At 37.1% G+C, this 288,358-nt stretch overlaps 2 protein-coding genes across 14 annotated transcripts in view; one reads left to right on the plus strand and one right to left on the minus strand.

The window, feature by feature from the left end:
• The window catches only part of PRSS35 (serine protease 35), a 13,234-nt gene extending 3,602 nt beyond the window's left edge, over positions 1 to 9,632 (plus strand). Inside the window, exon 2 of the mRNA XM_003816384.6 lies at positions 7,348 to 9,632. Within this exon, the coding sequence (XP_003816432.1) occupies positions 7,368 to 8,609 (1,242 nt within the window). The 5' untranslated portion in view covers positions 7,348 to 7,367 and the 3' untranslated portion in view covers positions 8,610 to 9,632. The remainder of the gene's footprint in view (positions 1 to 7,347) is intronic.
• Positions 9,633 to 36,869: 27,237 nt separating this feature from the next.
• Positions 36,870 to 195,572, minus strand: SNAP91 (synaptosome associated protein 91). Of its 13 annotated transcripts, none has more exons than XM_057302559.2 (29): positions 195,445 to 195,572; positions 193,918 to 194,077; positions 151,233 to 151,375; positions 148,136 to 148,211; positions 147,289 to 147,391; positions 144,787 to 144,880; positions 142,534 to 142,645; positions 125,299 to 125,405; positions 107,476 to 107,517; positions 101,160 to 101,230; positions 94,902 to 94,929; positions 91,982 to 92,091; positions 89,966 to 90,084; positions 85,869 to 85,883; positions 85,555 to 85,722; positions 78,669 to 78,776; positions 77,773 to 78,036; positions 77,477 to 77,554; positions 77,241 to 77,312; positions 76,750 to 76,833; positions 75,509 to 75,592; positions 66,514 to 66,648; positions 64,729 to 64,863; positions 60,306 to 60,336; positions 59,292 to 59,403; positions 45,163 to 45,246; positions 44,403 to 44,507; positions 40,445 to 40,547; positions 36,870 to 38,266 (listed from the first exon to the last, which is right to left on the minus strand). In XM_057302559.2, the coding sequence occupies exons 2-28, from the start codon at positions 194,045 to 194,047 to the stop codon at positions 40,455 to 40,457; spliced, it is 2,703 nt and encodes a 900-aa protein (XP_057158542.2). In that variant the 5' UTR covers positions 194,048 to 194,077; positions 195,445 to 195,572; the 3' UTR covers positions 36,870 to 38,266; positions 40,445 to 40,454. The 13 variants fall into 13 exon arrangements, with proteins under 13 accessions (XP_057158542.2, XP_034818350.3, XP_057158539.2 ...); XM_034962459.3 differs by having other exon boundaries at positions 64,729 to 64,878; XM_057302556.2 differs by having other exon boundaries at positions 195,241 to 195,513.
• Positions 195,573 to 288,358: the final 92,786 nt, after the last annotated feature.

Genomic DNA, 288,358 nt, shown 5'->3' on the forward strand with positions numbered 1-288,358 from the left:
TTCACCACGTTGGCCAGGCTGGTCTGGAACTCCTCACCTCAAGTGATCCGCCCACCTCGGCCTCCCAAACTGCTGGGATTACAGGTGTGAGCCACAGCCTCCGCCACTCCCTACTACTACTTTCTTTCTAAACAGTCAGGCAGACTGTTGTAAAAACTCGATTCTCACCTTTGTAAGTGTAGCAGTTTCCTACTGCTGCTGTAACAAATTACCGAAAACTCAGTGGTTTAAAACAACACAAATTTATTATCTTATGCATCTGGAGATCAGAAATCTAAAGTTTTGGCCGGGCACGGTGGCTCACGCCTGTAATCCCAGCACTTTGGGAGGCCGAGATGGGCGGATCACGAGGTCAGGAGATCGAGACCATCCTGGCCAACACAGTGACACCCCATCTCTACTAAAAATACAAAAAAAATTAGCCGGGCATGGTGGCGGGCGCCTGTAGTCCCAGCTACTGGGGAGGCTGAGGCTGAAGAATGGCATGAACCTGGGAGGCGGAGCTTGCAGTGAGCCGAGATCACGCCATTGCACTCTAGCCTGGGCGACTGAGAGAGACTGTGTCTCAAAAAAAAAAAAAAAAAAAAAGAAATCTAAAGTTATATTGTGATCTTCTGTTTTTAGTTTTAAATTATATTTCTTCATATTTTTCTTAAAACAACACATTTTCATTTATGTTCCTCCTTCTGGAAGTTCTAGGAAATAATTTTCCTTACCTTTTTCAGCATCTAGAGGCCACTCATATTCCTCAGCTCATGATCCTGCATTGCTCTGGCCTCCGCTTCCATCTAGCAGCTCTTCCCACTCTTAACCCGTCTGCCTCCTTCTTATATGAGCCCCTGTGATTGCATTGGACCCACCTGGATAATCCAGAATAACCACTTCACCTTAAAATCCTTAATGTAATCGTATTTGTAAAGTCTCTTTTCTTGTGTGTGGGAAATATTCACAGGTCCTGGGGATGAGGATGTTTGGCATACCACAATGAGGCAGTTAAAGATGTATGAAATACCTTGTAAATATCTACCTGAGTGTTGGCTCACCTTGTTTGATATGAAAAACATTGGCTTTAATCTTTGTGGAGTGCTTACTGTGCTCTGGGCATTGTGCTTATCATATTAGTTTCTCACAAAAATATTCTCAAATATTATCTCTATCTAATAAATGTGGGAAATAATGTCTAGAGAGATTAGGTAACCTTCACAAGATCACAGTGTAACAAGTGGCAAGTGTACTTAAGGTTGATTTGGCTTCAAAGCCCACTGCCCCCATAATCATGGAAACACCCTAGTTCTTACTCCCCTTTTTTATTACGTTACAGACACTGTTATTTTCTCATACACTCTCTAAATTAAATGTTACCTCCATGCAGTGCTGCTGTCAGGGAGCGCCTCAGTGGATCAGGAATTAGATTTCATAAGATACCACTTCTCCTCAGCATCTGTTCCCCCAAATAAAACTGACTATGAAAGTTTTTACAATTGTCATCCAAAACATCACCGCTTTCTTTAGTGCTTGCTTTATTCCTGTTTATGTCACTTGTAATTCTCCCCGTCTCCTGCTGTGGCCTTTTGCCTAAGCCATTTCTCTCTGCAGTTATTCAGAATCATCTGGCCAGGCCCCAGTGTCCCCCTGTTGTGTGTCAATCCTGAGTAGGTGGAGGATGAAAGTAAAGGAGGAGATGAGGGCATGTCTTCACATTTAGGTATGCATGTAAACAGAGCCAGTGGTGTTAGGAAGGACAGGTGGTTGGGATTGCAGATGGCTAAATAGAGGACAGCCAAGTTTTAAAAGGTGGTCATGCAATCATTGGTGTGTACTAACATACACACTAAGGTATAGGGTGGTGTTGGCCCTACGGGGTCATTGATATGACTGAGTAATTCCTGACCCACAGCAGCCTCCCAGGAACTGTTTGACGGATCAATGCAAAGTTGTGTCCCATGGCAACATGCTATGTACATAAATATGGACAAGTACCTCACTAGACATTACAAGGAACCAGGTGAAAAGAAAGGCATAAGTAATTGTGAATCTGTCACCTAGTGAGGGAAAGCAATTCAATGCAGGTCCTTCAATGGTAAGTCAGCATCTTTGCTTTCTCATAGACAGGAAAAATAATTGATTTGAAATATTAATATAGTGGGCAGCCATCTAATCTTTCATTAGTTTGTCTGCTCTATCTAAGCTAGACTATAAACTTCTAGGGTAAAAAACAAAACACAAAAGAGAAACTGAGCCTTAAGGTATAATGTCATTTCATCATAGGATTCTATATACTCTAGATAGACTCACTCAAAAAGTTGTTTTTTTTTTCATTGTAGATCACTCCCTTAGAGTAATTATGTTGACATAGACTCTGTTTCTTTTTAGGCTGAGGGTCTGATGCAGTTCCAAAATTCCCAGTGTAGATCCAGGCTATAAATAAGACACAGAAAATGCAATTTAAGTGTTTTGTGGCTGCATAGTGTTTAATCACACTTAAGTTTAATAGCAGTGAGAAAAATATATTACAGAGCCATGGATATTCATAGAAATGAGTAATTAGGAAAGCATTCATTTGGGAAGTCTCTAAAGTGAAGCTGTCCTTGAACAAAAAACAAAACAAAGAAAAAGCGAATTTTAGAGTGAGTTAGAAACTATCTTGAAATAAAAATATTTGACTGTAAAACTGACTTTTTAGAAAACTACAAGATCTCTAATTTTGGCTTATATAACAACCTGTTTTGAAGTGATACAAATTCATCAATTAAGGTAGGATAATAATTATAAAATAACGTGTGTTAACTGCTTACTATCCTCTGGGCTCAGTAGTAATTCTTTGCGTGTATCATCTCATTTAATCTCCATAGCAATGTTATGAAGTCGAAATTACTGTAATATTATCCCCACTTTGCAGATGAGGAAAGTGAAACTTCGAGAGTTAATGAACTGCCCACATGCACATGCCTCATAAGTGGTGAAAAGGGAATTGAACCCAAGCCTTCCCACTCCTTGGTCTGCACTCATAACCACTCTGCTGGTACAGATACACAAATATTCTCAATGCTGTCAGCAATCACATTTCTAAGAAACTATAAACAAATAACAAAAGGGTAATAGTAAGTGATCTCGTAGTTAAGTGTGGTCACTTCTATTAATAGATTGGGTACAAATGTGTAATTACATCTCTTCCATCAGTAAGAGTTCATCTACATACACAGATATTCTTACTTCTTCCTTAATTCCCTTCTACTCAAACTGTCTTCAGGATCCAGCCCATAATCAGCTGTGTGTATGCTGACTCACAGTGGTGGGCAGCAATCATTGCAACTTTGCTTTCATTAACCAAAATTGGAATTTGAAGCCCCAAATGCAAGCCATCTGGAAATGGACAGTGAAGGTCACAATTATATTGGAAGACAGGAAAAATGAGGGGGATGGGGAAGCCAAGGGATGTTAGACTTTCAAAATATTATAGCTGCCCCTTCAACTGGGACTGTGTCTTTTTAGATCAATGAGTTAGTCCTTTTTGGATAATGGGCATATGTAGATGTCTCCACTGAACAAACTGTGGATTGCTCTATCAGTAAGAGCTATCATTTATGCCACATTGACATTTTACCACAAGACAAACTTAGATTTTCCAAAAGAAAGTGTCCTTAAACATTTGCCCAATTTTAAATTACAGGCCAAATTAGGCTAACTAAATCCATGTCCTCTTATTACTGTGATTCTGAGGTCATATTACAAAGCTCTGCCCTTCCCATACCCAAGGGTAGACGTGGGCATGGTTTTTATTCCTGTGGTACACTGCACAGAGCTCCCTCAAAGGGCACCAGGCAAGGCTGGTGAACCAATGCCATTGAATGATCTGTAGTATGAGATATTGGAGGCATTACATATAAACCTTATGAATTTCACTTTTTTGAGACATATGATGCACATAGGATCACTATGTGATCCTAGTTCACACCACTGCACTCCAGCTTGGTGACAGAGCCAGACTGACTCACAAAAAATAATTAAAAATAAAAATAAAAGTTAGTTATGTTTGTTTTTTATTAATTGGCTGAGTGATTTGATATTGTCAGTTGCTAACACAGTAAAAGCATAAAGTCAGAATAAATTAATTTTGTACACAGAGATGAAGCAGATGTCATTTAAAACCTGGGTAAGCCATCATCCTTGGAAAGACCACCTTCTGGGGTATGGCTCATGTTGCTACACCAGAGCCTTGGCTACTGTAGTGGTTCTTAACCTTTATTGAGTGTCAAAGTCATCTGGAGGGCTGGTTAAACCTAGCTGGGAGTCACTCTCCACCACCCTTTCAGGAGAGTTTCTAACAGTAGGTCTGGGGCAGGCCCTGAGAATTAGCATTTTTAACAAGTTTCCAGGTAATGCTGAAGTTACTAGTGTAGGGACTGTCCTTTGAGAACCCCTGGTCTGGTGTTTCCTTTTGGCGAGCAACCAAGATATGGGCTCTCAACCACCGTTCGTAAATGCTGTGAGAATGTGAACGTGAACACAGAGAAGGAAAACCATGCCTATATCATTGGTATTGTCATTTGATAAGTCAAATCATTGCTTTGTACCAAGCATGGTTTCAAATAGCATTGAAAATTTCCAAAGTATTGTCCAAGGCCTTTGACTAGAACAATAGCTTTATAAACCAGTGTCATCTACATAGCCAGAAATAAAATTATACTTAAATACAATTCAACTCTGATGAGGCTTTCTTAAAAGTCTGGCTACAGAATTATGGCACAGGATAAACCTAACTGGGGAAAAAATATCACGGTAACACTATTTAGACATACTTTATTTTGCCCAGGAATGCCTTTCACAAGTGTATTGCTCCTCAGATCATTAGTACCAAGCGTTAAGATATACCAAATGAGATACTTTGTGTCTCTTGACGTGGATATTTGGCTGACTTTCAAGCTTTGATGTAATCATATATTAAGTACACAGTGGACAGCTGTTGTCATAAAGAGCTAAATGAAAAAGCAGTTAAGAAAAAAGTTTCCCACACCAAAACAACTCCCTTGATTGAAATTTTGCTGAGAATCAAGTAGATTTAAAAATATACATAATGATATATATCATTTTTATCTATTTTGGTTTGTTGATAAGCTAAGTAGCAGCAAATAACTCTTTGATTTTCACTTTTTTTTCAGCCAAGGTCATAAATTTTCATCCTGGGAACTACAATTTCAAGCGCTCAGTAGAGTTACTGAGTTGTGAGCCTTTTTCATTCTAATTAAATAAACTTGATGAAATACTATTGAGAAAAATTGCATAGAAGACAAATTAAAATACTAAGTGGCTCTACTCTACAAAATCCTTGATGATATAATTACTGTTTTGCAGCGGTGACTATTAGAAAATATTGTGACGTAAATGCAGATTTCCTCCCCTCCCCTCCCCTCCCTTCTCCTTCCCTCCCCTCACCTCCCCGCCTCCTCTCCTCTTCGACAGGGTCTCACTTTGTTGCCCAGGCTGGAGTTCAGTGCCATGATCATGGTTTACTGCAGCCTTGACCTCCTGGGTTCAAGCGATCCTGCTGAGTAGCTGGGACTACAGGTGTGTGCCACCATGCCTGACTAATTTTTTAAAAGTATTTTTTGTAGAGATGAGGTCTCAGTATGTTGCCCAATCTGGTCTTGAACTCCTGTATTCAAGCAATCCTCCGATCTTAGCCTCCCAAAGTGCTGGGATTACAGGTGTGAGCTACCACACCAGGCCTGCTTAATATTTCCAAATGTATAATGGTTCAAATTAATTATGTTATGTTTTCATTAATATATCACATTTAAACAATAAATAGGTTAATGTAGCATACATTTTTCATCAAAAGAATGTTTTAGTTTGTTAATAAAATTATTGTATTTGTATATGGCAACATAAATTCTGTTGTATCAAGGGATACCGATATTGAACTTTGCATCAGGGTTGACTTTTCCCTTTTGTGCCAGTGCACACATCCTGTGGGTGTACCCTGTGGTACAATGGCTGTGGGCCATTGCTAATGTGCTTTCTTTTCCATGCAAAAAATAAATAAATAAAATAAAGCTTATCAGAAAGCATTGAGGATGAAGGTATTGTAGGAATAAGCGAATGCTGCATTGCCTCTGCTTTATACAAAGTACAAATCATTTGCTTAAGTCTTGATATTTTAACTATTAGTTAAAAATGACTTGGAGCATAGTTGGCAAATACTAGCGACACAGAGGTTCAAAATTGCTGCTCCAGCGTGCTCCTACTATACCCACCTCCAAGCAAAGATGGCTGATACATATCAGTTCCACTAAATAGATACATGTACATGCCAGTGAGCCTCAAGAAAAGAAAAAGAGGGCAAGAAGATGTGAATAGTAGGAGAGGTATTATATAATTTATTATGTACTGGCACCTTTAACAATATTTAAATAACACAAGAACACTGGTCTTAGATGGTGAGACCTATGGTGAAAAGGGACTATATCTAACCATTATCATGTCCCCCCCAAACAGCCTGCACTTCATAAATTCTTACAAATAATTTTAATATGCAGTAAAGTCCCACCATAAGGCATTTTGTATGGAGCTTTGCTTAGAGGGTGGTTTCAAGCACAACTTTGTTTTTTAAAAATACATGGTACATTTTTCTTACTTTAGCATAAAATGGCCTGTGCTATATATTTTCTTTTTATGACCAGGCATTCTATACAAATCAAAGCAGATCAATAGAAGATTAATTAGCAATTTATTTATTGCTAATACTCTTACTGCTTTAAAACATTATCCAAGAATTTGCATTGCACCTTCACATCAGTTTGGGCTGCGAATCCTGGTTCATGGACATTCACTGTATCCAATGAGCAGTTTTTTGAGCTCTGTGCTAGGCAGTTACAGTCTAGAGATGGAGAAGTTATGATCCCTGTTTTTAAGTAGCTAAGTGTGGGAAAAGACTGCAGCACATTTGCTTTTATCTTTATTTCTAAATCATCTGGATAAAAAGTTGTAGGATATCTAAGGAGGAGAGTGTGGCTTAGCCGACAGAGGATTCCAACCTACTACCGTATTCTACTCTCTCAGGCACGAGGCTATTAGGGGAGATAGAGGTGGAGATGACAGGTTGGGGTGGGAGCGAGGTGGATTAGGGCTGGTGGAGGGAAGTTTGGGTGGAAAACAACTTACTGATTTTGGAAGTCTGTGTGAGCCCACTTACCAGTGTTTATCTAATCTCAATAAAATCTAGGTAAGGTGAAAATAAGGACACCTCTTTGTGGTGAAGGTACATTTAGGATCCAAGGGCTAAATGAAATGGATAAGTCAGATTTAAAAAGGAAACATTGTAAACCTCTCTCTTTTTCTATTTTTAAGGACAAAATTAGAAGATCAAAATGGAAAATATGCTACTTTGGTTGATATTTTTCACCCCTGGGTGGACCCTCATTGATGGATCTGAAATGGAATGGGATTTTATGTGGCACTTGAGAAAGGTACCCCGGATTGTCAGTGAAAGGACTTTTCATCTCACCAGCCCCGCATTTGAGGCAGATGCTAAGATGATGGTAAATACAGTGTGTGGCATCGAATGCCAGAAAGAACTCCCAACTCCCAGCCTTTCTGAATTGGAGGATTATCTTTCCTATGAGACTGTATTTGAGAATGGCACCCGAACCTTAACCAGGGTGAAAGTTCAAGATTTGGTTCTTGAGCCGACTCAAAATATCACCACAAAGGGAGTATCTGTTAGGAGAAAGAGACAGGTGTATGGCACCGACAGCAGGTTCAGCATCTTGGACAAAAGGTTCTCAACCAATTTCCCTTTCAGCACAGCTGTGAAGCTTTCCACGGGCTGTAGTGGCATTCTCATTTCCCCTCAGCATGTTCTAACTGCTGCCCACTGTGTTCATGATGGAAAGGACTATGTCAAAGGGAGTAAAAAGCTAAGGGTAGGGTTGTTGAAGATGAGGAATAAAAGTGGAGGCAAGAAACGTCGAGGTTCTAACAGGAGCAGGAGAGAAGCTAGTGGTGGTGACCAAAGAGAGGGTACCAGAGAGCATCTGCAGGAGAGAGCGAAGGGTGGGAGAAGAAGAAAACAATCTGGCCGGGGTCAGAGGGTTGCCGAAGGGAGGCCTTCCTTTCAGTGGACCCGGGTCAAGAATACCCACATTCCGAAGGGCTGGGCACGAGGAGGCATGGGGGACGCTGCCTTGGACTATGACTATGCTCTTCTGGAGCTGAAGCGTGCTCACAAAAAGAAATACATGGAACTTGGAATCAGCCCAACGATCAAGAAAATGCCTGGTGGAATGATCCACTTCTCAGGATTTGATAACGATAGGGCTGATCAGTTGGTCTATCGGTTTTGCAGTGTGTCCGACGAATCCAATGATCTCCTTTACCAATACTGCGATGCTGAGTCGGGCTCCACCGGTTCGGGGGTCTATCTGCGTCTGAAAGATCCAGACAAAAAGAATTGGAAGCGCAAAATCATTGCGGTCTACTCAGGCCACCAGTGGGTGGATGTCCACGGGGTTCAGAAGGACTACAACGTTGCTGTTCGCATCACTCCCCTAAAATACGCCCAGATTTGCCTCTGGATTCACGGGAACGATGCCAATTGTGCTTACGGCTAACAGAGACCTGAAACAGGGCGGTGTATCATCTAAATCACAGAGAAAACCAGCTCTGCTTACCGTAGTGAGATCACTTCACAGGTTATGCCTGGACTTGAACCCTGTCAATAGCATTTCAACATTTTTCAAAATCAGGAGATTTTCATCCATTTAAAAAATGTATAGGTGCAGATATTGAAACTAGATGGGCACTTCAATGCCAAGTATATACTCTTCTTTACATGGTGATGAGTTTCATTTGTAGGAAAATTTTGTTGCCTTCTTAAAAATTAGACACACTTTAAACCTTCAAATAGGTATTATAAATAACATGTGACTCCTTAATGGACTTATTCTCAGGGTCCTACTCTAAGAAGAATCTAATAGGATGCTGGTTGTGTATTAAATGTGAAATTGCATAGATAAAGGTAGATGGTAAAACAATTAGTATCAGAATAGAGACAGAAAGTTACAACACAGTTTGTACTACTCTGAGATGGATCCATTCAGCTCATGCCCTCAATGTTTATATTGCGTTATCTGTTGGGTCTGGGACATTTAGTTTAGTTTTTTTGAAGAATTACAAATCAGAAGAAAAAGCAAGCATTATAAACAAAACTAATAACTGTTTTACTGCTTTAAGAAATAACAATTACAATGTGTATTATTTAAAAATGGGAGAAATAGTTTGTTCTATGAAATAAACCTAGTTTAGAAATAGGGAAGCTGAGACATTTTAAGATCTCAAGTTTTTATTTAACTAATACTCAAAATATGGACTTTTCATGTATGCATAGGGAAGACACTTCACAAATTATGAATGATCATGTGTTGAAAGCCACATTATTTTATGCTATACATTCTATGTATGAGGTGCTACATTTTTAGGACAAAGAATTCTGTAATCTTTTTCAAGAAAGAGTCTTTTTCTCCTTGACAAAATCCAGCTTTTGTATGAGGACAATAGGGTGAATTCTCTGATTAGTAATTTTAGATATGTCCTTTCCTAAAAATGAATAAAATTTATGAATATGACTTTTAAAAGAAGAGTCTGGTTATTTTCCTTAGGAACCAAGGCTGCAACACTCATTCTGGCCATCATGTAGTGTAAGCAGAGTCCAGTGACTGCCCTGGGGCAAAACACAGAGTAGGCACTCAATGTGTATTTCTTGAATAAATAACTACTTCCTAAAAGGTTGTAAAAAGGGAATAGTTCAGGGCATTATGTTTAAAGAATTTTAGTGATCTATAATCAAGTACACTGTAAAATTCAGCAATTGCAGGCCTTATTTCTGGTTTGGTCTGTTCTTTCTGGTAGTTTCTAAGGCCATATTCTCTTCTCTCTTGACACACTTAAGTCATTGATTCTGCCAGGGTTCAAATTTATCTTATTATTTTTTAATAATGGGGAGTTATACTGTGGACTAGTATGCCAAGAAATAATTGATTAGATTATGATAAATGATTTTGTGAATGGTGTTCAAAACAGCAGAAATTCAGTACAAGTGCAGATTTTTTTTTTTTTTTTTTTTTTTTTGAGATGTCTGGCTCTGTCACCCAGGGTGGAGTGCAGTGGCGTGATCTCAGCTCACTGAAATCTCTGTCTCCTGGGTTCAAGCAATTCTCCTGTCTCAGCCTCCAGAGAAGCTGGGACTACAGGTACGTGCCACCACACCTGGCTAATTTTTGTATTTTTAGTAGAAATGGGGTTTCACCATATTGGTCAGGCTGGTCTCGAACTCCTGACCTCGTTTGATCCACCTGCCTCGGCCTCGCAAAGTGCTGGGATTACAGGCGTGAGCCGCCGCACCTGGCCGTGCAGATTCTTTTATAATGTAAACCTCTTAAAAATAATTCCATAAAAATTAAAACATAAATTAGCTATAACTCTTACTGTATCTGTATATATGCTTTTGTATTTTTTATTTAATTGAAGTAGAGATAGGGTCTTGCTACATTGACCAGGCTGGTCTCAAACTCCTGGCCTCAAATGATCCTCCCGCTTTGGCATTAAAGTGTTGAGATTACAAATTTGAGCCACCATGCCCAGCCATATGTGTTTTGTATACAGGATTTCAGCAAGTATTAACTATCATTTTATTTTTTCAATGATTTGATTTAATTCCAAGCACATTTCACTGAGTAGTATTTTATTATTGTTTCCAGTGGTATAGGGCTATTGACTCAAACATTTTGCTCAATTTTTTGGGGGGAAAACATCTATGTGATCACAGAAACAAAAATGTTCCAAGGTCAATTTTGCATACTTACACACTTGCAAACACACAGACACTTACACAGAATCTTCGTCTTTGAGTCTTAGAATATAACTCCTAGGATTTGAGTAAGTTTAGAATACCTTTGGGTGCTGAGTAAAATAGTTTGGTACTTAAGGTTAAATTCTGAGTATATATTCATTATATATATAATTCTTAAAATCATTGTCCAATATACTTTTCAAAAATATAAAATTGAGCTTGTTTAATTTGCAGAGACTTTTTCTTTTTTTCTTTTTAGAAACAGTCTTGCTCTGTCGCCCAGGTTGGAGTGCAGTGGCACAATTACAGCTCACTGCAGCCTTGAAGTCCTGAGCTCAATAGATCCTCCCACCTCAACCTTACAAGTAGCTGGGATAACAGGCATGCATTAGCATGCCTGGCTAGAGGTTTTTTGTTTTGTTTTGTTTTGTTGTGTTTTAATTCTGTCATGCACTTTTCTTTTCCAAGTGAATCCTGAATCTTACATGACCTATTTAGGAACGCTAAAATGTATTGCATTAACCAGAAAGTTTTGCTTCATATACTTTTTCTCTTATGTTTATCAGATTTGAAATTGAGAACTAGATTGAACTCACTTAGCTAAACAAACATACTTACATGCATACATGTTTACTGTGTGCAAAGGACTGTACTGACTTATTGTCTGGAATCTTACCAATGGTGGATTTCAAATAACCATTTTCAAAACAACTGAAATTTAAAATTGTGGCATTCCCTCTTTATCTAAATAACATATTTTATTTTATTTTTTTCTTGTTCAAACGAAATGCATGTGGGTAGAAGCAACTTAACAATTTTTTCCTTTTTGATATGCTTCTTAATTAATCCAATGTTTATTTTGAAAAAGATTTAGATAATGTTTGATGTCTTAGTCCATTTAGGCTGCTATAACAAAATATCTTAGACTGGGAACTCTTACATGATAGAAATTTATTGTTCACAGTTCTGAAGGCTGGATAGTCCAAGATGGAGGCATCAGTAGATTTAGTGTCTGATGAAGGTCCATTCCTCATAGATGGCACCTTCTTGTTGTCCTCATGTAGTGGATGGGCACCCAAGCTTATGCAAGCCCCTTTTATAAGAGAATTAATCCCAGTTATGAGGCAGGAGCCCTCACAACCTAATCACCTCCCACATGCTCTGCCTCTTAATACTGTCACCTTTGGGGTTAGGTTTCAACGTACAAACTTTGGAGGGGTGTGAACATTCAGACAATAGCAATAACCAAGATCAGAGTTCTGGACACATTCTTACCCTTCTTACTTGTAGATAGAATAATTCTTTTAAATTCTTACTTCATAGAAAGAATCTCAGGATAAGAAGAGACTATAAAAGATCATCAGTTTAACCCTATACTTTAAGTTTTAATCCCCTTCCATCACATTCTCTGCAAATGGTTGTCCAGTGATAAGAAAATTTTTCACCCCTTATTGTTTAGTTATTAAAATAAATTCAGAAATACAACTTACCATAAGCTATTCAGTTTGCTACATAGTGTAAAAATTATATTGTGTATGTCTTGCATTTTATTCCAATGTTGACCATTTTAATTACTCATAAGTTTTTGTCCTTATGTTAGTAACTCAGGTATTTATTCTCATCAAACATAAACTGTGATTATTAATTAAGAATATTGGGATAAGGCAATTTGACCAAGCACTGGATAGTACAAGAATGTGGCTCTATAGCTGTAAATAACCTAGAATTAGCATCATTATTCTTTAGGGTGGTTTCCCAATAACAGATACTTTTTTGGCTACTGATTTTTAGAAGTACCTGCCAGGCTTTAAAAGTACTTCAATAAAACTACTTTTACTAAAAATGATCAGCAAAAACATCTTTACTTAATTAACAGAAGAGCCTTTTTAATAAACTGATTTTTGCAACTAGGTCATTGCTCTTTCTTCAATGGCCAAATCATTAGGTTCAGAGATATTTAGGAGATTTGGTCTAATCAGTGATGAAATCATGTCCTCGTCAAATAGCATCGACCTATAGGCAGATTCACAAGTTTTAATTTTTATTAAAATAAAATTTCAATAAAATCTTGCTCTGTTGCCCAGGCTAGAGCACAGTGGAGTGATCGTGGCTCCCTGAAGCCTTCCTCCTGGGCTCAAAAGATCCTCCTGCCTCAGCCTCCCAAGTAGCTGGACTACAGACATGTGCCATCATGCCAGGCTAATTTTTAAAGGTTTTTTTTGTAGAGATGTGGTCTTACTTTGTTGCCCAAGTTGGTCTCTAACTCCTGGGCTCAAGTGATCCTTCTGCTTCGGTCTCCCAAAGTGCTGGGATGACAGGTGAGAATCACTGTGCCCGCCCACATGTTTTTATTGATTCACTATTCAACTAAGCGGAAAAACCATCCTCAGATGGTTTTCTTTTCTACTTATAAAATCTAGGGAGGGAAATTCCTTGCTTCTTCCTCTCTGTATTTAAAAGCTGATGTTCTGATCCAGTTAGCTAACTGTCTAGAACATGGTGGGCAAAATGACTTCTGATCCCAATATGGGCTAGTTTGCTTACCCACAGGTAAGGTGGTGGTGTTGCCATAACAAAACCCCACACACTGGGTGGCTGAAACAAAAGACATTTAATTCTCACAACGCTGGAGGCTGGCAAGTCCAAAATCAAGGTAGGTTTCATTTTGAGACCTCTTCTCTTGTCTTGAATTGGCTGCCGTCTCATTGTATGCTCCTGTGACCTCTTCTTTGTGCACAAGCAGGATGACAGAGAAAGAGAGAGCAGACTCTCTCTGTTTTTTCATCTTATAAAGACACTAATCCCATCATGAGGGCCCCATCCTTATTACCTCATTTAACCTCAATTACCTCCCAAAGGCCCCATTTCCAAATACCATCACAACTAGGGATTAGAGATTCAGCATGTGACATTTTTAGGGGTGGGTGTGGGACACAGACACACAGTTCATAACACGTATGTAAACCTACAAGTTGCACTAAACTTCTAAACCTACAAGTTGCACCTTGGGCCAGACCCAGGGAATTCACAAGCATGTGTCACTAGAGAAACTAGGCAAAGGGGTATGAACGGCAGCTCAGGACAGCCAATCTCTTTTTCCTAACTTTCATCATCATTATTTCAAGTACTCGTACCTGGCACAGAGGCAACGATGGATACATGCTTAAACTTATCACCAAGTATTCATTGAGGCTTACTCTTTCAGGGCATTACTTACTCTATGCTATATGCTGAAGCTCCAAAATGCTATAGGTATTGTCTTAATTGTGTATCATATTAAAAATATAGCAAAATATTTAAATAATGGGAATATTTTCTTGTAATGAGAATTTTAGTATTGGAATACACTATAGCGTGCGACTTAAGGAATTAGATATTTGACACATTCTCTGTTGACTCATGTATGTTTACGATAGAAACTGCCTTCAAACAGACAAGTGCCATGCTTCTGTAGCTATACCTTACCCTCTCCTCTGCCATGTAAATATTTAATCAGACAACCTCTGCCTCAAAACCTGTCACCAAAATCTTTTTGCCTTAGTAGTATTTAAAAATTTCCAGTAACACCTTAACATCCATTCACTTTTCTCAAGCACAGAGGACAAGTTGCCCACTTACTTAGAATATCTACTTTGATCCACATTGCAATCAATCATAGGATCCATTATTGCCTCCCTGTGTGATTTTACCAACTGGGTTTACTCAGTTTACCAAACTGAGACTGCATGATCATATTTCACTTTGTATTTGTAAATGTTTACTAATATTCAACTAATATGAACTTGTGTTTATGTTATTGAAATCCTCTGTGCATGCTCATATTATACTTAAGTGTGTGTACACTTTCACATGCAGCATAGATAAGAGGAATACTTTGAAAACTGTTCACACAACTGAACACAGATGAGTTTGGAAAGTTCCTCTGGGCTTTTGCTCAGCCTAATTAACACTCATTTTCCTTACTCTTCTATATTATATTTTGCATTTAATTTCATTAGTAATTTGTAATATACCACACAATATCTCACTTATCTAGAACTTCCTTTTCTGATGATTTCAAGTATCTAAAATGTAACAAAAAAATTAAGTTAAACAGTGTCTTCTGAATAACCGACATAGATGCCACAAAATTACTTTTACTCTAGAAATAATCTTAACAAGTTGGGTTATCTGATTTCTGGAACTATAATGAGAAGGCTGCTACTGAGGCAAGTCCAACAGTCCCAAGAAGTGATAGCTGACACAGAAGGAGGATGTAGAAAAAACAATAAACTATAAAAAAACCCAGGTATATAGGCACTATAAAGTTTTAGTAGTTTGGAGCTATTGAGTTTGGGCAAGTAGCTCTGTGAGCCGTATTAGCCTGTGAAATCATAGCAATATATGTTATGTTTATAATGATGACTGAGCAATCAATATAAAATCATGATCAGTATGAGTTTTGAAAGGCATTACATGATAGAAAAGTTTTCATGAAAATGGCTTGACATTTTATTAAAGTCTTATTTAAAATAAGAGAAACATCAGTGGTCAATGGAATTGACTTGTTTTTAGGCTCAAATGAAATTCTAGCCTCAAAAATTGAGGAAAAAACGTTACCGCAATATTTTGGTCATTCTTCAGGGTAAAAATATCTGAGTATTTTGAAGACTAATGTGTGTTATTGAAAGTTTGAAAGTTGTCGAATAGCTGCACCCAATTTATGCATACATACAGTGCTATGAGATAGGCACAGTAAGTCTGGTATAATGAAAAAAGTTCAGGATGCAAAATAAAATACCTTAGTTGTCTAATCATAGTGGAATGCCCTGTAGAGAGCAAATGTTGACCAAATATAATGTGCTGATCATTGTAATTGGTATTGTTAATTGCAAAAGTTACCTAAGACAATCAATAGTTGCATATAATAAATTAGTTGCATTCAGTTTTACTTTATGTTTGTGAAAGACAAACTGGAATTTCCTAAGAGGAGAGATCAGCAATCATGTGGCCCTGTAGAACTAAGGTGACTGTGTGTGCTGGTGCAAATTTTGTTCTCTGAAACTAGACATCCTCCCTTCCCCAATATTATGTTACTCCTAAACTTCAGCTTACCAGAGTTTGTGGTATAGCTCACAACACAACATATTTCTAAGAACAGTCCATTATGGAGCCTAGCTCTTCTCAGCTAGCTAAGCAATCCGGGGATCTTCAGAGCAATCTAATACCCAGAGTACTAGGGGCTTCTGGAAGGTAAGGAAGAGAGACCTCTTTCTGTTACCTATGTGTTTCCTTGACCAGCCCTTCCTCTCCTATTAATTGATAGGAGTCAAAACTCTGCAATTTTTGCTTTACTTAGAATTTAAACTACTGCTACTAACCTAGACTCCAGATCACAAAACAATATAAATTTCAGGAAATAGAAGAAAATAATTTACTGGTATACCCTAGAGAGAGATCTAGGAGGTCATAGGACTTTTTTTCTCCTTAAGCCTACTTTAAATGGATGAGTTGTTAGAAAAATTTGCAGCTAACAATCTTAGAAGACAGAACTTTTAAATTAAAAAATTTTTTCCTTGTACCGCTGGTAGAATTTGATTGTGAATCTGTCTGGTCCTGGACTTTTTTGGTTGGTAGGCTATTAATTATTGCCTCAATTTCAGAGCCTGTTATTGGTCTATTCAGGGATTCAACTTCTTGGTTTAGTCTTGGGAGGGTGTATGTGTCCAGGAATTTGTCCATTTCTTCTAGATTTTCCAGTTTATTCGCGTAGAAGTGTTTATAGTATTCTCTGATGGTAGTTTGCATTTCTACCGAGATCATCACCGAGATCGGTGGTGATATCTCCTTTATCATTTTTTATTGTGTCTATTTGATTCTTCTCTCTTTTCTCCTTTATTACTCTTGCTAGCGGTCTATCAATTTTGTTGATCATTTCAAAAAACCAGCTACTGGATTCATTGATTTTTTGAATGGTTTTTTTTGTCTCTGTCTCCTTCAGTTCTGCTCTGATCTTAGTTATTTCTTGCCTTCTGCTAGCTTTTGAATGTGTTTGATCTCGCTTCTCTAGTTATTTCAATTGTGATGTTAGGGTGTCAATTCTAGATCTTTCCTGCTTTCTCTTGTGGGCATTTAGTGCTATAAATTTCCCTCTACACACTGCTTTAAATGTGTCCCAGAGATTCTGGTATGTTGTGTCTTTGTTCTCATTGGTTTAAAAGAACATCTTTATTTTTACAAGGAGGAGCTGGTACCATTCCTTCTGAAACTATTCCAATCAATAGAAAAAGAGGGAATCCTCCCTAACTCATTTTATGAGCCCAGCATCATCCTGATACTAAAGCCTGGCAGAGACACACACAAAAAAGAATTTTAGACCAATATCCTTGATGAACATTGATGCAAAAATCCTCAATAAAATACTGGCAAACTGAATCCAGCAGCACATCAAAAAGCTTATCAACCATGATCAAGTGGGCTTCATCCCTGGGATGCAAGGCTGGTTCAACATACGCAAATTAATAAACATAATCCAGCATATAAACAGAACCAAAGACAAAAACCACATGATTATCTCGATAGATGCAGAAAAGGCCTTTGACAAAATTCAACAACGCTTCATGCTAAAAACTCTCAATAAATTAGGTATTGATGGGATGTATCTCAAAATAATAAGATCTATTTATGACAAACCCACAGCTAATATCATACTGAATGGGCAAAAACTGGAAGCATTCCCTTTGAAAACTGGCACAAGACAGTGATGTCCTCTCTCACCACTCCTATTTAACATAGTGTTGGAAGTTCTGGCCAGGGCAATCAGGCAGGAGAAAGAAATAAAGGGTATTCAATTAGGAAAAGAGGAAGTCAAATTGTCCCTTTTGCAGATGACATGATTGTATATCTAGAAAACCCCATCGTCTCAGCCCAAAATCTCCTTAAGCTGATAAGCAACTTCAGCAAAGTCTCAGGATATCAAATCAATGTGCAAAAATCACAAGCTTTGTTATACATCAATAACAGACAAACAGATAGCCAAATCATGAGTGAACTCCCATTACAATTGCTTCAAAGAGAATAAAATACCTAGGAATCCAACTTACAAGGGATGTGAAGGACCTCTTCAAGAAGAACTACAAACCACTGCTCAATGAAATAAAAGAGGACACAAACAAATGGAAGAACATTCCATGCTCATGGATAAGAAGAATCAATATTGTAAAAATGGCCATACTGCCCAAGGTAATTTATGGTTTCAATGCTATCCTCATCAAGCTACCAATGACTTTCTTCACAGAATTGGAAAAAACTACTTTAAATTTCATATGGAACCAAAAAAGAGCCCGCATTGCCAAGCCAATCCTAAGCCAAAAGAACAAAGCTGGAGGCATCACACTACCTAACTTCAAACTATACTACAAGGCTACCGTAATCAAAACAGCATGGTACTGGTACCAAAACAGAGATATAGACCAATGGAACAGAACAGAGCCCTCAGAAATAATACCACACATCTACAGCCATCTGATCTTTGGCAAACCTAACAAAAACAAGAAATGGGGAAAGGAATCCCTATTTAATAAATGGTGCTGGGAAAACTGGCTAGCCATATGCAGAAAGCTGAAACTGGACCCCTTCTTTACACCTTATACAAAAATTAATTCAAGATGGATTAAAGACTTAAATATTAGATCTAAAACCATAAAAACCCTAGAACAAAATCTAGGCAATACCATTCAGGACATAGGCATGGGCAAGGACTTCATGTCTAAAACACCAAAAGCAATGGCAACAAAAGCCAAAATTGACAAATGGAATCTAATTAAACTAAAGAGTTTCTGCACAGCAAAAGAAATTACCATCAGAGTGAACAGGCAACCTAGAGAATGGGAGAAAATTTTTGCAATCTACTCATCTGACAAAGGGCTAATATCCAGAATCTACAAAGAACTCAAACAAATTTACAAGAAAAAACAAACAACCCCATCAAAAAGTGGGCGAAGGATATGAACAGACACTTCTCAAAAGAAGACATTTATGCAGCCAAAAGACACATGAAAAAATGCTCACCATTACTGGCCATCAGAGAAATGCAAATCAAAACCACAATGAGATACCATCTCACACCAGTTAGAATGGCAATCATTAAAAAGTCAGTATAACAACAGGTGCTGGAGAGGCTGTGGAGAAATAGGAACACTTTCACACTGTTGGTGGGACTGTAAACTAGTTCAACCATTGTGGAAGTCAGTGTGGTGATTCCTCAGGGATCTAGAACTAGAAATACCATTTGACCCAGCCATCCCATTACTGGGTATATACCCAAAGGATTATAAATCATGCTGCTATAAAGACACATGCACACGTATGTTTATGGCAGCACTATTCACAACAGCAAAGACTTGGAACCAACCCAAATGTCCAACAATGATAGACTGGATTAAGAAAATGTGGCACATATACACAATGGAATACTATGCAGCCATAGAAAGGATGAGTTTGTGTACTTTGTAGGGACATGGATGAAGCTAGAAACCATCATTCTCAGCAAACTATCGCAGGGACAAAAAACCAAACACCGCATGTTCTCACTCATAGGTGGGAATTGAACAATGAGATCACATGGACACAGGAAGGGGAACATCACACACCGGGGCCTGTCGTGGGGTGGGGGGAGGGGGGGAGGTATAGCATTAGGAAATATACGCAATGTAAATGATGAGTTAATGGGTGCAGCACACCAACATGGCATATGTGTATATATGTAACAAACCCGTACGATGTGCACATGTACCCTAGAACTTAAAGTATAATAATAAAAAAAAGAACTTAAAAAAATTAAAAAAAAATTTTTTCCTCTGCAATACCTGCAAAAATGCAGTTTCTTTTACTTTTTTGTTTTAAAAATCAGGACTGACTTAATGCCAGCGATCTGCTGCCAAACAAAAGTACCACTTTATCAAGCAATTACCTAAAAATAAAACTGTTATTTTTGAGACAGAACTGAGTTTAGTACTCTGCCACTGTACTTGGACCATTTACTTTTAGAGGCATTCTTCATGGTCTGGGGAAATAAGTGACACTGTACCCAACAAATGTGCAGTTGTGTCACTTTATGTAGACTGGTACGTGACTGATGTGGCTCCATGAACAGATGTCCTGGAGCCACATCATGGCTATGTGTGGGCAGTCATTGGCTCACATACAGTAGCATCTCTCTCATGCACATACCCCCAAATTAAAGTTTGGTTTTTGGTGGAAACTGGTATATCATAATGCCACTGTGTTTAGGATACAGTATTTAAAAATTGCTGCTATAGGAGGTTGGCGCCTCCTAGTGGCCAGGAATGGTAAGAAACAAAGCTTCCAAGCTAGACTTGGACCAGCTTTTGGAAGGACTTCGAATGGTATGCTAGAGTAGTTGGATTAAATTGATGCAGGTTTTACGTCAGGTAAATGTGAACAAATGGGAATTTTGAGAAGGAAACCTTCTGGAAGCACTATTTAGGCTGTACTGGGGTGGTTTGAATGGGGATTAGACTAGAAGCAAAAGAGCCCAATACAGAGACTGCTGGAGCAGCCGTGGTAAGGAATAGGCAGAGAGAAAGGCAAGAGAGGATACCTTGTGAGATATTTAGAGAGCTGAATGTTTACTATACTTAGTGGGCTTTGAATACAGGAGAGAAGAGTTGAGGGTGTTCTGTTCCCTGAACTTCTGGTTTTGGAGACTGGGTAGATGGTGAGAACACTGACCAAGACAGAAAGATTAGGCTTGGGGAAAAAGATAATGAGTTCATTCTTAGACATGTATGTTAAAAAGTGTTGTAGGATACTTATCAATAACATTGACAATACCCTTAATAATGACAAGAAACTTAAATAAAAAATGTGGTTCTATAGTGAACTAACCTATTAATTAACAACATAACCAGTAAGTCATATAACTATATTTTGTTCTGAACTCAAATAGCATTTACACCTTTTTTCTCTTTCCTTTCTTCTTTTTCTTTCCTTCCTTCCTTTTTATTTTTCTTTCTTTTTCCTTCCTTCCTCCCTCCCTTCTTCCTTTCTCTTTCTTCTTTCTTTTCTTTCTTTCGTTTGTTCTTTTTCTCTCTTTCTTTTCTTTCTGATTTTTGACTTTCCGACTTTCTAACTTTCCTTTCTCCTTCATCCCTTTCTCTTTTTCTTTCTTTTTTCCTTTTCTTCTTTCTTTCTTTCTAACTTTCTAACTTTGCTCTTTCTCCTTCTTCCTTCTCTTTTTCTTTCTTCTTTCTTTTCTTTCCTTTCCTTTTCTTTTTCTTTCTCTTTTGTTTCTTTCTCTTTCTTTCCTTCTTCCTTTCCTTCCTTTCTCTCTTTTCTTTCTCTCCTTCCTCCCTCCCTCACTTCCTTTCCTTCCTTTCTCTCTTTTCTTTCTCTCCTTCCTCCCTCCCTCCCTTCCTTTCTTTTCTTTCTCTTTTTTCTTTTTTTCTTCTTTGTTTTCTTTCTCTCTCTCCTTCCTTCCCCTCCCTCCCTCTCTTCTTTTCTCTTTCTTTTCCTTCCTTCCTTCTTCTTTCTTTTTCTTTCTTTGGTTCTTTCTCTCTCTCCTTCCTTCCCCTCTCTCCCTCCCTCCCTTCCTTTTCTTTTTCTCTCTGCTTCTTTCTCTTTCTTTTCTCTCCTTCCTTCCTCTCCCTCCCTTTCTTTCTTTCTTTCTCTTTCTTTCCTTCTTTCTTTCTTTCTTTCTTTCTTTCCTTCCTTCCTTCCCTTTCTTTCATTTCTTTCTCCTTCCTTCCTTCCTTTCCTTGTTCTTTCTTTCTGAAAGAGTCCCTACTGTCACCCAGGCTGGAGTGCAGTGATAAAATTATGGCTCACTGCAACCTCAATCTGCCAGGCTCAAGCAATGCTCCCACCTCAGCCTCCCGAGTAGCTGGTACCACAGATGCATGCCACTATGCCTGGATAATTTTTGCATTTTCTTTAGAGACAGAGTTTTGCCAAGTTGCCCAGGATGGTGCTGAACTCCTAGGCTCAAGCCATTTGCCTGTCTTGGCCTCCCAAAGTGCTGGGATTACATGTAGGCATGAGCTGCCACACCTAGCTACCTTTCTTTTTCTGTTCTAAACAAAATGTTCCTTTTAATTTATCTCTAAATCTTAAATTTTTTCCCTAAGAGACAGGTTTTCTAAAAATCTGGTGCTAAATTTACATCTGAAATATTACATGCATGGTCACAACTGCATTTCCTGTTTTTCAATACAGTGCCAAAATCCACGTGATCCAAAATACGGATGATTTAAAAAATAACTCCGACTTTCCTTGGGACACATTTATAAGACTTTTCAGACCATTGTGGGTTCTGGTTTACAGACACCGCTACAAATTATAAAAGTAGTTAACTTACCCCAAAGATGTTTCATACACTGAAAAAGAAGATGAACCACAAGGATGTTGGGTGTCTGGAGATGAATTTAGTATCAAAGGGTGGTTTAACACCAGAGAAAATGATCACTAAGAGGTGACTGTCTCCCTTTATCTTTATTGCAAGGGGACCGCTCCAGGCCCTGCCGCTTTGTGGGGCTACTGTTTGCAGGCCTGGGTGCTGTTCTAGGCTACAGTCTCTTGTAGTCATAGGCTTTTGCTAAAAATTTTCACCCTCCTCCAGCCCTGATGGTTGCAACCTGCACCACACTACTGTGTTCACTCTCGATATTCTTATGTTCAATATCATCTTCCATCTCAGTCTAATCCATCACTAAATATTTTTTCTTTAAAAAAGTCATTGTCAATTCACAAAGTATGTTTGTTAATATTTTTGATCTCCAAGTAGAAACACTTTAAATTTTATCATTGGCCAAAAGCATCCATCAGCATCTTTATGTACTTAGAAAGTGTCACTGGATATTGGAAACTGCGTAAGGAGTCTCCAAGAAATGGAGTTTAATCTCTGCGATGGATGCTGCCCATGCCATGCCAGCCCATTTCCCAGCTGGAGCACCCATCCTGCAGTGCGGTCAGGGGACTCCTAAGGATGCCAGAGAACCTTTCAGAAGGTCCATGTCAAAACTGTCTTCACAGTAATACTAAGACACTCACTTTCCCACAAGTGTGCTCACAACGGAATTTTCCAATAACTACCTGACATGGGCTATTGGAACATGTTGAATGCAGAAGCAGATATGAGAATGCAGCTGTCTTCTGTTAAGTCTAAAATTAAAGAGATTTGCAAAAATGGCAAAACGGGACCACTTTTCTAAGTTTCTAAGATTTCACCTATATGTGAAATCTAAAAAAGTCACACTCATAGAAGCAGAGTAGCATTTTTCAAAAAATATTTTATTTATGTTAATATATAGTGGTTTTAATATTTATATTTTTACTTTTACTACATTATTTTGAGACAGAGTCTCACTTTGTTGCCCAGGCTGGAGTACAGTCACATGATTCGGCTCACTGCAACCTCTGCCTGCCAGGTTCAAGTGATTCTCCTGCCCCAGCCCCAAGTAGCTGACATTATAGCATGATAAACATGCCGCCATGCCAGGCTAATTTTTGTATTTTTAGTAGAGATGGGATTTCACTATGTTGCCCAGGTTGGTCTTGGACTCCTGACCTCAAGTGATCTGCCCACCTCAGTCTCCCAAAGTGCTGGGATTGAATACAGGCATGAGCCACTGCGTTCGGCCACTTTTACTACATTACTTTTAATAGCAAAACCAGCAATTACTTTTGCACCAATCTAATACATAAATAAAAATTAAACAAATGTAAAAGAATTTCAGTTTTATTTTCTAACACAGTAAATATTGACAGACATAACCCACCTACATAAAAGCTTTTGGAGGAGCCTCAATAGATTTTAAGAGTGTAAAGGGGTCCTGACACTAAAGAGTTTGAAAACTCTGCTCTGTGAATCAATTATAGAAAACTTTTATGTTTCAAAATTGAATGTGTATGCGATGAGTGGAAATTAATTCACAGAATTAAATTAACGTGAGAGTTTAGCTAAGGTTAACTACTATATCACTAAATCACAAAACATCACTCCCTCATATGTCTCATTACAGACGACATCTGAATGATGTATCCAGAGATGAAATCTGCTGTCAACCAGGCTATGAGAAACAAATTTCCTTAAAACGCAAGGTGCAGCAGACTAACATGGCACATGTATACATATGTAACAGACCTGCACGTTGTGCACATGTACCCTAAAACTTAAGGTATAATTAAAAAAAGAAATATCCTAAGAAAACAACACATATCATCTTATGGGTTAGTTAGTATGTAGATAAGACTATTATCTGTTTTGTCCAAAGTTATGACAATGTCTTGTAGCTTGTCATCTCATCAATAGCTCAATTTTATTATTATGTGATTATTTGATCTGTAAGAATTTGTGCCTAGGAAAAATTCAAATTGATTTATAAACTTAAAGACATATATTAATATCTTTTAAAATAATTTCTTTATCTTTTAACATAAACCATCAAATTTATTTCCCCTCAAAAAATAAAAATAAAACTAAATGATTTTTCTAACCAGAAAAAAAAACCCAAGAGGATTAACAAAAAACAAAATATTTTAAATCGAACAAACAAGACATTTTGCTTCAAAAATATAGGTCAATGTGACTCTTCAACTAATATACACACTTATTTTGATTTCCAACAAGTGCTTCTACACAAACCACATGTAATCACTGCTGAAAGACCATGCCTTTTTCCATCAACAAAATTGTGGGCATCTTTTGTTAAAGATGTCTATTTAAGGGTCAGAAAGAAGCCTTTGCACAAATTTATCTTTTGGTGCATCGAGTTCCCATTTCTTTGTACATGTCCACACCTTTCCCCTTCTTCTGAACCTCAGGACTCCTTCCAAAGTCTCGAGTCTATCCTTTTTTAAAAAAGTGCAGTAAATAACATAAAAGAGAACAAAGGAGAGACAATTTTTTTTTTGAGATGGAGTCTTGCTCTGTCACCGAGGCTGGAGAAGGGACACAAATACTGAGAGAACCACCTTTACAATCATTACAACATATATGAAATGATTCAAATCTTCAAGATGGGGTGTCAATTAGTGTAAGCTCTTCTACTATACTATACACAGCTATTAAAACTCTAATAAAGGAGAACTACCAAATGATCTACTTGTCTTGCTTCTGGATATATATGCAAAGGATTTGAAATCAGTGTTGAAGAGATATCAGTACTCCTATGTTCACTGGAGCACTATTCACAATAGCCAAGACATGGAATCAAACTAACTGTCCATCAGTGGATAAACAGACACAGGAAATGTGGTGTGTAGATATACACAATGGAATACTATTTAGTCTTAAAAAGAAGGATATTCTGTCATTTGACACAACATGGTTGAACCTGGAAGACAATATGTTAACTGAAATACACTAGGCACAGAAATAAAAATTCTGAATCATCTCACCTATATGTGAAATCTAAAAAGGTCAAACTCATAGAAGCAGAGAGTAGAATGGTGACTACCGGGGCTGGGTGGGGCGGGAGGTGAGGATGGGGAGATGTTGGTCAAAGGGTAAAAAGTTTCAATTACAGGGGAAAAATAAGTCTTTTTTAAAAATATACTTTTATTATACTTTAAGTTCTAGGGTACATGTGCACAACGTGCAGGTTTGTTACATACGTATACATGTGCCATGTTGGTGTGCTGCACCCATTAACTCGTCATTTACATTAGGTATATCTCCTAATGCTATCCCTCCCCACTCCCCTCAGCCCACAACAGGCCCTGGTGTTGATGTTCCCCTTCCTGTGTCGAAGTGTTCTTATTGTTCAATTCCCACCTATGAGTGAGAACATGCGGTGTTTTGTTTTTTTACCCTGCGATAGTTTGCTGAGAATGATGGTTTCCAGCTTCATCCATGTCCCTACAAAGGACATGAACTCATCATTTTTTATCACTGCATAGTATTCCATGGTGTATATGTGCCACATTTTCTTAATCCAGTCTATCATTGTTGGACATTTGGGTTGGTTCCAAGTCTTTGCTGTTGTGAATAGTGCTGCCATAAACATACGTGTGCATGTGTCTTTATAGCAGCATGATTTATAATCCTTTGGGTATATACCCAGTAATGGGATGGCTGGGTCAAATGGTATTTCTAGTTCTAGATCCCTGAGGAATCACCACACTGACTTCCACAATGGTTGAACTAGTTTACAGTCCCACCAACAGTGTAAAAGTGTTCCTATTTCTCCACATCCTCTCCAGCACCTGTTGTTTCCTGACTTTTTAATGATTGGCATTCTAATTGGTGTGAGATGGTATCTCACTGTGGTTTTGATTTGCATTTCTCTGATGGCCAGTGATGATGAGCATTTTTTCATGTGTCTTTTGGCTGCATAAATGTCTTCTTTTGAGAAGCGTCTGTTCATATCCTTTGCCCACTTGTTGATGGGGTTGTTTTCTTCTTGTAAATTTGTTTGAGTTCTTTGTAGATTCTGGATATTAGCCCTTTGTCAGATGAGTAGGTTGCAAAAATTTTCTCCCATTCTGTAGGTTGCCTGTTCACTCTGATGGTAGTTTCCTTTGCTGTGCAGAAGCTCTTTAGTTTAATTAGATCCCATTTGTCAATTTTGGCTTTTGTTGCCATTGCTTTTGGTGTTTTAGACATGAAGTCCTTGCCCATGCCTATGTCCTGAATGGTATTGCCTAGATTTTGTTCTAGGGTTTTTATGGTTTTAGGTCTAACATTTAAGTCTTTAATCCATCTTGAATTAATTTTTGTATAAGGTGTAAGGAAGGGATCCAGTTTCAGCTTTCTACATATGGCTAGCCAGTTTTCCTAGCACCATTTGTTAAACAAGGATTCCTTTCCCCATTTCTTGTTTTTGTCAGGTTTGTCAAAGATCAGATAGTTGTAGATGTGTGGTACTATTTCTGAGGGTTCTGTTCTGTTCCATTTGTCTGTGATTCTGTTTTGGTACCAGAACCATGCTGTTTTGGTTACCATTGCCTTGTAGTATAGTTTGAAGTCAGGTAGCATGATGCCTCCAGCTTTGCTCTTTTGTCTTAGGATTGACTTGGCAATGTGAGCTCTTTTTTGGTTCCATATGAACTTTAAAGTAGTTTTTTCCTATTCTGTGAAGAAAGTCATTGGTAGCTTGATGGGAATGGCATTGAATCTATAAATTACCTTGGGCAGTATGGCCATTTTGACGATATGGATTCTTCCTACCCGTGAGCATGGAATGTTCTTCCATTTGTTTGTATCCTTTTATTTCATTGAGCAGTGGTTTGTAGTTCTCCTTGAAGAGGTCCTTCATATCCCTTGTAAGTTGGATTCGTAGGTATTTTATTCTCTTTGAAGCAATTGTGAATGGGAGTTCACTCATGATTTGGCTCTCTGTCTGTTATTGGTGTATAAGAGGTGTATAAGAATGCTTGTGATTTTTGCACATTTATTTTGTACCCTGAGACTTTGCTGAAGCTGCTTATCAGCTTAAGGAGATTTTGGGCTGAGACGATGGGGTTTTCTAGATATACAATCATGTCATCTGCAAAAGGGACAATTTGACTTCCTCTTTTCCTAATTGAATACCCTTTATTTCTTTCTCCTGCCTGATTGCCCTGGCCAGAACTTCCAACACTATGTTGAATAGGAGTGGTGAGAGAGGCCACCCCTGTCTTGTGCCAGTTTTCAAAAGGAATGCTTCCAGTTTTTGCCCATTCAGTATGATATTGGCTGTGGGTTTGTCATAAATAGCTCTTATTATTTTGAGATACATCCCATCAATACCTAATTGATTGAGAGTTTTTAGCATGAATGCTGTTGAATTTTGTCAAAGGCCTTTGCTGCATCTATTGAGATAATCATGTGGTTTTTGTCTTTGGTTCTGTTTATATGCTGGATTATGTTTATTGATTTGCATATGTTGAACCAGCCTTGCATCCCAGGGATGAAGCCCGCTTGATCATGGTGGATAAGCTTTTTGATGTGCTGCTGGATTCGGTTTGCCAGTATTTTATTGAGGATTTTTGCATCGATGTTCATCAGGGATAGTTGTCTAAAATTCTTTTTGTTGTGTCTCTGCCAGGCTTTGATATCAGGATGATGCTGGCCTCATAAAATGAGTTAGGGAGGATTCCCTCTTTTTCTAGTGATTGGAATAGTTTCAGAAGGAATAGTAACAGCTCCTCCTTGTACCTCTGGTAGAATTCGGCTGTGAATCCGTCTGCTCCTGGACTTTTTTTGGTTATTAAGCTATTAATTATTGCCTCAATTTCAGAGCCTGTTATTGGTCTCTTCAGAGATTCAACTTCTTCCTGGTTTAGTCCTGGAAGGGTGTATGTGTCCAGGAATTTGTCCATTTCTTCTAGATTTTCTAGTTTATCTGCATAGAGGTGTTTATAGTTTTCTCTGATGGTAGTTTGTATTCCTGTGGGATTGGTGGTGATATCCCCTTTATCATTTTTTATTGTGTCTGTTTGATTCTTCTCTCTTTTCTTCTTTATTAGTTTTGCTAGCAGTCTATCAATTTTGTTGATTTTTTCAAAAAAACAGCTCCCGGATTCATTGATATTTTGAAGGGTTTTTTGTGTCTCTATCTCCTTCAGTTCTGCTCTGATCTTAGTTGCCTTCTGCTAGCTTTCGAATTTGTTTGCTCTTGCTTCTCTAGTTCTTTTAATTTTGATGTCAGGGTGTTAATTTTAGATCTTTCCTGCTTTCTCTTGTGGGCATTTAGTGCTATAAATTTCCCTCTACACACTGTTTTAAATGTGTCCCAGAGATTCTGGTGAATGCACAAGCTTCAGTAGCTGATTCGATCAGCTGGAAGAAAGGGAATCAGTGATTGAAGATCAAATGAATGAAATGAAGGGAGAAGAGAAGTTTAGAGAAAAAAGAATAAAAAGAAACGAACAAAGCCTCCAAGACAAAGGGGACTATGTGAAAAGACCAAATCTACGTCTGATTGGTGTACCTGAAAGTGACGGGGAGAATGGATCCAAGTTGGAAAATACTCTGCAGGATATTATCCAGGAGAATTTCCCCAACCTAGCAAGGGAGGCCAACATTCAAATTCAAGAAATACAGAGAATGCCACAAAGATACTCCTTGAGAAGAGCAACTCCAAGACACATAATTGTCAGATTCACCAAAGTTGAAATGAAGGAAAAAATGTTAAGGGCAGCTAGAGAGAAAGGTCGGGTTACCCACAAAGGGAAGCCCATCAGAATAACAGTGGATCTCTTGGCAGAAACTCTACATGCCAGAATAGAGTAGGGGCCAATATTCGACATTCTTAAAGATAAGAATTTTCAATCCAGAATTTCATATCCAGCCAAACTAAGCTTCATAAGTGAAGGAGAAATAAAATCCTTTACAGACAAGCAAATGCTGAGAGATTTTGTCACCACCAGGCCTGCCCTACAAGAGCTCCTGAAGGAAGCACTAAACATGGAAAGGAACAACCACTTGTTCCTTTGTGCAGTACCAGCCACTGCAAAAACATGCCAAATTGTAAAGACCATCGAGGCTAGGAAGAAACTGCATCAACTAATGAGCAAAATAACCAGCTAACATCATAATGACAGGATCAAATTCACACATAACAATATTAACCTTAAATGTAAATGGGCTAAATGTTCCAATTAAAAGACACAGACTGGCAAATTGGATAAAGAGTCAAGACCCATCAGTGTGCTGTATCCAGGAGACCCATCTCATGTAGAGACACACATAGGCTCAAAATAAAGGGATGGAGCAAGACCTACCAAGCCAATGGAAAACAAAAAAAGGCAGGGGTTGCAATCCTAGTCTCGGATAAAACAGACTTTAAACCAACAAAGATCAAAAAGGAAAAAGAAAGCCATTACATAATGGTAAAGGGATCAATTCAACAAGAAGAGCTAACTATCCTAAATATATATGCACCCAATACAGGAGCACCCAGATTCATAAAGCAAGTCCTTAGAGATCTACAAAGAGACTTAGACTCCCACACAATAATAATGGGAGACTTTAACACCCCACTGTCAACATCAGACAGATCCACGAGACAGAAGCTTAACAAGGATATCCAGGACTTGAACTCAGCTCTGCAACAAGTGGACCTAACAGACATCTACAGAACTCTCCACCCAAAATCAACAGAATATACATTCTTCTCAGCACCACACCACACCTATTCCAAAATTGACCACATAGTTGGAAGTAAAGCACTCCTCAGGAAATGTAAAAGAACAGAAATTATAACAAACTGTCTCTCAGACCACAGTGCAATCAAACTAGAACTCAGGATTAAGAAACTCACTCAAAACTGCTCAACTACATGGAAACTGAACAACCTGCTCCTGAATGACTACTGGGTACAGAATGAAATGAAGGCAGAAATAAAGATGTTCTTTGAAACCAACGAAAAATAAGTTTTTGAGGTCAATTGCACAGCATGGTAACTATAGTTAATAACAATTTATTGCAAAATTCTACATTGCTGTGTTTCTTTGTTTTTAATTAACTTTTTAAATAGACAATAATTGTAGATATCAGGTTGGCTGGCAAGATGGCCGAATAAGAACATTTCCAGTCTGCAGCTCCCAGCAAGATCGATGTGGAAGGTGTGTGATTTCTGCACTTCCAACTGAGGTACCCAGTTCATCTCATTGGGACTGGTTGGACAGTGGGTGCAGCCCACAGAAGGCGACCTGAAGCAGGGTGGGGTGTTGCCTCACCAGGGAAGCTCTAGGGGTCAGGGGATTTCCCTTTCCTAACCAAGGAAAGCCGTGAGAGACTGTACTGGGAGAAACAGTACCCTCCAGCCCAGATACTGCGCTTTTCCAATGGTCTTCGCAACCAGCAGACCAGGAGATTCCCTCAGGTGCCTAGCTCAGCAGGTCCCACCTGCATGGAGCCCAGCAAGCTCAGATCCACTGGCTTGAAATTCTTGCTGCTAGCACAGCAGTCTGAGGTTGACCTGAGACACTGGAGCTTGGTGGGGGAAGTGGAGTCTGACATTGCTGAGGCTTGAGTAGGTGGTTTTACCCTCACAGTGTAAACAAAGCTGCCGGGAAGTTCGAACTGGGCGGAGCCCACCACAGCTCAGCAAGACCGACTCCCTCTCCAGTTTCCTCCTCTCTGGGCAGGGCATCTCTGAAAAAAAAGGCAGCAGCCCCAGTCAGGGACTTATATATAAAACCCTCATCTCCCTGGGAAAGAGCACTTGGGGGAAGGGGTGGCTGTGGGCATGGCTTCAGCAGACTTAAACATCCCTGCCTGACAGCTCTGAAGAGAGCAGCGGTTCTCCCAGCACAGTGTGTGAGCTCTGATAAGAGACAGACTGCCTCTTCAAGTGGGTCCCTGACCCCCGTACCTCCTGACTGGGAGACACCTCCCAGTAGGGGATAACAGACAACTCATACAGAAGAGCTCTGGCTGGCGTCTGGTGGGTGCCCCTCTGGGACGAAGCTTCCAGAGGAAGGAACAGAAAACAATCTTTGCTGTTCTGCAGCTTCCACTGGTGATACCCAGGCAAACAGTGTCTGGAGTGGACCTCCAGCAAACTCCAGCAGACCTGCAGAAGAGAGGCCTGTTAGAAGGAAAACTAACAAACAGAAAGGAATAGCATCAACATCAACAAAAAGGACGTCCACTCAGAGACCTCATCTGAAGGTCATCAACATCAAAGACCAAAGGTAGATAAATCCATGAAGATGGGGAGAAACTAGGGCAAAAAGGCTGAAAATTCCAAAAACCAGAATGCCTCTTCTCCTCCAAAGGATCACAACTCCTCGCCAGCAAGGGAACAAAACTGGATGGAGAATGAGTTTGACACATTGACAGAAGTAGGCTTCAGAAGGTGGGTAATAACAAACTCCTCCGAGCTAAAGGAGCATGTTCTAACCCAATGCAAGGAAGCTAAGAACGCTGAAAAAAGGTTAGATGAATGGCTAACTAGAATAACCAGTTTAGAGAAGAACATAAATGATCTGATGGAGCTGAAAAACACAGCACAAGAACTTTGTGAAGGATAAACAAGTATCAATAGCCAAATTGATCAAGCAGAAGAAAGGATATCAGAGACTGAAAACCAGTTCAATGAAATAAAGCAAGAAGACAAGATTAGAGAAGAAAGAGTGAAAAGAAACGAGCAAAGCCTCCAAGAAATATGGGACTATGTGAAAAGACCAAATCTACGTTTGATTGGTGTACTTGAAAGTGATGGGGAGAATGGGACCCAGTTGGAAACCACTCTTCAGGATATTATCCAGGAGAACTTCCCCAATCTAGCAAGGCAGACCAACATTCAAATTCAGGAAATACAGAGAACACCACAAAGATACTCCTCGAGAAGAGCAACCCTAAGACACATAATTGTGAGATTCATCAAGGTTGAAATGAAGGAAAAAGTGTTAAGGGCAGCCAGAGAGAAAGGTTGGGTTACCCATAAAGGGAAGCCCATCAGACTAACAGTAGATTTCTCTGCAGAAATCCTGCAAGCCAGAAGAGAGTGGGGGCCAATACTCAGCATTCTTAAAGAAAATAATTTTCAATCCAGAATTTCATATCCAGCCAAACTAAGCTTCATAAGTAAAGGAGAAATAAAATCCTTTACAGACAAGCAAATGCTGAGAGATTTTGTCACCACTAGGCCTGCCTTACGAGAGATCCTGAAGGAAACACTAAACATGGAAAGGAAAAACCAGTACCAGCCACTGCAAAAAAAATACCAAATTATAAAGACCATCGATGCTATGAAGAAACCGCATCAACTAACCAGGTAGCATCATAATGACAGGATCAAATTCACACATAACAATATTAACCTTAAATGTAAATGGGCTAAATGCCCCAATTAAAAGACACAGACTGGCAAATTTGATAGAGTCAAGACCCATCAGTGTGCTATATTCAGGAGACCCATCTCACATGCAAAGACTCACACAGGCTCAAAATAAAGGGATGGAGGAAGATTTACCAAGCCAATTCAAAGAAAAAAAAAAAAAGCAGGGGTTGCAATCCTAGTCTCTAGGATTTTAACCAGACTTTGTTTAAACAGACTTTAAACCAACAAAGATCAAAAGAGACAAAGAAGGCCATTACATAATGGTAAAGGGATCAATTCAACAAGAAGAGCTAACTATCCTAAATATATACGCAACCAATACAGGACCACTCAGATTCATAAAGCAAGTTCTTAGAGACGTACAAAGAGACTTAGACTCCCACACAATAATGGTGGGAGACTTTAATACCCCACTGTCAATATGGGACAGATCGACAAGACAGAAAATTAACAAGGATATCCAGGAACTGAACTCAGCTCTGGACCAAGCAGACCTAATAGATATCTACAGAACTCTCCACCCCAAATCAACAGAATATACATTCTTCTCAGCATCACATAGCACTTATTCTAAAATTGAACACATAATTGGAGGTAAAACACTCCTCAGCAAATGCAAAAGAATGGAAATCGTAACAAACTGTCTCCCAGAACACAGTGCAGTCAAATTAGAACTCAGGATTCAGAAACTCACCAAAACCACACAACTACATGGAAACTGAACAACCTGCTCCTGAATGACTACTGGGTAGATAATAAAATTAAGGCAGAAATAAAGATGTTCTTTGAAACCAATGAGAACAAAGACACAATGTACCAGAATCTCTGGGACACATTTAAAGCAGTGCGTAGAGGGAAATTTATAGCACTAAGTGCCCGCAAGAGAAAGCAGGAGAGATCTAAAATCGACACCCTAACATCACAATTAAAAGAACTAGAGAAGCAAGAGCAAACAAATTCAAAAGCTAGCAGAAGACAAGAAATAACTAAGATCAGAGCAGAACTGAAGGAGATAGAGACACGAAAAACCATTCAAAAATCAATGAATATAGGAGCTTGTTTTTTGAAAAGATCAACAAAATTGATAGACTGCTAGACAGTCTAATGAATTAAAAGAGAGAAGAATCCAATAGGCACAATAAAAAATGATAAAGGGGATATCACCACCAATTTCACAGAAATACAAACTACCATCATAGAGTATTATAAACATCTCTATGCAAATAAACTAGAAAATCTAGAAGAAATGGATAAATTCCTAGACAAATACACCCTCCCAAGACTAAACCAGGAAGAAGTCAAATCCCTGAATAGACCAATAACAAGTTCTAAAATTGAGGCAGTAATTAATAGCCTATCAAGCTAAAAAAAGTCCAGGACCAGATGAATTCAAAGCCAAATTCTACAGAGGTACAAAGAGGAACTGGTACCATTCCTTTGGAAACTATTCCAAACAATAGAAGAAGAGGGAATTCTCTCTAACTTATTTTATGAGGCCAGCATCATCCTGATACCAAAACCTGGCAGAGACACAACAAAAAAAGAAAATTTTAGGCCAATATCCCTGATGAACATTGATGCAAAAATCCTCAATAAAATACTGGCAAACCGAATCCAGCAGCACATCAAAAAGCTTATCCACCATGATTAAGTGGGCTTCATCCCTGAGATGCAAGGCTGGTTCAACATACGCAAATCAATAAACATAATTCATCACATAAACAGAACTAATGACAAAAAAATCACATGATTATCTCAATAGATGCAGAAAAGGCCTTTGACAAAATTCAACAGCCCTTCATGCTAAAAACTCTCAGTAAAGTAGGCATTGATGGAATGGATCTCAAAATAATAAGAGCTATTTATGACAAACCCACAGCTAATATCATACTGAATGGGCAAAAACTGGAAGCATTCCCTTTGAAAACCGGCACAAGACAAGGACGCCCTCTCTCACCACTCCTATTCAACATAGTATTCGAAGTTCTGGCCAGGGCAATCAGGCAAGAGAAAGAAATAACGGATATTCAGTTAGGAAAAGAGGAAGTGAAATTGTCTGTTTGCAGATGACATGACTGTATATTTAGAAAACTCCATCGTCTCAGCCCAAATCTCCTTAAGCTGATAAGCAACTTCAGCAAACTCTCAGGATACAAAATGAATGTGCAAAAATCACAAGCATTCCTATACACTAATAACAGAGAGCCATATCGTGAGCAAACTCCCATTCACAATTGCTACAAAGAAAACAAAATACCTAGGAATACAACTTACAAGGGATGTGAAGAACCTCTTCAAGGAGAACTACAAACCACTGCTCAAGTAAATAAAAGAGACAGAAACAAATGGAAAAACATTCCATACTCATGGATACAAAGAATTGATATCATGAACATGGCCATACTGCCCAAAGTAATTTATAGATTCAATGCCATCCCCATCAAGCTACCATGGATTTTCTTCACAGAATTCGGAAAAAACTGCTTTAAATTTCATATGGAACCAAAAAGGAGCCCGCATAGCCAAGACAATCCTAAGCAAAAAGAACAAAGCTGGAGGCATCACACTGTCTGACTTCAAACTATACTACAAGGCTATAGTAACCAAAACAGCATGGTACTGGTAACAAAACAGATATATAGACCCATGGAACAGAACAGAGGCTTCAGAAATAACACCACACATCTACAACTATCTGATCTTTGACAAACCTGAGAAAAACAAGCAATGGGGAAAGGATTCCTTATTTAATAAATGGTGTTGAGAAAACTGGCTAGCCATATGCAGAAAGCTGAAACTGGATCTCTTCCTTAAACCTTATACAAAAATTAACTCAAGATGGATTAAATACTTAAACGTAAGACCTAATACCCTAAAAACCCTAGAAGAAAACCTAGGCAATACCATTCAGGATATAGGCATGGGCAAAGACTTCATGACTAAAACATCAAAAGCAATGGCAACAAAAGCCAAAATAGACAAATGGGATCTAATTAAAGAGCTTCTGCGCAGCAAAAGAAACTATCAGCAGAGTGAACAGACAACCTAGGGAATGGGAGAAAATTTTTGCTATCTATCTGACAAAGGGCTAATATCCAGAATCTATAAAGAACTTAAATTTACAAGAAAAAAACAAACAACCCCATCAAAAAGTGGGGGAAGGATATGAACAGACACTTCTCAAAAGAAAACATTTATGCAGTCAACAAACATATGAAAAAATGCTCAATGTCACGGGTCATTAGAGAAATGTGAATCAAAACCACAATGAGATACCATCTCACACCAGTTAGAATGGCAATCATTAAAAAGTCAGGAAACAACAGGTGCTGGAGAGGATGTGGAGAAATAAGAACGGTTTTACACTGTTGGTGGGACTGTAAACTAGTTCAACCATTGTGGAAGTCAGTGTGGCGATTCCTCAAGGATCTAGAACTAGAAATACCATTTGACCGAGCCATCCCATTACTGGGTATATACCCAAAGGATTATAAATCATGCTGCTATAAAGACACATGCACACGTATGTTTATTGTGGCACTATTCACAATAGCAAAGACTTGGAACCAACCCAAATGTCCAACAATGATAGACTGGATTAAGAAAATGTGGCACATATACACTGTGGAATACTATGCAGCCATAAAAAAGGATGAGTTCATGTCCTTTGTAGGGACATGGATGAAGCTGGAAACCATCATTCTCAGCAAGCTATCGCAAGGACAAAAAACCAAACACCGTATGTTCTCACTCATAGGTGGGAATCGAACAATGAGAACACTTGGACACAGGAAGGGGAACATCACAGACCGGGGGCCTGTTGTGGGGTAGGGGGAGGGGGCAGGGATAGCATTAGGAGACATACCTAATGTAAATGACGAGTTAATGGGTGCAGCACACCAACAAGGCACATGTATACATATGTAACAACAAACCTGCACATTGTGCACATGTACCCTAGAACTTAAAGTACAATTAAAAAAATAAATAAAAGAAAGTTCACCATAAAAATACATATACATTTTGAAATATGGAATTTCAACTCATTTGGCAGCAGTTACAGAGACCCAAGTTTAATGAAGCCTTGTTAAAGTTGCTCTTTTTCCTTGTTTTTAATTTTTTATAAAATAATCAAAACTCTATTGGCATGAACAGCATTTTAAAATCTTCCGTATTTTGTCTGCTGTGTGTGTCATTTGAAACAGACCTTTTTCCCAAACATAATCAAAGAGAGAAACGTTATGTTTGCATTTCTTTGTTCAAGGTGTTTATTGCATCTCAGAGGGCGTACATGCACTGGGTTTTTAAACTGAAATACAAAGAAAGCCATTTTGAAATTGGTTTTAGGTAATTTTTCCCCATTACAGTGTATGTTATCCCCACAGTAAATTCAGATACAACCACTTTTAAATGGTACCATACATCTATTAAATAATTTGAAAAATAGGCAAACACCTTTCCAACCCAATATGCTTTTATGAAGAGCTGCCAAGCTACTAGCAACACTGATCAACAGTGACCTCATTTATGCATCAAAATCTTAAGCCAAGCCATCAGCACAGACAGTATGACAACAAATTAAAACTTAAAGAATACAGTATGTACAGTAAAAGATACAATTCTCTGAATTAGTTTAAATCCTAATCACAATGTTACAACAAAACCTACTTTGAGCTCAGTTGAAGGATGGAAGAACACTAGTCTACAAAACACACAAAGAAATACTAAATTAACAGATGTACTAAAAACCCACAGTAAAGTAAAGATATTTGCAGTAATCTTTAAATTACAGATATACCTTGGGGTGCCTTCAGAATCACTTGAATAGCACCTCTCTAACCGCATTTTTATGAACATGATACAAACAGACCCTTTACTTTCCAGTGCATTTAATCAAGAATGAATAAATAGGTCAATTTAGATGCAAAACCTGTCAAATATAATTAAAATATATATATTTTAATATAGCAGTGATAAATAGGGGATTCTTCCCATACGATTTTTCGTTCTTGATAAGGTAGCTTCAAAGAGAAGTATTTATTATGGATGTTAACCTTTATATTTTTTAAAATAAAATTTCTTAACATATACAGTGCCACAAAAATAAACATTTCTCACAACAGTTGAAGTTCCTGTGATTGGAAAAATGTACTCCACACTGAAAAAGTTTTGTATATTTATGAGTGTTTTCCTTATTATCTGGTATTATCACACTACGCTTGTAACAGAGATACAGAAGAAAAGATAATTTATGGGAAGAGTTTGGGGTTTGTTCAAAAGTTATATGTACATTGAAACCTTCAAAAACACAGACACGTCTTTCCAAATAGCTCACCACACAACAGCTGCATCATCTGTCCTCAGGCGAAGTCCAGAAAAGCACTAACGGCATCAGTAACATCCATTCATTGTTTACATCGTACAATACACAAATAATCCAAATACACTACAATTTCAAGAGTAGGGATAACAGCTAAGGTAGTACACATTCCTAATGTTCACTTTCACGGCTGTGCTACACATTTTGGAAGAGAAGTTATGAGTAAGTATTGGGTTTGGTACTGGTGGCTCCCTTTGAAACTCAGCATCAATCTTATTTGAAGTCTCCAAACTCATTTATTTTCCTATTCAGTCACAAATATTGCAGCTGTAAAGAAAACAAAAATTAGAATTAGAAAACAAGATTATTACATAGTCCTCAAACATTTTACCTCCCTTGCAATTTTACTTCATAGTTTCTGAAAACAACTTTTACATAAAAAGGTCTCTGCACGGACAAATTCAAATTTACATACTTTTCATAGCTCTTTAAAACAAGCTTAAAATTTTTAAAGTTTAGCCAAAAATTAAAAAAAAACTTTTGATGTATAGTTTCATTTTAGATAATAATTATATCAACAAAAATTTGAATTTAGATACATATTAGAAATTTTAGTAGCAGGACATTCGGTATAGCATTCAGTATCTAAGAGCAGCTAACCTTTAAAAAGGGCAGCTAAAGAAAAAGGGGGCATGGCAATGACCTTACATTATTTTTTCATGTATTCAGTTATGGTGTTCAATGAGTCACTTACTAAACAGCTGAACCAGTGACAGAATAGAAGAGAACAGAGAGATCCCTGGCGACCCGATGCCTTTCCTCAGCCACCTCCCACTCATCTCCCTGGCTAATTCATGCATCATTCATTTCTGCTGGAAACATTTGTGGGGTCTTAAGGCTTAGCCGCATAGATAACTCTTCATAAAATAGTAATTCTCTCTGTGTCTCTGTCTTTGTCTGTCTCTGTCTCTTTCTCTTTGTCTCTCTCTGTCTCTCTCAGGCAAGGACTGTCTCAAGCATATCTATTTCCTGTACTTATCAAAGTTCCTGGCATATGATTAGGGCAACATTTACTAAGTAAGAGGTGAATACAGGCTGCTCTATGCAGTTTCCTTGGTCACTCCTGAAACTATTAAGTGTTCATTGTCTCACTTATGTCTACATTAGCCAATCCAAAGTGGAATAGAAAAGTTGGGCATAAGGAGAGTTTACTTGACTGAGATGTTAATACCTTAAAATAATACATCATTAATCTTGTATAAGAAAAAAAACAAATCAAGAATCCACAAAAATCTTAGTAGACATTAGGGAAGGGTTTATTATTATTATTATTATTATACTTTAAGTTGTAGGGTACATGTGCACATTGTGCAGGTTAGTTACATACGTATACATGTGCCATGCTGGTGCGCTGCACCCACTAACTCGTCATCTAGCATTAGGTATATCTCCCAATGCTATCCCTCTCCCCTCCCCCCACCCCACCACAGTCCCCAGAGTGTGATATTCCCCTTCCTGTGTCTATGTGATCTCATTGTTCAATTCCCACCTATGAGTGAGAATATGCGGTGTTTGGTTTTTTGTTCTTGCGATAGTTTACTGAGAATGATGGTTTCCAATTTCATCCATGTCCAGGGTTTTAAGAAATATATGTAGCACAGCAGGTGCATACTGAAAACAACATTGGACGAGAGTCCAAAAACACTGAGCCTCTTACAATTCTTCCCTGTGGGACCCTGGGCAAATTCCTTAATGCCCAAGGATCAGTTCTTTTAGCTGTGAAATGGAGACAAAAAATATCTGGATAGTTTATTTCACATGACTGTTCTCCTATTGAGAAGTGGATGTGAAAAGTACCGTGTAAATTATGTTCGTCCATTCAGCAAGGATTTGTTGAGAACCTACCCACTGTGTTAGGTGCTGGGGTCAACAGTAAACATTTTTCTTTCATTCGTTTCCTTCCATAACTTCAGCATGAGTCATTTCATAAATTATATGAAATTTGTGAAATTTAAAACTAGAACATTAGAAATTTAAAACTCTGCTTGAATGCAGAAATGTAAAGGGTAATAATCTAAGCTTTATGAGGCAAAAGAAGGATAAACAAAATAAAAATACAATTATGCAGTCAAATATATTCTTAGATGATTTCTAAATGCAATAGTATAAATGTTAGCTGTCTATAAATTCAAGTCATCATGTAATAAAGTGGTAATTTTCTAATTTACCAAGTAGCTTGGGCACCTTTTTGCTTTATTAAAGCTAATCGTTGTGCTTTCCAGGATAAGGACAATTTGGAGGTTACTTTCCCTCCTAGTTACATAAATTAAGATTTAAAAAACTCTTAAAGATAGCTTTTAATATCAAAATTAAAAGTATAAACACTCAAATTATTACTATTATACACAGCTATTCAAAACGCAGAAATAATGAGTACCTCTGAAATAGCTAAGCATTGTATAGCTCATTATTACAAGCCTACAGGAAAAGCTCAATATTAGATACCTTAAATTGTTTACAAGAAATCCTTGATGTTAAGATCCGCTAATGGGTCCTTTGCTGGAGGTTTCTTGGGACTCTGAGAGGCAGGTGTAGGGCTTGGAGAAAGCTAATGGGAAAAAGCCAGCCCCAAAGAGCAGGAATAGAAAGCAGAGAGGGAATGAGACATGGGGGGAAGTGGGGAGAGAGAGAGAGAGACAGAGAGAGACAGAGAGAGAGAGAGAGAGAGAGAGAGAGAGAGAAGCATTAGGCAGAACACATATCAAAGAAAACAAACCTGCAGAAGATTAGATGGTTAAAGGCTTATGAAATCTACTTGTTCTACATAGTCACAGAGTTGTGTTTAATTCTGGACTGGTAAAATACACTTCAACTGATATTTGGCTTTCTTGAACTTCTCTGACATCAGATTTAGCCAAAGTAAAATTTGGGGACTCCAGTAGAACAATATGGATATGACTTAGGGAAGATGTGAAACACTAGTAACATAAAGATATTATGAACAAACAGTAAAACAAACAAACAACCGTTTTCTCTATACAAAAGCATTTTTACTTTCAGTCATTAGTACCTCTAAACTAATAAATCTATTTAAATGGCTTTTCCTGTAGTGAGAGTGAATTTGAAGGAAAAATAGGAAACGGTTTGCGGAAAGCTATTTAAGAAATTACTTACACTTATTAGCTAAATATACTAGAATTTCATATACATTATTTTAAGTGAAAATCAGTCAAGTTTGAGGGCACTGTTTGTTTCACATGACCAAATAGTTTCCTGGTAGTGAATGCCACTAAATTCTAATGCAATCTATTCAGGTCTAAGAGAAGGCCAAAACTAATTATTAAATACTATAGGAAAGAATCATATTGGACTTGTTGCAAAAGTAACAAATAATTAACTTGCCTTGTTTCTGTTTAACCAGAATCTAAATTATTTTTTCATTGTGTCACAGATATAACTTCTGGGAGCTGACTTTTACAGGATACAAGGTCTTGAAAAATCTCATATAGTTTATAGAGTAATAGTTGACATCTAGTCTTTGAGTCTAATTAATCTCCTATGCTTGTAGTAAAATGCTGGGACTGTGGGGCAGTGATGTATATTTTTATTAGTTCAGTGAACAGAGTTCCAGAAGTATGGATTTTGAGATTTGGTCCTATGTCCAGAAACTACTGACTAATTATATTATCTATCTGTCAAATTTCCATGTTTAAAACTGGGATACGGGCTGGGTGTGATGGCTCACATCTGTAAAATCCCAGCACTTTGGGAGGCCGAGGCAGGAGGATCACTTGAGGCCAGGAGTTCGAGACCACCCTGGGCAACAAGGCGAGGCCTCATCTCTACAAAAAATAATAAAAAAAAACTTAGCTGGGCACAGTGGCTTGCATCTGTGGTCCCAGCTACTCGAGAGGCTGAGGTGAGAGGATCCCTGTTGCCTAGGAGTTCAAGGCTGCAGTGAGCTATGATTGCACCACTGCACTTCAGCCTGGGCAACAGAGTGAGAACCTATCTCAAATAAACAAATAAGCAAAAAAAAAAAAAAATAACAACAAAAAACCTGGGATCTGTTTCATAGAGAGAGATATATATATATAAATAAAGTAAGGCTTGAACTTCCTTAAATCAATTCAACGATTGGTCCATAATTGATAATTAGGTGAGATGACAATATCATGATACCAGCCAATGAAAGAATGCTGGGATAGTCCAGGCATCAGTAATAAAAAAACTACTTTGTTTTCTGAAGCTACAAACTCACATTTATTTTATTATCTAGTATAATTATGCTTCTTCTCTGATATAGGAAATATAATCTAAAAATTACATAAATATGGTGTATCATTACCTGGCTTATTATGAATTCAATTACTGATTAAAACAATGTATTTCCATCATACTATCCATTTTTCATTTTCATTCTTCTAATTAAGTAAATAAATTGTTGCTAACATTGGTATTACACAATAAAAACAACTGCTTTAAGTAATAAAATTATATTTATTTATTTCTGAAGCTTTCAGAATATCAAACACAATAAGGTTAAAAGAAATCTCAGTAACATTGTTCCAAGTGCATAATAACAGAAATATTTCTTTTTTTCCAAAAAGATGATAGTCATGGATCTATTCAAACATCAAGGAAACATTTATGATAAATGAGATCCCTTAGAATTTAAGTATATCTAAGTTATACTTAACCTCAGCCATTATACCCAAAACCTTCCTGACTGTCCCCAAAACAACACTACACAGGGTTCACCAGTCTTCACATAGACTAGAAAATTTCTCCTGAAGCCAGTTATGGCCAGTAATGGCCATGAAGGCTAGGGCTTCTCACATTCTAAATTTCTGTCTTTCAACATCCACCATTCTTTCTCTTGGTCCCTGTTGCTTTTGAGGGGCAAAGTGAAGAAGCTGAAAGGAAATTTTGGGAACAGGTCAATGGATTTAGAGATGCATCAAGGAAGCAAAAGGGATTAAAGTATACTCAGAAAGTTCACAGCAGCAGGTATTCCATGGATAAGACAGTATAAATACTGATTTGATAAGTTAAAAATATTATAGGACTGAAAACATTTACTCATATCATTAAAATATATTTGAGATATTTGCTCTAGTTTGTAAAGCATGTTGCTACCAAAGTAGTAATTTGGTGTCCTGACCCCATCCAAGTCAATTTCTCATGATGAAAACTTCTTTGGTTCTACATGTAACATCACCTTGGCCAGACAATTTAAAAGAGGAATCAGGAAAGCATGATTCATCACTAAGACTAGCACCACTAGCAGCAAAACAGTTCAACAAAGTGTAATATATTTTGGCATTTTTGAAGGGTAAGTAGCACAGTGTGTAGTAAGGAATTTAGCTTTACCTAAAATGAGGATTTTTCCTTTGCCCAGAAAGGGAACCTCTAAATCCTTATAATTTCTCAAATGATAGGCATGTCTTTGTTATTCAAGGTGGGCTCTGGGAACAACACCTGACAGTTTATGCTAACAAGGTGGCTCAGAGTGGAGACAGAAAGCCCAACCATGTGATTTTAGGGCTGGGTCTTTGGGCCACATGAAACCAGCCTGATCTTCAGGGAGGAACAGGGGTTGAAGATTGAGTTCCACAAAATGGGTAACAATTCAACCAACCAATCCTACATAATGAAGCATCAATAAATGCTGGATGCTGAAGCTCAGGTGAGCTTGCGATACTGCATGTGTACTGTCACATGACGATGCCCACAGGAGAACCCACCTCTGAGGACAAAGAAGCTTCATGTTTAGAACTTTCCCAGATGATGTTTATGGATCTCTTCCTATAACTGGATCTAATTTGTATCCTTTTACTACAATAAAACTCTTATAAGTTTAGTACTTTCCTGAGTTCTGTGAATCATTCTAGGAAACTATCTAACCTGGCCATGGAAAAACCTCGAATTTGTAGCCAGCTAGTCCGAAGTGGGGGTGGCCCTGGGGACTCACAAATATGTGTCTTGCGTCTGGAGTGAGGAGATTCTTAAAGGGAGTATTCTCACAGACTTTGCAGTTTGGCAAACTTATTGCAGTTAGTGTCACGAGTCTTGGGTGGACATGGCAGTCTGGAGGACTGTGCTGCCAACCTTTCTGGCTAATGCTGGGAACACATACTAAAACTACAGACCAGAAGCACTCATTTCTCTCATTTCTCTGGGACACATGCCTTGCATGCCCTGAATATCTGGATGTTCTCAGGAACCAATTTGAATTAAGTAGGAAGAGAATGGAGGGATCTTTAGACAGTGAGTTATTTCCATCACTTTTTCCCCCCCAAATCTCACACTTTTGCAGATCTGTCTTCCATGCTCCCTTTACTTCTGAAGCAACAGGTATGAGGATTACATTAGGTAAAAACACTTTTTAAACAGTTTGCTACACCAATGTTTTACACTTATTAGTTAATGTCACTGACTTGTGGACATTGAAGAAACTGACCTGTGTGCCAGGTACAGCGGCAGCTCCAAAGGGGGGCCTCATCATGGGCTGTGCAAACATGACCGGCTGCTGAGGCATCATGGGCATGCCTGTCCCAGCAGGAGGCTGAGGAGGAAGAATGGAGAGTGGTTCAGAGCATGAGTGGAACTCACTAGGGCACTATCCTGACATTTATTGCTTTTGTGTACTTCTGACAATATTTGAGGAATCCAGGACTATGAGGAAGTATAATTTGTAATTTTAATTAGGGATAATGTGAGGCTGTACTGTGAGGGAGAGAGTCGCTAAGGTGGGTGGGTAGCATAAGCCTGGTTGGCCACACGGTATCCCCATTCCAACCAAGCTTTGTTGTTGTTTATTCATCTTCTGTAAGCATAATTCTTGGAAAGAGAAAAATTTGTTTCTTTTTGAAAGATGGTCCTAAAATTGGCTGGTAAAATTGGTGAGTAAAAAGTCCTAGTATAATAATTAAGGGTTGATTTTGATGATTGGGCTAATACTATATTTTGTAAATTTTATAGCAAAAATGATATAACAATGTACTATAGAAATTAATTTGATGGTAGAACATAAGTATTTTATAACTCATTTTATCACTTCATGTGTAGACTACCTAAGGTTTAAAGCAGATGACAACTTTTTAAGTTTTACTTACTGTGTTTTGGGAAAAATTATATTCTGTAGGAATACTTAGTAATTTAGGATTTGGCAAATTATTTAGAAATGTTGATTACAATTTTTAGCACAGGTCATCACTCACCATTCCAAATCCTGCTCCAGGTTGTCCAACCGATGGAGCCCCGGCAACAGGAGGAACTGAACTGGTTGGAGGTACAGCTCCTTGCTACACAGATAGACAGACAGACATACACATACAAATAACACAAAAACACACAAACACGCGCACGACAATAAACAAACAAAAAGAACAATATAATTTGGTTTTTATTTATTTATTTTAAAGATGGGGTCTCACTGCATTGCCCAGGCTGGAGTACGATGGCATGATCACAGCTCACTGCAGCCTCGAACTCCTGGACTCAAGCAATTCTCCCACTTCAGCCTACTGAATAGCTGGGACCATGGGCACATGCTGCCATGGCTGACCAATTTTTAAAATTTTTTTTGTAGAGATGGGTCATGCTATGCTGCGTAGGCTGGTCTCAAGCCCCTGGCCTCAAGCAGTCCTCCTGCCTTGGCCTCCCAAAATGCTGGGATTACAGGCATGAGCCACTGTACCAAGCCGAACATAATTTGGTTTTAAAATGACAGAATTTTAAAGTGAATGCATGCCAAATATGTATGAGTGGATATGTAAAGAAAATCTCAAATTTCAGTTTTAAATTTACAAAGGAAAATGTTTCTAGCACCACATCAATGATATAAACAAGATTACTGACTTGATGTTCTCTGTTATAGCGTCATTTGGACTTGCCGGCTTGCAGTTTGCTCATAACATTGGGCTTCCTCTGTATCTTTTTAGACCCATCCTCCCTGGAAATGAGTCAAACTTCCCTAAGCTTGTCTTTTCCTATCATTATATCCTCTAATGGTATTGGGTTAGACATTTGAGGATTGTTCTAATCTTTCTATATGGCTCTAATTTATATTAAGCAAGGTTTTTAGGTGGATGTGGTGGCTCATGCCTGTAATCCCAGCATATCAGGAGGCTGAGGCAGGAGAATCACTGAGGCCAGGAGTTTAGGACCAGCAACATAGCGGTATGGGCAACATAGCAAGAACCCATCTCCACAAAAAATTTTTTAGAAGTTAGCTGGGCCTAATTTTTGGTGGTGTGTGCCTGTAGTCTTAGCTACTCGGGAGGCTGAGGTGGGAGGACAGCCTCAGTCCAGAGCTTGAGAATGCAGTGAGTTGTAATAGCACCACTGTACTTCAGCCTGTGGACAAAGTGAGACCCTGTCTCTAAAAAAACACCAATAACAACAACAAAAAACTTCCATCAAAGAAAAACCCAGAACTAGATATCTTCATTGGTGAATTCTACCAAATGTATAAAGAATTAATACCAATTCTTCTCAAGCTTTTTAAAATAAAGAAAAGGTAACACTTTCTAATCATTCTTTGATGCTGGTATTACCCTGACACCAAAGGTAAACAAAGAAATCACAAACAAAAGAAAACTACAGCGCGATATTCCTTATGACTGTTGATGAAAAAATTCTCAACAAAATACTAGCATACCGGATCCAGCAGCATATTAAAAGATTATACACCATGTTTACCCAGGAATGCAAGGTTGGCTTAATATATGAAAATTAACCAATGCAATACACCATATTAATAGAATAAAAGAAAAAAATTACATGATTATAGTTAACTCTTATAATTTATGTTATCTCAGCATCTATTTTGGATACACCTTTAATTTTCTCATATCAGAAGTAGGGCTTAGTCACTCTTGATACAATTTCTAGTTCTCTGCCTCCTCCCAGTTCCTTAAGGTGGTCATCTAGATATCTGCTTCATACCATCACCTTCCCTATGGGATAGCTAGATACAACCTACTTGATTTACCCTACTGTCCCCCACACTCTGCAGAGCTAACTGTGCATATATGCCACAACAACCAACTCTCAGTCACAGCATCATTCCATGGAACTTGTGCCTGCTTGCTGTAAACCTACCAATTAAATTCCTGTGGGAAACCTGCTTAGGTGATATCCTGGACCCCAATAAAGGCCTTGGCCCACAGATCCCTCACTCTCACTCTCTTTTGCTCCTACCCACTGGTTGAACACATGTGTCCTGGATGGCTCCCCACTTCCCTTTGGCATGCTGCCCTCTTCTCCCTGGGATCTGTAACTTTTATTACTTACAGATTCTGTAATTTCATGTGTTTTATTGTATGCCTCCTCTGTGTCTCACTTGACTGACACCTAACTTCTTTGCAGGTCAAGTTCTCTTAGAGAGTGGCTATCTCGGTAGAAATAAACAACACAAGTTAGACAAGAGCCACAAGGGCATTTGCCAGTATAAACAAGCTTCCTGTGAAAGAGACATCTTAGACATGAGGCTTCCCACCACAATAAAGAAGTATCCCATGAAAAACACACTGTAAACAGCAACCCGCTTTTGAGGCCTGTCAGGGCAGGGTTAGAGTTTGCAGCCACTTTCCTAAGAGAGACCTCAAAAATGAATAAGGGAAAATCACAACAATGATCATCTCAATAGATGCAGAAAAGCATTTGACAAAGTCCAACAGCTTTTCATGACAAAAAATACTCAACAAACTAGAAATAGCAGGGAAATTCCTCAACCCAATAAAGGGTATCTACAAAAGCCCACAGCTAACATCATACTTAGTGACTGAAAAAAAATGACTGAAAACTTTCTACCTAAAAACAAGACAAGGAGGTTATGAAAGTTCTAAGTCAGGGCAGTTAGCAGGAAAAAGCAAGAAATGGCATCCAGGTGGGAAAGAAAGAATGAAACTATCTCTATTCATCGATGGCACAATCTTTCTTATATACAGAAATCCCTAAAGAATCCATATACAACAAAACTGTCAAAGCTAATAAACATGTTCTTCAAAGTTGCAGGATACAAGACCAATATACAAAACTCAGTGCAGTGTTCCTGTGGAACTAGCAATGAACAATCAAAAAATTTAATTATGAAAACAGTTCCATTTATAATAGCATCAACAATAAAATATTAAAAAATAAATTTAACAGAAGTATGAGACTTGAACACTGCAACTATAGAACATTGTTGAAAGAAATTAAAGAAGAACTAAATAAATGGAAAGACACCCTTTGTTCATGGGTTGGAAGACTTAATATTAAGATGGCAATAATCTGCAAATTGCTACACAGATTCAATGAAATCCCTATCAAAATTTCAACCACTTTTTTTTGGAGAAATGGATAATCTGAACCTAAAATTTATATAAAAATGCAAGAGAACCAGGATAGCCAAAACAGTTTTGAAAAAGAACAAATTTGCGGGAATCACACTTCCTGGTTTCAAAACTTAATACAAAGGCATATTAATCAAAACAGTGTGGTACTAGCATAAAGACAGACATATAGATCAACACAAGCAAATAAAGAGTCTGGAAATAAACCCATACCTCTATGGTTAATTTTTTTTTCTCTTTCTTAAATTATCCAGTCCAATATGTCAGATGGTCAATTAATTTTTGACAAGGTTATCAAAACCAATTAATCAAGAAAGAATAGGCTCTTCCTTTCTTTCTTTCTCTTTTCTTTCTTTCTTTTTTTTTTATATATATATATACAGGATCTTGCTCTGTCACCGAGGCTGGAGTGCAGTGGCATGATCATGGCTCACTGCGGCCTCTAGTTCCCTGGCTCAAGTGATTCTCTACTTCCCTGGATCAAGCAATCCTCTAATTTCAGCCTCCTGAGTAGGTGGAACCACAGGTGCATGCCACTGCACCCGGCTAATTTTATTTTATTTTTTGTAGAGATAGAGTCTCATTATGTTGCCCAGGCTAGTCTCAGACTCCTGAGCTCAAGTAATCCATACATCTTAGCTTTCCAAAGTACTGGGATTAGAGGCATGAGCTGTTGTACCCAGCCAGAATAGTCCTTTAAACAAATGATTCTGAGACAACTGAACTTCCACATGCAAAACGATAAATTTGGACCCCTATCATATAAAAAAATGAGCTCAAAATAGGTCAAAAATTTAATGTAAGAGGTAAAACTATAAAACTCCTGGAAAGAAACAGGTAAAAAATTTCAAGACCTATGATTAAGGCAATAGTTTTTAAAAATATGACACCAAAAGCACAAGTAATAAAAGAAAAAATAGATAAATTGGAGTTTATCAAAATTAAGAACTTTTGTGCATCAAAGGACACTATCAAGAAAATGAAGAGCTAACTCACAGAATGAGATAAAAATATTGGCAAATCATTTATCTGATAAGCATCTAGTATCCCGAATATTTAAAGATCTCTTTCAACTCCATAATAAAAAGACAAACAACCCAATTATAAAATGGGCTAAGGATGTTATAGGGTAGCAGAATATGCCACCCCAAAATATGACACTTTGGCATAATAATTACTTTGAGCTGAAGGCAACTGAAAAGAAGCCTTTTCAGGCTTCAGTACATCATTCTCACTATTTGGAACATAAATTTACAGAGATATTTCTCCTCCCCTCTCTATCAGGGACAAAAGTTCATCACCAGAGATAACTTGAGACCCTAATCAGCCTGAGAGGGCATCAGAACAAAATGCAAAACAAACTTGACTAATTAGCCTTGAACTGCCATTAGTTTCCCATATATTTGCCACCTTAGAGAGTCAAAGTCCTTTTCCTTTGTCTTGTGACTTCTCTAAAAATATATTGTTCCTTTGCTAAGATGCCATCTAAGCCCATGTTCTAATCAAGTCTCTGAGTTACTCACCCTGAGTGCTCCCATGTGTAAGCATGATGCATGTGCTAATAACTTCTGTTTGTTTTATTATTTTTAATTTGTCTTTGATCAGTCCAATGTTCACAGCCCCAGCCAGAGAGTCTAGGAGGGTAGTAGGAAAAAAGAATTTTCCTCCCCTACAACATAAATAGACCTTTCTCTAAAGAAGATACACAAATGATCAATACACACATGAAAAGATGTTAAACATTGTTAGTCATTAGGGAAATGCATATCAATGCCACAATGAAATACCACTTCATGCTCATTAGAATGATATAATAAATAATGAAATGAAAAATAACAATTGTTGGGAGGATATAGAGAACTTGAAACCCTATGTATTGCTGGTGGCAATGTAAAATAATGTAGCTGCTATGGAAACGCTTGGCAGTTCCTCAAAAGTTAAACATCGACTTACACATGACCCAGAGTTCTATTCCTAGGTATATTCCAAATAGAACTGAGGATATATGCTCATATGGAAACTCATATATGATAATAAAAATCTATTATGTGTAATAGAGACAACATAAGTGTTCATCAACTGATGAATGGATAAACAAAATGTGGTATATCCATAAAATGAAATATATTCAGCCATAAAAATGGAGTACTGATACATGCTTCGACATGGATAAACCTAGAAAATGTTATGCTAAGTAAAAGAAGCCAGGCATAAAAGGCTCTAAGGGTAAGGGGAAATTGAAAGGGACTGTTTCTTTTAGGGGTGATGGAAATATTCTGAAATTAGATAATGGTGATGGTTTCACAATGCTGTAAATATACTAAGAATCATTGAATTGTATACTTTAAGTTGTTAAAATAGTGAATTTAAATGTTATGTGAATTTTATCTCAATAAAAATTTTTTCAAAGGAAAGAAAATACCTATAAAATTATATTTCATATTAATGCTTTACCCATCATTTCAACAGGGTAGGTGGTAGGCTATTTACCAGACCTGAATTGCATCATTAGGACTTCAGGCTATGAAAGAGAAAAGGGCTTTATTAGTTATAAAAGCAAAATGAACCTGCAGAAATTCCTGATCAAATAAATGGTCAAATAGTTTGAAGAAATTGTCTGAGTTAGTCATTTTGCTAAAATGGTAGATTAACTTTTACATTCAGTGGTGATAAGTTTTTAATTGGGATGCCACTTGACTGGTGCAGCTCTAGCACCTTGAGTTCTCATGTAAGCAAAATGAAGCCCAACATAAATAATAAAATTAAACTAGAGACTTTACCAATCAGAAATTGCCAACAAACAGATTCTAACTGGAGACTTTATCAAGCAGAGATCAACAACTAACCTCTAATTATGGTCCTTCTATTCTGATCAACCAACTATATTTTGTTGTACTTCTCTATCAGCCAATAAAAGTTCATGGTCCACACTGCTGTGCTGGAGCTCTCTGAACCTCTTCTGTTTCCGAGAGGTACCTGATTCATGGATCATTCTTCACTTAAATAAACTCTGTTAAACTTGCATAATCATAGCTCACCGTAGGCTCAAACACTTGGGCTCAAGCAATCCTCCTGCCTCAGCCTCTCATATAGCTCTTACTACAGGCATGTGCCACCACACCCAGCTAACTTTTTAATTTTTCTAGCGATGGGGCCTCACTATGCTGCCCAGGCTAGTCTCAAATTCCTGGCCTCAAGTGATCCCCCCGCCTCAGTTTCTGGGAGTATATGGGTGAGTTATCGCACCCAGCTCAACTTTGTTAAATTTATTTTGTCTAAAGCTTTTCTTTTAACAGTGATCTTCCTGCAAAATGCACACGTCTGAATTGCAAATATCTTCCCACTTGTTCAATAAAAACTTAACAGGTCTTAATTCAAGATGGATTAAAGACTTAAATGTTAGACCAAAAACCATAAAAACCCTAGAAGAACACCTAGGCAATACCATTCAGGACACAGGCACGGGCAAGGACTTCATGTCTAAAACACCAAAAGCAATGGCAACAAAAGCCAAAATTGACAAATGGGATCTAATTAAACTAAAGAGCTTCTGCACAGCAAAAGAAACTACCATCAGAGTGAACAGGCAACCTACAAAATGGGAGAAAATTTTTGCGATCTACTCATCTGACAAAGGGCTAATATCCAGAATCCTCAAAGAACTCAAACAAATTTACAAGAAAAAAACAAACAACCCCATCAAAAAGTGGGCGAAGGATATGAACAGACACTTCTCAAAAGAAGACATGCAGCCAAAAGACACATGAAAAAAAGCCCATCATCACTGGCCATCAGAGAAATGCAAATCAAAACCACAATGAGATACCATCTCACACCAATTAGGATGGCGATCATTAAAAAGTCAGGAAACAACAGGTGCTAGAGAGGATGTGAAGAAATAGGAACACTTTTACACTGTTGGTGGGACTGTAAACTAGTTCAACCATTGTGGAAGTCAGTGTTGTGATTCCTCAGGGATCTAGAACTAGAAATACCATTTGACCCAGCCATCCCATTACTGGGTATATACCCAAAGGATTATAAATCATGCTGCTATAAAGACACATGCACACGTATGTTTATTGTGGCACTATTCACAATAGCAAAGACTTGGAACCAACCCAAATGTCCAACAATGATAGAATGGATTAAGAAAATGTGGCACATATACACCATGGACTACTATGCAGCCATAAAAAATGATGAGTTCACATCTTTTGTAGGGACATGGATGAAGCTGGAAACCATCATTCTCAGCAAACACCGCATGTTCTCACTCATAGGTGGGAATTGAACAATGAGAACACTTGGACACAGGAAGGGGAACATCACACACTGGGGCCTGTTGTGGGATGGGGGGAGTGGGGAGGGATAGCATTAGGAGATATACCTAATGTAAATGATGAGTTAATGGGTGCAGCACACCAACATGGCACATGTATACATATGTAAGAAACCTGCACGTTGTGCACATTAAAGTATAATAATAATAATAATAACTTAATAGGTCTGCTGTGCATTGTAAAACAGGAATAAGTAACCCAGGAAGCACACGGCTCCTGATGGCCATGATGACAGAGCCCTGCCAGCAGACGTAGTTCAATATTCAAGTCCTGCTAAGGTTTTTAGATCTAACTTGGGTTCTGTGATCTGAAAAGTGTTATAGCTACACCTCTAAGAAGCAATTAAGGGAAATTTGGAATAAGTGGGGAAAAGTAATCTTACTTCTTATCTATCAATAAAAACTTTAAAAAGGCAGCAAAAGGATTACCCTTCCCAAATCTGCATCCTTCATCTCCTTCTCAATAGCAAAGACCTGTAGATTACAAGGAAAATTTGGAAACACTGCTTTGCTGCTTCTGAAGCACTTGTTTCTGGTGTCTCTAGCTTCTTTACCTTGAGTATTCCTAGAAAGAGACTATAAAGGAATAGAAGGTTGGAAGAGATCAACTGGGGAGGCAGGGTGTAAAGGTATGTCGGAGAAAGCTGGAATAGTTCCCTCAGAATAATTTCTTAAGTAAAAGCAAAGCCACAGCTTTGTTAGGAAAGAACAGCTTTGTAAAAAATAAATGGAGTAAATGGCAGTGAATTCGTAAAAGAATATAGATAAAACTAAGAATTAATAAAGATAAAATAACTATGCATAAGAGAGCCTTTATATTGAGGTGTAAAATGCTAAGTAAAATAAAAGAAATAAAACTTTATGTAACTCTTTATTGTAACAAATAGTTTCTATTGTTCTAATTTCTCTTTCCATAGCTGCTGTGGATACTTTATGCTAAAACTTTCCATATTTCACTTTCTGGGGTTTAATTACCAATAATTAAAATTTTTCTGCTTCATAAACAAAAATAAAGAGTTTTGGGGTTAAAAAAATGAGACAATCTCAGTCTGTGAAAGTGCCTACCAATCAGTCAGCAGCTTTGTTATCCTAAAGATGCAAAACAGTTGTTAATTAAGTACTTGATGAATTCTTAACTTCGCACAGTTAAGTCTTGATCTCAGGGTGGGTAATGGCCAAGGAAGTTCTTCAACTTAATATTACTTTTAAAGTGCTTTTCCCTTATTCCCTTCTGGGTTAGTGGCCTCATTATTTAGCAAACTGCCTCACACAGAAACCTGGATGATATGGTTTGGCTGTCTTCCTACCCAAGTCTCATCTTGAATTTCCATGTGTTGTGGGAGGGCCTGGTGGGAGGTTAATTGAATCATGGGGGCAGGTCTTTCCCATGCTGTTCTTGTGGTAGTGAATAAGTCTCATGAGATCTGATGGTTTTATAAGGGGGAGTTTCCCCAAACAAGCTCTCTCTTTGCCTGCTGCCATCCATGTAAGATGTGACTTGCTCCTCCTTATCTTCCACCATGATTGTGAGGCCTCCCCAGCCATGTGGAACTGTAAGTTCATGAAACCTCTTTTTTTTTTTGTAAATTGCCCAGTCTCGGGTATGTCTTGATCAGCAGTGTGAAAACAAACTAATATGGTAAAAATGGTACCAGTAGAGTGGAGCGCTGCAGAAAAGCCACCCCAAAATGAGGCATCAACTTTGGAACTGGGTAACAGGCAGAGGTTGGGACAGTTTGGAGGGCTCAGAAGAAGATGGGAAAATGTGGGCTGCGGTGGTCTCAGGTGGAGATGAGGAACTTGTTGGGAATTGGAGTGAAGGTGATTCTTGTTATGTTTTAGCAAAAAGACTGGTAGCATTTTGCCCCTGCCCCAGAGGTTTGTGGAACTTTGAACTTGAGAATGATGATTTAAGGTATCTGGTGGAATAAATTTCTAAGCTGCTAAACATTCAAGAGGTGACATGGGTGCTATTAAAGCCAATCAGTTTTAAAACAGAAACAGAGCATAAAAGTTTGGAAAATTTGCAGCCTGACAATGTGACAGAAAAGAAAATCCCATTTTCTGAGGAGAAATTCAAGCCAGCTGCATAAATTTGCATAAGTAACAAGGAGCCGAATGTTTATCACCAACACAATGGGGAAAATGTCTCCAGGACACGTCAGAGAACTTTGTAGCAGCCCCTCTCATCACAGACCCGGAGGTTTACGGGGTAGGGGGTGGGAAGTGGTTTCATGGGCTGGGACCAGGGTCCCTCTGCTGTGTGTAGTCTAGGGACCTGGTGCCCAGTGTCCCAGCTGCTCCAGCTGTGACTCAAAGGGGCCAAGGTACAGCTTGGGCTGTTGCTTCAGAGGGTGGACGTCCCAAACCTTGGCAGCTTACATGTGGTGTTGAGCCACAGAAGCTAAGAATTGAGGTTTGGGAACCTCCACATGGATTTCAGAAGATGTATGGAAACACCTGGATGCTCAGGCAGAAGTTTGCTGCAGGGGCAGGGCTCTCATGGAGAACCTCTGTTAGGGCAGTGCAGAGGGAAATGTGGGATGGGGGCCCCCACACAGAGTCCCTACTGGGGCACCACCAAGTGGAGCTATGAGAAGAGGGCCACTGTCCTCCAGACCCCAGAATGGTAGCTCCACTGACAGCTTACACCATGGTCCTGGAAAAGCCACAGACACTCAACACCAGCCTGTGAAAGCACCCAGGAGGAGGGCTATACCCTGCAAAGCTACAGGGATGGAGCTGCCCGAGGACCATTGGCGCCCACCTCTTTTTTTTTTTTCAGGTGGAGTCTTGCTCTGTCACAAGGCTGGAGTGCAGTGGCACAATCTCGGCTCACTGCAACCTCCGCCTCCCAGGTTCAAGCAATTCTCCTGCCTTAGCCTCCCAAGCAGCTGGGACTACAGGCATGTGCCACCATGAGCAGCTAATTTTTGTATTTTTAGTAGAGATGGGGTTTCACCATGTTGGCCAGGATGGTCTCGATCTTTTGACCTTGTGATCTGCCTGCCTCGGCCTCCCAAAATGCTGGGATTACAGGTGTTAGCCACCATGCCTGGCCTGGGAGCCCACCTCTTGCATCATGTGTGACCTGGATATAAGACTTGGCGTCAAAGGAGATCATTTTGGAGCTTTAAAATTTGACTCTCCCACTGGATTTTGGACTTGCATGGGGCCTACAGCCCCTTTGTTTTGGCCAATTTCTCCCATTTGGAATGGCGGTATTTACCCAAAGCCTGTACCCCCATTGTATCTAGGAAGTAACTAACTTGCTTTTGATTTTACAGGCTCATAGGTGAAAGAGACTTGCCTTGTCTCAGATGAGACTCTGGACTGTGGATTTTTGAGTTAATGCTGAAATGAGTTAAGACTTTGGTGGACTGTTGGGAAGGCATGATTGGTTTTGAAATGTGAAGATATGAGATTTGGGAGGGGCTGGGAGCAGAATGACATGGTTTGGCTGTGTCCCCACCCAAATCTTATCTTGAATTCCCATGTGTTGTGGGAAGGATGCAATGGGAGGTAACTGAATCATAGGGGCAGGTCTTTCCTGTGCTGTTCTGGTGATAGTGAGTAAGTCTCACGAGATCTGATGGTTTAATAAGGGGGAGTTTCCCTGCACAAGCTCTTCCTTTGCCTGCTGCTATCCATGTAAGATATGACTTGCTCCTCCTTGTCTTCTGCCATGATTGTGAGGCCTCCCCAGCCATGAGTCCATTAAACCTCTTTTTCTTGTAAATTGCCCAGTCTCGGGTATGTCTTTATCAGCAGTGTGAAAACGGAATAATACACTGGGCAACCACTGTCTTAGTTGCCTCATCCATAAAAATCCCCACTTGTGTGGATTCTAACTGAAAATTTGTCTTCTTCTCTTCCTTTCTACCCTAACTCAGGCTCTAAACGTTTTTTCCTTTTGTTTTTTTTGAGACAGGGACTCATTGTCGCCCACGGCTGGAGTGTAGTAGCACAATCTCGGCTCACTGCAACCTCCTCCTTCTAGGTTCAAGTGATTCTCCCACCTCAGCCTCCTGAGTAGCTGAGAATACAGGCACATGCCACCATGGCTTGCTAAGTTTTGCATTTTTTTTTTGGTAGAGATGGGGTTTCACCATGTTGGCTATGGCTGGTCTTGAACTCCTGACCTCAAGTGATCCGCCTGCCTTGGCCTCACAAAGTACTGGGATTACAGGCATGAGCCACTGTGCCCAGCTAAATTTTTTTTCCTTTTTTAACCTACAGCCTGTCTGCCAGATACTAATGTTCTCACCACCTTGCCTTCCAATACCCTTTACTCACTTTAGACTGTGCTACTACCAGTGATTGTTCTGAAACTAACTTGTTAAAAAACAAAAGTTTTATCCTGGTGATAAGGGCAACATCACGAAAGTATAAATTCCTTAGAACAACAAATAAGGCCTTTCCAATTCTGCACAGAAGAGAATAGGAAAATTAATTCCTTTACTTTGATAATGATAATATAGATTACATTGTGAGATTTAATGTCATTATGTAGTATTAACAGACTCACCAAATCAGTTCTAAAAAAGCTTTTTTCTTCCTTTGGGAATTTTATTCAGATTTATTTACTCTCTCTCCTCCTTCCCACAGCAAAATAGAGGCTATCAAATGTTTCATACCTAAGAATGGAGGGCAGCTCCCTGGGCTGGAGTGCTACTTGCACAAGAGAGTTTTTCTAAGAGAGTAGTGGGAAAGTGGGACTAAAGACTTGTAGCAAACAAGTTGTGGGTAATTCCAAATGTGGGCTGAGGGGCCTTAGATTTCTGTATTGATAGGTAAAGAGAGCCACACCAATAACAGACAAACAGAGAGCCAAATCATGAGTGAATTCCCATTCACAATTGCTTCAAAGAGAATAAAATACCTAGGAATCCAACTTACAAGGGATGTGAAGGACCTCTTCAAGGAGAACTACAAACCACTGCTCAACGAAATGAAAGAGGACACAAACAAATGGAAGAACATTCCATGCTCATGGATAGGAAGAATCAATATCGTGAAAATGGCCATACTGCCCAAGGTAATTTATAGATTCAATGCCATCCCCATCAAGCTACCAATGACTTTCTTCACAGAATTGGAAAAAACTACTTTAAAGTTCATACGGAACCAAAAAAGAGCCTGCATTGCCAAGACAATCCTAAGCCAAAAGAACAAAGCTGGAGGCATCACACTACCTAACTTCAAACTATACTACAAGGCTACAGTAACCAAAACAGCATGGTACTGGTACCGAAACAGAGATATAGACCAATGGAACAGAACAGAGCCCTCAGAACTAATGCCACATATCTACAACTATCTGATCTTTGACAAACCTGACAAAAACAAGAAATGGGAAAAGGATTCCCTGTTTAACAAATGGTGCTAGGAAAACTGGCTAGCCATATGTAGAAAGCTGAAACTGGATCCCTTCCTTACACCTTATACAAAAATTAATTCAAGATGGATTAAAGACTTAAATGTTAGACCTAAAACCATAAACACCCTAGAAGAAAACCTAGGCAATACCATTCAGGACATATGCATGGGCAAGGACTTCATGTCTAAAACACCAAAAGCAATGGCAACAAAAGCCAAAATTGACAAATGGGATCTAATTAAACTAAAGAGCTTCTGCACAGAAAAAGAAACTACCATCAGAGTGAACAGGCAACCTACAGAATGGGAGAAAATTTTTAATTAGAATTTATATTAATTTACTTCTTGCATGTTTGTTTGGCTGGCGGTGGTGAATGATGATTAAGAATTATTTCAGGTAACAAGGAAAGGATAATATCAAGAAAGCCTTAGAGATGGGTTTGATTTAGATAGGTGGAGGTGGTAAGCAAAGGTGGAAAACTGCCAGTAAGTTTGGGAAACAGTGATTAGCTTAGTTTTGCTAAACACAGAGTGCATATAGAAAAATTATACAGTTTGCTACTCTGAAAACACGTTCTTTTTGTGTCAGCAAATTTCACAAAGCAACAGTTAGTCTTTATTTCCAGTCATGTGTTCTTTCCCAGAGTGAATGGCAGTATTAATATATTAATAGAAATTTAAAATACAGACATGAAATCTATTTAAACCTTATAGAAAAGATGGTGTGAGTAGTTTCAATTTTTAAAATGGTGAGCAAAAGTAATAGGATTTTAAAATGAACTTACAGAATACAAAACTGCCCAATCTTTCTGGTAGGAAAAAAAGTTATTACTTACTAAGACAATCAGAAAATTTGGGCAAGAAATATGATAAGATAGATAAAATGATCAATGACATTAAGTGTTTTTGATAAATCATTTTCATAATTTTACAAATATGGAAGTATAAATATTAATTAAAATATTTAAAAATTTTAAAAGGTCATAATCATTATTAAATATAAAGTCATTGGAATCTCCATTTTGGTAACTTCTGCATCTTGCTTAGTTTTTGCATCTTGCTTATTTACTCTCTCTCCCACTTCCCGCAGCAAAATAGAGGCTATCAAATGTTTTCATACCTAAGAATGGAGGGCAGCCCCCTGGGCTGGAGTGCCACTTGCTTATATTTCTTCAATGCAGAGGAATAAGTACACCGTCGGCAGCAAAGTTAGCAAAATGCACCCTACTTTACACACTTGGGAACTGGCAAACTGCCTGCGCTGCCCTGGGCTCTGACTGCTACATACCAAAGGTGCACTTGGTGGAACGCCTGCTGACCAGGTTGCTGGAGCTACTTTCGGCTGCCAGTTGGCTCCACCAGTCAACTTTTTCTCTCCAGCATTCCACTGAAGATCTCCCCTAAAATTAACCATGCAAAACAAGCAAACAAACAAAAAAACACAAATCAGAAAAAAATGGTGTGTGGCTCCTTAGATTATTTTATTTGGGTTTAAAAGCAGTTTATTTGAGTCAAGTGGTATAGTAATAAGAGCAGCAGTTAAAACTTACAGAGGAATCTTGCCATGCTGTAACTAAGAAAGCTTAAAAGCATTTGAAAAAAAATCATTTAGAGTTTGGACCTCAATAAGTATAGGAATTTCCTATCCTCTATAAAGAAAAGTATGTCAGAAAAATCCAACTGGATTCATTTGTTATTAAAAATGCAAATAAATATATCATATATACTGTACACTTCGATTTTGTTGAATTTAAGATGCACTGATGATGGCACTTTCTGGATCTTAGAGGGTTCAGCAGAATGTTTCACACAACTGTATCATGACTACAACCTGCCTTACAGTGATCGTAAGACACCATCCACTGAAAAATATGTCTCAATTTCAACGCCAAAATATACATCTAAAAAAGAATATATTGTTTACCATTTTTACTATCTTTCCTTACAATTAATACTCCATGAAAGACTTTTTAAAATTCATGTTAGCTAGAACTATGGTAATGAATCTAGAATGTAATGCTATTAAAATATTCAAGCCACAATTCCCAAATATTTCTAGATATAACTTAGTGACAATCTCGGAGATTGAAATAGATTATTCCTTTTCATTGCAAAGCAACAGTTTGGAGCTTCCAGTAGAATAACAACAAAAATCTGGGATGAAATAAAAACCAATTGTGAAATTATCTGAAATTATCTAGCATGAGAATGAATAATTACTCCAATGAGTAAAATGGTTGATAGTCTCAAATGAATACAAATATACTGTCAAAAGGAAATCATATAATTTCCAAACACTTACTTTTTTGTTGTGGTACCAGAAATTCCAAGATCTATAAATGGATAAAAGAAAAAAGAATGTAAATCTCTACACTCAGTTTATATGATATGACATTTAAAAGATCAAATAATCAGAAGTCTATAAAAAAGTCCTTATTTTGCCTAGGAATGACTGCATTCAGTTATACAGAAAAGAAACTATATTAGGAAATATTTTCATAAATTAAAGATTTTCTTTTACTTCATGTTAGACTTAAGGATCCATTTTAATGTCAACTGGTGTCCAGAAAAGAGCAAACATAGCAGGTTTGATGCTGCTATTTTAGAAAGGCTGCTATCTGGGAACTTGGTTAGTAAATTGTTCTCTATACTAGGATAAAACTTGCCCTAAATGATAAAAGTGGATCACTGTGCCTACACTACTATTTGTACACATGATATGGTTTATGTTGAATATCCACTTTCATTCTGCAAGTCTGAAATTTTGGCACATGCCAAGCAGAAATGCCTACATGATCACTGCCCAATAAATACTCTGGGTGTGGAGTCTCTAAAGGTCTTCTTTAGGCATAAACACCTCACACATGCTGCTGCATTTTTGTTGCTGGGTGAAGAGTGTGTTCTTCTCCTCAAGGGAGAGACATAGCTTAAGGAAGTCTGCATGTGGACTCTTCTAGACTCTGCTTGTCTTTTCCCCTTATCATCAGCCATATATCCTTCCTCTGCTTCTGTAATAAATCTCAGCTGTGAGTACAACGATGCGCTGAGTCCCATGTGTCCTTCTAGTGGCTCTGTGAATCCCTTGACATAGTCGGCTTAATCAATCTGCTCTAATATCAATTCATTTGTTATTTCAGAAAATATTTTGTGAGCATCTACATATGCCAGGCACTGTTTTAGGCACCTGGAACATATTAGTAAAGAAAACAGTCAGAGAGTCCTATCCTGGAGGAACTTGCATTCCGATGGTGTCAGACAGATGACAAAATAATTAAAAAGTAAATTATATAGGCTGCTAGAAGGCGATAAAAAAAGCTTATGGAAAAATGAAAAGGAAGGGCAAAGTAAGTGGGGTTGAAGGGGTAGGATAAACATGGGGCCAGAGAATATTATACACAGTGCTTGGGGAAGGATTCATAGAAGTGAGACTTGGGCAAAGCTGAGCAGAGTCTGGGTGAGAGCTTTCTAGGCAGAGGGAACAGCCAGGACAACAGCCCTAATCAGGTGCATAATCAATGTATTAGAGGATGAAGTTAACATTTATTTCTTACCAAATCTTGGCATTACAAAACAGAATAAGGTATATATTAACTGAACACCAAATATAAAAATGATTACCCATAATTTTAGTTTTTTTAAAAGACAAAATTTATTTTAAAATTTATTTTTCAATTAGACTATAAAACCAAATATATGTATATTAAATGATTAAAAAGCTAAACCAAGTATTTATGCCTGTTCATGTGAAAAAGCAAAAGAAAGCAGAAGTGTATCTTACACATGTATACAAGAATCCCTTGTCAAATTTCATGGCAGATGGGAATGAGTTACCTGAGGGCCTGGGCCTCTGTTGCAAGCTAGGTCTCCTGGGAAGAAGGCTCTGGGATGGAGATTAGCATGCAGGAGATTTATTTTGAAAGGGAAGAGAGGAAACTGTGATTGGGCAAGACTGCAATGCAGTCTCAATAGAAGCGTCAGCTAACACTGAAAAATGTTTTATAAAAACATTTTTCTTGAGATATAATTCACATACCATAAAATTCACCCTTTTAAAGTATATAATTCAATGGTTTTAGTTTATTCACAGTGTTAATATAGAACTTTTTGTCACCACAAAAGGAAACCATGTACCAACTAGCCGTCACTCCTCTTCCTCTCCACTTCCCTCAGCCCCTTGAAGCCCCAATCTACTTCCTGTCTGTATGCATTTGTCTATTCTGGACATTTCATATAAATGGAATCATATATGGAAACACATAGTCTTTTGTGACCGACTTCTTTCACTTGGCATGTTTTCACAGTAAATCCAGTTGTAGCATGTATCAGTACTTCATTTCTTTTTATTGCCAAATAATATTTCATTATGTAGATATATCATTTTTTTTATCCATTCATCAAGTGATGAACATTAGGGTGGTCTACTTTTTGGTTATTATGAATAACAATACTATAAACATTCATGTACAAGTTTTTGTGTGCGTACACATTTTCATTTCCACTCCATACACCTAGGAGTGGAAATGCTGAGTCATACGATAATCTATGTTTAACATTTTGAGTAACTATCAGACTTCTTTCTATAGCAGCTAAACCATGTTACATTTTTACCAGCAATGTCTGTGGGTTTCAAGTTTTCCATATCCTCATCAATACTGGTTATATGTCTTTTTAGTTATCTCCATCCTATTGGGTATAAAGTGATATCTTATTTGGTTTTGATTTGCATTTCACTGATGAATAATGGTGAGCATCTTTTCATGTGCATATTGGCCATCTGCATATATTCTTTGGAGAATATAGGGTGTTTGGGTCAAAAGGTCTATTCAAATAAATTCTTTGCCATTTTAAAAATTGCATTATTTGTGTTTTCATTATTGAATTGTTAGAGTTCTTTATTCTGAGTACAAGTCTCTTATCTGATAAATGATTTGCAAATATTTTCTCCCATTCTATGGTTTGTCCTTTCACTTTCTTAATGGTATTGTCTACTGCACAAAAGTATTACATTTTGATATATTCCTATTTATCTATTTTTTCTTTTGTTTCTTGTACTTCTGGTGTCATATCTAAGAAACCAAACATAACCTAATCTCAGGTCATAAAGATTTACTCCTATGTTTTCTTCTAAAAGTTGCATAGATTTAGCTCTTACATTTGGTTGTATGACTTACTTTGAATTAATTTTTTTTTGTATAAGTAAAGGGTAAAATTTCATTCTTTTTCATGAAGTTATTTAGTCTTTCCCCAATTTTTTTCTCCTGAAAAGGATGTCTTTTCCCTCACTGAATGGTCTTGGTATCCTTGTCAAAAATCATTTGACTATATACGTGGGTTTATTTCTGGGATCTTTATTCTATACCTTTGGTCTCTATGTCTATCCTTATTCCAGTACCATTTGTCCTGATTATTGTAGCTTTGTAGAAGTTTTGAAATTGGAAACACGATTGCTTCAAATTTTTTCTTTTTCAAGATTGTTTGGCTATTGCTCTAGCAGGTTAGCTTCTTTCAGCTGGGATCATTCTCAAAGGTGGTTGACAGCTGAGGGCTGTGTGTTGGTGGCACTCTCAGCAGCTGGAGGCATAAGTCCTTTATTTCTGAAAGGGGATACATTATAGTATGCAGAGAAAGAAGTCACTTTGTGAGATGAAATTTTAGTATAGGAGGAAATATTCAAATAACCTCTGCCCGGGTGTCATAAAAGTATTTTCATGGTTGCTCAAATCACAGGGAAGGAATGGAAAACAAAATGTATGTCCACAGGCAAATTCACAGGTAAAGAAGTCTGTATCTGTGATTTGCTAAACTTTTGATACTACCTTGAATAATATTACGTATCTACAGTGGTAAACCCATTCACATGAATACAAAATTCAGAATTAAGAGCAAAGGTCGATCTTTATAATAGCTGCCCTCCTCCCTAGGACTCTCTCCTTTACCCACTCAGCTCTAGCCACTCATCTCCTGGATGTCCCTTGAATCTGCCAGGCAAACTTCTGCCTCAAAGCCTTTGCACTGACTATTTCATTTTCCTGCAGATGTCCTTCTTTAGATCATCACATAGTTTACCCCTTTCCCTTCAAAATCTTTGCTCAAATTTTACCTTCTTGTTGAGGCTTACTCTAACTCCTACCCTGTAGCACTCCCAGCTCTCCTTTGTCTGTTGTGTTTTTTCTCCATGGAACTTATGATCTATCACACTATAGAATTTATTTATTTTAAAGTTTGTGTCTGCCCTTCCTAAGTGCCATAAGTACAGACATTTTTATCTGTTTTGCTCACTGGCTTGTCTCTAGAGCCTGGAAGAATGCTTGGTATTCAATAAATATTTGTTGAACAAATGACTGAAACTCAGTTGGATACTCAATTTATAAAGATACTATACTTCATGTAAGTTACCCTATGTTCTTATTTCCAAATGAAATGGAAAGTTAAGTGCTTTTTACACATAATACACTTGGTTTCATACTTGTATATGCTCCCTGATTATACCTTTAATAATTTAGACTAAAATGACATGGGTATTGCTCGTGAGCCAATGGCATAGGAACTGTTTGCCTTCCAAGGACCTGCACTGGGTAAAGCACTAAGTATTTCTATTCCCTCCCTGCCATACTCACCCATAAGAGAGTCCAGAAACAAAACATATGAGATGAGAGAGAGAGAGAGAGAAACAAAAAACAATTCACATATGCTTCAGTTAAAAAAAAAAAAACTAGATTACTCACTGCCTACTAAGCTGGCAAGAGATGAATCAAGATCACTTCCAAGGGCTTTGCTGGCTGCCATTGCAGGACTAGGTGGTACCATTGAGACAGGTGCAGGCTGCCCAGCTGGTGCCATGGTTGGCATCAAAAGATCACCTAGACCATCAAACACTGGAAATCAAATAGACTAGGTTCAGAATAATTGAAAACAAAAAAAGATCATATGCGAAATTAAAGTAAAACTCTCTTTTGATACTATGGAAACAAGTGAATATAAAATCTTATAAAAGAAGGCAAGTAATTCACACTTTTCATGACTGTAACACCAAGAAGAACATGTCGACATATGTCTACTCATAAAGTATGAAAATACTAATGAACATGAACAAGGATGGAAAAAAATCTGTATAATGTACAGGAATGAACACAGACTTCGCAGCCAGAACTGGGCTTCAATTCAGCTGCATGACTCACTGGCTACATGACTTTAAGAAAGTTACTCTCTGAGCTTTTTAGTTTTCTCATCTGTAAATGGGGAGAGTATGACCAATACATGGCTTTGTTGTAAACATTAAATTAGGTGATACATGTCATGGGTTTATTATAATGCTTGCTTTATACAGGCATTCAATATTGCCATTGTTGCTCTTATTCAAGAAAATAGTGAAAAGACTTCCAATGTGCTTTATGGTGAAATCTAAATAATTTACTCTGAAAACCTAAAATGTTTACCTTAAAAATAATTCTTAAATGAGAAAATAATGCATCTCTTGGTTTCCTACGAAATTAGAAAACAAAATAACATCTAACAGTCAGCATCTAGTAATAGGTACCTGAAAAAGTTGATCACGTTTCAAAAGTAATAATTTTGATTTTTTTCTCACTCATTAGAGCAATCATTTCTGGTTGTAACTCTAAGGGCATAAGTAAATTAAATACTATTTTAAGTATTAGGGATCAAATGCATCATTGATGGCTCCTGATCACCAAATAAGTTACTAATTGTTCAGTTCCTAGAATACATAAAGTCCATTCAAAATGCAGACACATAGCATTTGCATAAGATGTTGCTAATATGTTATCTATGTCAAAAACTTTGTAGTTGTAAAATTTTATCAAAAAACTATGCATATCTACCATAACAACTACTATACAATAATTTTAAAGTGAAAAATGACAGCATTCAACTAGGCACTGGCAATAGAAGCAACCAAATTGTCAGGCAGAGGATTTATTTAGGGTGTTTCTGAAACACATTTAATTGCCAAAAACTCACCAAGTGAAAATTTGTAGTAAGGACCCAGCATGGGAAGAGTAGAATGGAAGAGAATACAAACAAAATGACAGCAGTGATGAAAGGTTAAAGGCAGGCAAAGAATACTATTTGTGTCTCAACTTCATAAAACTGAGGGCCATGCAGGCTTCAGAGGATGTAAGCAACAGCAGTGGGAGTGTTCACATATTCAAACACTGTACAAAGATTTAGTACAAAGTATCTGTTTTTCTTTAACCATCTCTAAACCATGTGCATGTAAGCTCATGCAAATAGATGGTGTGCAGGTTAAGTTAGATTTCTGCTAAAAATAAACAGAAACAGAGAAAGGATTGCAGGTTATTCTTATGGATACCAATGTGTACTATAAATTTTAATTTAAGTTACTGAATGAGATTTATTAACGTTTTATAAACCAAATTATCACTCAATATTTGCTTGTTGTAAATTTCCTGATAGCATACTAACCTTAGGTAGTACTTTTTTTTGTTACCAGGACACATGAAAAGAATGTTTGAAAGTCACTGCCTCACCTGATGGATCAAAGGAGCTGCTGCTGGAAGTTGAAGGCGTTGTCCCAAAAGCTGCCTCAAAATTGGGCTGTAGCAGGTTATTCTGAGCTGGAGTCACTGGAGATGGGGAAGGCGCCATGAAAGAACCCCCAAATCCTGAAAAAAAAGTTCCAAAAAAACAAGCAGAAATAACATAAAGGTGGGTAAAGGCCATAAAAACAGAATTTAAAAAGTTATAGAAAACTGAAAAGGAATTGATTGCATGTTGATTAGCAGTCAGTGAAACAGAGAAGCTCATTTCTGAAAAGTTGTTCAAGCATAATATTTTGAAATCTGACATGCATTGAGAGATTTAATTCAATTAGAAATAAGATAGCACACAAGTATACCCTTATTAAGAGAAACTATGGCAAGCAAATCTATTATTACAATGGAGTATATAAACAAATAAGGTATCACTAGGTTTAAAATTCAGACAGTCTCATTACATTGAAATTTTATGTTTCTTCAAATCATAATATCCGGTTTCTAGAAAATGTTTACTGCAAATTATAATAAAATGCAAAACAAATCATAAAAATTCATATCAAATCTTTAACATCTATCATACATGTTCTAGCCCCACTGCTGTTACCACCAGTGCAGGCCCCCGCAACCCTGCTCTCTGGATTCATGAACAGTCACGGAGTGGGATGGCATCCTGTCTCTAGTCTAGATCTCCTCCAATCTAGTCTTCACAGTGCAGCCAGAATGGTCTTTCCAAGTGGAAAATGTTGACAAAGTTACTTCTCCAAAATCTTCTATCAGCTTCCCATAATTTTTCAATTCATATAATTTGAATTCCTTCGTATAGTGATCAGGTCCTTCTGTCTCTACTCACTGGCCCCTGCAGCAAAGCAGGCTGCAGCTGTGATCCGCCACTCGCAGTGTCAGATGCCTGCTCTGGGAGGACTTCCTTGCCCTCACACTGCTACCCACTACCAGCTGCACCCCACCCACATCCCCATATACATGCCGAGTATCCTCAGCACCTGGTACATGGCCCCCTGCTACTCTCATTACATGTATTTATCCCCACTGCCCCGACTCCAACCCCAGATGGCTTTTTGAGGCCAGGAACTGTGTCTTCTTTTCATGTTTTTTCCACTAATATCCTGCACAGTGCCTAAAACACTGAATTAATGTTTATTAAATGAAGAACACTTTTGAATATAAAAGGTGAGGACAAATCAAAGACTACTGTAAAGTAATCCAACCTCAGATTAAGTATTTGACGGCTGGAAGCAAAACATTTCTCTCAATCAACAGACAGAAACAGAAGCAGAGATCACTCTGCATTGCTGCTGAACAAAAATATACAGCCTCTGAAGGAAGTGATTTCTTAACAAGACACTGGATGATATTCTATTATAAAAGAATTTATTACTACCAGAAGTCATTCCTATATAAAGTTTAAGTATATATTCCTTTCAAATCCAGCCACATTGTCTCTTCTTCACAAACTGCTTGCAAAAACAATGTTTCAAAAAACATCCTTAAGTTTACGTTCCATAGAATCGATTTATAATTTTGAAAGTGATTTCCACTAAAATTATCTACTATTTTCTAAAGCAGGTGGCAATGCTGTTTGAGTTATGTTATTCCTAGAAATTGACAGTGATGTGGGTTTAGGCTTTCCTCACATGTGTATGAAAAAATTTTAATTTGGAAAAAAAGTTTTTTATTAGATGATCTTTACAGTTCACGATGGCTACTTTAAGTGATTTTAGTATTTGAATGGCATAAGTATCATATAACTTTCTTTACTGAAGAAGACGTTCTCTAAATCAGTAAGAGCTTAGCCCAGCCAAGGTAGGTTAAAAGTAATTATTTTTGTGAATGTGACCATTTTGATTTTAGGAAGATTGGTGACTGTATTAATGTTGATTTTTAAAAAACATTATCCCGTACCTCAAGTTGGAATTTGTCTGGTAAATTTAGGCAACTGTTCTATGTTGTGATTCTCTTTCTATAGGTGAATGTGGAGAAAACTTGACTCTTGACTTCTTAAAACTTGGCCATGGAAAGGACAATTTATTTTAGAATCACAGTATATTAGTGATGGAAAGGGCTTCAGGATTATCTGATTCCTTCCTGTCATCTCATGGCTAGAAGAAATGACTCAAAGAGAAGTTAACACACTGGTAAGATTCAGTAAAAAGAGGAAAAAGAGTGCATTTACCTAGGACACTCTGCTTAGTGCTATTTCTACTTTATGCTAAGATCACATCTATAGGTGAATAAATAAAGCTGTTCACTGAAAAAAAAAAATAGTGCCTTCTCTAAGAAAATTAAAGGTAAGCCAACATTGGCCCAGGGCTCACCAAGTGCCAGGCACTGTTCTAGGTTTCCTTTTTTAGGGTGAACCCTATGAACGACACGAATGGCTGATATTTGACTGTTTTGATCCTAGAAAATCAGCAGTTTTAAATGGTTCAATCTAAAACACACATTAGCTTATCTAATCCTTATAACAACCCCATGAGGTTCAAAGATGAGAAAGCTGAGGTCAGAGATGTTAGATAATTTGTCTAAGGTCATATGAAAGCAAATGGCAGATCCAGGATTCCAAACAGGAATTCTCCAGAGTCTGGATTCTTTGCCACTGTACCACACAGCCTCTTTCTCACATCCAGAAAAAATGCTGTAGTGGTAACCTTCCCATACATTTATAAAATTGTCGAGATCTGGCAGGATGACTTTTTCCCATTATACTCGGTTCTTATGAAGTAAGTGCCCTCACAAGCCTAGAATAATTAAACAGCTATTAAGTGATATAAAAGGACCAACTGATTATCTCAAAAAAATAATTGCTATAATGAAGAACTAAACAGGAACATTACAGTCATTCATGAGGAGTTTGAGGAATTCCTCCTGGTAACTAACTGAAAAGTTTTAGGGCCCTGGAATAGAGTTACTAGGAAAACCTAAACAACTAATCTTTCTATGTGGTTCTAATTTACATTAAGAAAGACGTTTAGGTGGGTATGGTGGTTCATGCCAGTAATCTCAGCATTTGGGGAGGCTGTGGCAGAAGGATCACTTGAAGCCAGGAGTTTGAGACCAGCTTGGTCAATATAGCAAGACCTCATTTTTATATATCTATCTATATATATCAATATATATAAATTAGCCAGGGGGCATGATGGCATGTGCCTGCAGTCCCAGCTGCTCAGGAGGCTGAAGTGGGAGGATTGCTTTAGCTCATCAGTTCAAGGCTGCAGTGAGCTATGTTCACACCAATGCCCTCCAGCCTATGCAACAGAGGGTGACCTTGTTTCTTAAAAAAAAAAAAAAAAAAAAAAAAAAAAAGAAAGGTGCTCTATGGAATGGAATTGGAAACAGAGTAAGGCTTTTGTGCATCCTGTAATCATATTTGAACTGTCCTACACTATAACTGAAGAGCCAACTGTTTTCAGGTACTCAACCATCTGTTGATACACTGCTTTTTAATCACAGATGATTAGTCTTATGAATGTGTTATTCTAAAGGGGAGTAGCCCACACTCTTAATGAAGTTCTATTGATTCAGATATATCAAGTCTGACTGTCATAGTCTACATAGTCTATCTAACACATCATATTGTTTCAGTTGCAGGAGTACAATTTTTTTTTCTTTTTTTTTTTTCTTTTTGAGATGGAGTCTCGCTCTGTCACCAGGCTGGAGTGCAATGGCGCCATCTTGGCTCACTGCAATCTCTGCCTCCTGGGTTCAAGCCATTCTCCTGCCTCAGCCTCCCAAGTAGCTGGGATTACAGGCGTGTGCCACTACACCCAGCTAATTTTTGTATTTTTAGTAGAGATGGGGTTTCACCATGTTGGCCAGGATGGTCTCGATCTCCTGACCTTGTGATCTGCCCGCCTCGGCCTCACAAAGTGCTGGGATTACATAGGCATGAGCCACCGTGCCCGGCCACAAGAGTGCAATTTTAAAACTACTGCTAAAGACACTTCCACACAGGATGATAGAATTGATCCTCTGTAGACTTTTACCTTTTATAGGAAATTGTTACTTTTTAATGCCACACTGGGCATGTTTGTATTTTAAATTCAGTTCAAGGACTTCTGTGGCTCATTTTAAGCAATTAATGTGGTTAAGAGAACAAATGCAAAACTACAAAGGGCCTCATAGGCTGGACCATATAGTCCCCTGTCTTTGCAATTAAAGATAGGATGTGAAATTCTCTTATACTAGTACAGATTTATAGTGCAGTCACCCTAAAATTGTGTCTATGATGGAAAAACATTGTTGTCCTGCTCGATGCCAACCTCAGATGTTAGGCATATTCCTCAACACACCTAACTTCCTTAACAGTCCATTTTTACCTTTGTCATCCAGTAGTCTGCCTCTAGCTTTCAAACATCTGTATTTTCAGTTGGTATATTTTGAGCAGAGTTTGACAGCTTTACTCTTCACTGTATGAAATATTTACTTTTATTATTTAAAAACTTAACTTTCAAGTTTTCATTCAGATGCTACCTGAGATATGGATAATATCTGTATCCTACCAGTAATCTCAATGGCTTGGAAAGAATTACTCATTGTTGCTATGGATTCTCCCCTCTGCTTCCCCCCACCCCCATTATTCCTTCCTTTATTCATTATTTTGATAATGATTTTTCTAGTCTGGCCTCTTTGGAAGTTGTCCTCTCCAGAATTTTTTATCATTTCACTATACTGCATGCACCAAACACCTTAAAATTTTTACTCAAGGGGTAGAAGAAGACTAAGGCAATATTTCAAGTGCTGTTTAATTCTGGAATTGGTATTATCTGACAGCTCTAAAACTGAATTTGAATACAGAAGAATAGTTTTTATGATAGATAGGTTCATTTTCAAGACTGTCTAGTTAGTCTTTGTTTTCAAGTTTCAAAATGATACCAATTTTTAACAAAGCTTTCGCCTCAATTTTAAAATGGTTCTTAATGTTTAATTTAAAATCTCTAAAATCATTTTAAAATTTAATTATATCATATATTTATTGCCTTATCTTTATGATTCACATGTAAATGTATTCACTCAAAAAAATCTAATCTTAGGCATGGGGTAAGAGTCCTTAGTCCAGTGACCAAGGTTCCCTTTGAACAGTCTAAACCTCCCATGACAGTGTCTGCATATTATTTTTCTTTTTCATTCTTTCTCAAAACAGTTTTATTACTAAAGACAATCACAGGATTCTAGAGAATCTTTTTCTCTCTTCTCTCTCTTTGATTCTGATCATATTTGCGGGCTTGCTATGTATGACTAGGCTCATTTATTTATTTTTTTAAAAAAATCTTCTTAGTTTCAATAGACTGTGGACTTAGCTGATCCCTCCCCCCAAATAAACACAGACACAACTATAATACAAATGCTAAGCTTCACTGCAAATTACTACACACAGTGCCCCAAATATCTGTCCTACTTAATATGCATTAAATAAAAATGTACGAGAATTGTGAAAACTCAGAAACAGCCAATTGTCAGCTAGGTTACATATATAAATGTGACTGTGGTTTTATATTGTGTTTATTAGCAGAATTTTTTTCATTTTTCATTTTTTTGTTTTTGGCTAGGAAAGTTGCTCCTAGTTCACAGGATAGAATTATATTAATATTCCATGATGTTCTTTAGTGAGAATATGACTTCCTTATGCTTTGATACTTGAACAAGAGTGAGAAATATTTTTCTATAAGAAAACAGGGAAGTATGAAAAATTAGCCCCCAAAATTAAGCCCTACGGAAATTAAAAGTTAAAATTTCTTATGCTAGCTTATTTTTGTTTTCTGTTTTTAGTAGAGATTAGGGTTTCACCATGTTGGCCAGGCTGGCTCAAACTCCTGACTTCAAGTGATCTGCCCATCTCGGCCTCCCAAAGTGGTGGGATTATGATTGTGGGACACTGTGTCCAACCCCTTATATCAGGATATAAGGTGAAATAATATTTCACATTGTGCCAAATAAATCAGGCACTGACATATGTATACATTAAATTACAAGAACTGTTTTGAAAGCAAATGAGACATTAAACTCATCTATACTGATTTACATTGAATATTAATTTATTTAAATAGAAAAGAGAGAAATAAGAAAGTGTACACAATATATAACTTTGCCTATCACTGAAAGAGTTACAAGAAGATGCAGTAGAAGAAATGGAAAGTGTACAGTAAATGAAACCTATGTAGATGACATTGGGTACTTTCATTGATGATTTTCTCCTCTTTTCTACCCCATTTTAATAAGATTTCAGAATAGACAACACAATTGAATAATTTTATTTTTTGTAAAGTGAACTAACTTACTTTTTTTGTAGACTTCCCCTGCTGGACCTGTCCATATACCAAGCTGTGCAGTTGTGGCACAGGTATGTGCAGTTACACCTGGCAGCAGGTGACAAACCCCTTCAGGCTTGTTCTAGATGTGTTTTTAGATTCTTATTGCATCCCCCAAGGTCAAATCTCTTGGCTCTGTTACTGACTTCTAACTTGGAATTGGATGGGAACACTCCCTTTTCCCACAGGAAAAGGCCTTTCAGCTCCAGTTTCTAGTGTCCTGGGCTCTTTGAGAAACACAGTATCTCAGGTTCTAGCCTTGGAGGACACAGAGAGGCCACAACGGAGGAGGATCCTGGAGTAGACAATGTGGCTGTGTAGCACTGGAGGTGGTCAACAGTGGCTGACCGCTCTGCCAGGCTCCTGTCTGGTAGGCTTCAAATTCCCATTTGAGATCTGTGGCAGGGGATGGGATACCCAGGAGAGAAAGAAAGAATTCATAGGCTTCTGTGAAAGGCCAGAACATTTGATTTTATGGGCCGTTTTAATCTTAATTATAACTTCAAAGCAAAATGTTTGTAATCACTAATCTCATTTTAAAGTTAACAAGGTCATGATCCCTCAAATAGCCATTAAAACTATGCTATTTCTGTGGCATGTTAAAATCTTATTGCTGAACCCCCAAAATGTGTATGAAGTTTATTGGTTTAGTAAGAGTTTGAAAGTTTCTGTAGCCAATTGGAAGCTGATATAAGAATATCTAGGCCTGGATAAAAGCCAGGCAAACTAGCAGTTTATTTCTCCAAGTAACCAGCTGTGGTTTGTGTTAAGTGTACTGCCTCTTATCATCTCTGCAACTTCCAAATATTCCATGATGTTCTTTAGTGAGAATATGACTTCCTTATGTTTTGATACTTGAACAAGGGTGAGAAATATTTTTCTATAAGAAAACAGGGAAATATGAAAAATTAGCCCCCAAAATTAAGCCCTACGGAAATTAAAAGTAAGTTAAAATTTCTTATGCTAGCTTCTCAGCGTAAGTTCTCAGCAATATCATGGTGGGGCCCTGGTTCTTCAGTGCTGAGGAAAATACCTAGTGGTAGTCACTGGTATGAGTGGTTTCAGCATGCAAGACTGTTATGTTTCATCATAGTAGTCTGGAAAGGATGGGAAAGACACTAGAGAACTATTGCCCCTGGGAAAGACTGTTAAATAGCCAGTCTGAATTACTGATGGAAGGAAAGGTTAACAGCTGGGCTACGACTACCTGCTTTAGCTTCCTGAGGAGAGATTTGACCTCAACTCAAACTTCCTACAACTCTGAAGGCTGATGAGGGTCCTTTAGCATCTGCCATTACTCACTACTAATCCAAGAATAAATGTTCCTCAGCTTGCTGTACCTGGTGCCAGGATTGTTTATTGTATAACTTGTAATTTTATGGGCTATATCCACACTAAAAAAGGGAACTATTCATATGCTTTATCAAGGTCTACATGGCTAGCACTAGCACGGTATTTAAGATGCAAGACTTCAGACATGCATGGCAGCTTCCCAGTGGTGATGTGACCCATGCTCTCGTCAGCCCCTTGTCAACCTTAGGACCAAAATTCATCCCTTGTGGTGACTGTGGAGGGGCCTCAGAAGCTGCATCTGAGTGACTGAGTCCGCTGTGAAACTACTGTTGTGCTTCCTGTTATGTACCCGTCTAAGTAAAATCAGAGTAAGGTAAGCCAACAATGTCTTGTGAGTTTGACTAATAATCTGAACTTAAACTTACTACTGTGGTCTTGCAACTGGTCTTTCATAATGCTTTGCTTATGAAAATAATAATTTCTAGGTCAAGGCTATCACTAAGCACACACTTTGTCTTGTTCCCAAGGAAGACCAATACTTGGCTTTCACTATTTTTGAGTCCTTGAACTGTTTCCTTTTATTCTATATATACTACTTGGGCCACAAGCAGTAATCCAAGGCAAACTGTACCAATCTATTTCACACTATGACCCTGTTGAGCTGAGATCACCCCATGAGTTTTCACATAGAAAAATGATCAGCTTGTTAAAAAACAAAAAACAAAAAACAAAAACAGTGGTCTATGTAATAGCAGTTTTGACCCAATGGTAGGAGTCTGTAACAGTTTCTCCTGGAGTGATTCATATATTACGAAATCTATTTTCAAACATCATGGTACATTTCCCCACAACTTCCTTTAAAAAAAGATGGGCATAGACATTACAAGACAAAAATTGTTACATAAGCACATTACCTTTTAAATAATCTAAAGGAAACATGTTGGCTGAAAATAAGGCAGATTTGGAGCATACAAGAAGCCACAAAGGTGGCTTGTATACAGCTGCAACTTTAAGACCCTGAGAAATAATCAAACTTCTATCATACAATGACTGAATTTTCAATTTCATGTCTTTTAAAATTATTTTTTAAAAACAATTTCAATTTTGTTTTAGATTTGGGGGGGCAAGTACAGATTTGTTACATGGGTGTACTATGAGATGCTGAAGTTTGGGGTATGATTGATCCTGTCACCCAAGTAATAAGCATAGTACCCAACAGTCAGTTTTTGAATACTTGTCCCCTCCCTCAATTTTATGTCTTGAAAGAAAAAGAAAACATGCACCCTGCAATTTATGTAATTTTTATAATTGTTACTTATAAAAATATATCCAAATTTAACTTCTACAAAATACCATTTTAATTTAATTACCAGCTAGTAGGTCTGCCGATGCTGATGAACTAGAAGCAGCCTGAGATGCAGGTTGGGGTTCAGAAGCACTACTTCCAAACGCATCTATCCGTTATCCATTGTGCAGCGGAAAAGTAAGAAAGTGTAAAAAGTAAGTATAGTAAGTAATTTAAGTATTATGTAGAGAAATGCAGAGACATGACAGTGTACAGTGAGCTTGTCTTTTGTGGGTGTGTGAAATGATCACATGAATTGAATTATGCTCTGACCGGTTTATTCTCTCAAAAAGAGTTCTAAAATATTAACAACTAATACCTCTTTGTAAGATTAAGGGAATTCTTTTTTTTTTCTAAGAATAAAATTTTTGGACTAAACCCTGTCATCTGTCAAAACAGAAGCAAGGTTTTAAACTTTTTACCTAAAGGTAATAAAACAGAATTTTTCCATTTAGAATTCTATTAAATGTTTAAAAAATTAAACTTAATTCAAGGAGCAGCAATATGATTTGTACCTACATGTCAAGGTTTAGTGTTTATCTGACACAAGTCTTGAGCCCTTAAATGTCAGACACTGCAATATCTTTGTATTCCTCATGTACGCATCATGGAATGTCCATGATGCTTCAATGTACAGGAGGTACTCAATGTGGGTTAAGCTTTCTAAGGATAGTATTTAAGCTCAAGAGCTAATTCAGTACATCTTCCTGCCCTCAGATAACGCATAAAGGAAGAGGGAAATATATTTAAATCAGCAACACATTTTCCAATCCTTCTAACTCTTTGTAAGGATAGCAAAACATTATAAATAAACCTACAGAATAATGTACAACATCTAGACTTATGCTTTCAGTTTTAACTGGCTTGTTTTCATTTCTAAATTATCTATTAATAGGTCATGTTTATTTGGCTTTTAAGAACTTAGAGATGTTGATTTAGCCAACAGATCAGGATCACCAAGGAAGAACAGTTGAAGGAAATTCCAGTCAGGTAATTCTACATTAGGATGAAGAACAAAAAGTTGAAAACACCAAGTGAAAAATTATGTGTTTTGTTAGGTCATGCACTGAAAGTTATGATGAAATGATGAGGATGAAGATGATGATGACGAAGAAATGAAAATGATCTTAAAAACTTAAGTTTACATTTAAGAGACAGAATTTTATATAGCCTAAAGAAAAAATGATGAAATATAATAAAATAGATCTAAAAATTATTCTGAAGAAAAAAAGATTCCTTAAGTGTTGATGGAGGAGAAATACGCACCCCCAAAAAGGTCTATGACCCCTGAAGAATCCACCTTTGCTGGCGAGGCAGTGGTTGCAGGAGATGGTGCTGCAAATGCATCCACTGCAGTGAAGCACAGACAGGAAAAAGTGCATGTCACCCAAGGGAAAAGAAAACCATGAGCCTTGACAAATGGCATCTTGGGATTTCATGGTTCACTCCAGGCAGAAAGACTGTAGACAATCTTAACAGTTAAGGAAAAGCAAACGGATTTTAAAATACATGCTCTCCAGAACAAAATAAAATTGACTCCTTGAGGTCAGAGGTTTCAGTGTGAAAAAAATTTTCACTAGCCTTAAATTTGAAATATTAACCCTCAACGGTTGATGATGGTCCCAAGAGTGAGTTTTTCTTTTCAAGTACATTTTAAATTTAAAAGAACTCAAGAAAAACCCACATGTTATATCCTTCTCTCTATGCATTACTTCCACAAGACATCTCTGAAGTCCTGACCTTGGCAAAGCACTCACCAGATAAGAGGTCAGCAGTGAGAGAACTCTCAGGCACAGGAGAGGCCCCTTGTGGTGGAGAGGAGAAAGCATCTTCCAAAAGTGAAACAAACCAAAACCAAGCAGAGGTAAGTAGTAGAAAGCTGAAATCAAAGTCAAAAATCTAACAAATGCATTATCACAGGTGAGTACAAAGAGCTTAATCAGGAAAACATCTAAGAAACTAAAGTGAAAAAAAAGGGTTGCTTTGGTTTTACCTGTACTAAACAGGTCTATGCTAGGAGCAGCATCTGGCTTAGGCGCTGCAGCAACTTCAGGAGTGGACTCAAATAAATCTAAGACCAAGAACACACATGCCTTTACTCAACTTGAACAATAAGCCTGACACAGCATCACTTCCCAGTCCTGAATTAGCACTTTGAAGAACTCTGAATTAAGCAGCAAATGGTTTCTAGAGAACCATTTAATTACACAGTCTTCATGCAGTACATCTCAAGGATCAGAATTCAATCCACTAGACGGAAAGAGGTCGACAACAATAACAAAAAATTACCACCAAAGATATCTAGAGCAGGAGGAGCAGTGGTGGCGGTGGCAGCGGAGGTGGTGGTAGTGGTGGTGGCAGCGGCGGTGGCAGCAGTAGTGGCAGCAGCAGCAGCTGCAATGGCAGGAGCAGGAGAAGGAGCAGTTGCGGGAACCGGAGGGGCTGTGCTAGCTGTAGGGGTAACTACAGGAACACTGGTCTCAGGTGGCTTCATTGCAAAGAGGTCCAGCTCAGGTGCAGCCTCTGCACTACCTTCAGATGGGGCAAAGGGGTCTTTTGGAAAGGAAAGTGGAGACACACACAGCATCAGTAAGGAAAGAGACAAGAGACAGCATCATAACTATGGCAAGAGACACCTTATACAGATATTTACACACTAGCTAGGTGTGAGGCTCCTTGGATTTAACTACTATCCTACTGGCAGGGGTTAGTGATTAGGATGTTTTTCTAAAGAAAAAGGAAAACTTAGTAGGTACCACAAGTTAGCAAACTAAAGCATTTTGCAAAGTGCCGTAAGATTAACCTACAGTCTAGGATCAGAGATTGCTATCCTTCAAATCTTCACTTTATTTGGTCAATCTGGTAGCTTTGAAAATTCATTAAAACATGCCAATATATTTGAACTCAATGTTACAAAAGAGTACAATATAGCATTAGAAAAAAAAACATTAAGACAGCATACTTGCACTGACAAAAATTGTCAATCTTAAGAAATTGTCAATTTTGATAAGTATGTACTTCATTGTCTTAATGTTTTAAATGCTGGCATTATTTATTTAGTTATGATGAATGATACTTTACACTCAGAAGAAAGTAAAATTAGAAAAACATATGGCCTCTTCTAACTACGGGGGTTTTACATTAGGACAGAAGAATAACAGACTGGCTAATGACTTTAAACCCACCATTTCCTGAACATGCATCAAGTGCTGCTGCTACAGGGGTTGGGGTAGCTGGTGCGGCGGCCCCTTCGGATGCTGCAGGGGCCTCCCCAGGAGAAGCTGCAAAGGCATCTTGGGTGCGGTTTTTAAAACAGCAGAAATTAAAAGAATAAAAAGAGAAGAAAATATAGTAAAAGAACCAAGTTAAATTGTGAAGAAGGCTCCCTTATACAACATGAATTTTTTAAAATGCATTTTTATGGCCCATGCACTGTTGGTGGTCACAAAACAATTATTCTTTGCACACCTTCATGTTAGTTAACATGCAAGTGATACAGTGTTGATACTGCTGAGGCCTAATAGGATCCAAAAGGTAATGAGATTCTCATTGTATAAGGGCTCTGAGAAGCATGTTTTATGTATCATTAGAAATTAATGGATGTAAAAATTAAAACAAAAAATATTTTTAATTATGTAATTTAAGACATTAAACTTTCATGTCCAGGTAACACTGATTCACTGTTATTAAAATGTCCCTGTCTCATAGTTTCTAGCAAACATAATATCTTCTTTAATGCCAATAAAATTAAATATACAATGGCAATGTAAATAATTCTAGTTTTAAGATTTTTTATAATCTAGTACAGGCAAAATTACAGTGTTAACATGAAAGGTTTACTAAGCATTCCTAAGTGTTGTCTTCACTATCCTTGAAAAGCATTTTCAAACATAACCAATAATTTTACTAAGGTTTACTAAGCATTCCTAAGTGTTAAGTTTACTAAGGTTTACCAAGTATGAAAGAGTATGAAACACTCTTACTAAGTTTACTAAGCATTCCTAAGTGTTAAGTCTTCACTATCCTTGAAAAGCATTTTCAAACATAACCAATAACTTATTTTAAAGACATAAAGAGATAAAAATAGGGTATGACACCATAATGCAATTATATTTTTCTAGTTATTTGGAAAATAATCTATTTTCAACAGATTAAAACAATAGTTTCACATTTTAAGACTATAAGTGTATTATTATTTATAGAATATCATTAACATACGAGCAGCCACAGTTTATAAATGCCCATTTTACAAATGGCCGATGTATACAGATGCTTCCCAGTGTGTTTCTACCAACAATGTTAGTTAAGGTAAGAAGTCTTTGAGCTTGCATAGAGATGCTATAGTTTCAAAAGTACAGAAGGAATCAAGCCATGATAAACATGACAGGCTTAGGAGAAGAAAACCCTGGAGAGTGGAGACCAGCACCCACCTAGAACCTGTCACTTACCTGCTAGACTTTCCATCCCCAAATACTGTCTTCCGCAATATCTACTCATGTTTCCTGGAACACTGTTCCTTCAGTCATGAAAATAACATGTCATATATACTTGGGAAGGGCTACACAGTACATGCTCTTCCTTGGTGATTTACTTAGTATATTAGGCTCTAGGACATGCTACTGTCAAGATACTTGTTTCTCAGTTTGACCTGGCATGTCCCAAACTGAGTATGAAACACTCTTTAGTAATGCAGAGTTCTAGTTTTATGTGGAATAACAAACATTAAACTAGATACTTACTTTGTTAAAAGGCCCTTTACCAAATCACAAATATCCCTAGAAGGGACAACAGGACATCAGTTATTCATATCTTATGGATTAATCTGATCTGATTGTTCCTCTTTGTTATACTGAGGAAATATATGTTCAATTTATTTATTATTAGAGACAGAGTCTTGCTCTGTTGCCCAGGCTGGAGTGCAGTGGCAATATCATAGCTCACTATAGCTTTGAACTACTGGTCTCAAGTGATCCTCTGGCCTCAGCCTCCTCACGGACTGGGATTACAGGCCTACAGCACTATGCCCGGCCAGGAACATAGGTTTTGAGTGTCAGGTCAGCTGAGAGGCCAAATAAATAAAACTAAAGAATGAAGAATACATCAAGGGATAGAGTAGGCCTACTTTCTAAATGCCATGTTAAGGATACTATACTTCAGGACTTAGAGCAACACACCCTCTACGAGCAGGGCAGAAGAATGTAAGAGAAGTATGAAAAGATGTTGGGAGGGCTGTAAATATTTTGCCATGAGTCAAGTCAGTTGTTTTATTTTTTTTTGTTCCTATAAAATTTGGAACTGAGGCTAATAATATTGCAAAGAGTAGAAACACATAGCAGTCATATATATTGCCATTATTAAATTTATCTGTAACAATCTTGTGATTTAGGTTCTACTGTCTCCAGTCTGTTAGATAACACAACCAAAGCTTAAAGCGTGTGTGTTCTCATCACAAAAAATAAGTGAGGTAATGCATATATGTTGATTAGCTCAACTTAGCCATTCCACAATGTATACATACTTCAAAACATCATGTTGTACATTATATATATATATGTATATACTTTTTCAATTAAAAATTATTTTTTTAAAAAAGTCTGATGACTAAAGTTACACAGCAAGAAAATGGCAGAGTTAGGATTTGGCTCAGAGCTGTCTGAGCTTTATGTGTTTAGCCACTGTACTGCATTTTTTATGAAATATGCCTCATTCTATTATATTACTCCCTTCTTTATAATTGAATAAACATCAGTTACATTAGTGCCAGGGATCAAATAGATATTTATGGGCTGACCCCTTTAGGTTATCACTTATGTGTAAGGAGATAAAGCCCATATTGTTATAGCTACATCCTTAGAAGAGGGTTTTAAAAAATCCCCTTGTCAGCAAGATATCTCCTTTTAATTCTTCTCGTTACTTGAAACTAAATATTATCAACTTAACTCATCTACACCTGTCAGAAATTTTCTTAAAGGTAGGAGCTGCAGCTGCTCCCATCCCCAGCTGTTTGAATCTTCCTAGCCCTGAAGGAGACATGAATGAGTGTCCAGATGGTACCAGGCCCAATCACTGTCTGACTGCAGCCACAAAAGAGACCTTGAGTGAGAACTGCCCAGCTGAGCTCAGTCAGCCACCAGAACTGTGAGAGATAAAATTTGAATTTGTTAAAAAATAAACAAAACTTTTAAAAATATCTAGTTTTTTCATTATAAATGGCAGCATTATCTTTCCAGTATTGCAAACTAAAGTTATTTCCAGTTCAGTTCTCCTTTTCATGTTACCCATTTGCAGTTAATTTCTACATTCTGTCAGTTTTTCAACCAGCTCTATTTCCTAGAAATGCGTGCTCCTGCTGTTCTTCAATTATGGACTCAGTCTAGGCCTTAATCCATAAACTGAGCTGACTGCTGCAGACTAGTCTTTTTTCCCCTTCCAGTACTCTAAGACAGAATTTTCCTCTCAAACTTTTTATCATATGACTACCTCTCTCAAATCTAAGAGCTGTTGTTTCCCTCAGCCTGACCTATTCTCCCCATCTACTTTGGCCACATAAGCCATCTTAAATCACACACTCAGCACAAAGGTTCCAATTGTTCTCAACAGCCCAAATGTCACATTCTGGTTCCTCTTTGTCCCCAAAGGTCCCAGGTTATAAGGCTCTTACATGAAATCTAGTTGAAAGTGTTTAATTATTGGTTTTAAGGAAGGTTGGTTAACTTAGTTTTTTGACCAACATGTACCCAATGTGATGAGGCTTGTGAGGTAAGTTCTTTGGTTTTCCAGTCACTTGGTTTAATGTTTGCAGACTACTAACCTCATGAAGGTTTGCTCACAAATTGACACATTTGATTGAAAGGGTATCCTTGTTGGTGTGCAGAGGAATTAGCATCAATTTAGCATTCTAGTATTTAGAAAAACCCTGTGTTGTTCAAATCAATGTGCTATTGTCAGTAAAATTTGCATCAATATAAAAATAGGTTATTTTTAAGGATTTTGCCTTTTATTTTTTTCAATATTTATAAATTTTCCTAAATTTTAAAGGCGTAACACTGCCCTTGCAATCCTGTTCTGCATGATCATAAAAAGAAGATCTCATTTCTTAAAAGTTCACTTTAAAAAATGAAGCATTTAATAAATGTAGCTGACAAAAATTTTTTAATGACTTACATGAACTACCTACATTGAAAGGACTAAAACATTACTTGTGTATCAATCAGAATATTTCTGTTAAAAATCACAAAAATTTACTATTTTTTAAATTTGTAATTTAAATATAGTACTAAAATACATTAACAGTTTTAATATTTGATAGGGATGAAATTAAATAGCCATCCTTCTGAAATTAAAATCCATTAAGCTTTATTTCTAAAGAAATCTACTTAGTTGCTGTACATATTGCATAGGACCTCAAAAAGGCATGTTTTAAAGTTGTAAAGTTATGCTGTGTTAAACAAAACATAACTGGTTTTCTGATTATTCTAGAGTTCTACCACTTACCCATTGTAGAGAGACAAAATATTTAAAAAATGGCCACACAAAATGGCCAAAGAGATTTTAGCTTAGGTTTTTACTAAAAATTAAATCTCCAAATAATTTCTTAAAAACCAATGAAGGCATGAAAGAAATTACAGAAAATCACTGAAAATCACAAAACAGATAATGACATATATAGACTCCTGAACATAAAGGATGGAAATTGTATAGCTATCAGAAGCCAGGAGACAATTTATCGAACTATACAGATCAATAAAATAATCATGATGTAATTTTCAGATGTAATTGTCATTGTGCACTCATTTCTCAGCCAGATGACTGGAAAGGATATTGATAAAATCACAAGAAAAGTCTCATTCTTTGACATTAAGTTGCATGATTCTCTGCAGTACTCATCCTTTAAGCTTATATTTAAAGTTACAAAGAATGCCATCATGAAAATTTTCTAAACATACAGATTTTTCCACTTGATGAATATAGTCGAAACAGAAATAAATGACAAACAAAAACAGCATAATGGCATGAAGAATATTTCAAAGAAATATCTTAGTCTTTATTATTCTAGAGGGCTATGCAGGAAGTAAGATAGAATTGATTGATTTCTTTGAGGTAATCAACTCCTTATAAGTGGACTGAAAACAAAAAATCTAAACAGCTAAGGTGTAGAAATGTTTCAGCACAAAATTATTATGCATCCTGTCCATATTTTCCTTACTTTTTTTCTGTTAACACAAGCCTATGAGAAACTACCCATAGCTACATCAATAACAGAGGGTGGGGGAAGGATACATTTTAAATTAAAACATTTACTAAGTGTATTACCTATTATTATTATGGAACTTTCAAGCTAGAAGGACTTTAGAGATCTTCTAGACCAAGTTTCCAATTGTATAGATGGGAGAACTGAGGCCAAAGGAGGTCAAGAGGCTTACCTTTAGTCAGGCCTAAACAACTTTGACAAACTCTATTTACCACCTGATTTAGATTTGTGGAAGGAAGAGGAAGTTGATTTTATAAATGTAAGCTAAAATTTAAATTTTTGGTTTCAAAGGATATAGGGGCATAAATGAAAACCTAACCCTCTATAGTGGGTGACTCTTTTTAATTTAATTTAATTTTTGAGACAAGGCCTTGCTCTGTCACCTAGGCTAAAGTGCAGTGGCGTGATCAGGCTCACTGTAACCTCCACTTCCTGGGCTCAAGCAATCCTCCTGCCTCAGTCTCCCAAGTAGCTTGGACTACAGGTGCTTGCCACCACAACTAGCTAGCTTTTAATTATTTTGCAGAGACAAGGTCTCACTATATTGCCCAGGCTGGTCTCAAACTCCTGAGCTCAAGCAATTCTCCAACTTGGCCTCCCAAAGTACTAGTATTACAGATGTGAGCCACTGTGCCAGACCATGGGTGACTCTTTATTCAAGGGTCTGCAATCCTTTCTCTCCTACTCTTTTACAAACAGGTTTCTCCTGTTCCATAGGAATGGACAGCAAGGCAGCAGAAAATGTCTTTTGTGTAGCAGTGGCAACAATGCTGTGTCTAGTGGAGTGCTCCTTGTCTTGGATGATGTTGGCCAACCTTAGAGACTGGAGCATGGCATGTAGCAGAGTGGTAGGTGACAGTGTGTTAAATGTATGTTCCCAGGGGTACATATTGATTACACCAAAGCCTGCCAAATCTCTCTTGCTTTCACCATTTTCTTCCTCCAATTTCTTTACCATATTCTCAAAATGCCCTAGGAAAGATGTTATATGGTAATGAAGATACACAAAACTATAATGACTATAACATCACTTGACGTATGTATTTGATATGAGAACTTCTTTAGGTGTGGACATTGGTACCACACAGATGGGGATACATATATGAATAAACTGGCTTCACATGGCTCATCAGGTCCAGGCATATTATAGTGGGTCAGAATTTACATTTCCACGGAAAGCATATTTTTAGACAATCATTTCAAAGACTGACTTAAATCTGTTTTCAATCAGCCTTTCAAGTGCTGCTTCAGATGTTTTCTCAGAGTTCCAAAACCAAAGATGATCCAAGTTTTTATTTGGACAGAACAAACTTAAAGCTGTAAAAACAGGCACATTCCTAAACTCTCTTCAGAGGCTTCCAAACTTGAATTACTCTTAGATTATTTTTTGCCCTAAACATTAAGAAATAACTTAGGCCAGTGTTGCTCCTCCTACATTCCCCAAATATTCTCTGGGCTAGTTCTAATCTGGCCAAAAAGCTACAGGTGACAGAGAGCTCTGGTACCACTTTTATACAGACACTGGAGAGCAGGAACCTAAAGGCAGGAGTTCTGAAGGTAGCAACATGAATTCTAATGTTAAAAAACGTGAAAATCAAATGGGCCTGATGCATTGCAATCTCTGCTATAAAATTACTAAAATTAAGTGACGAGAAAGTTGATGAATTTAGTGAAGATAAATATACATGAATAAACATTGAAAAAGTACTTAAACACTCTGACATGCTGTTACATAACGGAAAAAATTTTAAAGACCTTAACTCCCAAGTAATTTTAGCAATCCTGAAAGGAAAATGAAAGTAGCAGCGAGACTAACTAACCTCCAAAGAGATCCACTTCAGCAGTGACAGCAGTAACAGTTGTAGTAGTGGAGGCAGAAGCTGAGGCAGTTGCAATTTCAGCAGTTGTAGTAGGAGGGGTAGGTTCTGGTGCAAATGGATCTGAAATCTGTGCTTCAGAGGGAACAGAGGAAAGTGCAGCCAAAGAATCTATATTTCACCAGAGACAGAGAGCAAACAGAGAGAAGAAAAGCAAAAGACAAAAGATATACCAGACTCCAAATGATCAAAATAAGGACAGTTGTTACACACAGAAGTCTGTCAAAATGGAAGTTTAAAAACAAAGCTTTACTCACCCTCTCCCAAAAGGTCTACCGATGTCCATTACATGGCAGCATATGAATAAATAAGAGCTAAAGTTGAAACATGCAACCATACCAATGTCCAAGCCAGATAAGGCACTAACTAAAAAAACCTTAGCTTTATGTGTCTTCTACACCATTTGCAATTAAAAAATAAATGCACTACCTATTATCATGGAACTTTTAAGCTAGAAGGGACCTAGAGATCCTCTAGACCAAGTTTCACCTTTAGACATGTACTTCAGATTTTATTAACAAGCAAATGGGTCACAAAACTACTTGTGCTGTAGCTAACCTTATACATGAAGATATCAGAGTCATATGATCACATAATATTGATTAGCTTTCAAATACATGTTGGTAGATAATTTTAATTCTAATAAATTCTGGCAGTAATCCCATATTTCTCAAAAAAAGTAAAAATTTCACTTTAAGCATGTGTAAAACTGTTTTCTCATGTCTAAAATATACAGACACACAACACACACTTATTTGTGCTTCTGCAACATGAATTTACTATGAAGAAAATAAAAAACACTCTATTAGGGAGCCAAAGATGAGGATTTAAAAAATCCTCTGTATTCTTTCAGCCAATTGGGTTCATCACCAGCCTGTAGAAATGCCAAATCTTACATGCACAATTTAAATTAAATTTACTAAAATAAATTTGCTAAAATTTGGTTGCTTTACACCAACAGGAAAAAAAATGCTATCATTACAATGTGTCCCCTGAAATAAAAATGTGTGTTGGTACCTATAACCCCCAAGAAAAATTTAGAGACATTTGAAGTGGCTATGGTCCTTGGAAATGAGACCAACCAATTAGGCTTACAGAGTTTTACAGTTTATAATTTACTGCCTAGTTATACAGAATTCAAATATGCTTCAATAATAGAAGTGGCTTGATCTTATCAAACAATATTGAGAAAACAATTTTATTTTTTTGCTTAGTCAAATGAACAAACACATATCTGTTACAATTTAGCATCACCTTCAACCATGACTGGGTATCCACTGGGCAAATTGTAGAAGTTTATTTCAATTTCTTAAAGTCTTATAATTTTTACTATTTTGCTTAGAAATTAGAGAATTTCTTTATTAGCATTTCCCCCCAAAGCTGACTTTTCTATTGCTATGAAATGTTGCAGTTGTAGATGTTTTGTTGAGGCCAAAGTGCTGTCTAATCATCAAAAGGTGAACATCAGGCCCTATAAGGTGCCTTTGTACTAATTATAAAAACGTACTCCCTGGGGCAAGGAGAGGGACAGCATTAGGACAAATACGTAATGCATGCGGAGCTTAAAACCTAGATAACTGGTTGATAGGTGCAGCAAACCACCATGGCACATGTATACCTATGTAACAAACATTCTGCACGTGTATCCCAGAACTTAAAGTTAAAAAAGAAAGAAATAAGAAAGTTTACATGGTTTTCACATATTTATCATTTTAAACAGGTTAAAGATAGTACCTTTCTTGTATAAGTGTAGTGATGACCAGCATAGTACTTGTCACAGGAGCACTCAATCAATATTAGCTTTCATTGTAACTTGAGAGCTATCTTAGTTTTTATTGTAAAATTAATCTTATGTGTTTATCAAAAAAACTTTAACCTTATAGTCATTTAAAATAACTGAAAAAAGCATAAAAATATGCTTTTAAAATCAAACTACTATGGAAACTGCTTTACCCCAAATTCTGGCCCATTAGCTTACCTATTGGGACAACTGATGTTTAGCCATGTGAACAAGCCCCATTTTCTCAGAAATATAATTTGGATCCAACTGCCTTTTTTGTGATTTTTTTTTCTTTTTTTTTGAGAAAGGATCTCACTATGTTGCTCAGGCTGGACTCTTAACTACTGGGCTTAAGTGAGATTCTCATCTCAGCCTCCTCAGAAGCTACATGCATGAGCCACTGTACTCAGTTTTTTTAATCCAACTGTCTTTGGTAAACCAGTGAGTTCGTTTTACTGTCTTATGGCTAAAATTTGAAAATAAAATAAAAGCTATATTCTAAAATAAAAGCTATAATATCTTAAAAAGAAGAAAAAAAAAGGTACTCCCTGTAGTGAGACAGATTAGAAAAAGTAAAGCATCTCTTTCTCAAGGATAATGAGAAAGGCTCACAGCGTGACTACAGAGTTCTGGCTGGATTTCAGCCCCCTTGCCCTGCCTTTGAGCAATGCATGATCTACATTGTCCATATAGTACAGCCCTGGCTAAAACCATACTGCTCTGCTTTCTCTTTTTATGTCCAATGATATGTTAATGTTTCAATCATCAATAGTTACATATTTCTAACTTTAAAGGCTAAAATGTATTCTAATAAAATTGGTTATTACAATCAATTCCTTACAATATTATATGTCTTAGCAAAAAGTATTTAGAGATGAAAATGAATAAAAATGTTATATTGCAATTCAACAAAATTTCACCTTTTTTTTTCCTTTTATTTATTTGGCATTCTTTTAGTGCCAAAATTTTTTTAAAAAAGATAAAATTTATCTTCAGTTTCATGCCAGGGAATATGGAAAAGGGACTAGTTTACAGTTTCACTGTTTATTCATTAAAGTTCTAACAAAGACAATATGGTAATGAAAATAAATTATTAGCAAATTAAAATAATCAGTGATGAAGCTCAGAATAAAAACAAGAGTAAAAAAGAATGCCCTTATAAAATCTCTTCAGCAATATTTTCCTTTACCAATCGAAATTTAATAAAGTTAAATAAAGCTGAGAGAACAATTTTATTTTAAAAATTGATAGCTGTAGCCTTAGGAGTTGAACATTTCAATATAGGATAAGGTTTACATATTTAAAATGGAAACGTGCCAACATTTTAAATGTTCTTATTTATAGTTAGCAACATTATTTCAGAACTGGTTATCTTTCTCTTATTTTTGTTACCAAAATAACTTGGAAATGAGATCAAGAGATTACAGATAGGACTTTTGATGTTATACTGACACACTGTTTAACAAGACCACCAAAGGACATTCAATTATTTAGAGAAATATAACTTCATTTGACTTAGTTATTATTGTGCACTAAAGGCTCTGGTTCTGCAATGTTATGTTGTTACAGATCTTGTCTGCTAGTGATGCAAATAATCTCTGTATGGGAGAAAAGATAACCTCAAGGCTATGATTTTTATTACCCTATAGGACATTAACAGCTTTCTATCTAACCTAGCCATCTTATTCTAACATTCCTTTTAAAATACCTATAAATACTCAGTTCCTCAAAATGTTCTTTGAGACAGCTTTATCATCTTGCTGGTTTCCTCATTAGTGAGTTACTAAGTCTTTTATTTCTGTTGCTCCTATAGTTGTACAAGGCATGTCTTAAACTTTTTGAAAATTTTATGCTGATAGTTTGGTACAGGAGGGCATGGTATTTAAAACCAACTCTTTGCAGCTTTGAGCATTATGAAGCACTTACTTTAATTTTTATATTAATATTAAATGTTTTAAATCAAATATTTATAAAAGGCTGATTTTTTTCCTGAGATCCATAAATAAAGTGGGAATCAAGTGCTTAGATGTGATTCCTCTCAGTCAATCAGTTTAAGTATGGATTTTTCTGGTACAAATAAGAATCTGTAAAAAGATTTCAACTGTATGAAGTCAAATACAATGTGAATAAAATCAATTCAGGCCTAAAAGAATCCAGGAACGAGGCTACACCTGACCAAACCAAATTGGAAATGTTACCTTTGAGTAACCATAAATTAAGGGGAATACTCAATCCTCTAAGGCCTGAGTCTCTAGAGAACAATTACTAAAAATAATCAGAATTTTAGAGTAGTAATAAAAAAGAACAACAAAAAACCCACAAAACTTCCTTGTTCCAACTGTTAAAATAAAAACTATATGACTACTTGAACATTCTCCCTGTATTACAGGCACTTTCTCTGTCTCTCTCTCTCAATATATATTTCAATCAATAAATGCCATTCTTAACATTTTCCCTCCAAGTTTCTAATACCATTTTAGATAATCAAAAGGTAAATGTTAACAATTATAGCCTAAGTAAAAACAATGAAATAAAATGAATAGAGAAATGGCAAGGTTGTCTGGTTTTACTCACCTCCCCATGCAGTGGCTCCTCCAGCAGGTGGTGGTGGTGCTGGTGCTGCGGCTGCTGCTACCCCTCCAGAGGAAAAGTCTGGCTGGAGGTCCAGGAGATCACTAGATGGTTTAGAAGTGCTGAAAGGAAAATAAAACATTAAAATCAGATTTTGAAATTTTATAACATAAAGGTGTTTTTGAATAAAGACATGCAGAAATCATCAAAGATTTTAGGTATTTTAAATCCAATAAAAGAATAATACTTTGGAAAGTATAGAGCTATAGCACATAGCTGACCAAGAGTTGGCAAACTACTTTTGTCAAGGGCAAGATGGTAAGTATTTTAGACTTTGAGGGCCAGTTGGTCTCTATCATTACTTGACTCTGTTAATGTAGAATGAAATTAAGACATAGACAATACATAAACAAATCAACATGTCTTTGTTCAAATAAAACTTTATTTACAAAAACAGAGAGTGGGCTGGAGTTGATCTATGTGCAGCATTCTACAGGGAAATCAAAATCATAACCTTGAGGTTATCTTTTCTCTATTTCCTAAAATCTTTTGTATAGAAAAAAAATTCATGTCTTGAGAAGAATTTATTTATAAACCAAATAACACTAAAGGGAATTATTAACCACTAATTTATCTTTTTCCTACGTTAGACTATAATATATCAAGTTTGCCTGTAAGAGGACTCACCTAAAACGACTACTGCATTCTTTATTTTTACTCAGTTGAGGCTGTGCTTTTCAAAGCTTCTCTGTCTGTAGAATCTCCAAGGAGCAGCCTTACTATTCAAAGTATAGGCCTCAAACTAGCAGCATCCTGGGATGTTTTTATAAATGCAAAATCTCAGGCATACCCTGTATCTACCACCTCAGAATCTTCATTTTAATAAGATGCCAAAGCAATTCACATGTACATTCAGATTTGAGGAGCACTGGCTTAAAGCTTACCAGGCCAGGTGCCAAGCCATCAGGGTCCCAGGTTCCCCACCTGCCTTCATAAACAGCAGTTTCATCTTTATCTTTTTTTACATATTAGATTTCCAAGTAATATTCTTTTGAAGAAAGGATTCTGCTGCTTTTAAAAAAAAGTTTCAAAACCACTGAAACCATTGCTAGTTTTGATGTCGATTTCATAAATACAACTGGACTAAATACCAGGAAAGGAATACATATTTATTATTAATATCTTAAAGCTTTTGTAAGAAGCAATTTAATTAGAACAGTAATAGAAAGGAGTTGGTTATACCAAATTTGCTATTATAAAATGCAGAACTAAGCAAGTAGAGAGTAAAGCACACAGTTAACATGGGTACAATACTTGGATTTCTTGCTCAGTTCAAAGTTCAAGTCTCCAAACATAGGGCATTCATAATCAGAGTCAAAGATACTACAAAATGATATTAGAATCCTCTTAAGGCAAACGAACTAAGGAATTGACCTAAATTTATTATTTGAGGACACACCTATGAGCTGGGGATTGATTTTAGGAGGCTAGAGATTTCAAAGAACGCACAGTCATCCCCAGATTTCTCACTACTGTTCTGATCTGTAGGTTCTATAAAAACTGATTAGGAATACCCCAAAGGCCTCCTCCTACCACCAGAGTGTGAGTTCCTCATATGCACTAGCTAATTGGTCAAACAATTCCAAGTTGGGGTGTGTGTGTGTGTGTGCGTGTGTGTGTTTTAAAGCATTTTAAAATACCTTTTGAATCTCCCACAAGAAGAAACTAATTTTAGAAAACACTTTCCATATCAGCCAATTTCAGAATAAATTGTATGTATCATTCTTCCATTTCCTTTCCCAGTTTGTGACAACAAGGTGATTTCTATAGCTTAGGTCTTTCTAACGATTTAAGAGGCACAGGAGTAAAACAATGTACTTTGTGTAGTAAAAACTTCAACATATCACATTACTAGGATTAGATTTCCTTTGGTGAAATCATTTGGGTACAGCACATACAAATAAAACCAAACTCTAATAAAATATTAATAAACAGTTAACTGCATATTTATTTACCAACCTGACTGGGACAGCCGCAGATGCAGTTGCAAATAAATCAACCGGTGGGGATGTGTCAATAGTTTTAGCTGGTGTAGAATTAGGAGACGTAACAGTTGTGGCTGGAGAAGACTGAAAGTGAAGATGCACAACACACTTGAGTCAAATATGAATCTACAGGACACAGGGCAGCAGGACTTTTCTTTGTATAACCATGACATGCCAAGCAATTTTTTTTTTGTAATTCTTTGTGGAGGAAAAAAAAAACTCAGTAAAATTTGAAACCAAGGATTGTAATAAATAATCAATATTGGCTAAAACATGTTACAAATTTTAAACGTAATTTATATAAAATGATAAAATATTTGGCTTAACATTGCAATGACTTCCATTCATTAATTAAAATAAAAGCTAAATGTATTTCTTGAACATAAAATTATTAGGAAAGATCTTACTAGCTGCAAAAAATTTCAAAAATTATCAATTGTAGTAATTGCTAAAAAAACCAATGTCATTATTTTTTCTTGTCATCCTAAAAAGATTTCATGTGAGGTCCTCTCAGATGACCTTCAAATCCAGAAATCTAACTTGCAAAATAGTTCACAGTTGGAAGAGAACGATTCACAAGCAAGATTCAAGTCACTGATGTTTTGAAGATATCATGACTATAGCCCATCACTAAGATGACATAGATAAAACTAAAAAGGTAAAAATAAAATCTAGTATTTATTTTTCAAGAAGAGGTATTAATAGTCAATTAATATATTACAAGATTTTTATTTAGTTACTGTAACTAAACAATTTTGTCTGGTATATTTAATTCTCCATGCATTCACAAGAGAAAGATTAATGGAACATTTCAAAACAATCTATTGATACTTAGTTCTGTAAGTGGAGATGAGACATAACAGCAGGAAGATTCATGAAGACCAAGACCAAGCCAGGGCTATCAGATACTCCCCTAACTGGGCATCTGACTTCAAAGAGACCAAACATAAAGGAAGTTTTAAAAAGAATAATTTGAGGGAAAAAAAAACTGAGGAGATCAGAAATTTACAGAAATTTACAGACTTAAATATTATGTTTGTCCAAGAATATACTAATCCAAAAGTCAAAATTCAATAGATATGCAAGTGCCAAGCATTTAGCACTTCAAGAAAGGTGGACACATGAGCAGTGTGGATGTTGTTAATCAGAAAATATCAACTCAGACCTCTCTCTTCAACAAAAATCCAAATCTTCCAAATGGAATACAAAACATGATCAATGGAAGAGAAAGGATTAGTTTAAGCTAATTGTATGTCATCCATTGGGAACACTGAGAAATCCTCTAAGAAAAGGTTTTTAAAAGCCAATGCCTGTATATAAGTTTAGAAAAAATGATATTGATGAAACACTGAGAACTTATTGACAGCAATAAATATTATCAACATAAATGCAAAAAATGAAACTCTACAGAAGCCCATTAAAAAATGCCTTGTAACAACAAGCTCTGAGGAGATGTAAGAGCTAGGAAAACAGAACCCAAATAATCTGTTATTACAAAAAGAAAAAGTCAGTAAAATTCAATTTGGCCAAAATGTAGAAACAGACCAACCCAAAGGATGCCACAATTTTACAACACTCTACTCAGCAGTCATATATTGGAGTTTTTCACATAGACATAATGGTTTTAAACCTGGCCTTATATCAGAATAAATGGAGCTTTTCACTTGTTTGTTTTATCTGACTGATTGTTCAAGGTCCCTGAGGGGATCTTAGGCAGCCAGCCAACCCATCACTGGCATAGTACATGGTGTCTGGAAATCACCAGTGCAGCCATAATGATATCCTTGAATATCTGTAATGACAGCAATTATATAATGGAAATTTGTCAAAGAGGAAAAAACACATCTATTACATTTTTGTCTGAAGAATACAATGGTAAATGTGAACTACAGACCTATAGAAGTAAATACTCTTGTCACTAATTACCCTAATCCTGTCCTTTCACATGGTAAAAAAGAGACGAGGAGGTAAACGAGTTATTATAGTAGACTGTCTAAAAGGCATATTTGTGGAAAGACACCCAATTACAATGGATTTCTCTACCATTGAAACATGCACAATATCACATTACCTACCTCATACGACTCTGATTTAGAATATGTAAAAATGTTTTACAACTATTAAAACATTCTACTGATAACATTTGTTTTCTGTTGCAATATAAATACATGAAAATCTCTCCAACTTTAAAAATATTTAGTCCAAACAAAGGACTAAATTACATATACTATACTACATTGGACTTAGAAACAAATATAAAGGAGGATACATAAAAACGTAACTTACCTTTCCTCAAACAATTTAAATTAGAATTACCATATGACCCAGCAATTCCACTTCTGGGTATATACCCCCAAAGAATCAAAACCAGGGACTTAAATAGATATTTGTACACCCATGTTCACAGAAGCGTTATTCATAAACCCAAATGATACAAGCAACCAAATATCTACTGACGGATGAATGCATGAATAAAGTGTGGTATATACATATAATGGAATATAATTCGGCCTTCAAAAGGGAGGAAATTCAGGCACATGGTACAACATGGCTGAACTTTGAAGATACGCTAAGTGAAATAAACCAGTCACTAAAAGACAGATACTATATGCGCTCACATATATGAGGTTCCTAGAGTAATCAAATTCATAGAGACAGAAAGTAGAATGGTGGTTGCCAGGGGATCGGGGAGAGAGGGAGGTGGGGAGTTATTGTTTAATGGTATAGTTACAGTTTTGAAAGATAAAAATAAAAGTTCCGGAAATGGATAGAGAGGATGGTTGTACAACAATGTTAAGGTATATAATGCCACTGAACTGTACACTTTATGATGGTAAAATGGTAAAAAACAAAAAACAAAAAACAAAAACCCCCAAACAAAAAACCAAACTTACCTTACTTAATGGAGAGGGAGCACCAGATCTAAAAGGCAATATAAAAAAAATTAAAACTGAATATATATATATATGTGAATATATTTGTAGAAGCATTTAAGTTGGATTTCACCTGGTCAAGCGCTAACTTGTTTTATATACAGACTTTTAAAATAATGGACAGGCTATTTTTAAAAAACTTTTAATCTTTTACTTAATAATGACACCCCCTTCCACTGTTTTCCATCTACTTAATTTCCAGTACTAGAAATACTTAAATTCAACATTATTTTCCATATCTCTTGCAACTCAAATTCTTTGAGTCAAACATTATTGCCTATGTCCATAAAAAACAGTCTAAATGGGAATTTAAAACCATTTTCAGAAGGCTTGGAAAAAACCATGCTTTGCAGAATTATGACAAACCCCAACACCCAGTGGTTTAAATCACTTAGGTTAAAGTACACTGTGAAGATCCCTACAGGCCCTGTGCCTGAAATATGTCTCGGCTTCCATATTCATACTCTTGAAGTCTGTTTCCCCCCCGCCATGGCTGTAATAAAAACTCTAGCAAGAATATTCCAGGAAAAATATTTCCATCATCCTGTTATAATTAGTGGAAGCTAGGAAAAAAACAGCAACTTCGATGCTTTTTTCTAAGAAAATGAGGGAAAATTAGGAAGGCGTGAATTTTAAGTTATATTACTGGTAGCATTGACTATTGCAGATCACTTCTAGGAAAGTGCTTCGGAAATAACTGCCAGAACAGCTCACATTTTACTAACCTCAGTTAGTGAAAAATGAATAACAAAACAAGATGAAGACTAAATACATTTCAATAAGCAGCCTATATTCACCGCCTTACTGCATGGCAGGGATGACTTTTTACTCATCTACAGAAAAAATATCACACACATAGCGGCAGCAAAACAAAATTACAGCAGAAATTTAGTAAGTAGAATTTTGTACAATATTATGAATTTTTGTCTTATTGGATATAGCAAATTTAACAGTATTATATGCCAAGTTAATATCTTTCTTTTTTTTTTTTGAAACAGAGTCTCACTCTGTCACCCAGGCTGGAGTGCAGTGGCGCAATCTCGGCTCACTGCAAGCTCCGCCTCCCGGGTTCACGCCATTCTCCTGCCTCAGTCTCCCGAGTAGCTGGGACTACAGGCGCCCGCCACCACACCCGGCTAATTTTTTTTTTTTTGTATTTTTAGTAGAGACGGGGTTTCACTGTCTTAGCCAGGATGGTCTCGATCTCCTGACCTCATGATCCGCCTGCCTCGGCCTCCCAAAGTGCTGGGATTACAGTCATGAGCCACCGCACCAGGCCCAAGTTAATATCTTTTAAGTTCAACTTCATTTGCAAATACATGCCTGCCATTTCCTGTTTGAATTTAATTTCTACTTAAAATGAATATAAACAACAGGTAGCAAGGGCACATAGATTTCTGCTATATAACAAGCATAAGGGTAACAACTTGGTTACATGTAGTTTGGCTAAATGTTATTTTAAGAGTAATATAGTCTATGAGGGAAAGGATATACCTTTATCTATACTGTCCGTGTCAAAGGGTCTACTGAAATGTCTACAGTAAATTCCTTAAGAACCTAAAAATCTAGTACAGCATAAGGTGGGAAATGTCCTAGTGAGTTTTGGCTAATAATTTCTCCACTCCCACTATTTTTTCCCTTTACGTATGGAAAAGGAAGGGAGTTAAATCTAAATAAAAATTCAAGAAAATAGTAGCCTGAATTCTACAAAGAAAACACAGAAGCCTTTGGTATGGTCACTTTCTAAGAATGAATTAATTTAATTTGTTTCTCTCTCAAGCAATTTTCATAAACCAATTCTTAGTGGTATTGATACAATTATAAATACTAATAAAGAAAAGAGAAGAGGCCAGGTGCGGTGGCTCACGCCTGTAATCCCAGCACTTTGGGAGGTAAAGGCAGGCAGATCACTTGAGGTCAGGAGTTCGACACCAGCCTGGCCAATATGGCGAAACCCTGTCTCTACTAAAAATACAAAAAAATAAAAAATAAAAATTAGCTGGGTGTGGTGGCACGTGCCTGTAATCCCAGCTACTCAGGAGGCTGAGGCAGGAGAATTGCTTGAACCTGGTGGGTGGAGGTTGCAGCGAGCCGAGATCGCACCACCGCACTCCCTCCAGTCTAGGAGACCGAGCGAGACTCAGTCTCAAAAAAAAAAAAAAATCAACAGCTTTAGAAATACATTTCCAAACTAATACCTAAAATATTATAACTTCTTCTATAACATCTTCTACCCCACAGCAAGAATGAAGATATAATAAAAATGATAGAATTGTTCTACCTGCTATAAAAAAGAATATCATACTTAAGTATGAAAAATCATAATTGGTACAAGAATCATTTTGCCAAGCTTCCACATAAACAATATTACGAAATGATACTTGCAGTTATCCCATGAATTATGCAAACAAACAAAACTCTCCTACTGTCTCTGTTGAGATATCATCCCACTTACCACATTACATCTTAGTTGCCTGTTTAATTCTCTATCTTCTTCACTAGATACTAAGTTTTTTGAAACGAAGGAACTCATCCCATTGTTTTATATCCTTAGCACTTTACATATCATCTGACATTTTCTGTATTATTTGAATTTTTATATTAGAATATGTTCAGGTATTCATTCTATAATCAATAAATTAACCAGACGTCTTTAAAAAGTTATTTTCTGTGAAACAAAACTGTCAGGATGCATGACCTCTGTTTTCTAACCAGAGTTGGCTTCTGCCATGATTTAATTAAAAGGTTGAGAACCAGAGGTGCTCCAATGGGGCCATAGCTTTCAAAAGCACCATTAATCACTGATTAAACTCTGAAGGTTTCCAGGCTCGGAGAGGTTAATAACTTTCCCATGTCTCATCATGCTTTAACGGTGGATTCCAGACTCTAGTCCAAGTCTATATGCCCCTCAGAGCCTATGCTCAGTCCACATTCCAACCCCCAAAACACAGATAAACTTGGCACATTTGCTTCTCTCTTACACAACATATAAATTGCTCTTCTTATGTGTTTCTCACTTGATTTTCCACCCTAATGTTAGTCATTGCCCTTTAGGAAAGAAGATGCTACATCATTTATATATAGACAATATTTGTTAAAAAGAGCAATACTTCTATTAATAATTTCACCTAGAAAAATCTAGTAGATAATGAACCATGTTGGAAAAACAAGGCATTAAGATAATTTTAGAAGAAAATGAATGACCCATATAAGTAATCTACTCTAAATTCTGTAAAATTACTACAAACTCATGGGTTTCACTATGAACACAGCAAATGTCCATATTTCTTTCCAAGATGTTAACAGGAAGCTGTCAAATAGAATATTTTGTTAAGTTTTATATGAGTCATAACAATAATCCCTACATAGTTTTGAGTATAAGTGCTAGCCAGAAAAAAATACAGATGTGAAAGATCTATCTACATCCTTCAAATAACTTGAATTACAAAAGACTTATCTTAAATTTCCTGTAACCTCAACACTTAGTAAACCCACATAAATAATAAAATAAATTTCTCTCTTTTGTCCTGTGGAATTATAGAAACAGACAATATATAAAGGTATATCACAGAGTATTGCATACAATTACAGAAATAAACAGCAGTGGACACAAGGTACTAAATATAAAGGGCATACATATTCTTCATAGCAGACATTTGCAAATGCTTCAATTTATGTATATACTTGGTTTAGAGGTTAGAATAGTTTTATACTGTGACCAGAAGACAAATAAAACAATTTTAAGTAATTAATTTTCCTTATACATTTGTCTTTTCGCATTTATGCTATAAGCCATGGGGAAGTCTTTTGTTTACTAAACAAATAAAAAATATTTCATTTCTAAAATCTGAGGAATATATAAATATAAATACATATATACATCTAAGAGAGACTGTTAGTCTAGATCCAAGAAGACCGAAAGAAAGTAAAACCATTTATGCTAGTCAACTTGGGAGACAAAAATAAAGCATAATGAAAAAACACAGATGTGTAAAAGGGACAGAAATCAGTTTTAAATCTTCTAAATACCAAATGTGGAATCTTAAGAGTGTTTTTTGCATTTTTAGTAATTACCAAATGCAAAAAACTCACTCCATACAGTACTCACCCTTCACTTAAGTTCCAAGGTAAGCACAAACATACAAAGAAGAGAATAGTTAACTATTATAGTTCATTTATTTTAAAAAATAGGGAATAAGCAAAAGACAAGTTCAAATGTGGTTTTAGCCAATTCAGAAGAGAAATATGACAAGCATAAAATGATTTTAAAGGAAAAAGAAAAATTATTCTAAGAAAAAAGTAATTCGAAATGGAGGATTATTGAATTTTAAATTTCACTTCTCTAGAAATGTAACTAAATGTCCATAGCTATTTTTTTTTCCAAAAATAGCTTGTGGTGACCACAAGGGGGGGAATTTAGATTTGAAGTCAGGGCTAATGAGACCCATTCTAGCTACCCAAGGAGGCTTCTCTGTGACTGCAGCGCTGATAGATTTAACAAAAAAACAAGGGAAGGATGTGGCCCTATATGGGGTTTGGGGGACCCTGAGTGGAAGAGTGCAGAGAAGCTGACTTACAGTGTGCATCCAGCACTGCACAAGACAGAGATTTTAACTTTAGCGGATGTGCATATTTCCTTAGCTAAAGAGGTCCTTCTGTCACAGGAACAGAAACATTTCTCAGCTTCCTGTCTCCATTTGCTTAAATCCTAGGCAACTCATTTGGCTTCTCAGATACCCTAATAGAGGGTGGGCCCAGAAATAACTGAACTAGGGCATCTCTTATTGTGATCTAATGTACTCTCATGTCAAGTCTGATAATCCCCGGCCACGCTGAGATTGGAGGCAGAGCCTGGACTGTGGAAACAACCTTGAAAGAGCCCCTGAGAGCTCCTACTATATCCATCATTCCAAATAGCTCTGCCATAATTGTCTGTAATACTCTTATACTTTTGCTTATCATTGCAAATTTAAAACATGCAATAATTTCTACACTAACTTGAAAAAATATTATAGAAATAACACAGCTAATGAAATAACCAGAAAAAAAAAGTAACATCAAGACACAAGCCTAGATTCTGGGAGAATGTCCAGAGGCAACAAAGTCAGAAAATAGTTGCATTTTGATAGCTCTGTCATAGGTAAAATCTGTGATCAGCCTACAGCCCTGAAATGATCATTTTACGGGTTGTCTCTACTAACTCCTGCTGTCAACCAAAATGGAATAAACAGAAAGCTGGTATCATCAACAAAGACAGATTCCAAGCTCTCCCTGTAGAGGACATACATTAAGTGTTTAAATGGACATAATGAAGTATAAAATAGTCCCTAACCTTTAGATTCAGAAAATCTACTTAAATCATACATGTAAAAAAAGAAATAGCCACAATACTGAGCAGTTCAAGATAAAGAAAGGCTTCATGAGAAGGCAGGACTAGAGATGGCCTTCCCAGGATGCATAAGATTTACAAAGCAGGACAAGGAGGATGGGCATCCTAAGACTTGCAGAATTATAGTCTGAATAAGGCACAAAGATTGGAAAACACCAGGCCTTGTGAATAGACAAGTTTCAGACCTGCTGGAGAGATGGAAAAAGAAAAAAAAAGGAACCTGGACATTTCGTGCATGTAGCGAGGAAAAATAGTCAAAAATATAAGTACTCAAACACAAAGGTATGAAAATCTAGTAAAACTGTACTTATCATTGCTTGCTATTCTCTATATAAAAGGATCTATGAATAAAATGTCAGTAGTATGCCATGCCTAATAGTTCAAGTAGGGAGATACTGGAGTCCAAAAAACTATACTTGAGGGCTTTTCTTTTTTCACAGTGGGGTTGATAACGATAATAGAGTGCTCAAGGCTGCTTGTGAAATTGTGCTTGTTTTCACTTATGTCCAATGATAACAGCTTTGATTTTTAAACAGGAGTAACTATTTTTCCATATATTGTGAATTCCTTCTAAGGGCAAATGTTCAAATCATTAGGTTCAGTTAATGTAGGTACAATCTACTAATTTGCTGCATTAGCCTGCAGAGAGATTGTCTATACCCACTGTCATAAGTTAATAGGAAGAGTAGGGGTTCTGAGGGAGCCCAGAAAATTACAACAAAGCATGCCCTAAAACTAGAGCAATATAAGTTGTACCATGATAAATCTCATTCTTAGAAGAACGACTCTAGTATTTTTCATCTTATTTAGAATATACAACTAATGCGTACTTGTTTCCAGGTTTCTTTCCTTCTAATGTATTTAGATGCTGTTCAAGCGTCTCCATAAGACTGCTGGGAGCCTACAATAAGAAAGTAAAAATAAATGTCTGCATTGTTTACTTTCAATGTAAACACACTGTAATGTCACTGTAACTGTATGGTGGAAGTCTGTGGATGGACCCCGATATATATGTGAGATAATTTAATTGCAGGTTCTTTTAGTATTTAAATATTTAAATTCCATAGACTTTCAGACAGACCCATCTTAAATAGACTTAACTCCACTGCATAACAAATAGCATTAGAGTGTGGTTTCAGTGTAGAGATTACATTGGATAGACTTTTACTAATACATTACTTATATGCAGTAAACTCAAATCAAGTTCACCACCTCCTTCTCATAAGACCATAGTAAAAATGAATAAGTGTTTGTATTCAAGTCAAAAATATGAGTGCCCAAATACAAATTTACAGAAATTTGAAAATACAGTAAAATCTCACTTATCTATGTTTGTCTGAAATATTAGGAAAAACCATTTAAATATATTTTAAAAAGGTGGTGAGTGAGAGTTGTGGGGAAAAGAATATAATTCTAATAATCAATATCAATTAAGATTTTATTATTGACCTATTTATATATAAAAATATATTTATATGTATAATAAAGTAACTTTTAGCAAATATAATATCAGAGCACTGCGTATTGGCAAATTTAATAAGTTTCAACTCTTATTAAGAAATACTTGAATGTTTCCTTTTATAAATAAAATTTTAGGCAATATAAAGTGATGACATTTCACTGTATACTTGAGAAATAATAGATTCACGCAAATGTTTCACCCAATCTATTCCTTAAGCATTAGAGATTTAATTTCATCTTTCTCAAATAGTTGTAATACAAATTAGACCTTAACAGCAGCATAGGCATTCAAAGAATAGCATTTCTTAAATGAAATATATAACTACCCTTATAGGTATATTTAATTCTGACAATTCTTTAAATTAATGTGAAATTAATTTTGAAGGACATTGAAGTAACTATGGTAACTGATAAAGGAACTCACAGAATTCACAGACATTCATATAACTGTATCTTTTACACTGTACCTTTAATGGCAGATTAAAATTCTTACTAAAAATCTTTAATTTTGAAAATTCAGGACATTTATTTAATATTCATTTTTCATTTCACTAATAGACTCTTAAAACTGTCTTAACATTCATGTGATTATTATATTTGTAATTATGTGATTATTATAAGTGTAAATTACCAAGTGAACTAAAACATGTAAATTTAGATATATAAAAATTACTAAGTGAACCAAAATATTAATTTGATCAAAATGATGAAGGTAAGATAGAAAGGAACAGCCCTGTCGGCATTATTTTAAAAGCTTTGAACTATAGAGTTAAAGAAAAAAGATTATCGGGATCTAATAAGTTTAGAAAATTACAAAAATTAGGATTTTAAAATACAACTCAGATGAAAGTGGACTTAATAAATTCTAATAAACCACAACTAAGACAATATTTCTAAGTTTAAAAAATGAATTTTAAAAGAGATACAGAAAATTTTGTTATAGATACCAGATTATAAACTATAAAGAAATGCTCATTGAATAAAGAATGTACATAGTAACATTAAAAAGAAAAAAATAAATGGCTTCAAAATTTTTAGATGAATTCACATCTGATAACTTCAAAATTGTCATACTAATTGCCAGTGATGATGATAATGATGATGACGATGATGGAATTTAGGAGGTCTGGGCATATAAACTTTTCATATTTTTATTTTTTCATTGGGATCGCAGTAAGGAAAAAAAATAAGCCATAGAACTTCTTTCCAGTTAGAAAACTTAAGACACTTTGAATGTTAATGTAATGTAAAGAAAGTGTGATTTTTTTGGCTAAACCTAAGTTTAAAACATGGTCTAAGAAAAATGCTATTTATAGTCACAAAATAGCAACAAATATGGGATAACCAAAAATAGGTAATATTTTCTCCTATTAAGTTTCTTAGTTACCTAAAACAAAACAAAACAAAAAACTAAACAAAAAACCCAGGAAGAGAGGTCCCCATTTTATTCGTTTTGTAAAGTTTCTTTCTAAGTGAGAAAATTGAAAAAATAAGTAGAAGTCACAAAAAAAAATCACAATAGCTGAAAGAGAAATTTGATCAAGGAATACAAGACTGTCAAACTGACTTTTGTCTTAAAGGGAAATAAAGTTTGGAGCATTCCATCCTAGAAGTTTGAAAGTGCTTCATCATTTATATTTCTTATAAAAACATGTAAAATCAAACAGAAATAAATTCCTCAAATGTCTTTGGAGGAAAAAAAGTACTTTGATAGTAATATCCAGGCGTGCAGGAATGTCTACCTTTTCTCAACTGCATCTATGGCAGTGAGGACATCCTGGCATGCAGTAGACAATAAATGAAAACCACCTCTTAAATTTCCAAGGAGCAAAATCTTTGAGAATGCCTCTGCTGTTGTAAAAGGAATTTAATATAACAAAATATAATGAGCAGGCTCTTTAGTTGCTTGTTTTTAAAAATGCCAAAGTCAATAGACCAATCAGATGGGAACACCAATCCAAAGAACAAGAGTCAACCTGTGAAAGCTAATAGATAACAGCAACATATGGTTACCGATTCATCAGTTGTATGGTCTTTAAAAGGAGACCTTTCTTTACCAGTAGTTTTCGTATCAACCAGAATTCCTGACATCAAAAACATAAGATTTTTTTCATAAATGAAGATATTTACATTTGGAATGTACACATGCCACAAACAGGAAATAATATTAAAAAATTCTTTTCTCGGAACAAATTCATAGCTGATTGTGAGCCCAGGCTCCAAAAGAAAGCATCCATCTACGATTTAGATGCTATAGCTTATAAAGCATCATTAAAACCAAATTTAAAAAAAGCAATCACAAGATCATTCAAATTCTTATCATTAGATCTAAGAAACAATTTGAAAGTGCTGAGGAGAAATATTTCAGTTCTGATATATTCAGTTCTTACCCAAAACAGTTATTTTTGAATGTCCTTAAAAATTTCATTGATATTGAATAATTTAAATGTAATAATTATGATATTATGTGTACAAGTTAAAAAGGGTTACAGATGATTGCATTCATGTTTAATGTACAGTCTCTAACCTAAAAGATATCCATTAAATTCATAAAGATATCTATGAAATTCCTCCATTCCATTTTGCTGCAAGAGGAATTCTAATCATTTTTTAAGTTATGAGCATTCTATTCCTACTCCCAGTAGGAAGCCCTTCTGATCTCCATCTCTTCTTTAACACTCTCTTCTGACAGGTATTTTTGTTCATTACCTGGCTAGATTGAATGGCCATGGTGGCCGCAGACAAGCCTGGTAGAAAGCAGAATCTAATCTTAGAAGAGCAGAACCGAATCCATATAACCTGGTACTTCGGACCCATCTGCAGATTAATCCTGGTTTTAAAGATGAAACAACTCTCTAAAGGACTAACCCCAGAACAATTCACATGCTAGCCCAGACCTGATCATAACTGTCAGAGGTCTAAATCCTCAGGTCAATTAGAGACTTCCATTAGACCTGCCGAGGGGCTCTACGCAGGAATGAAGAAGGGTGTTTAGCTCTATGTCACTCACAACCCCAAAAGAAACCACAGTATTAAGAAATTTCAGAAGCATATAATATTCTTGTATTGAACTAGAGGAATTTTTCTATGAACAGGTTTTTTTCTTCTGTTTGTTTTTGAGTCTGAGTCTCGCTCTGTCGCCCAGGCTGGAGTACAGTGGCGCGATCTCGGCTCACCGTAAGCTCCACCTCCCGGGTTCACGCCATTCTCCTGCCTCAGCCTCCCAAGTAGCCGGGACTACAGGCACCCACCACCGCGCCCGGCTAATTTTTTGTATTTTTTTTTAGTTGAGACGGGGTTTCACCGTGGTCTCGATCTCCTGAACTCGTGATTCGCCTGCCTCAGCCTCCCAAAGTGCTGGGATTACAGGCGTGAGCCACCGCGCCCAGCCTGAACAGGTAATTTAAAAATAAATATTTTTCCCCATTTAAAAAATCTTTTAGGGTTGGGGATAATTGCGCAGGTTTGTCATATAGGTAAATTGCATGTCACAGGGGTACCACCTTCTACCCTCCAGTAGGCCTCGGTGTTTGTTGTTCACTTCTGTGTGTCATATATACTCAATGTTTAGCTCCCACTTATAAGTGAGAACATGCAGTATTTGGTTTTCTGTTTCTGCATTAGTTTACTTGGGATATTGGCCTCAAGCTCCATCCATGTCTCTGCAAAGTACATGATCTTTTCTTTTTAATGGTTGTATAGTATAGTATTCCATGGTGTATATGTATCACATAAAAATAAATGTTAATATTGAAATTTATGTGGTGCTTAAAGTCATAACAAAAGAAGAGAATAGAGTGCTAATAGATTCTAATGAATTTCTACCATAGAATAGCTTTCTAACAGACCCAGGGCAAGATTTTATTTTCTTTGAGGGAGGAGTCTCTGTTCCCTAAATTATGAAAACACACATCTTAAATCATTCAGTAAAATATAATGTTTCTGGGCTTCTTGAGGGGGAGATTATAAATATTATAATGACTATAATAGTATCATTAAAAATTTAATCCAAGTATATGATTTCAATGATGTACTTTCAATGATATGCTCTCATTGTCTAATGTTAAAAGCAAAAACAGATTTAAGTAGTCATTTGAATATTTCCTCGTTTCCTTTCAGACTGCCCAAACTAAGTATGATAGATGAGGACCTATATTCTTAACTGAGAACCTACTTTCTCTTTTATTCTACAGTAAGGGTGTCCATAAAGTTGAAATAAAGATGATTTGCCACTTCTAGAAGCTATTCATTAGCTTCTAAATATCAGAGCTAAATATTTTAATGTCTTAAAAGTTAACATGTATTACTTATGTGGATTATTTTTTAAAATGTACTATAAATTTTACTAAAAATGATTAGTTTAAATGAAAACACACTTATTTTCTTTGCTTTTAATTATAGTGTTACAAAGATAAATCTATATCTAATAAAGAGATTTTTAGTGGTACTTTATGCACACTTAATTTTTTGGCCATATCCAAAATGATACCAATATCTTATTCAGGTATGTGCCTCATCAAAAAACACTGTTTTCTCATAGTAGCAGAAATATTTTATACCAATATTCTGTCTATGAAAAAGAACTACTTCTCAACTTTTCACTAAAAAATACAATGCCATCATGTTCTGGATTGCTCTGTGAATTTTTATTCATAAAGAATTCTTGATATTTAATTGGTATTTTAATAATACAAATACATTTCTTTGAGTTTCCCTAATTTTTAATAAAAACTTAAGGATTAATATTATTTTAAAGATGGAAACATTTCAAGGCATAATAAGGACAGCAAATTACTAAATGCACTTTGATATTATTAACAAGTAGGTATCTTTCATTATGACAATTTTTTTCTATTATAATGACTATATTTACAAGGACAGAAAGTTCATATATTCATTACTGGTATATAAGATAGCAGCTCTGTGTTTTCTCCTATCATCTCTACAATAACATCATTGCTAGTTAAATAACATGTTTGGGATACAACTGTACCATAACAGAGTGCTTAAGTAAAAACAGTTCCTGCCAATTATGAGAAAGGTTATACTATACCCATGAATGACCTTGAATCTATATATTAGGATCCATACACAGTACCCTCTTCACAGATAAAATGATTGATACAGAAGCCCCTCTATTGTTGTCATTTACTAGATGGGCTCCAGAAAAATTGCTAATCTACCACTACTATTTTATTAGCTTATTTTATACATGGACATTCATAGGGGAGACAAGTAGTTCAACTGTGACATCAGAGTTTTCCCTATTCATGGGTCTCCTTCATATCTGGGACATGTTGGAAACTAGGAAGACAAGCAGGAGGAAAAGTTCTAATATTCTGATTATCAGGCCTAGAAATAGTGACTTTTCATAGCCAAAGCATTTCTATTAACATTATTCAAGGTTTCCTTTTGATCAAGCTTAAAATGAAAAGATGAGTTCATTTACTAAATTCAGTTGCGTTTAAAGAAGAAACTATATCATAAGAACAAGAAAATCTTCCTATTACCTCCAGAAATATATTCAATGGCTAGAAACAATAAATAAGGTAGAATAATTTCCAAGAAAGTTGGTTGGCCTAAATTCAAAATGCATGAAATGCTTACAAGACTATGCCCATTTGTGGCAATATATGTTGTAATAATCTCATGCATACTGAATCTTCCACTGGGAGAGGTGCTTACCTGTGTGAGGTCAGGAATGTCACCTTTATCAATACCAACTTGCTGTGGATTAAAAAAATTAGAAATTAGTAGAACTTTTAAAATTAATTTTTTTCATTTAATGGAAGATCACCTACACAATTAGTTTAAACAGCTCAATATTGGTGTAAATGAATTATTTTATATGTCACTCTCACTTGGAACATATGCTTTTTATGCAGTTTTTCACTCAATATAATACAGGAGTAATTTCATTAATATAGTTAGACATAAGAAATGTATAGAATTCTACTAGAATCCAAAAACAAATGACAATAAATTGAAGCATAAAATGTAATGGTATCCTTCTTAGTTAACAGAAGCTCAAAATGTAAAACACTGCTTAGACTAAATTTAGTAGTTAATTATGCCCAGCTTCTGGATAGGGAATGCTCATTTAGTTCTAAAACTCATTCAGGGTATAATTTCCACTCTTTCTCCCACAGACCTAACTTTGTTAGTTTCTTATGTATCCTTTCAGAGTTTCTTTGTGTATATTCAAGGAAATATGAAATTATACAAATATATACTTATTTCCCCATTACAACACAAATAATAACATATTATATATAATGAACTTATATGTTTCACTAAAAAATATATCTGAGACATATATCCATATCAACACACAGAATATCCTCATTTAATAAACAGCTGCATAGAACTTCCTTGTCCTATATTTAATTAGTAACTTATTAATGGACACTAAAGTTGCTTTTGATCTCTTGCCATTGCAAACAGTGCTGCACACACCATTTTGCATGTGTAATGTATATATCTGTATGATATACTTGTAGAAGTGGAATTACCAGATAAAAGTATATGCATATTGTTAATTTTGTTAGCATGGGGATAGGGGCAGAGAAAGAGAGAAGGGAGGAAAAGCAAATATGAAAAAATATTAATAAAGGTAAATCAATGAAGAGACCATATTTATTCATTATACATAAATTCTTTTGTAGGTTTGAAAATTATTCAAAGTGAAAAGTTGGGGAAAAACACAAATCACAAGTTCAATCGTATCATTTTTATATAAATAATGAAATTGAGGTTCAAAGAAACAAAGCGAGTTAAGCCAAAGTGTATCTCCTTGAGAAATGAAGAGCTTTGATTATACTGATGGAAATGTAGAAGTAAACACATGAAGCAAAAGTGCTGGGCTGCTACAAAGACAATAAAGCAAACTGGAGATCAGAAAATCCATTTGTGTGTCAAATGCTGAACTACCTTCTTTCCTCTTTCTTCTCTGTGTCTACAGCAGGGTTTCTCAGTCTTGGCACTATTGGCATTTGGGGAAGATAATTCTTGTTGGGGGGTGTCTTGTGCATTGTAGGATGTTTAGCAGCATCCCTGGCCTCTACCCACAGGATGCTAGTAGCCACCCTCTCCAGTGTGATAACAAAAAAACATCTCTAAATGCTATCCTTTGAGGAGGGGAGGGAAGCAAAGTTACTTGCTGTTGAGACCACTGACGTAGAGCACTTGCCTTAATCTCTCTGGATCAAATAATGTTTGAATCCAGGATTCCAGACTTTACTTTTTTTGCAACTACCAAATATTATTATTTCTTTTTAAAAATTTTCCATTTTTATTTCAGATTCAGGGGTACAAGTGCAGATTTGTTACAACGGTACATTGTATGATGCTGAGGTTTGGGCTTCTACTAATGCTGTTACCCAGATAGTGAACACAGTACCTAACAGGAAGGTTTTCAGACCTTGACTTCCTCCCTTTGTACCTGCTTTTGGAGGCCCCAGTGTCTACTGTTCTCATCTGCATGTGTGTACCCAAGATTTAGCTCTCACTAATAAGTGAGAACATGTGGTATTTGGTTTTCTGTTTCTGCGTTAGTTCACTTACGATAATGGCCCCCAGCTACATTCATGTTGCTGCTAAGGGCATGATTTCATTCTTTTTTATGGCTGCATAGTATTCCATGGTGCATATGTACCACATTTTCTTTAACCAGTCCACCACTGATGGGCACCTAGGTTGATTCCATGTCTTTGCTATTTGAATAGTGCTGCAATGAACATATGAGTGCCTGTGTCTTTTTGGTAGAACAATTTATTTCCCTTTGGGTATACACTCAGTAATGGGATTACTCAGTCAAACAGAAGTTCTATTGTTAGTTCTTTGAGAAATCTCCAAACTGCTTTCCACAGTGGCTGAACTACATTCCCACCAACAGTGTATATGAGTTCCCTTTTCTCTGCAGCCTTGCCAACATGTTGTTTTTCGGCTTTTTAATAATATCCATTCTGACTGGGTGTAAGATAGTATCTCACTGTGGTTTTGATTCGCATTTCTCTGATGATTAGTGATGTTGAGCATTTTTTCATATGTTTGTTGGCCATTTACATGTCTTCTTTTGAGAAGTGTCTGTTCATGTCCTTGGCCCACTTTTTAATGGGGTTGTTTTTCTTGGTGATTTATTTAAGTTCCTTATAGATTCTGGACATTAGTCACTGGTCAGAAACAAAGGTAATGAATATTTTCTCTCATTCTGTAGGTTGTCTGTTTACTCTGTTAATAGTTTCTTTTGCTGTGCAGCTCTTTAAATAAGTCTTAGTTGTCAATTTTAATTTTTGTTGCAATTGCTTTTGAGGACTTGGTCATAAATTCTTTGCCAAAGCCAACATCCAGAAGGGTATTTTCTAAGTTTCCTTCTAGCATTTTTATAGTTTGAGGTCTTTTATCCATCTTTAGTAAATTTTTATATGTGGTGATAGGTGGGGGATCCAGTCTCATTCTTTTGCATATGGCTAGCCAGTTTTCCCAGCACCATTTTTGAATAAGGAGTCCTTTCCCCTTGTTATGCTTATTTTTGCCAACTTATCAAAGATCAGTTGTTTGTAGGTACGCTGCTTTATTTCTGGGTTCTCTATTCTGTTCCACTGTTCTATGTGTCTGTTTTTGTACCAGTATCATGCTGTTTTGGTTACTGCACCCTTGTAGTATAGTTTGAAGTCTGGTAATGTGATGCTTCTGGCTTCATTCTTTTTGCTTAAGATTGCTTTGGCTATTCCACCTCTTTTTTGGCTTCATATAAATTTAGAATAATTTCTTCTAGTTCTGTGGAAAATGATGTTGATAATTTGATAGACATAGCATTGAATCTACAGATTGCTTTGGGCAGTAGAGCCATTTTAACAATATTTATTCTTCCAATCCATGAGCATGAAATGTTTTTCCATTTGTTTGTGTCATCTCTGACTTCTTCCATTGGTGTTTTGTAGTCCTCCTTGTAGAGATCTTTTATCTCCTTGGTTAGAGGTACTCCTAGGTTTTCAATTTTTTGTGGCTATTGTAAATGGGATTGCATTCTTCATTTGGTTCTCAGATTGGAAGTTATTAGTGCATAGAAATGCTATTGATTTTGATGTTTGTAGGTAGATTTTGTCCTGAAACTTTACTGAAGTTGTTTATCAGGTCTAGGAGTTTTTTGATGGAATCTTGAGGACTTTCTAGGTATAGAATCATATCCTTAGCAAAGAGAGATAGTTTGACTTCCTCTTTTCCTATCTGGATTCCTTTTATTTCTTTCTCTATCCTGACTGCTCTGTAGGACTTCCAGTATTATGCTGAATAGTAGTGGTGAAAGTGGGCATCATTTTCTTGTTTTAGTTCTTAAAGGGAATGCTTCCACCTTTTGCTCATTCAGTGTGATGTTGGCTGTGGGTTTGTCATAGATGGTTCTTATTATTTTGAAGTATGTTCCTTCAATGCCTAATTTGTTGAGGGTTTGTATCATGAAGGGAGGTTGGATTTTACAGAAAGCTGTTGCTGCATCTATTGAGATAATTATATGGTTTTTGTTTTTAATTCTGTTTATGTGGTGAATTACATTTATTGTTTTGCATATGTTGAACCAACCTTGCATCCTAGGAATAAAGCCCACTTGATTGTGGTGAATTAACTTTTTGATGTGCTGCTAGATTTGATTTGCTATTATTTTGTTGAGGATTTCTGCATCTATGTTTGTCAGGGATATTGGCTTGTAGTTTTCTTTTTTTTGTTGTGCCTTTGCCAGATTTTAGTATCAGGATGACACTGGTTTCATAGAATGAGTTAGGGAGGAATCCCTCCTTCTCAATTTATTGAAATAGTTTCAGTAGAATTGCTTCCAGTTCTTCTTTTTACATCTGATAGAATTTAACTGTGAATCTGTTTAGTCCAAGGCTTTTATTTCTTAGTAGGTTTTTTTTACTACTGAAGTCAGTTGCAGAACTTGAAAGACCAGTAACAGAGTTTGAACTTCTTCCTGGTCCAATATTGAAAGGTTGTGTGTTTCCAGAAATTTATCCATTTCCTCTAGATTTCTACTTTGTGTTCATACAGGTTTTCATAGTAGTCTAGAGGATTTTTTCTATTTTTGTGGGATCAGTTGTAATGTCACCTTTGTCTGTCTGATTGTATTTATTTGGATCTTCTCTTTTTTTCATTGTTAATCTAGCTAGTGGTCGATCAATCTTGTTTATCCTTTCAAAGAACCAATTTTTATTTCATTGATTCTTTGTATGTTTTGGGGGTGTCAATTTCATTTATTTATTTATTTAATTTCCATAGGTTATTGGGGAACAGGTGAGGTGGCGTTTGGTTACATAAGTAAGTCCTTTAGTAGTGATCTGTGAGATTGTGGAGCACCCATCACCCTAGCAGTGTACACTGCACCCGTATTTGGAGTCTTTATCCCTCACCCTCTTCCCACCCTTTCCCCCTGATTTCCTCAAAGCCCGTTGTGTCATTCTTATGCCTTTGCATCCTCATAGCTTAGCTCTCACTTATGAGTGAGAACATATAATGTTTGGTTTTCCATTCCTGAGTTACTTCACTTAGAATAACAGTCTCCAATCTAATCCAGGTCACTGCAAATGCCACTAACTCATTCCTTTTTATAGCTAAGTAATATTCCATTATATATATATATATATATATATATATATATATATATATATATATATCACAGTTTATTTATCCATTCATTGATAGGCATTTCGGTTGGTTCCACGATTTTGCAATTGTGAATTGTGCTGCTATAAACATGTGTGTGCAAGTATGACTTCTTTTCCCCTGGGTAGATACCCACTAGTGGGATTGCTGGATCAAATGGTAGTTCTACTTTTAGTTCTTTAAGAAATCTCCACATTGTTTTCCATAGTGGCTGTACTAGTTTACATTCCCACCAGCAGTGTAGAAGTGTTCCCTGATCACCACATCCATGCCAACATCTACTGTTTTTTTTTTATTTTTTAATTTTTTGATTATGGCCATTCTTGCAGGAGTAAGGTGGTATCGCATTGCAGTTTAGATTTGCATTTCCCTGATCGTTTGTGATGTTAAGCATTTCTTCATATGTCTGTTGGCCATTTGTGTATCTTCTTTTGAGAATTGTCTATTTATGTCCTTAGCCCACTTTTTGATGGGATTTTTTTTTCTTGCTGATTTGAGTTCATTGTAGATTCTGGATATTAGTCCTTTATCAGATGTATAGATTGTGAAGATTCTTTCCCATTCTGTGGGTTGTCTGTTTACTCTGCTGACTATTCCTTTTTGCCTTGCAAAAATTCTTTAGTTTAATTAAGTCCCAGAAATTTATCTTTGTTTTTATTGCATTTGCTTTTGGGTTCCTGGTCATGAAATCCTTGCCTACGCCAATGTCTAGAAGGGTTTTTCCAATGTTATCTTCTAGAATTTTTACAGTTTCAGATCTTAGATTTAAGTCCTTAATCCATCTTGAGTTGATTTTTGAATAAGGTGAGAGATGAGGATCCAGTTTTATTCTCCTACATGTAGCTAGTCAATTATCCCAGCACCATTTATTGAAAAGGTTGTCCTTCCCCCACTTTGTTTTTGTTGGCTTTGTTGAAGATCAGTAAGCTGTAAGTATTTGGGTTTACTTCTGGGTTATCTGTTCTGTTCCATTGGTCTATGTGCCTATTTTTACACAAGTACCATGTTGTTTTGGTGACTATGGCCTTATAGTGTAGTTTGAAATCAGGTAATGTGATGCCTCCAGATTTGTTATTTTTGCTTAGTCTTGCTTTGGCTATGTGGGCTCTTTTTTGGTTCCACGTGAATTTTAGAATTGTTTTTTTCTAATTCTGTGAAGAATAGTGAATTTTGATGGGAATTGCATTGAATTTGTAGATTGCTTTTGGCAGTATGGTCATTTTCTCAATATGGATTCTACCCATCCATGAACACAGGATGTGTTTTCATTTGTGTTGTCTATGATTTCTTTCAGCAGTGTTTTGTAGTTTTCCTTGTAGAGGTCTTTCACCTCCTCGGTTCGGTATATTCCTAAGTATTTTATTTTTTTTGCAGTTATTGTAAAAGGGGTTGAGATCTTGATTTGATTCTCTGCTTGGTCAATGTTGGTGTATCGAAGAGCTACTGATTTGTGCACATTAATTTTGTATCCAGAAAATTTGTTACATTCTTTTATCAGGTCTAAGAGCTTTCTGGAGGAGTCTTTAGGGTTTTTTAGGTAAGCAATCATATCATCATCAAGCAGCAACAGCTTGACCTCCTCTTTACCAATTTGGATGCCATTTCTTACTCTTGTTTGATTGCTCTGGCTAGGACTTCCGGTACTATGTTGAAGAGGAGTGGTGAGAGTAGGCATTCTTGTCTTGTTCCAGTTCTCAGAGGAAATGCTATCAACTTTTCCCCATTCAGTATTATGTTTGTTGTGGGTTTGTCATAGATGGCTTTTATTATATTGATGTACGTCCCTTGTATGCCAGTTTTGCTAAGCGTTTTAATCATAAAGGGATGCTGGAATTTGTCAAATGCTTTTTCTGCATCTATTGAGATGATCATGTGATTTTTGTTTTTAATTCTGATTATGCGGTGTATCACATTTATTGACTTGCATATGTTAAACCTTCCCTGCATCCCTGGTATGAAACCCTTGATCATGGTGGATTATCTTTTTGATATGTTGTTGGATTAGTTAGCCAGTATTTTGTTAAGGATTTTAGCATCTATGTTAATCAGAAATATTGGTCTGTAGTTTTCTTTTTTGGTTATGTCCTTTTCTGGTTTGGGTATTAGGGTAATACTGGGCTAACAGAATGATTTAGGGAGGGTTTCCTCTTTCTCTATCTTGCGGAATAGTGTCAATAGGATTGATACCAACTCTTCTTTCAATGTCTGGTAGAATTCTGCTGTGAATCTGTCTGGTCCTGGGCATTTTTTTGTTGGTAATTTAAAAATTACCATTTCAATCTCACTGCTTGTCTGTTCAGGGTATCTAATTCTTCCTGATTTAAGCTAGGAGGGTTGTATCTTTCCAGAAATTAATCCAACTCTTCTAGGTTTTCTAGTTTATGTGTGTAAAGGTGTTCATAGTAGCCTTGAATGATTTTTTGTATTTCTGTGGTGTCAGTTGTACTGTCTCCCATTTCATTTCTTACTGAGCTTATTTGGATTTTCTCTCTCCCTTTCTTGGTTAATCTTGCTAATGGTCTATCAATTTTATCTTTTCAAAAAAACAGCTTTTTGTTTCATTTATCTTCTGTATTGTTGTTTCAACTTCATTTAGTTTTGCTCTGGATCTTGGTTATTTCCTTTCTTCTGCTGGGTTTGGGTTTGGTTCATTCTTGTTTCTCTTGATCCTTGAGGTGTGACCTTAGACTGTCTGTTTGTGTTCTTTCAAATTTTTTGATGTAGGCATTTACGGCTATGACCTTTCCTCTTACCACTGCCTTTACTGTGTCCCAGAGGTTTTGATAGGTTGTGTCACTACTGTCATTCAGTTCGAAGAATTTTTTGATTTTCATTTTGATTTTGTTTTTGACCCAATGCTCATTCAGGGGCAGGTTATTTAATTTCCATGTATTTGCATGGTTTTGGAGGTTCCTTTTGGAGTTGATTTCCAGTTTTATTCCACTGTGGTCTGAGAGAGTGTTTGATATAATTTCAATTTTCTTAAATTTATTGAGGGTCATTTTGTGGCCTCTCATATGGTCTATCTTGAAGAAAGTTCCATGTGCTATTGAAAAGAATGTATATTCTGTGGTTGATGGATGGAATGTTCTATATACATCTGTTAAGTCCATTTGTTCCAGGGTACTGTTTAAATTCATTGTTTCTTTGTTGACTTTCTGTCTTGATGACCTGTCTAGTGCTGTCAGTGGAGTATTGAAGTCCCCCACTATTATTGTGTTGCTATCTCATTTCTTAGGTCTATTAGTAATCGTTTTTATAAATTTGGGAGCTCCAGTGTTAGGTACATATATGTTTAGTATTGTAATATTTTCCTGTTGGACGAGACTTTTATCATTATATAATGTCCTTTTTTTGTCTTTTTTAACTGCTGTTAAAGTTTGTATTGTCTGATATAAGAATAGCTCTTCCTGCTCACTTTTTGTGCCCATTTTTCTGAAATGTCTTTTTCCACCCCTTTACCTTAAGTTTGTGTGAGTCTTTATGTGTTAGGTGAGTCTCTCGAAGGCAGCAGGTAGTTGGCTGGTGAATTCTTATCCATTCTGCAATTCTGTATCTTTTAAGTGGGGCATTTAGGCCATTTACATTCAATGTTAGTATTGAGATGTGAGGTACCATTCCATTCATTGTGCTATTTGTTGCCTGTATACCTTGGTTTTTTGTTTTTGTTTTTAAAATTATATTTTTTTATAGGTCCTATGAGATTTATGCTTTACAGAGGTTCTCTTTTGATGTGTTTCCAGAATTTGTTTCAAGATTTAGAGCTCCTTTTAGCAGTTCTTGTAGTGGTGGCTTGGTAGTGGTGAATTCTCTCAGCATTCATTTGTCTGAAAAAGACTGTATCTTTCCTTTATATATGAAGCTTAGTTTCACTGGATACAAAATTCTTGGCTGATAATTGTTTTATTTGAGGAGGCTGAAGATAGGGCCTCAATCCCTTCTAGCTTGTAGGGTTTCTGCTGAGAAATCTGCTGCTAATGTATAATTTAAAAGTATAGTTATACCTTTAAAGGTATAACTATAAAGGTTTTCCTTTATAGGTTACCTGGTGCTTCTGTCTCACAGCTCTTAAGATTCTTTCCTTCATCCTAACATTAGACAACCTGATGACAATGTGTCTAGGTAATGTTCTTTTTGTGATGAATTTCCCTGATGTTCTTTGTGCTTCTTGTATTTGTACGTCTAGGTCTCTAGCAAGGCTGGGGAAATTTTCCTCAATTATTCCCCCAAATATATTTTCCAAAGTTTTAGAATTCTCTTGTTCCTCAGGAACACCAATTATTCTTAGGTTTGGTTGTTTAACAAAATCCCAGACTTCCTGGAGGCTTTGTTCATATTTTCTTATTCTTTTTTCTTTGCTAGATTGGGTTAATTTGAAGACCTTGTCTTTGAGCTATGGGTTTCTTTCTTCTACATGTTCAATTCTATTGCTGAGACTTTCCAGAGCATTTTGCATTTCTATAAGTGTGTCCATTGTTTCCTGAAGTTTTGATTGTTTTTATTTATGCTATCTAGTTCCTTGAATATTTCTCCCTTCACTTCTTGTATCATTTTTTGGATTTCCTTACACTGGGCTTCGCCTTTCTCTGGTGCCTCCCTATTTAGCTTAATAACTAACCTCCTGAATTCTTTATCAGGTAAATCAGGGATTTGTTGGTTTGGGTCCATTGCTGGTGAGCTAGTGTGATTTTTTTGGAGGATTTAAAGAACCTTATTTTGTCATATTATCAGAGTTGGTTTTCTGGTTCCTTCTCATTTGGGTAGGCTCTGTCAGACAGAAAGTCTAGGGCTGAAGGCTGTTGTTCAGATTCTTTTGTCCCATGGGGTCTTCCCTTGATGTAGTACTCTCCCCCTTTTCCTATGGATGTGGCTTCCTGTGAGCCAAGCTGTAGTGATTGTTATCTCTCTTCTGGATCTAGCCACCCAGCAAGTCTATCAGGCTCCAGGCTGGTACTGGGGGGTTGTCTCACAGAGTCCTGTGATGTGAACTGTCTGTGGGTCTCTCAGCCATGGATACCAGCACCTGTTCTGGTAGAGGTGGCAGAAATGAACTCTGTGAGGGTTTTTAGCTTTGGTGGTTTAAGGCACTATTTTTGTGCTGGTTGGCCTCCTGCCAGGAGGTGGCACTTTCTAGACAGCGTCAGCTGTGGTAGTATGGGGAGGAAGAGGTGGGAGGCAGGGCCCTAGAACTCCCAAGAGTATATGCCCCTTGTCTTCAGTTACCAGGGTAGGTAGGGAAGGACCACTGGGCAAGGGCAGGGCTAGGCATGTTTGAGTTCAGACTTTCCTTGGGCGGGTCTTGCTGCGGCTGCTGTGGGGGGTGGGGGTGAGGTTCCCAGGTCAATGGAGTTATGTTCCTAGGAGGATTATGACTGTGTCTACTGTGTCATGCAGGTTGTCAGGGAAGTGGGGGAAAGCCGACAGTCACAGGCCTCACTCAGCTCCCATGCAATCCAAAAGACCAGTCTCACTCTCACTGTGCCCCCCAGCAACAGCACTGAATGTGTTTCCAGGCAGTGGGCAAGCACGTCTCAGAACCTGCCCCAGGCTACCCACCTCCCAGCTGCGAAGGCAAATACAGCTTTTCTTCTTCCCCTGCCTGTGGTGTCTGCACACCACAGATTCACACCCTCCCCCGAGTTCTGGCCAAGAGGCTTCTCAATCAGCATGGACACAGGAAGGGGAACATCACACACTGGGAACTGTTGTGGGTGGGGGGAGGGCGGAGGGATACCACTAGGAGATATACCTAATGCTAAATGACAAGTTAATGGGTGCAGCACACCAACATGGCACATGTATACATATGTAACAAACCTGCACGTTGTGCACATGTACCCTAAAACTTATAGTATAATAATAATAAAATTTAAAAAAAATTGTTACAAAGTTCAGCTGAAGATTTCTTTCTCCCTGTGGCCTTTTCCCAGTGCCTCTGGCCACCGTCCTGAAGGACCCCTGTAAGGCCAGGCAAAAATGGCTTGCTAGGGGACCCAGTAAGCCCACAGGGATTTTTTTCACTGCTTCTTCTATCCCTGTATTTTGCTTGGCTCTCTAAATTGACTCAGTTCCAGGTAAGGTCAAAATCTTCTCCTGTTATCTAGGCCTACGGTTTCCCCAGTGGGGGTGTGTGTTCAGGGGCAGACGATGTCCCTTTACTGCCTCCACAATTTGGGCACTCATAGTATTTGGGGTGTCTTCTGGGTCTTGTAGGAGCAATCTGCTTTCTTCAGGGAGTCTGTGGGTCATCTCAGGTTTCCTGATTTATTCCTGCAGTCATTCTGGAGCAAAAATTCACAGTGCGAGCCTCCATATGCTGCTCTGTTGGTTCAAGTTGGAGCTGCAATCTAGTCCTGCCTCCCAGTCACCACGATCCCCACTTCTCGTTGATTACATTTAGTTCTGCTCTGACTTTGGCTATTTGTTTTCTTCTGCTAGCTTTGGGATTAGTTTGTTCTTGTTTTTCTAGTTCCTTTATGTGTGATGTTAGATTATTAATTTGAGATCTTTCTAACTTCTTGATGTAGGTGTTTAGTGCTATAAACTTTCCTCTTAAAACTGCCTTTGCTGCCTCCCAGGTATTTTGGTATGTTGTGTCTGTTTTCATTTGTTTCAAAGAATGTTTTGATTTCTGCCTTAATTTTGTTGTTTACCCAATAGTCATTCAGGAACAAGTTGTTCAGTTTCCATGTAATTGTGTGGTTTTGAGAGTTCCTCTTGGTATTGATTTCTATTTTTATTCTACTGTGGTCTAAGAATATACTTGTTATGATTTGATTTTTTTGATTTATTGAGATTTGCTTTATGGCTGAGCATGTGGTGGATCTTAGAGTATGTACCCTGTAGAGGTGACAAGAACATACATTCTGTGGTTGTTGGGTGGAGTAGTCTGTAGATGTCTATTAGGTCCAATTGGTCTAGTGTCAAATTTAAGTTCATAATTTCTTTGTTAGTTTTCTGCCTCAATGATCTGTCTAATGCTTTCAGTGGGGTGATGAACTCCCTCATTATTGTTGTGTGGCTGTCTGTCTTTTATTAGGTCAAGAAGTACTTCTTTTATAAATCTAGGTGCTCCAATGTTGGGTGTGTATATATTTAGGATAGTTAAGTCTTTTTCCCCCCTAATCTCTCACCTCTGGCTGAAAATTAAGTCTTCTTGTTGAATTGAACCCTTTATCATTATGTAATGTCCTTCTTTGTACTTTTTCTTTTTTTACTGTTGCTGGTTTTAAGTTTATTTTATCTGATACAAGAGCAACAACCTCTGTCCTTTTTTGTTTTCTATTGGGATGGTGGATCTTTTTTCATCCCTTTACTTTGAGGCTATGCGTGTCATTACATGAGATGGATGTACTGAAGACAGTACATCTTTTTTTTTAATCCAACTTGCCACTCTGTGTCTTTTCAGTCAGGTGTTTGTACCATTTACATTCAAGGTTAGTATTCATATGTGAGGTTTCATTCCTGTCATTGTATTGTTAGTTGGTTGCTTTATAGTCTCAGTTGTGAAGTTGCTTTGTAGGAATTATGGACTATGTACTTATATGTGTTTCTGTGGTAGCAGGTTTCTTTTGTTTCCAAGTTTAGAACTCCCTTAAGCACGTCTTTTAAGGCCAGTTGATTGGTAACACATTCCCTTAGCAATTGCTTGTCTGGGAAAGATTTTATTTCACTCTCACTTATGAAGCTTAGTTTGGTAGGTTATGAAATTCTTAGTTGGAATTTCTTCTCTTTAAGAATACTAAAAATAGGCTACAAATCTCTAGCTTGTAAAGTTTCTTTTGAGAAGTCTGCCGTTAGCCTGATGAGGTTCCTTTTATAGGTGGTTTGATCCTTTTCTCTAGCTGCCATTTAGATTTTTTCTTGTGTTGATCTTGGAAAGCTTGATGACTCTGTGCCTTGGGATGGTCATCTTGTATAGTATCTTGTAGGGGTTCTCTGAATTTCCTGTATTCACATGTCGATCTCTCCAGCAAGACTGGGTAAATTTTTGTGGATTATATCCTCAAATATGTTTTCCAAGTTGTTCACTCTCTCTTCTCTCCCAGAAATGCCAATGAATTGTAGGTTTGGTTGCTTTACTTAATACCATATTTCTTGGAGGTTTTGTTCATTTTGTAAAATTCCTTTTTTCTTTATTTTTGTCTGACTGGGTTGATTCAAAGGACTCATCTTCAAGCTCTGAAATTCTCTCCTCTGTGTGATCTAGTCTGTCATTAAGGCTTCCAACTACATTTTCAAATTCCTGTAGTGAACTTTTCAATTGTAGAAGTTCAGTTTAGTTCTTTTTAAATATAGCTATGTCATCTTTCATATCTTGGATCATTTTCCTGGCTTCCTTGTATTGGATTTCAAATTTCTCTTGGATCTCATTGAGCTTCCTTGCCATCCAGATTCTGAATTCTGTGTCTATAATTTCAGACATTTCAATGTGGTTAGGATCCATTGCTAGGGAGCTAATGCCATCCTTTAGAGGTAAACAAAACACTCTGACTTTTTGCATTGCCTAAGTTCTTGAGCTGATTCCTTCTCATCTGAGGGAGCTGGCTTTTCTTTTTCTTTGTCAGTTTGCTTTCATTTGGATAGGGCTTTTTGTTTTTAACATTCTTTTTTCCCTTAAGGGTTGACTGTGGTGAATGTTGTATATAGTTGATTGGTTTCGTTTCTGAGTGCTTTCAGAGGGTCAAGGCTCTGTTCTAGGTTCTGAGGTTATAGATGGGCTCCTGCGGTGCATTTCAGAGGTGTTGCACGGTGAAACAATGTATTTTTGTTTGGTGGTGCCATTCAGGTTGCAGTCTCGTAGATAGCTCTTCACAGTGACATCAGGGCCAGCAGATTTACTCAGCCAGACACCTCTTATTTTTCAGTGCGTATGTGGCAGTGCTCTGGGGAGGGGAGGCAGGGGCCAAGAGATAAGTCTCAGTCCAAGTTTGTTTCCAGGCCTTGGGCCTTGGTGCTGTCCCCTTCAAGTACTGGTGCTGCACCCATGTTTTCTTTGCCCAAAAGGGGGCTTTGGCAGGCTGTGCTACCCTCTCCCTTTAGGGATGGTCCCAGCTGAGAGATCATCAGGAGATCTCTAACTCTTGGGGGGCCCACTGTGCTTGTGAGAGTCAGAGCAGGTTGTGGGATATGACTACTAGCGGTCTGGTGTTGCAGTGGGTTGGGGTGAAGAATCCCTGGGCAGGGCAATGGTATCATGTATACGCAAGTGGAAAAGTGCCTGTGGCCCAGGGTTTCCAGCCTGGCAGACAGCTGTGGGGCCCACTCAGCTTGTGCTCCTCTGACCCAACAGGTCTTCCTCCAGTGTCTGCCCCGGGAGCATTTTGACTGGCTAGACTTGTTCCAAGCCTTCTGCTCCCAGATCACTGAGCTGTTCCAGATGATGTGGGCTGCAGGGCTCCCTGGGAAAGAAGCCGTGGCTTTCAGGCCGCACCCTTCCCAGATGGGTCTTGTGAAGGGAGGGACACCCAGCTCCTACATTTGTACAAGAACCTGCACGAGCATAAGAACCTAAGTCACAATCTTCTTTTTGTTCTGACACTGGGAGCTCTTCCTCCACTTGAGCTCAGGCCATAGATCTCAGCACGATACTCGTAGGCAGTGTGCTTGAGTCCCAGGGAGTTGAAACCAGGCCTGCAGATTTGTCTTCTGGCCCCTCGGGGTTAAGCACTGGCTGTGCTGGGGGTGCCGGACTGCTTCCAGGCCACCAGCAAAACACTCAGGTAGGGAAGCGCGGGGGCTGCGCTGTGGATATCCTCCTGTGGGAGTGGCCAGGCAGGAAATCTTGGGAGGGGCCAGCAGGTGAGGGGGCATTCATCCTGGTCCTGCAGCAATGGCAGCTCCTGGCCAGTAGAGAACAGGAACTGCAGAGCAAGATGGAGCGCCTTGGGGGGTGGGCACCTATGGTCATGTTTTACTGCAGCTGGCATGTGGTGGCTCTGAGCAGGCTTCCCGGCTTCCTCCCTCTTCAACTATGTTGAAGGCAACTGTGTTGCCTCTCTATTGATTTTCAGTATTTTCTCTCAAAAGATCTGTTGATCATCAGCATGATGATTCACTCGATATTTTGGTTCCTCTTGGTGGGAGAGGCATTTGCTAGCTTTGTCTAGTTGGCTGTCTTCCTTCCCTCTCTGGAATTAACCTTCTAATGACTGAACTTTGGCTTTAGGAACAGTTTAGCCACTGATGCTTCCCTAAAGCCACTTATATTATTACAAATTAGGGAAATTATCAGTTAAAGCAACTGCATTCTGTTTATTTGTATGTTTTAACACCACTTTAGATGATCCATTTAAAAATATTAATATGAACAAAAGAGGCATTTTTATGAGACTGACTCGCTGCCTACTGTGATAAGAAGGCACTGAAAGAGGCATTTTTAAAAATAAAAATATTATGGATCCCTAATACTGAAATCAGTTCAGGAAAAGGTGATGTATTTCCATTAAATGGATAATTGTGTTCAAAGAGACAATTTAGGAATTCTTCCTCAACATTGCTATTTTTATTGCTCTGAACTTCTGAACCACAATATCATTAGAGGATTAAAGTGTGTTACAGAAATCTCATCACTTTCTGTCTGCAAATATTCTGGGAGATGTAACTCCTACGATTCCGATATCTACCTTAGAATAGAAAACTAAGAATAACTTGGTTCTATGAAAGAGAAGAGTATTTAGCAGAAATATATCTTACCGGTAAAAATTATTTTACCAAGTTTTACTTGTCTGCCATAGGAGACTTCAGATAAGAATATAAGGCATAGTAAGTTTTCTGTACTTCAAGCAGTTTAAGAAATGTGAATAGTTCCATAGAACTTGTTCAACTACTTTACCTTTTCTTTAATACAATGAGCAACTTACTGTTACTATTTCCCAAATAACCAATATATAAAGTTGTATTTTGAAAATCATATTCTAGAAGTCTTCTTGAGACTCTTCAGGTAAATGTTACTAACTATGGGATAGCTATTGAGTATGAATCCATACATCGACCACATGAGTACTATACAGTAGAGAGAGATTTGTACATTGGTTGAAAAATTTCTATATTAACCAATCATAACAAAACCACTCAACACTGGTATTCAAACATTGTGTGTCCAAATTATGAACAATGTGATTTAAATGTGAAAGAAAACACAAATGGTTATGGTTGTCCCATTGTGATTTAATGTTTACTCTATTAGAAATAATTTTGTAAATTAGTATTCATTCTATGAAAAAGTCTTAATCATAACGTTCAAATAAAAATAATTTTTAAATTTATTATCCAGTTATTTAAAGACAGACTCTTACAATGATATCTGATTTTTGTAGATCTCTTTCTTAATGGCCTCAGGTGGGCTTGTGCTAACATGAGGTATCAACAGACAAAAAGTAAAATTTTACATGTTAAAACAGAAGGAATTGACACATAAGTAGAACTTTTCTCATGGGAATCATGAGCCCAGCCTTGTAATGCTGATTAGAGAAATGTATACCCCAGACTGCCACATGCCAGCTCCTTACTTATATACAATAACAAATGAGAATCTGGGATGAATGTACACCAAGATTTAATGAAACAATAAAATAATCTGTTCTCGGTACTTAGGCATAATTTATCTTTTCACAGAAAGAAATTAGGCAAATTTTACTAGATTAGACTGATAATTACAGTTAAACCATGGCAAAATCATACCAAATACAAAAAACACCTGTATAGCAGCAAAAGAAAAAATTTTAAGCAATTCTATCATTTCTTAAAGACTACCAACACTGATAAACCCATGAGGAAAGAAACGTGAATGTGCTTTAATGTATATACAATTTACATAAGCTAATCTTTATCTTTTGTTTCCCTTATATTTAAAAAAGATTTTTATTATAATTACATGTTGTATGGGTGAAAGTTCAAGAATCAGCATTTTGTGATATTATTTTGGTCCCAGAATTTGCATGTGACAATTATTACTTCTATGAATAAAAGATTTTAAACACAATGCATGGACTAGAGTACTTCTTAAATCGTGTGTATAAAATGCTTGTTCATGCAGTATATTCTCAAAATGACAAAAACAGCAAAAACATGGCATGAATGTCCCACATCCACAGCATTGTATGGTTTGCTGCTGAGCCTTAGAACCTCTTTCATACAACATTCCAATCAGTTCCTAGTAATCAGTTAATTGACATGTAAGATAAAAATACACTTGTCATTCTTCCAAAGGACTATAATAACAATGTTATAATTTCCAATATCAGCATGAATCATTAGTTGGATTTTATAAGAGAAAATACCAATTCACAGATAATTTCAGGAACACCAACTGCATAGTTACACAGGTATTCTAATCAAGTATAAAGACACATTCTGAAGAAACAATTTATAAACTTTATAAAACAAATTATGCTGTCTTATTTTTCATTGTGTATAAATCATTGCCAAAGTAAGAAAGGTAAGAATTTATGATTTATCATTTACATGCTAAGAATAATAAACAGGCTTTTCTAAAGGCAAACCTAAGGTTCAATGAAAATAAAGGATTTTCTAACAATTAAAGATAGCTATTAGGTGGAATGGAGGAATGGACCACCTTGCAAAGCAGCAAATGAGCTTATTATCCATGAAACTTTTATTTGAATGCAGAATGATCATCTGATTAGGATGCAGGAGTACAGAGTACAGCTCTGAGTGAGAAGTTGGATGAGACGACTTCCAAAGTCACTTCCAACCTTAATATACTGTGACTCCGAGGCACTTCCAACCCTAATATACTGTGACTCTCTTACACCTTCTATTATATATACTCCAGATACATGAGCAAATATTTAAAAAATTATATTCCCAAGAAAACTTAATATTACTTACCTCTGCAACCTTGAGAAATTCAGACACTCGTGTCATTCTAGTTAGAAATCGTTTGTAAATTTCTAGAGCATCTTTACATTGTCCTTTCTTCATTTCAAAAAACTTTTCTAGAAAAGATAAAGAGATAAGCAATTTGAAAAGAGTATTATGTTCTATTTTTTTCTAAGCTTATGTTAAGATTACTACTCAAAACTTAATTAATGTTTGAATCAAAACACTTGGCAGTAAAACTTATATGAGGTATTAAGGCACCCAAAGAAAGGGAACCTGAATAGATTAAGAAAAGTGTTACGTTCCAAGATAATCATCTGTCTCAAATAAAACAATTTAAATAATGAAAACAGAACTAAAGTAGAAGAATATATGATTTGCCACAACTGGCTAAATTCATGTTCCATATATCCCAATATCCTGTCTTGGAAAATAGCAGCAAATTCTTCTCAAAGGATAATCTCAAAATTTATGACTGCATTCTACAGAATCCTTATTTTCTTATTAGCTCGCAATAAACTAATAATCTACAAATTATAAGACAATAATCAATAAGCCTTCCTGAATTAAAGAATTCTTTAAGTTTTCTGCACTAAGTTGATACTTGCTTTTATTGGTCATAAATTATTTCTTTCAAACATCATGATGTGGCTTTTATTTATAAAACAGTAGACTTTTGTGAAAAAATTTGTTTTACTATATCCTTCATGACTTTCTAGTCTATTTATGCTCTCTTTCTCAACCTTTAGCTTTCTAGACAGAAAAACGGAAGCTTATTTTGCTGTTCTCTTTCACACTCTCAAGACTAGAATGCTGTCATTAGGGAACTACAGCTCCATTACACTTGCAATATGAGAGTATAATTTTTCCATACATGCTTTGAAGAAAACCAGTACTTCATCAGTGTTTTAATCAGTTATTCATTGATCATTCAGTCAATAATTATTGACACTGCAGATGGGGACACAGCAGGCCATGTCTGCCTACAGTAGTTCCCAGGCAACTCTGGTTTATACCTGATGGCCTAGCATCTTCTTTATAAGTTCATTATTTTATATTTGCACATGGTTTAACATATGCTATTTTTTTCAGTATTATTTTTTTAATTTATATATATATTTATTATATTTTAAGTTCTAGGGTACATGTGCACAACATGCAGGTTTGTTACATATGTATACATGTGCCATGTTGGTGTGCTGCACCCATTAACTCATCATTTACATTAGGTATATCTCCTAATGCTATCCCTCCCACCTCCCCCCACCCCACAACAGGCCCTGGTGTGTGATGTTCCCCTTCCTGTGTCCAAGTGTTCTTATTGTTCGATTCCCACCTATGAGTGAGAACATGCGGTGTTTGGTTTTCTGTCGTTGCAATAGTTTGCTGAGAATGATGGTTTCCAGCTTCATCCATGTCCCTACAAAGGACATGAACTCATCATTTTTTATCACTGCATAGTATTCCACAGTGTATATGTGCCACATTTTCTTTCTTTTTTTTTTTGTATTTTTATTTTTATTTTTTTATTTTTTTAATTATACTTTAAGTTTTAGGGTACATGTGCACACTGTGCAGGTTAGTTACATACGTATACATGTGCCATGCTGGTGCACTGCACCCACTAACTCGTCATCTAGCATTAGGTATATCTCCCAATGCTATCCCACCCCCCTCCCCCCACCCCACCACAGTCCCCAGAGTGTGATATTCCCCTTCCTGTGTCCACGTGATCTCATTGTTCAATTCCCACCTATGAGTGAGAATATGTATACCCAAATGACTATAAATCATGCTGCTATAAAGACACATGCACACGTATGTTTATTGCGGCATTATTCACAATAGCAAAGACTTGGAACCAACCCAAATGTCCAACAATGATAGACTGGATTAAGAAAACGTGGCACATATACACCATGGAATACTATGCAGCCATAAAAAATGATGAGTTCGTGTCCTTTGTAGGGACATGGATGAAATTGGAAATCATCATTCTCAGTAAACTATCGCAAGAACAAAAAGCCACATTTTCTTAATCCAGTCTATCATTGTTGGATATTTGGCTTGGTTCCAAGTCTTTGCTATTGTGAACAGTGCCACAATAAACATACGTGTCCATGTGCCTTTATAGCAGCATGATTTATAATCCTTTGGGTATATACCCAGTAATGGGATGGCTGAGTCAAATGGTATTTCTAGTTCTAGATCCCTGAGGAATTGCCACACTGTCTTCCACAATGATTGAACTAGTTTACAGTCCCATCAACAGTGTAAAAGTGTTCCTTTTTCTCCACATCCTCTCCAGCACCTGTTGTTTCCTGACTTTTTAACGATCGCCATTCTAATTGGTGTAAGATGGTATCTCATTGTGGTTTTGATTTGCATTTCTCTGATGGCCAGTGATGATGAGCATTTTTTCATGTGTCTGTTGGCTGCATAAATGTCTTCTTTTGAGAAGTGTCTGTTCGTATCCTTCCCCCACTTTTTGATGGTGTTTTTGTTTTTTTCTTGTAAATTTGTTTGAGTTCTTTGTAGATTCTGGATATTAGCCCTTTGTCAGATGAGTAGGTTGCAAAAATTTTCTCCCATTTTGTAGGTTGCCTATTCACTCTGATGGTAGTTTCTTTTGCTGTGCAGAAGCTCTTTAGTTTAATTAGATCCCATTTGTCAATTTTGGCTTTTGTTGCCATTGCTTTTGGTGTTTTAGACATGAAGTCCTTGCCCATGCCTATGTCCTGAATGGTATTGCCTAGGTTTTCTTCTAGGGTGTTTATGGTTTTAGGTCTAATATTTAAGTCTTTAATCCATCTTGAATTAATTTTTGTATAAGGTGTAAGGAAGGGATCCAGTTTCAGCTTTCTACATATGGCTAGCCAGTTTTCCTAGCACCATTTGTTAAACAGGGAATCCTTTTCCCATTTCTCCTTTTTGTCAGGTTTGTCAAAGATCAGATAGTTGTAGATGTGTGGTATTATTTCTGAGGGCTCTGTTCTGTTCCATTGGTCTATATCTGTGTTTTGATACCAGTACCATGCTGTTTTGGTTACATATGCTATTTTAATATTGTCTCATACTTGAGAGTTATTTCATTCAGCATGTAATTTTACTAGCTCAGAAGTATTTTTAATTTTCTTAAGGGAAGTTTAATAATATATAATTACACAAAGAACTAATTATCAAGAGCAGTTACACTTCATTACCTTCTGTTGACAGTCTTTGGGTAACTTTAACTTTTTACATGGACCTCCCCTGTAGGGTATTTAAGGGAAGCAAAAAGATCAAGAAAACAGACACATACTGTTTCCTACTTGCTAGGAGTTTAGAGAAAAGACAGTCTTTTAAAAAATGACCAAATCTAAGGATACTTTCTTTATCCACTCTGTCCTGTTTTCTAATGCAATGGATAAACTCACGGTGCTATAAGACGAAAGTCTTTTCTTGTTAAGAAATTTGAAAATAAGGATTTATTCTGGCAAAACATACTTTTTGTTCTCTCTTTCTACAACAATCTTCATATAAATAACTTCTTTCAAATATCCAAATTACTTCTCTTTAGTATAATCTGAGTTTATATCTTTGCATCTGATCTTTAGCAATAATACAAAAAGAAAAATCAAGCGGAATATCTCAATTTCATTTTAGAACCAGTGACCAAAATTTTAACCAATTTTTTTTCTGTCTCCTCTGGATACTTTTAAAATTGTTTGTATCCTTCATGATAATTTAGGACTCAGCAATAAAAAGCACTCGATCATTGTGGATTTAGGTCATAATCTCATAATTGTTTCTATAATAGTAGCATTGACACAGAAAGGCAACATGTTCTATTTCACTGACACAGGCACAGCTAATGAGACTCCCCTGTCCAGACCAGTGCAGGGCCTAAAAAAACTGGCACTTTTAAAGAGGGGATTGGTCATCCAAAAATGAGCCTCTACCTTTCTTTCACAGTAAAGGTAACATATGTTAACTTTCAATATTTGAAATGATCAAATTTCATGTTTGTGACATGAACCTTTGTAAAGCTGTGATAAATTACCCTTGTCATACTAGTATTAACTGTTGAAGGATAATTGTCCTAGGAAAGAAACCAAATGAAAAAAATTATCATCTCTGAGAGACAAACTGAGAGCTTCTACATAAGCTGTTACTAATGACCATTAGTCAGGGAGACAGCTTACTTACAAGTCAGAGTTTCATTATAGCAATAAAGCATTTGTGAAGATTTATAGCACCAATATTGATTCCAACATTAGGTGTAAAGTATTGGTCATGAAATCCTTGACTAAAATTAACCCACAACAAATTCATAACGTTAACTCCTAGAACTATCAGGTAAACAAATGAAAAACACACCTGCCTCAAAATTTATCAAATTAGGTGAATACACCAAAATGTGTGAATTCAAAATGCTAGTCTGAGCATCTGGGAGTGGTTCTAATACAGTGATTCCCAAACTAAAGTCCCCAAACCACCAGGAACAGCATGACTTTGGCCCTTATTAGGAATGCAAATTCTCAAGCCCCACCTCAGACTTACTAATTAGAAACTCTGGGTAACAGGTTCAGCAACCTGAGCTTTAACAAGTTCTCCAGATATTCTTTTTTTTTTTTTTTTTTTTGTGATGATATTCTTGAGGAAAGTCCTTGAACACTGCTTAAAGTACTTTTTCCTTGTCTTCTGCAAATGGACCTTTACCATAGTTACTATGCACAGGGTAAAGGGATATATCCTGACTTTTTTTTTTTTTAGAAAAATACTTTTTTAAAGAGTAGTTTTAGGTTCACAACAAAATTAAACAGAAGTTACAGAGATTTCCCATATTATCCCTGATCCTAAACATGCACAGCCTCCCCCATTATCAACACCTCTGAAAAGAGTGCCATATTAGTTACAAGTGATGAACCTACATTGAACATCATTAACACCCCAAGTCCATAGCATACATTACTGTTCACTCTTGGTGTTGTACATTCTATGGGTTTGGACAAATGTATAATGACATGAATCCACCATTTTAGTATCATACAGAGTATTTTCACTGTCCTAAAAATCTGGCCAGGTATTATGGTGGCTCATGCCTATAATCCCAGTACCGTGGGAGGCTGAGGTGGGAAGATTGCTTGAACCCAGGAGTTTGAGACCAGCTTGGGCAACATAGCAAGCCCCTATGTCTACAAAAAAAAAATTCAAAAATTAGCCAGGAGTGGTGGTGCGTGTCTGTAATCCCAGCTACTCAGGAGGCTGAGGCAGGAGGATCACTTGAGCCCAGGAGGTCAAGGCTGCAGTGAGCTGTGTTCGTGCCACTGCACTCCAGTCTGGGAGACAGAATAAGACCTCCACTAAACACCAATGATCTTTTTTACTGTCTTCATAGCTTTGCCTTTTGTAGAATGTCAGAGAGCTGAAAACATGCCTTTTCAGACTGGTTTCACTTAGTAATATGAATTTAAGATTCCTTCACGCCTTTTCATGGATTGATATTGCATTTCCTTTTAGCACGGAATAATATCTGCATATCTTTGTTGGTGAGGTATCAAAGTTTTTAGCCCATTTTTAATTGGGTTGTTTGTTTTATTATTTTTTAATTCTAAGAGTTCTTTGTATATTTTGGACAACAGTCCTTTATCAGATGTGGTTTTTGCAAATATTGTCTTCCAGTGTGTGGCACATCTTACCCTTTTTCTTGACACTGTCTTTCATGGAGCAGAAGTTTTTAATTTTAATAAAGTCCAGCTCTTCAATTATTTCTTTCATGGATCACGCCTCTGATGTTGTATCTAAAAAGTCACCATCATATCCAAGGTCATTTAGGTTTTCTCCTATGTTACCTTCCAGGATGTTTATAGTTTTGCATTTTATGTTTAGGTCTGTGATCCATCTTGAGTTAATATTTGTAAAGGGTATAAGGTCTGTGTCCAGATTAATTTTTTTGGTGTATGCATGTCCAGTTGTTCCAGCACCATTTGTTCAAAAGATTGTCTTTGCTCCTTTATTATAGATCAGGTAATATTAATGTGGGTTGATTTCTGGGCTCTCTATTCTGTTCCACTGATCTATTTGTCTATTCTTTTGCCAATACCACAATATCTTGATTACTGTAGTATTATAGTAGGTTTTAAAGTGGGATAGGTCAGTCCTTCAACTTTGTTCTTCTTCAACAATACTGTGTTGGCTATTCTGGGTCTTTTACCTGATTAGAATTAGTTTGTCAATATCCACAGTTACTTGCTGAAATACTGAATACTATTGCAATGAATCTATAGATCATGTTGGAAAGAACTGACATATTCACAATATTGAACCTTCTTATCCATGAACATGGAACATCTCTCCATTTATTAGTTGTTTGATTTCTTTTATAAGAGTTTTATAGTTTTCCTCATATAGATCTTAGAGACATTTTGTTAAGTTTATACCTAAGTATTTCATTTTAGGGAGTGCTGATGTTAATGGCATTGTGTTTTTAATTTCAAATTCTGCTTCTTCATTGCTAGTATATCAGAAAGCCACTGACTTTTGTACATTAACCATTTTTTCTTGCAACCTTGCTATAATTGCTTATTAGTTCCAGGAGTTTTTTTTTTTTTTTTTTTTTTTTTGTCGATTCTTTTGGATTTTCCACAATGGATGGTCATATAATCTGGGAACAAAGAAGTCTTATTGCTCCATCCCAAATCTGTATACCTTTCATCTCAGTTTCTTGTCTTACTGCATTAGTTAGAACTTCCAGTATGATGGTGAAAAGCAGTAGTGAGAGGAGACACTTTGTCTTCCTCCTGATCTTACTGGGAAAGCTTCTAGCTTTTTCACCATTAAATATGATGTTAGCTATTAAGTTTTTTGTACATATTCTTCATCAAGTTGATGAAGTTCCCCTCTATTCTTAGTTCACTGATAATTTTTATTATGAATGGGTGTTGGATTTCATCAAATGTTTTTCTTGTATCTACTGATATGATTTTTCTCTTTTAGCTTATTGATGTGGCAGATTACATTAATTGATTTTCAAATGTTGAACCAGCTTTGCATACCTGGGTAAATCCCCTTGGTCATGGTTTATAATTCTTTTTATACACTGTTGGATTTAATTTGCTAATATTTCATCGAGGATTTTTCAACTATGTTCATGAGAGATATTGGTCTGTAATTTCCTTTTCTTTTTTAATTTTAAATAAAATTTACTGAGATGTTATTTATATATAATATATTACATTCATTTAAGGTGTAGATTTTATGTGTCTTGACAGTTATATGCAACATCAATTACTGTTACAAGCAAGGTACATGTCAGTCCATTTTCTGCTGCTGTCATGGAATACCACACACTAGATAATTTGTAAAGAAAGATTTATTTGGCTCACAGTTCTTGTGGCTGGAAGTCCAAGTCACAGTTCTTGTGGCTGTATCTCATAAGGGCCTTCTTGCTGCATCATAACATGTCAGAAGGTATCACGTGGTGAGAGAGTGCATGCCTGACAAAAGTCACCTCTTAAAAGTTTCACCTCTTAATACAATCACAATGCCAATTAAATTCCAATACGAGTTTTGGAGGGAGCATTCAAACCATAGCAGTACAGGACATTTTTATTACTCTCAAAAAATTTCTTGTGTGCCTTTGCAGTTCATTCCTTCCTCCACTCTGAACCATGGGTAACCACTAGTCTCTTTTCTGTCACTGTAAGTTAGTTTGCATTTTCTAAAATTTTATGTAAATAGCCATACATTACACACTCTCTTTTCTTTGGCTTCTTTGAACCTAATGATTTTGAAATTCATTTATGTTATTACATAAATGTAACAGTTAATTCCTTTTTATTGTTGAATAGCATTGTATAATATGTATACATCTTTTGTTTATCTATGTACCTATTATGAATATTTAGTTTCTTTATGGTTTTTTTTTCTATTATGAACATTTTTGAACATTCATGTGCTAGTCCTTGTATGGATACTGGTTCTTATTTCTCTTGGGTAAGTATCCAGGATATGATCCTAGTGGGTCATAAGTTAGGTGTATGTTTAACTTTTTAAGGAAAACAGTAAATGTAAAATGGTAAAATCATTTGACGTTTTACCATTTTACATTTCTATCAGATGTGTATAGGAGTTCCAGTTACTGTACATCTTCACTAATACTTGATACCATCAGTAGTTTTAATTTTAGTTGAGTCTAGTAGGTCCAAGAGGTATCTCACTGTGATTTTAGTTTACATTTCCTCAGTAACTGATGACATTGATAATTTTTATATGCTTATTAGCCATTTTATATCTTCTTTTGTAAAGTGTCTGTTCAAATCTTTTGTACATTATAAAAATTGAGTTGTCTTCATTACTGAGTTCTTTTATTTGTTCTTGATAGGCATCCCTAAAACATAAATACATATACTTTCTCCTCCTCTGTGACTTGTATTTTCATTCTTAATGATGTCTTTTGAGGAGCATGAGTAATTTTGATGAAGTCCAACTTGTTAACTTTCTCTTTTATAGTTCATGTTTTCTGTATTTTAATTAAGAAATCTTTGCCTAGTCCTTGTTTTCTTCTAGAAGCTTTTTAGTTTTAACTTTTATATTTAGGCCAATAATTCTTTTGATTTCACTTCTAGGCCTGCTGTGAGGCATATTATCTACTACTGAATAACATATTACTCCAAAATTTAGCAGTTAAAGCAACAAATAAATTTCTGGTCTCACACAGCTTATAAGTCATGAATTTGGAAGTGGCTTAGCTGGATGATTCTGGCTCAGGACCTCATGAAGCTATAGTCAAACTGCTGGCCATGCCTGTAGCCCTCAGTGGTCTGGGGCCAAAGGTTCTGCTTGCAGGGTGGCTCACTCACATACCTGTTGACAGAAGGTCTCAGTTTCTTGCTGTATGGAACTCTCTACAAGGCTGTCTGAGTGTCCTCACAACTTTACTGCTGGCTTTCCCTAGAGCAAATGATCTAAGCAAGAACTAGTGAGGAAGAAATCAAGGTGTCTCTTATAACTTAGTGTCAAAGCTTCACACCATTGCTTCAGCTTCATTCTATTCATTAGAAGTGTCTCTAAGTCCATCTCACATTGAAGGTGATAGGAGTTAGTTTATACCTTTTTTGTTTGTTTGTTTGTTTTTGAGGTGAAATCTCCCTTTGTTGCCCAGGCTGGAGTGCAGCAGTATAATCTTGGCTCACCGCAACCTCTGCCTCCCAGCTCAAGTGAGTCTCCTGCCTTAGCCTCCCTAGTAGCTGGGACTACAGACATGAGCCACCATGCCTGGCTTTTTTTTTTTTTTTCGTATTTTTAGTAGAGATGGGGTTTCACCATGTTGGCCAGGCTGGTCTTGAATTCCTGACCTCAAGTGATCTGCCCACCTTGGCCTCCCAAAGTGTTGGGATTACAGGCGTGAGCCACCACGCCCAGCCAATTCATACCTTTTTAGGGGATGAGTATCAAAGAATTTGTAGGTATATTTTGAACAACTAATTGAGATAAAGTTCAAAGTTCATTTCTTTCCCATGTGGATATCCAGTTGTTCTACTATAATTTGTTGAAGATTTTTTTTTTTTACCCCATAGCTGGCATTACAAGTTCTACTTTCTTTTCCAGACGAATATTATTCATGGTTGTATTTCAAAAGCAAACTGAATTTTTTAAGTCAAGCCTACAGCAAAAGGTTATTTAAAATACATAAATGAAAAATTCAAATCATGGTATTAATTCTAATAATGTACTTTCTGTAGTTTGCATTTTCAATTTGCAATTGCAATAGTTAATAAAATCTTCGGACATTAATGTTGCAAGACATCTAAGACATTAGCTAATTTACCTCAGTTGTTTTATGAATATTGAAGCAGAGGGCTAGGAGACTAAATGAATGGTTCAGGACATAATATAAGATACAGGCATATCTGAGAATATTAGCTATTTAATAGCCTGGCTTGGTAATCTAATAGTCAAATTAACTTTTTTTTGAGATGGAGTCTCACTCTGTTGCCCAGGCTGGAGTGCAGTGGCACAATGTCAGCTCACTGCAACCTCCACCTCCTGGTTCAAGCAATTCTCTTGCCTCAGCCTCCTGAGTAGCTGGGATTACAGGTGCCTGCCACCACACCCAGCTAATTTTTGTATTTTTAGTAGAGATGGGGTTTCACCATCTTGGTCAGGCTGGTCTCGAACCCCTGACTTCAAGTGATCCACCCCCCTTGGCATCCCAAAGTGCTGGGATTACAGGCATGAGCCATTGCGCCTGGCCACTTTCCTTTTCTTGTAATGTCTTTGGTTTTGAGGTTAAGGTAATGCTGGCCTCATAAAAGGAGTTAAGAAGAATCTTCTCTATTTCTATCTTCTGGAAGAGATTGTAAAGAATTGGTATAATTTCTCACTTAAATGCTTGGTAGAATTCACCAGTAAACCCATGTGGGCCTGATGGTTTTTGTTTTCAAAGGTTATTAATTATTGACTAAGTATCTTTAATAGATAGAGGCCTATCCAGGTTGTCTATTTCTTCTTGTGTGAGTTTAGATAGATTGTATCTTTCAAGGATTTGGTCCATTTCATTTGGTTATCAAATTTGTGGGCATACAGCTGTTCATAATATTCTCTTATCTTTTTAATATCCATAAGATCTGTAGTGGTCTCCCCTCTTTAATTTCTGTTATCAGTAATTTCTGTCCTCTTTTTTTTCTTAGTCTGGCTAGAGACTTATAGATTTTATTGATCTTTTCAAAGAACCAGCTTTTGGTTTCATCATTTTTTTCTATTGATTTCCTGTTTTCAATTTCATTGATTTACGCTCTAATTCTTATTATTTATTTTCTTCCATTTACTTTGAATAATTTTCTTTTTCTTGTTTCCCAAGGTGGAAGCTTAGGTGACTGGTTTTAGATCTTTCTTCTTTTCTAGTACATGCATTCGATACTACAAATTTCTCTATAAGCACTGCTTTCAATGCATCCTATACATTTTGATAAGGTATATTTTCAGCGTCATTTAGTTCAAAATATTCTTACATTTCTCTTGAGCTTTCTTCTTTGACCCATGTGTTATTTAGAAGTGTGTTTAATCTCCACCTATTCTGAGATTTTCCAGTTATTTTTGTTATTATTTTTAGTTTAATTCCATTGTGGTCTGAGAGCAGATGGTTGTATGATTCCTATTATTTTAAATTTGTCAAGATGTGTTTTATGGTTCAGATTGTGGTCTCTACTGGTGAATGTTCTATGCAAGCTTGAGAAGAATGTGCATTCTGCTCTTTTTAGATCAAGCAGTCTATATAGATATATGTCCATTTTATCTAGTTGATGGTGTTGTTGAGTTCAACTTCATCCGCACTGATTTTCTGCCTCCTGAATCTGTCCATTACTGATAGAGGGGGTTGAAGATCCAAATCTACCAGTAGATTCATCTATTTCTCCTTGCAGTTCTAGCAGTTTTTGCCACACATATTTGTTGATTGTCTGCTGTTAGGTGCATATGCATTAAGGACTATTGCATCTGTTTGAAAAAATTGACCCCTTTATCATCTGCCATGTCTGGAAATTAATATAACTACTCTTGCTTTATTTTGATTAGTGTTAGCATGGTGTATTTTTCTCCATCTCTCTATTCTTAATTTATGTGTGTCTTTATATTTAAAGTAGATTTCCTATAGACAACATATAGTTGGGTCTTGTTTTTAGATCTACTCTGGTAATCTCTGTCTTAATTGATGCATTTAGACTATTGAGGTTAAAGTTATTTTTGGTATAGCTGGATTAGTATCTACCATATTTGTTACTATTTTCTATTTATTGCCTTTGTTCTTTGTTCCTATTTTTGTCTTCCACTCTTTTCTACCCTTTGTGGTTTTAAATGAGCATTTTATAAGATTCCATTTTCTCTCCTTTCTTAGCATATCAATTACACTTCTTTTTTACTTTTTTAGTGGTTCCCATAGAGTTTGCTATGTACATTTACAACTAATCCAAGGCCACTTTCTTTTTTTTTTTTATTATACTTTAAGTTTTAGTGTACATGTGCACATTGTGCAGGTTAGTTACATATGTATACATGTGCCATGCTGGTGCGCTGCACCCACTAACTCGTCATCTAGCATTAGGTATATCTCCCAATGCTATCCCTCCCCCCTCCCCCCACTCCACCACAGTCCCCAGAGTGTGATATTCCCCTTCCTGTGTCCATGTGATCTCATTGTTCAATTCCCACCTATGAGTGAGAATATGCGGTGTTTGGTTTTTTGTTCTTGCGATAGTTTACTGAGAATGATGATTTCCAATTTCATCCATGTCCCTACAAAGGACGTGAACTCATCATTTTTTATGGCTGCATAGTATTCCATGGTGTATATGTGCCACATTTTCTTAATCCAGTCTATCATTGTTGGACATTTGGGTTGGTTCCAAGTCTTTGCTATTGTGAATAATGCCGCAATAAACATACGTGTGCATGTGTCTTTATAGCAGCATGATTTATAGTCATTTGGGTATATACCCAGTAATGGGATGGCTGGGTCAAATGGTATTTCTAGTTCTAGATCCCTGAGGAATCGCCACACTGACTTCCACAATGGTTGAACTAGTTTACAGTCCCACCAACAGTGTAAAAGTGTTCCTGTTTCTCCACATCCTCTCCAGCACCTGTTGTTTCCTGACTTTTTAATGATTGCCATTCTAACTGGTGTGAGATGGTATCTCATTGTGGTTTACGGAATCTCGCTGATTGCTAGCACAGCAGTCTGAGATCAAACTGCAAGGCGGCAGCGAGGCTTGGGGAGGGGCGCCCGCCATTGCCCAGGCTTGCTTAGGTAAACAAAGCAGCCAGGAAGCTCGAACTGGGTGGAGCCCACCACAGCTCAAGGAGGCCTGCCTGCCTCTGTAGGCTCCACCTCTGGGGGCAGGGCACAGACAAACAAAAAGACAGCAGTAACCAAGGCCACTTTCAAATAACACCATAATGCTTCATTGATAGTGTGAGTATCTTATAACAACAAAACATCTGAATTCCTCCCTACTATCCCTTGTATTACTGCTGTCATTCATTTCACCTATATATAAGCATATAGGTATATACTTTATAAATACATAAACATATATTATTGCTATCATTATTTTGAACAAACTGTTGTCTGTCAGATCAACTAAGAATAAGGGAAATAAAAGTTTTTATTTTACCTTCACTCACTCTTCTTTTGATATTCTTCCTTTCTTCATGTAGACCCAAGTTTATGACCCATATAATTTTCCTTCTCCCTACAGAACTTCTTTTAGCATTTTTTGCAAATGCAGATCTACTGGCAATAAATTCTTTCCAGTTGTGTTTGACTGAGAAAGTCTTTACTTCTCTTTCACTTTTAAAGGACTATTTCACAGGGTAAAGAATTCTAGGTTAAATGGGTTGTCTCAGCACTAAACATTTCACTCCATTCACTTCTTGTTTGCATGGTTTGTGAGGTGAAGTCATACATAATTCTTATTTTTGCTCCTCCACAGACAAAGTGTTTTCTCCCTCTGGCTTTTTCATGATTTATTTCTTCATCTTTGATTTTCAATAGTTTGAAAATTATATGCCTCAAGGTAGTTTCGGGGGCATTTCCTACTTGGTGTTCTCTGAGCTTCCTGGATATGTGGTTTGATGTCTGACATTAATTTGGGAAAATTCTCTGTCGTTATTATTTCAAATATTTTGTTCCTTTCTCTCTTTTCCTTCTGGTATTCCATTATACATATATGACACCTTTTGTTGCTGTCCCACAGTCTTATTCTGTTCTGATGTTTGTTTTGTTTTTAGTTGTTTGTGTTGTCCCACAGTCTTATTCTGTTCTGCCATTTTTGTTTTGTTTTTAGTCTTTGTTCTCTTTGCTTTGTAGTTTTGGAGGTTTCTATTGATGTATCTGTAAGCTTAAAGATTGTTTCCTCAGCCATGTCCTGTTTGCTAATAATCCCAAAGTGGTTTTGCCCTCTAGTACTTCATTTTAGTTCTTTTTTAGGATTTCCATCTCTCTGCTTACATTGCCTATCTGTTCTTGCATGCTGCCTATTTTATCCATTGGAGCCCTTAGCCTATTAATCATAATTGCTTTAAATCCCCAGTCTGATCATTCCTTCATCCCTGCCATGTCGGGTTCTGATGCTTGCTCTGTCTTTTTGAATGTTTTTCTGTCATTTAGTATGACTTGTAATTTTTTCTTGATAGCTGTACATGATGTACCAGGTAAAAGGAACTGCTGTAAATAGGTCTTTATTAATGTAGTGTTAAGGTGCAGAGAGGGGAAGTGTTCCATAGTCCTGTGTTTAGGTCTCACTTTTTAGTGAGTCTATGCCTCTGGACTGTGAACTTCACAAATGCTTCTTGGTTTTTCCTCTTGGACAAAATAGATGTAGTGGGCTAGAGTTGGGTATTTCTCTTGCCCCAGTCCAGTTAGGCTCTGATAAAATCTTAGCACATCAGGTAAAGCTCTGGTTAAGTAGTTGCTCCTTCTTAAGGACAAGAGTGCTCTGGCATATTTCAAAATGGTTCCTTTTCTCCTCCCCATCCTGGAAGCACAAAGAGATTTTTCCCTAATATTTACTATAGGAGCCTAGTTGAGCTCCTGGAGGTAAAACAAAAGTGTGGTGCTCTCTATGACTGGGTTCCCTTGGAGTTTTTCATTCTCAGACTTGGCCACACTGAGCATCCAACAATTCATTAATCACAGTTCAGATCTTCCTACTTCAACAGTAGTTCCTATGGCAGCTTCCACTTGTGAGTCTCTGTTCCAGTAATCCATGACTCCTTGTATTTGCCTGTCTCTCCAATCTTGGGGGCAGAGGTTTGCCCTGTGTCCTCCCCTCTCTTGTGGATCCCAGAAGAGCTGTTGATTTTTCAGTCTGTTCAGCTTTGTACTTATTTTTAGGACAGATTGGTGACTTCTAAGCTCCTTCTATGTGGAACTGGAAACCGGAAGTCAGATTTACCTACCCAGACTTTTCAAGGACACTGACTCTAAGCTCATTCTACTCCTTGGGGACCCAAAATGTCACTATATGTTTTAGCTATCTGAGTGGAGGCTTTATGGAGATTAAGTTACAAAAGGAAATTAGATCCAGTGAATGCACAAGACTATCTGTGGTTATATCCTCAGTTTTCTGAATGCATAGTTTGAGTAGATATACTTTAAAACTAGCAGAATCCACACTGTTTTTCTGATTTCTGCAAAGATACGGGGGTAGAAATTCCATCACATCCTCAGTATACTCACATATTTGTTTTATGAAAAGATGTATGTATTTGAGAGGTTAACAGTAGATTATAAACTTAATCAGATGATAACTGCTAATGTGCAGGTTTCCAGATATATCCTCATTTACCAGAAGAAAATCAATGTAGCTCCTGGTACCTCATAGGCAGCTACAGAACTAGGTAATGATTTATCTCTACCTCAATAAACAGAAACCATCAGAAGTAGTTTTCTGTCATCTAGCAGAGATGTCATTAAAGCCTCACTGTCTTATTTCAGGGATATCAACCTCTTTGGCTGTCATACTCCCATAGGATATCATTTTGATGACATAAGGCTGAATGTATTTAGTCGGCAAGAACTCACGGTATCTTAGCTGCCTTGATAAGTCACATGCATGTCAAAGTATGGGAGAATCCATGAAAATTCAGAGACCAGTCACCTCAATGAAGTTTCTAAGGGCCCCAAAGTCTGTGCATTTCAGAGAAATCCTTTCCGTGTAAAAGAGAAATTTTGTACCTTGCACTCTTTGTAACTAAAAAGAGGCAGAAGTCTGCTAAGCTGCTTTGGTGGCAACATAGAGGACATGTGTATGTGCTGCTCTAAGCAAAGCATCTGGTATAGTGTCACATATGAGTCAGGCTCAGATTAAGGGAAGACTCTGCAACTTCTCCAAACTGATGCCACGTGGGGCTCTGTTTCAGCAGATCTAAAGGTACTTAAAGTGTGTACAGCAGATTCAATTGCTGTAGAGTACCTCTGGTACATTCCAGTACAGGCCTCCAGTGCTTTGGAGTAGGGCTATGTCTTCTTCACACATTAGCTAATCTCCTTTGGAAAAAATGCTCTTGGTTTACTTTTACCTCAGTTTACCTTGGTTTATTTTTACCTACCTTTTACTTTTAGAGACTTAAATTTTGACCAAAGAACATCAAGTGATCATCAGACCTAAAGTGGGTGTTATCTAATGTACCAAATAATAAAGTTGAACAAGTGCAATCATACTCCATTATCAAAAGAAGTAGTCTATAAGAGATAAGCCTCAAGCAGGTTGTGAATAAGCAGGTAGACTGTATGAACAGATGGTTCATATTCCCAGTGCATCTACTCTTTTTCTTTCCCATTTCTCCCTCAAATTATACCCATGGACTCTGGGGGAGTTCCCTATCACCAGCTGACTGAGGAAGAAAACATTCAAATTTGGTTTAGAGATGGTTCCTCATGTTGGCACCACCTGGAAGTGAAAAGCTGAATAATATCCCCACAAAGGGATGGCCTTGACAAAGAAAGAAATCTTCACAGTGAGTCAAATTTACGGTAATATATCTATCTAATTTTCCACTTTATGGTAAAGGAAAAATGGTAAGAAACATTGAACTACACCAAATTATGTGTAGCAACTAACTGTTGGCCTGGATGATAAGGTACTTGAAAAAAATAAAACTGGAGGATTGGTGACAAGGAGTTCTGGAGAAAAGGTGATGGATGGACCTCTCATAATGGATAGACAGCATGAGACTATATTCATCCCATTTGAATAAAAACCAAAGGGCATATCCCACAAAAAGGCTCTTTCTAATCAGAGGGCTAAAAGAACTCTATAGGAAGTGGGCATATATCAGAAATGGAGGTTATGAATAGGCTAAACAGCATAGGCTTCCCATCGCCAAGGCTTATATGCCTATCATCACTGCTGAGTCCTCAGTTGGCCAACACCCTGGATCAACACTGAGCTTTCATCATAACACGATAGTCCAGGGACACCAGCCATCCACCAAGTAACAGGTTGAGGATTAATTCCTTTTACTAGGGTGGTTAGCAGCGATCTGTCTACACTATGATTAGCACCCAGTTACCCTAGATATGGATTTACCATCTCTGCCCATACCGTTCTGCCAGTACCACCATCTGTGGACTTACTCACTATCATGATATTCCACACAATATTGCCCGCCAAGAAGTGAGACAACAGACTCACCCCACAGAATTCATCAATCTTACTGTGTATCCCATCAGCCCAGACATGTTTCAGTTGTTCCACCTACCGAGTAAGTTAATAACACCATCATTGTAGCAAGCAAAAAGTTTGATAAGATCTTTGAAAAGAAGCATAAATGCTGCATTTATGACACCATTTGTTAGTTCATTTGGATGCACCTAGAAAAACAGAAAAATTTAATATTAGCGGTATATCATTAATTCTTAATTTTTCTTGAATCACATTAAAATGTCTCAAATGACTACTAAGAAATTCATGAATATTCTACGGACATTGGTAATTCATTTAGTAACCCTACCAATATCAAAAGATGGACTACATATGTTTTTGCTTCAATTTAAGTCAATGAAGTTAGTCTTATCAATTAAAAGACAGATATAGCATTATATATATATGTGTTTGTTTATATAGATTAATCCATAGATTATTCAAATTTAACTTTTGAAAATCTGGTGTTTTGTTACTTTTACTGTTATGTTACATTTCTTCCACTTCTCCTATCTAATAGTTTCTGTGAAAGGATTCAGGCTCCAGGGGCCTGCAATGACTCAGTGTGGAAGAACAGCATGGGGAATACCTTAGTCAGCTACCTCTAAAATAACTCTAGAGACTCATAACTGTTCACCCATTCCAAACTACTCTAATCATCAACACAAAGGCGCATAATTTCTCCCCACTCCTCAATCCTTTTCTTTTTCCCTTTATGACTTTCTCTTTTAAGACAGAACCCTTACTAAGGTCAAGGAAAGTAAAGAAAAATAAACGAATTAAAAAGAAAATAAAAGCTAAAAGGCAATTCGACAGATACTTAGTGAAGTCCTTATCATAAAATCTGTTAAAAAATAAGATGGCTTGCTGCTTTTATGAAATTTCACAGGAGTTAGGTGTTGTGATTAGCACCTAATTATAGACTAAACCATACAATCTTAACAGAGATGCTAAGTTACTAAAATTTGAGGAAAATCTTTGTTGTAGGCAACTACCAAAATACAAAAAGGCTGAACAATATGAGTTAATAATGTCTCTACATGTCAAAATATTTGACTTTCATGAATCAGATTTCAGATTTTTTTTTTTTTTGAGACAGAGTCTCACTCTGTCGTCTAGACTGGAGTGCAGTGGCATGATCTCAGCTCACTGCTACCTCTGCCTCCCAGGTTCAAGCGATCCTCCCACCTCAGCCTCCCGAGTAGCTAGGATTACAGGCATGCACCACCACACCTTGCTTTTTTTTTTTTTTTGGTATTTTTAGTAGAGACAGAGTTTCACCATGTTGGCCATGCTGGTCTCAAACTCCTGACCTTGTCAAGTGATCTGCCTGCTTTGGCCTCCCAAAGTTTGGGATTACAGGCATGAGCCATGCCCAGCCTCAAGATTCTTCAAAATTAATTTTTTTATTTTAAGATAACTCTAAATTTACATGCAGGTGTAAGAAGGAATACAGAAAGCTCCCATATACCATTTACCCAGTTTATCCTAATGGTAACATCCTATAAAACTATAGTACAATATCACAACCAGGATATTGACAATGAAACAATTCACTAATTTATCTAAGATTAAACACAATTCTTTGGTGGATAGTGTCATTTAAGCAATCTGCATAAAATGGTTTCTAGGCCAGGCGTGGTGGCTCATGCCTGTAATCCCAGAACTTTGGGAGGCCGAGGTGGGCGGATCATGAGGTAAGGAGATCGAGACCATCCTGGCTAGCATGGTGAGATGTCATCTCTACTGAAAATGCAGAAAACTGGCCGGTCATGGTGGCGGGCGCCTGCAGTCCCAGCTGCTCAGGAGGCTGAGGTAGGAGAATGGCGTGAACCCGGGAGGCAGAGCTTGTGAGTGGAGATCGCGCCACTGCACTCCAGCCTGGGTGACTGAGTGAGACTCCGTCTCAAAAAAATAAATAAATAAAATAAAATAAAATAAAATAAAATAAAATAAAAAATAAAAAAGATTTCTAACAGCAGGGCAAGTTATTTAGCTGCCTGAAGGCACATCTTGCAGATACTTCATCCTGTCAAGTACAATAGGAAGTCACTATCCTGCTCAGAACATGAAGTTCCAAGAATGTACCATTCATATTTTTCCATGACTTATGTAAACACCTGGTAAACTGCTTAGAAAAATCAGGGGAACCTAAATAATCTTTACCGAGCTTAACAGCCTGAACTAAGTATTCATCTAAATGAAGATCTACAGCTGCTTCCCCAGGAAATCTTTGGATTTACCTGTAGCCCATCTTCAAATGAAAGACAACATTGATTGTGTAAGAAACATTTTCTAGTGAGATACATACATCAAATTCAAGCAGTGCATCAATTTGTCCCTGTAGTATTGGCATACTCTTCAGCAGCTTTTCGGGAGCCATTGTCCTCATTACACCATCGGCCCTACAATTTTAAAAAAAAAGGTACAATTTCATTGGATATGGACAATTCAAGACCATATGCATTGTTCTAAGCTGTTCCCCCACACCACCCCATTTCCTTATTAATCCTGTGGGATCAATTTGAGGTATTACAAGGTTGTAGTCATTTCCCCCCTCTATCTATTATCTATTCTTATTCCTCCATTGCACAGGCAATGCTTGTTTGTTTTCTATGTTTACTGCCCTTAGGAAGAAAGCAATCGGGTCTGGATAAAAGAGGCAAGCTGAATTTATGAATGGATTTTTCTAAATCTATAATAAAGGTAATAGTGTTGAAAAGTATGTTTTCTTTTTTTTTTTTTTTTTTTTGAGACAGTCTCACTCTGTCACCCAAACTGGAGTGCAATGGCATGATCATAGCTCACTGTAATCTTGAACTCCCGGGCACAAGTGATTCTCCTGCCTCAGCCTCATGAGTAGCTGGAACTACAGGTGCATGCCACCACACCCGGTTAATTTTTAAAAAATTTGTTTTGGTAGGGATGGGAGTCTCACTATGTTGCCCAGGCTGGTCTTAAACTCCTGACCTCACAGAGTCCTCCCTCCATGATCTACCAAAGTGCTGAGACTATAGCCATGAGCCACTTTGCCCAATCAAAATATAAGCTTTCAAAAAAGCCAGTTTTTTTTTTCTTTTTTTTTGAGAAAGAGAAAACATGTCTTGGAAGTTTATAAAACCTGTATGACTTGGAGTACAAGGTTTATGCTATTAACCATCAAGGGAAGAAAAATGCATGCCGATAAGAACACTTTTCCCAAACAAAGGTAAGAGTTTAGCTACAGAAGATGAGACTGAAGGTTAATGCTGATGTCGGAGGGTGCACTGCACCTTGTCTCCACCTTCAGGTCTCTTAGGAAGCACTTGTATCCAGTGATGGTGATGGTTGAGGAGCAGCAGTATTGTAATAGCTGAAGAAAATACCCAGATGATGTGGACATGCTGATCATGGCAACTTTCAGGGTCTCTCCCAGACCAACAGTGGAGAAAGCAACCTGAAGTGTCCATATGTGTTCATACAGGGGTGCAGAAGTTTCTAGGAAGGCCATGGACCTACTGCAGAGGTCGCAATGCAGCTGGGAACATCAGCAATGGTTGCATGGTGCCATGTAAGAAGTTAGAGGAAGGCATATGAACTAGAATCATCTCTCGTGAGAAGAGGGTGAAGGAAAATACCTACTTTTATAAAGTATTCATCTACAATAAATTATTTTGAATAGGCAAGTTGATGTTTTTCACCACCATGGTAAAAAAAGTAGCCCAAAACTAAGGTCAGGTTAGCCATTGCAAAAATAAAGTTACATCTTTTTGTGTGGATTCTTGAGACTAAAATATTAAAGCTGCTATAGTACCTTGCCATTATTTCAAACGAGGAACAGATATAAGATATGCACAAATGTGTGGCTGAATGCCTCTGACTAGATTTATGCATCTATTTAGAGGGAAATAAATGGTAATTATAGATAAAATTCAAGTGTTTCTGTTTCAATGAGGTTCTCTTAATTGGTAGTATTAACAATTAGTTTGATTATGGTGTGTGTTTATGTATGTGTTTTCTAGAATGATACGTCTCTCAAAAACAGATCAAAGTTCAGATTCACCTCAATTAAAAAAAAACATTTATATAGCGATTGTCTATTTTCCATCTTTTTTTTTTTTTTTTGACACAGGGTCTTAGAGACAGGGTTGCCCAGGCTGGAGTGCAGTGGCATGAACATAGCTCACCGTAGCCTCAGTCTCCCAGGATCAAGCAATCCTCCTGCCTTAGCCTCCCAAGCAGCTGGGACTACAGGCACACACCACCACGCCTGACTAATTTGTTTAATTTTTAGTAGAGAGAAAGTCTGACTGCATTGCCCAGGCTGGTCTTTAACTCCTACGTTGCCCAGGCTGTTCTTTAACTCCTGAGCTCAAATGATCCTCCCAGTTTGGCCTCCCAAAGTACTGGGATTACAGGTATCACTGTGCCAGGCCAAATAGCTATTGTCATCTATAGCCACTATACTTTTAAGTGAATCTTGTCTTAATTCCCTCCTTCTTAAATTATTTAAAGGTATATACATGTTTAAAAATTTTGAGTTTTTTACAAATAAAATGTTATATAATTTGTCCTGGGATTAGAGAGAAGAAAAAAATTTTATAGCATATAAACTGAGAAGCAAATCAGATTTTTCTGCATGAAGATATAAACAAAATAATGCATATTGCAACTTCAAGGCTAACTTCTACAATATTATTGAGTTCCTTTTTTTAGGTTATTGTAAACTGGGCCTTCAAGAAAATTAGCTGGCATTTAAGCTTAGTTAAAATAAATCAAGTATGCCTCAAGGGCTTATTCTCCTCTAATAAATATAAGAAAGACAAAAACATACCCTTTCTTCACCCTGGCAAAATCAAAGGCCATCTGTCTGTAAGAAAAAGCCTTTTCATTCAAATATCTACTATAGCGCCTTATGAAGGTAGACATATCATAACCTGGGAGAGTGGAAAGAAGAAATAAAACTAATTAATAAAATACCTTCAACTGTGCTTTGCATAGTACTATTTTTTTTTAACTCTCTAAATGGTGATAGTCCTAGGATAGGGTCAATAACTGTATCAGATAGATCTCATTTAAAATCCTGCTTCTAGGCAAAAATACTTTTGCCATGAGGCATTCCAGGATTCTTCAATTACTTATTCCACCATTCTAGTACAGAATATGTTTTTAAATTTTCCTTGAACTTTTGTTCATTTTTCAAATAATAGCGAGTTTCAGACTTAATTCATGCAGCCATCTGATAATGTTCCATTTGCTTGATGTGCTTGCTTTACACACAACAGATAAACAGTGAATATGATAAATGAACAAATGAATGCAGTTCAAACCCTATTAATCCACACAAAACATTTCTTTAAGACTCGAATCACTTTTTTTAATTGAGAAGACATCTTTAATTTCACTGTCTCCTGTACCTTCATAAAAAACAACTGTGGGTCTAGCACACCCACTGTTACTTTTTAAGGTAAACATGTGGTAAAAATGCCCAAAATAAACTTAATATATATTTTATATGCTGAGTTGTCTATAATTAAATATTTTAAAGCTATATTTAAATATAATTATTTTTACATTCTTAAATATTCAATGAAGCTATCAGTTGCAATGATTTTGGATTAATAGCCTCACTTCAAAAATCAAAGCATTGGCAAAAAATTATAAAATACAAATATTCTCACCATGGGATCCACTTTTGTCCAAAAAATTGCTGAGATTGAATAGTGTATTTCTAGAAGCCAAATATTGAATAAATCTCTGAAAAAAAAATTAGAATTAAACACACATTTTAAAATCATACTTTTAAACAATTTCTGATACTAAAGCGATTTTTTTTTTTAACAAATTCTCATTGTGATCTCTTTTACTCAGTTATAAAGTTTCCTAGAATGCTGAATTTCTCTGAGGGGAAAAAAAGCTTTGTGAATTAGAATTAAATTGTATGATCTTTCATTTCTGCACATAATGGAAATACTACAATTTATTAGGATTCAGTAGGCATCCTACATAAAATTGGTAATTTTAATTTTATCAGTATTTTCCAAAATAAATATCTTACGAATGCAATTTTCACTCAAAGATTCAAAGGAATCTTTCCTATGGGAAAAATAATTTTATTGTTCCTTCTCCTAACATTTTTGCTTAAAAATAGGTTTACATGGTATATCCATTTTTTGAACCTATAATTTTAACACAGGCATATCTCATTTTATTGAGCTTCTTTTTTATTGCACTTTTTGCAAATTGAAGATTTGTGGCAACTCAGGGATGAGCCAGTCTATCAGTGCTCACTTTGTGTCACATTTTGGTAATTCTCACAATAGTTCAAACTTTTTCATTATTATTATATCTGTTTTGGTGATCTGTCATCAGTGATCTTTGATGTTACTAATGTAATTGTTTTGAGCTGCCATGAACTGTGCCCATAAATGATGGCAAACTTAATCAGTAAATGTTGCGTATGTTCTGACTGCACCACTGCTGGTTGTTCCCCTGACTTTCTCCCTCTCCTCAGGCCTCCTTATTCCCTGAGACACAAAAATATTGCAATTAAGCCAACTAATAACAACCCTACAATGACCTCTAGATATTCAAATGAAAGGAAGAGTCACACATCTCTCACTTTAAGTCAAGAGCTAGAAGTGATTAAGCTTAATGAGAGTGGCATGTCGAAAGCTGAGAAAGGCCAAAAGCTAGCTCTCTTGTGCCAGTTAGCCAAGTTGTAAATATAAAGGAAAAGTCTTGAAGAAAATTGAAAGTGCTACTTTAATGAACACACAAATGATAAGAAAGTGAAATAGCTTTCTTGCTGATATGGAGAATGTTTGAGTGGTCTGGATAAAAGATCAAACCAGCTACAACATTCCCTCAAGCCAAAGCCTAATTCAGAGCAAGGCCTCAACTTTTTTTCAATTCTAGGAGGGCTGAGAGAGGTGAGGAAACTGCAGAATAAAAGTTTGATGCTAGCAGAGGTTAGTTCATGAGGTTTAAGGAAAGAAGCCATCTCCACAATATAAAAGTACAAGGTGAAGCAGGAAGTGCTGATGAAGAAGCTGCAGCAAGTTATCCAGAAGATCTAGCTGAGATAATTCATGAAGGTGGCTACACGAAACAGATTTTCAATGTAGATAAAGCAGCCTTCAATTGGAAGAAGATGCCATCTAGAACTTTCTTACCTAGAAAGGAGAATACAGTACCTGACTTCAAAACTTCAAAGGACAGCCTGACTCTCTTGTTAGGGGCTAATGCAGCTGATGACATGAAGTGAAAGTCAATGCTCATTTACCATTCTGAAAATCTAGGGCCCTTAAGAATTACACTAAACCTACTCTGCCTGTGCTCTATAAATGGAACAACAAAGCCCGGATGATAGCACATCTGTTTATGGTATGGTTTATTGAATATTTGAAGCCCACTGTTGAGACTTACTGCTCAGAAAAAAAGATTCCTTTCAAAATATTACTGCTCATTGACATGCACCTTGTCACCATAAGAGCTCTGATGGAGATGCACAAAGAGATGCACGTTGTTTTCATGACTGCTAACACAACATTCATTGTGCAGCCCATGGATCAAGGAGTAATTTTTACTTTCAAGTCTTGTTATTTAAGAAATACATTTTGTAAGGCTATAGCTACCACAGATAGTGATTCCTCTGATGGATGTGGGCAAAGTAAATTGAAAACCTTCTAGAAAAGATTGACCATTCTAGATGCCATTAAAAACATTTGTGATTCATGGGAGGACATACAGATACCAACATTAGCAGGAATCTGGAAGAAGAGCATTTCAGCCCCTATGGATGACTTTGAGGGATTCAAGACCCTGAAAGTAGAGGAAGTAACTGCAGATGTGTGGGAAAATAGCAAGGGAACTAGAATTGGACATGGAGCCTGAAGATGGGACTGAATTGCTATAATCTCATGATAAAATTTGAATGGATGAGGAGTTGCTTCTTATGGACGAGAAAGAAAGTAGTTTCTTGAGATAAAATCTACTTCTGGTAAAGATATTGTGAACATTGTTGAAATAACAACAAAGGGTATAGAAATTACATAAACAGCTGATAAAGCAATAGCAAGGTTTGAGAGGATTGACTCCAATTTTCAAAGAAGTTCTGCTGTAGATAAAATGCTGTCAAAGAGCATTGAATGCTACAGAGAAATCTTTTGTAAAAGGAAGAGTCAATTGATGTGGCAAACTTCACTGTTGTCTTATTTTAAGAGACTTCTGCAGTTACTTCAACCTTCAGCAACCACCATCCTAATCAGTCAGCAGCCATCAATATCAGGGCAAGACCTTCTACCAGCAAAGATTACAACTCACTGAAGACTCAGATGATCATTTGATAATCATTTTTTAGCAATAAAGGATTTTTAAATTAAGATATGTACTTTTTTAAGACATAATACTATTGCACACTTAATAGAGTACAGTATAAATGTAAATGTAACTTTTACATGCACTGGGAAACCAAAACATTTGTGTGACTCGCTTATTGCAATATTAGCTTTTTTTTGCAGTGGTCTGGAATCAAACCTGCAATATCTCTGAGGTGTACCTATTCCTCATATCTCTAAGACAATGTCTAACTTAAAGTTTATTTTTTGTTAACTAGCTAAGGAGAAGATTAAACTTGTATTCTAGATGATCCGGAACTGTGTATTTCCTTTTCTTTTTCTCCTAATTAGTGAAAATTCAAAGAGCCTTAAATCATCACCATGCTCTTCCTAAAAGCCTCCTTCCTCCATCAAAAAAAGAAAAGTTTACTCAGTTTACCTCATTTCCATGCACCATGAGATGATGTGTTGTCACTAAAGCCTTAAACACAACCACCCAGCTACTGTTTGTTGCCCGCTCAAAGAGAGTGTCGGCCATCTGAGGAATATTAACATTGGTCTCGTTGGTAGCCTGGATCAAATCTATGAAAAAGAAGATATTAATCAATGATATTAACAATTACATACAAAAATTCATTTCAAACTTGGAACATATAAACCTGTTTACTAATATATGACCTTAAAAGTACTTTGATAATAGCTGATAACAAAATTTAAAAAATTAAACTGTAATATTTTACCCATGGACATGTACATATATTATTTACCCAATATATTTATTCTTGAGTATATTTTGCTACTTAATTTTCTTCTGTACTCTCTTCTGAATTTACCTGTTTGCTGGTACTTATGCCATTTTTAAAATTATAAACTCCAGGAAGGCTAAGCCTCATGTATTTAATCTTCTTTGTTACTGCTATAAGCACAATGTCTCAAATGTGGGCACTTATTCTATATGCCATTTGAAGGCAATAACATAAATGTACTCTTCAAACTTAACAGCTAAAAGCATATCTCATTTGCATTTGAACTTTGAAAGGTGCTAGTAAATACACTTATCACATGACTGGTAGGATGAGGTCAAATATTAAAAGAGAAAAGAATTCTATACACATGTAAGCTTTTGTAGAACAACATGCATGCATTAAATTACTATAATTTGACCTGAGTTTGTAAGAGAGTAAACCTATATAATACATTCACTGTTCACATCTATTAGTATGAGTCCAGGTGTATTTTTTAAAAAAATTATCTACTGGCCAACAGGGAGTGCCCAGCATTCAGAAAAGCAGTTAATGCTGTCAAAGAGTCAGCTGGGACAACCAAAGATCATGTGCTAAGGAACAGAAGCTAAGCCACAGCGGGACAGTACAGACTTAAGTACTTCCAACAGTACAGGATGACCTCTTCAGGACAGCAGACACTGCATGACTTCTGTTACAGTCCACACTTATCTTGCAGAGACCTGCATGTGATACCCAGTTCCTAGGCAATCCCATGCAACAAACATGCACTTGCAACAAACATGCACGTGTATTCTTCTTACTCCAAATCCACACTCAGTAATCATTAAACTATACATTTTATGCATTGCATTTCTCTTCACAATAAATGTTTTTAAAAATTGATATTCTATCACTGAAAAATATCTAAACTCCTTAGACTAAAGGATATCAATAACTGTTCGGAATTATAAGTGGATCAAGGCAGGCTTATTTCTTAATTTATACTGAGTTTAAATTTCTGTCATCATCCCCTTCCCATCAACACCCTTCTCTCAATATTTTCCTTTATTGGACTTTTACTCATCCTTCAGGAAATCTTTCCTGGCCCCTTTCAAATGCAGTCCCATGTGGCCTTCCTGTGCTTTAAAACGTGAGGCACTTTGTTCCTGCTGGGTGTTCAGAATAGATGTATATTTGTCATAATTTCTACCATATCACAGCTCCTTAAAAGCAGTAATGTCTGTTTCACATACAACACTTTGCAGAGCACTGTGTACAATATTTATTGAGCAAAATGTATAAAAGACATACTTTAGCTAAAATAATCAAATGAGTCAACATTTGGAAGGTGTAAATAACTCAGTGAACCAATATTTTCCAAATGACTAGCGCGTAACATTACAAAATAACCCATGGGTAAAAAAATGCATTCAAAGTACGGTATAGACCAATGCATTTAAACGTAACAGAAGATAAAAAGTTCACTGATACAGTTTCAGAGTCAAGGTTGCAATTTAAACTTAAGAAACTACAACTTGGAGAATTGTAGTGTAGTATCAAAGAATATTCACAATTTTCTGAAAAGGTTATTAAAACAGTTCTCATTTTTCTAACTGAATATCTTTATGAGGCCAGATTTTCTTCACACACTCTAACTAAAATAATATATGCAAACAGGTTGATTACAGAAACAGATATAAATGCTGGTCTTTTATTGAGCAAGAAATTAAAAAGATTTATAAAAATGTAAAATGATAATACTCTTTTCACTGCTTTTTTTTGAAAACTATCATTTCCCCTAAAAGTATTATTTGTATTAACATGTTTATATGTAACATGTTAACAGATTTATTATTGTTATTTAAAAGTGAATTTTAAAAAACTGTTCCAGTTGTAATTTTTATTTTGATTTTTATGTATTTTTTATTATACTTTAAGTTCTAGGGTACATGTGTACAACGTGCAGGTTTGTTACATACGTATATATGTGGCATGTTGGTGTGCTGCACCCATTAACTCGTCATTTACATTAGGTATATGCATGGGCAAGGACTTCATGTCTAAAACAACAAAAGCAATGGCAACAAAAGCCAAAATTGACAAATGGGATCTAATTAAACTAAAGAGCTTCTGCACAGCAAAAGAAACTACCATCAGAGTGGACAGGCAACCTACAGAATGGGAGAAAATTTTTGCAATCTACTCATCTGACAAAGGGCTAATATCCAGAATCTACAAAGAACTCAAACAAATTTACAAGAAAAAAACAAACAACCCCATCAACAAGTGGGCAAAGGATATGAACAGACACTTCTCAAAAGAAGACATTTATGCAGCCAACAGACACATGAAAAAATGCTCATCATTACTGGCCATCAGAGAAATGCAAATCAAAAGCAAATGAGATACCATCTCACACCAGTTAGAATGGTGATCATTAAAAAGTCAGGAAACAACAGGTGCTGGAGAGGATGTGGAGAAATAGGAACACTTTTACACTGTTGGTGGGACTGTAAACTAGTTCAACCATTGTGGAAGACAGTGTGGCAATTTCTCAAGGATCTGGAACTAGAAATACCATTTGACCCAGCCATCCCATTACTGGGTATATACCCAAAGGATTATAAATAATGCTGCTATAAAGACACATGCATACGTATGTTTATTGCAGCACTATTCACAATAGCAAAGACTTGGAACCAACCTGAATGTCCATCAGTGATAGACTGGATTAAGAAAATGTGGCACATATACACCATGGAATACTATGCAGCCATAAAAAATGATGAGTTCATGTCCTTTGTAGGGACATGGATGAAGCTGGAAACCATCATTCTCAGCAAACTATCACAAGAACAAAAAACCAAACACCGCATGTTCTCACTCATAGTGGGAATTGAACAATAAGAACACTTGGACACAGGAAGGGGAACATCACACACTGGGGCCTGTTGTGGTATAGGGAAAGGGGGAGGGATAGCATTAGGAGATGTACCTAATGTAAGTGACAAGTAATTTTTAATATAGTAAATATCTCACATACACAAAAGCTTTTTCAGTTCCTTAGTAATTTAAGAGTACAAAAGAGTCTTGAGACCAGTTTGAGAGCAACTATTCTTCATCTATAGACACTCCTTGACTTATTGTGGGTAACATCTTATACACCCACTGTGAGTTGAAAATATTATTAAGTTGAAAATGCACTTAACACACCGATCCTACAGGACATCATAGCTTAGCTTAGCCTACCTTAAATGTACTGAGAACACTGACATTAGCCTATAGTTGGGCAAAGTCATCAAACACAAAGCCTATTTTATAATAAAGTGTTGAATATGTCATGTAATTTATTGAATACTGTACTGAACGTGAAAAACAGAATTGTTTCACACCACTGTAAAGTTGAAAACTCAAAGGTCGAACCATCATAGGTCATGGCCATCTGTATACCTAGAAAGAGAATTGCTAGGTTGTAGGGTATGCACATACTTAACTTTAAAGTGTTTTTCCATAGTCATTGTTCCAAATGCTCTCATAAGTAGTTATTACATAAGTTTCTACTGCTCTACTCTCTCACCAAAAAGATAATTTTCATTTAAAGAATTTAAAAAATAAAGTATAGATATAAACACACAGAAAAATTCTTAAAAATTGTGAGATCTAAATGCTATGTATAGGTCATGTATCAGTTTCTTAGAATTCTAAGTTTTATTTGAACTTGGGAAGATATATCTGGTATCTTTTTGGTAGTTTATGAAACAGCTTTATTGAAGTATAGTTGACATTAGAATTGCACATATGTAAAGTGTACTATTTGATAAGTTTTGACAAACCTATACACTCATAAAACCATCACCAAAAATAAGATAATGAACATATCCATCACCTCCAACAGTTTCCCCATACCCTTTAAAAATTCCTCTTTCTCTTCTCCTGCTGTCCCTTAGCAACCACCAATTTGCTTTCAGTCAATATAAATTAGTTTGCATATTCTAAATTTTATGTGAAGGGAATAAAACTTTTTTCTTGAGAGGGAATGTCTGGATTCTTTCAGTTAGCTAATTACTTTGAGATTTATCCATGTTATTGAATGTATCAATAATTCATTCCTTTTTATTGTAGAGGTGTATTCAATTATATGAACGTACAAAAATTATTTATTCATTCACCTGTTGATGAACAATTAAGGGTGATTCCAGTTTTTGGTGATTAAAAATAAAGCTGCTATGAACATTTACATATATCTATTTATACGGACATATGCCTTCATTTCTCTTGGGTAATTTTCTAGAAGTAGAATAGTTGAGTCATTTTTAAGTAAACATTTAATTTTAGGGAACTGCTTTCAGAAAGCTGTTTTTCAAACTACCAAAAAGACACCAGATATATCTTCCCAAGTTCAAACATTTAATTTTAGGAAACTACTTTCTTGCCTGATGGCATTTCCACCATGTTACATTACCACCAGCAGTGTATGAGCATTCTAGTTGCTCTACATCTCTGCTAAGACTTGATATGGTCCTTTTTTTTTTTTTTCTATTATAACAGGTATGTTGTGATATCTCTCGGTGGTTTTTCTTTGCATTTCCCTAACGACTATAATGGTGTTAAACATTTATGTCACGAGCTTTTCATTTGTTTATTTGCCATTGGTATACATTCTTTTCCTATTTTTATTGGATTATTTTATTATTGAGTTATTCTGGATCAAGTCCTCTATCATACATGTGACTTGCAAATATTTCCTCTAAGTCTATGGCTTCTCTTTTCATTTTCTTAACAGTGTCTTTGAAAGAACAGAAATTTTTAATTATGATGAAGTCCTATTTATGGAGGTTTTCTTTTAAGAAATCTTTGCTTAATCCAAGGTCACAAAGATTTTCTACGTTTCTTCTACACATTTTATAGTTTTAGGGTTGTACGTACACTTAGGTCAATAATACATTGTTAGTTTTTATAAATGGCATGAGGTATGGATGTTTCATTTTTCTGCATATGGATATCAAATTTTTCCAACGCCATTTGCTGAAAAAAACTATTCTTTCTCCACTGAATTGCCTTTGCATCTTTGTCAAAAATAAATGGACCACAAATCTTTGAGTCTCTTTTAGGACTCTTTATTCTGTTCTGTTGATCTATTTGTCTGTCTTTATACCAATACCACACTATCCTGATTACTATAAATTTATCATAATTCATAAAATCAGATAGTGTTAGCCCTTCAAGTTTATTATATTTTGTTCAAAATGGTTTGTGGCTCTTTTAGGTCCTTTGTATTTCCGTATGAGTTTTAGACTGAGCTTATCAACTTTAACAACAACAAAAAAGGCTTCTGGGATTTTGAATGGGATTATGTTGACCCTATAGATCAATTTGGGGTAAACTGGCATCTTAACAATATTGAGTTTTACAATCCATGTACATGGTCTGTCTATTTATTTTGGTCTTTAATTTCTCTCAGCAATGTTTTGTTCTTTTCAGTACATTAGTCTTACACATATTTTGCCAGATGCATTCCTAATGTTTTATACTCTTCAAGATATGGGGATATTTATTTTTCATTTCAGCATCCAAATGTTCTTGCCAATATTGAGAAATATAAATGATTTCTGTATCTTGATCTTGTATTCTGAAACTCTGCTAAACTTCATTATCAGTTCTTTTTGGTAGAATCCATCACATTTTCTGCATGTATGATCATGTCACTTGTGATAAATTCAGTTTTACTTTGCCTGGTGTTCAATATACTGACAACACTTATTTAATATGCTTTTGTCCAGTGTTTTGGTTGTCTCAGGCATGAGTGAAAATAAAGACAATCTCACTCTGCTACTTGTTACCCCATCTTGCCACAAAGTATCAGTCTCTCTTTTTGGTAGTTTGAAGCAATAGAAAATTAATCTTAAATTAATTAAATCTCTCTAAGGTGAGATTTTCATAAACAAGAGAATGAAGGAAATAGGTATAAGTAAAAAGACAACTTTAACTTTCAGGAGATATAAGTAATTGTTCACTAAAACAAGAAAATAGCAACAAATATAAATAGTTCTCAAATTTGTGGTCACCTACTTCTTTTCCCACTACTATATGAGATTGTCAATCACTTAAATCCTAGGAAAAGACAGCTGTGTATGACAGGGCCCTTGTTATCTGTTGCTTGGACTGCTCTATAAACTCTTCTCTGAGTCATCTCCAGCACAACTAGATACTTTTGTGAAAAATTAATTACCCATGTGTGCCCTTCTGATCATAGCTGTCACTTGCTCAAAACCCCCTGGGGCCTACTGCTGTCCATTTAATAAAATATAAATGTCTGAAGTATGTACTTTATACCTTATATTTTGAGTATACGGCCTCTCATCAGAAGACTCAGCTACCTTACTAATCTTTTCTCTGCTACAAATTGTGCCAACAAAATTATGATACCTTTACATGCTATTCTCATTGCCTAGAACGTCTCTGCCTTCACCCTATAGAGAGCTCATCTCTCAAGATCAATCTCAAATACAATATTCTCCATGAAGTCTTTTCTGATATTACCTTCAAATAGAAGAGAGGCTTTGATTTTCTCTTCCTTGCAAGTAAGGCAAAGGACATGGGACTGGGGGCAAGAGGCCTAGTTCACAATCTCACTCTGCGACTTATGGACAAGTTAATTTGACCACTCTGCAGCTCCATTTTTTTTTCGCCTAGAAATAAGGATAATATTAACTATTTTATGTGATGAACACTGTCATTTGTGGTAATTATCACCCTATATGACTCTACTGTAGTCCTTATTACACAGAATTATCATTGTTAGTCTACATAGGTCTCTCCCCGACTGGAGCTCAAGGTCTAACAGGTAATAAGGGGGCCATATCTGTATTTATGGATCCCTAGTACCTACCACAGGTCTTCATGTATAAAAGACACTTAGTAAATGAAAGATGGCTGTAACTGGCTTGTCATATGCCTGAATCTAAAATACTTTCATACTAAAATTAATAGTAGATATTATAGGCCAATTCTTTCAATAACTCTTACTAGACATAAGTGAATCAACAAATTAGAAAGAGTTACTTTCTATTTCATTGTTATGTATACTTTTATCAGCAGCCTAATTTAGGAAAGTATCCTCTATTCCATTTTAAAATCTCTCCCTAAGTTTAATTATATGACTCTGTAAAACCCCACTAGTACAGCAATTTTCCTTTGCACAAATGTCAGAAAGGGGAATAAAAATTGGTCATTCTTTTATTTTATAATCATCATGTAAACTTGAGCTTCCACAAAGAGAAATGAGAAACTATAGACCAAAGTCCAAGGTCACACTAAAATGCAGTTTTAAAATATTCCTGTCACATAATAATAGCTCAGAATATTTGCCACATGGACAAGCTTATATATATATGCAAGATTATTCATTGTAATTCTTTTAAATTTACATCTCATTCCTTCCTTCTTCCCTTTCTGTTATGGACTGAATATTTGTGTCCCCTCAGCCAAATTAATATGTTGAAATCTACCCCCAATGTAATGGTATTAGGAGAGGAAGACTGTGGGAGATGATTATGTCATGAGAGTAGAGGCCTCATGAATGGGATTAGTATCTTATAAGAGAGTCCCCAGAGAGCATACTAGTTCTTTCCACCATGCAAGGGCACAATGAGAAGTCAGCAGTGTGCAGTACAGAAGAGACCCCTCACCAAAACCTGACTATGCTGGACTTCCTATCTCCAGAACTGTGAGAACCAAATTTCTGTTGTTTATAGGCATCTAGTCTATGATGTTTTGGTAGCCCCTGCAAACTAATATCCATTGTACCTCCCTCGCTTCCTTGATCCCTCCCTTCTAGTTAACAACAATCAAAGAGTTCAAACTTGCAAACATTTGTAAACAGAAATAAATTGTTGCTATCCGGACAATACGAAAAAGTGATACAGATGATTCAGACGTTTTTCTTCTTGGGTTCAGCACAAATGACAGACATTAACATTGCCTCACCAACAGCTATTCCTTCCCTCTTCTTTGCCAGCAGAATCCTGCCCCCATCCCGTCTCTGCCCATCAGAAAGGCCAAAATGCCAGACAGGTGCAATCCAGGCTTCCCTTGTAGCTAGATATGTAAGCAGCAGTCTGCTGAGGTCACTTGGGAAGACTTTTTCTTTCATAATAAACAGTTGTTATTAATATAATAAACAGAATGGAAACATGTCTCTTCTCCATCAAGAATGTAGTTGTGTATGCATGTGATGTCATGGCCATCTCAACAGGAGGACAGACTTCATCTATAAGTTGAAGATAACAGATGGGAGTTATAGAAAGCACCTGGGTCTGAATCATGTTTTTTGTTTGTTTGTTTGTTTGTTTTGTTTTGTTTTTAACTGAAAATCAAACCCTGGAAGTACCCTTGCTGGGAACTTCTTGTTAAGAAAGACAGTAGGCCAGTTGTGGTGGCTCACGCCTATAATCCCAGCACTTTGCGAGGCCGAGGCAGGCGGATCACTTGAGGTCGGGAGTTTGAAACCTGACCTCAGCCTGGCCAACCTGGTGAAACCCTGTCTCTACTAAAAATACAAAAAAGTTAGCCAGGCACAGTGGTGGGCACCTGTAATCCCAGCTACTTGGGAGGCTGAGGCAGGAGAATCGCTTGAACCAGGGAGGCAGAGGTTGCTGTGAGTGGAGATAGTGCCACTGCACTCCAGCCCGGGCGACAGAGCAAGATTCCATCTCAAAAAAAAAAAGAAAGATAATAAATAATTTTATTGTTTTGTCCTTAGTTGGGGTATTCTGTTACTTGCAACCAAATGCATGCTAAGTAATACAAGCTACAACAAAACACCAAAGAAAAGGAACCAGACCTATGGCCTCTCAAGTATCTTCCAGCTCTAAGTTTCTCTGAGTATCTTACTGCTCCTCAAAATCTCAAGGCTTCTATGCTTTCAAAGAATGTTCAAAATTCTAGTAGTGTCTTCCTGTGGGATAAGAGCCCTTTCTAAGTTCAGTTTCAGGTGAGTTGGTTACAGATATTTAATGGGTTATATTTTGGAAAGGAGAAAGGGGCTATCTTTTTCCCATGCGGAATGAAGACCTAACAATGTGAAACAATTTTATAAAATATAAATTATGCATATAGAAGTTCTGAGGTAACATGGGAAAGACAGGGAAATCATCAGAACAGGAATCTAAAGAGGATATTGGACATTTCATGCACTTCCCAGAAGAAGGGAGGCTAAGGAGAGGTATTGGGTGAACTGTGCAAGTCTAGGCGAGACTGAGCTAGAGGGGCTCTCCACTGTCAAATGAAACGTCCTACTGATGGTTTAGGTGGGAGGGATACCTGAAGGGGAGGTGCTGAGAACGGCATAAATGAGAATAAAGGAGGGGAAAACAAGAATAAGAAGTGATAACCTTTAATTGCTAACTGTAGACAATGGATGAATAGGGCAAGTAAGAAAAGAATAGACACCCTCTAAGCTTATAGAGATAAAGGGGAGCAGCTTATAAATATGCCTAATACAATAAATTTTATTTGTAGAATTTAACAACAGATATCCTTCCTCAAATAAATGCTTTAAATAGAAAGATAATGTGAGCTTTAAAATACATTATTTACTTTAGTTGATACAGCTGAATAAATACTTGTATTTTTATATTAACATGTGAACTTCAATGTAACATTATTTACTTTAGTTGATATACCTGAATAAATACTTGTATTTCTTCATTAACATGTGAACTTTAATGTAATCTAGTTTCTAAACTATTTCAGTAACTTCTTTCATTTTGAAGAAAATATATATACTTTGTAATTTTTTATAGTCCTCTGTGGAAATATATGCTAGAAAAATTCTCTTAAACTATTTGTTCCCCAGTAGGATTTTGGCAGATTCAAAATTAGGAAATGCAGCATATATCACAGTTATTGAGTTAAGATTTTGGAGCCAGAGGAGACCTAGTTCAATTACCTTATATTATTTAATACTGTGTGAACTTGAGCAAAGTTGCCTCTCTTAACCTCCATTTCTTTATTACCGTAAAGGAGATAATAATAGCACCTACCTGACAGCTGTTTTACTAAACTAGGTAATGCAAGCAAAGTATATAGCACAGAGCCTGATACACCTGAAGGAACACACACACACACACACACACACACACACAAACACACACACAGAGTTATAATTAGATTCACCCTTTGGCTGCCAATGTCAAAAAAGATTTGGCCATGGCAGGAAGATTGCTTGAGGCCAGGAGTTCGAGACCAGACTGGGCAAAATGGCTAGATATCATCATCTCTACAAAAAGTCCTAGCTGCTGGGAGGCTGAGGTGGGAAGATCACTTGAGCCCAGTAATTCAAGGTTACAATGAACTATGATTGCCTCACTGCACTCCAACTTGGGCAACAGAGCAAGACCCTATCTCAAAAAAAAAAAAAAAAGAATGTGACATACTTTGTTGATTAATATATTAATTCATTAACACATTTTTATTTAGTGCCTACTATGTGCCAGGCACTGTTCTATCTATCATCTAGATATAATAGCAGTGAACAAAACAGACAGTGTCTGCCTTCATGGAGCACACATTCTAATGGAGGAAACACGCAGACAACTAGACATACAATGTCGAGCACAGATAATGTTATGAAAAATAAAAAACTAAGAAGAGAAATAGATAGAGGATACTGCTTCAGATAGGGTGATCAGAAAAGGCCTCCCCAAGGAAATGAAATTTAAAGTGGTCTAAATGTAGTGAGAAAGCCAGCGATTCAGTCATCTTGGGAAGGAACATTCCAGGCAGAGGAAAGCAGCAAAAGCAAAGGTCCTAAGGCAAGGGCATGCCTGATGGATTCAAGAAAGAACCAGAAAGCCAGTGTGACTGGAGAAGAGCAAGCAAGGGACAGAGTGGTGGACAGAGAACTGACCAGGTTCCAGAAACTATGTGCATTATAGCATTATAGGTCACAGAAGGGACTTGATATTTCATTCAAAATGTAATGGGAAGCTGCTAGAGGGTTTTGGTCAGGGGAGTATTGTGAGTCAAGTTTTATTTTGAAGAATTATTATGGTGGCTATATGGAGCAAAGACTGGGTGAGGAAAGGGGAGTCAGGGAGACAAATAAAAGAGGTTATTTCAATAGTTCAGGTGAGTGGTGTTAATGAGCTTATATTAGTGTGGCAATGGGATAGAAGCGGGAAAACAAAAGGTAGGATTCTGGATATTCCAAAGGCAGAGCCAAGAGGAATAGCTGATAGATTTGATGTGGGGAAGAGGACATTAGATACCAAAAGGAACAAAGAATGATAAGCTTGCAGCCCCTGAACAACTGGACAAAATACCTCTTGTACACTCTCTGGAAAAAGGAAAGAAAAACACTGTAGGTGAGCCGTGCTTGTAACTAGTTCATGTTTCTCTTTCCACCCACTTCCACCTAGTTGTCACTCTCTTCCTTGACTTCATTCCCAACCACAGGAGACCCCATGCCTTGTGCAATGTTTGAGACACATCCAAAGGGATGTCTACTTTCTACAGAGCAGGTAAGGGGGTACCCTCAGAGTTATGTCAGTCATTTCAGAATCACTGGCAAGCTATACCCTAAAATGCTCTCAATGTAGACCAGTCTGAGGTACAGGCATCAGCAACACTTCAAAATGAACATTATAAATTACTGATTATGATTCTTCTGACCAGTTAGAGTAGAGGAGATAATGACCATGAATGTAACACCATGAACTCACAGAGCTCCAAAGAGCCAGCAAAATTGCCAACCATGTGCATGAGTCTGAAACTAGGGCCATGCACCACTATTACTTCAGAAGGGGATGGTGGAGAGAAGCTGCCCGTGCCAAATATTGTCAATCCTTAGGGTAGTAGAAAATTATTTAGACAAAAACTGGAAATTTATATTTTTGTCTTTTAGGGTTTGTGCACAGCTTGTTGTGGCATTAACAATGTGACCTTAAGCAAGTAATTCAATTTCCTTATCCTACAGTTTTCTGTGAGGTAGAAATAATACATGCATGCCAGCTGTAATACTACATTGCTTTTATATTTTATCCTCTATTGAGTGTTTTCTCATAAATTGTCATGGGATTCTCAAAAGAATTCTGTGCTTTAAGAATCAGAAATTTACAGGAATAGAACTTTAAAAGGATAAGTAAAAACACAGATCATTCTATAGAGGTGGAAGATGACCATTTGTAACAGACTACTGAAACAGAAGATCTTGGTGTTCTGGGCAATCCACAAAGGATCTCAAGCCAGTTCTCTAAGCTGGCAGTAATTGCTGGAAGGATGGCCTTTGCTGACTTTGTTGCTAGGGAGATTTTAGAAGATATGAGCAGCTTGGGTTACTGATTTCCTGCTACTGCCACACAATGATCAATTACCATGTCTAGTCTTCAAGTATGTCAGGTAAATTAACACATGTCCTATTTACATGACAGCCTTGAGGTTTTTTTCTTTTTCAAAGAATCTTGAACTAAAAATAAACTTCAGGAGTTTACATTCAAATTATCTCCAAAACAGTATTTTAGGTGTCTCTAGAGAAGAATTTACCATATTGGTTAACTTACCATCTCCCAACACCGATTGATCAGCCCTGAACATCTTTTAAAAATATCTAACCCTCATGCTCTAACCACAACCCATCACTTCCTACTCTATCCTCAGAAAAGAATAGCTATTTTATCCTTATTTAACTCCTTATATTCAATACTTCCTGGTAGAGTGCTCTCGAGCCATAAAAAAAAACAGCGTTTCATAAATGGGACTCAAAAAGCAGACACAAGGCATCAGTTTTCTGTTCCAATCAAGCTGCCTACCCACACACGTGAAACTTATGTTTCCTAAAAATAAATAGTTCAGAAATGGCAACTGCTGCTGCAGGCATTTGGGACTTTTCTCCTTTGCTGTATCTATAACCTAATCTCTAAGATGTCTCTCAAATTCTTTTCTATTTTTCATTCCAAGGTTATCACAGCACTGGATCTAACCTTCTAACTTCCACTCCTGCTCCTCCCCTATTGAGAATCCGTGGCACCATCTCCCAGCATTATCCCACCTCTTTGGCCTTACCAAAGCCTTACTGTTATTATTCTTGATCGCCCTCATCTTACTTCCTAGGAGGAATCATCCAATAAAAATCCAAGTCTGTTTTCTCTCGGAAGTACCAAGGAATACAACTTTAGTTCTCAGTACATCATTTTACTTTACTGCAGGATTTAAGTAAAAAGAAAGAAATAATATCTAAGTGAAATGAAAAAAAAATACAGCTGGCCTTCTGTATCCACAAGGTCCACATCCTCAGATTCAACCAAACTCAGATGGAAAATATTTGAAAAGAAAACCACCACACACACACACAAAATACAACAATTAAAAAAATACAAATAGAAAACCAATATGGGATAACAACTATCTATATAGCATTCCCATTGTATTAGGTATTATAAGTAATCCAGGGATGACTTAAAGCACACAGGAGACTGTTCACAGGTTATATGCAAACACTACATTTTATATCAGGGACTTGAGCTTCCACGGAATTTGGTATCCACAGGGAGTCCTGGAATCAATCCACCATAGATACTCAGGGACACCTGAATTTAAGCTTCCCCTCCATAAATATCCTTAATTCCTAGGGGAAAAAAAGAAAAGGGAAAACTAGTTTTTTAAAAAATGGTTTTTACACTTCTTTAAAAACACTGAAGAGAAGTTGCTGAGACTACATTTGCTGATAAGTAAATTGTGGGGAGAAATGAAGACTGGTCAGAAATTTAGAAATAAAAGTCGACAGCAGCAGAAAGGCAAATCTTTCAGTAGGTCTACCCCTGAAGCCCCAGGCCCCATCCCTATCTCTTCTTTTTCTACAAGGCCCTGCACAGCTGAGATCCTTGACCAGGCCAACCCGTTCCATTCTCTTCTATCCAACAGGTAGAAAAATGAATGAAGTTCCTAGTTCCACTATAGCCTGGGGTTGCGAGGAAAGATCTTTCTGACACCCCCAAATAGAACTTTATGTTTTTAATCCTTAAAACACTGTAACAACGATTAGTTTCTTCAAGTAGTTCAGCCCTAGGCTTCAATGCACTTCAGGCTTGGAGAGCTACCTGGAGAACTTAAATATTAATCAGAATATAGTTCTAGAATAAAGTGATTTCTAAGATTTAAAAAGCTTCAGTGTTCACAATCAGCAACACAAAATTATATACTACTCATGTCCACTTACATTTTTTTTCAAAAAGTTAAGCTAAATGAGAATACAGCTATCTTTCCCATAGCACAGATAATGCTTCATATACTCAATTATTAACAGCTCTTTATAAGGACACCTCTTAATATCTCTTTATAGCTCTCAGAGCTAAAAGCAACTCGGTCAAATATATTTACAGAACCTTCTGGGTCACCCAGATAATTTATGCCAAATAAAAGGCTAGACCTCTCTCGAACAAGTTTAAAAATTTAGGATTAAAGAGTTTATCATATTACTTCCCCCCCATTCATACCTATACCACTATTCGTACCCAAAAATGTTACCCACCTCAGTAACCATAGTAGTAGACACATCAATTATTCAATTCAAAAGGAATAAGTAAGGTTTTAAATTTTTACTTTCTGTATGGCAACGTCACTCTTACCCTATTCTATAACTTCTGTTCTTGTTTTCATTTCCTTTCACTCAAGCAGTAGAAAAAATTTGGCACTGTCACATTCCATCGAAAACTCACTCTCTGATGACCCAACTCTTTTTTAAAACTATCCAAATCTAAGTGCTCTGAGCATGTTCACCAGACAGGCAGCTTCACAACTGTAGGATATTTAGGCAATCTGTTTTATTCTATTATATCTTCTCCAAACTTAATTCTTCTTAGTTCTGCTCTTCTTTTTATAAATTTTGCATACCACTAAAAAGGATGATATACAAGTTTGCGGGTATTTTCTTGAGTTCTCTAGTGCTCAGTCTAGAACAAGTTTCTTAGCCTTGGCACTACTGATATTTTGGGCCAGAAAATTCTTCATTATGAGGGGATGTCTTGTGTATTGACGATGTTTAGCAGCATCCCTAACCACCACCCACAAGATGCCAATAGAATCCCCCTTCCCTCCAAGACAATCAAAAGCATGTCCAGACATTGTTGTAGACTGTTGAGAACTGTTTGCCTAGAGTAAGAATTTGGAGATCTCAGGGATTGAAGTTGGGCTGCAGTAGGACCCCGGGGAAACTGTCCCAGCTTGTGATCAATACTTACCTAGTTTTGGTTGTGGCCAAATGACCATGCTGCATGAGTAACAGTCTGTAAGAACCTAATATGTGTGCATAGTGCTTACAATTATAACCAAAAAAAGATTTACAGAAAAGGGACTCTCACACATAATCAAGCATAGGAGTCCCTAGCTTTTGAAGGGGTTATGATTCAAAAGTATATCTTAGAATCACTAGGTTGAATTATATGAAATTACCATTTTTGTCAGTCAAAAATGGTTAACATCATCAGCAATTTTATATAACTCAACCTAATAATTTCTGAAGCAATTGTAGGTTCCCACAAAATCCTATCAAACTTTCCTATCCTGGCTGCCTCCTTCTTCTCCTAAGGTCCCCAGATAGCATTGGCCTGAACTTTGATTTTCACCAGGAGCAGTCACTGCTTCTGAGGAGGTTTTCTATCTCTCTAGGCCCTGTGGAACAACATACACAACCTCAGAGCTTTTCTAAAGCCCTGCTGTCCAAAGAGAGAGATGTCTATTTCCTACATTTCTCTTCAATTCTTTTCCTTCATTTGTTTAGATCCTCAAGATAAAGACCAATGGTACATATACAAAAATCCACAGAAGATTCATCTATAGTTTACAACATGACAAAGATTACTAGCCAGCTCAGAAAAAAAAAGTTAGAAAACATCAAGGGAAAAACAAGCAAGAAAAAGAAAAGAACTGTATTTACTGGAGGTACAGAATACTATAAAATATAGGTAACTAAAGGGATGTATACTTTGAGCAGCAGTGCTCTATGAGAGCAAGGGTTGAGAGAGAAAGAGAGATGAGAGGGGTATCTGTCAATCCATATCAACTCTGGACATAATAAGCTGTACAAAAGATGACCAATCTTGGTCTACCATTCCCCCAAGTGCTCTAGAATGACAAATGGTGGCAAAAATCCTGGACTGAAAAACAGTTTAAACTCCATATGAGGTTAAATTTGAAACTATGGGTCACAGAGGACCCATTATCAAGTAACAGAATGGGGAGCAATAAGCACACAGCAATGTTTCTTTAAGTCACAGGTTAATGAAAGCTTCCTTGAATTCTCCTGATACCCTCTGGACCTCACTTCCATTTGGTGACATGATGGTCCACTGTTTTCTCTCTCCAATCCTGGAGAAAAAAGAGTCCTTCCTCCTTCCTAAGGCCACACCATATTCTGGGCTCTCATTCCTGCAGCAGGCTTTCTTCTGTCTACTCTGTCATTATTCTTTAATTCTTTTTTTTTTTTTTTCCTTGAGACAGGGTCTCGCTCTGTTGTGCAGGCTGGAGTACGGTGGTACAATCATGGCTCACTGAAGCCTCAACCTCTTGGGCTCAAGAGATCCTCTGACCTTAGCTTCCAACTGAGTAGCTGGGACCTCAGACACATGCCACCACACCTAGCTAATTTTTGTGTTTTTGTTTGTGTGTTTGTTGTTTGTTTGTTTGTAGAGATGGAGTTTCGCCATGTTGCCCAAGCTGGTCTTGAACTCCTGGGCTCAAGCAATCTGCCTACCTCAGCCTCCCAAAGTGCTGGGATTATAGGCTTGAGCCACTGCACCTGGCCTATCTCTTTATTTCTTTATTCTTTCTATTATACCCTGTCCACTGTATCTTCTAAGTACATCTTTTTAAAAAATTTTTTATTTTATTATTATTATACTTTAAGTTTTAGGGTACATGTGCACAATGTGCAGGTTAGTTACATATGTACACATGTGCCATGCTGGTGTGCTGCACCCATTACCATTAACTCGTCATTTAGCATTAGGTATATCTCCTAATGGTATCCCTCCCCCCTCCCCCCACCCCACAACAGTCCCCACAGTGTGATGTTCCCCTTCCTGTGTCCATGTGTTCTCATTGTTCAATTCCCTTTAAATTAGCCTTTTTTTTTTTTTGAGGAAAAGGAAACATAAGATCCCTCTCTTATGCCTGTATTATACTCTAGATTCCCTAATCTCACACCTTCTCTTTGTCTCCATTTCTTCACTCAAGACTTTGGACATCATTATAACCAGCTAGCCTCTGGAAGCCTCTACCATATGACCATCATCCCCATCATGCTTCCTAATCTCCTCCAGGGTCAGCTGTGTCCTCTAAAATGCCAAAACCAATGGGCACTCTCCAGTTTCCACCCTATTCTGTGTGTCAATCCTGACCTAGTTTTTAAAAGTCATATTTCCTGGGATTTGGGGAAACCACCCTTTTCTGGCCTTTTTCTTATCTCTGTCTTTCCTTCTCAGTCTTCATTACTGGCCCTTCCTTCTTCCCCCAATCTCTTAAATAATGGGTGTGCCTAAGATGATTTCCTCAGTCGTCTTCTGTTCTTAGTCAAGACTCTCTTATTAAGTGATATAGTTTTGATATTTCTTCTCTCCAACTATCATGTTGAAATTTGATCTCCAATGTTGGAGGTCGGGCCTAATGGAAGGTGTCTGGGCCTTGGGGGTGGATCACTCGTGAATGGCTTGGTGCTGTCCTCACGGTAATGAGTGAATTCTTTCTCTATTAGTTAATGGGAGATCTGATTGTTAAAAAGAGCCTTGCATCTCCTCCTCTCTCTTGCTCCCTCTCTTGCCATGTGACATGCCTGCTCCCCCTTTGCCTTCTACCACAAGTAAATGCTTCCAGAGGTCCCGACCAGAAGCAGGTGCTGGCGCCACACTTCTTGTACAACCTGCAGAACCATGAGTCAAATAAACTTCTTTTCTTTATAAATCATCCAGCCTCAGGTATTCCTTGATAGTAACACAAAATGGACTAACACATTAATCAGTCTCTTCCATGCCCATACTTCTAGTAGACCTGGATAGTCTAAGATGGATCAGTAAGACAAAAATGGAAATCATTACCTTCTTTTCAAACCGACTTTGCCTAGCTCAGATAATGGTACCACCATCCACAAAGGCCCCTTGGCTTTCTAGCTCAGCATCATCCTTGTCTTCTTTCTTGTTTTCCACATTCAGTCAACCACCACACCACACAGATACTACCTCCTACAAATCTCTGGAACAGTTTCCCTGCTCTGTGTTAATAATCTTCGAACTATCTTCTGTGAGGATCACTATCACAATTGCCTCATACCTTTGTTTCCCTGCCATTTTTCTCCTTCTATTTTTAATCAGCTCTCAAAAGTATAGTTCTAAATACAAATGCGATTATGTCTGATGAAATGAATAGTTTCATACAATCTAGTCCCCTTCAACCTGGGTTTCCCAATACCCTAAAGCAGTCATTATATGTAAGAAGTTAACTTCTCTTTCATGCATCTGGACTGGCATTAAATACCATCATTGAAAAAATTAAGAAAATATTCACTCAAATCATGCTCTGAATTCTATGGTTCAGATGAGGAACATGGGTTGGGAAATGCTGACACAGACCTCCTGCCACCCACCTTCCATTACTTCCTGCTACTTCTTCACACACAACACACAACCTGCTTGCAAACAAGAAGCCCCCATGCTCTTTCACAACTGTATGTGTTTGCATATGCTATTCCCCTGGCCTGGCATTTTCTTCTTCCACCTGTCCATGAGTGGGCTCCAATTCATCCTAGATGCTCATATAATACCTTCTTTGCAAGCTTCCTTGGACCTTGCCAAATAAAGTCCTTTTTGTCACACTCTGTATACACCTTTATAGCTCGTCTCACAATATCATGAAGATTTATTCACATATCTGTGCACTTTACTAGAATGCAAGCTTTGCTTCACCAGCAAAATTCCTGAAATATAGTGGATATGAAACAAGTCTTTTTTGAGAGAACCATAATAAATGCTCCTTTTTCCTTATCTTAAAAACCTATAATAGTTGCTCCAAGTCTTGGAGCTCTGTTATTTTTTAAAAAATCAGAAACTATTTAATATCACATTGACATTAATCACAGTTACAAGAAACCCTAGAACCATGCTGCAATGACTCCACTTTTTCAAAAGAACAGATGGAGGGAGAAAGCCATGACAATTATTCTTAAAATGAGTTACAACACCAAGATCTGTGCCTCTTTCCTAGAAGAAAACCAACAAGTAGCAAAAAAGGGAGGAGAATATTCAATATGGGCATAGACCTTGTTAAAATTCTCTTTAAAGAACATACTCCTTTACGGATCTAAGTTCCTGTTAGAAAAAGAAGCAAAACTTGTCCCTCAGTGTCTAAACAAGACAAGAATTATGATTGGATACCACAGTCCCAGTATTTATGCTTTAAGAAAGTTAAAGGAATGGTCAGAATATACCCCACGTTAACACAGTTGCCAGGTCACACCCTCAGAGTATAATTGCTGGCTGGGGAAACCTCCCTCTGTGCCACCCCTAAATATAGCAACACCTGACAGTTCAGGGGTCCAGGCCTCCTTCCATAATGGAAAAAATCCTGCTTCTGGCAAAAAGCTAGAAGTAGCAGGAACAATGCCTGCTGTGTTGTTTGGCACAGACTAAGAGAGAAAAATAAGGAAATAATAAATACTTCGGCTTCCTTGTCAGAAAACATCCATCCCATTGTCATTAAAAATAATTAAAGTTAGGAAAACATAAGAATAATCGCTAATTTCAGCAGGTTGTAAGACTATAACACACTGTTTAATTTCTTCTTTAATAATTCTATGGGGCAAAACTAGGGTATGAACCTCTGTTATCTTTGACCCTTGCCTTTTCCTATGTTGACACCATACTAAGTGGTATGAACTTCTTCATGTCTTCAACTCTAACCTTTTCCCTATAACCACCTCCTACCAACCTTGCAGAACCTGCTTCGGGACTTCTAAGACAGTCTATCAAGTAGATTTCCCATCTCTCCAATCCTTTGTGCATTAAACAAAACTGAGGTTCTCAAAACAACTCTTCCAGCTGATCATTCTTTTGCTCCAGATAATTTCAATAGCCAATCACCTACAAAGAAAATCCAGTCATCTTTATCTCACATTCAACGCTCTACCGAATGCATTCCCATATCTGTGCTTCCATCTTTTTAAAAAAAAGGTCTTTTTTTTTCACCTTTAACATATTACCCAATTGACTTACCTTTTTGTTTATTTCTTTTTGATTCTCTTATCCTTACCTCACATGTAAGCTCTACAAGGAAAGCATTTTCAGCTGTTTGGTTCATTAAGGTACCCCAAGCGTCTACACCAGTAGATGCACAGTAGACACTGATTAAATGTTTGTTGTGAACCTGGAACATACTCTGCTTTTACCTCAGTTGCTTAAATTCTAGCCTTCCTTAATATCCCACAATCAACACTGTTTTTTTTTTTTTTCTTGTCTTTTACTTGAGTTCTTCCTGCACCGGGCCTGCAAAACATACGAAATTAGATGAACCCTCACAGGTAATAGTTGGTTACTTAGTTAAGCACTATTTTGGTGACATGAAATGCTCATCTGAATAAGCTGATAATATTTATATAACTCTCAATAAAATTCACTACTTAGTTTTTTAAGAGTTACTGGCTACAGAGGTATTTAACAACAAATCAAGGGTAGAGTGTAAGGAGTTTTATTCAAATTTAAACATTAAGGAAGAGTCTCTTTTGTTCAAAGCACTTATAAAGATTTGTGCTTTAAACTGTGGCTAGTAGGTCTTTGGTGACTAATTCAGCTAATAAATTACTGAAATTTAGGGCCCAATTTGGGCCCAGGCCACTATAATGGAAAATAATCACTTTCATACTTTTATATTATCTAGTGCTTTAGGTGGCTCAGCTAAATTTCAAGTGTAATACACAGCAGCTTAAACATCTTTTATGCCAATGATTATATCCATTTGGATTAACAGAATGATTCAATGGATGACACTAAATTTACCAATTCTAATTTCAATTAGTAGACCATAATCAAACTTTTCTTTACTGCTGTTTCCCATGAGAGTACAACTGAGTAAGGACAAGATGAATGCCAACTTCTATAAAGCCTATTAGGAAAAAAGACAGGCACTGTTACCAGTGTGTTAACTGTACACTCTTGCTAATTAACAATAATGCCTTTTTGTGTTGATGGGCCTGAAAGTTATGCTACTTAGGTTTTGGTTTTCTTGGATAATAATTTTTATATAAAAATGTAAGTCCTTCATAAAGCTCAAGTTTATTAAGTTTTGGTACTGAGAAATGGACATAATACAGGACTTAACATGACTTATTTGATTACAGTTAGCCAGGTACCCTATGCTTCATGCAACCTAGCTGTTAACCGTTTAGCCTGCTGATAATCTCATACTTGGGTTTGATGAGTTCTTGTAATATAGATAGAGTGAGGTGTTCAGGAGGATTTGTGGTAAAATATCAGTCACTTCAAATGAACTTATGCTTACTGTATGGTTTTAGTTATTCTTACCTAATATGGCGAAAATGAAAACATTGTTTTAAGAAAAAATTAGCAGCAAATTATTTCATGTCCTTCAGGATATAAGAATAATAATATCCTAAATGGGCCATATGTTTGTGATGAAATTCACCTGAAATTCAACTAAAATATAAGTGGTTTAGAGTTTCTAAACTATACTTGTATCACGGTGTGTCCAAGAACTTAAAAATAATTAATAATATGATTTTCTTTTTACATATATTCCTTTTTCTCCCTCTCCAGTGTAAGCTCATCTCGGGCAGAGGCCACTTCACTCATTCACTTATCCAGATATTTGGAAAGGCCATTATAAACCCTTTGAAAGTTTGGCTGAGTGAAATGGGGGTTACTAGCATAGCAGTGCCATGACTGGAAATATGTTTGAAAGGATTACTCCAACTACTGTGTTAGGAGTACTTTGTTGGGAACAGGAGAAGGACAGAAGCAGAATCAGGCAGCCATCACAGTCGTCCTGGTAAGAGATGATGAAAACTGGGACTAGCAGGGGCAGAGGAGATTGTAGGATTTATATTTATTTTGCAGACAGGTAGAGCCAACTAATTTTCCTGACTGACTGAAGGAAATGGGGGTAGGAGAGAAATAAAGGAGTCAAGCAACTTCAAAATTTTGGCTTGAGCAACTGAATAGATGCAGTTGTTATCTACTGAGAGGTGGATGACTGAGATAAGATAGGTTGAGGGACATGGAAGACAAGGGTTCAATCCTGGATGTGTTGAGCGTGAGATATCTAAAAATATTTTCAAACCCATGGAGATTGACTCCATTATGGGCCAAGATTAAAATATAGGTTTCTCTGGTCTCTTATCTCTCCCCCTTACATTTCATATATGACCCCATAGCCTCTGCATCAGAATTTCCTTTCAAATCTAGTCTCTCCATTTTATTCCCTTGGTTATTTCCTTATTCAGGCTCTTATTCTCACTTGACTCACCCTAATATCTTTTTATCTAGTCTCCTTTTGCTCTAATGAAGCCATCTTCTACATAACCAGTGTATATTTGTAAAACATAAAAGTAATAATGGAATTCTCCTGTTTGAAACTCTGCATTGGCTTCTCACTGCTTAATAAAATAAAACTTAGGGCTGACATCAGTGATTCTTTCTACAAAGCCCCAACCTTCCTCTCTTTTTACTGTATACAAAATATGCCATGTCTAGTCATGCTTCTTTGTCTGGAAAACTCCTATTTGTCCCTAAATACTCAGCCAAACATCATTTTTTTTTTTTTTTTTTTTTTGAGATTGAGTCTTGCTCTGTTGCCAGGCTGGAGTGCAGTGGTGCAATCTCGGCTCACTGCAGCCGCCACATCCCAGGTTCAAGCGATTCTCCTGCCTCAGCCTCCTGAGGAGCTGGGACTACAGACATATGTTATCACACCCAGCTAAATTTTTTTATTTTTGGTACAGACGGGGTTTCACCATGTTGGCCAGGATGGCTTTGGTCTCTTGACCTTGTGATCCACCCACTTCGGCCTCCCAAAGTGAACATCACCATTTCTAAAAAGCCTTTCCTGACTATCTTCAGGCAAAATTTGCCATTTCCACCTCTGTGCTTTCAAAACATATCAGTCATATCACCATGATAGCACTTATAATGGCATGTTATTATTAGTTTGCTTATATGTCTCTGCTATAAGGCTCCCACTAGAGGCTGCCGTGTCTTTTCTGTTTTCCTACATCATCTCACTAAGTGGTAAGTTCGTGGAAGACCCTCTGTTTACCTATACCCCCAACCCCCAATGAAATTAAGTGTTGCTTAGAAGTAGCAAGGGTGTCTATGCTCTAAGATCTTTCGCCATCAGGTGTGCCACCCATCATGGCTCAGAGTGCGGCTTAGGAAACCTTCTGCTATCCCATCTGCAACATTAGGGACAAAGACATTTAAGACCACCCAAAGAAAGGGAAGCTGGTGGCAGGCCAAAATAGCTTGATAACAGAGCAGCCATCATGATTCGTGAACTGTCAGCTATCTCTTCATACTTGAGTATACTGAGGTCTTTATAACATGTCTATGAGACTACATAGCACAGTTTTCAAACTGTCATCCAATTAATCCCTCAAAATTAAAAATTCTGTTTTTGCTTTCACAACAAATTATAAAATCATAAAAGCAAGAAAACTAACACCTAGGAGAATATACTATGGTCTCTAGTAAAAATTAGTTGAATATAGCTATGACAAATGAAATTTAATATATTTTACTCATACAAAAAAAGGTAAAAAGTGGTAGACTACTAGTAAAAATGAACACAAGATAAGCACTAAAAATGAAAACCTCCAAATAATTTTGAGATAAATATAAAAATACCTAGTAAAAATTAATTCAAATTCAGTATGATGGTTCTCCCTTCATTCCATAATCTAAGTACAAAAATCAAAAGAGAAGACAGTAAAGTAAAGAATGAGGACACGCATTTAGAAAAAAATTCATTAAATAATTTTTGACATCACTCCTCAAAGATTGTGAATATGGTAATATCCTTATAATTTTCTATTAATCCATGCCAAAAATTTGTTTCCAAACATTTTATTTCTTCATGTTAGCAGTCTTGCATTCCTTTCTTTTCTTACACATTCTATTTTGACATTTAACTCTTTACCTTTTTCTCAAGATATAAAATTTCATCTTAAGTATATTACTATAATTGTCTCATTTTTTCCTTTTATTTCCTTTCTATTTCTCATCATTTAGTTTTTCTCATTTTATAAATTAAAACATTTTTACTAATCTTGATTTTTTCCTATTCGACCCTTTTGCTGAACAATGAGTTAAAATCTTGTTTGCACTTTTGTTGAATATAAAAATCCTCTCAAGTACATTTGTATAAACACAGGATAAAAGTGAGCATCACATTTGAGAGTTTTCCTAATGATTATGGTTACGAAAGCAATAACTTAATTTGAATATTTGAATTTTTTTCAGGGAATACTTACTAATACTACTATGATGAACAAATCTCTTCTTGAGAAATAAATAATACTGTGATCCAAAACAAATGTAACATACTTCTGAAGTATTTCTCCTTTAGCACAACTTTTTAAAAGACTTGTGATCTCCTCATACTTTGGTTGTATGACTCAAAAGATGCTGGAACATACTTTCAGATCTCAAAATTAGGAAGCACTTGTTGAAAGAAGGTTTGTAGGTCTACGAAAACAATGCAGCTCAGTTACACATTAATAAGAAAATACTCAACTCTCTGCTAAAGCAACAGATACACTGAACAAGCGTTTTGTTTGGTTGGTATATCCATTTTGACTAACGTACCTCTAAAGAAAGAGAAAGCCTACTAAAATCGGATGCATTTCCATAGGAATAAATTTTGAAACAGGAATAATGAATCTTTAGCTCACAAGAGAGAGGTAAGTCTTATAATGGGCAATTTCTGCTTGTATATCTCATGCTCTAGGACCTTTCCATTTTTAACTCTTCACATATAAGAAAAATGAGATGGGCAGTATTAGATTAGTTCCTGTACTAAATAGCAGTCTAAAAATTATTACTCAATTAGTGTAAGAAAGGCATAAATATTTTTAATGACTTTCATAAAATATAAGGAAAATTAGTTAAACTACACTATAACACCATTTTAGATAAGATATGCAAAATTTGGTATACATAATCACACTATGATGTAGAAATTGCTAATACTGAATTTCTTATGCATTTCAAGTCTAATGCTTTGCTACTGATGAAGTTTAACTCAAAAATGGTACCTCTAAGTCAAGGTAGACATTTGCCCTTTTCACACTCTTAAATAGAGCCTGGCTAATTGTAGCAATTTTAGGAAATACATAACAACACATATGAAATGTTTAAAAATAAGATAGCTCTTAATGATGACCCACTTAAGATTTTGACAAGCTCTATGAATTATAGCCTCCCTAAAATTATATTGTACCTGGTAAATTAGTTTATTAAATGTTATAAATTCTTAACCACAATTACATAGCTTACTGTTAGCTATAAGGACTAAACTCTTAAATGTAAAATTTAAAATGATTAAATTATCCACTAACAGTTTTTCAAAACATCTTCAATCCAAACAATGAATATCAGTAACCTTATTTACTAACTAAATTCTGTTATATGGTTCTACTCAGTCTTGTCTACCTTTTCATTAGTACTAAAATGGTCAAAGTCCAAATATATTTCACTATTAGTATATACAATGTATATTGAGATTCACCACAACTACTGATGGTCATTTTCTAATTAACTTCCCTACTAGATCAACTCTTTTTCTAAATATTTTACAAATTGTTCCTCAATGGCAATTTATTAGTGCTCAATGCAAATATATTTAGTGTCTCCTTGTTGGCATTTACGTCTTCAGCTCCAACCTAAGAATAGTATACGATGCTGACCACGAAGAACCCAGGTCCAATAATAAAGTCACTCCATATATGTTTTTCTTTATTGCTTTCCATGTATCTGGAACACTTCAATGGACAACCACCATTATTTTCTTAAAGAAGCAATAATCTTCTTTAACAAAAACCTAAATATTTGAAAAGTGTAAAGTAATATCTAAAAAATGCTAAGTCCAAACCTATCAAGTCTCAACAATCTATACTAATAAAGGAAAGCCATAACAGACACTCCAAAGTCATTTGTATTTGATTTTAGGAGAGGATTTTAATAAAGTATAAGTTATATTTTGATAATTACAACACTTATCAACAAATAAATTATGAAACAGTACAGTGAAGGCATAATTGCCCCATTCTCTTCTCTTATCTTCCCAGAATAAACTATCATCTCTCAAGCAGATGTCAGAGATAAGCCCAGAGCAGCTGAGGCTGAGCTCTTTGTACATATCTATTCTGCTTACAGTACCTGAAAGATACCTACGAAAAGAACTATTAGATTCTGAAAGGCTCTTTCCTCTAATAACGATAATTTATAGAGTAATTAAAGATTGAAGTTTGTTGTTGCTGTTACTGCCATTTTTAACAAATGTACTCGCCTGTAATCCTAGGACTTTGGGAGGCCAAGGTGGGTAGATCACTTGAGGTCAAGAGTTCAAGACCAACCTGGCCAACATGGCAAAACCCCATCTCTACCAAAAATACAAAAATTAGCTGGGCGTGGTAGAGCGCACCTGTAATTGCAGGTACTCAGGAGGGTGAGGCAGAAGAATCCCTTGAACCTGGGAGGCAGAGGTTACAGTGAGCTGAGATCTCACCATTGCACTCCAGCCTGGGCAAGACGGCGAGACTCTGTCTCAAAAAAAAAAAAAATTACCTATTTAAATGTTACCATAACCCCATGATGCCTTACAAAAGAGGAGATTGAGGTCTAAAGAAATTAAATTAATGTAGCTAAGATCACAGGCAGAAAGCAGCAGAGCCTGGAATTACACTAAGCACTCTGATCACAAATCAGTGCCCTTTCTGCTGTACCTTCCACCACCCCCAAGGTCCTTAATTAACAAGCATGTTAAAATAAATGCTTCAGTAGCAAATCATCAAAAGACATAACTGATGAGGGGTGAGACTGGCTCAAGGACAGTCATTTGAACCCACCCCCTTCCACTTTTTTCCCTACTAGCTAGAGATGGGCCTTCACAGAGCTTTACCCATCTAGTTAATTAGCTATCTTTGGATCTCACCCCATTTTTCCTTCCCAAAACAATCATATGGTCATGTGGTGTGTTTTTGTTTTTTGTTTTTGAGACAGGGTCTCACTATGTTGCCCATGCTGGGTTTTAAACTACTAGGCTCCCTGTAGCTGGGATTACAAATGTGTACCACCACATTGGGCCTGATGTTTTAACTGTTTTTGTTTTTGCTTTTGATTATTGCTACCTGTGACACTAGAGACAGAGAACAAACAAAAATCACTATGTAAAAGAAAAAAGCATAAGTCTTGCAGTTAGGACTGCTGAAGAAATCCTGACTCCTCCCCTCATTAGGTGTGGGACCTTGGATAAATTCCTTAACCTCCTTGAGCATTGTTTTCCTCCTCTGTAAACTGGGAATAAGAGTATTTAACTAATGGGTTTTGTGAAGATGAAGTCAATCAGTCACACACATGGGCCAGGCACAGTAAGTGCTCCACACATCGGCCTCTCCTTCACTCTAAAGAGCGCCTTTATTTTTTCTTCACTTGAATCTTGTAGTGAAGGAGAGACTGCTAATGTATCATACATCAAACAATTGAATAAAAAATTATTTTAAATTGAAAAAGAAACTATAATCATGTAGGTACCTAAGTGGCAACTCAAAGAAAATTTCTTGGGTACTAATATGCTTTGCATTAGATATATTTTAAGGCAACTGATTAATATCAGATGTGATGCTGGAAGAAAGTTTAAATATTAAATGCAAAATTCAAAATGTCTTTTCCCTGTCTCACAATATCTATAACTGTCTCCACTAATGCAAAATGTAAAATCAAGAACAACTATCTTTTGCTATCAAGCAGAGAGAGGAAGAACTTCTCCCTAGGGCATAACAATACAAATCACTGAATTACTAGCTTATAAAGATAGGGCCACTGGCAGATGAATCCCAGCTTGGAACCATCCATGCTGAATGCCATTTCTGGGTCTATGTAAATCTAGTGAGCAGCTTGCTTTAGTATCCAGCATGGATAAATTGCCTAGACTAAGGATAGCAAGTCTATTTCATCTTAAGTGTCAACATTGATTGACAGTGACAATCTAAAGCACTGTATATGGATGCATTTTGAGGCAAAATCAAAGCTTTGCAGAAAAGAGTGCCAGGATTAATCTGCAATGTCTACCAAGAATGGAGGAATATGCAGTGAGTCCACTGACATAAAAGAAGTATTTTTAAGTTACAGATGAAAAAACTATAATCTAATTTCCTTTTCCATGGGCATGATAGAATGAATGCTGTGTATTCACATCCCATTTCCTTCTGCTCCTGGACTCACAACTAGGCTTCATCTCCAGCGTTTCCTGCATTTGGATGAGGCCATTAATAGATTTCTTGCCAATGGAATACAGGTAGAAATGATATTTAGGCCTGGACCTACATCTTCTCTTGCAATACTCCCCTTTTTGTCTGTCTCCCTCTGTCAGCCAGATGCATAAATGATAGTGGAGGACTCTGAAGCTCTAGATGACAGAATTTCTAGAAAGGAGGAGCCACCCATGGCAGACCATGATACGAGCAAAAAATTAAACTTGTAGCATGCCACTAGCTCTTGGTATTCCCAACAATGTAGTTCTGGTTGAGACTGACAATCATAATATCATGCCACATACATGGGTCAACCATGACCTGTGCTAAGCAAATCAGAATTCTTCCCTATGATTTTGGAAAACTCTCTCTCTAGGAAGAGAACCCATTTCTCTCTGTGAGGCTATGATAATGTGAACCTGGGAGCTTTAGTTCAGAATCATTGAAAAAGTCTTCAAGAATGGAATAGGTACTTCACTACTAATGTGTGAAACAGAAACAAGAGAAACAGGGGGTGGAGGGAGAATCCTGAACAAGCACTAGAGAGGTCAAGCTTCACCCCTGCCTTTTCCTCATATTGGTTACAAGGGCCAAAATGCTTCTCTTTTTGCCAAAACTATTTTGATCTATAGTCCTGTAACCTGCCAACACAACAGTCATGACTAATACGGGTATACATTAGAAAACAAAAATCTTTCAACTCACAGACAGTATTTTGACATATATTCTTCCAAAATTATGGGCGTACACATACTTTAAAAAAATGAAAACTGTGGGGCCGGGTGCAATGGCTCATGCCTACAATCCCAATACTTTGGGAGGCCGAGGTGGGCGGATCACTTGAGGCCAGGAGTTTGAGACCAGCCTGACCAACATGGTGAAACCCCATCTCTACTAAAAATAAAATAAAAAAATTAGCTGGGTGTGTTGGCATGAGCCTCTAATCCTACCTACTGGGGAGGCGGAGACAGGAGAATCACCAGAACCCAGGAGGCAGAGGTTGCAATGAACCGAGATTGAGCCACTGCACTCCAGCCTGGGTGACAGAGTGAGGCTCCATCTCAAAAAAAAAAAAAAAGAGAGAAAAGAAAAAGAAAAAGAAAAGAAAGAAAGAAAACTGTGATTTATGGATTTATGATCACACCTCATAAATTTTCTTTTCCATGTCAAATATACTTTAACAAGCTCATTTTTCAAGGTTGGCCAGTATCTTATTGTTTGAATACACTATCATTTTTTAAAAAGTATTTGGGTATATTCAATTTTGCATTCTCCTATATACATTGATGCAACAAATTTTGGGGAAACAAAACATTTTTCCAATTATTTACCTGATATAAAGCTGTAGAATTCAACTTGCTGGTCAAAGGATATTCAAGGGTTTTGATTAATATTGCCAACCCACCCTCCCAAATATTTATACCCATTTACACTCGCAGCAATTGAGTGCTCGCTTCATACTATTTTTCCACCTGAGAAAGTAATGCTCAGCTGAACTGAAAAAACACTTGTTTCTTAATTCACAGCACTATCCTATGAAATGATTAGTATAATCTACAATAGGGGCCAAAGTCAAATTTCTATTCAATTAAGATATATAGAATAGACCACTGGCACAGTTATGTCACCAAGGAACAGAGTCCTTTACAAAATGCAATAAAATATAACTAAAAATTAAGCAACTCCTTTGGAACAATAATGAGAATTATTGTGGGGAGGGGGATGGGAAAGAACCACAAAGCAGTGAGGAGATGCATATGTTAAACAGTTGGTCACAGCCCACTCATTAGCACAGTCTCCAATCAGCCTCCTATGGAAACTTCCATGGGTACACTCATGCTCCACTCAAGGGTAGCCAAAACCAGAATGTTACATGTTAAAATACATAATGAAGAGGCCAGAAAAACATGAACACACTGCAACCTAGATGTTTTAGGGAGAAAAAAACAACAAAACTACATGAAGCCATTGTCTAACTGAATTATTTAGCTAGAAGTTGGAAGAGCTGTAAGCTCTACACTTTGACACTAACCAGGTGCATAGCGATATTACAGTGAAATCCACTAGTTTAGATGTAACAATCAGAACTAGGTGAATAAGGCAATTACATACTAGGGTACCTATTCAAGATAGGTAGATAAGAATCATTCAGTATCAACACATACAGAAAGTGTAATTTTGCCACTTTGGGACTCAGCTCACTCATCTATAAAAATGAAAAGGCTGATCAACTTCTAAGATTCTCCTAAGCCTAAAAAGCCCTGCAGATCTCAGGCCATCTACAACCTTGGTGTTATTTCTTAACATTCTCTGTCTTCCTAAATTCATTCGTCCAGCAACCTTCAACTTTTTCAAACTCCTAAAATGTGCCTTGCTCTCTGTGAGCCTCTTCCTAGACAGCATTCTGCAGCAGTTCTTGTTCACACCTCACCTACTTTAAGTACCCTTCATTCTTTAAGTCTGGGCTTAAACATCTCTTCCTCTGCAAAGTGCCTCCACTGTAGTCTTCACCTTCCTTATTAAAACTGAATTCTTTTTGAATCACCTGTAATTATTTCTTTAATTTTCTGTCTCCCCTACTAAGTCACAAGCTCTCTGATGCCAAAGGCCATGCATATCTTGTTCACCATGGTATCCCTGTTTCCTGGAACATTTCCTGGCATTTGGAAGTTATCCAAATATTTGTTAAATGAATAAATAATGGGATTGTGCTAAGTAAGCTAGTGAAAGACTCAGTACTGAAAGCAATTTCTAATTTTTCCAAGTAGGTCATTAAAAATAAAATTAAATATGTTATTTATTGCTTTCTTTACAAAGGCAAAAGAACCCTAAGTTTTAGGTTAATCTTGCCCCCTTTCCTTACTGCTTGTCGAAAGCCCCCAAGTTGTTAATGGAAATTTTATCACGTTAATTAATAGTATCACCAACAACTTAGTGAATACTATCATTTCAGTGAATATTGAAAGTGTGTAGTCACTTTTGAAATTGTTTTTCTTTTGTAATTATCTTAACCAGGTATAATATATGTAGTTATGAATTATAAAATGAATATTGAAAAACAATGCTGCCCAACTGTATCCAACTCTAAAGAAAATAGCTGCACACACACACACACACACACACACACACACACACACACAATGCCGGCAAAGGATTTTCTCTAATACTAATACTTAACCATCTAATATCTAATAGTTAATGGTATGTATTGAGAGAAGTCCACATATGCTTTAAATTCACAACCCAAAAATTATGGATACAATTGTTTAAAATCTAACATTTTTTTCAAATTTACCAATTTGCTCATTGTTTTAACTTTTAATATCAATTTTCTGATTTTCCCCAGATTAAATCGTTGTCACATCATGGTCATGCAAGTGTTGACAGGATGTCAGGAAATACACATTAATTATATACATTAAGTAATTTAATGTTTATTTGTTTGTATTCCTCCAATATTACACTTCTATTGCTTTTATAGTCTTTTGAGAGAAAGAATTGAGTTTAACTCCTTGCTCTTCTGAAGTTTATTGGGTAAAAGTAAAATTTTTAAGTAGAATGTTTATGAGAAAACAAAGGTATAAAATTAGGGAAATATGAAGCATAATAAAAATCATTCAATAAATATTTACCAAAACCTGCTATCATGCTATGTTTGGCGTGAGGAATAAGACAGTCTCAAAGAAACTCAGACTAGAGGAAGAAAACAACCACTGAAGAGAATCCCACTATAGCTCTGGGAGGGATATGAAAGAAACAAATGCACAGGGGGCCATGTAGGCACTGAAAAGAAAGCCTAAAACTAGAGTTTTAGAAATTAGATTTTAAAAATATATTAAAACTTAAAAACAGCACATGCAAAGGCCCAAAAGTAATGCAGAATATAGTGAATCGAATGTTTCAAAGTAGTTCAGCAATGAACTGTGGGGGGTGTGTGTGTGTAGGCAAAAACAAAGAATAGGAAAATAGGCTGGTTCCACATCTAGCATACAGGTGGACTATCAAGGGAAAAACACCTGATAACCTGGATAAATATTACAGGCATCCTTCCACTCATTTAGATGAACTCACAAGAAAATAAAAGCAATCTCCAAGGCCAAAAAATATATAAAGAAATTGCAGAAAACCACATGGTAAAGTAATACTGAAGAGGAGACTGCCCTGAAGTCATGTGTTAATCTAAGTGGCTTAGAGTCTTAGATTCTAGCAGTCCTGTGGGGAACAGGGGACAAGGCCTTTGAGACTAAGCAAGGTGACTAGTTGGAACTAAGACCACCATATAAAGCTAGGATCCTCAAAGGGTTACTCCCTTAGTAAAATTAAGAGAAAAACAAAAACAAAAAAGAATATCTCTCAGCAAAAGGAGACGAGAGAAAATGTGTTCTGCTCTTCCTAGGCTCTGGGTAGATAAGGGAAAAAAATATCTGGGGCATTTGTAAGCATAGCTTTCCCCCTGATGAACTTTGTGATTCAAATTTATACTACAGATCCACACTCCAATATCTAAGACCCTTAGGGCAATATATGTTTCAGAGTTCATGAGTTTGCAGATTCTACAAAGGTATTATGGTACAGACATCATATATTAAGTAACACCTCACTATAATCTGAACAGCATACCATAATATGACAATATTTTTATAGCTTAACATATGACTCTTCATGATAGGCAGTATATAAAGACTATATATGGTCAACTTTTCCTATGAAATGATTTACAAAAATAATTTTGGTTTTCTGAGCATTTTGAATTTTCAAATTACAGATAAGGATTATGGATCTGGACCTGCACTGGATGGGAAGCTCCAAGGGCAGAATTCAACTTCAGGTGCTCTCAGAATGGCAGCACCTGTGGAACCTCTCTGAAGCAAAATCTTTCTAGGTGACCCCAGGCTCCCTAGGATTCCCACAAATGAAGTACTAGCCAACATGACCTCAGAGTCTAAAATTACAAAACACATGAGGAATCATGATTGAACATCAGGCAAAAACAACAGAAACAGAACTTCATGTGACAGATCTATGAAATATAGAATATAAAATTAGTTTTGTTTAAAATGGTAAAGAATTAAAAGAGGAACTCAAAAATGTTAGCAAGAAACATACATTATCCAGAAAATGGGTAAATTTGAAAAAATTCAAAAACAAAAAATATAAATAAATAAAGTAAAAAACCAAGAATGCATAAAAGCAGACAAGACACAGCTAAACAGAGAATTAATGAACTGGAAGGTATCTGAAAAACAAATCATGCTGAACAGAAAAGAAAGCATTAGAAAATACAAAAGGTATATTTAGATTTATATGGATGTAATAAAGTCTAACATACTTCTAATCATGTTTGAAGGACATAAAAAGAAAGAGAATGAGAATAAGCAATAATCAATGATAACTGAAAAGCTGAGAATTTTCCAGACTTGATGCGAGACATACATTCTCAGATTTAAAAAACCCAACAAATTCCAAGTAGAATAAACAAAAAACAATGCCACATCTAGACACACATCCACTACAGAAGGACAAGACAAACAGAAGATTTGAATGCAGCCCCCGTCAAACAAAGGAATTACCTAAGACAGGTAGACAGATAAATTCTCCTAAAAGCAATAATAGAAGCCAAACGACTGAAATATTATCAAAGTGAAAATAACTGTCATTCTAGAATCTTATATACAGATACACTGTCCTCAAAATATAGTTCAAGAAAAGGATATAGTTCAAGAAAATCTTATATATGATGAAGGAATGGTGAGCAAAGAAGTCAGTTACAAGGTAGGCACATCTAAGTAAACACTGCCTTCATCAAATAATAATGTACAGCTTTAGGGTTAAAACTACAGTGGAACTAAAAACACTGAACAACAACAGCACGTAAGACAGAAGTAGGTGATTGAAGTTAAAAGTTCCTAAATTTCTTTTCGTGGGAAGAAAAAAGAGATATTGATCAACTTCAGACTTTACATATGCATATTAAAATTTTAAGACTAATCACTAAAAGAACAGAAATAGTATATATGCCTTCCAAACTACAGAAAGAGAAAGTTGGAATTAAAGGAAAAACTGATACAATTAAAAGGAGGGGGCAAAAAGAAGCATGGAGAAGAAGGGCCAAATCACTGGCAATACATGTGGAATTGTTATACTGGTGGTAGCAGCAATAATAGTACTAGTAATGTTTAGTATTAGTAGTGGTATTAATAACTGATTGTTATTGCATATTTGTGTGTCAAGTTCTGAGCTGGGTATTTTACATGCATTATCTTATGCATTACTCACTAAAAGTGAAGTAGGTACTATAATTAATCTTCATTTTACAGATGAGACTTATTACTGATCTAAATCAAGCAGAAGACAACTAAAGAAAGAGATTTCAGATAGTTTTTTGTTTTGTTTTGCTTTGTTTTAGACAGGGTCTTGCTCTGTCACTCAGGCTGGAGTACAGTGGCATGATCATGGCTCACTGCAGGCTTGACATCCTCTGCAGCCTTCCAAGTAGCTGGGACCATGGGTACACATGATCATGCCTAATTTATTTTATTTTTTATAGAGATGGAGTCTCCCTATGTTGCCTAGGCTGGTCTCAAACTCCTGGGCTAAACTGATCCTCCTGCCTTGGCCTCCCAGAGTGTTGGTATTACAGGCAAGAGCCACTGCATCCAGCTCAGAGGGTGTTTAAATAATTATCACTCACTGGATTTGAGGGATGAGGGATAACTCTCAAGTTAGTGACTTGGGCAATTGAGTAGGCAATGCCTGGCATCTAATAGCAATTCTAAGATTTCATGCATGAATTATGCCATTCAAAGACACAGAATATTTAAAGAGGGGTACAGTTGTATCTGTTTTCTTTGAAATGGTGAGTAAATCACTGTTTCAAGCAGCTTGGTTGTGGGAAAAAAGAAAAAGCAAAGAATGACAGGTTGGTTGTTGAAAAGCTATTATCAAGATAATAGAGGCCAAAGAGACATGTGTGTGGTTTGTTTGTTTTAAATGGAGATACTTGAAAATACTTATGAGAGAGACAGAAGATGTTAAAGATAGAGATGACAGAGAGAATAACTCACGTAGAAAGGACAGTTGTAATTTAAAATAAAAAATGCTAAGCCTAGGAGAAAAATCAAATGGTGAGACCCAAAAGCAAAACTACACCAAGCAGGGAGAGACCTAGCTTCTCTCTCTCCTGAGTAGCCAGGAATGACACATCAAAAATTCTTTTTTTTTTTTTTTTTGAGACAAAGTCTCACTCTTGTCCCCCAAGGCTGGAGTACAATGGCGCGATCTCGGCTCACTGCAACCTCCGCCTCTCGGGTTCAAGCAATTCTCCTGCCTCAGCCTCCCGAGTAGCTGGGATTACAGGTGCCTGCCACCACACCTGGCTAACTTTTTTGTATTTTTAGTAGAGACGGGGTTCATCATGTTGGCCAGGCTGGTCTTGAACTCCTGACCTCAGGTGATCTGACCGCCTTGGCCTCCCAAAGTGCTGGGATTACAGGCGTGAGCCACAGCGCCTGGTGAAAATTCTTGAGAAAATGCTAGATCCTCCTTAGAAATGAATAATAAAGAAGGCTTCTGTACACAAGGAAGAGGAGGATCCTCACACATCTGGGACAAATGAAGAGATGGCAGAAAAACAGCTAGAAAGACTGTGGGCTTCAGGGTACAACTGTCTCTGGTTTGTGCTTTCACCCAATTGTTTCCAGGAAGAGTCGTAATTTCTTACAAGTCATTGTGCAATTGACACAGGGTATACCATTCAACCAATCTTCCCTTGGTGAGAAAGAAAAAAATAGGGTAACTCCCACATTACATAAATGCCTAAGAAAAAACACAGCCAACATTCCCCTTCATAAATAAACAATACATTTTTCTAAAAAGAGAAAACATTATAAAAGAAATGAAACTAAGGATACATGTTTTTAATGGCAAGGAATTTGATTTTTCAAATTATTTAAATGCACTATGATTATGTTTGAAGGTTCTCTTAGTAGATGCTGGCTCAGGAGTTGACTCACTTAAAATACAACTCTGTAAGGAAAGCACCCTCGGCCCCTAGGGAATAGGGTTATATGTCACTTCTGACCTTCTTTACCAAGATAAGCTCCAAAGAACACCCTATCCCAGCATCAGTCAATTGAAGGGAGGAGGTAAGGTATTTAAAGGATATTTATTTATGAAAAGCTAAAAGAGAGGTCCATGGCAACTAAGTACACAGATTAAATTACAAATAAATCTTTAGCCACCATTTATTAAACATTACAACTAATGTGGCAATATATCAAGAAATTTAGATTTTAATTTAAAATGCTACAAGCTAATATTGCAATTAGGATATGAATTTGCCTACTATCTATATAATTTTTAATATTTTTCAATATCAACATTTTAAATCACTAAAACAACTTTTTAAAAATCAAATTAATTGGAAACCATCATTCTCAGTAAACTATCGCAAGAACAAAAAACCAAACACCGCATATTCTCACTCATAGGTGGGAATTGAACAATGAGAGCACATGGACACAGGAAGGGGAATATCATACTCTGGGGACTGTGGTGGGGAGGGGGGAGGGGGGAGGGATAGCATTGGGAGATATACCTAATGCTAGATGACGAGTTAGTGGGTGCAGCGCACCAGCATGGCACATGTATACATATGTAACTAACCTGCACAATGTGCACATGTACCCTAAAACTTAAAGTATAATAAAAAAACAAACAAACAAACAAACAAAAAAATCAAATTGAGTTATCAATTTTATTCTAAGAAAGTATCTGCTAACCACACCAACTGCAAAAACTGAAAAAAAAAAATCTAAAGTGACCCAAATATATTTAACATTATACCATTAAAAAAAGATTCTTTTGAAAATGAGAAAGTAAAAAGATCTGGAAAAAAAACCCCTATTGTTCCACTAGCTGCTATAAATTCTGTTTAATTATTTTTGTGTCATTTTTAAAGCATGCTCCCTCCTATTACCTAAGACTCTTTGTCACTGTGCTTCCCCTGCTCCTGCCAACCCTGATCACATGGTCTCTTCTTTCCCCTCCTAGGACACTGAGCATCTTCGAGAATGTCACAGAATCACACACATTGGGCCCATTACACACGTATGGTATGAATTATAATCATATTAAATGCTTTTCAGAAGTGCATCTCCCCCATCTCTTCACCCTTGGGCTGGGTCTTCTGGTAAAATCAAGAGGAAGGAACAGATTATGTTCTGGTACAGTAAAGTGAGAGGGTGTGTTTTTTTTTTTTAAACTAATAGTTAAATGAAAACAAAAATCAAACTAAAATATATATACAGCAAGTTAGTACACTTCTCAAATTCAAAGTTACTCTAGTGTTTAGTAATCTTTTACACATTGTTCTACTTAATTTTATTCAGTAAACTTTGCTTACTTTTTGGATCTTTCAGCACTTATTGAAAGCCCTACTAAATTATCACAAATATAAATATATGGTGTCTACTGAATTAGTGTGCTAATAGAACTTCTATGAATTAAAACATATCTCATATTTACTAAGCACATTTATGCAAAGAAAACTCACTTTTAGGTTTAAATTTTCGTTCTATTTTTACTCACAAAATTTCTTACTTTTTTTGCAGATACTTTATGAATAAAATTAAAGCAGCAGGAATTTGGGTTGATGTGCCAGTATTTGTCTTGAATCAAAACTCAGTCCATGTCTCCTACTACCTTTACCAGATAGTCTTATAAGAAACATAATCTTTTTCTTTTTCATAATTTGGGAGGAACGGAATCATTAGTAAAATTCTAGTATCTCTCAAACATCAGATTCAGAACTCGAAGCACTTGCTTTTCATGTGGGATAAGCTCATTACTAAATAGCTTCAAGTGTTTAATACGGAAAAAATAGGATTACTGAAAACCAAATTGGCTTTTCATAAGGTTTGTTTTGATGTTAACAGTAATGTCTAGGTTTGAATTCTGATTATCATAAATAGGATACTTTAACAATGTAGCATATATAGAAATCACTCATAAGCACTATTAACTGAAATGAATCACATAGCAGGGCTGCAAAACTTTCCAGTTTACACCTGCAGATGTTACTTTGGACCAACTCTATTTTATTGTTCAAGCTTGACACAATACTGGGTAGGTACTGGGTGCCTATTACTACCTGATCTTTTTACTTTATTATTTGACTTGGGCTATCCTTTAGGGCATCACATACAAAGTAGAAAAAACAGACAACACTGAAGTGTCAAACAGTTGTAACTAAGAAGGTAAATACTCATTGAGTCCTGGATGTTTTATATGCTAGCAAATAGGTACAAAAAGTTACAAGGGAAAGGAGGCGAGGATGTACAGGTGGACCCAGAAAAGTTAATGTCAAACCAATATTGGTTAGGTATTTAATTTTCACATACAAAGGGCAACATCACTATAGTCGAGTATGGAAAGAAAGTTTTACATAATCCAAAAGTGCCATAAAATATATAATCCTTACTTAGATTATTAGGTGCTATCACTGAAAAAAGAAAAAAAATCTGGGAATAAATGTATATAGTTTCTTCATCTCGACCTTTTCACCAGATATAATTCTGCCCTCAGATGTTAACAAATCATTTCTTCAAGTGTATAAATCATATATCTTTAAGAATCATTTTATAAGTCACCATGACTAACAATAATAATTTTCTTGGCTTATCAACCTAAAGAGAAAAGAATTTATCATTTAAACCAGTACCTTAATATTAAATATATATTTCATAAGGATTTTGAGCCCAATTAATCCAATACCTTTAAAAAAAATGACAGGACCATAAATCTGTTTTTATAATCTTCCAATCTAAACTCCAAACTAAAAAGTTATACACAAATCAAACTAGTAATAAATTGAAATTGTTTTTGTTTCAAACCCCCAAACTCTACATTTTGTGCTCTTTTTCTCCCAACCAGTATTTAATATTTTCAAAACTAAAACACCAACTACTTGAGAATCTTCAATGCCTATAAAGAAACTTAATTATGTGTTTGCATGTTTTAATAACAATTCACTTTTATAACTGGTGTTTACTGAAAACCTGTGAATAAATTACTGAGGTAGTTTACTGTTTCTTTAAAGGAACTTCACAAAGAATTCTGAGCAAAGATGTCCTCTTAATAATGCATATAACATATACATTCAGGTTTTCCATATCATCTTTTCTAGTACATATTAGTAATGTGATACCTATGTCTCCAAATTCCATCCAAAAGTTGGTTTTAAGTAGAAGATGTTTTATTTTATGACTTATTAGAAAAGTAAAACATTAAAAAGAAAAACCACTAACCAATATTCCTCAGTGCTTGGTTTTTGGTCATTTTTTTATGCAACAGAATTAAAATATTTTCATTCAATTTTTTCATGACAGAATTAAAATTTTTTCATGCATATTATAAAGACTGCAATATGTACGCGGATTTTGATGCTCAATTCCACAGAAAGCTATGCAAGCAAGGTGGGTGTTTTAGAGATTAGACCATTTAGGTTAATATGGTTCATTTTCTCTCCTCTCTTAATAAAGTATATTACTAAACTACAGATGGCAGTTAAGTGCACTGGTTAAAAGCTATGAAAGTTTGGCCAGGGGAAGTAGCAGCTCACTCCTGTAATCCCAGCACTTTGGGAGGCCAAGGTGGGCAGATAACCTGAGGGAAGGAGTTCAAGACCAGCCTGGCCAACATGAAGAAACCCCATCTCTACTAAAAAAAATACACAAAAATGAGCCAGGCGTGGTGGTGCATTCCTGTAAGTCCCAGCTACTCAGGAGGCTGAGGCAGGAGAATCACTCGAACCTGGGAGGCTGCAGTGGGCCGACAATGCACCACTGCACTCCAGCCTGGGTGACAGAGTGAGACTCCATCTCACAAAGAGAAAAAAAAAAAAGCCATGAAAGTTAATTACCCTCCCTGAACCTATTAAGTGATGAAAGATTAATAATATAAAGTTCAGTTCGTGCTATATAGTAACTGCTCAATAAATGTTCAGCTCTTATGACCATTCATATTAATAATTCAACACCAGTTCCTATTTCAGCTGCTTTCTTTTATAACATGGAATCTTCCCCCTATTTTCCACATCTTAGAAATCATATTGGAAAACCTCCTACCTTCAAATTTTCAAAAGACTTTTCCACTAAAATACTAATGTGACTAAATATTTAGATCTGGAGAAGTCAGTCTTTATCTGAATGATGTTTTAATGAAATGTTCAAACCTGTGAATGTTCTCTGAAATATATCAGTATACTGATTTATCATTTTAATTATAGATCAGCATGTAGCAAATTCATAACCTATACCTTTCTTATTATGAGGATTTTCTAGACTGATATATACCTTTAAGACATGAATCATTCTTCCAGAGTTGGGGAAACTGATGGGAAAATGGCTAAATGATTCAGCATGCTGCAGCAAAGTGACCTGGTCACAAATTTACAATTTCTACTTCTCTTAGGTGCCCTGGCCCTGGTGGCCTCTTTCATCCTGTACTGCATATATAACATATAATGCTGTAATCAATAAATTTAGTTAAACATTCCCTTGGGAAAGGCATAATGGTACTTTCCCCTCCGATGAGCTTCTAGAAACAAAATTATTCAATTCTATGAGACAACAGGTTCACAAGGCTGGACAACTCTTACAATGTCCAGTTGTAAGCTTCATCAAGCTTCACTTATGCAAATAATAGGGCTAGAGTGAATTCTGACACTGGTGCCATTTTCTTAGCTGCACAAAGGAAATAGCAGGAAAAAGACCCAAGACCAAAAAAACCCAGAAGATGGGCAAAGGAAGCCAGCTGAGGAAATGGCTGTGGCCATACCTATGTCTCTCATGCCAACATTTACCTTTACCAAAAACATCACAATAGAACAGAAGATCCTAAGCAGGTCAAGAGAACTAAATAGCAACTGCTGAACATACACTCATATAGCCTGACTTATGAGAAGCCTCACCACCCAAAGCAGGTGAAAGCCTTTTTCTTTTCTAAGTGCCTCTGTTTATCCTTTGGTGACAAAAGATTTACTGTTAATTAAGGTATTTCAGAAATATATAGATTCCAGAGTAGAATAAAGCCTTTTCCATCAAATAACCAGTTACAAAAACAATATTAAGAATTAAATGGTTTCATCTAAAATTGCACCATCTCAGATGCTGGGGAAGTACATCCATTTTGTGACCATAGCATAGTCATCTCACCCAGCATTTTCTGAGAATGGGACAAAGTGTGCCAGGATGTGTAAAATGAAATTGCCATAGCTATGAAGTCCAATTTCCTCATTCAGTACCTTGAATTTATTTCAGTTTGGTATGGTAACATATCACGCACACACACACACACACACACACACACCCATACTCACAAAAACAATCCTCAGGAGCAACACTTAAAAAGATTATACTACCTTAGAACTATCTGAAATGTATTTAGGAAAGAACTAGGGTGACAAGTTTGACCTTCCATAAATTCATCTTTTTTTTTTTTTGACTGTGCAACCTCTAATTTCCTCTAATTTGGAGAAGGGAGGGTGGGTGGAGAAAGAAAAAAAGGTGAAAAACATCTAATTCAGAGTGTACAATCTCTCTCTTGTGTGTGTGTGTATATATGTGTGTGTGTGTGTGTGTATTTTTCCCCCTCCACCAAGACCTTGGAGGTCAATAAGAGGAAAAAATGGCTCACAAGACAAGGTTTCATGGCTAACCCAAGGGAACACCTTCACAGCTGAAGAATTTCAGCTCAGGGGCAACCTGGCTGGGAGTATAAGAGGCCGCAGCATTATCGACCAAGAGCGCAGGCCGCACCACCAGCATCCCAGGCGCCTCTGCCGTGCGCATGTCCCTCTTATATAAAGAGATGCTTACAGTCCAGGTGCTTTTTCTTGGGGCCCATCACTTCATGAGTAGTGGCTTTGCAGACCGCTCTTGCTACAGCAGAGCCTGTCACGCTGTACTGAGCGGCGGCGATCCGATCCGTGAGCGTTTGGCCCGACATCTTCTCTGGTCGCGTCTACCGCCTCCTCTTCTGCAGGAAACAAGGGGAGACGGTCCGGCTTTAATCCGCAGACCCTACCCTCCAAGCACCCAGGCCTTGCCTCCTCCAGCCGCGCGGCGGCTCTCTCCTCCTCCATCCCCACCCTGGCACCACCTCTCGGAGCCAGCAACGCGCCAAGCCCCGCTCCTGCGATGCGGTCCAGGGAGTCTTGGCCGTGAGTTGGGCCGTCACGGAACCCCAGCGTAGGCTCCAGTCGCAGCATCGTGACACCGTCCCCATTCTCCGCCGGCCCCCACATAGGGCCAGACTCACCCCCTGGGGACCCCCCTGTCAATCAGCACTTTCTCCGCAACCTGACCCGCGGGTGCTGGACTAGCCACAACGTGCGTCGGGGTTATTCCCTGGGCGCCGCACCCACCGGTGCCCATCTCCCACCTCAGCAGACTTTCCTCCTAGCAGCCCGCAGGCTTCGGGGAAGCATCGGATACCCAAGCCCTGGCTGCCTCCCTCCTCCTCCTCGCGCTGCTGCAGCAAAGGGCTCGTCCTCCCTCAGTCGCGAAGGAGATTATCTTAGCGTTGCGCCATGTTATGCCCTCGCCTCCCCTTCCTTCCTCGCCGCCGGCTCCAAAGCCTCGCCGAGGCCCATCGCCCGGGCCCCTTCCCCCCGGTTCCAAATCCCTGCCGCAGGGGCCGCCCGGGAGCTCTGCGGAGGCGCCGGAGTCTTGGGGCGCCTCACCCTTCCTGGCTTTGGAGCGGAGCCGGGCTGACAGCGAAGCCCAGTCCCCCGCCCGCCCTGGAGCGCTCCGCGGAGCTGTCACTCGGCCTCTGCCCTTCTCCGCACCCTGGGATTATCCTCTGCGGATCCCCGCGCGACCCTGGCGCGGGGAGGGGGCCGAGTACGGCCGCGGGTACTCACCCCGCCCCTGAGCGGCGCCGCCCGCCGCAGGATGAGCGGAGCCCGAGCCGCTGAGGGAAGCCGCGCCGGTGGATGTGTGCGACCGCGCGCAGCCCCGGTGCCCCCGGGCGCAAAGTCTCCAGCCCTGGCCGGGCCCCGCTCCTCAGCTCCGCGGTCCCGGCGCCCACCGCCCCTGGCCCCTGGCCCCAGAAGCCAGTACCCGCCCGCCTTCGCCTCTTCTGCCAGCGCCGCCGCGTCTCTCTAGCGCTCCGAGCTGCGTCCCCATCCCCGCCCCCACCTCAGCTGTGGCTCCTCCGACGAGTCAGGTGACGGCGGCGGACAAACCCGGACGAGCCCTCGGCGGAGCGCCTCGCGGCCCCCTCCCGGCTACTCACACACACCGCCCCCCGGGGCCGGGAGCTTAAAGGCGAGGGGGCGCCTCGCGCAAGCATCCCCGGCAAGCGGGCGGGGAGAAGAAGGAGGCGGGGAGGCCGACACCCACCCAGCCAGCGGCTCTCCGCTGGGCGCCGGGCCGCCCCTCCGCTGCTGGCGCCGCACCCGGCACGCACTGGGCTCGCGCACCACGCACACCTGCCCGCCGACTGCGGGGGGAGCCCTGGGCGGTGGGGGCGTTGGCCAAGACGGGCGAGTGGGCTTCTCGGGTTCTACTCTGTGAAGGCCAAGGCAAGGGCGTCGTCGCGCGCTGCCTGGCGGAGCCCAGCCCCTTCCCCACACTGTCGCTGACACGCCCGCCTGTCAAAGGCTCCGAGGCCCAGATGAGCAGGGCGATTTTAAATGTCAGATCCTGCCGGCCATCCGCGACCGTCACCTGTGCGTCTTCAGCTCCTCAGGCTCCTCCGCTTGTCTCAGTTACAACTGGGAGCCCGGGTGGGCAGGTAATTCTAGCCACTTTAGTCTTAAACGGATACTGAGGTCTGCTGAAGGGAGAATAATTAACACAGCCATTAATCGAGTCCCAGATTACCTTCGACAGTAATCATTTGCGTGCATAAAGAAAACCCTTTGTACCCTTAAGAAGTAATTTCTGCCAATTAAATATAGTGTTGGAACGTCCGTCAATTGTATGTCAAGTGTATATTCGAATAGTAAGCAGGAATTTCTAAACAGGGATGTGGAGTTGGTTAATAGCTTCACGTGTTGACATTTTCAAAGGTTGTTATTTATGTTCACCTTTTTTTTTAATTCTCACAGTAGCATTAAGATCAAAACTATATTTGTGAGCTTTCCTGACATTTTTTCTCCTTGCTTCGGGTGGCTTCTGCTCGGCCTTGAAGCCATATATTGATACCTATCGATCTCAACGTTTTGTTATATATTCCTCTCTTTCACCTGGTACAGTGTTCAGTATGCAGTCATGATTTCCTAACTACTGAGACTGATTCTAGGACTAATTGGAAGCTTAATGACTAAAGAGAGACAGCTTAAGAGCACTATTGTCTCAAGTACTAGTCTTACCATATTTACAAGGGAAATAAAAACGCAATTCTATTAAAAAAAAAACTTGTACTCCAGTTTTATAGCAGCTTAATATAATGGCCCCAAACTGGAGGAAAGCCAAATGTTATTCTACTAGTAAATGAATAAACAAAATATGGTATATCCACATAATGGAATACTACTTAGCAATAACAAGAAACAAACTAATACCATTCATGAATCTCAAATTCATTAGACGAAGGGAAAGAAGCTCTATCAAAAATTCTACTTATTATTTTGATTTCATTTATGTAACATTCTGGAAAAGTCAAAACTATAGAAATAGAAAACACATCAGGTGCCGAGTCAGGTGATGGTGGCATTGGGGGAGGGGACTGCAAAGGGGCAGAAGGAAACTTTTTGGAGAGATGGAAATGTTTTATATCGTGACGGTGATGATGATTATACAGCTGCATGTATTTCTCAAAACTCATCATTTTGTACACTTAAAATTGGTGAATTTTGTTGTTTGTGAATTATACCTCAATATAATCTGATAGAGTTGGGAGTGGCAATATTAATATCAAAGTAGGTTTTACAATAAGGAATATTAATAGCAATAAACAGGCACATTTCCTAATGAAAAATTCGTTAAGAGCATGGAACAATTCTACGTGTTTGTATATCTAAGAACAGAGCTTCAAAATAGGACGAAGCAAAACCTAATAGCATTAAAAGGAGAAACAGGCAAATCCACAATTATACTTGAGGATTTCAGCACTTTTCTCTATGTAATAAATAGGACAAGTAGACAGGAAACCTGTAAGGGTGTAGATGACTTGAAATAGCCCTGTAGGCCGGACGCGGTTGGCTCATGCTTGTAATCCCCAGCACTTTGGGAGGCCGAGCCGGGCAGATCATGAGGTTAGGAGATCAAGACCATCCTGGCTAACACGGTGAAACCCCGTCTCTACTAAAAATACAAAAAAAAAAAAAAATTAGCTGGGCGTGGTGGTGGGTGCCTGTAGCCCCAGCTACTCAGGAGGCTGAGGCAGGAGAATGGCGTGAACCCGGGAGGCGGAGCTTGCAGTGAGCAGACATTGCGCCACTGCACTTCAGCCGGGGTGACAGAGCGAGACTCTGTCTCACAAAAAAAAAAAAAAAAAAAAAAAAAAAGAAATAGTCCTGCAGACCAACTTGACCTAATTGACATTTATAAAATAGTCCACCCAACAGTAGTGGAATACTTTCTTAAAGTGTGCATGGAATATTCACCAAGATTGACCATACTGACTGATCCTAAGCCATGAAGCTAGTCTCAATAAATTTAAAAGGATTATAATCATACACATTATGTTCTCTTACCACAGTGGAATTTAACTAAAAATCGGTGACAGATAGATATATGGAAATCTCTAAATATTTGGTAATTAAACAACACATTCCAAATAACCCATAGGTCTAATTTTCTCATAAGAAAATTGGAAATTTATTTGAACTAAATAATAATGAAAATCCAACATATCAAAATTTGTGGGTTGCAGGCAAAGTGGTGATTAGAGGCAAATTTATAGCATTAAAATGCTTAGGAATGAAGAAAGATCTAAAAATATTTATTTAAGTTTGAACCTTAAGACACTAGAAAAAGAATAAATTGAATTCACCATGAGCAGAAAGAAGGAAGTAACAAAGAGTACAAATCAATGAAAGAGAAAATGACAAATAATAGATAAAATCAATTAAACCAAAAGCCATTTTTTGGAAAAGATCACAAAATGGATAACCCCACTAGCCAGATTGAGCAAGGAAAAAATAAGATGGCAAAAATTTCCAATTTTAGGAGTGAAAGGAGAAATCAATTCTATGGACATTAAAAAATAAGAGAATGTTATAAACAACATTGTGCAATAAGTTGGACAATTTACATAAAATGAGGAAGTAGTATAAAATAATGGTTCTCCAACAGTCCAATAATGATGTAATGTCACATATGTTGCTATTAGTTAAGAGGTTTTGAGCAAATAACATGTTTCCAATAATAATTAAAATAATACAATCTGTGAATGATTTATTTTTCAAAATAGATTGGAATGGGTTCAAAGTCAATCCTATAATAGTGTGCAGTTACATACAATACACTGGGAAGTATTTGAAGCCAGAGCTTATTCTTGGTATGCTACCCATGTCTCTGGTACTATACATGGGAGAATATCCCACACATAAACATCCTGACATAGTGTTAGCAGAATGTTTGAAAATCCCTCAACTATAGAAGTATCATATTCTTATAATAAATAATCAATAAATAATGTCAAGGATGGAACCAATATATGAAATGTGGGTTGTTTTGGAAGATCTTAATGAGCGTTGAAAATAGTAGCATATTTTCAGTGGCAAGGATTTGGCGATGCTGGCTTCTTACAGCCAGGAAAATCTAGAGTTACATCCATGAATGTTATATACTAAAGTGAAAGAAAGAAAATAGACTAAAAGAAAGAAATATATTGAGATAAAAAATTACTTGTTGACATGTTCTCTTTGAAGGCACAGGAACGTAATAAATGATATTCAATAAATCTTAGGCAAGAATAAGAATTGACATTTAATATTTTACAAGTTGAAATATCTTTGATCTCAGTGGTCAGAAAATAGGGTAATTATAATAAACACCCCAAACTGCTTTTTAAAAATACATATTGAGGCTGGTGCGGTGGCTCATTCCTGTAATCCCAGCACTTTAAGAGGCGGAGGCCAGCAGATCACTTGAGGTCAGGAGTTTGAGACCAGGATGGCCAACATGGTGAAACCCCGCCTCTACTAAAAATACACAAAATTAGCCGGGCATGGTGGTGTGTGCCTGTAGTCCCAGCTACTGGGGAAGCTGAGTCCCAAGAATCGCTTCAAGAAGTTGCAGTGAGCTGAGATCATGCCACTGCACACCATCCTGAGACTCCGTCTCAAAAAAAAAAAAATTGAATTTATTTTCTGGGCCAATATACATAAATGCATATATGCTACTAAACAGATTTTTTTGTAAGTCTCTGATTTATTTATTTATTTATTTATTTATTTACTTTTTGTATAGACGGTCTCATTTTATTGCCCAGGCTGGTCTTGAACTCCTGGCCTTAAGTGATACTCCTGCCTTGACCTCCCAAAGCACTGGGATTACAGGTGTGAGCCACCATACCCAGCTAAGTCTCTGATGTAATACACATGTTTTCTTCTGAGTATCAGATTTAATACAGAAAAATCAAGCCAACAATAATTACACGTAGACCAACAATTTATTTCAGCACGAGGGCAAGTGTCTTCAAGTTCTTGATTTCAATTTATTTGTAAGATACAACACGTGTACAAGAAACAGAGAAAAATAAAGCTGAAGATAATTTGATTGGCTCAGATAACAACCTGAGGTGAAATTAGAAAATTTATACCTTTCTCCTAAATCTATAATATTCTCAAGGTAAAACTATAGGGTGAATTTCATTCCAGGAATGCTTTTCTGTCAAAGTAGAAAAAAACACATTGGTACAAGAATAACCACCCTGATTCTTATTCAATGAATCTTGTATGAAAGACTTAACTTTATACCTCTCAGAGGTTTCTGTGGATTCGTCACAAAGGTTTACTTTTGTGTGTCACTGTGGTAGTTAGTCCCCCAATAAATCTCCTCCCTTTGCATCTGAGCTGTCTCTGTAACTTGCTTTTGATCAATAAAATACAACAGACTGATGCTTGGCAGTTAGGTCATAAGAAACCTTATAGCCTCCACCTATGTTTCTTAGAACATTCCAACTTGGGATGTTCCCTCTTGGAAGCCAGCCACCGTGTAAGAAATGTGTTTACCCTGAACCACTCTACATGAGTAGCCCAAACACACAGAGATGCCCTGCGTAGGTGCTCTGGTCAAAACCCCAGCCCAACTCTCATTTAAACAGCCAGTTTCATCTGCCAGATGTCAAAGTGCATAAGCCATCTCGGGTAGCCCAGAGGAGAATTCCAATGACTACAGACCAGCTGTCACCTGACTGCAACTACATAAAAGACTTCAAAGGAGAACTACCCAGCAGAGTCCTATTCACTCACAAAATTGTGAGAAAGAATAAAAATTTGCTGTTGTATGCCACAAAGTTTGTTATACAACAATAGACAATAGATTTAAAACTGGGAAGCAAATGAAAATAACATACTTAAATTGTTTTTGTGCCATTAGGCATGTAAAATGTACATGTTCCTTTTATCATGCCAGTTGTCATGTTGAATTCATTTCTAACCTGAATTTTAGGCAAAACAAAACTTAGTAAATATGTTTGTTCTGGCTTGGAATATACTTCATTAACTGTAATTCTTAAGAAACTTGAATGGTTTCATGGATGAATGTTATACTTCCCTAAGATAATCAAGTTGTTTGAATCTCAATCTTACTGATATTTTGTGCAAGCTACAATTTTTCTTGCTACACTAGGGTGTTCATCAGTTTTATGGTCTTTTTCATTTGTTGTCTTATAAAAGAGAAGCAAGCTTTTTGTCTCTGCTCAAGTGCATTCAGGATACCAAAATTTGCTTCTTGTTGTGAATTGCTTTTGAGTTTGGGTGAAGATGTCACATTTGTGTGTAGGAGTGGAAAATTATTTTAACATAAATTAAAATAACACATTGAATTATTTCCTCCATTGAAATATTCTTTATTATGTAGCAAGTCACATTAGTCTGTTCTCACGCTACTAATAAAGACATACCCAAGACTGGGTAATTTATAAAGGAAAGAGATCTAATTGACTCACAGTTCAGCATGGCTGGGAGGTCTCGGAAAACTTAACAATCATGGCAGAAGGGGAAGCAAACACGTCGTTCTCCACATGGTGGCAGGAAAAGAAGTATGAGAGCTGAGTGAAGGGGGAAGCCCCTTATAAAACCATCAGATCTCATGAGAACTTACTCAGTATCAGGAGAACAGCACGGGGACAACCAGCCCCATGATTCAGTTACCTCCCACCAGGTCCCTCCCACAACATGTGGGGATTATGGGAACTACAATTCAAGATGAGGTTTGAGTGGGGACACAGCCAAACCATATCACAAGTGAATTCCTACAAGATTGTGGTCAAGCTGTACATGATCTGCAAATCTTTCCCAAAACCTCTATTTTAGTCCCTTCTTTTTATATATGAGAAAATTTAAGACCAGAGAGTTTAAGTGACTTTCTCATCATCACACACAGTGAGATAACAGCATAACCAATCCTAAACTTCGTTGTTGAACATCCAATCCAGTGTTCTTTCCACTGCATTCATTGCTTCTGATAAAGGTATAACAGTATGATGTTAGACTCTTATTTCATACTAATTAATTCTTCAGTAAAAAAAAAATCCTTTTTAAAATTTATGGGCTGGAAGGATGGTGGCTAATATCTTAGGTTATAGAAGTAAACAAGCCCTGGTTTGATTCCCTAGCATTGGTCCTTACTAGCTGTGTGACTTTGGGCAAGGTTTGTAGCCCTTAAGGATGAGTTTCCTCATCTGTAAAATGTGCTTGATCCATAATATCCACCTCAAAGGATTGCTGTTACTATCAAATGAGGTAATGCAAATAAAGCCAATAGCACAGTGTTTGGCATGCAATAAAAGCCTAATAATTGCGACTGATAATACTCTGTAATTGTTGATAGACTGATTTTATTAATATATTACTATATTTTCATTTTTATTTTATTATTTGGAACTACAACTCAAGTGTATATACGTTCTCTGATTGAAATATTATTTTACTATTATCATCTTTAAAGTGAGAAAATAAATTAATAATTTACCTAGCTCCTGAGATGTGAAATCATGTTACTTCAATATTATCATGGAGAGGATCAAGCTTCTATTAATTTCAGGAAACTAGAGTAGAAAACATATATATGGCTGGGCGTGGTGGCTCATGTCTGTAATTCTAGCACTTTGGGAGGCCAAGGCGGGCAGATCACCTGAGGTCAGTAGTTCGACACCAGGCTGGCCAACATGGTGAAACCCCATCTGTACTAAAAATACAAAAAAAAAAATTAGCTGGGTGTGGTGGTGGGCGCCTGTAATCCCAGCGACACGGGAGGCTGAGGCAGGACAATCTCTTGAACCCGGGAGACGGAAGTTGCAGTGAGGCAAGATCGTGCCATTGCACTCCAGCCTGGGCGACAGAGCAAGACTCCATCTCAAAAATAATAAAATAAAATAAAATAAAACATATATACATATGCAAATAGACATTGTACAGCAATACTGTTATGAACAGCATTTTGTTATTTCCTTTTTATTAATTGAAAAAGATGATTGCAAGAGAATTCTTTGGAGTGAGAAGATTTTGCTGTGAGAAAGGAGAAGATTAATCAGGAAAGTCTGTCTGAAGAAGGAAGTTTCCCAAGGAAACTTCTAACTCAAGGGCATAGGAGAGCCGAAGCAGTGTGCCTCACCTTCAACTGTGTATCTCCAGGTTTTCCTCTCATTCTTTAACTTGCTCCTGTATTTTAGGTTGCTGTTTGTGTTTGTCTACAGCTCAATTTATATTTGAAGTTGCTTAGGAAAAATGACACTGACTTTACTTGATACTTCATTGCACGAGGATCACAGAAGCCACATGCATTTGTCTTTGTGCAGCTCCAGGAACACAGCAGTGGACTGTGAGAAGAGCTGGTATTTCTCATACTCCTTCAAATTGTGTATCTAAAACATACACATTACTCATCACTTCAAAAATTCTCATGCAAAAAATAAATGAGATATATATAGATATATAGTGGTTTGTTTTTGTTTTTGTTTTTGATTTAGACAGAGTCTTGCTCTGTTGCCAGGCTGGAGTAAAGTGGCACGATCTCGGCTCACTGCAACCTCCGCCTCCTAGGTTCAAGCGATTCTCCTGCCTCAGCCTCCCAAGTATTTGGGATTTCAGGCACGTGCCACCACACCCAGCTAATTTTTGTATTTTTAGTAGAGGTGAGTTTTCGCCATGTTTGCCAGGATGGTCTCAATCTCTTGACCTCATGATATGCCCACCTCAGCCTCCCAAAGTGCTGGGGTTACAAGCGTGAGCCACTGTGCCCAGCTACTTATATACATGTATATAAATGTGTGTACACATATATACACATATGTACATATATACACACACATGCATATATGTACATATATACACACACACATACATATATGTGTGTATACACACATATACATATATACGTATGTACACATATACATATATACATATATACACGCATATACATATATGTACATATACACACATATACATATGTGTACATATATACACATACATATATGCACATATATACACACATGTACACTATATACACAAATGTACACATATGCACATATATACACACATGCACACATATGTACACATGCACACATGTACAGACACGCACACACGTACACATATGTACATATGTGTACACGTATGCCCATATGCACATGCATGTACACGTGTGCGCATGTGCATATATACACGTATATGCGCATATGTACATATATGTACGTATATGCGCACATGTGCATATATGTACGTATATGCGCATATGTGTATATGTGTATATACGTGTATATACCACGTATATACACATATACATATATACATATGTACATATACACACGTATATACACATATGTACATATATACACGTATATACACATATATGTACATATATACACATGCATATATATGTACATGTATATGCGCATATACATATACGTACATATATACACGCATATACATATATGTACATATATACAAGCATATACATATATGTGCATATATACACGCATATACATATATGTAGATATATGCATATATACATATATGTACACATATACACACACATATATATAGGTCTTTATAGTCAACAATTTCTAGTAACAAGAATATTAAAGAGAAATGGAAAGTTTAGGCTATTTGATATTCAGTATAACCAGATGAGAATGAACTGCTGTGTTACTGTTTAAACTAATTTTGGCTAGAACAAATAAAGCCTTACTCTTTCTAGAGCATAATGCATTTAACGATATTGAATTCCTTTTTTAATTTACCTCAAGTACTTTCTTTTGTCCAAGGACTTATGCTTCAGACAGTCAGGAGTCATACATAGCACAGAACATTGTTGTGGGAGGTTCAGATAATTAGTAGAGTCTACATTTGCAATTTGTTCAAATACTGTACTTGAATTATGCTAGCCACACATCAGAAAGTTCCCAAATAAGCCCCCAAATAAATCATAATAAAACAAAATATATAATATTCTTTCTTGTAAAACGTTAGTTTGGAGAAAGTTTTCAGCTGAGAATCACTTTTCACTTTTAAGTTGGAAAATAAATTAGAATAATGCTAGAATAATGCCAACGATTTCCCATGGAGAAACTTAAGAGTGAGTTAATTGTTGTATTTCTCCGAGTGTATGGCTGTTATTATTAACAGATGTCTTCATCTTAACATTTTGTCTCATTCAGCCTAAAACTGGGTTAATTCTGTTTTCATTGTGAATGATTTTAAACATATTCATAAAAACAAAACTCAAGAAATTCTCTGGCATCGTCTCTCATGGGCTTGGATCCTTCTTTTGTCCCTGTATCAGATGCTTTTAGGTGAGCATTATCAGAGATGCACATTTGGTTTATGACACCCATGTCAGTGTAAATGGTGCATTTCTTATATCTGGTAGATATGGAGAGACAATTTGTTTCCATTGTTACTCACTTTATTCTACAGCCCCTGTCAAGTTCGCTCAGTATTTTGCTGATAAAAAAGAACAGACGTTGTGCCTGTAATCCCAGCACTTTGGGAGGCCGAAGAGAGCAGATCACTTGAGGCCAGGAGTTCGAGACCAGCCTGGACAACATGGTGAAATCCCATCTCTACCAAAGTACAAAAATTAGCCAGGCATGGTGGTGTGTGCTTGTAATCCCAGCTACTCTTGAGGCTGAGGCAGGAGAATTGCTTGAACCCAGGAGGCAGAGGTTGCGGTGAGCTGAGATTGTGCCATTGCACTCCAGTGTGGGCAACAGAGCAAGACTCCATCTCAAAAAAATAAAACAAAAAAACAAAAAACAGACATTGGCATTACAATAAAATTCTGAAATTTCCATTTCATGGGCAAAAGTAGTAAAATATAGATCAAACAAGTGGATAAATGTATTATTTATGCAACAATGTTTATTAGGGATATCAAAGTATTTCTTATTAATAATCCACAAAAATTTCAAGACATACCTATAGCTGAAGTAACAAATACTGATTTTTGTTTCTTTGAAGTTTTGTTGGGGGTTTTAGCCCTTAGCCTGATGCTATCCAGTGAGGGACATTATTTAGCAGCTGCATGATTTATTGCTGGTTGCATTTGGAAATGTTATTGATTGCCATTGTCACATGATCTCTATTAGGAAGCCATAGTCCGTTCTGAACTGTGTATATAAATATTGTTGATTGATTTCCAACTATAGTAATGGATTATATGTCTGCCTCTATTTGCAGCCCACCTTAGACACACAATTTCTTGCTTATAAGCCCTTAAAGGTAATTATGTCTGCTTAAGTACTTCGTCTTTCAGGGGTTATAATCCCCCAGCAGCCTTGCCACTTACTAGGCATCAGTTAAGTTCTTAAAATATCTCTTGTGTTTTTTCTAGTAGCAGTTGTCTGAGCTTCACCTGGCCATCCTGGAGGTATTTCCATATCCTTATTCTCATTTGCTTCATCCCATACAGCTGTATGTACAGGGAATCGTTTTCATGACAGGGAACTGGCAACAGTCACAGAACTCATTGCCAGATAGTTTTTTGCCACTTGGCTCCTCATAGTGACCATTTCAAAAGCTGGATATGACATTTATTATAGCTTTAAGTGTCACTATCATCTGGAAAGCTGAACACATACCTCTGGAGCTTGATACTTCACTGACTCAAGATTAAACTTTTTGTCAGTTTGTCAGTTTAATCTTGGCCTCCTTGATTCAGGAAACCAAAGTACCTATCATCAAATAATGCACTATGTATTTTAGCTCCACAGAGTAGATGACATGTCATGATTGTGGGTAGGGCTACCTGACAGAGGCTTGTCTGAAATCTGGTCTGTAGATAAGTACTCATTCCACAGTTAGCAAGTTTCTTCCTACATGGAAACTTCCGGAAGAACAGCAATTCGCAGAATCATTTGCAAAATTAACTAACTTTAGCTACCATCATAATGTGGATGATATCTTGGGGTAATGAATCTTGTTACATGTGTGGAAAAATATTCTAACACAATCTATGTCTAATTTTTATAACTATGAACAAGAATATGTAGAATAGATTGCTTTAACTGTTGCCAAAAGCATGTACTCTGATGCTTCATTTAGGGGGGCCCAGCTATGAAAAAATGAAAAAAATTGGATGCAGACCTCAGCCTACCTCCAGGGTTCAAGGTGCAGGTGCCCAAGCCCAAATTGCATATATGAAGATAACTTCAACATGCCAGAAAATAATTGGTGTTTGTTAGCCATAGCAAGCAGAGAGCCAAAAGGCAGTAGTTGGTTATCCAGGCAAATCTGCCATGAGGAAGCACAGCCCAGTCAGCAAACTAGGGGCAGGGGCAGGACTCCAACTTGAGTGGGAGGAGTGCTGGTAAGAAAAAAATCTAGAACAAGACTTAAAGGTCATTCTTAAATACTACCTGGCTTGTATGAGGCTTAGATTTGACTTGGAATAGCATAGATCCTGCAAGTATGAATAAGGTAGTCCCATTTCTAAGAAAGGGTGCAAAGGCAGGAAATGAAGGTAGCAAGAATTCTGCTGTTTTAGTCTTATTATCTTGCACTATAGTTTCATGTTTAAGCTGTATTCAAGTGGTCTAGAAAGTAGAGTGTTAATAATATGCAAACATATTTCCTTATAGTGTTGAACATAAAATTCAAATAATATAATTACTTTTTGGTGTTTATATTTGGTTTAATATATCTATATATGTTTAACACAAATAATTTTAATCATAATCCCATCTTTCAGCATTAACTATAGCAAAAATAACTTTTGAAACTGGTGCTAATTGGATGTGTTCTTTTTATAAAAAGCAAATGTCTTCCTTTATTTACCTAAGCCTTCTCAATTTTTATAGATGAATGAATTTACTGACTATGCAACTGTCTCATTTTAACTCTTAAAATTTGTGCCTCTCCTCAGTACAGATATGTTTGATGAGTGAGCTAATGAATAAATGGACCAACATCTAGCACAATTGTAAAACTTAGTATATGCCTAATAAATGAATTTAATAAATGAATGAATGTGAAATCATGGGTAGTAACAACATTGGCAATGGAAATTAATTTTTTGGAAAATTTAATTTCTGAAATAAACCAGAAACCTCTGATTATATGAGGTCAGATACACAGAGAAATGAAAAGGACACTACCTGACTTATTTATTTATTTATTTATTTTGCAAATCAAATGGCTTTACTCCAAGGAATTCTAGGCATTGTCACAAGCTGTAATTTGCCAACTGCATATGAGTCCTTAAAATACCTTCAAGTGAGGCTACAATAATTGTTCAAAAGTAGGTTTATAGAGTTAATCACTGCTGTGCTGTGAAAATACTACAATTTTGTTAGCACAGCAGTACATTTTGATAGGTATATGTAGCCACATTGTAAAATAGCTAATCTGTCACACTGTGACTCATGATTCTTGACCACATTTCATAATCTTTCTTCCTAAAATTTGCTCAAAGCTTGGATATTCTACCAACTAAAAACACTTTTCCATAAGCCTTAATAAGCCTGTGATGAATTTCTGCTGCAAGAGCAATTTTCGTATTTAAGAATTAAATCGGCCAGGCGTGGTGGCTCACGCCTGTAATCCCAGCACTTTAGGAGGATGAGGCAGGCGGATCACCTGAGTTAAGGAGTTCGAGACCAGCCTGGCCAACATGGTGAAACCCTGTCTCTACTAAAAATACAAAAATTAGCCAGGCATGGTGGCAGGCACCTATAATCCCAGCTACTCCGGAGGCTGAGGCAGGAGAATCACTTGAACCCGGGAGGCGGAGGTTGCAGTGAACCGAGATGATGCCATTGCACTCCAGCCTAGGCCACAAGAGTGAAACTCCATCTCAAAAAAAAAAATAATAAATAAGAATAAGAATTAAATCACAGTATGTGTTTTGCCTAAGAGCCATATATTAAGGAAATAGGTATTTTAAACTAAATATATTAAGCCATAAACACTGATAGATAAATCATCTTACAACCCAGCTTTAAATCATAATGTGATATGACATTAATTTAACAAATATTTGTTGAAGACCCATATGCCAGGCACTTTCTAGGAAAAAAGAATTCTAGCAAAAGAGTATAGACAATAAACTAATAAGAAAATTGTCTAAAATATTAGAAAGTGGCAAATGCTCTTATAAAAGAGTAAGCAGGATCTGAGGGCTAGTGTGGGAGGAGTGGAGATGTAATCTTAGATAGGGGGTGGTTGAAAGTGAATGCTCATGAAGGAGGTACATTTGAGTAAACAAGGTGGTGAAGAAACAAGCCACTTTTGCGTAGAATACATTAATAATTATTCTTGTAAATTTCCTTCTGAACAGCCCTCATTTTCTATATGGATGATGTCATTCTCCTGCCAAAAACTCTTCAATGACCTCCTACAGCATTTGGCATAATATGTAAGCTCCTTAATTTGTTCTATGACTACCTCCGTGATCTCACCTCAGCCTCAGTCTCTAGCCCCTTGCCTTTTTCTCTTGTTTACTCTGCTTCAGCCATACTGGATTTATTTCAGTTACCTCGTGAGTACCAATGGCTTTCCTACCTTTTGGCCTTCTCCAAGCATTTCTTTCTCTCTGCTTGTAATCATTCCGCAGACTTTTACCTGACCAACTTCCCAACTAGCTGACTACTCTACTTTGCCCTTTTCTTACATTCTCATTGCACAATATGTTTGCCTTCCCATCCTTTATTACAATCATAAGTAAATAACATGTAATCATTTTCTTAGTTTCAATTTTTCTGGTTTTAAGCTCCTTGATGATAGGGATGTTGTGAGATGTCTGCCTTGTTCATCACTATGTCTCCAATACCTACTACATGGTAGATGCTCAGTATCTATTGAATGACTAAACCATGCTTCAAAAGGGGTGAGATTCATGTAGCTGGGCTAAGAAAAGAAAATGTGCCCAAGGTTAGGGTGGGAAAATAAAAGTGAAAAGTATTTTTTCCCTGACTGAACTTAATATTTCAACAAATTAAATGGCCAAGACTGAAAGACCTTTAAGGTCTTTAGGCAGTTCTTTTAGGTGTATTCTTTTCATGAATCCATATATAGCTGGCAATGAGTCTCTGTAGGTAATGATTATAGACTAGGAAGTGTAGCTATTAGATGCTTCTCCAAACATTTTGGTTCTCTCTGCTACTAGGTATGTGGTAGAAATCCACTTCCCTACCCTCTTGAAGTTGGGGATGGTCATGTGACCTTGGATTATGAACTATGAGTGGATATAGGATATGTTAATTTTGGGAAGAAGCTTTAAGAGTCACTACACAATTAGTGCCTTTCTCTTTGCCACAGTACCTGGCAATGCTTCAGGTGGTAGCTAGTCTGTTAGTGGGGCCCTGTTCCCTTCTTCACTGTTTTGCTTTCTGCCTGTCTCTGCCTTATCTCAGGCTTCTACCATTTCTGTCCTGGATAGCCTCTTAACTTATGTCCCTGTTTTCACTTTCACTCCCCTCTGGTACATCTACTGCACTGTGGCCAAAGTGGATTCTCTAAAAGAGGCTCTGATCACACTCTTCTTCTGTTTAAAACTCTCCAGGAAATTCTCATTAACTTCAGGAATAAGTCTACACCCTCAGCAGAATGTATTCAAGCAGGACTTTTGAGACCCTCAGCCACTGCCCCTGTCCCATCACAAGCTAGTCGGATGTCCATCCCCCATAAACCCGTATCTTACACTTCTATATTAGTGCTTTTCACAATATCTCACAGCAACCCCTGTCAGCTCTGTGACAGCAGAACACTGGGCTGCAAGGATCTTAGTGCCACTCTATGGTGGCACCCCCTCAGCCCTGCAAATCTTTTTTACTCACAACTGACCAGGCAAGTAAAAAGAGACCATACAGCATGCTTGTTATTGAAATCACCAGGTATACATTTCTGATTTCTGATTCATTTTCTTTTTCCCCTTTTTGTCTTAAGATAAAAGATTTGTATCTTTTATTTGTATTGAACATATTCAGTCTTGAAATGTGTTCATCTCTGATATGCATGTGTCCTCTATATTAATTACAAGTCCCTTTTCCTAATTTTTTTATATCACTGGATGTTGTCCTCCTCTTAGGATTTATTACTATGGGAGCCTGAACAAAATAAAAATTCAAATATAGACTATTCTATTCAAAGTATCTTAACTACATTTAAGTCCTATTGGGTTTATTAACAAAAAAAAAAAAAAAACAGGAGAAAATTAACCAGTGTCAACTAACACTGTCAAAGGGTCAGAAACTGAAGGCCCTCAAACCATGCTCAGAGGGACCAAATTTCCATGTGGTCCTATTCAAGTAAAATAAATTATTGACTTAAATGTACTTGAATATCACCAAAGCTTAGAAAGTACATTAAAACTACATATTTTTACACTACAGAAAAATAAATAAGCTAATGATCAAGTTTGAAATACCAGGACCTCATGAATAGAAACATTGGGTAAGAATAAAGGACTGTAAAGCCAAAGGCTGTTAAGTGTTTATCTAGTACAGTACATCCTCTTGCATTCTGGCAACAATCCATTTAAGCCATCCTATAATAGGGAGAATCTCTTCTTTTTGTGAAGACGTGAGAAATAAATTCCATAAGCTCTCTTGATTGTTCATTCCACTGGGATACCTTGGTGATCCCAAACTGTTTCAACATCTTAACTGCCTTTTAATTTCCTTATTATCTTTGATTTGGACTGCCTTTAAAATATTTAATTTTGGTAATTTGGCTCAATTATTTTTATATCACAGTTATTATTTGTCAAGGGTAAATTTTAGCTTACATATATTTAGGTGGGCTTATATTTTGTCCTGCAGGAAAAAGTGATGTAAGAATTAGGCATATATATAAGAATGTTATATCTTTACCTAATTTTAAAATTGCAAATCACATTTAAAATTTTGGTGGCTCAAACTAAAGATTAAAAAAAAAAAACAATTTTGGGCATGGTGGCTCACGCCTGTAATCTCAGCACTTTGGGAGGCTGAGGCAAGCAGATCACAAGGTCAGGAGTTTAAGACCAGCCTGGCCATCATGGTGAAACCCTGTCTCTGCTAAAAATACAAAATTTACCTGGGCACAGTGACATGCGCCTGTAATCCCAACTATTTGGGAGGCTGAGGCAGGAGAATTGCTTGAACCCGGGAGGTGGAGGTTGCAGTGAGCTGAGAATGCACCATTGCACACCTGCCTGGGCAACAGAGCAAGACTGTGTCTCAAAAAAAAAAAAAAGAAAATACTTGGTAAGTAATAAGAGTTTAATAGTAATTTTTTAAAAGGAAAAGATTATTTTAAGCTTTTAAGCTTAAAATTTATTTTACAAAACATAATATTAATTTAGCTCAATTTAGCCATTCATAATGTATACATATTTCAAAACATCATGATAAATGAATGCAAATTTTTGTCAATTAAAAACCCGTTAATTAAAAAACTAAACATATTAATATTAAATGAATGTTTAGTTTTAAATATGTGAAAAATGTTGAGAATAACATACTTGTAGTTTCTTTTAAAAACTACCACCACAACAACAAAAGATGAAAAGGCCATTTTCCTATTTATATCACGGGCTACAAATAAACTATTTTATTTTATTCAATAAATTTCAAACCTCTCTTGCTTAGGTTACTTGCCAGGGAGCCTGAAGTTTTCATTATCTGAATTTCACCTTGGAATTAGAGGGAAGAAATTGGATGGTGTTGTCTTCTGAAGGCACTATTCAGATGAATCCACAAGAACTCAGAAGAAGAGAGGGAATGCACTGAAGAAACTCATTTACCCTTGTCCATTACCAAATATTTATTTTTTTTAAGGAGCTATCAACACAAAAGACACAGAGACCCTGGCTGTGAATGAATGAGGTAATGTGCAGTTAACTTTTAGTAAATTTTTTTTTTAAAAAAAGAAGCAATGAACAGAAACACAATGTTTGGTTTGTGGGATAAGAACTCAGAGAACCTCCTATTAGGATTACTGAAGTGAAGAGTATAAGGGAAGGATTGGAACTACTGGGAGGCCAGGTAAAATTTGGTAGCCATGATAGGCTAAAAAGCTGACTACATCTGCTCTTCTACAATTTTACCTAAGGCTGGGGCTTCAATATTTATTCAATTTTGTCATTTTTTCATTAGTTTAGTATTTCATTCACTACTGATTTGATGAGCACCTACTTTTTAACCAAACACTATCCCGAACACTGGATGACGAAGGTGAAAAGGACAGAGACCCTGCCCTGGGAGGAGTCAGAGTTGATGCAGGTCCAAAAGCTAGTGTTTACAAGACTCACGTAGTGGTTTTGCTTCAATAGGAGATTCCTGGATCCCATCCACAGAGCCTGGGATTCAGGAAGCATGGAGGTACTGAGGTGAGTGTAGCAATGATCTTCTAAGTGTGCACTGATTTGTTTCTTGGCCTGGTGTTGTACGTGCTCTAAATTCAGACTGATCTCCTTCAGTTCATTAGAAGGAATAAAGTGTGTCTTGACAGAAGAAAGGAATAAATCAGTAAGGAAAGTATAAAGATAGAGAAAAAATTATCAGGAAGTGAGAACGAGGCGGGAGGAAAACGAAAATGAATGTGAAATGACTTAGTGGGACCCCCAAAAAGACAAGACTGGGCAGTATTGGAGTGACACACAGATATGAAGCTCTTTCCACACCTGAAGGATCCTGACATTTGAAGAAGTGGAATTCCACACTTCACAGGATGGGCAGCAGTTACAGTCCCTAACTGTGAGGCAAGCCAGCTTGTTACTGACCCCAGGAGGAGGTACCTGCTTGGTCCACGTGTTTGTGCAGCAGCCACCTTTGTGTTCTGTGAGAAATGTGCCAGCTTCCTGCAGGGTGAGCCTGAGGAGCCTTAGAAAGCTGCCACTGGTGCATGCCTGTAGTCCCAGCTACTTGGGAGGCCGAGGCAGGAGAATTGCTTGAACCCAGGAGCTGGAGGTCACAGTGAACCGAGATCGTGTCACTGCACTCCAGCCTGGGCGACAGAGTGAGACTCCCAAAAAAAGAAAGAGAGAGAGAGAGAGAGAGAGAAAGGGAAAGCTGGAAAGTTGCCACTGGCTCACAGATCCATGGACCACCACCATTTGAATAACTCATGTCAGGTGCAGTCATGCAGTATTAAAGATTTTCCAGTGAAATGATCCAGGCCATGGGGACTAACTGCCACACTCACTCCCACCAAGAGCTGCCCTCTGCCTGTCCATTTTCGCCACTCACCATCCTCTTCTGCCCTCTCACCTGCTCCGTCCTTCCAGCTGGCCATCCTACTCAACGTGGCTTCTGATTCCCAGTTGCTCGGATTGGAGTTGGATTTCCCTTGATATAGTACTGCTAAGAGGCCCCTGACCTCTGTGTGTCTGGGCACAGCCCTGGAACCCCCATCGGTGAACTGCACTCTGACAATTTGGAGCCCAGCTTTCAGCCTTAAGGGACTGGACTAGATATTCCCTGGTAAGGACAGCTGTAGTCCCTGGGAAGGGAAGGAAAGAGGCAAATAAAGGGTTCTTACAGACCCAGGACTGCCCCTGCCCCACCCACAAAACCCTTGTATGCACTCCTTCCTCCAAAATAAAAATAATAACAGCACTTTTCAGACTTTCCAGACTATCTGGTTTGGAAATAAGGCAGAGAAATGGAGTCTGCTCCTGGTCCCCTGCCTGACTGGTGATGCCACCTGGACTGCAGGTGTCGGTGGGAGAATAATGAAGGATCCCTTCCTTCGCTCTTTGAGAAGGGAAGCCAGTCTAGTCAAACAACATGAACAGGGAATCTGGATGCTTCTGCTGGTTCAGTGGTTCTCGGACACTTGCCACTATTTATCTCTGGCTCCACCTGAGGGCTAGACTCTCCTGGAGGTGGTGACCAGGGTTGCAGGGTTGTTTTCACTGAAACCACATGGTGGGAGCCATGATGCTTATGTAGGAGACAGTGATTCAGACCACTTTCCTCAGAAGTGTGCTGAGTCCATAGGATTTTGACAACATATGCATGCCTCTTGAAGCCCAACAGGAATATAAGGTTGACTTATCCTGTCTTATTATTTGGAGTGACTTGGTCTGTTCTTGGAAACAGATGTGTTCTCTGAATTCTCTCCTTATAAATAAAAAAGGAATGTTAGCTTGGAGGAGAGGAATATATAAATACTATGCAGCCATAAAAAAGGATGAGTTCATGTCCTTTGCAGGGACATGGATGAAGCTGGAAGCCATCATTCTCAACAAACTAACACAAGAGGAGAAAACAAAACACCACATGTTCTCACTCATAAGTGGGAGTTGAAATAATGAGAACCCATGGACACAGGGAGGGGAATATCACACACCAGAGCCTGTTGCAGGGGTGGGGGGCTGGGGGAGGGATAGATTAGGAGGAATACCTAATGTAGATGACAGGTTGATGGGTGTAGCAAACCACCATGGCACATGTATACCTGTGTAACAAACCTGCACATTCTGCATGTGTACCCCAGAACTTAAAGTATAATAATTTAAAAACATTTTTAAAAAGAACTAACAATGAGACTTACAAAAATTGAGTGATAATTTCTTAGGTCAAGAGAAAAAAAATCAGAAATTAGGTAGAGTTGAAAACACAATGTGGAAGTGTATTTATGGTTAAGCGTTTGCTAAACACATTTTAACAACTTAAACTGAGAACTCAAAATTGGCATCTGATTGACTAAAAGTCCAAAACTATGTCTTAATATATTATAAATACTAGATTATACATGCATAAACAGCAGACCCTTATCTAGCTTGGAGTTACATTACTTTTACTGTTTAAGCCGTAATGATTGGCGATTCCCACTTGCCCAGACTATTTAAATCTGACATCTCCGTTCTAAGATTTCTCTCCTCAAGTATTCCTGGGAATCCTTAGAGAATGCTACCACATCCTTCTAACCCATCTTGGTGGCCACTCTGCCCTACAGAACTCTCCAAGTCACCTTTGGCCATTTCTAAGTGAAAACTGACACTGTTCACAACACACTGCTTTGTTCCCAGTATAGACATATCCTTTCTCTTAAACTTTCCAAATCTCAGCAAAGTGAGGGATAATGATGCTTTACTGTTTGGGAGACAAACTCTGGTACCTCAGTGATTTACCATGGACATTAGAATCTAGTGTTGGGGTTGTAGCCTAGCTCTGTGCAGATTCCTGGGTGTCTAGACGCCAGTACACTACTCCAGCCAAGGAGAAATTTCCATGTTCCTTCCCTTTAAGACCCCTATTCTTTGGTCCTGTATTTCAGAAATGCCCCAAGGACCAGCCCACCAATTCTTGCCCCACCTAGACTGATATTGAAAATAGGCACCTGTTCTTTTAGCAGAAGAAGCCAGGTGTGGGTTGACTGTCAAGGGTTAGATAATGCAATCATAGTGGGTGAAAATGTACTTCCCAAGTTTTTGGATAATTCAATCTTAATATGGAGGCCACTGACATTCTGTTTGTATCCCTATTTTGGGAAAACAGTTCTCTAACTCTACAAGTCAATAGTCTGCCTAAAAATGCAGCTATTTATATTACTACATCCAAATTTGTGGAGACTTCACAATTTTCTCCAGGAACAATGATAGGTACTTTTATGTAATTAAAAGTTCCATCCTGGTGAATTTCCCAAAACAAAGGGAATTTGTTTTAAAACTTAACTGATATTTCCAACTCTGGGAACTGAAACATTCAGCAACCACAAATTGTAGTTCCTTTTCTAAAAGTAATTTTTAAAAGTAATTCTTAAATTCTTCCCAAAAACCCACACGAAGTTATAGTTAATATTCACAATGAATTCAGGTTAATATGGGGAAATGTAGAACAAAGATGAGATATTCACATGCATTTATTTTTAAAAGATATAATTCAGAGAAATACATTGGCATTTCCAAGTGTCTATCTTTTTTTTTTCTGGAGAAAAGTTCTAGTGTAGGCCCTCTTTCTATTTTCATAACAGCATTGACACACATTTCTTCAAACAGAATTATGTTCTAATTCAAATAATTTATGAAAATATACATCTTCAACTACAGAATTGATTGCAGCAATTAGCTAGAAATGAAATATATGAAAAATTAATAGTGATTTTATAACATTTTAAATATGAAGGTTTTTTACTTACACAAATAGTACCTATTTATTGTTTTCAAAAATTGTGAGATATAGGAAGGTATAAATAAGAAAAATACTTACCAATAATCCTACCATCCAAAGATAATCAGTTGTTACTTTGCTGTCTTTCCTTGGTGTATTTTTCTAATAATTAAAAAATAGTTGTGATTATATGCTATCCTAATTTTCCCATGTTATTTGAAATAAAAGTATTTTCCTATATCATTAAAAATGATTTACAAATATAATTTTGATGAAAAGAGTAACCTTGGCTTGTGATGACCTTTTTAATTCCTGAGATTAGTTATAAGGCATGCTTGTACAGGTCAATGACAAAACGAATAATTTTGTCAGAATTGAAGTTCTGTTGCATTCCAATTTAACTTATATCATTATCAGAAGACTAGATTTTTCAGAAACCAGTTAAAAGCACAGAGCAAAACACATGGTTTGCCTCCAAACTGAGGTGGAACCCTTGGTTCAAGCTTTTATAGGCCAGTGAACATTCTCATTAGTCCTAGAAGAGCCTCTAATGATGGGAGAGCTAAGTGAGTCAATCATAACTACATTGGATTGTGCTATCTAGTTCCCCTAATGGATGTATACCAAAAGCCTTCTTTGATCTCCTTTTATGTACCAGACTTATTTCTAGATGTTGTACAGTAGTAAACAATTAGAGTGGGCCCTGCCCTTGTGGCACAGCGTGGGTGAAATGTATGCTCCCTGTCCTCATTCATCATAAGGGTCACAGTCAACACTCCTATAACAAAAGACAGGTTAACAAGAAAAAAGCATAGCAAATTTATTTAATCTAAGTTTTATGTGACACAGAAGCCTCAGAAATGAAGACCTAAAGGCCCAGGGAAAACTGTTGTAGGTTCAATGAAGAATGGAGAGCCATGTACGAATGTGATTGGATAAAGGATATGATCTAATGATAATAGACTGGTGGGAGAAACATAGCAAGGCCTTTCTGTACAGATTTCCTTGGTCTGTCTGTGTAGCATTCCTTCCTCTGAGGTATGGACAACACCCCTCTGGAATGAAGATCTTCAAGGGAAAAGGGAGAGGAGAAAGACCTTTCTACACTTTATGGCTTGCTTTGAGGGAGAGAGGTTCTAGTTTCTATGACTCAAGTCATAATCAAGTCTATTACTGAATTTGAAAGAGGAATTTTGGCTTCTATGACCTGTTTCTGGGGAAAACAAGGGGAAAGAGACAGGAGGGCAGGAGAAGGTCATAGAAAATTTTCTTCTGAGGCCTTTCAATCTCCTTCAGTTCAAAATACTCAGCATGCCAATGTGCCATACTTTGGGGTATCATGTTTTGAGTCCTGAGAGCACTAGCAAGCTGGCTGGAGCTTGTTAACTAAAATTTATTAGAAAGTTTCTGTGCAGCGTTAAATCATTGGAGTAAGTCTTCTTAATCATTAAGCATGTAAGATAGTGGTACAGATTAGAAAGCAATATGATGATTCTTCAAAATAAAACAAATGAAGAAACATCTGTTTGATTATCTGGCATATTTCATTTCTCGAACCTTGCAAAATAAAAAATGCCATTTATAGATAGTCTAGGGAAAGAAAAAACATGCAGTTACCCTATTAAGAGCAGATCATGAGTCTCAGGAGTCAATAAGTAATTTGTCAAAAGTATACTGCACAAAATGTATCCTTCATAGAGCTTATAATCAGAAGATTGTGTACTAGGCAATGAATTTTATATTCAAAATAATCAAATAGATGGATTTCTTATAGCAAAAAAAGCTATCTATTTTATATTTTTAAACTTTTATTTTAGGTTCGGGGGTACTTGTGCAGGTTTGTTTTATAGGTAAACTCATGTCATGGGGGTTTGTTGTACAGATTATTCGTCACTCAGGTACTAAGCCTATTACAAATAGTTATTTTTCTGCTCCTCTTCCTCCTCCCACACTCCACCCTCAAGTAGGCCCCAGTGTCTGTTGTCCCCTCTTTGTGTCCATGTGTTCTCATCATTCAGCTTTCACTTATAACTGAGAACGTGATATTTGATTTTCTGTTCCTGCATTAGTTTGCTAAGGATGATGGCCTCCAGCTCCATCCATGTTCCTGCAAAGTACATTATCTCATTCTTTTTATGGCTGCATAGTATTCCATGGTGTATATGTACCACCTTCTCTTTATCCAGTCTACCATTTATGAGCATTTAGGTTGATTCCATGTTTTTGCTATTGTGAGTAGTGCAGCAATAAACATAGAAGTGTAAGTGTCCTTTTGGTAGAAAGATTTCCATTCCTTTGGGTATATACCCAGTAATGGGATTGCTGAGTTAAATGATAGTTCTGTTTTTAGCTCTTTGAGGAATCACCCACAGCATTCCACAAGGTTTGAACTAATTTACTCTCCCACCAACAGAGTATAAGTGTTCCATTTGCTCTGCAACCTCACCAACATCTGTTATTTTTTGACTTTTTAATAATAACCATTCTGACTGGTATGAGATTGTATCTCATTGTGGTTTTGATTCACATTTCTCTAATGATCAGTGATATTGAGCTTTTTTTCATATGCTTGTTGGCAACATGTATGTCTTCTTTTGAAAATTGTTCATGTCCTTTACCCACTTTTTAATGGAGTTGTTTGTTTTTTTCTTGTAAATTTAAGTTCCTTAAAGATGTTGGCTATTAGACCTTTGTTAGATGCATAGTTTGCAAATATTTTCTCCCATTCTGTAGTTTGTCTGTTTACTTTGTTGATAGTTTCTTCTTGTTTTTACTTTTACATAAATGTTTATAGCAACAATATTCAAAAAAGTCAAAACATTAAAACAACCTAAATATTCATCAACTGATTAACAGAAAAACAAAATGTGGCATATCCATACAAAGGAATATTATTCAGCCATAAAAAGAAATGAAGTACTGTCACATGCTACAATTTGGATGAACTTTGATAACATTATGTTAAGGAAGCTATACACGAAAGGCCACATATTATATAATTGCATTTACATGAAATACCCAGAATACATAAATACTTAAAGACAGAAAGCAGATTAGTGGTTTATTGATATACATTATTATTAACTAAAGTCCATACTTATTTAGGTTTCCTTGGTTGTTACCTAATACTCTGTTTAAGTTACCACTTTCAATTTATTCACCATTTCCCTTATTGTTGATACTTTATTTTGCTATGCAGAAGCTCTTAAGTTTAATTGGATCTCATTTGTCAATTTATGCTTTTGTTGCAATTGCTTTCGGAGTCTTCATCATAAAATCTTTGCCAGGTTCCTAGTTCCCAAATGATATTGCCTAGGTTGTCTTCCAGGGTTGTTATAGTTTTGGGTTTTACATTTCTCTTTAATCCATCTTGAGTTGATTTTTGTATATGGTGTAAGGAAGGGGCCCAGTTTTAATCTTCTGCATATGGCCAACTGGTTATCCCAGTGCCACTTATTAAATAGGGAGTCCTTTCCCCATTGTTTGTTTTTGTAAAAAAAAAAAAAAGCTATCTATTTTTAGAATAAACAATTCCCCCTTCATAAGGAAGTATTCTAGGTGGATAGATGAATTTTATGAAAGCACAAAATAACTATACCTTTGTTATTCGAATCTAAAGAACATGAAAATCACCTCAGGTAACATTTTATTGAATAGCAATAAGGTCAATGTCTTAAAAAAAAAAAAGAAGTGTAACAGAGAAAGGGAAACAAATCGGGAGAAGCCAAATATAAAGTTCTAGATGTATATTTATATATCTAGCACCTGCTACCGAGAAATTTTGAAGATCTCATTCCATGCATACTATACTAAAAGCAACCATTTTATCACATATGCAATTAAATTGTTGGTGCATTAGATAATACTCTTTTATTCCACTTGTTTTCTACACTCTAAGATTCCTGAGAGTGTAAAGTGTCACTAATTATCGTGTATATGGTGTATGAATATGAAACTCTGTTAGCACACAGACAAGGGCAAATTTGTTTTATTCCATTATTTGTACTGTGACAGAGCAAAATTTACTTATCACTACAATGTGAGGATTTAACATTTTTCATTACACTCATCACTCTGTTATGTGTGTGTGTGTGTGTAACCATTAATCTTTCCTAAAGTGGCCACAAGTATATTTTTCAGTAGATGTTGTCATTCGATGTCTTCGCTTGATGCCTGCATTAAAATAAAATGAATTGTGACAAAAGATTAATAGCTAACATCATATTAAACTGGCTTTTTTTTTTTTTTTTTTTTGAGACGGAGTCTCACTCTGTCGCCCAGGCTGGAGTGCAGTGGTGCGATCTCGGCTCACTGCAAGCTCCGCCTCCCAGGTTCACGCTGTTCTCCTGCCTCAGCCTCCCCAGCAGCTGGGACTACAGGCGCACGCCGCCACACCCGGCTAATTTTTGTATTTTTAGTAGAGACAGGGTTTCACTGTGTTAGCCAGGGTGGTCTCAATCTCCTGACCTTGTGATCCGCCCGCCTTGGCCTCCCAAAGTGCTGGGATTACAGGTGTGAGCCACCGCGCCTGGCCTAAACTGGCTTTCTTAAATTGAGTATACAAAAGTGTTAATTGCCCATTTACAAGCGTTACAGAACTGAACTCAAATGTGTGTGACTGCAGAGGTAGTCATATATGTTGCTAGTTTATTTTTACGATTAGATTTTGAAGGAAAATGGCCCAGAAATTGTCCTACGCAATACATGAGCAAAATAGTATTTGATAATTAAAACAGAGAGTTTAGGATTAGACCATGTTATTCCTGACAACGTGTTAAAGTAAAAGGATGCCTTTCATACCAGAAAACAGTTGTTCACTGGGTGTTGCCAATGAATCATTGAAAAAACACTGGATTTAAGGAGCCAAAAACAGTGCAAGCTTTCTCATTTTGCTCTTTCTAGTATTCAGTGGGGGTAGTTACTGAATTTCCTAATTACGAAATGCTCATTCTTTTCAGTCTTGCTTACAGAAATGAGAGATTACTGAACTAATAAATTACACATTGCCCTAGAAACATATAAACTTAAGAACAGAAATCTGTATTAGATTCTGTATTTCATGATGAGGCGTTAAACTAACAGTTTTAGCCTTGGAACACCAGAGAAAAATATCATGAGAGCTTGCCATAGGGAAGCACTAACTGAAAGTCATGTGTATGTATTCAGCGAAGAAAATCCCCATAGCAATGAGAAAATGTCGAGAATTTCATAGAGGAGGTAAAAGGTTTTCATTTCTATTATGCTTCCCTGTTGTTAGGGTTAATGTTGAACAGGATGGAATTTTTTACATGCAGTCACTTTAGGACTTTTATTCCAAGTTTTAAGATCATGGCTGTGAAACTGTTTTCTTAAATCTAACCTATTGAAAATTTATTTTGTAATACAACATAATGTCTGAGGCAGAAGTTGAACTCTGTAAGTAATTAGGTCACTGAATTGTTAGTTAAATGTGCCCACAATTTTGTGCTTCAAGTTTCACCCGAAATCAACTTTAAACAGTTCAACAAAACAATTGAAGACAAGTGTCTGGAGTACTTCATACGAAGACAGAAATCCCCTGGGGTAAAGTGGAAAGAGACCTGTCTCTATAAACAACTGAAATAGCTTAATTTTGAAAGCAACAAAATTATTTGTTATGAAGAAGAAAAGTCTCCACTGCATTCTTCTCAAAATAATTCCTAGTATTTCTTAATGACTATTAAAAAATCTAACTACTTATATTACAATACGTACTGGAAATCTTTTTATTATTTTTAATTTTGTAGGTACATAGGTGTATATAGTTACAGGGTACATTAGAACTTTGATACAGTCATGAAATAAGCAATAATCACATCATGGAAAATGGGGTATCCATCCCCTCAAGCGTTTATTCTTTGTGTTGCAAACAATCCAATCATACTATTTTAGTTATTTTTAAATGAATAATGGCAGGGTGCGGTGGCTCATGCCTGTAATCTCAGCACTTTGGGAGGCTGAAGCGGGCAGATCACCTGAGGTCAGAAGTTTGAGACCAGACTGGCCAACATGGTGAAACCCTGTCTCTACTAAAAATACAAAAATTATCCAAGTGTGGTGGCAGACGCCTGTAATCCCAGCTACTTGGGAGGCTGAGGCAGGAGAATGGCTTGAACCTGGGAGGTGAAGGTTGCAGTGAGCCGAGATCGTGCCATTGCACTCCAGCCTGGGTAACAAGAGTGAAACTCCATCTCAAAAACAAACAAAAAAATACGAACAAACAAAACTCCCAAAACAATCCAATCATACTCTTTTAGTTATTTTTAAATGAATAATGGCCAGATGCGGTAGCTCATGCCTGTAATCCCAGCACTTTGAGAGGCTGAGGCGGGCAGATAGATCACTTGAGGTCACGAGTTAAAGACCAGCCTGGCTAACATGGTGAAACCCAGTCTCTACTAAAAATACAAAAATTAGCTGGGTGTGGTGGTGGGCACCTGTAATCCTAACTACTCTGGAAGCTGAGGCAGGAGAATCACTTAAACCCAGGAGACAGAGGTTGTAGTGAGCTGAGATCGCACTACTGCACATTAACCTGAGTGACAGAGCGAGATTCCGTCTCAAAAAAAAATGTATATATATATGTGTGTGTATATATATATATATATATTTGACTATAGTCACCCTGTTGTGCTATCAAACACTAGGTTTTATTCATTCTCTCTCTCTCTCTCTCTCTCTCTAGTACTTAATAATCATCTCCACTTGTTCCCCACCTGCCTACTACTCTTCCCGGCCTCTGGTAACCATCCTTCAACTCTCTAAGAGTTCAATTATATTTTCGCTTATGTCGCTCAGGCTGGAGTGCAGTAGTGTGATACCGGCTCACTGCAACCTCTGCCTCCCAGGTTCAAGTGATTCTTGTGTCTCAGCCTCCCAATTAACTGGGGTTACAGGCCTGTACCACCACACCCTGCTGATTTTTGTATTTTTAGTAGAGGCGGGGTTTCACCATGTTCACCAGGCTGGTCTCGAACTCCTAGCCTCCAGTGATCCACCTGTCTTGGCCTCCCAAAGTGTTGGGATTACAGGCATGAGCCATTGCACTGGACCAATTATTTTCATTTTTAGCACCCACAAATAAATGAGAACATATGAAGTTTGTCTTTGTGTCTGACTTATCTCACTTAACATAATGACCTCCAGTTCCCTCCATGTTGTTGCAAATGACAGGATCTCATTCTTTTTTATGACTGAATAGTACTTCATTGTGTATATGTACCACATGTTTTATCCAATCATCTGCTGATGGACATTTAGGTTGCTTCCAAATCTTGGCTATTGTGAACAGTGCTGCAACAAACAGCATGGCAGATATCTCTTCAATAAACTGATTTCCTTTCTTTTGGGTATATACTCAGCAGTGGGATTGATGGATCATATTGTAGCTCTATTTTAGTTTTGTGAGGAACCTCCAAACTTCTCCATAGTGTTTGTACTGATGTACATTTCTACCAACAGTGTACAAGGGTTTCCTTTTCTCCATGTTCTCACCGCCATTTGTTATTGCCTATCTTTTGGTAAAAGCCATTTTAACGGGGATGAGATGATGTCTTATTGTAGTTTTGATTTGCATTTCGCTGATGATCAATGATGTTGAGCACCTTTTCATATGCCTGCTTGCCATTTGTATGTCTTTTTTTCAAAAATGTTTATTCAAATATTTTGCCCATTTAAAATCTGATTATTAGATTTTTTTTCCTATGGAGTTGTTTAAGCTCCTAATGTATTCTGGTTATCTTGTCAGATGGTTAGTTTGCCAATATTTTCCCTCATTCTGTGAGTTGTTTCTTTGCTTTATTTTTTCCTTCACTGTGTAGAAGCTTTTTAACTTGATGTGATCCCATTTGTCCATTTTTGCTACGGTTGCCTGTGTTGTGGGGTACTATTCAATAATTTTTTGCCCAAGCCAATGTTTCATAGTTTGAGGTCTTAGATTTCAGTCTTTAATTCATTTTGATTTGGATTTTGTATATGGTGATAAGTAGGGGTCTAGTTTCATTCTTCTGCATATGGATATCCAGTTTTCCCAGTACCATTTATAGAAGAGACTGTCTTTTCCCCAATGTATATTTTTGGCATCTTTGTTGAAAATAAGTGCACTGTAGATGCAGGGATTTATTTCTGGGTTCTCTATTCTGTTCCATTGGTCTATGTGTCTGTTTTTATACCAGTCCCATGCTGTTTTGGTTACTATAGGTGTGTAGTATAATTTGAAGTCAGGTAATGTGATTTCTCCTGTTTTGTTCTTTTTGCTCAGTATAGCTTTGGCTATTCGGGGTCTTTTGTGGTTCCGTATAAATTTTAGGATTGATTTTTCTATTTCTGTGAAGGATGTTATTGGTATTTTGATAAGTATTGCATTAAATCTGTAGATTGGTTTGGATAGTATGTACATTTTAACAATACTGATTCTTCCGATTCATGAACATGGACTGTCTTTAGATTTTTTGTGTGTCCTCTTCAATTTTTTTCATCAGGGTTTTATCATTTTTATTGTAGAGATCTTTCACTTCTTTGGTTAATTCTTAGGTACTTAATTTTATTTTGTGGCTATTGCACATGGGATTACTTTTTTGATTTCTTTTTCAGATTGTTCACTCTTGGCATATAGCATTGCCACTAGTTTTTGTGTGTTCATTTTGTATCCTGCAGCTTTACTGAATTTGTTTATCAGTTTGAATATGTTTCTGGTGGAATATTCATGTTTTTCCATGTATAAGATCATATTATCTGAAAACAAGGATAATTTGACTTCTTCCTTTCCAACTTGGATGCCCTTTATTTCTTTGCCTTGTCTGATTGCTCTAGCTAGCACTTCCAGTGCCATATTAAATAATAGTGGTGAAAGTAGCATTCTTGTCTTGTTCCAGATCTAAGAGGAAAGGCTTAGTTTTTCCCCATTCAGTAAGATACTAGTTGTGGGTCTGTTGTAAATGGATTTTATTGTGTTGAGGTATGTTCCTTCTATGCCTAGTTTGTTAGGGTTTTTATCATGAAGGGATGTTGAACTTTATCAAATGCTTTTTCAATATCAATTGAAATGATCATATGGTTTTTAATCCTTCATTCTGTTGATATGATGTATCACAATGATTGATTCGTGTAGACTGAACCATACTTGGCATTTCTGAGATAAATCCCACTTGGTCATGATAAATAATCTTTTTAATGTATTGCTGAATTCAGTTTGATAGTATTTTGTTGAGGATTTTTGAATTAATATCCATCTCATGTATTGGCCTGTAGTTTTCTTTTTTTGATGTATCTTTGTCTCATTTTGTTATCAGGGTAATACTGGCCTCAGAGAATGAGTTTGGCAGTATTCTCTTCTCCTCTGTTTTTCAGAATATTTTGAGTAGGATTGGTATTAATTCTTTAAAAGTTTGGTATAATTCAACAGTGAAGCTATTGGATCCTGGGATTTTCTGTACTGGGAGATTTTTCATTACAGTTTTAATCTCACTATTTGTTATGGGTCTGTTTAGGTTTTGGATTTCCTCACGGTTCAATCTTGGTAGATTGTGTGAGTTTAGGAAATTATACATTTCCTCTAGATTTTCAAATTTTTTAGATTGTATGAATTTAGGAAATTATACATTTCCTCTAGATTAGCAATTTTTTCATATAGTTGTTCATAGTAGCCACTAATGATCCTTTGAATTTCTGCAGTATCAGTTGCAATGTCTTCTTTTTCATCTTTGATTTTATTTATTTGGGTCTTCTCTCTCTTTTTTTCTTAGTTAGCCTGGCTAACCATTTCTCAATTTTGTTAATTTAAAAAAATTTTTTTAATTCATTAATTTCTGCTCTGGTCTTTCTTTCTTTTCTTGTACTAAATTTATGGTTTGGTTTTCTCTTGCTTTTCTAGTTCTCTGGTCTTTATTTTGTACTAACTTTTTGATTTGGTTTGGTTTTGTCTTTCTTGTCTAGCTCTCTGGTCTTTATTATTTCTTTTCTTGTGCTAACTTTTTGGTTTGGTTTGCTTTTGCTTTTCTAGTTCTTTAAGATGCATTGTTAGTTTATTTATTTGAATTTTTTCTCCTTTAGTGATGTAGACACTTAAAAATTTTTTTCTTATTACTGCTTTTGGTGTATCCCATAGGTTTTGATATGTTATGTTTTCACTATAATTTGTTTCAAGAAATTTTTCAGTTTCCCTCTTAATTTCTTCATTGACCCGCTGGTCATTCAGGAGCATATTGTTTAATTTCCATGTGTTTGCATAGTTTCCAAAATTCCTCTTGTTATTGATTTCTAGTTTATTCCTCTGTGGTCAGAGAAGATGCTTGATATTATTTCAATTTTTCGAATGTTCTAAGATTTGTTTTGTGACCTAACATATGGTCTATCTTTGAGGATAATCCATGTGCTGAGGGGAAGAATGTGTATACTGCAGCCTCTGGATGAGATGTTCAGTAAATATCTATTAGGTTCATTTGTTCTATAGTGCAGATTAATTCCAATGTTTCCTTGTTGATTTTCTGTCTGGAAGATCTGTCCAGTTCTGAAAGTGGAGTGTTGAAGTCCCCAGATCTTACTGTATTGAGGTCTATCTTTGTCTTTAGCTCTAATAATATTTGTTTTATATATCTGGGTGCTCCAGTGTTAGGTGCAGATATATTTATTTTAATTGTTATATCTTCTTGCTGAATTGACCCCTTTATCATTATATAATGACCTGCTTCATCTCTTTTTATAGTTTTTATCTTCATGTCTATTTTGTCTGAATAAGTGTAGCTACTCCTGGTATTTTTTGATTTCCATTGGCATGGAATATTTTTCTCCATCCCTTTATTTTCAGCTTATTTGTGTCTTTATAAATGAAGTTTATTTCTTGTAGGCAAGAGATTATTGAGTCTTACTTTTTTAATCTATGCAGCCACTCTATGTCTTTTGTCTGGAGAGTTTGGTCCATTTACATTCAATGTTATTATTGATAAGTAAGGACTTACTCCTGCCATTTTGTTATTTGTTTTCTGGTTGTTTTGTGGTCTTCTCTTCCTTCTTTCCTTCCTTCTTCCCTGTCTTTCTTTTAGTGAAGGTGACTTTCTCTGGTGGTATGAACTAATTTTTTGTTTTTTACATTTTGTGTATCTGTTGTGTGATTTTCACTTTTAGGCTGCCATGAGACTTGCAAATACTATTTTATAACCCATTATTTTAAACTAAGGACAACTTAACACTGGTTGTATAAACAGACAAATAAGTAAACAAATAGAAAACTAATAAAAAGTCTGCACTTTAACTTTGTCCCCCTCCTTTTTAACTTTTTGTTATTTCTATTTATGTCTTACTGTACTGCCTATGTCTTGAAAAGTTGTTGTAGTTATTATTTTTTATTGGTTCATAGTTTAGTCTTTCTACTTAAGAATATTTTACACATTACAGTTACAGTGTTATAATATTATTTGTTTTTCTGTGTGCTATTACCAGTGATTTTTGTACCTCTTTATGAATTCTTACTGCTCATTAACATCTTTTTCTTTTAGATTGATGTACAACATTTAGCATTTCTTGTAGAACAGGTCTGGCATTGATGAAATCCCTCAGCTTTTGCTTGTCTGAGAAGGTCTTTATTTCTCCTTCATGTTTGAAGGATATGTTCTCTGCATACTATTCTAGGGTAAAGGTTCCTTTCCTTAAGCACTTTAAACATGTAACACAACTCTCCCATGGCCTGTAAGGCTTCCACTGAAAAGTGTACTGCCAGACATATTGGAGCTCCACTGTATGTTATTTGCTTCCTTTCTCATGCTGCTTTTAGGATACTTTCTTTACCTTTTACCTTTGGGACTTTTATTATTAAATGCCTTCAGTTAGTCTTCTTTGAGTTCAATATGCTTCATGTTCTATAACCTCCTTCTACTTGCATATGGGTATCTTTCTGTAGGTTTAGAAAGTTCTCTGATATTCTCCTTTTAAATAAACTTTTTACCCCATCTCTTTCTCTACCTCCTCTTTAAGGTCAATAACTCTTAGATTTGCCCTTTTAAGGTTATTTTCTAGATCTTGTAGGTGTGCTTAATTCTTTTTTATTTTTTTCTTTTGTCTCCTCTGACTGTGTATTTTCAAAGATCCTGTCTTCAATCTCACGAATTCATTCTTCTGCTTCACCAGTTCTGCTATTAAAGGACTGTGACATGTTCTTCAGTATGCCAGTTGCATGTTTCAGCTCCAGAATTTCTGCTTAATTCTTTGTAATTATTTCAATCTCTTTGTTACATTTATCTGACAGAATTCTGAATTATTTCTATGTGTTATCTTGGATTTCTTTGAGTTTCCTCAACACAGCTTTTTTGAATTCTCTGTCTAAAAGGCTACATATCCCTTTTCTCCAGCATTGGTTCCTGGTGCCTTATTTAGTTCATATGGTGAGGTCATGTTTTCCTAGATGGTCCTGATGCTTGTTCATTGCTGTCTGGGCATTGAAGAGTTAGGCATTTATTGTAGTATTTGCAGTCTGGGCTTGTTTGTACCTGCCCTTCTTGGGAAGGCTTTCCAGGTATTTGAAAAGATTGGGGCCCCAAATTCAATAATGCTGTGGTTCTTGAAGATTCACAGAGTGACCGCTCGGTGATCTTGGATAAGATCTGGAAGAATTCTCTGAATTACCAGGCTCAGACTCTTGTTCTTTTCCCTTACTTTCTCCAAAACAAATAGAGTCTTTCTCTCTATGCTGAGCCTCCTACAACTAGGGGTGGTGAGACAAAGCACCCCAGTGGCCACCACCACTGGGGCTGTACTGGGTCAGACCTGAAGCCAGCACATCACTGGCACTTGCCTAAGGCCTGCTGTAACAACTACCTGGCTGCCACCTAAGTTTGCTCAAGTCCCTAGGGTTATACAATCAGCAGGTGGAAAAGCTAGCCAGATTTTTGTCCCTCCCATCAGGACAGTGACTTTCCCCTGGTCCTGTGTGGGTCCAGAGATGCTGCCTGGGAGCCAGAGGTTGATGTCAAAAATCTTGGAAATTTACTCAGTGTTCTAGTCCACTGTGGCTAAGCTGGCACTCAAACCACACAAGACTACACCTTTCCCATTCATCTCTCCTCTTTCCACAGGCTGAGGAGCCTCTCCACATGGCCACCACCATCATCGACCCACAGGGGTTTATGCCAGGCCACCACCGGTGTTCACTTAAAGCCCAGGGGTTCTTCAGTCAGCTTGTGATTAAGGGCTTCTCGGGCTGTCAGGCCCGAGACTCACTGTTCAGGGCAGTGGGCACCCTGTCTGGCCCCAGGGCAGGTTTATAAATGCTAACCAAGAACTTAGGTCTAGACTTGGGAACCACAAGGGCTTGCTTGGTGCTCTACCCCACTGTAACTAAGCTAGTGCCTAAGGTCCCAGACAGAGTCCCCTTTATTTTTCCCTCGCTTTTCTCAAACAGAAGGAGTCTTCCCACCATAGCCACCACAGCTGTGAATGTGCTGGATCACACCTGAAGGCAGCAAGTCTCAGACTCCAAGGCCCATGGCATATTACCTGGGTATTGCTTTGGTCATTCAGGGCCCAGGAGCTCTTTAGTCATCAGGTGATGAATCCTGCTAGGTGTCTGCTATGACAAGGCAGCAGAGTTCAATGTAAAGCCCCCCATTGCTGCCCTCTCCCTCTCCCAAAAACATAGATTTCTCCATGCCACCTACCCATTGCCAGGAATACTATGTGTAGTTCTTTAATATGGGTAATGGGGTGCTGTAGTAAACTAGTTTGATTAAAGATGATTGATTGAAACTATTTTATCTTGTGGAAAATTGATTTTGGGGCTCCAAAAGAGATGACCTATGTAGCATACGTTTTATTTCAAGACAATTTGGCTGTGTCCTTCTTGTCTGATGAGATTTTGTATTGTTTTGTTTGGTGTTTGTTGTTACTGTATCACCAGAAATTTTGTTGAACTTGAAACTTTGATTCGGTTTAAATTTTATGGTCTTATTTTGAAAGAAAATATGTATGTATGTATGACGTGTGTGTGTGTATATATATATACACACACACACATATATGATATATACATGTATATATATCATAGGTAGATATTACTCGTCATCTTAAAAATAGTTCAGAAATTATTCTACTTTGAAACATTTTCTTTTGTCAAATCTCAGAAGAAAGTATTTATATTTTAATCTATTTTTTATTGGTGAATAGTAGGCCAAGTGACATTTATTGCAAATATAGCAGATATAAAGAAATTAAAATGAACAGAGTTAATTAGGTTCAAGCATATAACATACTGGTATCCATAAACATTTGAAAGTTCCCACTGCTGAATAAACACACAGCCAAATAAAACCAAGTTACGGTTTTACAACTTCCTATGTTTATCATATTAAGTGTTAAAGCTTACATATGAAAAAGCACTTTTAATGGATTAAATATGAACATAATGGCATATTTATATTAGATTTCTATACTTCCCCCCTCTAAAATAATTAAAATTCAGGACAAACACTTTATAATCAACAAAGTGTAAGGCAGGGGAAGTAGAGCTTAACAATTACTAGAAAACATTCCTTTCTTTAAAGACTTACAAGCAGGTATCCCTAGCAGGTAAAAACATACACTAACACACACCCACAGATGCCCTCCATCAGCAACTGCTGCCCTACCTTATAGACTAATTCTGTTCTTGGCAGATGGCCATCTGTTTCTGGCCTTGGGCCTTGACATCGACCTTAAAAAAGGAAACAGATGACTGTAGGAAATAGGTCGAAGAAGATGTAAGACTAAATTTTCTAAATAGTCCAAAATCCTAGGAAAAGAAAGACATTCAAAAGAGAGTTGGTACCAATCCTACTGAAACTATTCCAAAAGATAGAAAAAGAGGGAATCCTCCTTAATTCATTCTATAAAGCCAGTATTACCCTAATTCCAAAAACAAGAAAGGACATAACCCAAAAAGAAAACTACAGACCAATATCCCTGATGAACATAGATGCAAAAATCCTAAACAAAATACCAACTAACTGACTCCAGCGGCATATAAAAAGATAATACATCATGATCAAGTGTGTTTCATACCAGGGATGCAGGGACAGTTTAACATGTGGAGGTCAATAAATGTGATGCACCACATAAACAGAATTAAAAACAAAAATTATATGATCATCTCAAAAGATGCATAAAAAGCATTTGACAAAATCCAGCATCCCTTTATGATTAAAACCCTCAGCAAAATTGACATAGGAGGAATATACCTCAAGGTAATAAAGGCCATCTATGACAAACCCACAGCCAACATTATACTAAATGGGGAAAAGTTGAAAGCATTCGCCCTGAGAAATGGAACAAGACAAGGATGCCCACTTTCACTGCTTCTATTCAACATAGCACTGGAAGTCCTAGCCAGAGCAATCAGACAAGAGAAATAAATAAAAGACATCTAAATCAGTAAAGAGGAAGTCAAATTTTCACGGTTCACTGATGATATGATCGTATACTTAGAAACCTCTAAAAACTCATCAAAAAAAGCTCCCAGATTTGATAAATGAATTCAGTAAAGTTTCAGGATACAAAATAAATGATCACAAACCAGTAGCACTGCTATACACCAACAGCGACCAAGCTGAGAATCAAATCAAGAACTCAACCTCTTTTACAACAGCTGCAAAAAAGATAAAATACTTAGGAATATACCTAACAAAGGAGGTGAAAGATCTCTACAAGGAAAGCTACAAAACACTGCTGAAAGAAATCATAGGTGACACAAACAAATGGAAACACATCCCATGCTTATGGATGGGTAGAATCAATATTGTGAGAATGACCATACTGCCAAAAGCAATCTATAAATTCAATGAAATTCTCATCAAAATACTATCATCATTTTTCACAGAACTAGAAAAAGCTATCCTAAAATTCATATGGAATAAAAAAAAAGAGCCCACATATCCAAAGCAAGACTAAGAAAAAAGGACAAATCTGGAGGCATCACATTACCCAACTTCAAACGATTAATATACTCTAAAGCCATAGTCACCAAAATAGTGTGCTGCTGGTATAAAGATGGGCATGTAGACCAATGGAAGAGAATAGAGAACCAAGAAATAAAGCCAAATACGTATAGCCAACTGATCTTTGACAAAGCAAACAAAAACATAAAGTGGGGAAAGGACACCCTATTCAACAAATGGTGCTGGGATAATTGGCAAGCCACATGTAGAAGAATGAAACTGGATCCTCATCTCTCACCGTATACAAAAATCAACTCAAGATGGATCAAAGACTTAACTAAGACCTGAAAACATAAAAATTCTAGAAAATAACATTGGAAAAACTTCCAGACATTGGCTTAGGCAAAGAGTTCATGACCAAGAACCCAAAAGCAAATGCAACAAAAACAAAGATAAATAAATGAGGCACATGTATACACATGTAACGAATCTGCACGTTGTGCACATGTACCCTAAAACTTAAAGTATAATAATAATAAAATTTAAAAAAAGAAAAATTAAATTGAGGCTTAATTAAACTTAAAAGCTTCCGCACAGCAAAAGAAATAATCAGCAGAGTAAACAGACAACCCACAGAGTGGGTAGAAAATTTACGCAAACTATGCCTCTGAAAAAGGACTAATATCCAGAATCTGCAAGGAATTTAAACAAATCAGCAAGAAAAAAATAATAATTTCATCAAAAAGTGAGCTAAGGACGTGAATACACAATTCTCAAAAGAAGATAACAAATGGCCAACAAACATATGAAAAAATTCTCAACATCACTAATGATCAGGGAAATGCAAATCAAAACCAAAATGTGATACCACCTTCTTCCGGCAAGAATGGTCATGATTTAAAAATAAAAAAAATACATGTTAGTAGGATGTAGTGAAAAGGGAACACTTTTGCACCGCTGGTGGAAATGTAAACTAGTACAACCCCCATGGAAAACAGTATGGAGACTCCTTAAGGAACAAAAAGTAGAACTATCATTCTATTCAACAATTCCACTACTGGGTATCTACCTAGAGGAAAAGAAGTCATTATATGAAAAAGACACTTGCACACTCACATTTATAGCAGCATAATTCGAAACTGCAAAAATATGGAACCAGCCTAAATGCCCATCAGCCAGTGGTGGATCATAAGGTCAGGAGTTTGAGACCAGCCTGGCCAAGATGGTAAAACCCTGTCTCTACTAAAAATACAAAAAGCCGGTCACAGTGGTGGGTGCCTGTAATCCCAGCTACTTGGGAGGCTGAGGCAGGAGAATCGCTTGAACCTGGGAGGCGGAGGTTGCAGTGAGCCGAGATTGCACCACTGCACTGTAGCCTGGGTAACAGAGCAAGAGTCCATCTCAAAAAAAAAAAAAAAGAAAAGAAAAGAGAAGAAAAGAAAATGTGGTATATGTGTACCATACAATACCACTTAGCCATAAAAAGGAATGAAATAATGGCAACCGTAGCAACCTGGATGAAGTTGGAGACATTATTCTAAGTGAAGTAATTCAGGAATGGAAAACCTAACATTGTATGCTCTCTCTTATAAGTGTGAGCTAAGCTGTGACACAAAGTGTAAGAATGATTATAAGGGACTCTGGGGACTCAGAGGGAAAGGTGGAAGAGGGGTGAGGGATAAAAGACTACACACTGGGTAGAGTGTACACTGTTCAGGTGATGGGTGCAGCAAAATCTCAGAAATCACCACTAAAGAACTTCTCTATGTAACTAAACACCGCCTGTTCCCCTAAAACTATTGACATAACAATTAATAAAGAAATATGTAGAAGGAAAAAAAGTTGTGAGAATAAAAACAAGCCATTGAAATTAAAAACTCTAAAAAGAGAATATACTCTGGATTGGTCTTAGTGAAAAAGAGAACTGGCAATTTGAAAGACGGTACCGAAGAGTTTGCTCAGAGTGGTAAAAAGATAAGATATATGGAAAAATCAGTTGAGACAAAGAGAGTAGGTATTGCTGCTCTATTATATGTCTATTAGAAGTGCCATAAGAAGGGAATTGAAGAAAAATAATATTTGAAGAAATAATAACTGAGCTGAAGAAATATATGATTTTTATAACATAAGTACATTATGAGTATTAAACAGAATAAATAAATTCAAACCAAGATGCATTATGATGAAACTGCTGAACATCAAAGAAAAAATAAAAGTATTGGCAATGAAAAGGAGAAAACACAAATTAAATAAGGAGGAAACACTTTGAAACTGGCAACAAACTTTTCCTCAGCAACACAAGAATGTCAGAACATAATGGGGCAATATCTTTAAGATGCCAAAGGAACTTATCTGCCAAATTAAAATAATAGGTGGCTAAACCATTGTACAAAAGTGGGGGTAAAACTAAAAGAAGAAAGTCAGAAAAACTCAGAAAAGGAGAATTTGCTCCCTCTAGACCTTTACAAAATTATATAAGGAGGATAACCAAACTACATGCCTCCTAATGAGAACACACAACCACTTACGAAGTAGTCTTGCAAAAACCAATAATAAATAAAACCAGAGTTAAGTCTCTAGATCAGTGCTGTCCAATAGAAATACAATGCCAGCCACACATATATTTAAATCTTCTAGTAGCTGCATTATCAATAGTAAAAATAACAAGGTGGAAATTATTTTTAATAAATGTAAACCAATATATCCAAAATATTATTTCAATGCAATCAATAAAAAAACTATTAAGGGCAGGGTGCAGTGGTTCATGCCTATAATCCTTTTGGGCTCAAGCACTTTGGGATTGAGGCCAGAAGTTCAAGACCAGCTTGGGCAATACAGTAAGACCCCACCTCTGTGAAAAATAAAAAATTAGCTGGGCATTGGTGGCATGTGCCCTTAGTCCTAGCTACTCGGGAGGCTGAGGCAGGAAAATCATTTGAGCCCAGGAGTTTGAGGTTACAGTGAGATATGACTGTATAACTGCACACCAGTCTGGGTGACAAAGCAGGACTGTCTCCTAGGGAGAAAAAAAAAAACTATTAATGAGGTATTTCATATTATTTTTTGTAATAAATCTTCAAAATTAGTGTGCATTTTGACGCAGCACATCTCAATTTGTACTAGCCACATTTTGAGTGCTCAATAGCTACCATATTGAACAGCACAGCTCTAGATCCAAGTACTAATTTATGAGAAATACAAAAGATAAATGAACATAGCCTCACCATAGGGATTCAATTGGCAAAATCCAGACTGCGGGAAATTCAACAGGTCAAAACCTGGTTTCTTCAACAAATTAATGGCAAAGAAAAAGGAGAGATTGAGGAGGAATTTGTAGATTAAGTGATTTAAATGACAAAGGAGAAAAAAACTTAAATGTGGTGTTTAGAAATGCACACAGGTGATAAAACTATAAGAAAAGCAAAAAAGTCATTACCATAAATGTTAGGATGGTGGTTACATTTGGAGGAAAAACGATTTCAATTGGAGTAGAGCACAGGCAGCACTTTTGGATTGTCTAACAATGTTATTTTCTGTACCTGAGTAGTGGTTACATCTTATAAATTCATGATTAACCTATACATTTGTTTCAAGCAGTTTTCCATGTATGTGTTATATTTTATAATAAAAAAGTGTTAATTCATAAATAAATACTTGATGGAAAAAAAATAAATAAATAAATTATAAAAGCATTAAGAACACTAAATAAAGAGTGGAGGCATGTAATCCAGGAAACAATTGTAAGAAAATGATTAATAAAAAAGTCATTAAATATAATTGACTTTAACAATAATAATTTTTACATTAAAATAAAAATAAAATGCTAGATAATATTAAGATTGTAAAGTAGAGCAGCTGAATAGGTAAATAGCAATAATTTGAGAGAAAAAGAGAAGTACTGATAAAAGTAGATTATTAGAAACATTTACATATATATTTTAAAAATTTAAGAGTAGTCAACGAACGAGTAGAAATAAAATATACAGCTTCTAAATCAGCAGAAGAAGGAAGTGGGAGATATGAAAAAAATTTTTTTTTAAAAAAGACACTAGGAGAGGAGCCAAGATGGCCGAATAGGAACAGCTCCGGTCTACAGCTCCCAGCGTGAGCGACGCAGAAGACGGGTGACTTCTGCATTTCCATCTGAGGTACCGGGTTTATCTCACTAGGGAGTGCCAGACAGTGGGCGCAGGTCAGTGGGTGGGCGCACCGTGCGCGAGCCGAAGCAGGGTGAGGCATTGCCTCACTTGGGAAGCACAAGGGGTCAGGGAGTTCCCTTTCCGAGTCAAAGAAAGGGGTGACGGACGCACCTGGAAAATCGGGTCACTCCCACCCGAATATTGCACTTTTCAGACCGGCTTAAAAAACGGTGAACCACGAGATTATATCCCACACCTGGCTCAGAGGGTCCTACGCCCACGGAATCTCGCTGACTGCTAGCACAGCAGTCTGAGATCAAACTGCAAGGAGGCAGCCAGGCTGGGGGAGGGGCGCCCGCCATTGCCCAGGCTTGATTAGGTAAACAAAGCAGCCAGGAAGCTCCAACTGGGTGGAGCCCACCACAGCTCAAGGAGGCCTGCCTGCCTCTGTAGGCTCCACCTCTGGGGGCAGGGCACAGACAAACAAAAAGACAGCAGTAACCTCTGCAGACTTAAGTGTCCCTGTCTGACAGCTTTGAAGAGAGCAGTGGTTCTCCCAGCACGCAGCTGGAGATCTGAGAACCGGCAGACTGCCTCCTCAAGTGGGTCCCTGACCCCTGACCCCCGAGCAGCCTAACTGGGAGGCACCCCCCAGCAGGGGCGCACTGACACCTCACACGGCAGGGTATTCCAACAGACCTGCAGCTGAGGGTCCCGTCTGTTAGAAGGAAAACTAACAAACAGAAAGGACATCCACACCAAAAACCCATCTGTACATCACCATCATCAAAGACCAAAAGTAGATAAAACCACAAAGATGGGGGAAAAACAGAACAGAAAAACTGGAAACTCTAAAACGCAGAGCGCCTCTCCTCCTCCAAAGGAACGCAGTTCCTCACCAGCAACGGAACAAAGCTGGATGGAGAATGACTTTGATGAGCTGAGAGAAGAAGGCTTCAGACGATCAAATTACTCTGAGCTACGGGAGGACATTCAAACCAAAGGCAAAGAAGTTGAAAACTTTGAAAAAAATTTAGAAGAATGTATAACTAGAATAACCAATATAGAGAAGTGCTTAAAGGAGCTGAGGGAGCTGAAAACCAAGGCTCGAGAACTACGTGAAGAATGCAGAAGCCTCAGGAGCCAATGCGATCAACTGGAAGAAAGGGTATCAGCGATGGAAGATGAAATGAATGAAATGAAGCGAGAAGGGGAGGTTAGAGAAAAAAGAATAAGAAGAAATGAGCAAAGCCTCCAAGAAATATGGGACTATGTGAAAAGACCAAATCTACGTCTGATTGGTGTACCTGAAAGTGATGGGGAGAATGGAACCAAGTTGGAAAACACTCTGCAGGATATTATCCAGGAGAACTTCCCCAATCTAGCAAGGCAGGCCAACGTTCAGATTCAGGAAATACAGAGAACGCCACAAAGATACTCCTCTAGAAGAGCAACTCCAAGACACATAATTGTCAAATTCACCAAAGTTGAAATGAAGGAAAAAATGTTAAGGGCAGCCAGAGAGAAAGGTCGGGTTACCCTCAAAGGGAAGCCCATCAGACTAACAGTGGATCTCTCAGCAGAAACCCTACAAGCCAGAAGAGAGTGGGGGCCAATATTCAACATTCTTAAAGAATTTTCAACTGAGAATTTCATATCCAGCCAAACTAAGCTTCATAAGTGAAGGAGAAATAAAATACTTTACACACAAGCAAATGCTGAGAGATTTCGTCACCACCAGGCCTGCCCTAAAAGAGCTCCTGAAGGAAGCGCTAAACATGGAAAGGAACAACCGGTACCAGCCACTGCAAAATCATGCCAAAATGTAAAGACCATCGAGACTAGGAAGAAACTGCATCAACTAACCAGCAAAATCACCAGCTAACATCATAATGACAGGATCAAATTCACACATAACAATATTAACTTTAAATGTAAATGGACTAAATGCTCCAATTAAAAGACACAGACTGGCAAATTGGATAAAGAGTCAAGACCCATCAGTGTGCTGTATTCAGGAAACCCATCTCACGTGCAGAGACACACATAGGCTCAAAATAAAAGGATGGAGGAAGATCTACCAAGCAAATGGAAAACAAAAAAAAGGCAGGGGTTGCAATCCTAGTCTCTGACAAAACAGACTTTAAACCAACAAAGATCAAAAGAGAGAAAGAAGGCCATTACATAATGGTAAAGGGATCAATTCAACAAGAAGAGCTAACTATCCTAAATATATATGCACCCAATACAGGAGCACCAAGATTCATAAACAAGTCCTGAGTGACCTACAAAGAGACTTAGACTCCCACACATTAATAATGGGAGACTTTAACACCCCACTGTCAACATTAGACAGATCAACGAGACAGAAAGTCAACAAGGATACCCAGGAATTGAACTCAGCTCTGCACCAAGCGGACCTAATAGACATCTACAGAACTCTCCAACCCAAATCAACAGAATATACATTTTTTTCAGCACCACACCACACCCATTCCAAAACTGACCACATACTTGGAAGTAAAGCTCTCCTCAGCAAATGTAAAAGAACAGAAATTATAACAAACTATCTCTCAGACCACAGTGCAATCAAACTAGAACTCAGGATTAAGAATCTCACTCAAAGCCGCTCAACTACATGGAAACTGAACAACCTACTCCTGAATGACTACTGGGTACATAACGAAATGAAGGCAGAAATAAAGATGTTCTTTGAAACCAATGAGAACAAACACACAACATACCAGAATCTCTGGGACGCATTCAAAGCAGTGTGTAGAGGGAAATTTATAGCACTAAATGCCCACAAGAGAAAGCAGGAAAGATCCAAAATTGACACCCTAACATCACAATTAAAAGAACTAGAAAAGCAAGAGCAAACACATTCAAAAGCTAGCAGAAGGCAAGAAATAACTAAAATCAGAGCAGAACTGAAGGAAATAGAGACACAAAAAAACCCTTCAAAAAATCAATGAATCCAGGAGCTGGTTTTTTGAAAGGATCAACAAAATTGATAGACCGCTAGCAAGACTAATAAAGAAAAAAAGAGAGAAGAATCAAATAGACGCAATAAAAAATGATAAAGGAGATATCACCACCGATCCCACAGAAATACAAACTACCATCAGAGAATACTACAAACACCTCTATGCAAATAAACTAGAAAATCTAGAAGAAATGGATAAATTCCTCAACACATACACTCTCCCAAGACTAAACCAGGAAGAAGTTGAATCTCTGAATAGACCAATAACAGGAGCTGAAATTGTGGCAATAATCAATAGTTTACCAACCAAAAACAGTCCAGGACCAGATGGATTCACAGCCGAATTCTACCAGAGGTACAAGGAGGAACTGGTACCATTCCTTCTGAAACTATTCCAATCAATAGAAAAAGAGGGAATCCTCCCTAACTCATTTTATGAGGCCAGCATCATTCTGATACCAAAGCCGGGCAGAGACACAACCAAAAAAGAGAATTTTAGACCAATATCGTTGATGAACATTGATGCAAAAATCCTCAATAAAATACTGGCAAAACGAATCCAGCAGCACATCAAAAAGCTTATCCACCATGATCAAGTGGGCTTCATCCCTGGGATGCAAGGCTGGTTCAATATACGCAAATCAATAAATGTAATCCAGCATATAAACAGAGCCAAAGACAAAAACCACATGATTATCTCAATAGATGCAGAAAAAGCCTTTGACAAAATTCAACAACCCTTCATGCTAAAAACTCTCAATAAATTAGGTATTGATGGGACGTATTTCAAAATAATAAGAGCTATCTATGACAAACCCACAGCCAATATCATACTGAATGGGCAAAAACTGGAAGCATTCCCTTTGAAAACTGGCACAAGACAGGGATGCCCTCTCTCACCACTCCTATTCAACATAGTGTTGGAAGTTCTGGCCAAGGCAATTAGGCAGGAGAAGGAAATAAAGGGTATTCAATTAGGAAAAGACGAAGTCAAATTGTCGCTGTTTGCAGATGACATGATTGTATATCTAGAAAACCCCATTGTCTCAGCCCAAAATCTCCTTAAGCTGATAAGCAACTTCAGCAAAGTCTCAGGATACAAAATCAATGTACAAAAATCACAAGCATTCTTATACACCAACAACAGACAAACAGAGAGCCAAATCATGAGTGAACTCCCATTCACAATTGCTTCAAAGAGAATAAAATACCTAGGAATCCAACTTACAAGGGATGTGAAGGACCTCTTCAAGGAGAACTACAAACCACTGCTCAAGGAAATAAAAGAGGATACAAACAAATGGAAGAACATTCCATGCTCATGGGTAGGAAGAATCAATATCGTGAAAATGGCCATACTGCCCAAGGTAATTTACAGATTGAATGCCATCCCCATCAAGCTACCAATGCCTTTCTTCACACAATTGGAAAAACTACTTTAAAGTTCATATGGAACCAAAAAAGAGCCCGCACCACCAAGTCAATCCTAAGCCAAAAGAACAAAGCTGGAGGCATCACACTACCTGACTTCAAACTATACTACAAGGCTACAGTAACCAAAACAGCATGGTACTGGTACCAAAACAGAGATATAGATCAATGGAACAGAACAGAGCCCTCAGAAATAATGCCGCATATCTACAACTATCTGATCTTTGACAAACCTGAGAAAAACAAGCAATGGGGAAAGGATTCCCTATTTAATCAATGGTGCTGGGAAAACTGGCTAGCCATATGTAGAAAGCTGAAACTGGATCCCTTCCTTACACCTTATACAAAAATCAATTCAAGATGGATTGAAGATTTAAACATTAGACCTAAAACCATTAAAAACCCTAGAAGAAAACCTAGGCATTACCATTCAGGACATAGGCATGGGCAAGGACTTCATGTCCAAAACACCAAAAGCAATGGCAACAAAAGACAAAATTGACAAATGGGATCTAATTAAACTAAAGAGCTTCTGCACAGCAAAAGAAACTACCATCAGAGTGAACAGGCAACCTACAAAATGGGAGAAAATTTTCGCAACCTACTCATCTGACAAACGGCTAATATCCAGAATCTACAATGAACTCAAACAAATTTACAAGAAAAAAACAAACAACCCCATCAAAAAGTGGGCGAAGGACATGAACAGACACTTCTCAAAAGAAGACATTTATGCAGCCAAAAAACACATGAAAATATGCTCATCATCACTGGCCATCAGAGAAATGCAAATCAAAACCACTATGAGATACCATCTCACACCAGTTAGAATGGCAATCATTAAAAAGTCGGGAAACAACAGCTGCTGGAGAGGATGTGGAGAAATAGGAACACTTTTACACTGTTGGTGGGACTGTAAACTAGTTCAACCATTGTGGAAGTCAGTGTGGCGATTCCTCAGGGATCTAGAACTAGAAATACCATTTGACCCAGCCATCCCATTACTGGGTATATACCCAAAGGACTATAAATCATGCTGCTATAAAGACACATGCACATGTATGTTTATTGCGGCATTATTCACAATAGCAAAGACTTGGAACCAACCCAAATGTCCAACAATGATAGACTGGATTAAGAAAATGTGGCACATATACACCATGGAATACTATGCAACCATAAAAAATGATGAGTTCGTGTCCTTTGTAGGGACATGGATGAAATTGGAAATCATCATTCTCAGTAAACTATCACAAGAACAAAAAGCCAAACACCGCATATTCTCACTCATAGGTGGGAATTGAACAATGAGATCACATGGACACAGGAAGGGGAACATCACACTCTGGGGACTGTGGTGTGGTGGGGGGAGGGGGGAGGGATAGCACTGGGAGATATACCTAATGCTAGATGACAAGTTAGTGGGTGCAGCGCACCAGCATGGCACATGTATACATATGTAACTAACCTGCACAATGTGCACATGTACCCTAAAACTTAAAGTATAATTAAAAAAAAAAAATCATGAAAAAAAAAAAAGACACTAGCCTGGGCAAGGTGGCTCATGCCTGTAGTCCCAGCATGTTGGGAGGCTGAGGCAGGCGGATCACTTGAGACCAGGAGTTTGAGACCAGCCTGGCCAACATGGCAAAACCTTGTCTCTACTTAAAAAAGAAAAAAAAGAAACAAAAATTAGCCAGGTATGGTGGCACACGCCTGTAATCCCAGCTACTTGAGAGACAGAAAAGAGAATCACATGAACCTATGAGGTGGAGGTTGCAGTGAGCTGAGATTAAAGCAAAAACTAAGAAAGCGATAAGCAAATTTGACAAGTTCACAATTATGGTGGGTGATTTAACAGAGCTTTCAAAAATTCATGAATCAAATACAAAATTAAGAAGGATATAAAAGATCTTAACAATGAAACAACAATCCTATTTAATGAATATATATAGAACCCTGCACCTTCTAATCAAAGAATACACCTTTTTTTTCAAGTCCACTCTGAACATTTACAAAAACTGACCTTGTACTAGGCCAGAGGAGCTTCAGTAAATTCCAAAAAAAAGTACAATATTGATAAAATTCTCCATTATAAGAGAATATTAGAATTCAAAAGTTAAAAAGTCAAAACATATACAGATGAAAACATATAGGAAAAGTTTGAAAAAAATGAGATAAGAGTTGCCAATCATATATGTGAACATACCACAGAGCTACAATAATCGTAAGAGTGTGTTTTACACTCAAGAATAGGTAGCTCAGAACGAGGCCACGGAATATGTAAAATTATATGTACGTGTGTGTGTGTGTGTGTCTGTGCGTGCATGTGCATAGATATGTGTGTGGCATAATGATTAAGTAGAAAATAAAAAGATTTATTAAATTGCATTAAAACAGTTATATCATAACTTGGAAAAATTCCTTAACATCCTTGTATTATACACCAAAATCAATTCCAGATAGACTAAACAGTTGAGTCTAAAAGTCGAGAGAGAAAATAAGTACACAATAATAGAAATGAATATTTTATCTCTGAGTGAAAGAGTATTTTTTAAGCCTAGAAGCAAAGAAAATATTCAGTAAGCAGAAGATAGGTTGGTTTACATAAAAGTTTTCTAAAAAAACTTTGTATATTAAAATGTGTACAATTTGAAAAACAAAAAATGCAACATAATTCAAATAAAGACTATAACTATAAATATCACATACAAATTAATGAGAAAAACACTATGAACTTTAGATAAATGAGCATTGGAGAAAATGAATTATTCACAGAAGAAAATATACAGTATAAAATTAGAATTTTCTATTTAAACAATAGGATTTTATTTTCGCTATTGAAATTAGTAAATGCTTTAAGGGTCTGTCAATCTCTGTTGAGATGGTCTGAATACCAACACTTGTAAAGAGTTTTTTATATACATATATGCCATTCGTATGTCTTCTTTTGAGAAATATTTATTCAGGTCTTTTTGCCCATTTTTAAAATTATACTTTAACTTTTAGGGTACATGTGCACAATGTGCAGGTTTGTTACATATATACACATGTGCCCTGTTGGTGTGCTGCACCCATTAACTCATCATTTACATTAGGTATATCTCCTAATGCTATCCCTCCCCCCTACCCCCACCCCACAACAGGCCCCAGTGTGTGATGTTCCCTTTCCTGTGTCCATGTGCTCACATTGTTCAGTTCCCACCTATAAGCGAGAACATGTGGTGTTTGGTTTTTTGTCCTTGCGATAGTTTGCTGAGAATGATGGTTTCCAGCTTCATCCATGTCCCTACAAAGGACATGAACTCATCCTTTTTTATGGCTGCATAGTATTCCATGGTGTATATGTGCCAATTTTCTTAATCCAGTCTATCATTGTTGGACATTTGGGTTGGTTCCAAGTCTTTGCTATTGTGAATACTGCCACCACAAACATACATGTGCATGTGTCTTTATAGCAGCATGATTTATAATCCTTTGGGTATATACCCAGTAATGGGATGGCTGGGTCAATGGGATTTTTTTTTTTTTTTGGCCTTGAGTTGTTTGAGTTGATTATATTCTGGTTATGAATCCCTTGTCAGATGGGTAGTTTGCATGTATTTAATCCCATTCTGTAGTTTGTCTCTTCACTTTGTTAATTGCTGTCTTTGCTATATAGATGCTTTTTGGCTTGCCATCCTATTTGTCCATTTCTGCTTTTGTTGCCTGTGCTTTTGAGGTCTTACCCAAAAGCTCTTTGCCCAGACCAATGTCCTGTAGTGTTTTCCTAATGTTTTCCTTTAGTAGTTTCATATTTTCAGTTCTTACATGCAAGTTTTTAATCCATTTTGTGTTGATTGTTGTATATGGTGAAGAATAGGGATTTAGTTTCATTCATCTGCATATGGAGATACAGATTTTTCAACTCCATTTATTAAAGAGACCGTCCTTTCCTATTAGTGCCTTTGTTGAAAATAAGTTGAGTGTAAATATGTGGATTTATTTGTAGGCTCTCTATTCTGTTTCATTTGTCTATGTGACTGTTTTTAACCCAGTACCATGCTGTTTTGGTTACTATAGTCTCATAATATGTTTTTAAGTCAGGCAGTGTGATGCCTCCAGCTTTGTTCTTTTTGCTCAGAATTGCTTTAGCTACTTGGGGTCCTTTGTTGTTTCATATGAATTTTAGGATTGTTTTTCTATTTCTGTAAATAATTTCATAACAGTTTATAGGAATTGCACTGAATCTGTAAATCACTTTGGATGGCATAGACATTTTAACAATTTAACAATATCAATTCTTCCAAACTTTTTGTGTGTGTGTGTCCTCTTCAATGTCTTTTATCAATGCTTTTAAGTTTTCTTTGTAGAGCTCTTTCACTTCTATGGTTAAATTTATTTCTAGATATTTTATTTTATTTTTGGTAGCTATTGTAGATGGGATTGCTTTTTTATTTCTTTTTCAGATTGATTACTGTTAGCATATAGAAATGCTACTGATTTTTGTATGTTGATTTTGTATCCTGCAGCTTTACTGAATTTGTTTATCTGTTCTAAGAGTTTTTTTGGTATAATTATGACGTTTTTCTAAATATAAGATTATGTTATCTGTAAACAAGGCAAATTTGACTTCTCCCTTTCCAATTTGGATCCTCTCTGTTTCTTTCCCTTGCTTAATTGCTCTGATTAGTAGTATGTTGAATAGAAGTGGTGAACATGGGCATCCTTGTCATGTTCCACATCTTAGCGCAAAGGCTCTCAATTTTTCCCCATTTAGTACATTATTAGCTGTGGGTTTGTCATATATGGCTTTTATTGTATTGAGGTATGTTTCTTCTATACCCAATTTAGTGAGAGTTTTTTATCATGAAAAGATGCTGAGTTTTATTGAATGCTTTTCAGCATCTATTGACATGATCGTGCGTTTTTGTCCTTGATTCTGTTGATGTGATGTATCATATTTATTGATTTGTGTATGTTGAACCATCCTTGCATCCCTGGGATGAATCTCACTTGATCATGGTGAATGACACTTTTAATGTATTGTTGAATTCTGTTTGCTAGTATTTTCTGAGGATTTTTGGTGAGTATTTGTTGATCTATGTTTATTGAGTCATTGGCCTATAGTTTTCTCTCTTTTTTGTTATGTTCTTGTTTGGTTTTGGCCTATAATTTTCTTTTTTTTAAATGCCCTTCTCTGAGTTCAGTATCAGGGTAATGCTGGCCTGACAGAATGAGTTTGAAAGTATTCCCTTATCTTCAATTTTTTTGAAATAGATTGAGGAGAATTGGTATCAGTTCTACTTTAAATGTCTGGCAGGATTTAACAGTGAATCCATCAGGTCCTGGGCATTCCTTTGATGAGGGACTTTTTATTACTGCTTTATTCTTTTTACTCATTATTACTTTGTTCAATTTTTCTATTTCTTCATGTTCAATCTTGATAGGTTGTATGTTTCCAGAAATTTATCCGTATCTCACAAGTTGTCGGGTGTGTTGGCATATAGTCATTTACAGTAGTCTCTAATGATCTATTATATTTCTGTTGTATCAGTTGTACAGTCTCTAATGATCTATTGTATTTCTGTTTATCTTTTCAAATAACAAACTTTGTATTTCTTTGATCTTTTGTATTTGCTTTTAATCTCAATTTTATTTATTTCTGCTCTGACCTTTATTACTTGTTTCTTTCTACTAATTTTAGGTTTTATTTGTTATTGCTTTTCTAGTTCCTTGGGTTGCATGGTTAGGTTGTTTATCTGAAGTCTTTCTACTTTTCTGATGTAGATGTTTATTGCTATAAGCTGCCCCCTTAGTACTTCTGTTGTTGTACCCCATGGGTTCTGTTATGTTGTGTTTCCATTTTCATTTATTTCAAATCATTTTAAATTTCTTCTTTGACCCATTGGTCATTCAGGAGCATGTTGTTTAATTTTCATATATTTGTACAGTTTCTAGATTTCCTCTTGGTATTAATTTCTAGTTTTATTTTATTGTGGCCAGAAAAGATACTTGATATAATTTTGACTTTTTTGAATGTGTTGGGACTTATTTTATGGACTAACATATGGCCAATTCTGGAGAATGTTCCATGTGCTGATGAGAAGAATATGTATTTTGCAGCAGTTGGATGAATATGTAAATGTCTATTTGGTTCATTTGGTCCAGATAATAGTTTAACTTCCATGTTTCTTTCTTGATTTTCTGCCTGGATGATGTTTTCATTGCCAAAATTAGGGGTGTAGAAGTCTGCTAATATTTACTGTAATGCAGTCTATCTCTTCCTTTAGAGCTAATACTATTTCCTTTATATACTCAGGTGCTCTGGTGTTGGGTGCACGTATATTTACTATTGTTATATCCTCTTGCTGAATTGACACCTTTATTATCATATAATGTCTTCTTTGTCTCTTTTTCTGGTTTTTGACCTAAAGTCTATTTCATCTTATAGAGGTATAGCTACTTATACTCTTTTGGTTTCTATTTGCATGAAACATCTTTTTGCATTCCTTCACTTTCAGTTTATGTTTGTGTTTACAGGTGAAGTAAATTTTTGTAGGCGGCATATAGTTGGTCCTTACTTTTTACTTCATTCAGCCTCTCTATATCTTTCAATTGGAAAATTTAGTCCATTTCCATTCAATGTTATTATTGAGAGGTAATAACAATGAATAACTACTGCTATTATGTTGCTTGTTTTCTGGCTATTTTGTAACTCCTGTCTTCCTTTCTTGGTTTCTTACTGTTTTCCTTTGTGATTAAGTGATTTTCTTTGGTAGTATGTTTTAATTTGTTACTTTTTATTTTTAATGTATCTATTATATGCTTTGGCTTAGTGATTACAATAAGGCTTACCAAAAACATCCTATAGTTCCAGGGTGTCCAATCTTTTGGTTTCCCTGGGCCACATTGGAAAAAGGAGAATTGTCTTGTGCCACCAATAAAATACACTAACACTAATGATAGCTGATGAGCTAAAAAACATCACACAAAAAATCTCATAATGTTTTAAGAAAGTTTACAAATTTGTGTTGGGCCACATTGAAACCTGTCCAGGGCCACTGGGCCATGAATTGGATAAGCTTGCTATAGTTCTAACAAGTTATTTAAAACAGACACCAATTTAACTTTAATCACACAAAAAAAGACCACCAGCAAAAAAGTCGGTATAAATTAATTCTCTTCTCCTTCCACATTTAAAATTTTTGATATCACAATTTACACTTTTATGTTGTCTATCTCTTTAAAAAGTTTTGTAGTTATTATTTTTAATAGCTTTCCTTTTAGTATTGTTGTAAAGATATAAGTGCTTTATACACCAAGATTACAATATTAGTGTAACAATCATGTTAGCATTCTTTTCTTTTGGTTTGAAGAACTCCCTTTAGCATATTTTGTAAAACAGGTTTGATAGCAATTAATTCCCTCACCTTTCATTTGTCTGCGAAAGTCTTTATTGTTCCCTAGTTTTTGATGGACAGCTTTGCTTGGTATAGCATACTTGGTTGACAGCTTTTTTATTTTTCCTTCAGCACTCTGAATATATTGTCTCACTCCCTTCTGGACTGTAAGGTTACTGCTATGAAGTCTGCTGCCAGGTGTATAGGATCTCCCTTATATGTTATTCGTTTATTTTCCCACTCTGCTTTCAGGGTCTTCTCTTTGACTTTGGCCTTTGAGAGTTTGATCATAATATGTCTTATGGTATTCTTATTTGGTTTAAATCTTTTGGTGATTTTTGACCTTCCTGTATCTAGGTATTTCTATCTTTTTTCAGGTTTGGAAAGTTTTCTGTGATTATTTCTTCTAATAAGCATTCTACCCTTTTGTTTTTCTGTTTCTTCTTTAACTCCAATAACTCAATTATTTGCTCTTTTGATGTTTTCTCATAGATCTCATAAGGCTTCTTTCTTTTTTATTCTTTTTTTTGTCTTCTCTATTTTAAAACAGACTGTCTTCAAGCTCACTGATTCTTTCTCCTGTTTGATCAATTCTGCTGTTGATGCTGTCTGTTGCATTTTTCATTTTATTTACTATGCTGTTCAGCTCCAGGGTTTCTGCTTAATTTTAAAAAAATATTTCAATCTCTTAAATATTTTCTGATAAATTTATGAATTAATTTTTTTTGTGTTTTATTGCAGTTCATTGAGCTTTCTTAAAACAGATGTTTTGAATTCTTTCTATAAGAGATCATACATCTTCATCACTTTAGGTTCATTCTCTAATACCTATTTTGTACATTTGGTAAGGCCATATTTCCCTGAATCTTCTTGATGCTTATGAACATGCAACAATGTCTGCACATTGAGAGATTAAGTATTTATTTTAGTCTTCACAGTCTGACTTTGTTTGTGCTTGTCCTTTTTCAGAGGGCCTTCCAGAGATTCTAAGCAGACTGACTGTTGTGTTTGCTGAGCCTGTGACCACTGCAGCTGCCTCAGCAGTAGAGAATGCTCTAAGTCCAGGCTTGCTGCAAGTCTCATGAGGGCTCTGAGGTTTATATGGCAACACTGGGTAGGGACATGAGTTCAGAAGACTGTCCCAGTGGCCCAGATGGGTGTGCCTCCCAGCAGGTCTCTGCACATACAAGATAGGTCCCCCACTGCACTGAGATGGGCTAGAGTTGAGACTGGACCCCCTCAGGATTTACTGGTAGGAACGAGGATGGTAGGCCCATCTCATTGGCTCAAGTGGCTGTGCATCACCCTGCAGGACCCTGCAAAAGCCAAGTAGTACCTCAACTGCAACAGGAGGGTCCAGAGATGAGATGGGGTCTTCTTAGGATCTGCTGTGGAATGAAGGTTGGCATGTTTATCATGTTATCTCAGATGGGTATGCATCTCCCAGCATGTCCATACATGGACAGGCTAGTTCTCCAACTGTAGCAGAAGGAGCTGGAACTGAGACTGGAATCTGAGATTTGCTGTAAGAAAGAGGCTGGAGAAGCTGAGTGCGGTGCCTCATGCCTGTAATCCTAACACTTTGGGAGGCCAAGGCAGGTGGATTACCTGAGCTCAGGAGTTCGAGATCACCCTGGGAAACATGATGAAACCTCATCTCTACTAAATAAAAAATTAGCCAGGCATGGTGGCGCACACCTGTAGTACCAGCTACTCAGGAGGCTGAGGCAAGAGAATCGCTTGAGCCTGGGTGGCAGAGGTTGCAGTGAGCTGAGATTGTGCCACTGCACTCCAGCCTGGGTAACAGAGTGAGACTCTGTCTCCAAAAAAAAAGGGAGAGAGAGAGAGAGAGGCTGGAGAGTTGGGTCTCATTGGATCAAAGTAGCACACACCTCCCAACAAGTCCCTGCACATATGGGATAGTTCTCTGACTGCAGTAGGAGGAGCTGGAGCTGAGACTGAGTACCCTCAGGATCTGTGGGAGGGAGATTGGTGAGACCATCTGGGAAGCTCAGATTCCTGGGCTGTGAGACATGGGTGACTCTTCCTCTGGGTCCTTGTGTGAGTGGCTCTGAGCTAGGATCTCAGCTGAAGGGGGCTGGAGCAGAGCCACAGGACAACTTTCAGGTTCACTGCTGTGACTGCTGTCCGTAAGTAGATGAACCTTTCTGCCAAGCACTAGTGTGTGCAATTCCTTCTGAACCCCTTGGCAGATGGTTTTATTTGTAGGCTCAAGGCCAAATGGGGCTGTAGCCAAGCCCCTTGGAGGACTGGGCCATTTCCAGGCTTGAACCCAGGAGCAATCTTGGCAGATTAACCACCTGGGTGTTGGTTTTCACTCTCAAAGTGACCCTCCAAGATCTTGCACTCCACTGGGGTTTCACAAACTCTTACCTGAATCCTGAGGCTCTTGCTGAGAGAATGTGGATAGGTGCAGAATTCTTGTTGTGGTGGAATATTATTAGGTTATCTTCTATTCTGCCATCTTGGTGACATCAATCTCTTTTAATTGTGGATAATTTCTATGCTTTGAAATACTCTCCTGTATTCTCCATATATTGCCCTTTTTTTAACAAATAATAAAACAAAATCAAAGATAGGCTGGAGAGGGAATAACAGGCCAGGCAGAAACTTAAAGGATGAAAGAAGTAACAGCTTTAGAAATCTTAGAAATCCTAGAAATCTTGCTTAGTGACCAAGACTTTGGTGTGCTTTTTAGAGGTTGTATTGACCTAACCCAGGCCAGAAACAAAACAAAGCAACTAGTACATAAACAAAAGTAATATTTTAATTTCATTTAATGCAAGTACTTACTAAGTAGTTCTTATGATGGAGCTTAGAAATGTTTATGAACTGTGGAATTATACTCCAATGTATTGTCATGTAATTTAACTTATCATTCAATTATTGGTATTTTGTTAGTAACTAAAACCCTGCTGTTAATAATGTTTGTTATATATTTTGATGTTACTATTTCTTCAGGACCAATGAATTAATTGATCAGCAAATTTTTACTAACACATTTTATTTAGATACCTAGCTTGAGAACTATTTATTAGATACCTACTTTAGATCTCTGGCTCAGTTTTCTGGTACATTTAATAAAAGGTGTGGCTTTCAAATTTTTCTGTGTATGTGAATGACTTGAGGATCTTGTTAAACCACAGATTCTGGGACAGTAGTTAGAGAGGGTGCCTGAGAGTCTGCATTTCTATTCAACCATTACTTTTAATAGCAGGATTTTAGAGAACTCTGAGGCCCCCAACAACTTCAAGTCTATGATATCATTTCTTACCATTAAGATGATTCCTGCAGAGCTGTGCGACTTAGGACTAGTTATGCTGTAAAGGGCCTTTTCTTCATTGTCTCCTTACCAACAATTTTATCAACTTAAGTCCTTTGGCTGGAAGGCAGAGGTGGGAAGTGACATCTGCCAGATTGTGACTGTCAGTGTCAAAGAGGTTGTCGAATGGCGACCGTGGAGGGAGGAGGAAGCAGAATTATGTGCTGACATGAATTGCATTGGCTGACTGACTTCTATTTTTATGACACTTCATCCTTCTCCTGCCTTCTCACTGGAACTAATTAAATAGGCCCATCAGGCTGAGATGTGACACAGCTTCAACCCCATCAAATTGTAAAATCACTTTCAGTTGTCCCATTCTTCCAGGCCGTAGGGACTGTTTTACCCAGCAGACTCATGCAAGACACTCAAGGCAATAAAAAACAATGATGCTTGATATTTTTTTCTCTGGAGGAGCTGACACCCCACTTGAGGAGACAAGAAATTGGGAGAAGCAATGAGAAAGTGAGAAAAATTGGAGTACTGTTAATTACTTTGAAGAACTGAGGACATCAAGTTAAACTTGCTTTGTTTGAAGAAATTTTGAGGTAGTATGAATTTAATAAGAGAAAACATTGCATCTGAATTGATCCCAATCAAGTTAATTGAACAAAGGGAAGCATTCCAGGAATACCTTTAATACTAAATGAGAACATTGATTTTCATTGCAAGGCATACACCCTAAGGAACCCTCCATATATTTCTGAAATAAAATGTAAACACTTACAATAAAGTTGATATTCCATTTTTACATTATTAGTAGGATCCAACCATATATTGGGAATATTAATAAATATGTTCTAAATTTATAATAATGAACTTTTTTGTTTTTAATTCAAGAAATATATTTGATAAAATTATTGGCTACCACAGAAACAAAGAAAGTTGGTTTGACATTTGGTAAGGCAATTAAAAACAATGGTTTCACATTCCTGTTGTTGAAGCTGTTATTGAAAGTACTTTTATTGGCCTGATAGCAGAAATGTATAGTGTGACCTTGTGAAATCTAATGCATAGAAAATTTATTTAAAATTTGTTCATAGCAAAGCTCTGGCGTCTTTGGATAACATCATGCCTGCTCAATGGACCTTTTTCTTCTTTAGGGTGCTCTGCTGGTTAATGGTAGCTGTTTCAAGCAGGGAAAGCTTAGTGGTAACATGGTGCTCAGTTTTATGGTAAGGATAGGAAAGAAAACTCTCAAGAGGGAAAAAGATTAATGCTTCCAAATTAGAAATTTTTAAATGTCTCCTAGATTTAATTATAGTGGCTAAAGTTTTCAGTGCCCAGGATGGAATTTAAACTACAGAATTATGGAATTCTGGTCTGGATCCAGCAAGATAGGAAAAGACTAAGGAGATTTTTTGAAAATGGTCCCCAGACCCCTAGAATTGGCCTGAATCTCATAAGGTCAGAAAGTAATATCTAAAGCAGAGCCTAAGGTCAAACACACCTATATAAGATGCTATTAAATCAATTTTAGTTAGAGTTATATCATTTCCCCAAAAAATCTTTTTTATATGTAATCTTTTTTTGCAAACTAAACTAGAAATCCTTTTCCAAAATACATTTTTAAAAACTCTCTTAGTGACCTTACAGTGCACGAAGTATTTAGGTCAGTGAGATTTTGGAGTATTTTCCAAAGCAAATGAGAAAATTTTGGCCCATACTCTGGGCTGTACATTAAGATCAGGCCTGAAAGAAGCCTATAGTCTTTCAAGTGAAATCTAGGGTTATTTTGGAGGATTAGAATTATTTTCAGACCTGACATAATCTGCATTTGTCCTCATGGATCTCTGTGGTAGAAACAATCAATCCCTCTTCCAGAAAGAACTTAATGCCTCAGGTGTCAGCACCTTCTGAGTTTGCCTCAGTTGCACAGCCCCATTTTTCCAGGGCAAAGGCATTCCCAGAAGCCCACATCCAATGACTGATGGCAGATACAATGACTGATGGTGGTGGAGTATAGAGGACCAATGTGGTACCCCTCTGATAAACATATGTGCTCCAGCTTCCCTGGGGATTGGCTGAGGCTGTCATCCTATATCACAATTTGGCATATCCCTTTGCCCAATTCTGGCCCCACCTCTCCCTTATACATGAGTTGATTTCTGAATCCTGAGCAGCTAGTCTGAGACACGACCAGGAGTGGTGCCAGAGTGCAGGTGATAAGATGGAGCTTTGGAGCTGTATCACTTACTGTCCAGTGGGCAATAAGGACTCCAATAATGGTGCTGGATGGAGCACAGTGCACCTGGCATTGACTGTGAATTAGGATGGTATACTGGTGGAAAGGAATTCACTAGCAGATGTGATTTATTAGCCTTGTTGAGAAGTATGAGGAAATAGTAAATATAAAGAAAATGGCATTGGATAGCTATTGTTTAGCATCACTGATAAATTTGAAGATAAAGAAAAGCTATAGGTGAAGAAACAGTGCTTCTACCAACAGAAAATAAGTTGGGATTCAGATAAACCAATAAGGAAACACATTTCTAGGCCATAGGACATTCTGCATAGGTGATAACTCTCTGGAATAGTGAAAAGAAAAATGAATAGTTGAGAAGGGATTAAAGATTTTAGTAAAGCAAAAAAATGTGAAGGTTCTCCCCACCAATGTAACTTGTTGAAATAAAGCTGATCATTTTTGGTCACTCTTCTTACTAGCTTTTTTTTTTTTTTAACTTTTCTACCTTTCCTTGTGGTTTTTGAGGGATTATCAATACCCACATTTGTGAGTTTCAACTGTGAATATTCAAATTCTTTTCACATATAAATGTGTCACTTAATTTTTCTTTGTTGGGCTATTTGTCATGATTGCTATTAACTAGATGTGCAAAGTGCTAATGCATCTCTTTTGTTTACATCAGAGATATTCTTGAATTTTGTTGATCTGAATGCATTCCACATTGCTCACCCCAAAAGCAGAAAATGTGAGCATTTTTCTGCCTTCATTATCTTGTCAAGTAGAATTAAGGCACTGAATGAACATAATAAGCATTTTGCAATGGACCACTGTTTCTCAATTTCCTGATGGAGAGAGAAACTCTTCTTTTCCCAAATCTTTTCAGAATCTTTCTAAATGCTTTTTTAAATAAACAGAAAGTGAAAACCACCAAAACTCAGAAGATTAACACTGAGGATATCAGAACATTGGCTTAACTAATGTCAGGTAGAGATATAAAAAGACACCTGAGAGAAATATATATTACTTCTTTCATATTTATTTATAGATACTCTTATGCATTGTCATTTTTAAATAGTAGAAATTATCAAAGAAAGTTTTCATGGGAAAAGAGACAGAAATGTTCACTCACTCTTAGGTGAAAGAGATCTCTCGGACAGCCCATGGAATCTACATAGAGTGGGCTTATTAGGGAAAATATACACAGTTCAAGATTTGGGATTCCATCGTGTAATACATATAATGAAGTGCTGGTTTGAATCTTTTTTCCATAATGGCAGCAGCAGCAGCTAGGAATCAAGAGACCTTGGCCAAATTGCCTCACCTTCTGGGCCCTCAGTTACCTCCTCTGTATATAAGTGGTTCTCAAACCTAGATGCAAATTAGAATCATTTGGGAGCTTTTAAAAAAAAATCTATCATTATAGGTTATTTTTGCCTTTCTTTGAACTTAATAAAACAAAATAATACAAAATGTACTTTTTTCTGCTAGCTTTTTAAGTTTAACATCATTTCTGTGAAATTTTCCTTGTTGCATATACTAGTAGTTATTCTTTATTATTGCTGTAAAACATTCATTGTATAAATATGTCATAATTTCTCCATTCTCCTGTTGGTAGTCATTTGGGTTGTTTCTAGTTAGGGGCTATGAATAGAATACTGCTATAATAATTCTCATCTGTGCCTTATAGTATAAATACATACTCATTTCTTTGGGGTAGGCATCTTATCTTGCCTTATAGTATAAATACATACTCATTTCTTCAGGGTAGGTACCTAGAAGTAGAAATGCTGGATCAAAGGGGTTTGTATATTTATCTTTAATAGCTATTGCCAATCAATTTTCCAAAGAGGTAGTGCTAAACAGCAGCGTATGAGTTCTGGTTGCTTCATATCCTTTCTGACCCTTGGTATCATCATTTTTAAAAATTTCAACCATTCTGGCAGATGTGTCATGATATTTCATTGTGGTTTTAGTTTGCTCTTTCCTACTGGCTATCAATCTTGAGCACTTTCTAAAAGTTCTTATTGAACCTTTAGGTAACCTTTTTTATGAAGTGCCTGTTTAGAGTTTTTGCCCTCTAAAAATTAGTTTGCTTTTCTTTATTGAGCTTTAGTGGTTCTTTATATATTTTAGATACAAGTCTTTTGTTAAACATATCTATTAAAAAATTATTTTCCCTCTCTGTGACTTTTCATTTAGTTGATACTGTCTCTTGATAAAGAGCATTTATTATTTTAATAAAGTCTAATTTAATGAAATGTAATTTGTTGTGGTTTATGATTAATGTCTTTTGTGTCTTATTTAAGAAATCTTTGCCTTCCCCATGGCCATTAAATATTCTATATTTTCTTCTCACAACTGTATTATTCTCAAAGCATTTATATTTAGATGTATCTACAATCCATTTGGAATTAGCATAAGTTAAGGCTCAGGTTTCATTTTTCCATATGCATATCTAATAATTTATTAAAAATATTTTTTGCATTTAAGTTCATGAGATATATGGGATTATAATTCACTGTTCTTATAATGTCTTTGCCAGTTTTTTTAAATCTGGATTATGCTGGCCTCATAAACAAGTTTGGAAATGTTTCCTGTTTCTCCATACTCACAGAGTTTATGTAAGAGTAGTGTTATTCCTTCTTTAAACATTCAGAAAAATTCACCAGTGAAGCCATCTGGTCAGTTTCCAAAATCAAAGTCTTGGTGGGTTTCTGGAATAGCCTTCTAGTTATTCTCTAGCCTGTGTATGCCCCCCACCGCACCCCCACAATTTTTTTTTTGCTTATTTGATCAGTTATGAAGTCGTTTTAAAGTACAAAAGAGGAATTAAATATCATTGCAAAAGATTTTCTGAGAGTATTCACACTAATTCCCCAGAGGAAATTCTAGTTATGGTTTAGAAAACTAGGAATCGTGTCATTTCTCCATTTAAGTGGATTTAAGTGCATTTAAGTGGATGGAAACGGGGAAAAAATAGTGTGTAGGTGTGATAAGTGTTCTTTCCTTTTTGTACCAAACAAAATAGGAGAGCTGTGTCTGTGATCTAAGGATGTATTTGCTTATTTGTTAGATTTCTAAAAATGTGCTGCTGGGTATTTATAAAAATAAGCATTGTAATTAAACAAACTAAATGTTATGGCTCTGTTGAACTGTGAGTTTTGTTTTCACACAGAAATGACTGCAGTCCTATTTAGGGGAGGGGTAGAGAATAAATGAGTAGGTTGTCCAGGTAACAAATATTACCACTGTCTGGGAAAAATGACTGCCTCCATTAACTTAGCAGTATATGAAGTGACTTTGAAAGGATTAGCTACTGCAGCAGGTTGGAATTTTATAGGGACTCAATCTCTGTCTCCCTCACTTTTTCCCTCCGCCCCAGCTTTGACCTTCCATACTTACATTCCGGCTCCTTTGACCTCCCTGACTCCCACAGTCCTGCCAACACAGCTTAACTACATGCAGAAGAACACCCATCTCCCAACAAAATCCCCACAAAAACTCGAATGAAAACTAGATGGTAAAATAATTCAAATGGGCAGAAAATAAGACCAATAAAGTCTGTCTGAAGCGGTGTGATATGGTTTGGCTGTGTCCCCACCCAAATCTCAGCTTGAATTATCATTCCCATAATTCCTACATGTCATGGGAATTGTCCCTGTGGGAGGTAATTTAATCGTGGGGGCGGGTCTTTCCCACACTGTTCCTGTTAGTGAATAAGAGATCTGATGGTTTTATAAAGGGGAGTTCCCCTGCACACGCAATCCTGCCTGTGGCCATGTAAGATGTGCCTTTCTCCTCTTTCGCCTTCTGCCATGATTGTGAGGCCTCCCCAGCCATGTGACACTGTGAGTCCATTAAACCTCTTTTTCTTTATAAATTACCCAGTTTAGGGTATGTCTTTATTAGCAGCGTAAGAATAGACTAATGCAAGATGCTATAATGTTTCATTTGGGGTTGTTTAGAAGGTACAGACTAGATGTGGGCCTTGGAGTGTGAGCTCCCTGGGGACTGAGGAGATCCTAGGACTTAGAAAAAAATCATTGGAAAAATTGAAAGCAAACTTGAGAGTTTTTAGAGAAGGTTTCAAAACATGAAGAAGTAGTTACAACATAAATAACTTTGAGCCTCTGAACCAGGGATATGTAATTGGTGATAATTTTATGAACAAAGTTGATAAACTTTGTTAAAAAGTTTAACAATTTAACAAATTGTTAAACTGTAACAAAAAGTTACAATGCTACAACAAAAAGTTACAATGCTACAACAAAAAGTTACAATGCTACAACAAAAAGTTGAAGCAATGAAATGAATGTGACCTGGAAATGGGGGTGAACCTGTGACTCAAAGAGAAGAAATTTCGCTTTCCTATTGATAAGGAGGCTGGGAGAATTGGCTCTGATTTTCAAGGAAGATGCAAGTACACAGAAATTAGGAAAGGGCCTATGAAACTGCCATAAAATGCCATCACATTTGTCGACTTATGCCAAAAATAATGTATCGCTCCAAACTCATGAGGCTGTAACTCACGTGCTTTACAGGTAGTAAAATGTTTGTGCATCCCATACAACTGACTAAAGAAATGGGGAAAGGACAGTGTGAGAACACGAAGGATCATGCTCCAAGGAAACAGTCTCGTCAGGGGAATCTTCTGGTCTACTGGGTGTTAGACATAGAAGGTAAACTAGGTGAAACTGCTGAAAGCCTTTTTGCAGCTGTATTTGGCCATCTTATATGGCTGTGACATAGCAGCCAAGACAAAGATTGTTTACCTAGCTTCAAAGAAAGTCCAATTTGGTTGGCTGCAAGAATTCCATGTGTAACCTTGTGTAAGTGTTTTGACCTCTAGGGCATGATTTACAGCTTTGCCTTTTTTGTAGTCTTTTCATTGCCTCAGCCCAATAGGAATCCCCTGGGCCCTGATGTCAGCAGTCTAGGATTTTCAGTCAGATAAGTGTTTCTCGACTGTCACAAACCATGTTAAATTGTTCCCAACTGCGCTTCTGTGAAACCATGAAGCATTATATCACACCATTAGATGTACTGATCCTCTGTCCCACCCCATCTTGCTGGCTGGTCTCTATGAAGCCGGTACCGACGTGCTCGGCTATTGTTCTTCCTACTGTGCCTTCCCTGTTGGGTAACCTGAATTCACACAGTTTCACTTCCTTTCCAGAAATGAACTAGAAATATTTTGCTCATTTGTGGTGAATGAAGTGCCTGATGAGAAAGAGGAATGTAGCTTAATTCCAGTGTTGAATGTGGCTCTTGAGGCCAGTATATGCTAAAACTCAGAATAAGGATCCCTTTCCAATTCTTTCTCTCTTCTCATCCTTTGTGGTTAGTTATACTAGAGACAAATCAGTTGGCAGGGAGTCATTAAGGCTGGAGATTAAGCTACACTTCTAGGCAGGAGGATAACTGTTAATGACCCTCCCAAAGTCCACTTTTCTAGCCCTAAACACTCATTATTTTAAATATTTACTGTTTCATATATATTTACTGTTTAATATTAAATATTTACTTTTAAAATATAATTATTTTAAAATAAAATTATTGTTTTGTTTCTTGCGTGCTGGCAAGTGAAAGCACATCTAGGAGATCATGCAGGTGAGATGGGCCAGAGGGACCTCCAAAAGAAAATAGCCCAAGTTACATGTGTCCCGACCTTTGCTGTTGACCATAGATAGTGAAATCTATAAATCTATGTGGAGCCTCCTCTGATTCTTGCAGAGTTTGGGCTCACACTGAGTTCATTAAAGCCTTGCTGATGGGCTCATTTTTTGCTAATCCCACTGTAGTTATATTTTTCTACCCTGCTTTTCTGCCTCAAAGCTATAGAAAGTGCTTGGGTGTCATGGAGGGGTTGTTCTTTGATCACTCTCTTCTCTTTGTCTATAGTAGGAAATTAACAAATGTTGACTGAATGTGCAAGTGAGTGAATGTTAGGGATTTCTGGACAATATCAGTTAAGGGAATGTGAAAGAGCAGAGCAGCCAAGGAAGGAAAATAGGGCTTGGAAGAATGGACTGGAAGACAGGTCCAATGGTAAAGAGATTTGAGGAATACAAATGGATAAGGTTTTGTAAGGAGGGTTAGAGAGTTTGTAAAACAGTGCTCCCTAGATGCTAAAAATGAAGCCGTAACCTCTCCCAGCTTCTTCTCATCTGCTTGTGCACACCAATGGTAAGACATAGGGAAAAAGAAGTAGGTATTTGACTAGTACTTGTGTTGGGGGTGGGCTTAGAAAGTATTCAAGGGGGTAAAGCCACCAGACCTCTAGTCACTCTTCCTTTCAGATCTTGAGTTTGTATGCATTGATTCTCTTTCCTCAGGAGTTCTCAAGTCCATCTCTTCTCCATTCCAATGGCATGCCTTAATTCCAACCCTCACATCATTTCTTACCTTGAAGGCTAGAATGATCTTCTAATTCATTTCTTAGACTTCAGTAGTACCTGTCCAATGCACTGCCAACATTGCTACCAGAGAGATCTTTATAAAACACAAATCCAATTGTATTACTGCCTTACTGAAAATTATTTAGTGGTCCCATTGTCCTCCAAACTTGGGGCCTGCAAGACACTTTATGATCTTCCCCCACCTACCTCTTCAGCCTATTTCTTGCCAAGCCCCTAGCATTGCTGAACCACCTGCAGTCCCAGGGATTTACAGTGAATTTCTAACCTCTGTTCCTTTCTACAAATGGCTCCATCTGCCAGGAATCCTCTGTGTTCTTCCTCTTCATCTTTGCCTACCTCCTACTCCCATCACTGAGGTGACTCTTACTTATTCTTTAGACATTGTTCAGGCATCATCTTACCTGAGGAGTCTCTCTGGAATCCCCATCCTCCTTTCCTCTCCTGGACGATTAGCTTCTTGAAAGTAGAGACTGAGGCTAGAATAGTAATGGGTACATGGTGGGTATTCAGTAGCTATTTGAAAAAAGAGATAAGAGAAAAATAGAAGACTATACTAGAAATATTGATCATTGCCTGCCCTGCTCATAGCCCTTTCTGTATCCATGTGATCCTATCCCTCAGCCTGAGTGGATTAGGACCATCAATGGCCTGGCTTGATAAGACCAGCTGAGCCAATCAGATGTATTTATTGGTATTTTGGAATTGGGGAATGAGAAACTGAGTGAATTAGAAAAGGCAACTGGAGTTGAAGGTATGATGTAGAGTCAGGATATAGAGGCATGGTGGAACTGGAAATTATAGAAAGAAGAAGTTAGTTAATAGATGCGAATTGAGCAAATGCACACAGAAAAACAGAGATGTCATGAGAGAAAGGTCATATGAGAGAGAGAGAGAGAGAGAGAGAGAGAATCTTCTGTTGTTCCTAACACATTTTCTTGGGTGGGTTCCTGCAAAATCTATTTTGTTTTGGGGGGTGCTTTTTTTTTTGACAGTGTCTCACTTTGTCACTCAGGCTGGAGTGCAGTGAGCCATCTTGTCTCACTGCAGCCTTGACCTCACAGGCTGGAGTGATCCTCCTGCTTCAGCCTGCCAACTAGCTGGGACTACAGGCACACGCCACCACACCCAGCTAAGTTTTGAATTTTTTGTAGAGGTGGAGTTTTGCCATGTTGCCCAGGCTGGTCTTCTGGACTCAAGGGATCTGCCTCCCTCAGCCTCTCAAAGTGCTTCTATTACAGATTTGAGCCACTGCACCCGGCCTTTTTTTTTTTTTTCCTTCTTCTTCTTTTTGAGTCAGGGTCTCACTCTGTCGCCCAGGCTGGAGTGCAGTGGCCTGATCTCAGCTCACTGCAACCTGCAACTCCATGGCTCAAGCAATTCTCCAGACTCAGCCTCCTGAGTAGCTGAGACCATAGGCACATGCCACCATGCTGAGCTAAAATCTCTGGATTTTAACATTAAATCATTATGGGAACTAATATGAGCAAATTTCTGTTCTGAGTATGTAAAGGAGTCTAAACTGAAATAGCAAGAGAAGAGAGAAAGGGAGAGAGGAAGAGAAGAGGGAAAGAAAAGAGCAAATAAGGCTTGTTCTAGACCACCAACTTCCCTTTTCCCCTAGGCTTCTCTGTTTGCTTGGGATTTACTCCATGCCAGAAAGGAACAAGGAAACCCATTCCCTCTCCACTAGCCCTGACCAGGGAGGAAGTCTGCCCAGGGTTTGACATCCATAATTTCTCCATGCCTATGGGCCCACCTTGGTCACTCACTGCTCCATAGCATTGTCATTGTGAATTATGCACAAATAAACAGAGGTCTGAAGAAACACCATAAATCCCTAGTGCTAACATAAAGAAATTAATTAAGAAAGTTAAAAATGTTAAATATCTTATTGAACCCCAAACACAGTTCACAAAAACAAAACTTCAGTAACAAAAAAAAATTCAGTCAAAGAAATATTTTTGACCTTAAGAAATTGATTAATAAATGTTTTTAAAAATATGCATGAATTAAATATCAATGCTATCAAAAAAAGTTGCAAAATAAATGAGAGACAAAAATTATTTTGTTTCTAGTTATGTATCTGAACAATTGTTTTATTGGTTGCTTGTTTGGTTGAAACTTAATAATTTATTATGCAAAATGGACGTGAGGATTTATAATGCCAAGAAATAGAACTCTGTTTTGCTCTTTTTTGGATTTCTCAAAAGGAATACCTTGAAAGAATGTCTTATAAGGGTGTTCAAAATATTTTGAGCTACTTATTGGTAAACAAAAATTTATATACTTAGATGAGATGCCAAAAAATTGAGAAAAATGAAGTAATATTTTTTCTTGTAGTTGGAAGCATGGCTAATATTTTAATACATTTATAGGCATTTATCATAATTGCTTGTTAGATATTTAATACATTTATCATAATATAAAAATGTATGATAAAGTGTTAGATGCTGGCACAAATTCATTAATTCTATGTGATAGGTGTCATGGAAAGACTTCCTTGGAAAAAAAAATTCTTCAAAGCATATTGTTATGGGAATGACCAAAATTTCCAAGAAGGGTGGTTTTTTTACTTGTTAAATGAGAGGAGTTTATATTCAATTCTTGAATTCTCTCTTGATAAAAAGCAGAAGTGAGAAAACTGTCAACTAGAATGATAGATGTGCAGTATAAAATTTAATGAACTCTTTGGGGAATTCCATATATTTTAAAGCAGTTTCTTTTCTTAAAGAAACACATTAACCGAATGGGTTCTTTTCTACAGGAGCATTTCATTTATTTTTTTTTTAACTTTTATTTTAGGTTCGGAGGTATAAGTGCAGGTTTGCTGTATAGGTAAACTTGTGTCACAGGGGTTTATTGTACAGATTGTTTTGTCACCCAGGTATTAAACCCAGTACCCAATAGTTCCTTTTTCTGATTTTCTCCCTCCTCCCAACCTCCAACTTCAAGTCGACCCCAGTGTCTTTCGTTTCCTTCTTTACATCTGTATGTTCTCATCATTTAGCTCCCACTTATAAGGGAGAACATGAGGTATTTGGTTTTCTGTTCCTGTGTTAGTTTGCTAAGGATAATGGCCTCCAGCTCCATTCGTGTTCCTGCAAAAGATACAATGTCATTCTTTTTATGGCTTGATAGTATTCCATGGTGTATATGTACCACATTTTCTTTATTCAGTCCGTCACTGATGGGCATTTAGGTTGATTCTGTGTCTTTGCTATTGTGAATAGTGCTGCAATGAACATTCTTATCCATGTGTCTTTATGGTAGAATGATTCATATTCCTCTGGATACATACCCAGTAATGGGATTGCTGGGTTGAATGGTAGTTCTGTTTTTAGCTCTTTAAGGAATCATCATATCACTTTCCACAATGGTTATGCTAATTAACACTCCCACCAATGCGCATAAGTGTTCCCTTTTCTCGTCGACCTTGCCAGCCTCTGTTACTTTTTTAGTTTTTAACAATAGCCATTTGGAACGGTGTGAAATGGTACCTCATTGGGGTTTTGATTTGCATTTCTCTAACGATCAGTGATATTGAGCTTTTTTTTTCATATGCTTGTTGGCTGCATGTATGTCTTCTGTTGAAAATGTCTGTTCATGTTCCTTGACCCCTTTTAATGGGGTTGTTATTTCTTGTTAATTTGTTTAACTTCCTTATAGATGCTGGCTGTTAGACCTTTGTCAGATGCATAGTTTGTGAATATTTTCTCCCATTCTATAGGTTGTCTGTTTACTCTGTTGATAGTTTTTTTTTTCTGTGCAGAAGCTTTTAAGTTTAATTAGATCCCACTTGTCAATTTTTGCCTTTGTTGTGATTCCCTTTGGTGTCTTTGTCATGAAATCTTTGCCTGTTCCTATGTTCAGGATAGTATTGCCTCATTGTCCTCCAGAGTTTTTATAGTTTTGGGTTTTACATTTAAGTCTTTAATCCATCATGAGTTGATTTTTGTATATGGTATCAGGAAAGGGTCTGGTTTCAATATTCCACACATGCCAGTTATCCCAGCACCATTTATTGACTATAGAGCCCTTTCCCCATTGCTTATTTTTATGAGGTTTTTTGAAGATCAGATGGTTGCAGGAGTGCAGCCTTATTTCTGGGCTCTCTATTCTGTTCCATTCGTCTATGCGTCTGTTTTTATACCAGTACCATGCTGTTTGGTTACTGTAGCCCTTTCACAGGAGCATTTTAGTTGTATTGTTCTTTATTAAGAAGACTATAGCTAATGTTAACAAAATCAAATTATGAATAAAATTAGAAAGCTTAAGTACATAACTTATTTTTTTCATCAAGGGCCACTAATTTCTTTTTTAAATTGTTTAATTTATTTATTCATTTTTTATTTTACTTTAAGTTCTGGGATACATGTGCAGAATGTGCAGGTTTGTTACATAGGTATACATGTGCCATGGTGGTTTGCTGTACCTATCAACCTGTCATCTAGGTTTTAAGCCCCACATGCATTAGGTATTTGTCCTAATGCTCTCCCTCCCCTTGCCCCTGCCCCCAACTCCCCGACAGGCCCCGGTGTGTGATGCTCCCCTCCCTGTGTCCATGTGTTCTCATTGTTCAACTCCCACTTATGAGTGAGAACATGCGGTGTTTGGTTTTCTGTTTCTATGTTAGTTTGCTAAGAATGATGGCTTCCATTTTCATCCATGTCCCTGCAAAGGACATGAACTCATTCTTTTTTATGGCTGCATAGTATTCCATGGTGTATATGTGCCACATTTTCTTTATCCAGTAGAATGACTTATAATCCTTTGCGCATATACCCAGTAATGAGACTGCTGGGTCAAATGGTATTTCTTGTTCTAGATTCTTGAAGAATTGCCACACTGTCTTCCACAATGTTTGAACTAATTTACACTCCCACCAAGACTGTAAAAGCATTCCTATTTCTCCACAGCCTTGCCAGCATCTGTTGTTTTCTGACTTTTTAATAATTGCCATTCTGACTAGCATGAGATGGTATCGCATTGTCATTTTGATTTGCATTTCTCTAATGACCAGTGATAATGAGCTTTTTTTCATATGTTTGTTGGCTGCATAAATGTCTTCTTTTGAGAAGTGTCTGTTCATATCGTTCACCCACTTCTTGATGGGGTTGTTTGTTTTTTCTTGTAAATTTGTTTGAGTTCCTTGTAGATTCTGGATATTAGACCTTTGTCAGATGGGTAGCTTGCAAAAATATTCTCCCATTCTGCAGGTTGCCTATTCACTCTGATGATAGTTTCTTTTGCTGTGCAGAAGCTCTTTAGTTTGATTAGGTAAGGGCCACCAATTTCTAAATGTTAATCCACTGTGGTCATATAAAAAGAAAAATAACTTGTTTTTTTCAGAAAAATAAGAAATGTTCAACTCATCCATTTAAAACCCAAATACTGAAAGGTGACATCACTACAGATCCTATAGACAGTAAAAGGATAACACAGGAATGAATATTACAAGCAATTCTATGCCCACAACTTCAATAACCTAGATAAAATGGACCAATTCCTTGAAAGACACAATCTGCCAAAACTCATACAAGAAGAAATAGACAATCTGAATAGACCTATATCTATTAAAGAAATTTAATCAATAATTAATAACATTCCAAAGCAAAAAGCATCAGGTCCAGATGGGTTTGCTGGTGAATTCTACCAAATATTTAAGGGAAAAACTATACCGATTCTCTGCAATCTCTTCCAGAAGATATAAGCAGAATAAATATTTTCTCACTAATTCTATGAGGCCAGCATTACTCTATTGCCAATATCAAAGACATTATAAGAAAAGAAAACTATACACCAATATCTCTTATGAATATAGATGTAAAAATACTTATAGAATTATAGCAATCAAATCCAATTACAGCTAGAAAGCTAAAACATCATGATCAAGGGGGTTTATTTCAGGAATACAAGATTGGTTTAACATTCAAAAATTAATTAATCTACCACATGAACAGGCTAAAGAAGAAAAATCACATGATTATACCAAGAGATGCAGAAAAAGCATTTGCCAAAATCCAACATCCATTCATGGAAAAAAAAGAGCCAGTAAACTAGGAATAGAGGAGAATATCCTGAACTTAAGAGGGAGTATTTATACAAATCCTACAGTGAATAGCATACTTAATGGTGAGAAACAAAACTTTCCTGCTAAGATCAGAAACAAGGCAATAATGTCCTCTCTCACCACTGCTCCTCAACATTGTGTTGGAAGTCCTAGCTAATGCAACAAGATGAGAAAAGGAAATTAAAGGCAAAAAGATTGGGAAGAAATTAAACTATCTTTTTCTGTAGATGACATGATCATCTACAGTCATCCCTTGGTATCCATGGGGTATTGGTTACAGGACCTCTCTCACAAACCAAAATTGACAGATGCTCAAATCCCTTATATAAAATGACATAGTATTTGCATATAACCTGCACATATCTTCCTGTATACTTTATCATCTCTAGGTTACTTGTAATGCTTAATACCATGTAAATGCTTTCTGAGTAGTTTTTGTACTGTATTGCTTTTTAATTCGTATTATCTTTGTTGTTGTACTGTTAATTTTATTATTTTTTCTGAATATTTTTTATACACTGTCATTTGAATCTGTGGATGTGGAACCTGCAGATACAGAGGGCCAACTTCATGTAGAAATTCTGAAAGAATTGACAAAGAAATCTTCTGGAACTAACAAGCAATGTTGCAGGTTACAAGGTTAATATATAAAAGTCTATTGCTTTTCTATATACCATCAATGAACAAGTGGAATTTGAAATTAAAAACACATTTAGCACCCCTCCACAAAGTAAAATACTTAAGAATAAATCTTACAAAATATGTTTTATGACTTATCTTCTCGTATAAACTTTTTGTTGATTACAAATGTAAACCTTATATGAGGTTCTATATGCAGAAAACTACAAAAGTCTGATGAAAAAAGTCCGATGAAAGATATCAAAGAAGAATTGAATAGAAAGATATTCCAGTCTATTGAAAATAAGACAATATTATCAAGATGTCAGTTCTTCTCAACTTGATCAATAGGTTCAATGCAAATGCAGTCAAGATCCTAGCCAGTTATTTCGTGGATATCAACAAACTGGTTCTAACGTTTGTACAGTGAAATATGGCTGGGTGTGATGGTGCATGCCTGTAATCCCAGCACTTTGGGAGGCTGAGGTGGGTGGATCACTTGAGGTCAGGAGTTCAAGACCAATCTGGCCAACATGGCAAAACTCTGTCTCTATTAAAAATACAAAAATTAGCCGGGTGTAGTGGCACGCACATGTAATCCCAGCTACTCAGGAGGCTGAGGCACGAGAATCACGAACTCAGGAGGCAGAGGTTGCAGCAAGCCGAGATTGCGCCACAGACTCCAACTTGAGCCACAGCGTGAAACTGTGTCTCTCCCTTCCGCTGCCCACCACAAAACAAAAAGGTTTATACAGTGAAGCAAAAGGCCAAATAGCTAACTATTGAATAAGAATAAAGTTTGAAGGACTGGCATTACTCAGCTTCGAGACATACTTTAAAGCTACACTAATAAAGGCAGTGTGACATTGGCAAAAGAATAGGCAAATAGAGCAATGGAACAGAATAGAGAGCCCAGAAATATACCCACAAATATATAGCCAACCCATCTGTATTAGCCAGGGTTTTCTAGGGGGACAGAACTAATAAGATAGATGTATATATGGAGGGGAGTTTATTAACGAGTACTGACTCACACAGTGACAAGGTGAAGTCTCACAATAGGCCATCTGCAAGCTGAGGAGCAAAGAAGCTAGTCCAAGTCCCAAAATCTCAAATGTAGGGAAGCCAACAGTACAGCCTTCAGTCTGTGGCCAAAGGCCCGAGAGCCTCACTGGTCTAAGTCCAGGAGTCCAAAAGCTGAAGAACTTGAAGTCTGATGTTTGAGGGCAGGAAGCATCCAGTATGGGAGAAAGATGAAGACCAAAAGACTCAGCAAGTCAAGTTCTTCCAACTTCTGCCTGCTTTATTCTAGCTGCACTGGCAGTTGATTAGATGGTGTCCGCCCAGATTGAGGGTAGGTCTGCCTCTCCCAGCCCACTGACTCAAATGTTAATCTCCTTTGGCAACACCGTCACAGACACACCCAGGAACAATACCTTGCATACTTCAATCCAATCAAGTTGACGCTCAATGTTAATCATCACACCATCTTTGATAAAGAAGCAAAGGCAATACAGTGGAGCAAAGGTAGTCTTTTCAACAAATGGTCTGAAACAACTGGACTTCCATTTGCAAAAAAGTGAATCTAGACACAGCTCTTGCACCCTTCACAAAAATTAACTCAAAATGGATCACAGACCTAAATGTAAAAATGCAAAACTATAAAGTTCCTGGAAGATAACATAAGAGAAGGCCTAAATGACCTTGCATACAGAAATGACTTTTTGGATACGGTACCAAATGTATAATCCATCAAATAAATAGTTGATAAGCTGGACTTCATTAAAATTAAACATTGTTACTTCGTGAAAGACAATGTCAAGAGAATGAGAAGACGAGCCACAAACTGAAAGAAAATATTTGCAAGACACATCTGATGAGGACTGTTATCCAAAATATACAAAAAACTCTTAGAACTCAAAATAAGAAAATGAACAACTGGGTTAAAAAATGGGCAAAAGACCTGAACAGACACCTTAACAAAGAAGATATATGGATGCTTATGAAAAACATACAAAATATATTCAACATCATATGTCCTTAGGGAATTATAAATTTAAACAACAGTGAGATACCACTACCTACTAATGAGAATGATGAAAATTCAAAACAGTGACAACAGCAAAAGCTGGCAAGGGTGTGGAACAACATGAACTCTCATACATTGCTGGTGGGAATGCAAAATGGTACAGTCACTTTGGATGATAATTTGGCAATTTCTTACAAAACTAAATATACTCTTTACATACAATCCAGCAATTGTGCTCCTTGGTATTTACCCAAATGAACTGAAAACTTATATCCACAGAAAAGCCTACACATGGATGTTTATAGGAGCTTTATTTATAATTGCCAAGATTTGGAAGCAATGAAAGATGTCCTTCAGTAGGTGAATGGATAAATAAACTTGGACTATACAGACAATGGAATATTATTCAGCATTAAAAAAAAGAGCTATCAAGACATGAAAAGCCATGGAGGAAATTTAAATGCATATAACTAAGTGAAAGAAGCCAATTTGAAAACACAACATATTTATGACTCTAGCTATTTGACATTCTGGAAAGGGTAAAACTGGGGAGATAGTAAAAAGATCAGTTGTTGCCAGAGGTTTTGGGGGAGGGAGCAGAGAACAGGTGAAGCACAGAGGATCTTTAGGGCAGTGAAATTATGCTGTATAATGCAATAGTGGTGAATACGTGTCATTATACATTTGTCCAAGCCCCAACATCAAGAATAAACCCTTATGAGGCTGGATACTGTGGCTCCTGCCTGTAATCCTAGCACTTTCGGAGGCCAAAACTTTAAGATCAGGTTGGGCAATGTGGTGAAACCCTGTCTCTACAAAAATACAAAATATTAGCTGGACATGGTGGCACATGCGTGTAGTCCCAGCTACTTGGGAGGCTAAGGTGGGAGGATCACCTGAGCCTGAGAGGTCAAGGCTGCTGTGAGCCATGACTGTGCCACTGCACTCCAGCCTAGGCAACAGAGTAAGATCTTGTCTCAAAAAAAAAAAGAATAAACCCTAATGTATACTATGGACTTTGGGTGCTAATGGTATGTCAGTGTAGGTTTATCAATTGTAACAAATGTCCTACTCTAGTGAGGATGTGTGTGTGTGTGTGTGTGTGTGTGTGTGTGTGGAGATAGAGGTATGTGGGAACTTCCTGCACTTTTTGCTCAGTTTTACTGTGAATCTAAAACTTCTCTAAAAAAATTAAGTTTACTAACAAAAAAACTGACTTGAAAACTATTTAATAAGCACAGAAAATAATACATTGTTGTAATTACATGTTATAACCAATTTAGAGAGAAGTAGGATTTGGTCATGGCTACTAGTTCCCCCTACACGCTCCATTTTCAAGGTCCCAGCTTCTAAAACTTGTATCACTGTCTATTCCTCCTCCCCTAGGTCTAACAAAAGGAACTTGGTAAAAATACATGAACAATTTTAGAAATGCAATTAGTTATAATATGCACAATAGTTCTGCTGATTTTATTGTTAAGAAACTGTTATCCTTTAGGATTCAACTAGGAAATATCTAACATGACTGAATGGAATTCAACTATTCAACAAACCAAATAGTAACTTAATGTTTAGCACCTTTGAGGTTCTTGAATCTAGTCAAAATTAATTTTCTCCTGAAACTGACAGAGATCTCTAAATGGTCTTGATCCAGTCCCAAACCTAAATCATGATTCACTTGTTGATTTATATGTAATATAATATATGACATATTATATATATATAATATATAATATAAATAACATATATGTCATATAATATTTTATTATTGATTTTGTAGTCACAAAAATGCTGAGAGAAAGCATTCTATTATAATTTCATGAATTGAATGAAAATTTTTGAAGTGAAAAATGTCTTAGGAATCATCACACAAAACACTTCATTTTACACATTAGGGAATTGAGTGACAGTGAATTTAGTGACCTGACCAAGGTGTCGTAGTTCATTAGCAGCAAACCTGAGATTAGACCACAATTTTTCTGACTCCATAAATTAAGAGTTAAGTCCATAGAATATACAAAGTGTTGACATCAGAGGGAAATGGGAAAATATTTGTAGACTTAATGGTTTTATCAATCAAAATTTTGAGCAATATTAATTATCAATTTGACCAAAAGGAGTTAATTTATTAACTCAGACTTTCTTGGACTTGATGTAGCTCACTTGTCATGGCAGTACACTGTAACACAACCCAAGGAAACAAGAAATTTATTGTAGGGTGTGATCTCAGTTAGGTCTCTCAAAATAGAAGCTAGCTCTATTTAGAGAGCAGGTGTGTTATTGGGAAAAACATACCAACTTTTCACTTTGAGTATACTCCAATGCAGTACTCAATTTCTGATGAAGGGAAGAGAGGAAATATGCTGAATATTTAATAATATGCTGTTTTGTGGTTTCTCCTAAACCTCGATGTGAAGACAATATTTGTTTGTCTTGAGTGATGATTACATTTGGTGCATTATGTTCCATTTAGTATATAATCTATGCCATGTCAAAATCATTAATGCTATGAGAAAAGAAATAAAATAAAACTACAGTTGTTTATGGTCCTAGAGAAGAGAAGCAATGTTTTTATTAGGGTATAAATCAGTTTTCACAGATAGAATGCATCTTCACCAGAGACAAGCAAATAATAACTTATTCCCTTTATTTGAGCTTGTGTCCGTTTGATGACTCTTCCTAAAATGACTAAGATGACTCTTCCTTCAGTTAAAGAAAGAACATACTTGAGTGTTTCTTTCACTTCACTCAATTCATTGATTTACTCCCCATCTTATAACAGAGGATTCAAGAATTTTGTTAAAATGTTTTCAGATTTCCATCAAAAGCAAGGCTGAATGCTCCCTGCCTTGAACTTCTTTCAAATATTTTGAATCTCCCTGCATGACATTTCTTTCCCTTACCTAGTCCCCAAAAGCTATTCTAATTTTAACTTTTTCCTTGACAACTCCTCTAAAGAAAAAAAAATTGATTTTAGAACTAATACTCACAACAGTGTAAACACAAGCAAGCAGTGTAATGCCTTTTTTATGTAATTATTCCTTATTTCTATTTAAGTTAATAATGACATTTAGGAAGTGTGTTATCAGATCTCAAAAATTAAGCTCTAAATGTAAACATTGCTTTTGTCACATGATGAAACACTAAAACATTTTTCTTGTCACATTCCCTTATATTGTTGAACTATCAGGCAAATCTTTATACTTTGGTATAAAGAATTCGCATCAAGCATGCAAATAACTTTGAAAAACCATTAGGTGGCAGAAATTGTATATTGATTGGCCATTCTTAACATTTACAATTTCTCATTCCAGCCTCTCCTGCCTTATTCTACTGCTGCCTCTCAGCACTGATGAGGAGAGTGCTGTTGCCTTACGAAAGCAGTTACTCTGAGATGGTATGCAGACTCTCATTACCCAGCAAAGCACACCAGAAAGGAGGGGCATGATCGTTTTACAAAAAGTGAGATGATTTATGTGAGAGGGATTTGCGATTGCAAAATAACATAGTAAAAATGTAAATCCGAGGTATTAAATTATTATTAGGAGTTGTTGAAGCCAGGATAATAGAATGGCAGGCAGGAGCACTTATTACTAGACTCAACCCTGCCACTAACCACTTACATGATTCTGGGAACAGCATCTAATTATCCTTTTCTCCTGGGCTTGTATCACTGCGTAAGTTAGTCTACCACCAAACCTATTGTGTTACAATTGTTTGCCTATGTATCTTTCTCACCTATCAAAACTACATTTTCCTTGAGTATAAGAATCACATTACACACATTTCTCCATCACTCATGCGCACCTCTGTTCCTGATACAAAGTAAGTGCTAAAAGAACTTCAGTTGATGAATACATTTAACAGTTTTTGCATCTAAGATCTTATTGCTTAATTCTCATAAAGTCTAGTTAAGACCCCAGGTACAAAGCCTGGTGCCTGTTCTTTTCACATCTGATTTAAAATAATCTTGGTGTAAGGAAGTGAGATGGAGAATTAAGGGGTAAGGGATTATTTTACAGACAAAACCTCTGTGGAATATCAGCAGCATTCTTACTCAGGGGAGGTATTTTATAAGATCACTGTCAAAGTTTAAACGTATGCATGTGAAGCTCCCACTGAAATGGGAGTTACACGTCAGCGTCTGCCAAATTGAGCCTGCCTTCCCTATTTTTGTCAGGCAACTCACCTCCCACATGAAAACCACCACAAATGCCTTCACATGCTATTTTTAAATGCATTTTTGGGTGTGCTCTTGAGTGAGCACCACTTCTAGCTGTCCATTCCTTGTGATACAGATTTCATCTGGGTCAAGTGGTTGGGGCACTATGTTTAGAAGAATTCCATCAGAAGTTTTTTGAGCCAATGTCTATGTTCAATAGAAGCAAGTGTTCTTGGTTCAGGATGTGGCCGTACACATGCCAAGGGTTTGTCCTCTTTGTTGGGTGTGTTTGATGGGTTTGATAATAATGACGTCTAATATTTATTAAATGCTTACTGTGACAGGAACTCCTACAAAGCACTTCACAACCATTAGTTCATTTGATCCTTTCAACAACCCTTTGAGATATGTACAAAAGTCACTATTTTACAGATGAGGAAACGGATGTTCGGAGATGTTAAGTAATCTGTTCAAGGCTATTTGTATGTCTATACAGTAGCTGGTCAACCATTTAAAACACAAGCCATCATTTTCCAGGGCCTGTACACCTGACACTATACATACTAATCCAGATATATTCACCATGAAGAATCTTGTTTCTCTCTGATATCAACGACAACAACAACAACAACAACAATTTATGACACTATGAAGGCTCTCAAGTCCTCTGCCATCTGCCATGCCTTTTCTTAAAAGGAAAAACTGACTTCAGTGCTCAGGGGGACTCTGCTTCCTTTCTGTAAATGGCATATGGCAATGGACTTGAAATGGCATATCTCCAGCATACGCATCTTTAAAAGGTATAAGTTTGGAAGTCTGGGGAGGCTGTGGGATTATTGAGTTCATTGCTTTTTCTTTCCTTTTTCTCCAGTGAAGACGTTAGCCATGATATTATCTGATAAATGCTTTTGCTTTGAATGTAGTTGCTTCTTTAGTAAAAAGCTCAATAAGGTGGGGCCTACATCTCGTTAACAGGCCACACCTCCAAATCTCATGTCTGTTGAAGGGCACAAATGTGTACCCATTTAAACTGAAGGTTCTGTGTCATAAAATACAGGAGAAAAATCTTTGACTTAGAAGATTTTTTTTGAGATGTGTCTTGCTATGTTGCCCAGGCTAGAGTGTAGTGTCTATTCACAGGTGCCAACATAGTGCACTACAGCCTTGAATTCCTGGCCTCAAGGAATCTTCCCATCTCAGCATCCTGAGTAGCTGGACCATTTTGAAGATGGAAGTTTTAAAATACCCTCACTCACATTTATCCTCATAAGACTTACCATCATTAAATCTTTACATAGCTCCCCTTGCATATTTATTTTGTGCAGAAAGGTAACCTTACAACCCTGGCAGATTCAATAAGTATTTTTTTTTCAAAACCACTCTATGCTAGTATCTGTGCCAGATAATATTAGCTACAAAATAGACCCTGAGTAAATGAGATGATCTATTCAATACAATTGTTTGATAGCATTCATTAGCATGTATGTTTAACAAAAACAACAGTCTGGAGGTTGGTATAATTAATATTTCGATGTTTAAAACATCTTGAGCTTCTCATAAGACCATTTCTAGCACTGAAAGAAAGGCTCATACAAGCAGAATATGGATTTTTACCATCATGTTTGTTATGGTTAGGGTCACCCGGTTTGCCTGGGACAGTTCATGCTGATACTTCTTGCCTCGGTTCAGTTATTAATAGAATCCTATTTTACTTTCAAAATTGCCCTGATTTGGATGACAAGCTATATCATTATCTTAGTATTGGCATGTGTCATAACTCAGACAAGCTCAGGCCTGGGGCACACTGTAACTGAGCAATATGGCTGAAGTGGGGATCAAGAAGGAAACCTCAACAGAATGGGGAATGGATGGGAGAGTGGAAAGATCTCATGGAACTATAATACACTAAAAAGTCCCAAACTGGTGCATTTTTGTTCTAGAGGGTGTTACATAAGATCTAATATGGTGGATGGGACCATCAACAGGCAATTCTCAAAACGAGCCATGTGATCTAGTTCTGCTTAGGATAAGACTGAATATGAGTGACTGTGCACAGAACAGTTGGTTGTGGTAGTGACGACGGACATATACAGGCAGGAGCTGTGTGTGTCAAGGCCCCCAAAAGTAGTCTGACTTAAGGCACATCCCAGTCCTGGGAGGGAGACTAGGATGCTAGTTGGAGAACTAAAACATAGACCTTATTTTGTGGATTGGGCAATACAGCTGGAAGTAAGAGAGGGCTGCAATGTGGTGGGTTAATTTCAGGTACACTGGATATTGGGTCCACAACAGAAAGACCAATGGCAGATTCAGTCCACCATTAGTGCTACATGTCCTACTGATCAGTATTGGCTCAAGAGCCAGATGTGACTGAATGACAGTTAGAAGTCATCATATTAACTACATATGGAAGGGGGTGGGAAAAGTGTTGTCTAAGTCTCTCTTTTACAGAATAAGGAACAAATTGAAGAACTAGATTTCAAGTCAGGATGCTTGACACATATTAGCTGTTTAAAAAAGATTTATTGAGTGAATGAATACCCAAATGGTGTGGATTTTACCACTGAGAAAACCCCAAGTGAATAGAACTGTTAGTATAAATGCAATCCAGAGTCTTTGAAGGGGAATCAAGATATGGACCAGAAACTCAAGACTCAAGGTCAGGAATGGGATCACACACAATTGATGGAGGCAGAAGCCAGAAGCAGACTGGGTCACAGGAGGAACAGATGGGAGGAGGGTTCATGTCAATGGATATTACTACCAATAGATAACAGTGGCATATCTTTGTGGGCCTGCAGATTATGCAGAGAAGGTGTGTCTGTTGCAGATACAGAGTTGAACTTCGTGATAGGCAAAACTGACCACAGGAAGGAAGCAGCTTTGTGTTCTGAAAACTGACCCAATTATGAAGCGCACATTGAAAAAAACAAGAAGGGCTAGGGTAACATCCTGTCTTATGCCAATGTGAAAAATATAATAATGCCAGAAAGGCTTTTCTGCCCACACTAATTCAAGTGTGGTGATTTTAATAAAGATGCTTAGGGAGCTCTAAAAGCTTTAAATCAATATTGCAATTGTACCACTTTCTCCTATGTGTGATTCTTGTCCATGAGGTAAAAAAGACAACACATCATTAAATACTTCCAAAAATAAACTCAATCATTTATTTTATGCAAAATTGTCTTCGTTAAAACAATATGATAGTCAATGGTACAATAGTTGAACTTTAAAGGTGATGACTCCTCCTGTGAGATATGAGATTGAGAAACTCTTTTTTTTTTTTGAGATGGAGTCTCGCTCTGTCACCCAGGCTGGAGTGCAGTGGCACGATCTCAGCTCACTGCAAGCTCCACCTCTCAGGTTCACGCCATTCTCCTGCCTCAGCCTCCCAAGTAGCTGGGACTACAGGTGCCCGCCACCATGCCCAGCTAATATTTTGTATTTTTAGTAGAGACGGGGTTTCACCATGTTAGCCAGGATGGTCTCGATCTCCTGACCTTGTGATCTGCCCGCCTCAGCCTTCCAAAGTGCTGGGATTACAGGAGTGACCCACCGCGCCCAGCTGAGAAACTCTTAATTTATTGGAAAATAAAGTGGAATATCATTTTAAGGAGAATATTTCATTGAAAGATTTGTAGCTTGGAGAAAATAATGAATTTGTTCTCTTATAGATATGATATAGACTATATTTTGGTCAATCCTATGGATACTATATCCAAAATCTTTTTCCAGATTAGATTGTCATGCACACAGACACACACACACACACACACACACACACACACACAGTTCTCATAACCATCCTACAAGTCTGTAACCTTCCTTTTATAGATGAGGAGATTGGGATAATTCACCTAAGGCTAACTGCAAGGTACTGGTGCAAGTTTTCAAATCCAGGCCCGACTTAACCTCAAAGCCCACTTTCTTTCTGTAAACCAAACCTCACTATGCCACCTCACTTTATTTTACTTCCTAGCCTGGTTTTATGCATATGCTAGGAACTCAATAAACAATACTTACTGATTAAATACTTACAGATCAATACTTATAGGTTTATATAAATAAGCACATTAAATACTATCAAGGTTCCATGTGAGATTAAAATCTACAGGGTCCTAAGACTGTAAGTTGCTGGTCTCGTGTATATCCTATGTATTTGGCATGGAGCAAGCACCCAAACATTTGGTAAAGGAAGGGTGGGAGAGAAAGAAGGAGAAGGGAAAGAAGGAGAGAGGAGTAATATTGCCTTGGATGTTATATGATTATGAAGAATGGGGAAAGGGATTTGAAGTATTAGTACTTAAAGGTAAAGGTGATTTTGTAATTATCACCCAATGTGGAAAAGTGGCACCTGAGGCGAAAGTCAAGCAATGGAAGAATGTTCCTGGCTTATACGAAGAAAGATGAACACAAAGGGCAGAGAGAAACATGTGGAAATCTATGATTTTGAGGATTGAAAGTCTGGAGGGCATTTGGGTGAAAAGAGGAGAGAGAAAAATGAAAGATAGAAGAACATAGAAAACACAATGTTCCCAAGAGGTGAACTCGGGGACTTGTCAGACATATAACCCAGGTAGAAAAGCAATTCCTCTTTTGTGCTGCTTCCTGCTATTTCCCCAGTGTCCATCTCAATCAATGGAGGTTTTCAAAGGAAACACATAATAGATAAAAGGAGACTTAAAATTTCAAGGATCCATGTGTGCAAGTGACAGAAACTTAGAAGGATAATATCAGAAAGACTCAAGTGTAGGATGTGCTGACTCTGGCAGAAATGCTAACAATATTTTCAGAAGGTTTTCAGTGATCTTTTTCTTAAGCTAAGTCCAGAACAAGAACAACAAAAAAGAGACATGGCCAAGGCTTGGGGCAGGTGGTATATCAACAGATGGTAGAGAAAAGACAAAGCTCAACTGTCTGTTTTATTTTTCTATCAAGAAAGATGATACTTAAACTGGGATTCATAAAGTAAATGTTGTTAAGAGGGCACAAAAGACCAGTTTAAGTGAAGCAACTATTGAAAATCATTTGCTTCTTTAAATGTCATTAAAACTCTAGGTTTACATGAATCGTACCTGAGATTCTAAGAGATATCTCCATTCTATAAGCTTCGAAGTTCATGGCAAACAGTTTAGGTTCCAGAAGTAGAAAAATGTCACTTTTTTAAAAAATTTGAGACAGAGTCTTGCCCTTGTCACCCAGGCTGGAGTGCAGTTTCATGATTTTGGCTTACTGCAACCTCCACCTCCCGGGTTCAAGTGATTCTCCTGCCTCAGCCTCCCAACTAGCTTGGATTACAGACACCCAGCACCATGCCCAGCTAAGTTTTGCATTTTTAGTAGAGACGGGGTTTCACCATGTTGGCCAGGCTGGTCTTCAGCTTCTGACCTCAGGTGATCTGCCTGCCTTGGCCTGTCAAAGTGCTGGGATTATAGGCGTAAGCCCACCCCACCTGGACATGTCACCATTTTAAAAAGTTGAATTTTGAAGGGTGGACTTGGGAAATGCAGATCAATGCCTGGCAAAATTCTAGCATAGGTTATTAAATAGATAGACAGTGAGTACCTAGGAAAGCCCATTGCCAAGGCATTGCTAGCTGGAATATTTACAGTGAAAGGAAAAAGGTGCACAAGGTAATTCTGAGGGGTCTGAGGAGCTATTCTGATTAACAAGCCTGAAAAAAAGGAAATCAAACGTGGAAAGAATCAGAAAATCATTCTGACAAGGGGAAAGAATGGAAAAAAGGATACCAACCAAATACAGGGTAACAAAAGGGCTGGGTGAGCTGATGTCATAGACAACAGAAGACAGAAACAGGCAGGGCTAGAGAGATATTGGAGCTAGGCCAAGGCAAGTGGGTATGAAACCCACTGGATCCAGTAAACTGAAGTGGGGTTTGTCAGGACTAAACTATCTCCTCATGGTTTGGTGCCTTTGGAAGCTTCTAACTCAGTACTGCATCTGGGCTACCGGGGAACATATGCCCTCTAAAGAGCCAGACACCTGAGAACTCGTCCTATCAACCCCCCTCAATTCAGAGCACCTTCCAGGTGTTTTCCTTTCTTTGTGTAGAAAATCAGTCATACTTTGAAAAGAGAAAGAATTTAATTGATTGTACTATTAGCTGCTTAAGATGCTTATTATGGTATGAATGTTTGTGTTCGTGCCCACCCCCTCCCCCACCACCCTATAATTCATGTATTGAAATCCTAACCCCCAAGGCGATGACATGAGGTGGGGCCTGTCATGGGAGCAGAGCTCTTATAAATGGGATTAGTATCCTTGCAAAAGAGGCCTCAGCGAGACCCCTCACCCTTCCACTGTGTGAGAACACATTGTAGGCATTGTCTGTGAACCAGAAAGCCAGTCCTCATTAGACACTGAACCTGTTGGTGCCTTGATCTTGGACTTCCCAGCCTCCAGAGCTGTGAGAGATAAATTTCTGTTGTTTATAAGCCACCCAGTCTATAGTATGCTGTTATAGCAGCCTGAACGAACTAAGACAATGCCGCCTCATGGAAGCCTTAATTTTTTCATAGTCATCAAACATTAAGCACTTACAGTGCTTTTCTAAACATTACTGTAGGCAGAAAATGAGTGTTGCTGAAGAAGTCCTGCATGGCTAAACACTATTTTTTCTCTGTAATTTTAATAAAGGATGTTAGGTAAGAAACAGAATAACATGTTTTCCTTAATTAATTGTAATGAATGTTGCTTATCATTTTCAGCATCTTTTTTAAAAATGATAACTTGCTCTAGATTAGCTACTCTTGGCAAGACTGTATCAACTGTTATAGTTCATATTTCCTGTGTTCAAAGAATTCTTCATTAGAAGAATTTCACTAGAAGTTCAGCTATACATAATAGAAATTTATATTTCTCTTATGACAGGTTTGAACAGCATATTTTATATATAAAAAAGTATTTCCTTCTGACAGTTGTATAGTCCATTATGTTCTTATGTAACCTTTCCTCAGATTTAATTTCCTGTCTACTGTCATGTATTTTTCTCATACTTGAATGTGTTCAGGGTTAGGAATAAAATGGATTTGTTTTTATTCACAGGAAATATCTTGAATTATAGAACTTTCTATTTGGTATTTGCTGCCATTGTATTAACTTCCTGACTATGTAATCAATCACTGATAAGAAAATATATAGTATTGATGATTGGAAGGCGCTTATTCTTGAGTTAAACAAACCACCATTTTTCATGAACTCTGTCTCGCTCTCTGTCTCTGTCTCCTTCCCCACCCTTCATTCTCTGTCCCTGCCCTCTTTCCTTCTCCCTGACCCCTACCTCTAATTTTGACACATTTTATTAGTTAAAAATATTTTCCATATCAAATAATAGAAAACACTCTTGTAGTGGCTTAAATAGACTGGAGTTCATTTTTCTCACATAGGAAGAAGTCCGGAGATTGGCAGTGCAGAGCCTCTAACAGCTCAGCAGTGTTATCAAGGATCCAGGCTCTTTCTGTCTTACAAGTAGTACCATTGTTAGCATGCAAGCATCTATCCTCATGATTACTGCCTCATAGCTCCTCCACCTGGGAGCAGAAATAGAGGGGAGAGAGTGGCAAAAGTCAAGTCTATCCCTTTACAAAAACCTTGTATTCACTTCATTGGCCCTAATTGGGTTGCATTGAAATCCCCACACAATCACTGGACAGTAACTAGAGAGAAGGAATACAGATGGGACTGGGTCAACCAAGCAACATCAACTGCCACACTTACCTATTTCCTCCTAGCACACCCTATAACTTAGTAAAAGAGTAATTTTAATGATTTCTAACATGTTTTGAATGTTCAGTATGTGCCAAAGATGATACAAAGTGAATTATATTCATTATTTTATTTAAACCTGATAAAACTCCATGCAATTATCATCTTTGTTATTATAATTCTCATTTTACAGTTGAGAAGAGACAGAGGCTTGGACAGCATAGGGTCATGCAGCTGATGAGTGACAGAGTACACATCTGGTCTCCTCTAAAGCCCATGGGCTTAGCATTAATTTGACCTCCCAGCTGGGAGATATAGTGTAAAAAGTGGGCTTGAGTATTGTTTTTCTCCTAAAAACAAAAATGAGAAATTTTTGCATGTAAATCCTCTCAGGTAGCCTTCAGATTTAAATGAATAAATGAGATATGAAGAAATGAAAGAAAGGAATAGATGGTTTTCTATGATCAACTGTGGTAATCCTATCCCTCTGCCCCATATCTCTTTGAGAGGAGAAACCAAGTGGTTTGAGAAAAAGAATCCTAAGCCTAGGACACAGGGTCTGACTTTGTGTATCTCCTTTAACCATATGAGTTTTGTCAACTTGGGCTGGAGATGTTTAGCACCTGGTTCCCTGTGTGCAGTTCTGACATGAATGTCGATGATATTTTCATTTATGTTACTGGGACAGAAAAAAGTGAAGCATCAAAGACATATGTTGGAACTTTATTTGTTCATTAGTGAGGTGACTTCTTTGCTAAATCAGATAATAAGATTTAAACATCCAAAGAACATTTTCTCAGTTTTTTGTGCTATTCACAGTGTAATAGCTATAGACATAAAACATTTTAAATTTAATCCTTGTGAACATTTTTCATCACTTTTTAAAGTCTAGACAATCAACAAAGCAATAAATCAAATCCTGATTTCCATGGTGTAAATGTTTCCACCATAGCCAATTTCAAGCTACCAACATCACATCACTGAATGTGGAGTTGCGAGGCATGTGCAGTAAGTAGCATACCTTTCTATGGTATTTCTACCATGTAGACATAATAGATGTCAATAACCTCCAGATAATAGTAAAATGTAGCAAAAAAAGAACCTAGGAAGTGATGGGTTTTGCATATCACTTTTAAAATGTAATTTATTTACCTATAAATTAATAAAATTTATTTTTTCTCTGTTAATATTTTCTACTTTTATTATTTTTAACTGACATATAATAATTGTACATATTTGAATACATGAATGTATTCAATATTCATGTATTCAATATTCAATATTGAATATCATGTATTCAATATTATGAATACATGATACATGAATACATGTATCATGAATACATGATACATGAATACATGTATCATGAATACATGATACATGATACATGAATACATGTATCATGAATACATGTATCATGAATACATGATACATGATACATGAATACATGTATCATGAATACATGAATACATGTATCATGAATACATGATACATGCATGTATAATGATCAAATCAGTGTAATTAGCATCTCCATCACATCAAATGTCTGTTAATTTTAAAGTTTATGAGTATAAAATGACTCTCCTTTTCCCATTTTATAGCTTTTGCTCTGAATTCCACTTAGTTTAATACTAATGTGGGGACTCCTGCTTCTGAGGGTGACACAATTGTCTGATTCAACTTTTTCATCAATTTAATATTTCTGAGGCTCTTTGTCGAGTATGATACAAAAGTATCCACTGGATGTGGCCACAAGAAGTCCATCGGCAATGGTGAACCAGGGGGTTTCAGTGGAAACATCGAGCCTGCCAAACTTCAGAGTGCTGAGTGCTCCTGGGCTGTATAGAGCCTACTGCAAGCAACTCTTCTCATAAATGTGTCTGCGAAGAGTCTGACGTGAGAATGAGATAGGACGGGAGACATAAAAAGAAAAGAAATTTGGGGTAGAGGGTGGGGGAAGAGAATTAAGCCCTTTAAATGCTGATGGGAAAAGCCCCAGTATAGAACAACCGTTTTGAAACCTCAGGTGAGAAAGTAGTTAATTTATGGCATTAAATCTCTGGAGAAACTGTTGGAAATGGGATCTAGACTGTAAGTGGAGGCATTCGTTTTATGAAGGAGGCAAGATGTTTCTCCCATCATCCTAATTAGGAGGGTGAACATAAACTTTAGGAACAATGGGAAGCTTGGGGATGAGGTGGCAGGAAGGTATAAGGCGCTTCCTCCTATCTTGTGACTTCTATTTTACCATGAAATAGGAGGCCAGTTGTCCATTGAAAAACACAAGGGGTATGATAATACACAGATTTTCAGTGGTATAGGTTTGCAATAGTCACTCTGAAAAACAAGAGGTAAATTTGATGAAAGAAAAACAGTCAAATTGTGGCAGATTGCTGGAAACTCAGGAGAAGGTGAAAATCATGGATTTGAGATCACACTATTTCATGAAGTTGTGAGATTTCCCCCACTAAACTTTAATTTTTAATAATAGTTGTATTTAACAACTGATTAACAAGATTCTTGAAAATGCAAGTGAACTCCAGTATCCAAGTTAACCTATTTTAGTTACTGTTCCTTATCATGCAATGAAAATTAATATTCTTGCTTTGTCTACCTGTGATTGTTGTGAGAATTACATGAAGTGATCCATTTGGTGAAAGAACTTTGTAAATGGTAAAGTTCTATGTAAATATAACCTCAGGAACAGGAAGAGATGTAGGAAGACAAAGAAGTCTGCTTTGGAGAAGTGTGTGCTGTATCAAAGACAATAAATTGAAAATAATTTTTTCAAATTAGTTCATCAATTTGAGAGTGAAGACATTTTGCTAATGTGTAGGAAAAGGAAGGGAAATGAAGTGAGGGTCATGTTGGATTAAAAAAATTGCCACAATTCTTTGCACCTCCTCTCATCAAGAGGTTAAATGTGAGCTGATCTTGTGACTTGCTTTGGCCAATAGAATGCAACAAATGCAACATCCAGTGAGTTTTGAGCTTGGTCTTGAAAGGCTTGGCATGTTTCTGTTTGTGGCTTCTGGAACCCTATGACAGCTATGTAAAGGAGCCCAGGCTACTCTGTTTGGGGATGAGAGGCCATATGGAGAGGAACCCAACCACCAGAGCCAATAGCTCACCAGATCTCAGCTGATTAAGCAGCCAGCTGCAGAAGCATGAGGGAACCCCTGCAGAGACTGGTACAATGGCCCAGTTGAGCTCAGCCCAAATTATTGACACTTAGATCTATGAGTTAAATAAATGGTGTTGTTTTAACTCACTAAAAGTTGAGATGGTTATTACAGAGCAAAATCGACATGGCCCTATAATGTTCAAGAGTTTATACTGGGTTCTTCCTGTTATTTGGTCCCAATTAATCTTTATGAGTCTTGTGAGTATGTATTTTTAATCATATTTTAATTCTTAAAGGACACTGGTTAGAGGAATATGGTGACCATCAAATTGAAGAGTATATGGAAGGGTATATAAAATTTGTGTAAAGACTATCACTCTACCTGACTTCAAACTATACTATAATGCCACAGTAACCAAAAACAGCTTGGTACTGGTACAAAAACAGACACATAGACAAATGGAACAGAATAGAAAACTTAGAAATATAGCCACACACCTGCAACCATCTGATCTTTGACAAGACCAATAAAAACAAACAATGGGGAGAGAACTCCCTATTCCGTAAATGGTGCTTGGATAACTGGCTAGCCATATGCAGAAGACTGAAGTTGGATCTCTACCTTTCATCAGATATAAAAATTAACTCAAAATGGATTAAAGATTTAATACCTCAAAGTATGAAAATCCTGGAAGACATCCTAGGAAAAATTCTTTTTGACATCAGCCTTGGCAAAGAAGTTTTGGCTAAGTTCCTAAAAGCAAATGCCACAAAACCAAAAATAGACAAGTGGGACCTACTTAAACTGAAGAGCTTCTGCAAAACCAAATGAACTATCAACAAAGCAAACAGATAACCTGCAGAATGGGAGAAGATATTCTCAAACTATGCATCCAATGAAGGACTAATATCCAGAATCTATAGGGAACTTAAATAAATAAACAAGCAATAATAATAATAATAATAACCCCATTAAAAAGTGGGCAAAGGACATGAACAGACACTTCTCAAAAGAAGATATAAAGTAGCCAATACACATGAAAAAATGCCCAGCATCACTAATCACTAGAGAAATGGAAGTCAAAACCACAATGAGATACCATCTCCTACCAGTCAGAGGCTGTGAAGAAAAGGGAATGCTTATACCCTGTTGTGGGAATGGAAATTAATCCAGCCACTGTGGAAAACAGTCTGGAGATATCTCAAATAACTTAGAACTATCATTTGACCCAGCAATCCCATTACTGGGTATATACCCAAAAGAAAATAAATCATTCTACCAAAAAGACACCTGCACTCATATGCTCATTGCTGCACTATTCACAATAGCAAAAACAGGGAATCAGCCTAGGTGTCCATCAAAGTGTGGTACATATACACAATGGAATACTATACAGGCATAAAAAAATAACCAGATAATGTCCTTTGTAGCAACATGGAGGGAGCTGGAGGCCATAATCCAAAGCAAATTACTGCAGGAACAGAAAACTAAAATACCTCATGTTCTTACTTATAAGTGGGAGCTAAACATTGAGCTCTCATGGACATAAATACGAGAACAATAGTCACTGTGGACTACTAGAGGGTTCAGGGGAGGTGTTTAAGAACTACTTGTTGGGTACTATGCTCACTAACTGGGTGATGAGATCTTACTCCAAACTTCAGCATCATGCAATATTCCCATGCAACTAATCTGCATACATACCACCTGTATCTAAAAGAAAAGTTGAATTTTTTTTAAAAAAAGAATATTCACAGAAGATATATTAGAGTTTAAAATTGATATGTGGAAAAGATTTGAGAGATGAGACATAAGGAAGTCTATTTTTGTTGAGTAAATAGTACATGTTTACTTTCATAACTGTAAAATTTGGATCACTTGAACACATGGAAAATATACTGTGTAATCCCCATACTTAAATTTTAAAATAAAGGCAAGTATTTGGAGGAATCAATTTTCTTCACAAAAAGTCTGAGACTGTATCTGAAAGTCAATACTAGTTATTCTACAATAACGCTCAATGCTTTTTAAAGTTGAATGTCTTTTCTGAATTTCATAAAGCTAGTTTAAATTCAAGACTCTTTACTGATACAGTGACTATTAATATTTACTGCATTTGGCCAATATATACTATAACTCCTTATTTTGAACTAAATACGTTAATAGAGAAGTTGAAAGCTCTCTAAATTATACATACACATGTAAACTTTTAAGTAATGAATTGATATATATATGAAATTAATTTAATCTTAAAATTACAAAAAAAACACCCTGCAATGTCTTTACTTACACAAACCTTAGTTTTTATTAAGACACTGAATATAAAAATGCTGAATTTCAATTATTTCTCCAACTCCCCATCATTCTTAAGATATTCTCATTTCTTGCACGCGCGCGCACACACACACACACACACACACACACACACACACTGTCCTGGATGAGTTATAGGACATCCTGGTAAGAGTGTCTGCATAAAGCAAGAAACTGCTTACTACTTGTTTATTATTATCGCTTTACTTCTTTATGAAAGAAGATTGTTTTGGGACCAGCTCCTAAAAGTCATAGGGAAACCACCAGAATTATTTGCACATTTCTTTGCAAAAGAATTGCAGAAAGTATAAAGCTTATTCTAAAGATCCAGTATTGGTCACAGGCAAATCATGAAGAGGGTCTCATTTGTCTTTGAGGCCCCCGTTCCCTTCTTCCACTGCTGCTTTTCCAGCATCCTCATCTTCCCTTCTCACTACCAACGCTTTATTTTATTATTATTATTATTATTATTATTTTTTTTTTTTGAGACGGAGTCTCGCTCTGCCGCCCAGACTGGAGGGCAGTGGCGCAATCTCGGCTCACTGCAAGCTCCGCCTCCCAGGTTCTCGCCAGTCTCCTGCCTCAGCCTCCGGAGCGGCTGGGACTACAGGCGCCCGCCACCACTCCTGGCTAATTTTTTTGTATTTTTAGTAGAGACGGGGTTTCACCGTGTTAGCCAGGATGGTCTCAATCTCCTGACCTAGTGATCCGCCCGCCTCGGCCTCCCAAAGTGCTGGGATTACAGGCGTGAGCCACCGCGCCTGGCCTCAAGGCTTTATTATATTACCCACTCTAACAAGTATTTGCATTTTTATAAGGACCAAATCCTTAAAGTAAATGGATAAAATTTTGTTGCAAGAAATTCTCGAGTGTGCGTGCGTGTGTGTGTGTGTGTGCAAATAGGAGTATATGGATCATTGTAACATCATATCATAGGGCCAGTGATCTGTTTCATGTATGCAGATTTGGAGCTTCAGTGCTCTAAACACTGAGATTATATTGCCCTTCCTCCCATTTGTTATTTAAAATAAAAACAATATTAAACTATAAAATAAATGCAAGGAGTTCAGCAAAGTTCTGGCTTTTCTAATGGCTTTTCCTTGAATTTATTTTAATATTAATTTGAAATGTTTTCAAACATACTGATTTTTTTTTTCACTGTCTTTGGACCTCTGCTTACCTCTGAAGCCATAAACCAGACACTGGTGCTGCCTGTTGGTGACCCAGCAGAGTCTGCATGGTGAGGTCTTTTCTGCTATGATGAAAGCTAGCTTTCCAGGAAAAGTAATAGTGAGACAGCCTCATCAAGGGTCATTTGACACGGGTACAAAATGCTGACTTCTTTTTAGTACATTTATAAATTGGTAAGTATTTAGAAAGATCCTCTTTAGGATTAATTAGCCCCCCCCTCAAAACTGTATATAAATTCATACAAAGTCAGGAAGGATGATAGCAGTAATACCTCTTGGGTACCTGGGCTCCTTACTTACTCTCCAAGCCTCTTCCTGACCTAACTCTTTCACTGCTCCCAGCTCCTGAGTCAATACTATCTACCTCATCCCTCTCCTGGTGGGATTTGACTAAATCCCTAAACCTCTGTCCCGGTCTTACAGTTGCAATTGCCTATTGTTGTATTGTCTTAGGGGGTTCAAGACAAATCAGGCAGGGTGGAGCAAAGTCTGGCTGCACAGCAGGGTCTATACCAAATAAATCATGTGATGGTAGACTCAGGCCAAGAGGCACCTCCAAGCAGGATTGGTGCACCC

Source organism: Pan paniscus, chromosome 5, assembly GCF_029289425.2.
Source record: "Pan paniscus chromosome 5, NHGRI_mPanPan1-v2.0_pri, whole genome shotgun sequence".
In the NCBI taxonomy this organism is placed as follows: domain Eukaryota; kingdom Metazoa; phylum Chordata; class Mammalia; order Primates; family Hominidae; genus Pan; species Pan paniscus.

Excerpts from the sequence above, each read along its gene's own strand:
- SNAP91 (XM_034962459.3), bottom strand. The coding sequence starts at position 194,047 with ATGTCGGGCCAAACGCTCACGGATCGGATCGCCGCCGCTCAGTACAGC. Across the intron at positions 101,231-107,475 it reads ACATTCCTGACCTCACACAG|GCTCCCAGCAGTCTTATGGA; the intron begins GTAAGCACCTCT and ends TTCTTATTGTAG. Across the intron at positions 45,247-59,291 it reads TTCCACCAAGTGCACCTTTG|CAAGGAGCTGTACCTCCAAC; the intron begins GTATGTAGCAGT and ends CTATCTGTGTAG.